Source organism: Peromyscus eremicus, chromosome 20 (assembly GCF_949786415.1).
Source record: "Peromyscus eremicus chromosome 20, PerEre_H2_v1, whole genome shotgun sequence".
NCBI lineage: Eukaryota > Metazoa > Chordata > Mammalia > Rodentia > Cricetidae > Peromyscus > Peromyscus eremicus.
This window is the reverse complement of record NC_081436.1, coordinates 1,101,987-1,339,486: the sequence shown is the minus strand read 5'-3', so window position 1 is coordinate 1,339,486 and position 237,500 is coordinate 1,101,987. Positions and strand designations below refer to the sequence as shown.

Sequence of the window (237,500 nt, the reverse complement as noted above, 5' to 3'; positions counted from 1 at the left end):
GTATACTCAGTGTCAGGCTATACATTCAATACATAGCTAGTGGATAAACTAAGAATTAATCCAACTAAAAGGATGCGATGTGAGCGCTGGCACTGAAATTTTCCATCCGTAGACTCTACTAAGAGCCTAACTTCCCTGCAAACTAGAAGCAGACAAAGGATCAGTACTGAGAGTTAAATGATAGACAGACAGACAGACAAACAGAGGATAGGTGATAGATAGACCTTCCATGATCCTTCCTGATCTAGTTAACTCCTAAATCAGGTGTAGTAGTGATTCATACCTGTAACCTCAGCACTTACCAAGCTGAGACAGGAACCTGTGGCTTTGAGGAAAGGCTAGGCTACACAGTAGAAGGGAAGCCTGGCCTACACAGAAGAATCCTGTCTCAGAAGACGACAGAAAGGGTTGGGGAGCTAGTGCCAGTAGTAGAGTGCTTGCTTTACAAACAGAAGACCTAAACTGGACCTACGGCCCCCTCAAAAATAAGAAACAAAACGAAAAACCCAAAACAAAGCAAACAACAAAAAAACTAGCCACAGTGATGCTTTCAATCCCAGTGTTAGGGCAATAGAGACCCGCAGATCCTGGGACTGGCTGACTAGCCAGCCTAGCCTACTCCATGAGTTCCAGGCCAATGAAAGACCTTGTCTTAAATTAAAAAAAGGAGCTAGAGAACTGGTTCAGTGGTTAAGGGCAGTTGTTGCTCCTGAGAACCTGGGTTCAGTTCCCGGAACCCCCATGGCAGCTCACAATCGTCTGCAACTCCAGCTACAGGAGATCAGATGCCTCTTTGAGCATCAGGCATTCGTGTGCTGCACAGACGCACATTCAGACAAAATATTCAGACACATAAGATTTTTAAAAAATCTTTATAAATAAAAGAAAAGGTGGACCATGACTAAGGAATGACACCCAAGGTTGTCCTCTGGCCTCCGTGCACATGTGCACACAGGAACACACACACACACACACACACACACACACACACACACACACACACACAATCCTACGATCCTTCATGATCTGGTTAACTCCTAAAATCAGTGAGGAGAAGACAAATAACCCAACAGGAAAATGTACAGAAGACATACATGACTAGTCATTTCACAGAAGATAGAACATGAATAGCCAATAAATACATGAAAAGATGCTCAATCTCATTAATACTCAAGGAAATATAAATTCAAACCAGCATGAAATCCCACTTTATGCACAATAAATTGATTAAATACCAATGTTGACATGGGTGGTATAGCAACTCAAATTATTTTATACTCTGAAAGATATAAATATTGAAAAGCAAAATAAGGTTAGCTAGAAAAGTTAAATTTAAAAAAACTTTTTTGTTGTTTTGGTTTTGGTGGTCCAGGGAATTGCACATAGGATCTTTTTTCTTTATGTATTTTTTTTTTTTTTGGTAGACATGTTTTTCTGGGTAGCCCTAGCTGTCTTGGAACTCACTCTATAGACCAGGCTGGCCTTGAACTCAGAGACTCAAAGATTCGCCTGCCTCTGCCTCCCACATGCTGAGATGAAAGTGTGGGCCACCATGCCCAGCCCTGAAGCCTTGAATTTTCAGTCCTCCTGCCTCAGCCTTTGCAGGAACTGGGATGACTGGTCTGTACCACAAGGCCCCACTCATCTGTAGTTAGTACTGAAGATTGAACCCAGAGTCCCAAGCCTGCCAGGAAAATTATCTACCACTGAGCCACATCCCCAGCACAACAATTGTACACCTTGAAAAGACTCTAAAAGCAACATTATTTGTAAGGGCAAAAATCAGGGAATAAATTTAAATATCGGTCAACAGAAGAAATCAATAAAGTATAACTAACTACATCAACATGGAGGAGGCTTATAAATACAGAGTGGAATGAAAAGAGTAAATTACAAACACTGTATGTAGGGGGCTGGAGAGATGGCTTAGAGGTTAAGAACACTGGCTGTTCTTCCAGAGGTCCTGAGTTCAATTCCCAGCACCCACATGGTGGCTCAAAACCATCTGTAATGAGATCTGGCTCCCTCTTCTGGCCTGCAGGGACACTCAGGTCACTGCAGGAGAGAAGCACAGGACGCTCAATGGGACCAGCAAGTTGATGGGTTTTTTGGTTTGTTTTTCTTAAGCTTAAGGATTGGTTATAGGTGACTGTTCCATTTTATTATTATGCCTCATAGTTTGTAAAAAATGTCAGCTCTCTGGATAGACAAGGATTGTTTTGTTGTTGTTATTATTGTTGTTGTTGTTGTTTTGTAGTGGTGCTGCTGTGAGTTGAACTCAGGTCCTCACACATGCTGGGCAAGTGCCCTATCCCTAAGCCTATTCCCAGCCACTGGTAAAGATTTCTTTTTTGTCTTGCTTTGTACACATCTGTGTTCTAAACACCATGAACAATACTTGGGGTATAGTAGGTGCTATGAAAAATTAGTGTTGAGGTGCTGGACAGAGAACTTGCCTGGCATTTGTGAGGCCCTCAGTTCAGTCGCCAGTACTGCCAAAATAATCTGTTGAATAAATAAATATATACAGTTTGCATTCTATAAAGACAAAGCCACACTCTACAGCACAGACTGGCCTTAAACTTGCAGCAATCCTTCTGTCTCAGTCTTCTGAGTTCTGGGATTACAGGCATGAGCAACCTAGCCTGGCTTATATTTCCTAATTTTTTGAGACAAGTTCTCACTATGTAACTCTGGCTGGCCTGGAACTTGCTAGGTAAACCAGGCTGGATGCCTTTGAACTCATGGAGATTCACTGCCATTGCCTCTTGAGTGCTAGGATTAAAAAGGCAATCATGCCTGGCTCATAATTTTTTAAAGAAGGCAAAAAGCCCATTTTAATTATTATTTCCACTTGGTCATCTTGGCTGGAGTTCATTCTACTTTCTCAACTTCTGTTATCCATATACTCTCTTACATAATAAGCTTATCCTACACATATTATACGTGAATGAGTGATTCCTAATGATTATAAACCCATAAAGACAAGGTATTCCATTTTATTTATTTATTCCTCTCTCTTTTCTTTCTTTCTTTTTTTTCCTTTTCAAGACAAGGTTTTTCTGTGTAGCCCTGGCTATCCCGGAACTTCTTCTGTAACCAGGATGGCCTCCAACTCACAGAGATCCACCTGCCTCTGCCTCCCAAGTGCTGAGATTAAAGGCATGTGCCACCACCCCCAGCACATTTTATTTTTTTAAATATCCATGCACAATAGGTGGAACAATACCTTGCAAAGTTGGTGTTCAATAAATGTCAGTTAGTCATTTAAGGTCACAGTTGACAAGGGTAAATGAGAAATCAAACCTGTGCTCTATAGCATACATGTAAAGATGAAAAGGAGCTGAGTGATCATTTGCTGGTTTTCTGTTTTACAAATGAGAAAACTGAAGTCAGAGATGTGTTTTTCTCAGAGTCACACAATGAATTAATAACATCTCCAAATTAGATTTTGCTTGTAATCCCAGCACTTGGAATGTGCAAGCAGGGGTATCAGGAGTTCAAGGCCAGCCTCAGCTACAAGAGACCCTGTCTCAAAAAGAGCGGTTGGGATGGGATTAGACCTCAGGGACCCAGCACAGTGCTGCACACCTTTAATCCCAGCACTCAGAAAGCAGAGATAGATGGATCTCTGTGAGTTTGGGGTCAGCCTGATCTACAAAGTGAGTTCCAGGACAGCCAGGACTAGGTAGAGAGATTCGTCTCAAAAGAACCAAAAACAAACAAAAAGGTGCATATTTATGAATATAATGTGATGTTTTGATCTACATATACATTATAGAAAGATTCTATCCAGCAAGTTAATAACATAAACATTATCCAGTCAATGTGTGTGTGTGTGTGTGTGTGTGTGTGTGTGTGTGTGTGTGTGTGTGTGGAGAGAGAGAGAGAGAGAGAGAGAGAGAGAGAGAGAGAGAGAGAGAGAGAGAACCTTAAAAATCTATTTCAGCAGCCGTGAAATATCCAACACATTAAATGTAGTCACCAAGTGGAATAGATTACTAAAACTTATTTCTCCATTCTAAGTGAAACTTTGTATCCTTTGATCAAAATGTTACCTTTCCCCATCTCATCACTTGACAACACTGATTTTCCTCCCCTCTGTCTCTTTTATGTTTCTTCCTGTGAATCCTTCTGAGGTTTCATATTTAACAGTGGCGTGCCTGTACGATTTTGATTTTGATTTCTCTTCTCTAAACTACGGTGTCTCCTAGCCAAAGGCAAATATATTCAAGCCAATCAAGATTCTTTCTTGGTGACCTTTGTGGAAAAGAACTCATGGAATTTCGATATGAGGGACGCCAAACCTCCTTCTAGCCTACCAGTCAATTAAAAAGAGTCTCTGTCCCCTGAGGGTGGTTAACCAATCCGAGGATAGGAAAGAGCAATCTCATTTCTCCGTCACTCTTGTGCAGGGAGGCTGCTAACCAGTTAGAATCTGCCACTAGAAGTCATTAGGAAAACTGGCCAATCAGGCCAACCTTGTTACATGGCCTGGTCGGAAGAGACCCGGACTGATTGGAAAGGATGGTTCTGGCTCCACACCCTTTCCTTCCTGGACCCCAGGTCCCTCGCTGTGGTGAAGCCCTACCCTTCCCAATCCCAGGGTTAAGAAAACCCCTAGACCCTCAGCTATTCTTTGGGATCACCCCTCCCTCACATCCCTCAGTCCACTTTTTTGTCAGGTCCCTGCTCGTTTATGATCTAATTTCTTGCTTCAAACCTTGTTGCAGAAGCCTTCAGGATTCTCATCCTCCTCACAGATCACCCATCAATATGTCAACTAACTGGTTTTGCATGATTTATGTGATTGAAAAAGTTTTGTGATACTTGACTCTCTTTCAGGAGATACTGTGCAAGGACCATAAACAGCCTCACGGGAGCAGGGAAGAATTGAATTGCAATGATCTTAGCTGTAATACTGACGATAATGATTATGTCGATTATTGAACTTTTACTGAGTACCAAGCCCTTTGCTAAAAGCTTCTTGTACATTATTATCTCAATATTGGCTGCAGGGTAAACGCTGTTATTATACTCAATTTTAAAAGGAAAATGATTTAAAAGGGTTAAACAACTTACCCAAGGTCACATGCGATTTGGGAACCCAGGTTTGTCTGAAGCCCACCACTGGGGCTAAGTAAGGATATATCAGACTGCAGGCTGCAGTCACTTTTCGGAGGAGCCGGGGTTAGCCCCTCACGGGCCCCTTCTCTGATACATCGTCCTCTGAGAGTTTGTTAGAGATATAGGAGATACTCTAAATTGTCGCAAGCAACAGCTGCAACACCATTTGGCGGTGGCGGCTTTAAGAACTGTGGATTGTGCCTCTTAGGGTATGAAGCTGAGAGCTGAAAGGAATTCAGCTTTAGCAGGGCGGGGTGTCCGGGGAACCTCGAGGGATCAACTCCTAAGCGCTTGCTAGCCTGTCTCCCTTTTCTCACAAAGCATCTCACACTACTTAGTACTTGGAAAATACCTGTTGATTCCTAAAGATCCCGGTCCCGCCCCTGCCCGGGTCAACAGCTGGCACTGGAGGGGGATTTGGGGGCTTCAGGAGAACCTGTGAGATTCCTAATCCAGCTGAAATGGAGGGTTTAGGAAAGGCGGGGAGTCCCCCCCCACCCTCTTCTTCCATTTCTCCCCACTCGTTCCCTCCCTTTCAGGAGCTCAGGGCCATAAAAATGCAGATGGAGGATCGGTGTGAAATAACGGGCCCATATAAATCCCTCTGCCGCCCGCCTGCAAGATGGATTGGCCGCATTGAAATTCCTCCGCGAGGATAATTAAACTCGGGGCCTCATCCGGGCAAAATTACATTCCTGTAATGGCGTCGCTCGGGGTCCCGGGAAATTGCTCCGTGGGCTTTCAGCGGCGGTTTTTATCGCCGGCCGGGGTGTGCCTGGCTGCGGCTCGCCTCTCCTCCGGGACCGTAAAGCTGCTGCCGTGATTTATCCTCCCCTTCTCCCAAATCCGATTAAATGGAGGAGCTCGGGGCCGGGGCGCCGCGGGGCCGGGGGCCGGGAGGGGGTGGCTGGAAGGACGGGGCCAAGGAGGGGAGGACAAACGGCCCCTCAGAGGGTGGCGGATTTGCCTTTATTTACAGCCGCGGCTCTCTTTTTTTTATTTATTTATTTTTATTTTTTTTTATTTTATGTGGGTTTGGTGAGCTCTTCCCGTCTCTCTAGCGCGGCGTCCAAGCCCCCTGCCCGGACAGCTGAGCTTCGGGGCTGGGTCGGCCTTGCAGCCCTCCTCTAGGCCTGTCTGCTCCTGCGGGGACACAAAGGCCTGCTAAGGAAGCCCCGGCCCACCGGGGGAGGAGGGACGGGCGAAAGGGCACGGCAGAAAGCAGGAGCTTGGGGAGAGCACCCCGAGGAGGACTGACCATTCCAGCTCCCCTCCGAGCAAGCCCGGCAGAGGCAAATCGGTCACCTGGGGTGACCTCGCACCCCTACCGCGGTCACGGGTGCCCCTAGTGTGCCCCGGGAATCACAAGAGGGAGCTTCAGGCTATATTTACCCCTTATCTTCAGACTCGCTCATGCTGGCTTTCTCGTGCTCATCCACGAGATAAGGAAAACAGAAACTAAGTTAAAGCCAGCAGAAGAGACATGGCATGTTGCTGTTAGTCCATCGGGCCAGTTCTCATCTCCCACCCAGTGATGCCAGGGTCCCCAGGACGACAAGAAGCCAGGAGTACGTGATTTTATTCCCCACCCACCCACCCTTCCTGCTAAATTTTAGGCACTGAACCCCAGTCCCTACTGTATGCTACAAGCAATTCCCGAGTAGCCTCGGGGTGTTGTTTTTTTCCGATGCAATCGCGCATGCTCAGAAAGGGGACTCGAGTCCACAGGACTCCAAACGCTGTGCAGTCGACACCGTCCGCCACGTTGCGGATCGGCTTTCCGGGCCGAGTTGGCCGCTCTCCGGCGCACGACGGGCTCCTTTTGTAGTTTCTCGGGTTGAACGCCAGGGGGAGAGCTCGTCCCGAAGGCACCACCAACCTGGCAGGGGGCGCTGTGGAGCCGGGACCAGGCCTCTTGCTGGCGGTGTTCACTCTATCCGCGGCGTGGGTGAGTGGGGGGGAGCCACTCGTTGGCTCTGGCTGCGCATGCGTAGAGCCTTCTCTTTCCGCGCTTCCCGCGCCCCCGCCCTCTCTGTCTTCTCTGCCCTGGGAGCAGGTAAGGCCTTGAGGCCTCGCGTCCTCTTTGTGGCGCGCAGGCGCGCTCGGCAGGGTCCCTCGCCGGGACGCGTGGCCGCCCGGACCTGGCTAGCTCCCACCCGGGTCCTCGCACCCGCGCGGCCGCCGGCACGCCCGTCCCGGGAGCGGCCCCTTCCCCGTGTCCGTGACCTCTAACCGCACGGGCCTGGCGCCATCTTGGGTGTCTCCCGGGGGTTGGGGGCCCCGCGGCGGCGGCCGGCAGATCCCGGGCGCGCGTGTGCGAGCCGGGCGCGGGCCGGGCTGTGCGGGTGTGCCTTGCTCACCCTCACGCCTTTTCACCACTGGCACAACCCCACCGTCTCCCCTCCTCTCTCGGCTCCCTCCTGTCATCCTGAAATCAAAGTAGCCTCCGTCTTTAGAAACCTGCGGACTTTGAACCTCAGAGCTTGCGGTTCTCGGCGCAGCCAAGCCAGTTCATCGTTCAAAGCTCCCATCACTTCCAGCCTTTCAGTCTGGAGTAAACTGAACGTGGTAGAAAGGAACAGAACAGGCAGAAGGCCCGGTGGACGGACTTGGGAAAGCCAGGGCAGAAGAGGGGCCTGTTTCCTTAGAAACTGGCTGTTACCCAGTACCTGCCTCTAATGAAAGCCCTGCCATGCTAGTGATAAAATCATAATGCTGGGTTGGAAATGGAGGTTTCTGTTAGGCATTCCGTCCAGAAGGTGGGAGAGGTCCGCGCCTTTAAGAGTTTCTACCTGACAGGTTTCCTGTCACATGACGCTCAGATTTTGCCAGTAAGACAGAAAGGTTTAAAGTATGGAATAGTTAGGTGGATACCCTTCTAACTGAAAGGTCGTGATTGTGGAGAATTTCTTTGCCCAAGTGTGGGCCTGCCCAGGTTAGGTGACCACTGGAAGGGCTCAGCAATTGAAGATGCTCTTGGGTTTAGTGCATGCCAGCAACAGATACTATTTACATATGTTGATGTGTAAACTGTCAAATTTAATCCCCTTAGAGCTCTTTTCTCTCTCTTTTTTATAGAATAGTTTATGGAGTACACTGCAAGCAGGCAGTGGGCTGGACAGTAACTAGAGTACTGCCAGAGCTACATTTTGTAAGGGATAGCATGTAGTGGTATTTGCTGAAAGGTCGTGAGTGGAGCAAATAACATTAAGGCTTTACTGTTTGTTTGTTTGTTTGTTTGTTTGTTTTTAAAAAAGTCTTCCCTTTTATTTAATTTTACTTTTCCAAGATAACATTTATCTGTGTAGCTTTGGAACCTCCCCTGGAACTTGATCTGTAGACCAGGCTAGCCTCGAATTCACAGAGATCCCCCTGCCTCTGCCTCCCGAGTACTGGGATTAAAGGCGCACGCCACCACTGCCAGGCTTATCTTGGTGTCTTGAAGACTGTCTCTATAAATAGCCCACGTTGGCCTCAAACCCGTGATCCTTTTGCGTAGGCCTCCCCAGTGCCAGGATAACATGCGTGCACCACCAGGCCTAACTGCAGACTTCCTTATTCAAGTGTGTGTAAGCATGTGTGTACGCTGAGAAGTCAATATAGAGAGGCATTTCCACTCCACTTTTTGAGACAGGACATCTTGAAGCTCTTCAACTCAGCTGGACTGCACGCCAATGAGCTCCAGGTATCTACCTGTTTATGTGCACCCAGCTCTGGGGCTCATTGATATGATCTAGCCCCTGCTTTGTACGTGCAGTCTAGTGTGGCAGACGATATCAACTGAGCCATCACCCCAGCTCAAGCTTCCCTGTATTCTAAAAGCTTTAAAGAAGACTCGTGGTTTGACTCAATAGAACCTGAATAGTTGGGCAGCAAATTTGGGTTTAGGTTGCATAAAGACAAAAGGCAAATTTTTGTTTTATTTGTTACAGGGTCACGCTATGTAGCTAGCCTGGAATTCCCTGTGTACACCAGGCTGGCCTAGGATTAATAGAGATCTGAGTGCTGGGATCACAGGTGTGTTCCACCATGTCCAACAAAAAGCAAAGTTTTAGGTAGAATAAGACTGATAAACATTACAAATATGGTTCAGGGTTTGTACGTAGTGCACCTACCCTTGGACAGGTTGAGTCCAGTTTACTTAAGGGAGTAGTGTTTAACAGGCCTCTCTATACTTTGACTGAGTATCTCAGTTTGTGGAATACTCAAACTTAAGAAACTTGAAAAAGAGCTGGGCTGTAGCTCAGGGGTAGACCATCTTACCTACTACACTGAGGTTCTGATCTCCCTCCAGTGTGCCCTCCCCAAACGTGAAATTACAGAGTTATAGTCCTTGCTCTGCCACTGACGCCCCTTCAGTGTTGTTGAGACCACGCCATTGTGTACCTTAAATAGAACGATGATCGGAAAACTTGTTTAAAACATTGGTACCAGAGATCTAAGGGGGAGCCAAGAATACACTTTTTTTTAAAATTGTTTTTAGGGGCTGGGGAGATGATTCTACAGTTAAGAGCATCTGTTGTTCTTCCAGAGGTTCGGTTCCCGTTCCCACAGTTCCGGGGAGTCTAGGCCCTTCATCTGATCTTGGGCACTAAGCATACATGTGGTGCACATACATGCGTTCAGGCAAATCACTCATACCTACAAATCTAAAAAGTCTTAAACTGTTTCATTGTGTGTGAGCGTGCACCGTGGTGCACTTGTGGCGATCAGCAGGCGGCTCTTAGAAGTACCTTCTTCCACGTGTACTCCAGGAATCACACTTGTTTTGTCAGGCGTGATAGGGCAAGTGCTTTTACCCTCTGAGCCATCTTGCTGGCCCCATGACATGCATTTTTAATATATATACCACCTCTCCGGTAATTCTGGTTCATGTGGGCTTCTTACTTCGTTTGGGGAAAAACATTGTCCTATATCTTTAACTCACCTATTCTTTCTTTGGATCTTGAGGGTGTAAAATTTAATACCCCTGAATGGAGTGGTGAAATGAGTTTATAGTTGATGCTACTAGAGTAATGCCAGTGTTCCTCGTTGATTGGCTGCATCTTGTTAATATAGAAGTCAGTATTTTAAGCAGTCAGAGAGAGCCTTCAGATAATCAATAAAAAGATTGTTGGAAAACTTCCAGTGCCTTTGTCTTCTAGAATTCTCCCAAAGGTATGGGATTCTAGTTTTTAGGGGCTGGAGTTAATAACCGGCACTAGGTTTGTATGCCTAAGATGTTACTCAGTAGCCCAGGCTGTCCTCGAACTTTTGGAAGTTTTGCCCCTGCCTCCTGAGCGCTGGAATTACAGGTGTTAGAACCACCACACACTGCTAGAACTCCAGTCTTTTCTAGGCCCAGACACTGAGACCAGGAAGAGATGAATTTGAACCTAGAAGGAGTGGGGGCGGGGGACATAAGCAAAGGACACTGGGAAAATTATTTTGACAAGCCCAAATCATCAGGCTGTGGGAATGGATGGTGGTTCTTTTTGGGGGGGGTATAAGCAGGGGAGTGTTGAAACGGTTTCTCTACATAGCTCCGGCTATCTTGGAACTTACTCTGTAGACCAGGCTGGCCTCTAACTCAGAGATCTGCTGCCTTCTGCTCCCTGAATGCTGAGATTAAAGGCATGTGCCACCACTACCACCTGGCTTGGATGGTGGTTCTTAAAGTATGAACTGCTTGTCCAAGCCATGAGAAAGTCACTTCATTTCCAGATTCTGACATCACCTGTAGTGATGGCCTGAAACCCATCATTCTGTTCTTTGAGCTAATTAAGCTTCCTAGAGCTCCTTCTTAGGTATAAGGATGAAGTTCAGTGTGTTTATAATGCTGCTTCTTATTTCTAGCTCTCCTGCCTTGGCCCCTCACCCCTGAAAATGTATGCCTGCTCCAAGTTCATCTCCACTCGCTCCTTGGTGAGTACATTTTACGGAAGGATCTTAAAAGGAGGACACCTTGCTTCTTCGTGTTGGAGAGTACCAACCTTTATCATATCAAAAGGCTTCCAACCTTTTGATATGGGGACATGACATTGTCATATGTAAATGTATCAGCTGCCTTCATAGCTACCCTGAGGCGTCTGCAGCCTGTGGCCAGCCATAGGTTGGACATGCCTGTTAGACCTTGTTCTTCACAGATGGGTTGAGGAAGGTGAGTCTCTGGAAGAGAAGACCTTTTGCTATGGTTGCTGGCAGGAGTGAATGTTTGCTAGGCATTCCCCTGGCCCATATTCTCTGGAGGCCAGTTAATTTTCATCTAGGTCATGTAATTTCACTGTGTGTTTGTGATATTCGAACCTAGTGGGACATGGTAAACAAACTGTGTTAACATAGCTCGGACAGAGTGTACACTGTATATGGGCTCTCGTCTTGAGTGAGCCTTGGTAGGACTTTATTCTGGGGATATAAGTCTGGGAAAGAAGCTCAAATACACTCTGGAAAGGTGTTGGGCCTAGAAGCAGCAGGATGTAAGAAATTTAAAACTAATAAGATAGTGGAGGCAGTTCATTCATCCATAAGTGAAAAGGTGTGATGCTCTTAGTAAGTGCCAATTACTAAAGTGTGCCTAACACTGTTTACCAGTTTGTACATTTACCATTTATTCCTCAGAGCCCTGAGAGATTGTTCCCATTTGACAGGTGAAGAAACAGGCTGAGGACTTTGAAGTGACTTAACCCTCATTGCATCCCTGGTAGAAAGTTAGCATTTGGGGTTTAACATGGCTCAGCAGTTATGAGCACTGTTGCTCTTGCAAAAACACGTGGGTTTGGTTCCTGGCATGCCTGTGGCAATTCACAACATCATAATTCCAGTTTCGGGGATCCAGTGTCTTCTGGCCTCTGTGAGTACCAGGCACCCACGGGTATACATACATACAAGTAGACAAAACACTAATACACACAAAAGAAAGTTAACGTTAGAGGGCTAAGGATATAGCTCAGTGAGAGTGCTTGCCTGACCTGTACAAAGCCCAGGGTTCAGTCCCTAGTACAAAAAAAGAAAAGAATCAGACATAGTGGTACATGTCTGTAATCTAGAACTTGGGAATATGAAGCAGGAAGATTAATTGGCACAAATTTAAGATCATCTTGGGCTGCAGTGAGATCCTGTCAAAAGAAAAAGTGTGTATGCCTCTTAATTCTGTCTGTAAAGGCCTGGCTGTTAGCTATCATGTATCTTGGAGACACTGTCTTGCGGCTGGTCAGAAAAGGTTACCAGGAGGAGGTGAATTTATTGTTGTTAATTGTTTTAAACAGTGTTTCTCTGTGTAACAGCCGTGGCTGTCCTGGAACTCACTTTGTAGACCAGCCTGGCCTCAAACTCGTAGAGATCCACCTGCCTCTGCCTCCCAAGTGCAGGGATTAAAGGTGTGCACCACCACTGCCCTGCTGCATACGGTGAATTTTCAACACGGTTCTTCATGTTCATTTCCAGAGAAGGATATATATGTTGAGGGAAGACTATCCTAATCCTTGGCTTTCTTATGAACTGGTTATTACCAGGAAATATCTTCCTTGTTGAGTGAAGTAGATGCTTCTGGGGCGTAGATTGCTTCTGATTCTCAAGAGGGTAAAAGAATACAGCAGTTGTGGCCTCCTGTGGATTCCTACAAGGGAGGACACTCTTTCCTTATATTTGTGGTTGTGAGCCTAGCCTTTAACAGCTGAGCCGTCTCTCCAGCCCGACACTGTCTTTCCTTAAAGTAGAACCTATAAAGAGAGGATGGCATGGCTCCTGAATTCAAAACTTGCTGAAGTCAGGAATGGTGCTGCATGTATGAAGTCCCAGGACTAGAGATGCTAAAGCAGTAGGGTTGCTGAGCCTGGGACTTTGAAGACCCGCTCGGGCAGTGTAGCAAGATTTTTTGTTTCTTTTGGGGTTTTTAAAGATTTTTTTTTTTTTTTGGTAGAAAATTATTTTATGTTTTTTTTTGCCTGCATGTATGATATGTGTACCACATGTGTGCCTTGTGCCCAAGGAGGTCAGAAGAGGGTGTTGGATCCTCTGGAGCTGAAGTTGTGGATGATTGTGAGACACCACATGGGTACTGGGAATTGAAACCAGGTCTTTACAGATGTTCGTAACCACTGCGGTATCTCTCCAGTCCCTCTATTATTTTGTTGTTGCTATTGTTTTGAGATAGTCTCACTATATAGCCCTGGCTGGCCAGGAACTTGTAGAGGTCTGCCTTCCTCTGCTTCCTGAGTGCTGGGATTCGAGGTGTCTGCCTGTCTTTTGTTTTGTTTTGTTTTGTTTTTTGAGACAGGGTTTCTCTGTGTAGCTTTGGTGCCTTTCCTGGAACTCACTCTGTAGACCATGCTGGCCTCGAACTCACAGAGATCCGCCTGGCTCTGCCTCCCAATGCTGGGATTAAAGGCTTGTGCCACCACCGCCCAGCCTTCTACATGTCTCTTAAACGAACGAAATTTGTTAAAAGAATGATTCAAGGTTCTGACTAAGTTTTGAAAGAACGGAAAGAGCATCAGAGAATGTCCTACTGTGTGCAGTGACTTGGCATGGTTCTGAAAGTCACTCCACAGCTTTCCTTGACCTTCCTGCCCCTGTCATTCCACTAGATCAGGAGCACCTCTCAGCTGCTGAGTCGCCCGCTGTCTGCAGTGCAGTTGACCCGACCACAGACGTGGACAGATGAGGTACCTTGAGGTGGAGTTGGGACTGTGGTTTGCTGGTAAGGGGTAAAGAGGGTTGCCTCCCAGAACCAGTAGGGGGAGTGCTGAGGACAATCACCACAGACTGAAATTCTTTAGGTAGAGATGGATGGCAATTGATGCTCGGGTGTTTGGAATTGCCACTGTCAATTCCCGTTACCCAGCCTGGGCGGAAGCGCTGGCTCAGCAGTTAAGAACACTGGTTGCTCTTGCGTAGAATCCTGGTCCATTTACTCAGCCTAGTCTGCTGTCCAGATGTTGGGGGTCAAGGACAGGCTCATGTCTCACACTTAACACTTGTAGACCATACCTGAATCGTGAAGGCATTTGAATTCCATCTCTTACATTAAAAAAAGTTCTTTTGGGGGCTGGGGAGATGGCTCAGTGGTTAAGAGCACTGGCTGCTCTTCCAGAGGACCTGAGTTCAATTCCTAGCAACCACATGGTGGTTCACAACCATCTATAGTAAGACCTGGTGCCCTCTTCTGGAGTGCAGGGACACATACAGGCAGAACACTGTATACATAATAAATAAATCTTGAAAAAAAAAAAGTTCTTTTGCCAGCATTTTAGGGAGGTTTCCAAGGAATTAAATGATGTTATATTGAGGGAGGAACATCAGATTAGATGGCCCAGCCGTTTGAAATAGTACAAATGTTTCCAAAGCAAAACAGTAGATTGATAACAAAAACCCTGCCTTCTATCCGCCTCCTCTTCACAGGGCCCCAGCAGTTTGGCAATCCCTCACCCTCTGACCTCAGTCATCCCTAGCCGCAGCTTCCAAACCAGCGTCATTTCCCGGGACATCGACACAGCCGCCAAGTTCATTGGGGCTGGGGCCGCCACAGTTGGGGTGGCTGGATCGGGGGCTGGCATTGGGACTGTTTTTGGGAGCCTCATCATTGGGTATGCCAGGTAAGATTACCTGGGCCTCTGTTGGTTCTGCTGTATGTTCCAGAGGTCAGGGATAGAACTGCATGTCCTATATATACAGAGGCCACTAGCTGTGTGTTGTTATTTTTTATTTAAATTTCTGTGGTTTTTGTTTGTTTTTCTTTTTTGAGAGAGAGCCTCATTAAGTAGCCCTGGCTAGCCTGGAACTTGCTGTGTAGACCAGGCTGACTCGAACTCACAAGGATCTACCTGCTTCTACCTCTTGAGTGGTGGGATCAAAGGCATACAACCATGCTTGGCTTTATTCAAAATTGTTTTTTCGAGACAGGGTTTCTTTGTGTAGCTTTGGTGCCTGTTCTGGATCTCACTCTGTAGACCAGGCTGGCCTCAAACTCACGGAGATCTGCCTGGCTCTGCCTCCCAAGTGCTGGGATTAAAGGCATGCCCCACTACTACCCAGCCTCAAATTTTAATTAATTAAAAATGCAAGCTAAGGGCTGGAGAGATGGCTTAGCGGTTAAGAGCACTGACTGCTTTTCCAGAGGACTGGGGTTCAATTCCCAGCACCCATGACAGCTCACAACTGTCTATAACTCCAGGCTCCTACACCCTCACACAGATACACATACAGGCAAAGTACCAATAAAATAAAAATAAATTAATTTAAAAAATATATAACCTAAGCTGGGCCTAGTGGTGTACTCCTTTAATCTCAGGAGGCAGAGGCAAGTGACTCTGAGTTTGAGGTTATCCTGGTCTATACAGCTAATTCCAGGATGCCAGAGATAACACAGAGAAACACTTTCTTGAAAAACTAAAGGAAAAAAAGTTGGGGCCAGTAAGATGTCTTAGTGGGTATAGGCACCTGACAACATGATGAAGGAGTGAGCAGCTTCCACAAGGTGTTCTCTGACGTCCACATGCATGTGGTGGCACACATGCATGCACACCCATGCCTAAATAAATACTTAATTTTTTTCCTCATTATGTCACCCTAGCCGGCCTGGAATGGACAGAGCTCTGTCTGCCTCTGCCTCCCGAGTGCTAACATTAAAGGCGTGTACAGGCCGGGCGGTGGTGGCGCACGCCTTTAATCCCAGCACTCGGGAGGCAGAGCCAGGTGGATCTCTGTGAGTTCGAGGCCAGCCTGGACTACCAAGTGAGTTCCAGGAAAGGCGCAAAGCTACACAGAGAAACCCTGTCTCGAAAAACCAAAAAAAAAAAAAAAAAAAAAAAGGCGTGTACAGACACACACTGTTTTAACTTTTTTTTTTTTTTAATAAAAGAATACAAGCCAGGTATGATGACACAGACCTATAGTGACAACAGTTATGAGACAGAATAGTCATCAGTTCCAGGTTAGCCTGGGCTACATGGTGAGTTCAGGCCAGCCAGGCTATATGAGATCCTGTCTTAACATAAAATTGAGGTTTTCAGTTCCTTTGTCTTGCAATTTCTAGTGCTTAGAAGCTGGATGAAACCTTAGTTAACAGTACAGATACAGCACATGCCCGTCAATGTGGTGCAGAGCAGGGGCTGGCAAGTCTAAGCCTGAGGGCTGTATTTGGACCCCAGCCTGGTTTTCTGTGATTGAGTTAAAAATGATTTTTACTTTGTTGTTTATTTTTTGAGACAGTATCTTAACTGTATAGGCCTGGGTGCCTCAAACTCCTGCTTTCCTAGTGGTGGGATTACACATGGGACTACCACCTAGTTTCTACATTCTTTAAAAGTATTTTCACAGCAGCAAGAAGTGTTCTTATGGTGTGCTCCACTGTCTGCATAGTTATGTCTGCACTCTAGAATAAATAAATTTAAGACAGCAGACTCTGTGGTCCAAAAAGCCTAAGGTGAAAACCCTCTGGCCATCCCTGGGCTAGAGCTCAGGCAGCTTCACTGATGTTTTCCCCATCTCTGGGAGTTCCCTCTGTTGCTCCTGGGACAGCGGCCTCTGTTTCCAACCCTCCTGGTCCCGAGCACCTGGGACTGTTTGGTCTCCACTACCTGTGGACAAGTTACTGAAGAGCTAAATTAATCCTCTAGAGGCCAGCAAGTTATGCTAATGTCTGGGGAAATAAGGTTTTTTTTTTTGTTTGTTTGTTTTTTTTTTTTTCTTTTCCCTTCAGAATCTGCTTTAAACAAGAAGCTTGATATACTTTTGTGTCCACAATTCAGCTAAAAGTTTATGTTGACTTTCAAAGTTAGGATGCTGTTCTGTTTTGATTCATACCTGCTTTCTGGAACAATGTTATGCCCATAGAGTCCTGGGACCCTGAGTGTGTGAGCTACAGCCCATCTGCAGTTTTGCTTTCTGTGTCCTGTTAGAGTTCTGATACTTGAAAGACTATCACTTTGAGTATCCCTCCTTCCTCTTCTGGCCCTGAATGTTAAGGATCCAGGCCTATGGTTTTAAGTTACTGTGATGGTAGGAGAGATCCATTGGGAAGGTAATATTTGCACATGGGCCTATGACAGCATCTTAGATTGTCTACCTCTGCCTTGTTTACCCCTGTTGAAACCTTAGTGGGAGAAGATGGGTACAGTGGGGTCTCTTAGATGGACCTTTTTATAACATAAACTCGAAGTGAATTCTCTGAGAGTCCACATTAGATGTTTGGCCTTTTCCTTGTGTAAACTACAAATTCAGACTTCTCTCCTCTTTCCCCAGGAACCCTTCTCTGAAGCAACAGCTCTTCTCCTACGCGATTCTGGGCTTTGCCCTCTCAGAGGCCATGGGGCTCTTCTGCCTAATGGTGGCCTTTCTCATCCTCTTCGCCATGTGAAGCAGCTGTCTCCACTTCCACCTCCCATAGCTCTTTCATGTCCCGTCTGCCCTGTGTGTTCCTTTTCCTGTACCTCCCCAGGAAGTCTGGGGAAAGTGCTTGGCTCAGGGTTTGACAGAGAGAAGACAAATAAATACTGTATTAATAAGATGTTTCTTGAGTCTCCTGTGTGTATTTCTTTTCCACAGTTGGCTGAGTGCCTTGGTGAGAGAACAAGGCCCAGTGGTAATGGCCTAAACTCTGCAGGGATCTGACAGGCTCATTCTTTTAAGATTTGTTTATGTATTTTACGTACATGGGTGTTTTGTCTGTGTGTACATCTGCACACCAGAAGAGGGCATGAGATCCCATGAGATTACAGTTACAGACTGTTGTGAACCACCATGTGTGTGCTGGGAATTGATCTCTGGAAGAGCAGCCAGTGATCTTAATTGCTGAGCCATCTCTCCAGTCCTTGGGTTCATTCTTTAATTCTTTGTTTTAGGAAAGTTCTGTTCAAAATAGCTGTGCTTTTCTGTTGTGAAATATTATTTTAACTAGGCAAAGATTTGTTATATTTGTTTATGCTACCGAATATTACTTTAACTGTGTAAAGGTGTGTTACTTTTGTTTATGCTGCATTTGTTTAGTTATGAAAAGCTGTTTTACCTTGCCTGCCTAAGGCACTTGATTGGTTTAATAAAGAGCTGAACAGCCAATAGCTGGGCAGAGAAAGGATAGGTAGGGCTGGCAGGCAGAGAGAATAAACAGGAGAAATCAAGGAACAGGAGGAGGAAGAGGAGCGAATGAGGGAGATGTCCAGGGCCGGCCAGTGAAGCAGTGAAAGTAAGATACACACAAGTAAGAAAGGTAATAGCCCCTTAGGCAGAAGGTAGATAAAGAGAAACAAGTTAAAAGAGCTAGCCAGAAAGGAGCCTAAGCTAGGCCAAGCATTCAAAACTAATAATAAGTCTCTGTATCATGATTTGGAAGCTGGTTGGTGGCCCAAAAAGAAAAAGACTAGTACACTTTTCAATAATTATCACATAGTACGACCTTCTCACTTTGGAGGATTGGGGTCAGTGCTTAAAATGATTACTAGAGGGTTCATTACCTGTCAGTGCCACAGTCCTGGCTCAGGCACTCCTTGTCACCTACCTGGTGTAAAGCCTCTTAACTGGTGGCCTGCTTCCAATTTCTTCCAACATTTACTTATACTGACTGCCATGTAGATCTTCCTTTCAGGACAAGACCGATTTTGTCATTTACCAGTTCAAAAACCAATTCAAAATTCATACACATCACATACCCCACTGGCCTGAAACTCTTTGTAGATTAGGGTAGTCTTAAACTCATAATAGTCCTACTTCTGCCTTCTGAGTGCTGGGACTATGGGTGTGAGCTACCATCCCCATCCTCTTTTTTTTTTTTTTTTTTAGTTTTAGTTTTTTGCAATGGTGGGTCTTGCCACATTGCCCAAGCTAGCCCTGAACTAGACTCAAGTGTGCTTTAAAATGTCTTCCTGGCCTTCCCACACCTTGTCCTTGCTCTGCTCATCTCTGCTTTTTTGGATCTTTGCACAATTTCCTCTTTTTCAAACTTGCTGTGTTATGAAAGACTTGGCTTGAATGCTCCCTTCTCTATGAAGTTGTTTCCTGTTATCCATCTACCCTTAGTCAGATGAGCATGAACCGCTATAAGGGGCTATAGAACACACACATCCCCTTTATAATACTTATATGTGCTAAGTTGTGGATTTGTGTGCATGTGGACTTTTACCTTACATATGTGCTCATGCAACACAAGTAATTTTTTAATAGGAATGCTAACCTAGTTGACCACAATGCTTTTACTTTTTAGTCTGTCTTAAACCCTACAAGCAGAAAGCCAGGCATGGTATTGCAGGTCCATAATCCCAGCACTCAGAAGGTTGAGGTAGGAAAATCAGAAGTTCAAGGCCATCTTCAGCTATGTGGGGAGTTTGCGGTTAGCCTGAGCTACATAAGACCTGTATCAGAAACTAAGGTGGGCAGTCCTTGATGTTGTCTTCTGGCCTCTACATGCTTGAACATACAAGTGTACTCAAAAAGGCCACCAGCAGATCCTTTCCCATCATCCTTGACTTTGATACTGTGTTCAAGAGTTGAGGGGAATCTATCCCAGGATTGGTTCCAGAGTACTACACTGTGCAGGTGACTATTTTCTGGGCTATGGACCTGTCTTAGGGTTTCTATTGCTGTGACAACACACCATGACCTTGGCAACTCTTTTTGTTTGTTTGTTTTTTGTTTTTGTTTTTTTTCAAGACAGGGTTTCTCTGTGTAGCTTTGGAGCCTGCCCTGGATCTCGCTCTGTAGCCCAGACTGGCCTCGAACTCACAGAGATCCGCCTGCCTCTTCCTCCCTAGTGCTGGGATTAAAGGCATGCGCCACCACCACCACCACCACCCAGCCCTTGGCAACTCTTATAAAAGAAAACATTTAATTGGATGGATTAGAGTTTCAGAGGTTTAGATCATTATCACCACGGCAGGGAAACGTGGTGGCATGCATACAGGCATAGTGCTGGAGACGGAGCTGAGAATCCTACATCTTGATTTTCAGGCAACAGGAAGTGGACTGACTCACTGGGCATAGTTTAAACATACATGAGACCTCAAAGCCTGCCTCCACAGTGACACACTTCCTCCAACAAGACCACACCTACTTTAACAAGGCCACACCTCCTAATAGTGCCATTTTTGGAGGGGGCATTTTCTTTCAAACCACTATAGGACCTGACTTTTGTCTCCAACCAAAAGTTGACTGGTAGTATCTGCATATTTAGAAATGAGCAAGAACCCTCCCTTTGCTCTGGTCACTGGAATTAGAACCCTGGTGGGAGGAGCTCCTGTCCTACCTATCTTTGGGGTCATTGGGTATATGGTTTTTTTCCCTTCTTGATCCTGGAACTGAGCTGAGCTGACCATTTGGAGAGAACAAAGCTTTGTGGCCAAAGCGTGCTTTTCTAAGGTTCTGTAGGACTCCTGGAAGCAGATTTATTCAGGAGGAGTCAAGGCAACGGGGTCCTCTCAGCTGAGGCCCCAAGAGATACTGATTGGCGCCCCAAGTTGCCAACAACTTGGGGTGAAGGCATGTTGTGCTTAGTAGAGAATCAGATTTAAGAGCAGATTTTCTGAAGATCTTTCCAACCTTGGTTTCTGCTTGGCCTGGTTTTTAAAATCGCCCATGATTTGAAATCAAGAAGCTTCAGAAACTCCGATTTCTCTGCAACACTTAACCATTTCTAACCAGTAACTTTCCAGGACTCTGTTTTTCCCATCTGTAAACAGGAGTAGCCGTTCTCATCTGGGAAATTATGCAAGGACATATAAAGATACTCAGAGTATTCAGAAAGGACATCATTGTCAAAATACAATATATGTTGATTTTAATTTGTTTTCTCATTCTTCACAGGCCTCCATCTATTTAAGCCATTTTCTAGGCAGTTTTCCCTTCTGGTTGGCATAAGGAAGGGAATTTTTAATCTGGCCAAAAAAGCTTCTGGAGTGAACCCAGAGATGCTGTAGGCAGAGACCTGCTTTCCTGTTCTTAAAGCCTCGTTTTTTTTCCAAGAGTCAGCTGTGTTTCCTCAGCACCAGGGGAGGAGGATCATAGTTTTACGCCCTCCTAATTGGAAGTAAATGATGCCCTTTGAAACTCACCTAAATGTTAAGCTGGGTTGTGGTGATGCATGCCGTTAATCCCAGCACTCAGTAGGCAGAGACCAGCAGATCCCTGAATTTGAGGTCAGCACGGTCTACAGAGTGAGTTCCAGGACAGCAAGGACTACACAGAGAAACCTGTCTCGAAAAAGAAAGAAAGAGAGAGAGAGAAAGTAAGTAAACCATCCAAATGCTACATAGCAGTAAGGAGGAGCCCTACCCAACCCTATCTCAGGATGGCTTTATTAGTGTAAGACCCTGTCAAGATAGGCTGCATGAGAAAACTACCAACCAACACCACTTGTGATTTAGCTTGAGTTGATAGCTAGGAAGCTAGGGCAGCTATGTGTGGCCTTCCGTCAGGGAGCTGAGAGAAAGAACATTCTAGTTGAATTCTTCAAGAGGAAAGAACAGCGGTGGTTAGGGAATTTCACTGTAGTCCTCCAAGTTTTGAGCAATAAAACTTTTTATTGAGCCATATCTCAAAATACCTTGCCTTTTCCCAATCTGTGTTCTGAGTACACACCATTGGTCTGTCTACCTGGTATTCTCACCATTTGGTAAGAGAAAACTAAAGTCTGAGAAAACCTTTTAGTTTCCAGGCATTCCTTAAAATTTCCTTATTTTTTTGAACATTTACTTCAAAACACTGTGGATATTAGTACATTGTGATCTAGTGGCCACAAAAGAAATGGCAAAGAGAGAGAATGATCCCTGTGGGAAAGGAAGAAATGGGAATGAAGCATCTCTAACTCATTTTAGAATACTAAGACCAAACAAGTCCTGCCTCATGCCTAGGATTCTAAATGGCTTTTGCCATTTCTTTTTGTTGTTGTTGTTTTGTTTTGTTTTTCGAGACAGGTTTCTCGGTGCAGCAGCCCTGCCTGTCCTGGAACTCACTTTGTAGACCCGGCTGGCCAGAACGCACAGAGCCCTTCTGCCTGCCTCTGCCTCCTGAGTGCTGGGGTTAAAGGCGTGCGCCACCACTGTTGCGCTTCTCTCATCTTTTGAATAACTGCTTTGGTAGGCAGAAATTTTACATTTTTTATGGTGTGGATGTGCACTTAGGCGATGTTATAGCACGCGTGTGGAGTCAGTCCTCTCCCTCCGCCTTGTTGAGGCAGCATATCTTTTGTTTTGCTGCTCTGTCTGCCGCACTCCAGTCTGGCTGGCCCTCAAGCTTCCAGGCTGTAGAAGAGCTGGGATTACAGATGCATGCTACTACTAGGTTTTTTTTTTTTGTTTGTTTGTTTTTTAATGCAGTGGTGAGGAAGAAGTGTGTACCATAATACCGATGTGGAAGTCAAAGGACAACTTGAAGGAGTCGGTTCTCTCCTACCATGTGATGCCTTAGAGTGGAATTTAGGTCATCAAGTTTGTTTGGCAGCAAGCGTCTTTATCCCTGAGCCATCTTCCTGAATCCAGCTGTTTCTCATGGGTTCTGGGGATCAAAGGTGTTTGGTAAACCACTGAGTCATCTTGTGGGCCCTAAGCAAAATTCTTTTAAATGAACCTTTAAAAAGAGCTAAGCCAGGCATCCTGGCACACACTGGGAGGCTGAAATGGAAGGATCTTGAGTTTGAGGTCTGCCTAGGGTATATAGTATGACCCTGCTTCAAAAATGGAGCTCTGAGGTGGAATAAGTATACAGTGTATGTAATGTAGGGCCCCTTGTTCCAGTCTCCAGTACCTCAAAATAAATAACAACTCCTTAAGATATGCCCTGCTGTAAGACCCAACACTCCCTGGAGACTGGATGGACCACATCCAATGGCATCAACAGCAGAGAGCTTTCTCATATTGTGAGCATTAGAGGAAATGAGATTTGAGAACAGATTTAATGGACTGTTGCTGCTTTGTAGCTAGAGAGAGTCATTTGCAAAGACAGAAAGTAGTCTCTGCTTAGACTGACATCCTAACTAGCAGATGGAAGAAGTAGAGAATTCATCTCACGACTTCAAGAAGAGACTCTGTCAACACATCAATCAAATTCCTGCTTCTCAGACTCTCCAGAGAAAGGCCCAGCCCAGACAGCAAGCTGCCATCCAACCTCATCGGATCTGATGGAGCTCAGGAAAGCCGAACAGAAATGACATTTAACCCAGAGGGGCATGCATGCTTCAGAGCCTTTTCATTTGTATGACATAGGTACTTTTTCTTTGGTGTTCAAGAGTCAAGACTTGTCCAGGCTTGATGGCACACGCCTGTCTTTGCATTATACAACTATGCCTCTAGGATGTCATTGGAGGCAAGGAAGAGAAATCTGGGTAGTTTCTGAGGCTTCTCGGTGAAGACTTTTCTTAAACTGCTGTCCCCGCTGCTATCTTGCGAACAGGTACATTTTTCCTGCTCCTGGGTCCGTTTTGCCACACAGGCTCAGTTCAGCTGGCACAGCTCTGACCCTGTGATAGATATTTTTAACCGTCGTGGATTATGGCCTTCCAGGAACTGCAAAGCTGCTTTTACAGCAGTCACTCTCTGCACATCTTGCTGAGGTGGGGCGGGGGCGGGGGGCTGGCTGGAGTGAGGTGTTTGTATACTGTGAAGGGATGGTTTCTGAGTTAGGCCGACCTGTGGCCCCTCTACACTCCCTATGGCTTCTCTATCCACATCTCCAACACCTGGAGCAGGAACTTCAAGTTTCCAAAACATAGCCGCAAAGGAACAAACAGCTAGCCCTGGCTCCCTTAGCAACAGGGGAACAGTCAATAGGGATTTGAGGGAGGGAGAAAGTTTACAGCCGAGGAAGTTTACTCAGGATAAAAGACTCAAGGGCTAGGGGATGTTCTCTAGTAGTAGAACGCTTATATAGCGTGAACTAGGCCCTGGGTTCAGTCCCCAGAAATGCAGAAAACTAAAACCATAAAAGACTCACGCTATTTTCAGAAAATAGCTTGACCCTGTGGATAGTCTGGATAGAAAGTTCCAGAATCCTGGGTTCAGGTTACTCACTGAGCTTTGGTTAACTTTATGTGCTGCATGTTCCTTTTCTAGTAAAATGAGGTTGCATCTGCCTCCCCGTGATACCACAGAAATAAGTGAAATTAGTACTTTTTTCTTAAATCTGTTTTTCATTTTGCTTTGTTTTAATTTTTTGTTCTGGAGCTTGAACCCAGGACATCCCATGCTAAGCATATGTCCTACCACTGAGCTCCAGCCCCAGCACAAATTTAGGTTTTAAAATGACTTGTTGGAAAGCTAGACTGTAAATTCTCTCTCTCTCTGCTGTTTCTTAGTTACCAATTTACCAAGAGTAACTTAACACCAGGATTCTCTGCCAGTACTAAAATTAGACTCGAGCACTCCTCTTTCCCCTTCTTGCTTTTGTTTAGGGGATGTGGGAGAGACATCTGCCCTCCCAGATCTAGTTAGTAATACGCTGCAGACTAACGAAAGCGTTCTAGAAAACACTTAATCCAACCTGCAATCATCTTTTCAAAATAATTGAAATCTGCCCTGGGTTTTGATGATTTGGCCTCTTGTAGAAATGTGCCTGAGAAAACCTAGGGAATGGAAGAGGATGGAATAAAGAGAATCTGAATGCCGGGAAGGAAGCTGGGCTTCTGAGTCCTCCGACTTCCCCCCACCCCCTCTTCCAGCCAGATAAGATAAGCTTTCTGCCACTAGAACTGAACTCCCCGTCATATCATAAAAGACCTAGAGTTATTCCTGAGCGTGCTGACATCTCTAGGGGTGGGAAGGTCAAGTGTGGGCACTTTTCCTGCCCAGGGACACGGGAATAAGGAACAGGCAGGGAGGAACTCAATCTTTTCCAGCTGCAACTTAGAGAGAAAGGGAACAAATTCTTCACCAGGGAAGATTGTGTAAACAGCGTCTTTGGCTGCAGCCATAGCACTGGAGAAGAAAAGAAAGGGATCTTTGTTCTCCCCTACCCCAGGCGGAGCACAATCGGAGAGCTGGGATTGTTTGCTTTGGCAAGGGACTCGCTGCCTGGAAGGACTGGTGAGGCCTCTGTCGGGTTTCCTTGTGGTCCTGGGAAGAAGACAATCCCCGATTTAAAGCCTCTACCTAAGGAAGTAGCTGGGGAGAGGCCTGCCGAGGCTTCCGGCACATTCTCCAGCTTTGTCCACTGCCGTCCTTCTGACCCTCCTCCCAGTACAGTGTTAGTTTAGTTGACTTCCATCTTCCTGTCTTTGAGGGTGCTTTTGGTTCTTTTACTAATGTTCAATCCCAAAAGAAATTATGTTTTTGCTGGGTACGGTGGCTGCAATCCCAGCTTTTAGGAGGTAGAAGCAAGATCAGAGGTTCAAGGCCAGGCCTGGCTACCTAGAGAGTTTGAAGCCAGCCTAGCTGCAAGAGACCCTGCCTCAAACATCACCACCTCACTACTGCCTCCCCCCCAAAAAAACAACACTAACTGTTGATAGAGCAAATGATGCCAGGGTTCCCCTAAGGAGTCTACCAATAAAAGGGGATTCTAAGCTAATCATGGTGTCACACACCTAGACTCCTAGCACTAGAGGTAGAGACAGGAGGAAGAGGAGTTCACATTGCGAATGTGAGGCCAGCCTGGACTCCATGAGACCATGACACAAAAAAACTAAGACAAAAGAGGGGGATTCCTGGGTCATCTTGTCCACCCTGTGGTTTTTAGGTGCTATCACCCTTGACACTGGCAAGTAGGTCTACGCTTTCATCTGGCATAGATCATTCCTGAGTGCTTATCTATGTACACTTATATTTGGAGGCACAAAGGGTTAATACTTCAACATATGAGTTGTGAAGTGTGTGCAGTTCAATCCATAATGAGTGGTAATCTGCTATGAGAAGGTCTAAGCTTAGCTGAATCCACTGTACTACACCATCTCCTAAAACCAGACAGCTATGCAGGGTCTTCTGACTTCTAAGGCCTCCCTTCTTCAATCCACACTCCGCATTACTGCTTCTAATTATCTTTGGAAACATGAACTTGATCAATTACCCTCCTACTGAAAAATCATTTAATGAGTTTCAGTGACAAAATAGACTACAAAGTCCAGATACCTTTTAGTGGGAAATAGTGGTATTCCAAGGGATTTCTTTCTTGCTACTTTTCTGTCTACTTCATATCACTCCCTTGTCCAGTCACCACAAACCCCAAGTTCCTCGCCTTCCTCAACATTGTACCCACATGCTCCTTCAGGTCTCATTTCCCTCCATGACTTCTCCCGGTCAGTTCCTCTTATACTTATCTCATTCCAGAGATTCAAATGAAATCCAGCAGGCACCCTTGGTTCCTCCATTCTACCCAGCCACGTGGGTTGCCAGCCACTATCGTCTCTCACTTACATGGTTCTGTAATAACCTCCCTCCTGGTCTCCCTGCTTCTGTCCATTTCTACTCCCCAGTATAACCATCACTTATAGCAAAATTGTGTTATTCAGAATAAAGCTACCAATGACAGGGCTGGGGAGATGCTCATTTGGTAAGATGCTTACAGTATAAGAAAAGGTAGTTGCTTTTGGACAGACAGGTAGCAGTTCACATCTATAATCCAAGAGCTGTGTGTACACGCTCACACACTCACTCAACACACACATACACATAGGTCTTGTTACCATCACAACTGTGTGATTTAGACTTTTTTGTTTATTTTGTTTTCTTTTTGAAACAGGATTTTTCTGTGTAGCCCTGGCTGTCATTACAGATGGTTGTGAGCCACCATGTGGTTGCTGGGAATTGAACTCAGGACCTCTGGAAGAGCAGCCAGTGCTCTTAACCTCTGAGCCATCTCTCTCTAGCTCCAATTTAGACATTTTTATTCCAACAAGTTCCCTTGAAGCCCTTTGTAGTAGTCCCAGCCTACCCATCACAGCCTTCAGTAGCCACCGATTGATTTCTGTCCCTGAAGTTTGCTTTCTTTTTTTTTTTTTTTTTTTTTTGGTTTTTCGAGACAGGGTTTCTCTGTGTAGCTTTGCGCCTTTCCTGGGACTCACTTGGTAGCCCAGGCTGGCCTCGAACTCACAGAGATCCGCCTGGCTCTGCCTCCCGAGTGCTGGGATTAAAGGCGTGCGCCACCACCGCCTGGCTGAAGTTTGCTTTCTTAAAGGCTTTTGAAAGTCATACATGGAAAGGTAATGCATCCATGTTTTTGCATGCATTGCTCCTTATTGCAAATGCTATCTCACTGGACCGTCCATCCTCTATAATGCCTGTTCTGGTCATCAGTTGATAAGCATTCAGGCAGGTTACTATTCAAGGCTGTTACAATACTGCTATGAGTATTCATGTGCAAGTCTTTGTGTGGATATGTTTTTATTTCCCTTGGGATTTCTGGCTTATGTGGTAAGTGTAGGTGGACCTTTACAAAAGATTGCCAAACTATTTTCCAAAAGGGGTATATCACTTTGCATTCCTACCACTGGTATGTGAGAGCTCCAGCTGCTCTGGGTCCTTCCTTAGCACTTCTTTAGATGGTCTATATTTTAAATTTTAGCCATTCTAAGCCTCTTAGATAATTATCAACTCTGTTTTTTTTTTTTTAAATTTGGTGAAGTGTCTATTCAAATCTTTTTGTTGATACTTAAGGCTAGTCTTCTTATCATTAAGTAATGATAGTTTTTTTTGTTTGTTTGTTTGTGACAGGTCTGACACACTATGTAGCCCAGGTTATTCCTAGTCTCTCAAGCGCAGTAATTTCATATGTATATCCATTTCTTAAAATGGTTTATGTTCTTGTGTTTTAAGAAACTTCTCTTTTATTGGAGATTACAAAGATTTTTAGTTTTGGTTGGGCATAATAGTACACGTCTTTAATCCCAGCACTAGGAAGGCAGGGGCAGGTGGATCTCTATGAGTTCAGGGCAAGCCTGGTCTATATACAGTTCTAGGCCAGCAAAGGCTACACATTGAGACCCTTTTTCAAACAAAACAAAAGTTAAAAAAAAAAAAGAGTTAAGTTCTATTTTCTTCTAAAGGTTTTGTAGTTTTGGATTTCATATGTAAGTCTATCATCAATTTCAAGTTGCCTTTTTTATGTTGAACAAAGTATGAATTAAGATTTTCTTTGCGCCGGGCGGTGGTGGCGCACGCCTTTAATCCCAGCACTCGGGAGGCAGAGCCAGGCGGATCTCTGTGAGTTCAAGGCCAGCCTGGGCTACCAAGTGAGTTCCAGGAAAGGCACAAAGCTACACAGAGAAACCCTGTCTCGAAAAACCAAAAAAAAAAAAAAAAAAAAAAAAGATTTTCTTTGCATTCAGTTATGTAATTATTTCACTGTTTTTTGCAAAGATTGTCTTTTTTCCATTGAATTAGTTTGATAACTCTGTTGAGATGCAAGTCTCCACATGCATCCATTGATATAAATGTTTATCCTGTGCCCACACCACACTGACTTTGTTTTTATAACTTTGTTCTAAATCTTGAAATCAGGTAGTGTGAGTCCACCAAGACTCTTCTTTTTATTATGTTTATTTTGTGTTAAGGGGAGGTGCAAGTACTATGGTGTACATGTCACAGGGCAACTTGCAGGAGCTGGTCCTCCTTCCACCGTATGGGTTCCAGAGATTGCGTTTGGGTCCCCAGACTTGGTGGTGGGTGCCTTTTCCTGCTGACTCATCTTGCTGGCCTAAGACATGTCTTTTTAGAAACTATTTTGAGGAACTAGGGATGCAGCTCAGTTGACAGAGTACTTTCCTAGCATGCACAAGGCCTTGGGTTGTTCTCCACACATACCATCCACAGATTCACAATAACACTTAATTTTAAGAAAGAAAAGAAAGACTTTTGGATCATAGTGATGGCTCAGTGATGCCTGTTACCAAGCCTGACTGAGTTCAATTCTCAGTCCTCCTATAGTGAAAGAAGTTGTCCTCTGACTTCCCCATGTGCACCATGGCACATACATGCTCACACACCTACCTATCCACACAAAATAAATAAGAAAAAGGAAGGAAGGAAGGAAGGAAGGAAGGAAGGAAGGAAGGAAGGAAGAAACGAAGGAACGAAGGAACGAAGGAAGGAAGGAAGGAAGAAAAGGCTTCCTCTTACCATTTAGTTTAGCATGGATACACACAGGGCTGGGGCTGTAACTCATGAATGCTTGCCTAGCATGGACAAGGCTCTCTACTCAATCCCCAGCACCACAAAACAAGCAGATGAAAAATCAGAAAGGATGAGCATACAAGGGGGTTGGGATGTAGCTCAGTGATATCGTTCCTATTATGCTCAAAGCCCTGGGTTTGCCTTCTCACACAGACACTGATATAAACTTGGTCACATCACCGTACTTCATGCTCAGTGTAGGCTTCATGAAAGGCCAGTCTTGTCTGACTATTCTCTATCAAATTTGTATGCTACTAGAAATATTATCATGGACATAGATTGGCCACACCTGCTCTAATGATGAACCCTGATCTTCTACCCCACCATAAGCAAAATAGTAGCCAACAATACTGTATGAATGGCAATTGCAATGAAAAAGTGGGTGTTTTAGGCAAATGAACTGAACAGATAGATTTCAAAAGAAGAAAAAAAAAAAGAGGCCGGGCATGGTGGCACACACCTTCAATCCTAGCCCTTGGAGGGCCAGCCTAGAAGAAGAAAGAAAAAGATGGTTTTTTCCTTGTTTTAAGTCAAGGTCTTGCTACACAGCTGAGGCTGGCATGAACCCACTGTGTGACCCAGGACCTAGAGTGGTCTCCAACTCATGACCCTCTGTTTTAGCATCACAAATACCAGGATGACAGGCTCACACCAACACGCTTGGCTTAGATTTGTTTATTTTATTTTATGTGTATGGATCTGTTGTCTACCCCATGTTCATGCAGTACCTGAGGAGGGCGGAAGACGGCATCTTCTAGAACTGGAGTTAGAGATGTCAGCCCTGACATGGGTGCTGGGAACTGAACCCAGATTCTCTGAAAGATCATGTGCTCTTAGCCACTGAATCATCTCTCCAGCCAGCCATGGCTTTTTTTATTTTTGACCAAGGAACAGTTTCAAACATATCTGCTAGTCTTTCTTCCTTTCATCCCCTCCTATTTTTGTCCCTCCTGAATAATTCAGTTTAAAAGCTGTCAGGTTGATCTGGGATATAGCTCCACAGTAGAGTGTTTGCCTAGCATGTATAAAGCTCTGTTTCAAACCCTAGTAACACACACACACACACACACACACACACACACACACACACACACACAGAGCTATTAGAAATTCAGGGATCTAGGAGCCCAGTGAGATGAGCAGCAACAGTAGCTCACTTGTGTGGGTATCAGAGACAGAGAAGGACTGCAAGGTTTCTAAATATTTATGGGGTTAGCTCCAGCATGTGGGGCTTGTAGGGGTCGTGTGGCTTTGTAGATAGAGATAAAGAAAGACCTCTACGACAGGGGTAGGGACAACAGTAAGAGCGTCAAGAGACTATTTGCACAGGAGAGGGTACTGAATACACTAAAGATCAAATAAATAATATTTCTTCCTGCCAAAGGTCTCAACTATTGAAAAAAATTGGAATGAACTATGTACTCTTAGGTCAGAATAGAATTGGAAATACCAATGTGATATATAATGAATATACTATGTAATATACATTTCCTCCCTCTAATTCTGTTTACTGAGGGCTTAAGAATCCTAACACCTTAATAGTATCAATCACACCTGGTATTGTTTCTAAACAACTTATTCCATTAAAAAGAAGCATTGCCCCTTGAAAGAGATTGATTCCAAGACAGGCGGGCGGGAAATACGAGGTGAACCTGGAACACCTGACTGAGCCACACAGCATAGTACTTACTTAAAAAGTAACGGCAATGTCCAGACAGGAGCCAGACTGAGGGCTGACCAGACCTGGAATGATCCAAACATCAAGTGGGATAATGGCAGTCAACAACGATAACCCACAGGACGTCACAGGAATCTGTAAGTCATTCTAACAGTGATAAACTGTAGGAGATAAAGCTTCCCCTCTAAAGTGACAACTAATCAATAATATACTGGAGACGGTGGAGTTCAAACACGGCGTTTAGGGGCCAGACAGATGGTCAGTGGTTAAGAGCACTGTGTGCTCTTGCAGAGGACTCAGGTTCCATTCCCAGCACCACATGGCGGCTCACCATGAGCTGTAATTCCATTTCCAGGGGATCTAATGCCTACTTTTGGCCTGTGTGGGCATCAGTCACATAGTTACCCACAGATACATCATTTAGTAATAATCATAGTAATAACATAATCTTGGAAGCCACAAAAACCTACAAATATTAAACCAAGTAAGTGAAAATGTGATGGCAAATTGGATATACCTGGGTCTTAAAGTACTTTATCATAAAGTATTCATTGATTACCAAGGAAAAAGTAATTTTATAGCAGAGAAACTTGTCGGACATGATTTGCGGATCAAAGTCAGTAACGGGACACATCAATTTTATTTATTTATTTATTTATTTATTTACTTATTTATTTATGTTTTTTGAGACAGAGTTTCTCTATGTAACAGCCCTGACTGTCCTGGAACTCGCTCTATAGACCAGGCTGACCTCGAAGTCACAGAAATCTGCCTGTTTCTACCTCCAGAGTGCTGGGATTAAAGGCATGTGTCACCACTGCCCAGCTATCAAAATCATTTATAGTGTTAAGGATATAATCATAACATCACTTCTGAGCTAGGTGTGGTTAGCTTGCACAATATCTGTGTTTGGTCTCCAGCACTGAATTAACCAGGCACAATCTGGTGTTACTATCTACCTATAATCCAATCACTTGGGAGATAGAGGCAGAAGGACCAGGAGTTTAAGGTTATGCTTAAACAGCTATATATTCAGTTTGAGGCCACTTGGGGCTACATGAGACCCTGTCTCAAAGTACTTAGGACTGAATTTGACAAAAAAAAAAAAAAAAAAAAACCACAATGAAATATATAGACTTGGTAATTCATTAAAGGCCTAAATACAGGCTGGTGAGGTGACTCAGTGGGTAAAGGCACTTGCTGAGCAAGCCCTGAGTTCAACACTATTTTGGACTGGTGTGTGTGTGGTATTGGGAAGCCAATCCAAGGTCTCACACATGCTGGGTAAGTGTTTAACAATAATACATCTCTAACCCTCTCTTTCTCCTGTTTAAATTGCCTTTGATGAAATATAATTGATTATATGTGGGTAGAGCTGTCCAAAATAGAACAAAGAATGTACTTCTCAACAAACAGTTCTGGAGCAATATGTGAAATGAAATCACCTTGCTGTTTGCCTCGTAATATATACAAAAGTTATTTCAAAACGTCAAGATGGGGCCAGGTGTGGTAACAGATGCCTGTAATCCCAGCACTTGGGAGGCTGAGGCAAGAAGATCCTGAATTCAAGGCCCTCCTAAGCTATATATCAAGACTTTGTCTAAAAGATGAAGAAAAAGAGAAAAGAAAAGAAAGAGAAAGAAAGAAACTGTGCAGGCACAGGGGCACATGCCTATAATCCTAGACCTGGGTTGCAGAGACAGGATCACTGAAAGTTCAAAGCCAACCTGCTCTGTTATGGTTTCAGAACAGCCAAGGCTTCATAGAAAAACTGTCACACCTCCCCCCAAAACAACAAAAATGATTAAACACAAATATAGGTAAAAATTAAATTGTAAAGATGCTAGAACATTGAAACTTTCAGTAACTTTGGTTTTGGCAATGTTATTTATTTGTGTGAAGAGGTGTGCTTGTGTGCACAGAAGTGCACACATTTGGCACATGTGTGAGTGTCAGAGGACAACTTTATAAAGTCAGTTATCTCCTTCCACCATGTGGGATACAACTCAGGTCATCAGACTTGGCATCAAGGGTCTTTATGGCTGAGCCACACTGCTGACCCTGGCAAAGATCTCTAAAAGAGAACACAAAGAGGACTACGGAGATGACTCAGTTAGTAAGTGGTTGTGACACAAACTTAAGGACCCAAGTTCAGATCCCCTGTACCCACAGAAAAAGCCAGGCACACTCATGTATTAAATCCCAGATCTGGGGAGGCAAAGACAGGAGGATCCTTGGGCTTGATGGCTAGCCAGCCTAACCAATCAGTGAGAGAACCTGTCTCAAAAAACAAGGTCAAGAAAAGATTCAGCAGTTAAGCATACATACTTCTCTTGCCAAGGACCCAAGCTTGGGTTCCAACCCCCAAGTTAGGCAGCTCACAACTGGAATCTGATGCTGCTAGCCTCCTTGGTCACCCTCACACACATGTGCATACCCCGCCCCCCCCCATAAATATACATAGTTAAAAATAATAGATTAAAAGGGCTGGAGGGTTGGCTTAGCAGAGCAACTGTTGTTCTTGCAGAGGACCCAGGCTCAGTTCCCAGCACCCATGTCAGGCAGCTCACAACCATCTGAGGAGGAAGGCCCACCCTTATGTAGGTGGCACTACAGTAGAGCTGGTGTCAGATTGAATAAAAAGGGAAGAAAGGAAGCCGGGGAGCAGCAGCATTCCTCTGTTTCCTGACTATAAGACACAATGTACTGATCCACTTCCCACTCCTGGCGCCATGCCTTCCCTTCCAGGTTGTGGTAGTTTGAATGCCGTTGGCCCCCATCATCTCATAGGGAGTGGCACTATTAGGAGGTGTGGCTTTGTTGGAGTAGGGTTTGGCCTTGTAGGAGGAAGTGTGTCACTATGGGGGCGGGCTTTGAGGTTTTCTATGCTCAGGATTCCACCCAGTGTCTCAGTTGACTTCCTGTTGCCTGCAAGATGTAGGACTCTCAGCTACAGCTACAGCTACAGCACCATGTCTGCCTGCATGCTGCTCATGATGATAATGAACTGAACCTCTGAATTGTAAGCAAGCTGCCCCAATTCAATGTTTTCTTTATAAGTGTTGTCGTGGTCATGGTGTCTCTCTACAGCAATAGAAACCCTAACTGAGACACAGGTGGACCTCACTTCCCTGCAGTGTGAGCCAAAACGAATCCTTCCGCCCTTGAGCTACTTTTTGTCAGGTGTTTGAACACAGCAAGAAGGAAGGTACCCAGCATGTGTGGAACAGCTGTCCTCGCCCCTGGACAAGGCTGAGTCCTCTAAAGTCTTATGGCAGAGAAGGGTTCCTGAGGTAGTTCACATGCCAGAGGGCAGAGACATTTTCTCCTTCAGTGGTGTCATCATACCCACCTTGTAGGTTAACCCCTCATGCTCCTGTAAGTAACCTCGGTTAAACTCGCGGATTCACCAAGCCACCCTTGAGTAGAATCATTTCTTTGGTCTGTCATTGGTGCTCTGTCACAGCATGTGAATAGGCACTTGCTCATCTCCCCAGCAAGAGCTTGTGCAATATAACACAATAAGCTGTAGGTTATGCAATTATAGAGACGGAGAAGTCCTACAATCTGCCATCTGCAACTTGGAGCCCCAGGGAAGTTGGTGGTATCATTCTTGAGGACTGATGACTCTCCCTTAAAGAGCCAGTACCTACGTTTGGGTATGTCTGACTTTGTGACTCTTTCTCAGAGAAATCCACACCCATGCTCTCTGGTACGTCTCACTTTCTTCTCAGCACTTCTCTTTGTCGTAACCCTCAGGCTTAAGCCTATATTAAAATACCTTTAAACCTCTAGCTCTACTTCGTTTTTTAAAAAAGGCCCCTGTGGTAGTATAAATGCAATTGGCCCCCATAAGCTCACAGGGAGTAGCACTATTAGGAGGTGTAGCCTTGCTGAAGTGAGTGTGGCCTTGTTGGAGGAAGTGTGTCACTTTGGGATTGGACTTTGAGGTCTCTTTTGTTCAAACTTTGTTCAGTGTGATCCTCAGACCATTTCCTGTTGCCTGAAAGATGTAGGAGCAAGCTGAGCAAATAAAAATACAAAATGTACAGATTGAGAAAAGGGGCACCAGGAAGTAGAATAGAGCTAAATCCTGTGGTCAAGGAGATAAACGGATTAAGAAATGGAATAAAGGGAGTCGTGATCACAAGGCAAGATCCCACCCAGCTAAGTTTTCAACTTGTGAAAAGGAGCTAAAGAAAAGCTTAGAGCTGGGTACAGTGGTGCATGCCTTAAATCCCAGCTCTTGGAAGGCTGGTGGATCTCTGAGTTTGAGGCCAGCCTGGTCTAGAGATCCAGTTTCAGGACAGCCAAGCTTAGGCAGTGAAGGACAGAAAGCTGGTGAAGATGTAGTTGAACAAGGGGACCATGTTCCAGCTCCAGTAAGCAGCAGAACTTGGCAGCTTTGGCCACATGGTTCTGGAGTTAAGGATAAAAGAAAGAGGCTATGGAATTTACCTCTGTGACTAAGGAAAGCCCCTGAGGCCAGGCATGTGTCAAGGGTGTCCCTGAATGGAGGCCTAGGGAGGTCATTTCCTGAAGCTCTGAAGTTGAAGCCTGGATTGCCTTAGAGACCCCAAGGTGTTAGAGATGCTGGAGTCGTGGGATATCTGCTAAGGAAAGCTGCTAACAGGGATTTGAACCAGCCCAAGAGAAAGAAGTGTGTTGCAGTCCACAAAGCTGAAAGAAGTTGGAGGTCTGAAGAGCGTTTTGACATCAGATATGGAGATGCAGAGTTTTGTGTTTGCCCGGCTGGTTTTTGGTCTTGCTTTAGTACAGTATTTCTTCACTATGATCCCTTCCCTACATTTTGGAACAGTAATGTATATCCTGTGCCATTATATGTTGGAAGTATCTGATATGCTTTTAAATTTTTATTCCATAAGAGATTGCATGAATCTCAGAAGAGACTTTGAACTTTTGACTTTTAAACATTGTCGAGACTGTAATAAAGAGCTGAATAGCCAATAGCTAGGCAGGAGAGGCTAGGCTGGACTTCTGGGGAGAGAGAGGAACTCTGGGTAGAAGAGAGGTAGAGAATTTGCCAGTGAAATGCAGAGGGAATCGGACCTACAGTATAGAGGAGCAGTAAGGAGCCATGTAGCAGAACATAGATTGATATAAATGGATTAAGTTATAAGAGCTATTTGGGAACAAGCCTATGGTGATATTTTATTTGTATTAAAATGTTATTTGTATGTTAATAAATAAAGTTGCCCGGGGGACAGAGCTATTAGCAAGCCATAGGAAAGCAGGGCAGTGGTGGCGTACTCTTGTAATCCCAGCACTTGGTAGGCAGAGATGGGTAAGTCTCTGTGTGTTCAGGGATACAGCCATTATTGGATACACATGCCTTTAATCTTAATACCAAGCATGGAAAACCTGGAGGCCTATACAGACAGGCCGTGACGAGGCGGTCATGTGGTTGGGTTTACAACCAATGAGAAGGCAGAACAGGAACACTATATAAAGACTTTAACACAGGGGTAGTTCTGGTTCGGAGAGGTAGGACCACTGCAGGAGGAAGGGTAAGGTTTTAGCTCTTAGCTCTGACCTCTTGGCTTTCTTCTTTGCATTGGTTCTGTGTTTCTTATTTAATAAGAAGGTTGGTTACATCTACACAAGCCTAAGCTAAGGCCAAGCTTTCATACTTTTTTTAAAAGATTTATTTATTTATTATGTATACCACGTGTCAGATCTCATTACAGATGGTTGTGAGCCACCATGTGGTTGCTGGGAATTGAACTCAGGACCTCTGGAAGAGCATCCAGTGCTCTTAACCACTGAGCCATCTCTCCAGCCCAAGCTTTCATATTTAATAAGAAGCCTCCATATCATTATTTGGTAGCTGGTGCTCCAAAGAAAGTCTAACGATAAGCTAGTATACAAGTTCATACACTACCACATCCTGGTGCACTCCAGGGATGGACCTGACTAGGGCAATGAGGGAATAAAGAAAACATAGGGACATACAGACAAGCTGTGATCTGGTTGGTGGACTAGGCTCTCTGATAGAGAAGCTGCAGCCCTCTGGAGCATGGTGTGCTTATCATATACAGTTAGTTGAAAAGGGAGGTGGGGTTATTGAATACAGCTGAACAAAGAGACAGGTTTTCAGGTACACAGCGAAATCAAAGATGTAGGTTTAGCTAATCTCAGTAGGGCAGCAGTCTTCTGGACACAAATATCCAGGCAGAGAAAGCTACAGTGAACATTTTTTGGACACACTGTCAACATTTGCAATCAGACCAGAAGGCATTGCCATCTTTCTGAAGTTCACCCAGGGAAGGATTTGCCACTCCCATGGGGCTGAGGCAGTGGAGCCCTTGACATGGCTGTGCCCATGTCAACAACACATTCACTCAGGACTTCACTTGCTCCCTACAGTATACCCCTGAGGAAGCACAGTGAGAGAATATTACGAACCTTGTAATCAATCCTCTTTCTAAGACAGTAGTGCAGGTTCTAGATAAGTTTTCATTTTCCCAGACAATGAAGTTGTATTTGGTATAGCAGCTACAACTGGCGTCGACACCTGGTTAAACTTGCAGCCATCCATTGTCATTCTGCAAGATCATCCATTCTCTTCTGCAGAGGCCAGCTCTGTGTGTGTGTGTGTGTGTGTGTGTGTGTGTGTGTGTGTGTGTGTGTGTGTGTGTATTCTGGGGTTTGAATTTGGGTCTCTGAGTGTGTGATTTATCACTGGACTACATCCCCGGCTTTTCCACTCCACCTTTCCCACCATAACAGTCCTCAATTCACAGGTCAGGAAACCTGACCTGCCAGCTACTAAGAATATCTGCTGTAATTACACATCCTCAAAATGGGGAAAAATAACCAGAAGACCATTTTAGAGACCCACTCTGGAGTCTAGTACTAGAAAGAAAGTGTCTTGGAAGACTTCGTCCCACTCCATGTTCTGATGCAGAGAATGGCAATGTTCTGTCTCACCAGCACTCCAAAGACAGAGACAGGAGGATTAGATATTCAAGGCCCTCCTTGGACACATAGTGAGTTTGGGGCCAGCCTGGGATACATAAGACTCTGTCTCGGCCAAGTGATGGTGGCACATTCCTTTGTTTTTTTGTTTTTTTTTTTTTTTTTGGTTTTTCGAGACAGGGTTTCTCTGTGTAGCTTTGCGCCTTTCCTGGGACTCACTTGGTAGTCCAGGCTGGCCTCGAACTCACAGAGATCCGCCTGGCTCTGCCTCCCGAGTGCTGGGATTAAAGGCGTGCGCCACCACCACCCGGCGGCACATTCCTTTAATCCCAGTACTTGGGAGGCAGAGGCAAGTGGATCACTGAGTCAGAGGCCAGTCTGTTCTACTGAGTGAGCTCCAGGATAGCCAGGGCTACACAGAGAAAACTTGTCTTGAAAAAACTTAACAAAACAAACAAATAAGACTGTCTCAAAAACAAAGAGAGCAAATAAAATGGCTTGTTAGGTAAGTATGCTGGCTGCCAAGCCTAATGACCCTAGGTACACATGAGTCCTCTGTTCTAGAGCTCCATTGACCACCTGACTTCCATAAGCCCTAACTCTGACTGCTGGGCCACAGTGACATTTGGTCCTCCTACAATCAGTGTCAGCTCAGAAATAGTGTGCAGAGTTCTCTAACAGTCTTCTTATTCCCGTTTCCTCCACGTATAGTTACCCTGGTCAAAGGTCATAGGTTTTTCTAATGAAAACTGGAAAAAATCAAAAGCATAGATTTTTGTTAGTGTCAGGGGACCCTCCATCATTTAAGGAGTTCTGGGTCCATCAACTGGCTCAGGTCTGGGAATTAATTGGGGGGCTGTGACTTTTTAATGACTCAGGCTAGACTTTTGTTCATTTGATCTAGAACATTTCTACCTATACAGATCTGGATTTTGGAGGCTGGCAAGATGGCTTAGCAAATAGAAGTGTAGGCTACCTGATCTTATGAGATCTCACAGCCCTACATGGTAGAAAGAGAACCAACTTCCAAAAGTTTGTCCTCAGACCTCCATATGTGTGCCATGGTACACACAAATAAACAAAATGGAAAAAGATATTTTTGTAGACTTCCTATCTATTTCACTTCTAGGAATAATGGTCAACAAAGTTCCATGAGTGTACACACATAAAAACCTAGCAAACCACAACAGATCAAAATGAAGAGCTGTGAGACCCAGCCCCAGCTAAGACAACACAGCTCCTGCTCCAGAGGGTCAGGGATCATTGCAGAAGAGGAGGTGGAAAAATTGTAAGGAGACAGAGGAACAGTGAGTTTACTGTGAGATTGTCTCTCCTAGAAATCTCAGAAACTCACCAACATGGCTGTCTAAACAAGACCTGAACAAGGACAACACCAATAAATATGCTAAAGTGGAAGTGGGGAGAGCCCAGGATGCTTCAATCATAGACGAAGAATTATAGGCAGCTAAGGAAAGCTGACAACAGGACAAACAGTCTTCCCCAGAGAAGAGCACACCAATAGTTATCCAAGATCAAATGGTCAGCCCTGTAAACATTCATACAGGAAGCATCATACAGGCTGAGCAGGTTATGTTTATGTATTTAGGAAGATATATGTGTAACAACAATTAAAGAGAAAGAGGCCATGAATTTGGAAGGAGAGAGACATGGGAGGGTTTCAAGGGAGGAAAAGGAAGAGGGTAATGATATAATCTCAAAAACTAAAAAATTTTTTAAACCTATCAGATTAGTTTACATCAATTATACCTCAACAGATCTAAAAAATACACTTTGATTAGGATTTAAATGGATATAAAATAAAAATATTAATAAATAATTTTAATTAGATTTAGGCACAGCCTTATCCACTAGTCATTCCCCTCCTTTTGACATCTAAAGTTGATGCTTACCATTGCTGTGCATGTTTTACATTTTTATAACATATATAAATTCCATAAACTGCAATTCTGTAAAGTACATATCACTATGCATAATTTATTCAATAATTATAACTATACCCTTTTTGTTTTGCTTTGAGTCTTGCTATTTTCTCAGACTAGTCTCAAGCTAGTCTCAAGCTCACAGCTCAGCCAGGTGGTGGTGGCGCACACCTTTGATCCCAGCACTAGGGATGCAGAGCCAGGCAGACCTCTGTGAGTTGAAGGTCAGCCTGATCTACAGATCGAATTCCAGGACAACTAGAGGTACACAGAGAAACCCTTCTTGAGAAACAAAACAAAACAAAAAAAACCCTTACTGTGTTGTTGGTGGATTTGGTTCTCTTTTTTTTGGGGGGTGGGCCACCAAGCTCCCAAATAAATCACACATGGAGGCTTATTCTTAATTATGACAGCCTGACCTTAGCTTGGCTTGTTTCTAGTCAGCTACTTAAATTATCCCCATCTAACTTTTACCTCTGGGCTTTCCCCCATTCTCTTACTTCTGTAAATCTTAATCTTACTCCGTGGCTTGCTGTGTAGCTGGGTGGCTGGCCGCTGGGGTCCTCCTTCTCTGGCTTCTTCTTTTCAATTCTCTCTTCCCAGAATTCTCCTTCTATTTATACTCTCTGCCTGCCAGCCCCGCCTATCCTTTCTCCTGCCTTGCTATTGACCGTTCAGCTTTTCATTAGACCAATCAGGTGCCTTAGGCAGGCAAGGTGAAACAGTAACACATCTTTACATAGTTAAAAAAATATTCTAGTTCATAACACCTCACAGTTCATATTATTCTCCCAACTCAGTCTCCCCAGTACCTGAGACTACAAGTGTCCCACCAAGCACACCAAGCACCAATATTTTGTTTTTTATCACCCTGCTTTTTTGAATCAATGCTGTGTTTTTGAGATGGATCCAAGTAGATAAATGCAAATGTAAGGGAGACCATTTTCCTAGTGAGAAACACTGGATGGTTTCTTATTTCCTTTATTATACTGAAATGAAGCAATGAACATTGTCTACATGTCTGCTTATGAACATATGAATGTTTCTCAGGGGAGGATTCCTCCATGGAAAATAACTAGGTAATATGGTGTGTGGTTTGTGTAGCATTGGTTTTATGGGCTGTCATTAATTTCTGTAGCAACAAAGTAGCTGAACCAATAATTCCTCTAGCTGCATCCTTCTAACACTTACTATACCTGACAGTTTTTATTACCAAATATTACATTGTAAGATCTCGTACTTAAACTTCCACTTTCCTAATCACTGAGTTTTAGGGGTTTCTGGGAACCCAACCCAGAACCTGGGCACATGCCCAAGCAAGTACTCTACTACCATGTACTGTGGAAAACGTTCATCTCTAGGCAGCTTTTATATATAACCACATGAATTTCTTCCTCTGTAAATTCTCTATCTTATGTTAGGACAGGCATGTGGAGGTCAGAGGTCAACCTCATGTTCAGGATCCATCCATCTAGGTTTTCAAAAAATATATATTATTAGCATGTGTATGTCTATACAAGTGCAAGTGCACACATACTGTGCACATAAGTGGAGGAGAGAGGACAACTTTGGGGGGGGGGTTGTTCTCTCCTTTCATCTTTGTGTGGGCCCTAGGGATCAAACTCAGGTTGTCAGGCTTGAGTGGCAAGTACTTCTTGTACTATCTAGCCAGGCCCTCCCCTCTCTTTAAAGCTTGATTTTACATTTTTTGTTTGTTTGTTATTTGTGTGTGTGTGTGTGTGTGTGTGTGTGTGTGTGTGTGCGTGTGTGTGTGTGTGCATGCATGTTCAGGCCCCTTGCACATGCCATGGCATACACACAAAGGCTAAGGGACGACTTGTGGGAATCAGTTCTCTCATTCCACCAGGTGGTTCCTGGGGTTTGAATTCCCATCCTCTGGCAACAAACCATCTCATTACCACACCTCCTTTTTTACATTGACTTGTCTGTGTGTAAGCATTTGGGTGCACATGTAACAGAGCACACATATAGTGGTCAGAAGACAACCCACAAGAGTTAGTTCTCTCCTCCCTCCTTGTGGGACCTCCATCAGACTCAGGCCATCGGACTTGGCGGCAAGCGCCTTGACCCACGGAGCCGTCTTCTGCCTCCCAACTGACTCCCCCAACCCCCACCTTTGAAGCAGGGTTTCTGACTGGGACCTGGGCTTGCCCCAGGTATCACCTATCTCCACCCCCAGCAGTGGTATTATAAGCATGTGCCGCCATGCCTATTTTATGTGACTACTGCAGGTGCTAGGGGTGAAACAGGCTCTCTTGTGTGTGTGGTGGGTAATTTACCAACTGAGTTATCTTTTGGGTCCTTTGGTGTCTTTTGATGCAAAGAACTTCACCCTTTCCATCTTTTCCTTTATGACTTTTTAGAGTAGTTCTGGGGAACTCTGTCCACATGAATGCCAGGCCAGTGCTCTGAGCTAGACGCCCCCAGTCCATAAATATTATTTTTTATTCTTGTTTTAGGATCCTTCTCTATCCTACTATCATTAAAATATTCTATCACATATTTTTTTTCTTAAGGTAAAACTTTGGCTCTGTTAGTAACTAGCTGCTGTTCAATCTCAGGCAAATGTCTCAATCTTTCTGGGCCTCAGTGTTCTCTTCTATAAAATAAAGATGGTCACAGTGTTGCCTCACAAAGCTAATGTTAAAGTTATTTGTATAGCCGGGCATGGTGGCACATACCTTTAATCCCAGCACTCAGGAGGCAGAGCCAGGTAGATCTCTGAGTTCCAGGGCAGCCTGGTCTGCAGAGTGAGATCCAGGACAGGCACCAAAACGACACGGAGAACCCTGTCTCGAGAAACCAAAAAGAAAAAAAAAAAGAGGCAGTGGTGGCACATGCCTTTAATCCCAGCACTTGGGAGGCAGAGGCAGGCAGAGGCAGGCGGATCTCTGTGAGTTCGAGGCCAGCCTGGGCTACTGAGTGAGTTCCAGGACAGGCACCAAAGCTACAGAGAAACCTGTTTCAAAAAACCAAAAAAAAAAAAAAAAAAAAGTATTTGTTTATGCTAAGTAAGATTTCAAAATGAATAGATGTCACTCTCAAGTTAGGATCAAGCAGGAAGGATACATTTACAAAGATATAGGGGTGGTCTTTAAGGAGAACCTAGGATGATAATGGCACAGTCTTTCCTATCCTGGGGCAAAATTCTAGGTAGATACAAATAAAACCGCAGAGTGTCTTCATAAGCTTACATTATGACGTGCAGAGACAGATGGACATTAGCAAATACAACATGTCGGATAGTGTGAGTGCTGGGGAATAACGAGGCACGATGAAGAAAATGGAGTGGTGAGATGTGAAGTGTAGGGTGGTCAGGGAATGTCATTCAGGTCAGAGCAGTGACCTGAAGGGAAATCAGGCTTAGACAGGTTCTATCTAGCAAGGGGCCCGTGATCATTATATCAATCTCTTGCAAGGGTGATGTGATGCCCCCAAGGACCTAATTACCTTCCTTTAAGGCCCCTCCTCTCAAAGGTTCCACCATCTTCACCATCCTCTAAGTACCAAGATTCTAGTACATGAACCTTTTTTGTGATGTACTCAAACCACACTGAACCATAACAAGGACCACGGAGGGCAGTCTGAGGGAAGGGAAGGTTTCTTTTGAAAATGCTAAATGACTAGAGAACTGTGGTGTAGGTGAGGATGGTGGCAACACCAGTGGTGAGGACTGGTGACGAGTGACGAGCTGGTGATCCTGGATACATTCCACGGGTAAAAGGTTCGCTAACCTCTACAGGATTGCTGATGGTGAGTGTTTGAGAAAGACAGACATTGGTGATGACAATAAAAGATTTAGCCTAAAAACAAATGGTAGGGTTTGGTGAGGTGGTGTGATGGCCATTTTTGGTTATCAACTTGACTACATCTAGAATTAACTAGAGCCCAATCATCTGGACACTTCTGTGAGGGATTTTTCTTGATTGGCTCATTTGAGGTGAGGAGACCAATCTTTAATCTGGGCCACACTTTCTGGTGGCAGACAATATAAAGGACAAGGAAAAAGAAGGTGTAGTAGTTTGAATGTAAATTGGCCCCCATAATCTCAGAGAGAGTGCCACTAATAAGAGGTGTGGCCTTGGGGGCTGGAGAGATGGCTCAGAGGTTAAGAGCACTGTTTGTTCTTCCAAAGGTCCTGAGTTCAATTCCCAGCAACCACATGGTGACTCACAACCATCTGTAATGAGATCTGGCGCCCTCTTCTGGCCTGCAGGGACACATGCAGACAGAACATTGTATACATAATAAATAAATAAATCTTTAAAAAAAAAAAAAAAAGAGGTGTGGCCTTGTTGAAGGAAATGTGTCACCGTGGGGATGGGCTTTGAGGTCTCAGAGTTCCCCAACCCCAGTGTCCCAGTCCATTTCCTGTTGCCTTCTGATCAAGACGTAGCCAGCACCATGTCTGCCTTGCTCCCCACCATGATGATAATGGACTAAACCTCTGAACTATAAGCCAGCACCTCAGTTAAATGTCTTCCTTTATCAGAGTTGCTGTGGTCATGGTGTCTCTTCACAGCAATAGAAACCTAACTAAGACAGAAGCTTTTTCTTTTTAACTGCTTGCCCTTCACTCTCAATGGCAAGTTTATCCTGCTCCTGAGGGAAGACCTACTTCTTCAGGATTCCAAGTTATTCTGAAGACCAGCCAAGGTTAACATCCCTTTCACTTTTTTATTTTATTTATTTATTTATTTATTTATTTATTTGTTTATTTATTTATGGCTTTTCAAGACTGGGGTCTCTGTGTAGTTTTGGTGCCTGTTCTGGATCTGTTCTGTAGACCAGGCTGGCCTTGAACTCACTGAGATCCGCCTGCTCTGTCTCCCGAGTGCTGGGATTAGGCATGTGCTCGGTGGTTAACATCCTTTCCTCTTCCTTCCTCCCAAGTTCTGTAGGAGCCTTGGAAACCAACATCCTGTGGCAGATACAATGGAAGCCAGCAGCTTGGCAGCTCTGAGAGGGATAGAATGGGCTCAAAGTTCCTTCAAAGCCACATTCACAGCAAACTCATTATTTGATCCATTTAGTGGCTTCTTGGAAGATCGTACGTAAGGCTACCTTTCAGTGTTCCTTGCATGGAGCCCTGAAACAGTTTTTCAACAAACCAGCAGCTTCAACTGCCACATTTCTGTCTTCAGCTCCATGCTGTTTGCACTGGCTAGAAATGTCACTTCCCTCCAACTTGGAAGCATTTGGCAAATGGTGGCAATGCAGAGTCACCAGAAATACACACCTGATTTCCAATAACAACTCCAGCAATCCTATGTTAGAGTAGAATTGCTTTCTTCCTCTTCTTGCCATATGGACGGCAACAGTAATACAAACTGGAACGGGGGCAGAACCCGGCCCTGCTGGCAGAGCTGTTCCAAAAGAATGCAGAGATCAGTAACCATGCCAGCTGCTGAAGTAACTCTTTCAAAACCAACTCAGGATCATGCCAGTTCATGCCAACAACCCTGCGTACCCCCCATCCAAATACAACAAGCCAAAGAAAAGAGTACACGTGATGTCTAAAAAAGAGAAGGCCATCTTTATTTGATCTGACTTGCAGCTTGCAGAAAAAAGATTTTGTTTAGGGACTGTGGGGAGTGGAGGAAGTCCTGAGTGTGTTACTGACATGAGGCACAGCCATGTCAAGGACCCCATAGCCTCAGACCCATGGTAAAACCTCCCCCATCCCGGCTCAGAAGAATGAGAAGCCTTCCTCTGGTCCATATGTAGTACATGCTGACAGTGTTGCAGAAAATGTCCACTCTAGATTCACAACCCCTGCAAGACTTAACTCCTAAAGACTGCCCCCTGTAGAAATTGCTACGACAGAGATTAGCTAAACCTTCCTCCTGGATCTAGCTGTATACCATAAACCCTGCCTCCTTGTTTATCTGCAGGTGATACTCTGCTTCCTTGTTCAGTTGTGTACGCCTCTCTGTTCAACCGTATGTAATAAACACATTGAGCTTCTTGCGTCAGAGAACCCAACCCACCGGCTTCCAGATTTTCCAAGTGTGTGCTGTCTTGTTTTCATTCCCTCACTGACCTGGACATGGCACACTGGACATGGCAGGGACATTTGTCTAAACTATGAGAGGCCACTGTTTAATATGTTGGCATTCTGTGGTGGTAGATAGCAACTGGGACAAAGGATTAGTTAACTAAAATGCTTAGAAGGAAAAATTAGGGAGTGTGGTGTCTTTATGGGGCTTTGGAGAGTTTTTGGGTGTTCCTGGGAATCTAGAACAGACAGATACATTAGGTATGTGCATCCTCAGGGATGTGTGCGGGGGCAGGAAAGACAGGAGGAATTCTTACTTTCTTACCATTGATCAAACATGAGGCTCTATCCAGGCAGGAAGTGAAGTAGTATAAACTACCTGGCTGGAAGTTGAAAGCATGCCTCAACAAGTCCTGAGTCCCTTGGCAAAGACTGAGTGACTTTTTGGTTCTAGGCATTTAAGGAAATCTCTGTGAAATAAGTCATTGACCACCAAGCTCACTGAGCAGAGACTTCAATGGGCATACACATGAAATAATATAGAATGTTTGAAAACATTCATGCAAAGAAAATAGAGATCCCACATAATTAAAAAAAATTAAAAACATTAGCCAGGCATAGTGGCACATGATTTTAATCCCAAAATCTTTAAAGTAGATTTTTTTTTTTTTTGAGGCAGGACTTTTTTTCTTTGTATAGCCTTGGTGTAGCACAAATCCGAATTGGTCTTAATAATAAAAACCCAGAGTCAGATATAGGGGTAGATACTGAAAGATCAGAGAGACAAAAGAGCAAGCCACAGCCACCACCTCTTACCTCACCAATTCCTCAGCCTGAAAGAGCCCTGCCTCCTGTTTCTACCTGCCTTATATTCCTCTCTAGTCTTCCTATCACTTCCGGTCTCCACCTCCCAAGTGCTGGGATCAAAGGTGTGTGCCACCACTGCCTGGCTCTGTTTCTCTTTTAGACTAGATCAATCTCATATAGCCCAGGGTGGCCTTGAACTCCTGATCTTCTGCTTCTTTCTCCCAAGTGCTGGGATTAAAGGTGTGTGCCACAACTGCCTGGCCTCTAAGGTTACTAATGGCTAGGTCCACACTCTGATCTCCAGGCAAGATTTATTTGTTAGAGCACAAACAAAATATCATCACACCTTGGCTGTCCTGGAAGTAGATCTGTAGATCAGGCTGGCCTCAAACTCACAGAAATCCTGCCTCCGCCTCTTGAGTGCTGGGATAAAGGCGTGCGCCTGTTGTTCCTCAGGAGCCTTCCACTTTTTTTTTTTTTTTTTTTTTTGGTTTTTCGAGACAGGGTTTCTCTGTGTAGCTTTGCGCCTCTCCTGGAACTCACTTGGTAGCCCAGGCTGGCCTCGAACTCACAGAGATCCGCCTGGCTCTGCCTCCCAAGTGCTGGGATTAAAGGCATGTGCCACCACCGCCCGGCTCCACCTTTGTTTTTGAGACATAACCTTTGACTGGTTGAAGCTCACCAGTAGACAACAATGGTTAGCCAGAAAGCCCAGGACTGCTGTCTGTCACTCTCTGGCACAGAGACTCTAAGCAGGACACACACCTGACTTTTTTACATGGGCCATAGGGACCTTAGGTTCTTGTGCTTGTAGGGCAAGCACTTGACCAACTGAGCCCAAAGACATTTTTAAATAAATGAAAAATGAGCCGGGTGGTGGTGGCGCACCCCTTTAATCCCAGCACTTGGGAGGCAGAGGCAGGAGGATCTCTGTGAGTTCGAGGCCAGCTTGGTCTCCAAAGCGAGTTCCAGGAAAGGCGCAAAGCTACACAGAGAAACCCTGTCTCGAAATAAATAAATAAATAAATAAATAAATAAATAAATAAATAAATAAACAACTAACTTTTCACTAGCAAATCATTAAAGGGCCTTTTCTCTGCCTTCTGGCAGAGATGTGCACTGTATAATGTGAACTGTTCTGCTCTCTTATGCCCTCCCAACTATGATGAACTGACATCCCTGAGATCATGAACAAGAATGGATCCTTCCTGCTTTAAGTTGTTTAAGACACAAATCTTGTCACAATGCCAAGAAAAATAAGTAACACACTGAAGCAGTGAAGGTCTTTGCAGAGACTGTGCAAAGCAAAGCTGCCAGGGGTCAGTACAGTGAACTCCTTGAGAACAGACTTCAAGGGAGATGTGCAGAAAGGCACCTGCTATTGGAAACAGCTCATCCTAAGCGGACAGTTCCTCACCCGCTGTGTAAAACAAGAGCTGCAGGATCAAAGGAATAAAGAGGACAGAAGTACTGTGGGTGTGCAAACAGGAATGTCCTGAAGAATGCCTTCTCTCAACACCATTCCTTCCCAGACATAAGTGTAAGTATGATGCACATTGGGGACCTGAAGTGTGACAGTAGCACAGCTTCTGATGGTACTTGTTGCTAGACCCAAGTCTCTTGGCTTACTGTTCAAACTCCAGTTGCTAGACCCAAGTCTCTTGGCTTACTGTTCCCTCAGAGGGAAGTGGGTCAAGAGCTGACCTTGAGAAGACAGAGGGTAAGCGGCTCCATTCCTGGGCATTGAAGCACTACTTACCTATTGTTCAGTTTTGTTTTATTTTATGTGTATGGGTGTTTTGTCTGCATGTATGTGTGCGCACCACTTGAGTGTCTGGTGCCCGCAGAAGAGGACATCGGATCTCCTGGAACTGGAGTTTCAGATGATTGTGAGCCACCGTGTGTGGGCTGGAAATCAAGTCCAGGTCCTCTAGAAGAACAGGCAGTGCTCTTATATTGCTGAGCCATTTCTCCAGACCTGGGGGAACTATTTATAATAGCCTGAAATATTAAATTAATTTAGATGCACATAAGAAATGAATGGATAAAGAAAATGTGGTATACATACATGATGGAGTTCTAATCTGCCATAAAGAAGAATGAAACTATGTGATTTTCAGGGGAAAAAAAATGGATAGAACTGGAGATCATCATATTAAACAAAATATGCCAGACTCAGAAAGAAGAGATCACATTTCCTTTCATTTGTAGAATCCGGGCTTAAATGCATGTATGACATGAAGGCAGGCAGGAGACTCACTGCAGGAAGCAAGGGAACAGAAGAGAAGAGGAGGAGGGGACAAGAGAGGGTAACGGGGAAAGAAAGACAAATATCAAATGTTTCTTTCATACGCAGAACCTAGATTTAACTACAAACACACTGATATACATATGACATGACAGCAGAATGGGGGGGCACTATTGGGGGCCGGAGGGGAGACAGGAACAGATGATGATATACATGTATGAAAAAGCTGCAGTGGAATGTCCAGTGTGTGATGGCACATGCCTTTAATCTCAGCACTCAGGAGGCAGAGGCAGGCAGGTCTCTGTGAGTTCAAGGCCAGCCTGGTCTAAAGAGTGAGTTCCATGGTAGCCAGGACTGCTTCACAGAGAAACCCTGTCTCAAAAAACCAAAAATTAAGTTAAATTAATTTAAAAGCTCCATCTTGGAAAAGTCAGGGTCACAGCTGGGAAAGAATTTGACTTGACATGATGTACATTCCAAAGGTTCTCATCCTTTGGGTTGGTCATGTTTCTGTTGCCATGACAAGGTGCTTGAGGTAGACAATGTAAAGAAGGAGTAGTTTGTTTTGACTTCCTACTTCTCAACACTGCTGTACTGGGGACCAAGCTTTCAACACATGAGCATTACAGAGACTGTCCACATTGAATTGTATGTCTACATGATTCAGATGAGACTCTGAACTTGGAATTTTCGAATAAATGCAGAAACGAGTCATGATTTGAATTGAGTAATTTTGTGAAGGATATGAACAGTTGGAGGCTAGGACACAGTGCTGTTATTTAGATACTTAGAACATTAAGGTGGGAGGATCATAAATTTGAGGTCATCCTGGGCTATATAGTGAAACCCTGTATGAAAAACCCAGAGAAATAATCACAACCATGAATGGAAACTAGGAAGGTAATTGAGAAGAGTATATTGTGTCCATGTGTAGTTATATATGCCTATAGTCTTGTAACTACTTGGAAAGCTGAAGAAGCAAGATGCCATGAGCCCAGGAGTTTGTGGCCACCCTGGGCAACATTGCCTATCTCAAAAAAGAAACACAAGAGTCAGGAGTGGAGCACATGACTGTAATCTTAGCTCTTGGGGAGTAGATGTAAGAGGACCAAGAATTCAAGGTCATTCTCTGCTACAGATAGTGTTCAAGGCTATCCTGGGATAACCGAGGGACCATGTCTCAAAAACCACAATAAAAAGAGTCCACAGGAGGTGGAGAGATCACTCAGTAGTTAAGAATGCTTTCTTCTCTTCCAAAGGATTCAAGTTTGTTTTCCAGAACTCATATCAACTGCCCTTGACTCCAGCTATAGGGGATCTGATGCCTTCTTCTGACCTCTGCAGACACCCCTACATATGCGTTCTTTATTCACACAGACATAAGTAAAAATAACTCTGTTTTTTTTCAAGACAGAGTTTCTCTGTGTAGCCCTGGCTGTCCTGGAACTCACTCTGTAGCCCAGGCTGGCCTCGAACTCACAGAGATCCGCCTGCCTCTGCCTTCCAAGTGTGGAGAGTAAAGGCATGTGCCACCATGCCCACCTAAGTAAAAGTAAATCTTAAAAAAGAGTACATAGTGCCGGGCGGTGGTGGCGCACGCCTTTAATCCCAGCACTCGGGAGGCAGAGGCAGGCGGATCTCTGTGAGTTCGAGGCCAGCCTGGGCTGCCAAGTGAGTTCCAGGAAAGGCGCAAAGCTACACAGAGAAACCCTGTCTCGAAAAACCAAAAAAAAAAAAAAAAAAAAAAAAAAAAAAAAAGAGTACATAGTAAACAGAAATGGCAAAAGAGTTTAAAGGTAAAATAGAAAAAAAAATCTAGTACAAAAGACAACAGAATGGTGGACTAAATGTGAAGAAAAATACAAGAAACAGCGAAGACATAGCAGAACCATAGATATAAAATACTGTCTTACCTTCAATTAAATGCCAATGACATTAAAAAAGCAGAGATTGGCTTTTTAGTTGATTCAATGGGTAAAGATACTTGCTGCCAAGCCTAGTGACCTGAATTTTGTCCCCAGAACCAAACACACGTGGTAGAAGGAGAGAACCAACTCCTGTATCTTGTCCACTGACCTCCATGAAGGCTGTGGTGCTCATGTACACACACACACACACACACACACACACACACACACACACACACGAATAAACAAACAAACAAACAAATAATATAAAAAAGGTACTTTGCCATCTGCGGTGGTTAGAATAGAAATGGCCGCCGGGCGGTGGTGGCACACGCCTTTAATCCCAGCACTCGGGAGGCAGAGCCAGGTGGATCTCTGTGAGTTTGAGGCCAGCCTGGTCTACAGAGCAAGATCCAGGAAAGGCACAAAGCTACATAGAGAAACCCTGTCTCGAAAAACAAAAAAACAACAAAAAAAACCCTACCCTGTCTCAAAAAACAAACAAACAAAAGGAATGGCCCCCATAGGCTCAAATATTTCAATGCTTGGTCATTAGGGAGTGGTGCTACTTGAGATAGATTAGGAGGTGTGGCATTGTTGGAGGAAGAGTGTCCCTGGGGGTGGACTTTGGGGTTTCATCTTGGTCCACAAGTACCAGACAGAAAAAACTAATTGGGAATGGTATGGGCTTCTGAAACCTGGCCTGCCTCCAGGGACACATCTTCTTTACAAGGCCATACCTCCTAATCCTTCCCAAACAGTTCCACCAAGTGGGGACCAGGTATTCAAACATATGAGCCTATAGGGGTGGGGGAACATTCCCATTTAAACCACTGCAAGTACAGATTTATTATATGACCCAGCAACTATACCCCTAGGTATTAGAAGCAAACATAGTAAGTTGCACATGAATGTTCAAAGCAATGTTCATAATAGGCCAGAAGTGGGAGCAATCTAAAAGTCTATCATCTAGTGACTGAATGAATAATCAGACTATGGCATATCCATTCAGTGGAATATTATTCAGTCATTAAATAAATGAGATACCAAGACACGCTATCATATGAACTTTCAAATATTATGTCAAGAGAAGTCAACTTCAAAAGGCCACATATTACAAGATTTAATTCATATATAAAAAGTGCTTAAAAGGTAAACAGAGACAGAAAGTAGACTAGTGGTGGCCTGGAGTTGATGGGGCTAAATAGGAAATGACTATTAAGTCACTAGGGTTTTCCTTTTGGGCAATGAAAATATTTTGGAATGAGAACGTGTCATAAGTAATTGGCTACTTTAAAATGAGGGTCTACCTGAGAGGTAGGTGTTCTTGGTTGTCAAGATTAGTTTGGGAGGCCCCAAGCTTACTGCAAGGATTCCTGGAGCCATCAGTCAGTGAAGTTTCCTCAGGGTAAACATGATTGCTATCAGTTAGTCCCATGGCCCTCTGGAGTCTAGTACTAGAAAGAAAGTGTCTTGGAAGACTTCATCCCACGCCATGTTCTGATGCAGAGAATGGCAATGTTCTGTCTCACCAGCACTCCAAAGACAGAGACAGGAGGATTAGATATTCAAGGCCCTCCTTGGACACATAGTGAGTTTGGGGCTAGCCTGGGATACATAAGACTCTGTCTCGGCCAAGTGATGGTGGCACATTCCTTTAATCCCAGTACTTGGGAGGCAGAGGCAAGTGGATCTCTGAGTCAGAGACCAGGCTGTTCTACTGAGTGAGCTCCAGGATAGCCAGGGATACACAGAGAAAACTTGTCTTGAAAAACACAAAACAAAAAACAAGATTCTGTCTTAAAAACAAAGAAAGAGCAAATAAAATGGCTTGTTAGGTAAGTATGCTGGCTGCCAAGCCTAATCCCTTCATTTTGAGCTCCAAGACCCACATGGAAGAAGGATAAAATTGATTAGATGTCCTCTGATGTCACATGCATCTGCCAGCACATATGCACATCACATCCACTAATAATAAAATTTAAAAAGAACAGTGATTTATTTTTACACCAACATTGGGAAAAGGGCATGTATGGGAGAGAAAGTAGGGGTTTTGTTTTAGAAATAGTAAGTGTGACATAATTGTGGACATCTTCGCGGGTTTGTTAAGTGGGCAATTGGAGATATCAATCTGCAGTTCAAAGGAGAGTTATAGATTGATGATATAAAATTGGAGGGAAATGAATACACATAAAACATTTAGAATAGGACATGGAACATGGTATTTATAAACGTTAGCTATTGTATGTCCAAGTGTTTGAGTACAACTTGTAAAATCCCTTCCCCTCTGATTTGTGATGCCATCTCTGCTATACACAATTTTCCTTATCTAATGAGCATTCTGTAATCTGATGATTAGGAGAGGACAGCTTAGAAGCTAACAATCTCTCTTTTCTCAGTTTACAAGGCTAATAGTATTTTTAAAAACTACTTCCCTGCTTTTGCTGTCTAGGGAGATCACCTGGATTATTCTACCATTCTGAGGATGCTAAAAGGCTAGATGAGATCACAGACAGGAAGTTCACAAAGCTGAGTAACAAAAAACTGCAAGGCGGGGCAGGTCTGGTGAGGAGTGCCTGTAATCCTAGCACTCTGGACAGAGGCATCAGGAGCATACATTCTAGATCACGTAGATAGCCAGACCCTGTCTCAAAAAATAGGGGGGTGGGGTGGGCAGTGGGTAGATGTCGGGATTCAGCTCCGTGGTACATTGTAAGGCCCTGGGTGCCTAGCACTAAGTGGGGGAAAGCATCGAAGGAGAACAGAGTCCACCACCACCTGATTCTTCTGCCCTACTCTAGCCACATGCTGAGCAGACTATGGCCATGACGATGGTACTGTTGACTATAAGGAAGAAAACACAACTAGTCATCTGTCTGGAGCCCTGGAATCCCTTCACTTGTCAACTCTACTTACAATCTGTTCAATTCTTAAGTTTTTATCTACAGTAAAACACACAAAAAATTACTATATTAACCATATAATTGTGTGTTTGTGTGTGTGTGTGTGCGTTTATGTGTATTCCAGGCTGGTCTCAAACTCATAGAGATCCGTTTGCCTCTTCCTCATGATAATTTTTTATTATTTATTTTATTTATTTATTTATTTTTAAGACAGGGTTTCTCTGTGTAGACTTGGCTGTCCTGGAATTCTCTCTGTAGACCAGGCTGGCCTTGAACTCAGAGATCCTCCTGCCTCTGCTCCCTGAGTGCTGGGGTTAAAGGCATGCACCACCACTGCCTGGCTATGATAATTTCTTAATGTAGCTTTTTACATTTGATATTTTCCTAAAAATCTCCTCAAGGTTTTCTCTTAATAATTAAACTCCTCAGGCTGGAGAGATGGCTCAGCAGTTAAGAGGACTGGCTGTTCTTCCACCTTGTTTCTATCGAAGCCTCCACAGGAAGGTGCCATGTATGTACATGGTATACAGACAAAACGTGGCTCAGTAATTAATTCAAGTACTTAGGAGGAGGCTGAAGCAGGAAAATGCGTTCCAGGACAGCTTGTAAGACCCATCTCAAAAAACAGAAACAAAATAAAATAAAAAAAAAAACCCTGCTTTCTCAAGAGGCCTTCTCTTAAAACTAGCAGTAGTTTCTTCCCCTCTTGGAGTTGTTTTCTGCCTACTACCTTGAAGCACTCTTCACTTTCTGAAGTAAGTGCACTTACTGACTTAGGACCTATCTCCCCCTCAAACTCTAAAATAAAAATTCTGTCAGAGAAGGACCAGGTCTGTCTACACTTCTCCACATGACTGGGAGTGTTTTGTGTGTGTGTTTATATATATATTTATTTGTATTTAATTTAAATACATATATTTAAAATTTATATTTTATACACACACACAATAGTATGTGCTGTTGGTGTTTTAGTAAAAATACTTGCTTGTTAATAAACACAGATTTAAAAAAGTATCTGCCATGCTGTGCAAGCTCCAACCTAAGGCTTCCCACTGAGCTACACTAACAGTCCTACAGTGCTTTGTGTGTATGTGTGTGTGTGGTTGTCCAAGAGACCAGAGGACAACTTCAGGTGTGGTTCCTCAGAGCTCTCCCCCTTATTTTTGTTGTTCATTTGTTCAACACAGGATTTCTCACTGGCCGGCCCCAAGTAGGCTAGGCTGGTGAGCACCCATGTTTTTAACATGGGTTCTGGAGATGGAATTTAGATCTTATGCTTTCGGGATAAGCACTTCACCGGTTCAGCTATCTTTTCAGTCTTTGCTTTGTGTCATGAGTAAAATGGGGTTGCTAGCCCATTGTATAGTCTCAGAGAAATATCTCACCATAGGCATTGGGCTTGTGGAAGAGAAGCAGCACTGACAGTGTGGAGCAGGTGGATTGCCTTTTTCCAGTGGATTCCCTCCAGTTTCAGGGCTAAGGACATTTAAAACTACTTTGATGTTAAGGAAATACTGACCCTGAAGACTAGTAGTATCAACTGGTACTTTAAAAAAAAAAAAGGTGTACTGTTTCTGACCTTACGAGATGGCGCATAACATACCAGTCTTAGCTGGACGACCTAAATTCAATCTCCTGAACACACAACAGAGGGAAGAGAGCCCTCCCGTCCTCTGACCTTCACAGGCGCCCCACTCCACCCCCTGCTAATGGACAAACGTAAAAAAAGAATTATATTTATTTTTAAAGTAGTCTCTGGAGTTGAACTCTTATCGCCAGCTCCCCCTCATACTCCCATCCTATGGCATACAGCCAGACACTGGACAGAAGTCAGGGCCGGAGACGATTTCGTGAAACGTGAAGAAGAAGAAAATACAAAGTAGCCACCTGCTTGGAGCGCTGACACCCGGGTTAACTTGCTCCAGAGTCACCGGCGTGGAGCCCTGCAGACCGACCCTCGGTTTGCTTGGCCCCGGCGCGCTCCTGTAGCAGGGCGCCGGAGGCAGCCTCGCCCCTTCCTTGGCTTCGCCGCCGGACCTCCACACCCCGGCCGATCTCCGGGACGCGGCCTCCCTCCCCCTCACCGGCTCCGATGCCGCGGGCGAACACGTGCGGGTCGTGTGTACAGCCCTCGCCCAGCCTTCCACTCACGCCGCGCTCGCAGCAGGCCCCGCCCCCGGGGCCCTGTCCAACTCAGCCCCCACGAATCGCGCCCTCACCCCCGCTTCTCGCGAGAAGTGAGCACGCCTGGCCGGACGGGAGGAAAGTGTCTGCTCGGCCGAGGGGGGAAAGGAGGAGCAGGAGGCAGATTGTGGGACCGAGCGCGGGCGGGCGGGAGGCGCCGGAGCTGCCAGCGGGTGAGTCCTGAGAACCTTAGCCGGTCCGTGGTCTGACAGGAGGCTCCCCTTCCGCTCCGGCCCGTCCCAGCGTCCCGGGCCGGGGTCTCCCCTCCCAGTCTGTGTTGGACGGGGGCGCTGAGGCGGTGGCCGGGCCTGTCTGAGGAAGAGGGTGGGGCGTAGTCTAAGGACAACCAATAAGAGAGAAGGAAGCCACAATTGGCGGCCATGAGCGCTAATGGGAGATCGCCTTTGCCTTGTGGAGTGCCGCCCTCTTCTCTTCTCCCGCCTCCTTCCTTTTGGAGGAAGGCGGGGCCAGAGGACTGAAGTGTGGGGAGAACTTGGGGTAAGTAGCCCCGGGGGGCGCAGGGCGTGGCGAGGAAAGGGGGGTTGAATCCTGGGGGAAGCGGAGTCTAGTGCAAGTCCGAGGGAAGGATCCTGGAATGGAAGGAAGAGGAGGACCGCTCAACTAGGTTGAAGACTCGAGATTTCCCTAAAAGTGGGGTTAGGGCTTGGCACTGCGAAAGGCAGAGGTAATGGGCAGTAGGTAGGTCCGGGTGACAAGGAGAGCCCTGCTCAGGTGAAAGCATGCGTTGTTTGGCCGGAAAGCACGGCGAGGTGAAGCCTTGCAGCCGAGGGTCCTGGCGTTTCGGTGGAGTTCCTAAGACTTAGCAGAGACATGGTCTCCGAAAGTATAAGTTCAGCGAGACTGAGCGGATGAGTTTAGGAAGGCAGTGCGGGTGGGTTGGGTTGCTGGAAGGCATCGCTCCGGTAATAGTCTGGAAGTCCAGAGGTAAGGGGGGTATTTGGAGAAGAGACAGCGGCTGACATACACAGGTCTTTCAGGCTGGGTCTTTAGTCGCAAGGCGGTCGGGATACTGCTTGGTGTTTTTGGTGGATATGGCACCTAGACTAGTGACCAGCCAGTCAGAATGCTGGCATAGGGGTTGAGAAGAAGAAAAGTGGTACACTGGTCTTATTTCCTTTTTCCAGCATTCCCCTTTCCAAGTTTCATTTCTTTCAAAACACAGGGATGTGGGCCTGGGACTTTGGCCGCCCAAGTTGGAGACCCGTAGGGACTTATATGTTGCTCTGAAATGCTTGTTATGTTCTTTCACTGGGGTGTTTACTACCCAAGCACCTCCTACCCAGAGTCCCGTGTTACTACTTTCCTAACTTTGTTTTCTGCTTAGCAGAGGGTGTTTTAATATCTCTCAGGGTTCATATGAAGTATAGATTTGTGGAGATGTGCAGATTTTTTTCTCAGAAAACTTGTTTCCTATGTTTAAAATTTTTCAGCAGTATGATTTCTGTAGAACCTGTATAGATCTCTAAACACTAACAAATAAAGTTTGTTTCCTTAAATGTGGCTTTTCCCTTTCATTCATTAAGAGTTATTTAATGGATGATTGAACTTGGCCTTAATTATCTTGTATATATTGTTATTTATTAATTGAGATTAGGGTCTCATGCAGCCCAGGTACATCTCAAACTGAGGTAACTGAGGATGACCTTGAACTCCCGATCCTCCCTTGTCCATCTCCCACGTGCTGGGATTATAGGTGTGTGCCACCACATACATTGTATATGGTACTAGGGAATACTCAGGGTCTTATGCATGCTAGTTAAGCACTCTACCATCTAGGCTACATGCTTAGGCGTGTGTGTGTGTGTGTGTGTGTGTGTGTGTGTGTGTGTGTGTGTTAAGTAGCCCATACTGGCTTTGAACTCATAACCTTGACTTTCTGATCCCTCTGTCTCTACCTCCCATGTGTGGGAATTACAGGCATTCACTCCTATGCCCAGTTTATCAGTTTATGTGGCGCTGGGGATTGAACCCAAGGCTTTCTTTGAGCATGCTAGGCAAACACTGTACTAACTGAGCTACATCCCCAGTTCTCTCTTAATATTTTAAATGGTGTAAATAAAATAGACTCATAGTGTTTAGGAAATTGAACATTTTCTCATGCTTTCTTTGCATCCAGACTTAGAAACTAAAGAACTATCATAATATTTTAAGGCAGGAGTTGAGGAACTCAAACACAATTTGTTTTTAAACATGGGGGATGTAAAGTAAGTGGAAGCTATTGCGAAATTTAACATGACTATAAGAAAAGAAGCTAAAGAAAAGTTTGGCAGCTGTATGAAGTTGTCTTACCAGTTTGTCCTTAATTCTGTACAGAAAAGGGACAGGACATTGCCCTTTGTTTAGTAATTGTATATCATTTATAATGAGTTAGACTCATATAGTTAATCAATAACTTCTTTGCTAATGCACAGATTACATTCCTTCTGTCTGTCCGTCCCCCCTCCATTTTTGGCACGTGCTCGAAAATTGTGTGTGTGTGTGTGTGTGTGTGTGTGTGTGTTTGGGGGGTTGTGAGGGTGCTGGAGTTGGAACTGACTTGGGCTTTGTGCATGACAGGCAAGTACTCTACCACTGAGTTATAACCCAGACTTTTTTTTTGGTTTTTGGAGACAAAGTTTCTCTGTGTAGCTTTAGAGCCTGTCGTGGAACTCACTCTGTAGCCCAGATTGGCCTGCCTCTGCCTACCGAGTGCTGGGATTAAAGGTGCGCACTGACACTGCCCAGTGCCTCTTTTACTTTTGAGAATTGAAGTACTGCTGCTGAAGAAAACCCAGACCATGTGCTTTTGTATTGACCTTTGTTTTCTAGCAAACAGTTGAGGCATTTTCCCTGGTTAGAAATTGTCCCAATAAAAACATTGAGACCAATCAATTAGCGACCCTTTAGTATTAACTACTAAATAGGGACTGAATTGGGTTCCAACTGGGAGCATTTGCTACTGGACTTTCAGAAGAATTTTTCAAGCAGTAATCTTCCCCTCCCCCCTCAAAAAAAAAAATCCAGTGGGAAAGATAAGTCCAGGTCTTCCAGTCTAGAATTTGTGATGGCTTTAACTTGAACACTCTTAAGTGCAAGATTTGTTTTTTCTCCCTTGGACAGTGTTCTCACCTGGGAGAAAGATAGACTTTGGGGCCTGGATATGCAGCTCAGTAGGTAGAATGCTTGCTTAGCATGTGTGAGTCCTGTTACCACATAAAACTGGGTATGGAAGTGAGCACCTGTAATCCCATCACGAGAAGTGAAGGCAGGAGCCAGAATCATTCTTGTCTGTGTGGCCAGTGTAAGTCTAGCTTGGGCAACGTGAGACCCTGTCTCAAAGAAAAGAAAAAGAAGAAAAAATTAATTGATAATAATTTGTTAATTGATAATAAATTGTTAAGTTATGACTTTTAAATTTAAAGTCATACTAGTCAGCAAAATTGAGTTGTTTTTTTTTTTCCTTAATATTGAACTGAGCAGGTATAGGTGTGTAGAGAAGACCAATTGTTGGATTTAAATGGCTTTTTTTTTTTTTTTTTTTTTGGCCCGGAAAATTGGATAGAGGCAGAGGAAGTCACCAGTATCTTGAACTTTATAGTGCATCTTAAGTTTTTATAATTTATAGAATTTTTTAAAATGCTTTTGCTTACAAGGGATAAAACGTTAATGTTGTTGTATCTTGCCCTTTTTCCTTTCCTAACATTCTTTTTTTTAGTTGTTGTTGGTTTTTGTTTTTTTCAAGACAGGGTTTCTCTGTGTAGCCCTGGCTGTCCTGGAACTTGCTTTGTAGATCACAAACTCACAGAGATCTGCCTGCTTCTGCCTCCCAAGTACTGGGATTAAAGGCATGACCCGCCACTTGCTGTTCCTTGCCTAACTTCAAAACAAAAGTTATTTTTTTCAATCAATTCTTAGACTACTCTTTTGCCTTGAGTAAAGTCCCTGGCTCTGCCTGAATGCAGCTGCTCGGAAGCTCTCAGCAGAGTGTTTTGTGAATGTTAAGACTGAGTTTTTCCTGGGCTGTGGAGGGAGAGTCAGTGTTGCCACTGTCTCCTATCCAGGCCTGGTAAGGAGGACCTTTCCTTACAAGGAAGTTTTAGGCGTAGCAAATAGCACTATGTTTCAAGTGTTTAACCAGACAGCTCTTTTCTGGGGACAGCCTAGAATCTAACTGCACCTGTTCCTTGTTGAAGGTGCTGACACAAAAGTGCATATTTTGTTTCTTTGAGAAAAACAAATGAGACATTTGCTAAAACAGAAAAATGCTTAATCATTCTTTAAATGTTAACTTCTTTAGATTTTTTTAAATGTTTCTTTGATACTGGAGTTCATGAAAAAGTCCTTTTAATTTAAAAACATGCTGAAGATGGGCTAGTGAGATGTCTTCAGAGGGTAAAGGTGCTTGCTGTCTAACCATGCAAGCCTGATGGCCTAAGTTATATCAATTCTCAGACCTCACCTTAAGATAAGGCAAAAGGAGAAAACTGACTGCACAAAGTTGTCCTCTGACCTCTTTGTGTGTGCGCTGTGGCACTTGTGCCTGTGCATACGCCTCACACATCCAGATACACAATAATAATAAATACATATAAAATACCAAAGCAACAATTCTTCTTGAAGATTTATCTTTATTTTTTATAAATTTTAAAAATATTTATTTCTGTTTCATATGCGTTGGTGTTTTGCCTGCATGTATGTCTGTGTGAGGGTTTTGGATCCTCCAGAACTGGAGTTACAGATACTTGTGAGCTGCTATGTGGGTCTTAAGAATTGAACCTAGGTCCTCTGGAAGAGCAGCCAGTGCTCTTAACTGCCGAGCCATCTTTCCAGCCCCAAAGCAACAGTTTTTAAGATTCTCTGATATGTCCTTATTTTTAAATGTTGCCTTCTCCTTAATAGACTTGTTTGGTAATGTATTCATATGTGAAAATACCTCATATTAGAAATCCTTAATAGGTGATCATTTTTTAATTTTTAATTTTTTGTGTATATGTGTGATGCATGTGTGTATGTGGTGGGGGGTGTGCACAAGGCCAGAGAAGGGCACTGGGTGTTTGTTCTATCATTCTTCTTTGTTCCCTTAGACTGGGTCCTCTAAGTCTGGAGATCACCCATTGGCTAGACTGAGTGGCCAGTGAGCTCCAGGAATCTGACTCTTCTCAGTGCTGGGATTATAGAGACATGATTCCATATCAGGCCTGTTAAAGGGATGCTGAGAATCTCAACTCAGGTTTATTTATTTGTTTGTTTGTTTGTTTGTTTGTTTGGTTTTTGGTTTTCTGAGACAGGGTTTCTCTGTGTAATAACCTTGGTTGTCTTGGATCTCCCTTTGTAGACCAGGCTGGCCTTGAATTCCTGTCTCTGCCTCCGGAGAACTGAGATTAAAGGCGTGAGCCACTACTGCCAGCTCTCAGCCAGTATTCTTTTTTTAAATATTTTATTTATTTACTTATGTGTACATTTGTCTGTGTGGGGGTGTCAGATCCCCTGCAAGTGGATTACAGACAGCTGTGAGTGCCATGTGGGTGTTGGGAATTGAACCCAGGTCTTCTGGAAGAGTAGCCAGTGCTCTTAACCACTGCACCATCTCTCCAGCCCAGCCAGTATTCTTAAAGTCTAAGGTGTAGTTGACTTCCTCTCTTCCCCAGCACTGGGAATTGAACCTAGGGCAAATGAAAGCATTTTACCACTGAGCTATGTAAATAGCCTTAGACTTCTTGAGTTGATTTTTTTTTAATGTAAATGAAAACATTATGTTTTTTGGGGTTTTTTTGTTTTGTTTTTGGGTTTTTTGTTTTGTTTTGTTTTGTTTTTTGTAGCTATCATTCTGCTGGTTATGACTTTTTTTTTTTTTTTTTTTTCGAGACAGGATTTCTCCGTGTAGCTTTGCGCCTTTCCTGGAATTCACTTGGTAGCCCAGGCTGGCCTCAAACTCACAGAGATCCGCCTGGCTCTGCCTCCCGAGTGCTAGGATTAAAGGCGTGCGCCACCACCGCCCGGCGACTTTTTTATTTAATAGCTTGATAATATGTTTTAACTTCTTGGCCATTACTTTGTGTGTGTGTGTGTGTGTGTGTGTGTGTGTGTGTGTGTGTGCTGTCTGCATGTACAGATCCTATTAGAGATTGCTGTGAACTACCATGTGGTTCCTGTGAATTGAACTCAGAACCTCTAGAAAAGCAGCCAGTGCTCTTAACCACTGAAGCCATCTCACCAGCCGCCACTACTCATTTTCATATTATTGATAAATTTGGTAAACATGACTGTTTTCATTTTAGGTCACTGTTAAAATGTATAAGGATAGGGCTGTATTAGGTCATCCAACCTACCCTTTTCTCTTTTCCCTCTTCCTTCTTTTCTCTTCTTTCCTTTTTTCCTCCTCTTCTTTCTCTCCCTCCCTTCCTCCTTTCCCTTTCTGACTGGAGATTGCATCCAGAGCCTCCGATATGGTAGGCAAGTGAGTAATATCCCCATGAAACCACTGAGTTAACATCCCATCTCATAACCTTTATGTTCTATGAAATATCAAGAAATGTCTTGCTGAAATTCAAATATGTTCTGTCTCAGACATCCTTGAATTCCTAGGCTAATGACCATTGGATGGAGGTAGAGAATGAGAATATAAAGTTAGATATTGTAATTATTGTTTACTTTTAATTGTTAGTTTGTTTTGCTTCCCCCACTCACCCACCTACCCACTCTCTTTTTGGTCTTTTGAGGCAGGATTTGGCTATGCTGCCCAGTCTGACCTTTGGCCTCCCAACTCACCATCCCCCTGCCTTTGCCTTCTAACTGCTGGGATTACAGGCAAATATACCAGCCATCACTCCTGATTTTAACTATCTTATATTAATGTCTTCCTTTTTTCTTTTTTTGAGACAGGGTCTCAAGATGTAGTTCTGGCTGGCCTGGAACTCATAGATATCCACCTGCCTCTGTGTACTGAGTACTAGGATTAAAGGTGTCTATGTAACACCATGCCTGGCTTTATACTAGCTCTTGTCTATAGATTACTGTATGACTTGCTGATAGATCGCAAACAATCTATTCAGTTCTTGTTAGACTCTCCCTGGGAAATAGTACCTATTCCATCAGTCTGCAGTGTCTTTATTCTACCTCCCTTGTGTCAGTTTCTTTTTGATTGTGTAATGACTGAAAGTGTTAATTATAGTAGCTTTTAAAATCCCCCCCTTGTCATTAAATGTAACTCTTGAAGCAAAGATTTCCTCAGATATTTTAAGTTAGAAAGCAGCAAATTAAAACTCTTTGTCTATGGAACAGTTAGTTACTTGCAATTTCTAGATTAGACCTCTTGTCATCTTTTGTTTGAAATATAAACTAACACCAACTATGTACACAAACATACATAGTTTCCATTTACAGTTAAAGTTTCAAGGTGTGGTAGTTCGAGTTCTAGAGGAGAAATGGTGCTACACACCAGCTGTGCTGTCAGAGGCTACCTAGAGAATAAAGTCTTTATATTGGCAGCCAACAACTTTTCTGCTTGTTAATTTTAGATTTGACAGTTGAATTTATGTTTGAGCAATTTTAGTTGATGAATACATTTTTAAAGTACCTTCCTCTTTTGGGGTTTTAATTTTCACTTTCATTATTTAAAATTGCAAATTGTACTGGGGATAGCACAGTTGGTAGAGTGCTTGCCTAGCATGCAGGAATCCCTGAGTTAACTTCCCCACACCTCATGAACTGAGAGTATGGTGGTACACACCTATGATCCTAGCACTCGAGGTGGAGCAGGAAGATCTGAAATTCAAGGTTATCTTAACCTACATATCAAGTTCCAGGCCAGCCTGGGCTAGGTAAGACCTTGTCTTTAAAAAAAAAAAAAAAAAAATGTGAACTGAAATGTTTGTGCTAATTAAAATAGCATACCACAAGGGATGGGAAAGTTTTCAGAAAATAAGCTTCCTTTTCATCCTTTGGATACAGTTAGTTCTGGATTCTCCTGGAAAACATGGTGATCTCGATCACCCTTCAGGTCTTCTCTAATCCAGACATAGAAATAGAAGCTCAGATCAAAGAACTGTTGAAGAATCAGGAAGAAAAATAGATTGTAAAGAAAATGAAATTGACATGGTTCTGCTAACCCAGTGGGAGTGGTTAAAAAAAGGAACATAAATAATAAGGAATAATTGTGTCTTTGAACTAAAAACAAAACAAACAACAAAGATTTTGCATTGGATCATTTCATGTCTTAAAAATATTTCATCATATTTTCTCTTCAGTATTTCCCTGGTGGACATTTTTGTTTTGAAAGGATGTTTGGTGGTTTTATTTTCCTGTTAAATGGTATTTTGTTTCTTTCCCTTACTTGTTCTTTTATTTACAAACTTGTTTTTTAATATATATATATAATGACTGCCTGTATATGATAAAGCAAAAACCAGTTCAGTTTTGAAAGTAAACATTTGCTATCTTGCTTCCTTGGGGAGGGATTTGATGAATGTTAAAAATTCAAGAAGGTTGTGTAGGGCTGGGGATGTTCAGTTAGTGAGTGCTTACATGCATGCACGAAGCCCTGAGTTCCATCTTCAGCAGTGCAAGGTACTCATGCCTATAACCCCTGAATTTGAGAGGTGTAGGCAGAAGATCAAGGTCATTCTTAGAGTACATCCTGGGCTAAATGAGACCCTATGTCAAAACAAAATAGAATTGCTATATGAGAAGATTATCATTCTTAAAACTTTGTAAGCTGGGGCTGGAGCTCAAATAGTTAAGAGCACTGACTACTCTTGGAGAGGACCCAGGTTCAATTCCCAGCACCCACATGGCAGCTCATAACTGTCTGTAAGTACAGTACCAGGGGACACAACAGCCTCCACAAGCAAAACAAACACCAATGCACATAAAAATAAATAAATAATTTTTAAAAAAGACAGAGAAAGCTTTGTAAGCTGACGTTTAGGAAAGGTTCCTAACTAAACCCAAGGTCAGTATACTAGTCTTATGAAATGTTGTATTTAGGACAAAACTCACTACAAATTTACAGTTCTGTTGCTTTTTCTCATCTTTTGGCAACTTCAACCCTACATGTTATCATATATTTGAAAGCAGACTTTGGAGAATTTTTTTTTCTCTTCAGTATTGCATTTCCTCCTAATAAGTGCCTTTTTATGAAACTCTAATAGAAGCCAAGATTTAGCTTAAAAAGCTAAAAGTTAGTTGTTGAGCTTGTGATTTGGGCCTCTGTGGTAACAATGTTCTTCCATAGTGTCTCCTAACAAAACCTAACTTTGAGGTGAATTGCTTGCTGTGATCTTTCTTTAGGTGCAGTGCTTCTTTCTGAGGTAGACAAATAAGGTTTATATGCTAGGCTGGTCAGATTTTATTTGGAATATATGATACAGCAGAAACAGTGCATTTTTTTTTTTCAGATTAAACAAAAAAAGAAAAGGCTGGGAATGTATCTCAGTAGAAGAACCCATTGCTTGGCATATACAAGGCCCCGATCTCTAGCACCAAAAAACGACCACCACCACCACAAGCCATCTTTTAAGAAGTTGTGTGTGCATGATGTATGTGTGTAAACATCAGATGCCCTCCTCTATGGCTCTTTGCCTTATTCCCTTCAGACAGAGCCTCACTGTACTAGGAGCTCACCAGCAAGCCTTGGGTATCTCCCTGTCTCTCCCTTCTCCCAGCTTAGTTTGTCTCCTCACCACTCTCTTCATATAGGAGTTACAGGCTCATGGCCATACCCAGCTTTTTGCCTGGGTGCCAAAGATCCAAACTTAGGTCCTCATGCTTAGGCAGTTTTTCTTTCTTTCTTCCTCCTCCTCCTCCTTCTTTTTCTTCTTTGTTTTTGTTTGTTTGTTTGTTTTTTTGAGACAGTGTTTCTCTGTGTAGCTTGGAGCCTGTCCTGGAACTCACTCTGTAGACCAGGCTGGCCTTGAACTCACAGAGATCCACCTGCCTCTGCCTCCCGAGTGCTGGGATCAAAGGTGTGCGCCACCACCACCTGACTAAAGATTTATTCTTTTATTTTATGTCCATTGGTGTTTTGCCTGCATGCATGTTTGTGTGGAGGTGCCAGGTCCCCTGGATCTGGAGTTACAGACAGTTGTGAGTTGCCACATAGGTGCTGGGAATTGAACCTAGGAGCAGCCAGTGCCCTTAACCAATGAGCCATCTTTCCAGTGTCTTCTTTAAAAAAAAAAAAAAAATATATATATATATATATATATATACATACATATATATGTATATATAATTTATTTAATTTTATTTTATGTGCATTGGTGTGAAGGTGTCATCTCTTGAAGTTGCAGACAGTTGTGAGCTGCCATGTGGGTGCTGAGAATTGAACCTGGGTCCTGTGGAAGAGCAGTCAGTGCTTTTAACCGCTGAGCCATGTCTTCAGCCCCCGATTATACAGTTCTTATCCACTGAAGCTTCTCCTTATTCTTTTTGGAACAAGAACGTGCTTGACTATATAAAATCAAGCTTTATTGAATAAAACATAGGGTTGCTAAAAATGGTTTTATGTTGAAACCAGATTTCCTGCCACTATTATTTATTAAACCATCAAACTGGAGTAATATTTCATTGGTTTTACTTTAATAAATTTCTGGTACTAACATAGATTCAATAACATCATTTTTATTTTTTTTTTTGTTTGTTTTTTGTTTTTTGTTTTTTCGAGACAGGGTTTCTCTGTGTAGCTTTGCGCCTTTCCTGGAACTCGCTTTGGAGACCAGGCTGGCCTCGAACTCACAGAGATCCGCCTGGCTCTGCCTCCCGAGTGCTGGGATTAAAGGCGTGCGCCACCACCGCCCGGCTAATAACATCATTTTTAATGAACTTACTTTTTAAAGTTTTGCTCAAGGAGTGGTTTGCTAATACTGTGTGAAACTTGTACATGCCAGTCAGTGAGTATTGGAATACCCCCAGATAGACCGTGTGCTACAAATGAGTGTGTAGACTTAGAGAATATTATTAGATCATTTTCTCTAGAACTTCTGATCTTCCCCGTAATTATCATTGTGCAATATTATGACTTTTTCCTACCCAGAACAAAACGTATTCTGAGGTCTTAAAGTCCAGGCCAGCACGATGGCTCAAGCCTGTAATTTTAGCCTGTAATTTTAACTCAGGAAACAGACAGGAAGAATTCTGTGGGTTTTGAGGCAGCCTGGGCTAGCTGTGTAGTGAGTGCAAAATCATCCTGTGTTACAGATTGGGACCTTGTCAAAAAAAAAGCCCCCCCCCCAAAAAAAAACCTCACAAAGGGCTAGAAAGATGGTAAGTGATTAAGAGCATTGGCTACACTTCCAGAATACCCAGGTTTGATTCCTAGCACCCACATGGCAACTTAAAACAATCTGTAACTCTAGTTTCAGGGGATCTGATGTCCTTTTTTGGCCTCTTGACACCAGGCACACATATAGTACACAAACATACATGTAGGAAAAACACCCACATGGGGCTAAAGAGATGGCTCATCAGTTAGGAGCACTTGCTCTTGCAGAGAACCTGGATTTGATTCCTAGCACTTGGGCTTACAACCAAATGTAACTCCAGTTTTAGGGGATCCAATGGGCCCCTCTGTACACCAGGAATACATATGGTATACATACATGCATGCAAAACTCACATACACTAAATAAATAGAAATTAAGAAAAACATATATACATAATAATAAATCTTTAAAAAAAAAAACCCTACATCTGGCAGTGGTGATGCATGCCTTTAATCTCAGCACTTGGGAAGCAGAGGCAGGTGGATCGCTATGAATTTGAAGCTGGCCTAGTCTACAGTGTGAGTTCCAGAACAGTCAGGGCTACACAGAAAAACCCTGTCTTAAAAAAACTAAAAAGAGCCGGGCGGTGGTGGCGCACGCCTTTAATCCCAGCACTTGGGAGGCAGAGCCAGGCGGATCTCTGTGAGTTCGAGGCCAGCCTGGACTACCAAGTGAGTTCCAGGAAAGGTGCAAAGCTACACAGAGAAACCCTGTCTCGAAAAACCAAAAAAAAAAAAAAAAAAAACTAAAAAGAAAACAAAACAAACAAAAAAAACTCTATACAACAAACAACCCCTACATAAAACAAACCAAAAACTGTTTTGTTTGTTGTGGTTTTTCAAGTCTGGGTTTCTCTGTGTAGTTTTGGTGCCTGTCCTGGAACTCACTGTGTAGACCAGACTGATCTCAAACTCACAGAGATCCACCTGCCTCTGCCTCCCAAGTGCTGGGATTAAAGGCGTGCGTCTGTTTGTTTTTTCTAAATCGTAAGAATTTTAAATTGGGGCTGGAGAGATGGCTCAGAGGTTAAGAGCACTGGTTACTCTTGCAGAGGTCCTGAGTTCAATTCCCAGCAACCACATGGTGGCTCACAACCATCTATAATGAGATCTGGTGCCCTCTTCTGGCGTGCAGGTATACATGCAGGCAGAACATTGTATACATAATAGATAAATAAATTTAAAAAAAAAAAAAAAAGAATTTTAAATTGGTCCTTAAAGATCAATATTTTGAGCCTGGCACAGTGGTCCATGCATATAATCCCAGCTACTTGGGAGGCTGATGCTTCAAGAAGAGCTGATGCTTCAAGAGGAATGGAAGTTCAAGACTAGTCTAGAAAATATAGCAAAACCCAGTCTAAAAAAAGGGAATGGAGGGAGGCATTAGGAATGTAGCTTAGTTGGTGGAGTGATGGTTTATCATGCTTAACAGCCCTGGGTTTGGTCTCCAACATGGAGTGGTAGTGATGCCTGTGATCTCAGGTGGTAGAGGCAGGTTTGAGGCCACCCTGGGCTTTGTAATGAATTTGAGGCCAGCATGGGATACATGACCCTGTCATGAACAGATAAACTACTAAATAATTAAAAAGGAAAAAAAAAATCTGTGTTGATCGTTGTTTTAGGGATCATACTTTATCTGAAAATGGGCAGCAAAATAAATTTTACTTGTTTAGTATTTATTTAAATAGGATCATGTTGTGGAGCCAGCTCAAGCTAGTCTGGAACCTCCTATGTATTCCAGGCTGGACTCTTCGATTGGGATCCTTCTGCTTTTGTCTCCCTAGTGCTGGGGTTAGTCATGTTCTACCATACCTGGACAGGACAAAGCTTCTGTATGGTTTTTATTTGTGTTTTGTGTGTATATGTGGTGTAATGTTTATGTTCCTATGTTTGGATATGTGCATATGGAGGTCAAAAGTCAATGTCCTTTATTGCCCTCCACTTTATATTTTGAGGAAGAATGTGTCTCACTGAAACTGGAGCTCGACAGTTGTCTAGACTGGCTGGCCAGTGAGCTCCAGGAATCTGTTGTCCCCAGTTACCCCTTCTCCCATGTTCCCAGAACTCTGGTTACAGACATGTACTGCCTCATCCTGCTTTTATGTGGGCACTGGGGATCTGCACTCAAGTCCACACGCTTGCCCAGCATGTACCTTACCAACTGAGCCATCTCCCCAGCCTCTTTGTTTTTGAGAAAGGATTTCACTATGTAGCCCAGTCTTGCATTGAACTTATGATCCTCTTGCCTCCACCTCCATTTAGGATTATAGGCTTGCGCCATCACACTTGGCTTTGTATTTCCTTTATTAACATTTTACCAGTTTCCAGGAATTCTTCTACTTCTCAATGCACATTGAGAGAACTAGAAGTATAGCTAAACAATGGGCACTTGCTGAGTATGCTTGAGACCCTGGGTTTGTACTTTAGCACTGAAAAAAAATTAGAAATTAAAACTGGGAGCTGGAGAGATGGCTTGGTGGTTTAGAGCACTAGTTCCTCTTCTGGCAGACCTGGGTTTGGTTTCCAGCACTAGCATGGTGGCTCACAACCATCTGTAACTCTAGGTCTAGGGGAGCTGATGCCCTCTTCTGGCTTCTGAAGGCACCAGGCATGCTCATGGTGCACTAAATGTACATGCAATCAAAATACCTATATGCATTAAAAAAAAAAAAAAGTCAAACCACATTTAAAAAAAACCCCAAACACTAAAATATACATTGAAATCAAAGATATGACCATATAACCCTGACTGGCCTGGAACTTACTATGTAGATAAAGATGGCCTTGAACTCAAAGAGATTTGCCTTTTTCTGCCTCCCAAGTGCTGGAATTAAAGTGTGTGCCACCACATCATGTTTATTTCTACTTTCACTTCTTGCTGTTATTTTTTAATTATTGTTACTACTATTTTTGAGACAGAGTCTCACTATATGGTCTGAAACTTGCTATTGCTATGTAGATTACATATGTGTCACCAGGCCCTGCTGTCATTTTAACGGGGTGTAGCCCTGCTCCCATTATCATTTCTGAGAATAGCTCAAAGTGGTTTCTTGAATCTTTTAAAATTCTAGTTAGGGCTAGAGAAATGGCTTGGAGGTTAAGAACACTGGTTCACAACCATCCGTAACACCGGTTCCAGGGAGTCCAGTGACCTCTTCTGGTCTTTGCAGATACTAAAGACACATGGTGCACAGACAAAATACTCATATACGTAAAATAAATGTGTTTTTAAAGATTAAATTTGAAAACTTAAAAAAACTAAAAAAAAAAACCTTGATTCAGGTTGTTGACTTTTATAAACTGCTTCCAGATCAGCTGTAAGCATCGGCTATGAATTATATAACTTCTGATTCAGCCTAGTTCTTGTGGGCATCTGTTTTCTGTCATTTGCTACAAAACTGTTTGGTCCACTTAGCTGGCTGTTGTTGAAACCTGCCCCTTCATGTCTGAAAACCAAATGCAGACATTAACTTAAACATTCTGTTGAGTCTGTCAGTACTGCACTACTCTTCTGTTTTAAAATTACATTTTAATTTAGTGTGTATGTGCCATGGCACAAGTGTGGAGGTCAAAGGACAGCTTGGGGGAATTCTCTTCTTCCACCATGCAGGTCCTGGGGATTGAACTCAGCTTGTCAGGCTTGGTGACAAGTACCATTTCCTGTTGAGCCTCCTTGGGAGACTTCTGTATTTTGTATAGCAGTGTATCTGCAACTTTTTTTTTTTTTGTTTTGTTTTGTTTTGTTTTGTCTCAGCACTGTCTGGTAAACTCTCAAAAGTTACTAATGGTTCTTCACTTGGGCATGGTGGTACATGCCTATAATGCCAGCACTTGGGAGACTGAGGCAAGATAAGCCTCAAGAACTAAAGGCTCTCAGTGATGGTGCATGCCTTAAATCCCAGCACTTGGGAGGCAGGCAGACAGATCTCAGGTTCCAGGCCAGCCTGGTGTACATAGTGAATTCTAGGACAGCCAGTACTACACAGAGAAGCCCTGTCTTGAAGAACACCATCTTCCAAAAAAAAAAAAAAAAAAAGAGCTGAAGGCTAGCATGGGATATGCAGTAAGTTCCAGGCCATCATGGGCTACAGAGTGAGACTTTGTCTTAGTCATGTCCCCGTCCCTGTCCCTGCCCTCCCCAAAAAAGAGTTATTGAGGATTTTAAACAACTTTGGCTTATCTGAATTAATATCTATTAATGTTTACCTTATTAGAGATTAAAATATAATTTTTAAAAATAATAGCAAACTCATTATAACAAAAATAATTGCATCTATATTGCCAGAAAAAAAAAATAAGGCTGGAGATGAAACTCAATAAAGTGCTTGCCTAGCATGCACTAGGCCCTAGGTTAGTTCCATAGCACTGCATAAACCAAGTTGATGGCATATACCTGTAATCTGCACTTGAGAGGTGCCAACCTGGGCTAGAGACTCTGTCTCAAAAAAAAAAAAAAGAAAAAAAAAAAAAGAAAAAGCTGGGCATGGTATCATACATCTTTAATTCCAGCACTTGGGAGGAAGGTGGATCTCTGTGAGTTCAAGGCTAGCCTGGTTTACATAGTGAATTCCAGGTCAGCCAGGGTTACATAGAGAGACCCTGTTTCCAAAAAAGGGGGTGAGGCAGAAGATGGTTCGACTGGTAAAGGTGCCTACCACAGAAGCTTGATGACCTGAGTTTGATTCCTGGTGCCCACATGGTAGAAGATTGTCCTCCCACCTCCACCTGCTGCTGTGGCAGATGCATATGCCATACACAAAAAGAAAAATCTAAGAGAGAACCTTCAAGTTGCTTTAATATCTAGCTTCACAGAAAACAGTGCATTCAGTCTGTTAAAGATATGTTGTTTTGCTTTAAGTATATGAATGACATGATCATACATTTGTGTGACAGAAAAAGGAAAGATTATTTTCGGGTAGTTGTAACCTCCTTTGATATGGTACCAAAGTCTAGAAACTGATTTCTTAAATTTCTTAAAAGTTACAGTGTGTGACCTGAGACCACTTTTGTGAACTTCTAATACTGTTACACTGAAATGGGTTGGTCTGTAAGTAGATCTTTTACTTCTAAGTAATTTTTTTTTTTTTTTACTTCCATGAGCCCTCTGAAAGGGTCTTGGAGATCTATAAGTGACCCTGGAGCCACTTGGAGAATTGCTGCCGTATGGATTTGAGAACATAGCTGCTTTCTAAATGGAAAAGTTAGAAGCTTTCCAACTTGCTTAATGATTCTCAAATGGTGGTCATCAGAATTTCCCAAAGTATTTTTTATTTTTATTCTAATGAGTTAATTTTTGTTTTTAGGTAGTCCCAGGCCATCCTCAAGTCCCCGTATGTAGTTGAGGATGAATTTGAACTTTCTGTTCCTCCTGCCTCCAACTCTCAGGGCTGTGCCACCACATCTGGTTTGTGGTTTTATGGGGATCAAATCCAGGGCTTTTGGTATGCTAGGCAAGCACTTTGCCAGTTGACTATCCCTGTTTCATTTTTTTTTTGGGGGGGGGGCGGGGGAGAGGGGGTGGAATTGGGTCTTTTTCAAGACAGGGTTTAATGAGCTAGGGCCCATCCTAATTAGCCACATTGAAATCATGTATGATTTTATTTTAATTTGTATGTTGTTGGTGATTGAATTCAGCACATTATAAGTGCTAGGCAAGTACAACTGAGTCACATTTCTCCACAACACTCCTCACTGTGTGTGTACATGTGAGAGAGACAGACAGACTCACCAGTTTTGGTTTTGGATATGAAGGTGTATTTATTATGATGCTGTGTATGTACATGCATTACTAGAGTGCATTTATGAAGGTCAGTGGACAACTTTGGGGAGTTGGTTCTCTGTGTTATGTGTTCTAGGGATTGAACTCAGGTTGTCAAACTTTGTGTTTTAGTTTAATTTCTGTTGCTGTGATAGATACTTTGACTGCAAGCAACTTAGGGGAAGATAACATAGTCACTCGTTGAGGTAAGTCAAGGCAGGAACTTGAAGGCAGGCCTGTTTGCTATTTCACAGAGCATTATCTCTAGTCAAGCAACTTACTTCACAGACAAAGAAGTGAAGCAGGAACCATGGAGAACACTGCTTGCTATCTGGCTTGCAGGTCAGCTTACACTCAGGTAATTTTCTTACACAGCTCAGGACTACTTGCCAAGGGATGATACAGCCCACAATGAGCTATTCAGTTAACAGTTGAGATAACCTCCACCCCAGACATACCCAAAAGCCATTCTGATCTATTCAATTCCTCAGTTAAAGCTGTCTTTTCAGATTTTTTTTAGGTTCTGTCCAGTTCACAGTTAAAACTAACCAGAATACCTGTCAAGTGCCTTTGCCCACAGAAGCATCTCATGAGCCCTGAAGTCTCACTTTGTAATGCAGGCTGGCCTCAAACTTTTAATTCTCCCGCCTCAGGTTCCCTCCTAAATGTTGGAATTGCCATGTAAGTTCTTGGGCTTCAGTGCTAAGAGCAATTCAGGAAGCCTAGGAATCTGTATTTCTTTACAAGGTGCCCAAGTGATTCTGCAAGGCTTTAAAAGCGATTGTGCTACTGTAACTTTATTTATCTAGTTATTTTTAGATTTATTTTATGTATGTGAGTATTTTCCCTGCATGTATATATGTGCGTCATGTGCATGTCTAGCTAGTGCCCATGGAGTTCAGAAAATGGTGTCATCTTATGGCACTGGAGTCACAGATGCTTGTGAGCCACTATGTGGGTGCTGGGAACCTAGGACCTCTGCAAGAGCAACAAATGCTCTTAACTGCTGAGCCATATTCCAGCCCCCTTAACCTTACAGAATAAAAACAAACATGTAATTATAAAATTTGGAAATTGAAACAAAAAGAAGTTAATACTTAGATAAATTATAAATGACTTAGTATTTATATATTAATAATTAACATAAATTCTGATATTCTCCCTAGTTAGAATATGTTATTTAAGCCGGGCGATGGTGGCGCACGCCTTTAGTCCCAGCACTCGGGAGGCAGAGGCAGGCGGATCTTTGTGAGTTCGAGGCCAGCCTGATCTACAGAGCGAGATCCAGGAAAGGCACAAAGCTACACAGAGAAACCCTGTCTCGAAAAAACAAAAACAAAAACAAACAAAAAGAATATGTTATTAAACCGTGTATTTTGGGATTGAATGACAAAGGTCAGACAATAAATATGGTAGACTTTGTGGCATGAGGTCTGTGTTATACTTAACTCTGCCATTCTAACACAAAAGTAGACATGGATGATATATTGATGAATAAGCACAGATATGTTCTAATATAATTTGTGGGAGGGGCTTCTAGGGATCAAATATAGAGCATTATGTAGGCTGGGCAATTTTCTACCACTAAGATATGTCCCCAGCTCTATGACTTTTTTATAGGCACTAAAATTGAATTTCATATAAATTTCATGTGTCATAAAACAGTCTTTCTGATTTTTCAACCATTTAAAAATTATTCTTGGCTTACAGGCCATACAAAGGTAGATGGCAAACTGAAATATTTGTTCCATGAGCTGAAATTTCCTGATATTTAATATATACTATAGCTGGATTTTGAATTTAAAAATCATTACAAGAAAATATTATGCTTAATCTTAAAGTGGAACATTAAGGTATCTGTTTCCTTATTCATAATTTTGATTTTTGCTGTTTCAGTTACCTCTGTCAACTGAGATTTGAATATATTAAGAAAATTCCAGAAATAATTCATTAATTTTAAATCACATGCTATTATTAATAGTGTGAGGAAATCTGTGCCTGTCCTACTCCATTCATGTTTAGGACCCTGGGATGTGAATTATCCCTTTGGTTACCCAGTCCTCAAACCCATATTGTATGCTGCCTGTTGGCCAGTCAGTAGCCTTAAATATTGTATTTACATTGCCATACTATTGCAATGTAAATGTAAATTTAAATTAAGTAAGCCTTATTTTACTTAATAATAGTCTCAAAGTGCAAGAGGTTTGAAAAAGCTGCAGCAGGACATTACCCACTGAGTGGGCTGAGGCCAAGGATGAAGCTCACTTGATAGAATACTTGCCTAGTAAGTCCTGGTTTCCATCCCCAGCACCACATCAAAGTACTCCGAAGGCAGAAGCAGGAGGATGAGAAGTTCAAGGTCATCCTTGGCTACATAGCAAATTTGAGGCCAGCCTGGGATACTTGAGACCTTGTCTCAAAAGAAAACTAAAGGCCAGGTGTGGTGGCGCACACCTTTGACTTTAATCCCCAGCACTCAAGGAAGAGTCAGGAACATATGGGTAGCCAAGACTGTAATGAGACCCTGTCTCAAAAACCAACCACTACCACCACCAGACATGCCCCACCTCGACCCTTGTACCCCCCTCCCAAAAAAAGAAACCCAATAAAAACATGGAAGAAAAGGCTGTCTCTGGTCCTCTGGCCATGCTGCAGAACATACAGAAAAGCAATGTATGCAGCATTTGGTGCTGTTATATATAGTTGGGCCTCCACTGTGAGTCTTGGAATCTTTTCCTATAAGGGAGAACTGTTGTATTTAATTTTCTTAATACTTCAAGGTGTTTGGTGGTAGTGGGGCATGATTGTTATCCTAGCACTTGGTGAGGCTGAGGTAGGAGTAACAAGAGTTTGAGCTGAGCCTGGGCTTCAGAGTAAGTCCAGACCAGCTTGGGCTACACAATGATACCCTGTCAAAAAAGAAAAGAAAGGAGGTAGAGAAAAAAAAAAAATCTAAGAACTTGTCCTCAAATTCATGTTTCTGGATATTCACTTTGTATACCAAGCATATAAGAAACCCGTGAGGTGCTACATTGATAAAATATACAATTCAGCTGTAAGTAGTTGTATACCATGCACGTTTTATATAACTTTCAGAAGGTATAAATAATTCTGTTCTTGTTTGGAGTGTGTGCAAACAAATAACTAGAATTCATACTAGCCTCAATATCTTTGTTCCTTATTTGCCAATTTCTTTTATAACTCTGCTTCCCCCCTTAGGAAAGAATTTCACAAAACCCTGATATAGGAAGGATGTGGTGGTGCAAGCCTGTAATCCCAGCGAATGGGAGGCAGAGACAGGACAGATTGCAAGTTTGGGGCCAAATGGGGAGACGCTGTCTCAAACAAATACAAGGCTGGGGAGATGCCTCATTTGGTGAAGTGCCCGCTGTGTACCTAGAAACTGAAAAGCCAGGCAAGGGGCACACATCTGTAACCTGGATGAGGGTGTCGGGGAGGACAGGGACAGAGGGAACTGGCAGATCCCTGGTGTTCACTGGCACTGAAATCTGGCTTACACACACACACACACACACACACACACACACACACACACACACGCACACACCCCACAAGAAGACATACACAACTGCCATACACATACATACATACAAATGCAAAACTTTTTTTTTTTTTTTTTTTTTTTTTTTGGTTTTTCGAGACAGGGTTTCTCTGTGTAGCTTTGCGCCTTTCCTGGAACTCACTTGGTAGCCCAGGCTGGCCTCGAACTCACGGAGATCCACCTGGCTCTGCCTCCCGAGTGCTGGGATTAAAGGCGTGCGCCACCACCGCCCGGCAAGTATGCAAAACTTTGATATGAAACAGTAAGGCTAATTTGTTTAAGATTGTAGTAGTATTTGTGATTTTACAACAAATTCTGGGTGATTTACCTACTAGTGAGATAATGTATAGTGAACTATGGCAGTGCTAACTAATACAGTGGAAAATTAACTTAGAATTAATAAGCTGAGATTCCAACTCCTGAATAATAATTTTACTGTCTGGTAAAACTTAAGTCTACTTTGTTTTTTGAGGTTCACATAACCTGCATTATAATTTCACAGTTTATATATGTTTACTGGAATCTTTTCCTTACGCGTTTTTCTAGATACCATGCAGACCATAGCATCAGTGAGTGTCCTTTTGGAGGATAAATTGTTGAGACTGGAGCTGGAAAGATGGTTCTGTGGGTAGAGAAACTTGCCACCAAGCCTAATAATCTGAGTTCTGTCCTCAGGACCCACGTGGAAGGAGGAGAGAACCTACTCCAAAAGTTGTCCTCTAACCACTCCACATGCATTGTGGCATATATATGTAATTTAAAAAAGACTGTTGAGACAGATTAAGAATGTCAGTGTTGTATGCTCTGTTTACTAACAGCTAAATTCTCTATTGTCTGAAACGTAGTATACTGTTGTATTTTTTCAGAGAACTGTTTGCATATATACTTTTCTGTATTAATATCATAAAGGAATGGAGGTGTAGAGTTGGAGCCTGTTTTAAAATTTCCATCTTGTTTAAAGCTAAACTAAATGGTGCTCACTCAGTACCTGTTAGGCTTAGTTTTAGCTCCCTTCATTCCCTTAGAGATGCATGTTAGGGACAGTTTCTAATCATTTCTTGTAGCTAGAATTTTCCTGCCTTGCCCACAGTCAGGACAAATCTCTCTCACCTGCCAGTCCCACAGCCTCTCAGACCCGACCAAGTAAACACAGAGACTTATGTTGCTTTCAAACTGTATGGCCGTGGCAGGCTTCTTGCTAACTGTTCTTACAGCTTAAATTAATCCATTTCTATAAATCTGTACCTTGCCACATGGCTCGTGGCTTACCGGCATCTTCACATGCTGTTTGTCATCGTGGCGGCTGGCAGTGTCTCTCTGACTCACTTCCCAGCTTTATTCTCCTTCTTGTCCCGCCTACACTTCCTGCCTAGCCAATGGCCAATCAGTGTTTTATTTATTGACTAATTAGCAACAATTTCTTATTAGTTATTACTATAAATAATATTTCTTGCCAGGGATTCTGAAAATGGGTAATAAAGGGAAGAGCTACCTGGAACTGCTTGGTTGATTTCTGTATGAAACTGGTAGTATATAATTTTAAACTTTTTTATGGTCCTTTTGAACTTATTTTTCCAGTTGAAACTGATGCTTTATAGAACTTTATATGACTCTTTAATTTACTCTTCAGTGCTTTAGAATCGTTTAAAAGGTAACAGATCTTTTTTCTTTTTAACTCAAAGACATACTTTTTACTCAGTCATGCAGATCAGCGTTCTTTTATTATTAGATTACATTATACATTTGTAATTTAATTTCTATTTCACTTATCATTATTATGTGTATGTATGATATGTGTTGAGGGGGCCCATGTGCCATGGTACACATGTGGAGGTCTGAGAACAACTATAAAGTTGGTTTTCTCCTTCTGCCTTTACATGGGTTCCAGGATTCAAACTCAAGTTTCAGGCTTGTATGGCAAGCAGTTTACCTGTTAGCCCATTTTTTTATTTATTAAAAGCAATTTCTGATCATTATAGACTTGGAATACTAATAGTACAAAGAAGAAAATAAAGTAATCTAGAATACAATTATCTTAGACATAGTGATTATTCATTTTTTTTTTTGGTTTTTTAAGACAGAGTTTCTCTGTGTAGCTTTGGAGCTGTCCTGGAACTCACTCTGTAGCCCAGGCTGGCCTCGAACTCACAGAGATCCGCCTGCCTCTGCCTCCCGAGTGCTGGGATTTAAGGTGTGTGCTACCACTGCCCGGCCTTCATTGGTTTTTTTAAAGAATTATTTATTTTATATATATGAATGTTTTCCCTGTGTGTATGTTTGTGTACCATGTGCATGCATGCCTAGTGCCTGAGGAGTTCTGAAGGTGTTAGACTATTGGAACTAGAGTTATGGATGGTTGTGAGGTACCATGTGGATGCTGGGACCTCTGCAAACAAGTCCCCATCCTTTATCTTTTTTTTTTTTTGGTTTTTCGAGACAGGGTTTCTCTGTGTAGCTTTGCGCCTTTCCTGGAACTCACTTGGTAGCCCAGGCTGGCCTCGAACTCACGGAGATCCGCCTGGCTCTGCCTCCCGAGTGCTGGGATTAAAGGCATGCGCCACCACCGCCCGGCTCTTTATCTTTTTTTAATCATTATTTTTTGCTTACTTCTTTCTATACATTTAGAATCACAATTCATATGAAATTTTATTTATCTAAATTTTTATTCATTTATTCATTTTGTGTGTATGTGTGAGTGCTGGCACTTGCATGTCACAGCACACCGTGGAAGTCCGAGTTCACCTTCAACCTTGTTGAGGCTGATTCTCTTCTGTTGTATAGGTGTCCTCCAGGTTAGTTGACCTTTGAGCTTCTGGTAGATTTTTCTATTACTGCTTTCCATCTTATGATAGGATGGGGTTATGGATGTGTGCCACCCCCCTCTTTTTACATGAGTTCTAGGGATTGAACTCAAGTTGTCAGGCTTGTGTGCCAAATACTTTTACCTGCTACAAGCCATCTCCCTGGCCCCATGATTTTATATTATTGTTTTTTATTTAATGAGCACTACTTTCTCATGTCATTAAATAGTTGTCAAAATGTTATTCTTAACATCTTCAATATAGTCTGTTGTAACGTAGTATCTTAATTTCAGCATTTAATTCCTATTCTTTGTTAGTCATAAATATTATCATGACAAACATTTTAGTATGTAAATATCCCAGCACCCATGTTGGGTGGCTTATAACTGTCCATTCCTCTACCTGCAGTGGGATCTAACACCTCTGGTCTCTGAGGACACCTGTACTAACATGCAAATACACACACACACACACACACACACACACACACACTATTATAAAAATTTAATTCTTTAAACCTTGGCTTTAAATTTTTTTTTTTTTTTTACTAACTTGTGTATTTGAGTATGGATGTCCATGGTGTGCATATGGTGGTCGGAGGACAACTTTCAGGAGTTGATTCTTTCCATCTACCTTTGGGTTTTATGGATTGAGTTCAGATTAAGTACTTCTACTTGTTGGACCATCTCACTGGCCCTAAACCTTGATTTTTCTTAATTAGTCTTCAGCATTCAGGTGAGTTTCACTTTTAGGCAAATCCTAATTGTATCGTTTACGCGTTTTGGTTGCTCTGAGTACATGAGCCTTTTTCCCTGTAGACCTGGGCATCTAAGGACAGCCTTTTAATGCATCTTTGTTTTCTTGTCTTAAGCATCTCACTTACTCTTGGTAGTATCTCTCAGTTTGTATATTCCTCTCATCATTTAACATTTAGTCCTATAAAGTTCTTACATTTCATCCTAAAAAATAGATCAGGAAGGAGACAATACACTGTGAGTGTCATGCCTAGACACGTGATCTGCTTGTCAATCGGTAGAATTACAGATGAGCTGTGAGTTAAGTTCACATTGAGTGGCAGCAGCATCATTCAAGATTTCACTTTTTGTCCCCATCTGTTCATACTATAGAAATGTGTTGGTTTTTTTTGTCATATAGAAATAACCAAAAGCATTCTTTGCATGTCACAACTGATGTAGCAGATGGAGAATGAAGGAAAAATTAAAAAGGTGTGAGTGGAAATTTTTAAATGGGGAGAGAGATTATTATTGTTAAATATTTAAATTTTCTTGAATGCAAAAATGATGGAAATGACAAGGGACCTGAGAATAGGAGATGATTTAAGAATAACTAGGCATTTAAAGAAAGACTTCTTCCTCCCATTGTGATCTCTGTTTGGTAAAAATGGTAAAACAAAGGCTTACAAATTGGGACAGAAGCAGGAAATCCTATTAGTGGCTGCCAGTTTAACATTCAAGACCAAAGAAAAGCTTACTTCTGTTAGATTTTAGTGCTTTTTTTCCCAAAGTCTTTCTTTTTCTTTTTTAGCAAGGCACAATTTTGTTTTTATACAATTCTTAATAAATGTTCCAAATTATAATCATCCTCATTTTTTGAAGGTTTGAAATTTGTGGCTTGATGAAAATTGTTCCAGAATTTATGTAATCACTTTCTACTCCCCTACCTTACCAGAAAGAACCTTTTCCTTCTAATAATCAATAAAGGAGAAAATTTAGCTCCAAGTACCAGAATCAATATAAAAGTAAGGACTTCTGCCTAATTCTTTTGTCCATTTCTACCTTGATGGAAGTAGACACAAGGAACCCTTCAAGCCAAGTTCTGATCTGTGGTTATGTTAGGAAAACAAGCTCTGGAGGTAGGAGTGAAATTATCTACAGCACAGCAGTTAGGGATTCCCATATAGCAGTGATTTGCTTTCCAAAGATGATCTGCATTTTCAACCATAATGACCATAGTTTTTATATTTATTTGCTTTTATTTACTTATTTTTTGATAATGTGTTATTGTTCTAGAAAGTACTAAAAAATAATTTATTTGGGTTTTTTTTTTTTTTTAAATGTGTTTAAAACAAACCAACCAACCAGAAAAACCTTGTTGTCCTGGGGCTATGTGAGGAAGAATGAAGCTCTCATTTCCCAGTACCCAATCATCGGCTTGAGCTGGCCTCTCCTAGGAGCAGAATTTATTGAAGCAATTTATCCTGGCTAAATGTGATATAAATCTGTGTATACGTATGTACATACAGAGTCTATTCCATTACAGCAGGACTGAAGCATCAGTTTCCTTCATAGTTAGACCATGTTCCTATCACATTGAAAGATGACCAAGCAGCCCCTTCTATTTTATGGGGCACCTCACACTTTTAAACACCGATTAGTTGTGGAATTACTGATTAGACAACCAGAAATACTGGTTTCTAACCCAAAAGTAATTCCTAAGAGAATAGGAAAGATATTACCTTATTGCCCTCTATTTTAAGCCTGGTTTTCTGTTAGTAGATTCATTCTAACATGTTAGCATTTTATTTTAATGCAGGCCTGACTGAGATTGACCTGACATTTTGGTTTATCTCCAGTATGAAATGTGAGATTTGGTTACAGTTCTGAAGTTATTTCCAGATGTAGTTCAACAATCATCCCTCACTGATCTTCCCTTGTCTACATTTTTTTATTTATTGTTCTGTGTTGTGGATAGTTGTGTGAAATGTCCTTAGAACCTTGTTCTATAAGAGTACTTTTATCCTTCCTCCCACTTTTCTCTTTGACCCTTCCAAAGTATTGTTTATATATTTTCGGGATATTTTTACTGTGATTTGCATTTCTAGTCATTATTCATCTCTGCCTGGTTTTTATTCTTAGTTGGATATGAGAAATTTCCCCGACACATTCAGATTGCATTTGTTGTTTGACAAAGAATTTTGATAGACAGTTCAAGAGATTAGCTTTAGTCGTTTAAAAAAACAGTGTAAATTCTGTTAAATTCTTCAGAGAAATAGAGGGGATGGATGGTGGTGCCTTTAAGTACATTTCTTTTATCCCCTGCAGCAGCACACATCTGTTGGCTGCAACAGAGCAGCCCAAGAACTCTGGCTGAGAGCAGCACAAACAGCCGGAACATATTCACCCAGTAAACCCCCAAAGAGTCGACATTTGTTTTATTGCTGCTTTTAAAAACCTAGCCATAAATAGAATCAGAGGGGGGAAGGGCACTGATATTTCTTCATTTGCCACAGACGATTGGTGGGGGGAGGAAGAGGAGGCTCCCAGTGGGGAGGGGAAGTTTTTATTTTTATTTTTTTATTAATGAAAATAATTTCCCATGTAGTCCAATAGGATGGGTGCTTTGTTTTCTTTGGCAATAATCTGGGATAAACGACCCTTGCCAACAGTCTCATAGTTTATACACCAGGGAGCCAGATTATAGCCCTGTAAAATGGAGCACCCCTCCTATAATCCCTTAATTAATTAAATGACAAATTTTGGTCTTCTCTAGTTCAGAAATATGGCTTCCGCATCGAGCGTTCGGTGAATTTATTGACACAGAGAGCCGCACTGGTTGTAATTCAGTAGACTGGAGAAATGTGTTATATACTGTAACAGAAAGAGGGAAAACCCAGCAAAGGCTTAAAATTCCTCGACTATTTGAGTCTGAATTTTCCTAATTAAAAGTTTCAATTGAGGCACAGTAGATCATATGCCACCTGTCTAATGATTCTCCCCAAAGTAGCCTGTGTTTACAGCTTTGATAGATGGCATTCTTGGAACACCTGTTTCTAGGCTTGATATTTTTGAAGCCCATTTTTTTCTCCAGCGTATTTAACATAACTTTTCCCCTACTCCTTCCCCCCCTCAGCTCTGCTCTGCTTTATGAAATATGGGAGACGACAGACCGTTTGTGTGCAATGCCCCGGGCTGTGGACAGGTACGTTTACAATATACTTTATTGTGAATGTCTTGTTGTGAATCAAAGTGGCTGTTTTATCACTAAGGCAAAGAGTTTAAAGCTGGTATTTTACGTGATCACTGGAGGTAATCAGATCAGAGGATTTGCAGTGTGTAAATCCAAGTTATGAGGAAGTGTAGGCACTCCACCGTAATGAAATCTGCCTTGCTTTCTTCCATCTTGTTATTCTACTGATGTTTGTTTTCCAACACACAGTGTTAAAGAATACGTGTTACTTGCTCTTCCTTTCTAAAGCTATCCATCTAAACACAAAGCAGGTTTAAAAATATCTTCTTCTTGACCTTCAGGATATATAAAAGTCTGCTTAACATATTTAGACAGTCAGCTAAAAAGGTTTCCATTTATTGTAAGCCTCCAATTCCTGAGTCTCTGTGGATTTCTCAAATAGGAAACAGAAATGTTTCTTTTGATTGCTGATCAGAAAAGTCGAGTTAACAGCTAAGGCAGGTGTCAGTCCACCAGGAACAGACAAACCCACCATAGACTGGAGACTCATCCAGCAGTATCCTCAAACGTGTCCGTCTGACACCATCACATGTGTTGTTCTGTAGGTCAGCTCCTACCTAATTGTTTGCATGTGTGTGCTTCCTATGTCAGGTGTGTTTCATACACTTCTTATAAAGTAATTCTGTTGAAATTGCCTTGTTTTTCATTTTGTATATTAACTTTTTCCCCTAGATCTTTTTCTAATGCTTCTACAAATGATGAAAAAATGGATAAAAGTTTTATTTGCCTTCATTTTGTAGAATCTCTACTATATTCAGTTAGGAATATGTCATGTAACTGTCCAGTGACACTTACTGGTGGTATATGAGATCACAGACCGGTTTCATTACACATTGTAAATACTTAAAAAAAAGCTTTAAAAAAAAAAAAAAAGAGCTAAGTCCTAAGCATTTCTAAGAATTGGGATTTGAGAGGTAGATGAGATGAGAGGTAGATGAGATGGCTGTGACTCCTGCAGCTGATACATAGTAATCCCCTGTACTATTTGAAAAATCTGAATTTTGGGTGAGTTTATTTTCCTCATATGTGACTTTTTTTTTTAAGACAAAATCTCACTGTGTAGCCCCGGCTGCCCTGGAACTCTCTATGTAGACCAGGGCGGCCTCAAATTCACAAAGATCTACATTAAAGGTGTGTGCCGCCATTCCTGGCCAGCCCAGGCTACATGAGACCTTGCCTCACAAACAAAAAAAAAATTTTTGTGATCCAGACATGAGGGTGCACACTTTTAATAACAGCACTCAGAGGCAGAGAAAAAAAGTGATCTTTTAAGGGTGAGACCAAAATGGTTGAAAGGATAAAAGTATTTGCTGAACAAACTGACAATCTAAATTTATATCGGATTCCATGGGGAAGGGTGAAAAGAAAGAGTGGAGTCTTGAAATTATCCTCTGACCTCCACATGTGCACTCTGGCATGTGTACACCTGCACTTACACACATATCATACACACACACACACACACACACACACACACACACTACTAATAAATAAAAATAAAAAATTTAAAAAGCTTTAAAATGCCTGATGTCATGGCTCATTCCTTTATTCCCAGTACTTGTGAGGCTGAGGCAGGCAGATCTCTGAGTTCGAGGCCAGCCTGGTCTACATAGCAAGTTCCAAGACAACCAGAGTTACACAGAGAAACCCTGTATCAAAAAAAAAAAAAAAAAAAAGGAAAATAGTAAGGACTTTTTACTTTGGTTTCTCTGTTTTGTTGGGCTTTGTTTGTGAGCCTTTTCCCACATTTACAAATTGTGTGTCGATTTTTTTGATTCACTGTAAAGTCTTTAGATTTGGATAGCTTTTCCCCCTAGTGGGAAGTTCTCTAGTTATAGTTAGTCCTTTCTTTATATTTCTTCTGAGATCTGGTAACAAATAGCTCCAGAATAGGATTTCAGCAGATACATGTGATCACCTCATGCTATGTGAAATAGAGAAAGTGTGGCAAAAGATGCAAATTTGGTAAAGCAAACTACCATTTGGCATGCCATTGAACTTCCTTAAATCTTGAGAACAGTTTCATTTTGGAACTCCCCAGAGGACTTTAAGTTACTTGTAATCTACTTGTTATTGACTCAAATTATTTATTCCAAGTTTAGTAGAAACAAAAAGTCTATGTAAATCCCAGGAAGAAACTGTGATAATCTTAGAGAAGTCTCAAAAAACAGTAGTAAGGAGAAAGAGTTGGCTCAGAAGTTAAGAGCACTGTTGATCTTGCAGAGGACCTAGGTTTGATTCTGAGCATCTATATGGCAGCTCACAAACACGTGTAACTCCAATTCCAGGGGATCCAACACCCTCTTCTGACCTTCATGGAAACTGCATGTACACAGAGCACAGGCATACATGCATACAAAACATGCATGCATATAAGAAACAAACAAACGAAAACCTTTTTTATTGTGGGGTTGGAGGTTTAGCTCAACAGAGCTAAATGTGCACGAATTTGTGCAAGGCTCTAGGTTCAATCTTCAGCTCTGGGAAAAAAAGCAAAGAGAACTAAAGGAGTTCTACTTTGTTTCTGTATCTGTTCCTTGTGCAGACTCTACCATATACATCTTTAATCTCAGAAATCACCATGTAGTTTAATATTAAGGGAAGGTGAAAGGAAAATTTACCTAAAATAGACTAGTAGATTATACCCTCCACTATATAATCAAAACCACCAGCCTTTCAATGGATACATAAACATGTTTTGGTTGCTAGGTTTTTAATGGCTGTTATTTTTGGATTGTGTTCATGATCTACTTCCCAACAGCCTGATGTGACACAGCTGAATTCTAAATACACTACATGTACTTAAAAAAAAATGGCTACTGAAGATTGTGCTGTCTGCATTCCTGTGTAAAAAGACAGATGATAAGATTTTTAGTCCCCTTATTCCTATTGGCCTATTGAGACTGTTTCTTCTGAGGCCTCATCACCCTCATGAAGAACTTGGGGAAAACAATATTCTTGCTAAAACCTCTCTATGGAATGTGGTGCAAGCAGTCATTAATAGAACTGAGCTGCCTCCTGAGAATGGGTTAGTGTGGTTAAGGCAACAATCCCCCAGATACCCCTTTGACAGAGGCCTAGTTGAATGGAGTTGTGTGGGCTTTTGAAGCAATTATGAGGTAGTATCTATTTAAGAGCCCTGTGCACTTAAACATACCTGTAATCCCAGCCATTATACTAAGGAAAGAGGATCACAAGTTCAAGGACAACCTAAGCAACTTTCTAAGAACCTGTCTCAAAAACTAAAAGCCCTCAGATGATGTAGCTCTGTGTTGGAGTGCTTGCCTAGTGTTTTGTTTGTTTGTTTTGGTTTTTTTTGTTTGTTTGTTTTGTTTTTTGGTTTTTCAAGACAGGGTTTCTCTGTGTAGTTTTGGTGCCTGTCCTGGATCTCACTCTGTAGACCAGGCTTAAACTCACAGAGATCCACCTGGCTCTGCCTCCTGAGTGCTGGGATTAAAGGCGTGCGCCACCGCCGCTCGGCCGCCTAGTGTTCTTGAGACCCTAGTTTAGGGGCTGGAGAAATGGTTCGGGAGTTAAGAGCATGTACTTCTCTTGCAGAGGACCTGAGTTTGGTTCCCAGCACCCACATGGTGGCTCACAAGCACTTCTAAGTCCAACTCTAGGGAATTTAACATATTCATATACATATATATGCATGTAAATTAAATTAAATCTTTTTGTTTGTTTGTTTTGAGACAGGGTTTCTTTCTCTGTGTAACCCTGGCTGTCCTGGAACTCACTCTGTAGATCAGGCCGGCCTCGAACTCAAAGATCCGCTTGCCTCTGCCGCCTGAGTTCTGAGATTAAAGGCATGTGTCACCACTGCCTGACTAAATCTTAAAAAAAACTATGAAAAAAAAATGAGACCCTGGTTCAATCCCCAACACAGAAAAAAAGAAAAGAAACTTCTGTTTAAAAACACTCTAATTAGTCAGGTAGTATTGGTGCATGCCTTTAATCCCAGCACTTGGGAGGCAGAGCCAGGAACATCTCTGTGAGTTTGAGGCCAGCCTGGACTACAGAATGAAATACAGGACAGACACCAAAACTTCACAGAGAAACCCTGTCTCAAAAACAAACAAACAAACAAAAATGTGGGTCTTCATTATATTGCCCAGGCTAATCTAAAACTTCTGGGCTCAAGTGATCTTCTTGCCTTGGCCTCCCAAGTAGCTGGGAGTACATTTATATACCATCATATCCTGCTTATTTCCTGCAAGTTTTTAATATTTTGGGGTGTTACTTTTACTTCAAAGTCTATAATAAATCCAATAGAATGGAAGCAACTATTCATACTAGGTCATTGTCAGAAATCCTGAATTTGAGATGTTATTTCATGTGCGAATAGATAACTTACTTTGGGTTGCTTCTGCCCATTTTGGGGTGTGTGTGTGTGTGTGTGTGTGTGTGTGTAAGTTGTGTATATATATGTGTGTGTGTGCATGCATGTGTGTATATTTGCATGTAGAGGCAAGAGATCAGCCTTGGGTGTCATTCATCAGGATCCATGATCCATCTTGTTTTATTGATAATTTCATAATACATGTACTGTGTTTTGATCAAATCTGTCCTTCATTTCCCTTCCCTTCATTTCCTTCTCTGCCCCCCTTTCCCTTCTAACTTCAAGTGCCCCCTTTCCCCCCCCCCCCGCCCCCGCCCCCTTAAATCCACTGAATCTGCTTACTTACTGCTCTCTGTGTTCTTGGGTGTAGAACCATCTACTAGAGCACAGGTAGCCTTTCAGGGCCACATTCCCCAAACACTGATTCTCAACCCCGACAGCTGTCAGTTGCCAATAGCTCCTCAGCGAGGGGTGGAACTTGATGAGTCCCTCCCTGTCCAGGCTGGAGCGGTAGGTAGCTTAATCCTGTGCAGATCTTAAGCCTGCAGTGTGTGTTCAACAGCTTGATGCAGGATCTCTCACTGGGACCTAGAGCTTGCTGGTTAGGCCAGACTGGCTAGCTGAGCAGAAAACCTAGGAATCTGCATTTCTCTGGTTCCTCAGCTCTGGAATTACAAGTAAGAGCCACCACACCTGGCTCTTCATATGGGTGCTGGGGATCAAACTCAGAACCTCATGCCATCATGACAAGTACTTTACCAATGGAGCTGTCTCCCCAACTTTCATTCCCAAGGGATCAACAGATTTGTACTGTTATGTCACCCTCTCAAAAATGTATGCTGGTTTACAGAACAAATTATGCAGATTTAAGTAGAATTTCTGGATATCGTCATCAAGTCTACAAGTAGAAGCTGGCCATATCTGTTTATTGTGTAGGTTGTTTCTGAAGAAGAGGACACTTCCACTGAGGACAGTATTTCATTGTCAACCACCGAGGAAAGTTTCTGTTGTAACTATGCTTATCAGTCCTGTCCTTAAGGGAAATGAACATTTCTTTGTCCATTGTGACCCCAGGTATCTACTCTCAAGATCTTCTTTTCTCCTAGAGTACACAGACCTCCAGGGCCTCAGTTGTATAGAAAGTTTGAGATCAGCCTGGGTTAAATGAGAGCTCATCTTGAAGGAAAAAAAAAAAAAAGTAACAGTGGCATCCCAGTTGTAGCGGGATTGAGGGCAGCTTCTTGTACCTCCATATCTTGTCATAGCAGGAGTGATGTTTATGGTGTTGTAGTCCTGGCTTCACTTGGCATTTAACCAGCCTCCAAAGCTGTTTATTGCTTTGTGTCCTTTGCCTCCATGAGCATTATCCCTTAAATCTCTATTGCTCTGTAATAGATGAGGCAACAAATAGCTCCTGTGATTGGTTAAATGCTGGCATGCTACAGAGGTATATGTTTTATTGTCTATATAACACAAGTCTATAGAGATTATTTCTATTATCCTAGCTTCCCCATTAAAAGGGCCATACTGGTACTATGAAACTCCAGATCTTTCATCCTATGTCCCTTTGGCAAGTTTCCCTGTTATCTGGCGTAAACACAAAAGAAAAGCAAAGTAGAATGACTTGATGTTGATTACTCATGCTTTACGTTAGGGAGCAAATAACCAGGAAAGAAATGGATCAGGTAGTCAAATGCCATTGTGGTGGTGTATGCTGTGTTTACATGCTACGACAGGTGAAGGCAGTTTCAGGCAAACAAATAAGCTTTTTTCCTTACTCCCTGCTAAGAGTTTTTTAAAAACTCAAATTTTCATTTAATAATTCATATTTCATTCAATAATTCATCTAGTTCCCATCTGGTAAGAGTGACTGCATGCTGTCATGCAGCTGAAAATATACTGCATTATGCACAATTAGGCCAAGTGTTAACCTTATTTTTTGTAAAATGTTGATTTTATAATAACTTCCAGTCCGCTTTGAGAATTCTGTGGTTTTATGTAACTTGTAATGGAACTAGGGCACAGTTATATATTATATACATAAATTGGGACTAGGATTTAAAAAATGTCCAGAGGTGTTAAGAACAAGGAATTAAACTCAGGTTTCTTAATGTCAGATCTGATCTCTTGACACTTGCCTTAAACACATGTGATTGGTTAATTTAGCTCTTTGTGTTATTTATTCTGTTTATTAAAAGAATATATTAAAGCGTCCTTGCTTTAGCCTGTTCCCCCACCAAACAAACAAACAAAAAACAAAAGATTGCTATAGGCATCTAATTGTAGCTATAATGAGGAAATTAAAGTGAAATTTTCATTTATTCACTCTTGTTTTTCCTGCATACAACTGAATATTACAAAATGGGAGTGTTGGAATTATTCTCAGCATATTCCTGGTAGAATAAAATAAAATAAAGTCCTGTATCTTCTTATCTCAATAGTTCTTTCCAAGCTTAAACTCCTCCCCAACAACCATTTATTTTACTATTTGTTTATTTATTACTTTTTTAACAAACTGGATCTGATAGTCTCTTCCTTCACCATTGCAAAACCACATATACCTAGGTTTTTGACTGGTAGGATACTGTCACTATATGGAACTCATTGTTCTTTAATCAAATAATATTCCAGCTAATTTGTCAGATTAAAAAAGAAAAAGCTGGTGTTTTTCTCTCTTTCTGGTTAATGCATTTCTAACGCATATTGACTTGCACAGTAGTCAACATTCTATCAGAAGTCCTTGTTAGGGCTTCTCTGTATGTGGATTCATAACACATCTGTGTGTACATCAACTGTGCTGTATAAATAATAATAAGTAATCACCAGATGGCCTGTAACTGCTCCTCTGGACCCGCTGGGTCTCTTGAAGCTGTTAGTAAAGTCTTCTGGCATTTTGCTGGCGAAAACTTGTCATAGATTTATTTCTAAAAAAATTCAAACTCACAACTGGGTGTTTAGGACTAGATATTGCTGTCTGTGTTGTAAATATTTAACAGGCTTTGTACAATGACAAGTAAAAGTGCCATTACTAACCACACACAGTGACTGTGGAGCTCTTCTTCCCTCCCGGCCATTTAGAGAGGAAAAGAAATGTCGATAAACTATGCATTATGAACAAATGTGAGAGGTGCTTTCTGGAAGATCTTTCTTAAGAGAAAAAAAATGTCAACATTCTGCTCACAGGATTGTAATCCAGCTGATTTAAGCTTTTTAGCCAGTGACTTTGATAACACTATGTTGTTTTGTTTTAATTGAACTTTCTAATACTTTGAGAAAAGCTCCTTCAAGAGGAGTTTCATTAGATCCTGGTTTTGATCTTAATTGAGGTTTCATCAGCAAATGACAAACCTTTTTGAAAGAGTTACAGTGGCCAATATTGTAGAGATTTAGCTTGGTTTCAGGCCTTAAACTTCAGACATGTATTGTTTTGCTAATATTATTTATAAAACAAAACATCTTTATTTTGATCCTCTTTCCACTAATTTTTATGGGAATATTTTGTATTTTGTTGGGGTAGTCTTGTCCTGCATTTCTGTGCAGTGTTTCATTATTACTGATCCCTTTGCTTCTGTGACTGTTACAGAATAGTTTCCAGCACAGTAATGCACATTTACAAATGTAAAATAGATTTCATTATTACTACATTTATGGTTCCATTTTTCTGTGTCTGTATGTTATACATAATCAAAATATTTTTAATCAAAAATTGAATATCTTCCCTCTAAAGCCTCACTTTCTTTCTTCTTTTGATAGTTGGATCTGTTTAACCAAAGAGGTATACTGTGCTTTAAATTGTAGTACATGGCTATTATTTTCTAATTAGGGTGTTTGAAAGGAAGCTTTTTTTCCCCCTTGAATTCTCATCCTGAAAGATGATAGAAATTGTGAGGGAAAATGTTAATATCTTATTCTAGTGAGATTTTGCTTTTTAATTTTCTCAAACAAAATTTTCATGTTTAAGGATAGGATTTTAAGAAGGGAATTATCATGAAGAAAAAAACATTGAGAATAGCATCATTTGTGTTTTGACTTAGAATTTCTTTGTACAGCAAAATTTGCTATGTAAGATTCTGCTTGGATAAGAATCTGGATTGCTGGTTGGTAATTGTATGAAGTACAGAGAAATGAAAATGAGTTTTGTGAGATTAGCTCGCTCCCAGTTTGGCATCTCCATGTGCTTTGTGTGGCTGCTAATTTTGCAGATTGAAGTGCTGAACCGACTTCTGTTCTAAATGCTCAAATTGCCAGCCATCGTTCCAGCTTTTAAATCTTGTTCACATCTATGATGCCAGATTTTGAGCAAGCATTGCTGTCTTTAGATACCAGGAAGAATTTATAATTCCCTAGATTAGAAGGAAGGAGTTTTTCCTCTTTGCCTTTGAAAAACCCGAGTGGCTCTGCAGAGTAAACCTAGTTTTGCTTTGTCCTTCGAGTCATTGTAGAAAACTGAGTGCTCCGTTCAGATTTCAGCAGATTGACGGTCAGAATTGCAGCTCTGCTTATGAAAAACACGGTGTCTTGAAGAGTCATTTATACTGTTCTAGAAAAAAAACCATACCGTGGCAAAAGGAAGAGCTCCTTATCCTCCCAAGGGCCAGATCTTTTGATACTAAGCAATTATCCCTTGATTTTCCTGAAAAATAGCTCAATCTGCCGTAGAGATTGGCACCAGCACAAGTTACAATGACAAGCTGATTTCTTAGCCACGTGGAGAGGCATCAGGGTGGCACCAGAGGCTTAATGGTGGTGATTTTTCTGCTGAGAATCTCAGTCTCCCTTGTAAGCCTCTTGGCTTTTTTTTTCCTTAGAGGGAATTAAGTTTTCGATGTTTACCCATTAATCACTGTAAGATGTCATTGTGAGAGATGCTCCTCTCACATTCCTCCTTTCTTCAAGCTTCATTCCTTGCCTTTAGTTGTTGTCCTTCCCAGGTTGAGAACAAGCTATAGTTTTTCTTTTTTTGCATTCCTCTTTTCTTGGTTGTTATTAGCCCCTGTACTGGGTGGACATTATTAACTAGTGTTTCTTTTTTTAAATTAATGATTTTATTTTTTAGGGCATTTTCTACATGTGTAGAAACAGTAAATGTGTTTAAAGAATTCCCATATGTCTTTTTCCTCTTCCTCTTCCCCACAGTTTCTCGTTAGCATCTTAAATTAATGTCACATTTGTGATAACTGGTTAGAAAATAGTTATATATTGTTACTAACTAAAGTCCATGGATTTCATTAGGGTTCATTCTTTCTGTGTACCTTCTGTGGATTTTGACAAATGTATAAGGATGTATATCTTCCATTACAATATCATACCAAATGGTTTCACTGCCCTAAAAAATCCCTTTTGTTCCACCAATTCACCCCCAGCTCCCATTCATCCCCTGTTTGCCATTCTCCCCCTCACTCCTCCTGTACCCCTAATAACCAGTCATTGCGTGCGTGTGTGCGTGCGTGCGTACTTAAGGACCTGAGTTAGATGCCTGGTATGATAGTATGTACTTGTAATCCAATCCCAGTGTTAAGAGAAGTGGAGACAGGCAGATTTCTGGTCTTACTAGTCAGCCACTATACCCTGCTTGGTGAATTCTAGGCCAGTGGGATACTCTGTCACAAGGGGGAGTAAAAGGCATCACACCTAAGGAATGTAAACAGACGTTTCCTGTCCCAACCACCTAGTCCCAAATAACCAACTCAGAGGCTGAATATGAATTTTAAATGCTCGGCCAATAGCTCAGGCTTATTAATAACTAGCTCTTACATTTTCAGTTCACCCATATTCCTTATTTAAGCTCTGCCACATGGTGGTACCTTTATTAGCATGGCACGGTCATCTCCTGCTCCCTCTGCATCTGGCTGGCAACTCCTCACTACTTCCTGCCTGGCTACTGGCCAGTCAGCATTTTATTAAACCAATACTTGTGACAAATCTTTACAGTGTACAAAAGGATTATTCCACAGCAAAGGAGTGATACCCAAGGTTGTCTATTGGCCTCCACACATGCATACACACGTTTATCATACACACACACACACACACACACACACACACACACACAGGGGAGGAAATGGTGGCTTACAGTGTGAAACCAGTCTTGCCCACATACCTAGTTCCAAATCATCCATGACTATATAGTGGAACCCTATCTCAGAGAGGGAGGGGACTCATTATTTACCAACTATATATATAGACAGAACTAGAAAACTAGAATCTAAAAGTCATGGCTTCACCTTCCTTTGTCAGTAGGACCAAAGAAACATTGTAGTGTCACCTTTGTGAACGCTAGGTCTGGTTACTCCCTTATTCATATTCTCTTTTTCTTACCTTGATTTTTAAGCCTGTACGATCCCAAAAGGCAAAAAAAAAAAAAAAAAAAAAAAAGGGGGTATCTGGGTACTTGCCTTTGTGTAATACTAAGTAATGGTGGAGTTTTGTTCTAAAGACTGCCAAGCTGAGCCAGGCATAGTGGCACAAACCTTTGATCCCAGCACTTGGGAGGCAGAGGCAGGTGGATCTCTGTGAGTTCGAGGCCTGGACTGCATAGCAAGTCTCAAAAACAGGAAAGGAGCTAAGGTTGTAGCTGAATTAGTAGAGTGCTTGTGTAGCATCATGAAGCCCTGGATGTGACCCTCAGCATTGCAGTACTACATATACAGGCATGGTGGCACACTCTTAAGGTCTCAGCACTTACGAGGTGGAGGCAGAAGCTCAGTCATCCTCAGGAATTCAAGGTTAGCCTCGGCTGCAGGAGACCCTATCTTTAAAAAAAAAGAAAGAAAGAAAGAAAGAAAGAAAGAAAGAAAGAAAGAAAGAAAGAAAGCTAAATACAAAGAAAAGATAGTCAGAGAAACAACTTAAAAAACAAACCTACAAACTAGTCTCCTAAGAAGTTAATCAGGTAGACAGTGGCCATCTAATCGGATATTTGAAGGCTATTTAGAAAGATTATTTATGAGCCAGGTGGCGCACGCCTTTAATCCCAGCACTCAGGAGGCCGAGGCAGGTAGATTTCTGAGTTCAAGGCCAGCCTGGTCTACAGAGGACAGCCAGGATTACACAGAGAAAAAGAAAGATTATTTATGTATTTATTGATGTGTGTGTGTGCGCTATGTATATGTAAGTACAGGTGAACTTTATGGAACCAGTTTTTCTGTTTTTTCCAACTTTTGGGTTCTGAGGACTTACTCAGACTTGTGTAGCAAGTACTTTGCCTGCTGAGCCATTTGGCTGACCTGAACACTACAATTTACTTTGTTTATTTAAATTTTTTAACATTTTTTATTTACTCTGTGTGTGCATGTGTGTGTAAACCACAGTGCACATGAAGGTCAGAGAATAATTTGTAGGAGTTAGTTCTCTCCTTCTACCCTGTGTGGCCTAGAGATTGAACCTAGATTATGGAGGTTGGCAGCAAGTACCCTTACCCAGTGAGCCATCTTACTTGTTCCTGAAAGGTGTTTTTTGTTTGTTTTTGTTTTTTTGAGACAGGGTTTCTCCATGTAGTCTTGGTGCCTGTGCTGGATCTTGCTCTGTAGCTCTGTAGACCAGGCTGGCCTCGAACTCACAGAGATCCGCCTGGCACTGCCTCCTGAGTGCTGGGATTAAAGGTGTGTGCCACCGCCACCTGGCCTGAAGGCTGTATTTTAAAAATTTGTTTATTTTTATTTTTATTTTGTCTTTTTTTTTTTTTTCCTGGAGCTGAGGACCAAACACAGGACCTTGTGCTGGCTAGGCCTTGCGCTCTACCACTGAGCTAAATCCCCAACCCGTATTTTTATTTTTATATTTATGGATATTTTGTCTGTATGTGGGTCTGTGTACCACATGCAGAGAGGGCTCTGTATCCCCTGGAGGAGTTATAGAAAGCTGAGCTGAGCTCTCTGCCCAGACCCAAAGGCTCCATTTTAATGCTAAGCCATAGTTACCTTTCTGTGTCTTTGCTGTCAAACTCACTTCCTCACCAAAAAAAAAAAAAAAAAAAAAAAAAAAGGCTTTTTTTTTGTGTGTGTGTATGTAGTTACTGGAACCCAGTGAAAAGAAGTGTGATAGTTTTAAAGATCTTGATTGTGGTATATACTCGTAGTTGGTAATCTAATACGAAAGTGGGCAAATTGTGTCTGTCACTCCAGTGAGGTCATTTTTTACACAGTGATAATCAGTGTATGTTAATCTTTTCACTGGATATGTTCATAACTTCAGACCTTTGCCATTTTACTTCAGTTTCCTGTGGGCTTCTTACAGTTAAGGGAGAGACTATAGTTCCCTTAAGCTGTTTTGAAAAAGGAAGATGAAAGTAGTTACTTAGCATTTTCCTGGGATCTGGATGCTTGATCATGTTTGTAGAAGACCACATTAGATTCAGCAGTTCAGCTCTTATCTCCAGTCCTTCCTTCAAGTTTACTAGGCAGTTGCAGTAGCAGAGGGGAGGCTTTGTTTAGCCTTCTTTCTCTTCACGTGAATTTGAAACTATAGCTAAAGAGGGCCTTATGGAGGCTGCTTTCTGATACACACATGACTGCCTGGAAGAAAGGACTGTGTACACGTATACCCAGCAGCTCTTGACAGAGCAGTGGTTAAAGGTTTGAACATATTGTATCTTGTTGACTATTCTTGTAGTCCTCAGGGACACATTTTGCTGTTCTATAGACAATAACCAGGCTTGTCAGGGTTGAATGGCTTTTTGTTTTTCTTTTATCTAATAAAATGCAGTGGGATAAGCCTTTCTGGGAAGCCATTTCTTCCTACCACATAGACAGAAGGCTGTGAATACTGTCTCTGAAACAAAGAAACAGTGATAGAAAAATCAGTGGCTACAGTATGATTTGATTTGGAGCTCTATCAAGGAAAAAACAGTTCTTTCTTAGAAACTGGTTTTTCTGATGTGCTTTACTTTGTTTGTTTGTTTTTGAGCCAGAGTCTTGCTATATAGCCCTGGCTGACCTGCAACTCACTGTGTAACCCAGATATTGACTGATCAACCTACCTACCTTCCTTCCGTCTGTCTGTCCATTCATCCATCCTTCCTATTGTTGTCCTATTTGTTTTTGAGGTAGGGTTTCCTATACTTAGGTATCCCAGGCTAACTTCAGATTCACAGTGAGACTTCGGCCTCAGTCCTTCAAGTACTAGGATTACAGGTGGGTCCTACTACACATGGCAGGAGCCTCATTATCTTTTTAATTATTTTTGGGTGTGTTTTCATGTAAGTGTGGTGCATACATGCCGTTGCACACCTGTAGAGGTCAGAGAATAGTTTGGGGAGTCAGCTCTCATTTTCTGCATTGTTGAGGTAGGGTGTATATTTCTGATTGTTTCTGCTGCTGTGCTGCGTATTCTAGGCTAGCTGGATCATGAGCTTCTGGGTGATTCTTCTGTCTCTGCCTCCCATCTTGTGGTAGGGGTGCTAGGATTACAGATGTGTACTATTGCAACCAGCTTTTTGGTGTTTTGGGTTTTTTTATTTTTTAGTTTTTTTGAGACAGAGTTTCTCTGTGTAGTTTTGGTGCCTGTCCTGGATCTTGCTCTGTAGACCAGGCTGGCCTCGAACTCACAGAGATCTGCCTGCCTCTACCTCCTGAGTGCTGAGATTAAAGGCGTGCACCACTACTGCCTGGCCTGTTTGTTTTTCCTGAACCAAGGTCTCATATAATCTAGGCTGGCTTGAATTCTTGGTCCACTTGCCTCAGCTTCCAAATTATTGGATTATGGGCTTGTGCCATTTTGCCTAGCCCCTTCAAGCTTAATTTTCACTTTTCTGGTACTCTATGAGAATAAACATACAACAATTTATTCACCTCTATTTAGTTGGGGTTTTGATAGTGCTAGGGGTCAAATCCAAAACCTTAGATATATGAGACCAAGCACTCTACTACTGAACTATATCTCCAGTCCTGTTTGGTTTTTGTTTTGAGACAGAATCTCACTAAATTATCTGGGCTGGCTTTGAACTGGATATGTAACCCAGGTAGACCCTGATTTTGTTCTTTCTGCCTCAGTTTCCTGAATAACTGGGATTATAGGAGTATGCCACTATATATTTTTTTTCTGAACTTATATGAACTCGTATTAGTTTTTTTGGTTTGATTTAGTTTGGTTTGGTGTTTTGTGTGTGAGTGTGTGTGTGTGTTTATTTTACTTTTGCTGTGGATATCGTTCTGTATGCTGTGAATGTGTTGCTGTGATTCATTACCAAATAAAATGCTGATTGGCCAGTAGCCAGGCAGGAAGTATAGGCGGGACAAGCAGAGAAGAGAATTCTGGGAAGAATCAGGAGTCGCCAGCCAGACACAAAAGAGACAAGATGTGAAGGCAGAACTGAGAAAAGGTACCAAGCCACGTGGCTAAACATAAATAAGAATTATGGGTTAATTTAATTGTAAGAGCTAGTCAATAGTTAGCCTGAGCTAATGGCTGAGCAGTTTTAATTAATATAAGCCTCTGTGTATTTACTTGGGTCCAAGCGGCTGCAGGACTGGCGGGTGAGAGAGATTGTCCTGACCATGGGCCAGGTGGGACACAGGAAAACTTGAGCTTCATACTTTTCTTTTCTTTTCTTTCTTTCTTTTTTTTTTTTGTACTTTGAGATAGGGTCTCCTGTAGCCTAGGCTGGATTTGAACTCATGATGTAGTTAATGATGACCTTGAACTTCTGATCCTCCTACCTCCATTTAGGATTATAAGTATGCTAGCCAGGCATGTGTTGCATGCCTTTAATCCCTGCACTGGGAGGAGAGATAGGCTGATCTGTTAGTTCAAGGCCAGCCTGGCCTACAGAGTGAGTTTCTAGGACAGCCAGAGCTACACAGGGAAACCCTGTCTCAAACAATGACAGGTATGAGACGCCACGTTCAGTTTATGCTGTTCTGGAGATTGAACATAGGGCCTCCTGCGTGTCAAGCAAACACTGTACCGTTTGAACTAAATCTTCAGCCCTATTAATAAAAAATTTAAAGACAATTTTAGGTTCATACAAAATTAAGTAGGAAGTAGAGTCCTCGTATCCCCCCTGTCAGCACAGTGTACAGCCTTCCTCACTGTCAGCATACTGAAGCACTGGTACATTGGTACATTTGATTAACCTTCACTGACACATTATCACAGTCTGTAATTTACATTAGAGTTCACGCTTGATATTGCACATCCTATAGGTTTTAACAAATGTATAATGACTTGTGTATGTCATCGTCATATCACATGGAATAGTTTCATTTCACTGTCCTAAAAATCCTCTGTGCTGTGCTTGTTCACCCCTCCCTCTCCTGGCTACCACTGTTCTTTATTATCTTCATGGTTTTATCTTTTTCATCATCATATAGTTGGAGTCATACAGCCTGTAACCTTTTCAGATGAGTTTCTTTTTTTTGAGCTGTGAATCAAACCCAGGGCCTTGAGCTTGCTAGGCAAGCGCTCTACCACTGAGCTAAATCCCCAACCCCAGATTAGTTTCTTTTACTTACCAATATACATTTATGTTTTCTCTGTAGCAATTCTTGTCTTGGGTAGCTCCTTTTTTTGTAGTACTGGGTAGTTTCTCAGTTTGGGGATGTAACAGCTTATTTGTCTATTCATCTAATGAAGAACATCTTGGTTGCTTCCAGGTTTGTGTGATTATGGTTTCTAACATGTGAAGGCTTTTTATGGGCATATATATATATATATAAATTAGGTATATACTCAAGAGCACAATCATGAGATCATTTGGAAAGATTATGTTTAGATTTCTGAGAAATAGCCAAACTGGAGCCTTCAAGAAGGCTCAGCAGGTTAAAGGTGCTTGCTTCTAAGCCTGACAATCTGAGTCCCACATGATAGGAGAAAAAATGGACTCCCTAAAGTTGTCCTCTAACTTTGACATACCATAGCATGTGTGTGCCTACACACACACACACACACACACACACACACACGCACGCACGCACGCACGCACGCACGCACGCACACACACACCACAGTCACATACACACACTTAAAAAAAGCAGCCAAACTGTCCTCAAAGTACCATATTGCAATCCTGCTTGCAAAGAGTGAGAGTTCCTGATGCTCAACTTCATCAGTATTTGTTATTGTTGAGTGTTTTGGATTTTTGGCCTGTCTAATATGTGTGTGTTAGTATTTCATTATTGCTTTTAATTTTCTATTTTTTATTTTTTTATTTTTAGTGATTTACTAATTTTTATTTTATGTGTATTGGTGTTTTACCTGCATGTATGCCTGTGTGAGGGTGTCAGATCCCCTGGAACTGGAGTTACAGACAGTTGTGAGCTGCTGTGTAGGTGCTGAGAATTGAAACCAGGTCCTCTGGAAGAGCAGCCAGTATTCTTAACCACTGAACCATCTCTCCAGCCCCTGTTTTTAACTTTATGTTCACTGATTGCGTACAATGTTGAACATCTTTTTTTTTTTTTCCTCCCCTACCCTTCTTTTTCTTCCTTTCTTCCTTTTGTTGTTTTTGAGACAAGGTCTCACTATATAGCTCTGGCTAGCCTGAAACTCAATATGTAGACCAAGACTGGCCTTGAACTCACAGATCCACCTACCTCTACCTCCAAAATGCTGGGTGTTTTTTTTTTTTTTTTTTTTTTTTTTTTTTTTTGGTTTTTCAAGACAGGGTTTCTCTGTGTAGCTTTGGTGCCTCTCCTGGAACTCGATCTGTAGACCAGGCTGGCTTCGAACTCACAGAGATCTACCTGCCTCAGCCTCCCGAGTGCTGGGATTAAAGGTATGCGTCACCACCGCCTGGCTTGTTTTGTTTTTAAGACTTACTTTATTTTTAATTGTATGTATGTGTATGTGTCTCTTTGTGTTGTGTGTGTCTCTGTGTGTGTGTGGTTATGTGTGAGTTCATGTGCCTGCAGAGGCAAGAGGTGTTTGATCTCCTGAAGTTGAAGTTATGTGCAGTTGTGAGCCCCCAACATGGGTGCCAGGGACTGAACTCAAGTTCCCAGTGAGAGTTCTTAATTACTGAGCCATCTCTCCCTAGCCCCTGTTACAGTTTTTGAGATAATTTCTTGTAGCCCAGGCTGATCTGGTATATATCTGAGGATAACCTTGAATTCTTGATCCTCTTGCCTGTACCTCTAGAGTGCTGGGAATATAGATGTGGCACTTCCAACTTGATGTTGGACATCTTTTTATATGCTTGTTTTCTTTGGATAGCTATCTGATCAGGTCCTTCTAAAGTTGAGGCCCAGTTCATCTATAGTCACTAGATGACTAGCTGAGATTTTGAGTAGGTTGCGTTGAACCTGTAGATCAAGTTGGGATGAACTAGCCTAACATTATTGAGTCTTCCTGTGAATAGACAGAAACTGTCTCTTTGTTCATTTAGTTTTTTTAAATGTACTTCATTAGTTTTGTAGTTTTCCTCATTTAGATAGTGTACATATTTTGTGAAATTTATTCCTGAGCTTTTGTGTATTTTGTGTGTGTGCACATATGTAGAGGCCAGAGGACAGCCTTGGGTGTCATTCCTCAGTTGCTGTCTACTTTTCTCAATCTTAGTAGAAAAACTTCAAGTTGCTTAACACTCAGTATGATGTTAATTATAGGGTTCGGGTAGATTTAAAAAAATTTTACTTATGTTTTTGTTTTGAAAGAGGGTTCTATTTTGTTACTGTGGTTGTTCTTGAACTATGTAGCTCAGGCTAGTATTGAACTTATGATCCTCCTATCTCAACCTTCTAAATACAGGAATTACAAGCATATATCACCATGTCTAGCTAAATAGATTTTTTTTTAAAAAATCAGGCCTCGCCGTGGTGGCACATGCCTTTAATCCCAGCACTTGGGAGTCAGAAGCAGGTGGATCTCTGTGAGTTTGAGGCCAGCCTGGTCTACAGAGCGAGATCCAGGACAGGCTCCAAAGCTACACAGAGAAACCTTGTCTTGAAACACCCACCCCCCCCAAAAAAAAGAAAGAAAAATAATCAAATTAAGGAAGTTCTATTTTTTTTAGCTTACAAGTCTCTCTCTCTCTCTCTCTCTCTCTCTCTCTCTCTCTCTCTCTCTCTCTCTCTGTATATATATGTGTGTGTGTGTGTGTGTGTGTGTGTGTGTGTGTGTGTGTGTCGTGCATGCATGTGTGTTAATCATGTGTATATGTGCCAGATATAAAACTTAGAGCTAAGTATGTGCTAAGCATATACTCCACGTCAAGCCTGTATCCTTAGCCTGAGTGTACTAAGTATTTTTTTATTATTAAAAGGCATTGATCAAATGCTTTTTATGCATCTGTTGATATGATATGAATTTTCTTCCTTAAATTATTGGTATGCTAGATTATATTCAAGTGTTGAGTCAGCCTTGTCAGTCCCTTATACTTGGGATAAATTCCATTTAGTCATCTTTTTATGAGCTATTGGATTCAACTTGCTAATAATTTTGTGGCCTTTTGAATTTTTGTTCATGAGAGATACTGGTCTATAGTTTTCTTGCAATGTTTTTGTCTAATTTTGGCATTAGGACAATTCTGGTGCCATGGAATGAGTTAAGAGGTGTTTCTTTTGCTTGTATCTTCTGGAAGAGATTGTAAAAAACTATTATGATTTCTTCCTTCAGTATTTAGTGGAGTTTACCTTTGTGCCCTCTAGGCCTGGTACTTTCTGTTTTGGAAAATTAACTGTTCAATGTCATGTTGTCCATTTCTTTTTGTGTGAATTTTATCAGATTGTATCTCTCAAGAAATTAATTGGTCCATTTCATTTAGATGATCAAGTTTGTGAATATATTTACACTATCCTGTATTATCCTTTTTGTGTGTATATGTGTACATATGTGGTATATCTGTGTGTTTATGTGTGTGCACATATGTACATAGCAGCCAGAGGTTGAAATCAGGTAGCTTCCTCTTTTGTACTTCACCTTATTTTTTGAGTTGTGCTTGAGACTCTCTCTCTGTCTCTCCCTCCCTTCTTTTCTTTTCTTCCTCTCTCCCAAAACATATATTTATTAAGGAAAGATAATAATAATTTTAAAAAAAAAACCTCCTGAGAGTGGGAAGGGCTCCATGGAAGTAATACCTGAGATGGTCTCTCACCCAATTTGGATCTCACTAATTTGGCTAGACTTACTGGCCAGCAAGTTCCAGTGATCTACCTGTCACTGCCTCCGAGCTCTGAGGTCACAGCCAGGTGCTGCACACCTGGTTTTCACGTGGGTGCTGGGGTCCAGACTCGAGTCCTCACCCTTGCAGGGCAGGCACTTTGTCAGCTGAGCCGTCACTCAAGCCGTAACTCAAACGTTAGACTCGGGCTGGAGAGATGGCTCAGAGGTTAAGAGCATTAACTGCTCTTCCAGAGGTCCTGAGTTCAATTCCCAGCAACCACATGATGGCTCACAACCATCTATAATGAGATCCGATGCCCTCTTCTGACGTGACATGCAGACAGAACATTGTATACATAATAAATAAATAAAATAAATCTTTAAAAAAAATTAAACTCTGATCATCAAGCTTAGTGGCAAGCACCTCTTTACTACTGAGCCTCAAAATACTTTCTCATTTTTCCAGTGATTTCTTGTGGTATGTATTTGTTTGTATCTTTTTTATTTTGTAAGTTAGCATGCAAAGTAATATTTCATTATGTAATTTTCACGTGTAAATTTTCTTTGTTGATCCTCCTCCCTATCTCTTTCCCCCATCCCTGTACCCTTCCCTTATAGTCTTTTTATACCCAGTAGTCTGCTTTAATGTTCTATTGCCTTTCTCCTTTTCCTCAAAACCTTTCTTCTGTTTTGTGGTCCCTTTTCTAGTTTCATGACATGCACCCACACTCATATCTACATATATACATATAAATATATAAATTAAAAGTTAGGATCTGGCTGGGCGGTGGTGGCGCACGCCTTTAATCCCAGCACTCGGGAGGCAGAGCCAGGCGGATGGGATCTCTGTGAGTTCGAGGCCAGCCTGGGCTACCAAGTGAGTTCCAGGAAAGGCGCAAAGCTACACAGAGAAACCCTGTCTCGAAAAAAAACCAAAAAAAAAAAAAAAAAAAAAAAAAAAAAAGTTAGGATCTGTATATGAGAGAGAACATACAGTATTTGTCTTCTCAAGTCTAGGTTACCTCAATATACTCAATGTATTAGTTGCTTGTCTTGTTGCTGTGGCAGATACCTTAACAAAAGCAATTTAAGGAAGAAAGAATTTATTTTGGATTACAATTCTGGAGTCTGCCACAGTAGGAGTGAGTCCTGGAGACAGGTGTCTGGTCACATTGTATCCACAGTCTGGAAGCAGAGCTGATCAGTACTATTACTCAGCTGACTTTCTCTTTTTGTTTGGTCCAGGATCTCAGCCCATGAACTAGTACCAACCATATTTAGAGTGGATCATTCCATTTCAATTTACCTAATCTAGATAATCCCTTACAAACATGGCCTAAGATTTTTTCCCCATGATGATTCAAAGCCTCAGCAAATTGATAATAGCAAACATCATACTTACTTAATAAAATAATTTCCAGATTAGTCTACTTTCATGCAAACTTCATTTTTCTTTATGACAATAAAATCCCATTGTCTGTATGTACTGTATTTTCATTATCTGTTCATTGGTTGATGGTCACCTAGGCTGACCACTGATTCCATTTCCTGGCTATGCTGAATAGAACAGCGATAAACAAGGATTTTTCATTGGGGCTGGAGAGATGGGTCAGTGGTAAACAGCATTGGCTGCTCTTCCAGAGGACCCAGGGTTCTCAGCACTCACATTGCATCTCACAGTCACCTGTAGCTCCGGTCCTGAAGGATCCAACATCTTTTGGCCTCCACAGCATACATGTGATGCACATATATACATGTAAGCAAAACACCAATATACACATAAAATATAAAATAATACATTTTTAGAAATGGGGCCTAGAGAGATGGCTCAGAGGTTAAGAGCACAGGCTGTCTTTCCAGAGGTCTTGAGTTCATTTCCCAGCAACCACAAGGTGGCTCACAGCCATCTATAATGAGATCTGGTGCCCTCTTCTGGTTTGCAGGCCTACATGCAGGCAGAGCAGTGTATACATAATAGATAAATATTAAAAAAGCTATCTTTAAACAAAACAAAACAAGCATGTGCAGGTATCTTTGTGGTAGGACCTAGAATCCTTAGGGAGTGGTATAGCAAGGTCATACATTAGGGCTATGATGGTTAGTTTTAAATGTCGGCTTGACACAATAGAATCACTTGGCAGGGAGTCTCAACTGGCCTGTGGGCATGTCTGTGGGTATTGTCTTGGTTGCCTTTATGATGCAAGACCCAGCCTGAGAGCAGACAGCACTATTCCTAGGTTCTGGGCCCTGAACTGTATAAGAGTAGAGAGAGAGACTTAGCTGAGCACTAAACCTGCATGCACTTGTTTTTCTCTGCTTTTGACTCTGAATGGGATGTGAGTATCTGGTTCAAGCTCCAGCTGCTGTGATTTCCCACACTGATGGGATATAACCCAAAATTGTAAGCAAAAATCAACCCTTTATCCTCTAAATTAATTTTTGTCAGGATATTTTATCACAGCAGCAAACATGCAGGCAAAACAATGTATACATAATAAATCTTTAAAAAGAAGCAGGGGGACTGGAGAGATGGCTCAGTGGTTAAGAGCACTGACTGCTCTTCCAGAGGTCATGAGTTCAATTCCCAGCACCCACATGGCAGCTAACAACTGTCTGTAACTACAACATCTGACACTCTCACACAGACATGCATATAGGCAGAACACCAATGCACATAAAATAAAGATAAATAAATTAAAAAATAAAAAAATAAAAAAAATAAAAAATAAATAAAAAGAAGCAGGAAATGAGCCTGCTATCTTTAAACAAAGCAAAACCATGGGATACCACCATACCATCTTCATAGTGCCTGGGTCAGTGAAGAAGGTTCTTCCTTTCCCACACTGGTAATTTCTTTTGTCTTTTTTTCCCCTTCTAATTTGCAGTCCAGTATTTTTTTTTTAAGATTATTTATTTATTATGCATACAGTATTCTGTTTTCATGTATCCCTGCCTGCCAGAAGAGGGCACCAGATCTCATTACAGATGGTTGTGAGCCACCATATGGTGGCTGGGAACTGAACTCAGGACCTTTGGAAGAGGAGCCAATGCTCTTAACCTCTGAACCATCTCTCCAGCCCCAGGATTTTTTTTTTTTTTTCAATTGAGCTTCATACTAACCTCAGATTTGCTACATAGCTGAGGCTGACCTTGAACTTTATTGTAGGCCTGTACCAAAGCAGATATCCAAGCATTTCTCTTTGATTCTTTTCCCTTTTTAATTATTAATTTTGTTTATTTTTTTGTTAAAGATCTTAGTAAGTTGGTTTGTTGTTGTTATTCTTTTAATTGTATGTGTGTGATGTCTGTGAATGTGGGCACTCATGTCATAGCATGTGTGTGGAGATCAGAGAAGAGCTTTCAAGAGTCAGTCTCTCCTTTAACTGTGGTTTCTGAGAACTGAACTTAGGCTCCTCAGGCTTAGACAGCAAATGCTTTGTCCCCCTGAGCTGTCTTATTGACCTAGTTGGCGTTTAAAATGTTCTGTTTGTTTGCATTGTTTGCTTTTGCCTTTTAGTATGCTTTGTGACTTTACTGAAGGGTAGACATAGGGCTTGCAAGACGGTTTAGTGGGTAAAGGCACTCACCACCAAGCCTAATACTGAGTTTGTTTCCCGGAACCACATAATAAGAGAACCCCACAAGTTGTTCTCTGACCTCCAAATGAAGGCCATGATTTGCTCATACACACACACACACACATACACACACACACATACACACACACACACACAAATAATTTTTAAATAATTTAGTTATTTTTATTTTATTTGCATTGGTGTTTTGCCTACCTATATGTCTGTGTGAGGGTGTCAGATCTTGGAGTTACAGACAGTTGTTAGCTGCCATGTGGGTGCTGGGAATTGAACCCAGGACCTCAGGAAGAGCAGTTAGTGCTCTTAACCATTGAGCCATCTCTTCAACCAGAAGTAAATAATTTTTAAAGCAAAAAGTAGATATAATGTTTTAGATAAAAGGAGCTGTAACAAAACATGCCTTTAGTAATACAGTGAGGGCCAGGCAGTGTTTACCGGCCTTGGGGGGACAGGGGATAGCAGTTTACCTTATGATTCTACTTCTCGGATAGACCTAAGAGTTGTTGGGTTTTCACTTGTTCAGCTTTTTACTTTTTACTTTTTCACTTGTTAGGATTGAATGATGATCTGAACTCCTTAGATGTTAGATCACAATCCAGAAATTTCAATCCTTTTGGTTTGTGAATGGAAGAAATACAGTTTAGACCTAGCACACGCCTGTGATCCCAGATGCTGGAAGACTGAATCAACAGGATCACTGGATTTTACCATTTCCAGAGCAGCTTGGGCAACATAACAAGACTTCCTATCAAAAAGAAAATAAGGCAGAGCTGGTGATATAGCTCAGTTGTAAGAATGCTTACCTAGTATGCATGAAGTCCTAGGTTTATTTCTGAACACTGCATAAACTGAGTGTGACTGTGCACGCTTATAATCACAGCACTCAGGGAGGTGGAGGAAGGAAGACCAGAAGTTCAAGAGCATCCTCATTGTAGATGTAATTAATATGAGGTCCTATTAGAGTAGAGTGGGCCTCAAATCCAGTATGATCGGTATCTGTATGAAAGAGAAAATTGGACACAGATGCTGTCAGGGAGAACACCATGGGAAGGTTGGGTTTATGCTGCCGCAGCTAAGGCATGTCAGTCACATTGCCAGCAAACCACCAGAAACCCAACAAGAGAAGCTTGAAAGATATTCTTGACATCCTTAAACATTTTTCTAAATTACATTTATATGTGTATGGGTTTGTGCACGTGAGTACAGTGCCCTCAGAGGCCAGCAGGAGGCATGGGATCCTCTGGAGCTGGAGTTATAAGGTGGTTGTGAGCCAAACAACATAAGTGCTGAGAACTGAGCTCAAGTCCTCTATAAGAGCTGAAGAACTCTTAACCACTGAGCCTTCCTTTGGAAGGGAGCAACCAACTGGGTATGGTGGCACATGCCTATAATCCAGGACTTGGGGGACTGAAGCAATAGGATTACTATAAATTGAAGTAAGCCTGGGTTACTTCAGAACAGAACAAACAAAAACAACAACAAAACCAGAAAGGAGCAACCTGTTTAACACACTTTAATTTCAGACTTCTAGCCTCTAGAACTTTGATATAATAAAACTGTTGTTTAAACCACCCATGTCATGATACTTTGGGAGGGCAACTCGAACAAACAAACGGGAGCTTTTATCAGCCTACCACGACGATACAGGTGAAATCTGCAATTTGCTATATTGTTACCCAGAAGCAATGGCTAGGAATTCCAAACCCTTTAATTCTGATTCTCAACAGTGTGTTTAATGACATTAGTATTTATTCTTTCTTCTTCTTTCTTCCCCTAACAGAGGAGGTTCTGGTAGTATAATATAGAGGTTAATAGGATGCAGTTAGCACTTCCTGGTTTGTCTACATTCCAGTATGATAGGATGAGATTGTTTACATAATTGAAACAACTTATTACTTTAGACTATAGCCAAAACTTGAATATGGGGGAGACTGGAGAGATAGCTCAGTGATTAAGAGCACTGGCTGCTTTTCCAGAGAACCTGGGTTCTGTTCCTAGCACCCACATGGCAGCTCATGAATATCTGTGACTCTGGTTCCAAGGGACCCAGTGCCTTCTTCTGACCTCCCTGGGTACCAGACATGCATGTGGTGGATGGATATACATGCAGACAAAACATTCATACACATAAAGCAAAAATGAATGAATAAGTATCCAAAAGAATCTTTCATTCAGTATGGGATTGAATTGGAAACAGCACATACAACTCTTTCAGAGGAACAAAGTGTGGTTCCCAGCACATTCTTCTGGTAGTTTAAAACTGCCTATAACTCAAGCTCCAGGGAGATCCAATACTTCTGGTCTCCAAGAGCAGCTGCACTCACATGCACATATCATCCCCCATAACATAATTAAAAAAAATTTTTTTAAACAAGGTATCTCCATGTTGCCCTGGCTGTCCTGGAACTTGATCAGCAGACCAAGCTGGTCTTGAACTCAGAGATTCACCTGCCTCTACCTCTAGTGTGCTACTATGCCTGGCTTAATTTAAAAAAAAAAAATATTTTTTTTTCAAATTGAATGTGGGTTTTTGACAATGTCTCTGACAAAAGAGGGGCTTAGTGTACACAAAGCCCAATGTAATCTTTTAGATATCTCTAAACTTAAGGAAACCTGGGTATAGACTTCTTGAAACTGACTCATAAATAAATTTTATCTCTTGTTTTTTCAGACAAATTCTCCTGCAGCCCAGGCTGGCCTTAAACTCACTGTATAGCCAAGGATAACCTTAAACTTCTAATCATCTTGCCTCTACTCTGAGTGTTGTGATTATGGGGATGGCCACCATGTTTGGTTTCATGCAGTGCTAAAGTTTGAATATCTACAATGTGCCAGGCACTATGGTAGGTAGTAAAGTTAGAAAGGTGTATAAAATATCAACCTATTTACTATCTCAGGATAGTCAGACCCATAATGTAATTACATCATAATATAATAAATGTAGTAATATATTTGCAAGTCCTGGGAGGTCTGGCAGATATCAGGGAAGACTTCATGGACAAAATGATACTTTTGAAAGATAAATAGGCCGGGCGGTGGTGGCGCACACCTTTAATCCCAGCACTCAGGAGGCAGAGCCAGGTGGATCTTAGTGATTTCAAGGCCAGCCTGGTCTACAGAGTGAGATCCAGGAAAGGCGCAAAGCTACACAGAGAAACCCTGTCTCGAAAAAAAAACCAAAAAAAAAAAAAAAAAAAAAGATAAATAGAAAATTTGAGCATGGTGTGATGGCATTAGCCTTTAATTCCAGCACTCAGAAAGCAAAGGCAGACAGATTTCTTTGAGTTTAAGGCCAGCCTAGTCTACATTAGAGTGTGTCAGGCTAGTCAAGAGTTGATGTCAAAACAACAGAAAAGAAGAATTCTCTGTTGAGGACTGAAAAGATGGTTCAGTGAGCACTGGCTGCTCTTCCAGAGGACCCAGGTTTGACTCCCAGCACCCACATGGTAGCTTAGAACTTCGTAACTCCAGTTCCAGGGGATCCAGTGCCCTCTTCTGGCCTCCACCAACACCTGGCACTCAATCGGTGTACAGATGTGCATACAGGCAAAACATATATAAAACAAAATAAAAATAATTTTAAAAAGAAGTTTGAAGCTGGGGGGGTAGTGGTGGTGGCAATGGTGGCGGCACACGCCTTTAACCCCAGCACTTGGGAGGCAGAGGCAGGTGGATCTCTGAGTTCAAGGCTAGCCTGATCTACAGAGAGAATTTTAGGACAGCCAGAGCTATACAGTGAGACCCTGTCTCAAAAAAATAAATGAATCAGTCGGGCGGTGGTGGCGCATGCCTTTAATCCCAGCACTCAGGAGGCAGAGCCAGGCGGATCTCTGTGAGTTCGAGGCCAGCCTGGTCTACAGAGCAAGATCCAGGAAAGGCGCAAAGCTGCACAGAGAAACCCTGTCTCAAAAAAACAAAAACAAAAACAAACAAAAAAAAATGAATGAATGAATGAATGAGTAAAGCTAAATTTTTAAAAATTAAAAAAACCTTCCTGGGTTAAACACAAAAAATAATGAGATGATTATTATCAATCAAAGTAACATTTTTTCTCCGTGTAATTAAAGTGGCAAAGGAGAATTATACTGCCATACTTGTGGTTTATTTGAAAACCTGCTGAACTATTTGAGCATCTTTTTCTTTAGCTTTAAAGACAAACAAACAAAAACTAGGCCTGCAACCTCTTCTGTGGTTACCGAATCTCTGGGCACTTAAACTCTGAGTTATCTGTCTGTCTGTCTGACAGAGTCTCTTGTAGCTTACTTGGCCTCAGACTCCCTAAGTATCTGATAATGAACTTTAGCTTTTTTTTTTTTCTTTTTTTTTGTTTTAATTCTTTGGGCTGGACTGATGGCTCAGAAGTAGGAGCACTGGCTGCTCTTCTAGGACCCTAGTCCAGTGCTTAACACCCATATGGTGGCCACAACCATTTGTGACTCCAGTGGCCTCCACTGGCAGGAAGCACAAATGGTGCACAGACATACATAAAAATAAAAATTTTTAAATTTTAAAATTTGACAGTGTCATACATTTTATACATTTTGTATTTGTACACACCCTATTTCTTTTACTTCCTACTCCCTCTGAACCCCTTCTTCTCAGCAAGTGCCCCCTACTTCCATGTTTGCTTTTGAATAACCCACTGAGTCAAATTGGGGTGTTTGCATGAGTGTGAAATGATTTACTTGAGCATGGCCAATTTCCCAGTGGTCCCTGAAGAAAAATGACTCCTCCTTCAGCAGGCATTACCTGGCAGGAACTACACAGCCAGGGCCTCATGAGCTCCTCTCTCATCCACGCTGGAATGTTGAGGAACTCACACTTGTACAGGTAACCACAACTGCTATGAGTTCATGAGAACAACGGATATTGTCCTGTCCAGGAGACATTTCCAGTACTCCTCCCTGTTGCTGGAGAATTTCTCTCCAGCTCCCGCCACCAAGTCCCGCCAGTCCCAGAGCCCACTTATAAAATAAACACACAGACTCTTACATTATTTAAACTGCTTGGCCATTAGCTCAGGCCTGTTATTGTCTAGCTCTTACTCTTATATTTAGCCCATTTCTATTAATCTTTACTTTGCCACATGGCTCATGGCTTACTGGTACCTTACATCTTCCTTGTCCTGATGGCGGCTGGCTGTGTCTCCCTCTCCGCCTTCCACTTCCCAGAATTCTTTTCCTTGTCCCGCCTATACTTCCTGCCTAGCCAATGGCCAATCAGTGATTTATTTACTGACCAATCAGCAACACACTTGACATACAGACCATCCCACAGCACTTCCCCTTTTCTTTTCTTAAAAAGGAAGGTTTTAACTTTAACATAGTAAAATTACATATAACAAAACAATTATCAAGCAAGAATTACAGTTACAATATTAAAGAAGAGATCCTATCTATCTTATATTTGTAAGTTTAAGGTTTTATATCTAACTTATCTTTTATTATAACTAAGGAAAATTGTAAGTATCTAGTCTTTAACCACATCAAAGACCTCAGAAGGATATATTACTACCTGAGAAATGGAGAAGGATATAAGCAACTTTTAGGAGTCTTGTAGGGTAGACAGAGACAGCTGGCAGCCTGGACAGTCATTCAAAGTTCTCTTGTAAAGTTGGGGCATCTGTCTTCAGCCCACAGGCCTAGAGTCTCTTATTCACTTTTCTCTGTGTCCTGTAGAATGTCTGGCAGTTTTCTCTGCAAAGCAGGAACCTGAAGGACCATTTTGTCAAGCAAAGTTCAGTGGTCACCTTTGTATGGGTCCTGCATGTCCAGTTGATCAGGCAGTCCAGGCAAGAACAGTTTCTTGCCCAAATGGCTATTTTTGTCAAGGTGAAGATAAACTCCGTATGGAGTGTCTTCGATGCCCATCCTCCTCTCTGAAGTAAATCGGTGCTGTCAGGAGCAGACATGTCTCACTGTCCAGAAAGTCTAAATTTTTAAAACATTTTAAATGCCATATTCTGTAGGTCTTTGAAGTGTTTGAAGACTACCTATCTATCTGAAATATATCTATGTATATCTAGAAGACTTAACTAACATGGCTACAAATATTATCATAGATGACTAACTATTAATCTATTTTTTAATTATCCATTACAATTTTAAATGAGTTACATAAACATAATACCTCAAACAAGAATAGAAATATATATACAGTATAACAAAATTAAGTTTAAATTTGTATCAATAAACTAAATCTATAGCAATGTAAAACATTTTAAACAAGTTGTTACTCTTTAAAAGTAGGTTCATTAATCTACCCTTTCATCCTATCATATCTAAACTATCCCCCTTTTTGTTTTAGAAAGAGATTGTATTTATAATCAACCTGATTTAAATAAAAATATTGTTTTTTCTCTGTCCCACACCAGAGGGCTCTTCTGATTTGGGACACAAGAATCTCTTAACCATTTTTTTTTTTTTTTGAGCAATATGTCTGGGTTTAGAGGGGGAGTGAGCCAATTCCATCTCTAAAGCCAGCTTGGTATATTTGGGAATTTGGGCGTAGCTTCTCTTACTACTTCCTGCTGGAGGGGGCCGCTGTATCTTCTGGAGACAGAAAGAAAATTTTAGGATCATGGAGTAGTCCGTGAGGCTGTATATCTGAGCCAGTTGACTTGAAACCATTCTGGATGTTGAATCATCTGGGCCATGGTGTCATTGGAGACCTTTCAGGGGGTCTTGGCTGGTCAAACCTGATGTATCTTAATCTGGAACAAATCCATAGTCTCTGGCTTTCTGTGGAAACAAGAGCAGAGACTCTTTTCCAAAGCAACATATCCTTATATCCAAATTTTGAAGTCAAGGTACCTTTAAAATATACATTTTGGCATAACTCAACAGCTTTTACAATCAAATGTTTTTCTGCAGTTACGAATATCAAAGAGAACATAATCCAGATTCTTTGTGTGGTAGCCATCTTTACGTGGCTTATTTTTTTGTATTAGCTTGAGCCTATTCCTTTTAAACTGCAGCCTTCTAAGCCTGAAACGGCGCAGTGGCTGCTGGCTCCGCCCACTTCAGCTTCCCAACATGGCGGCGGTCCGCTTTCCGCCAGCTCTGGGAGCCATAACTCTCAGAAATAGTGGGTCTACACTTTTACCAAAGTAGCGTGTAGCCCAGAAACCTCTTTTTTTGTTTTGTACTAGCAAAGGCTAAATTCACCACACAGTTTAATGTGCTACTTGCAGAGGCCTCATTCCTACCATACTGCAGGTCGAGAGGGCACGCTAGGAACCCGCCAGTAGCTCAAACCGGCAGCTGCCGCTTATTTGAGAGAGACAATTAGGAAGCTGTTTTAGGTCCGTTTTAGAATCTTTTTTCTAAGTTTTTAGGTGGAAACTCTTGCCACCACGTTGGACGCCATTTGTAGATGGAACCAACCGTCTTATTAAATAAGAAACACAGAGCCGATTCAGAGAAGAAAGCCAAGAGGTCAGAACTAAGAGCCTTACCCTTCCTGCTTCAGCTATCCTGCTTCAGCCAAGAGAGCTCTCCGAAAAAGAGGCCTACTTCCTGTGTGTACGTCTTTAAATACTCTAGATGTTCTGCCTTCTCATTGGTTGTAAACTAAACACGTGACTGCCTTGTCATTGCCTGTATGTACCGCCCTCCAGGTCCTTAAAGGCGTGCGCCACCACCGCCACGCACTTGCTATGGCTCTATAACTCTGACCCCCAGGCAATTTATTTATTAACATACAATTAAAATCACATTTCAGTACAAGTAAAATACCACCACATTTCCCCTTTTCTATTTTAATAAAAAGAAAAAAAAGAAAAAGGTTATAACTAACAAAAGAAAAACTATATCCAAAAGTACAATAACTATATACAATATATACAAATAATAAATGTCTAAACAATGTCTAGTTCATTTGTATTTGACAAATTCAGAGATGATAATTTCATTATCCTATTTTGTTAAGTCCAAAATGTATCTAATTCACTTTCTATCCTAATTAATCTTCAACTAACTAACCTTCAACTATAACTAACTAATCTTCAACTCCCTCAGAGACCCAAGAAGGAAATAATATTAGCTAACAAAAATAAAAACAGAAAGTGCATGCAAGCAACTTCCAAAAAATTTGTGAGTTGACAGAAACAGCCAACTGCCTGGACAGTCACCTGAGGTTTCTCCGCAATGCTGGGGCATCATCTTCAGCCTATATAGGCTTAGCATATCTGACAGACTTATTTGTGAAGTAGGATGTACACAAGGTCAACAGTTCAACCTCACATTGGGTGAGAGCAGTCCATGCACCAGAAACACCTGAATTCCACTAATGTCATGTCATGATTCAGGATTTTAAATTCTGGAAAATATTGATGGTTTTTTTAGTTCAGCTCTCCATTCTTCTTGGCTGTGTACATATGGCTTCATCTCAGCATCCCGTTCTTCTCCACATCTCTCTATCAAATGCCAGTCTACTATTGAGAGGCATGAGCTTAGTTACTCTTCAAGAATAACTGTTTCAGCTGCTGTTCCATAGCACATCAGAAGCCATCGGCCCACTGCCTGTTCAGCTGCCTTCGAAGAAAAGGGCACTGTACCTTTTCCGAGTTGCGAAGGCCACGTCAGGGATGGTGCCATATTGTCCTGGCCTCAGAAGATGCCTTTTGATAAAGCCATAACCACGCTTGTTTAGGCAAGAATCAGCAGTCCTTTGTTTCATGTCCTGTCTGTCCATTTTGTCATCAGTTGATTCGAGGATACTTTGTTGTCCAGTGGCTAACTTTTGCCACAATGAAAGCTAACTCCATACGCAGTTTCTTCAATGCCCATATTTTCTCTGAAGTAGATTGGTACTGCCAGGAGCCGACATGTCTCATAGTCATAACAAAAAAGAAAAATTTTCTAAGTTATTAAAACATTTTAAATGCCATATTCTGTAGATCTCTGAAGGGTTTGAAGATGACCTATCTAAAATATATCTGCTCAATTTTTAAAACATATCTAATATGACTACAAGTTCTATTGTAATGTCTAACTACTAACTATCATTTCTTTATATCCTAATGGTAATAATAATATTCAAGGATCAGAAAATTGCATTGTTAAATGAACGATATAAGTACAATTAGAAATATACATATAGCATTTTCTAACAATATCAATTTCAATATATATAATTTGTATACAATATAAAACAATCCAATCCAATGTAAAGTATTTAAAACTAGTAATTGTCTTTTTCTTCTTCTTTCTCTCTCTTTTTTTTTTAATAAGAACCTTAAATCTAATCTGCTTAGTCTTTTTCCTAACCCTTGACAACAACTTGTAACCAACCCCCCTAAACAATGAAAATTATCCCAGACCCAAAACCCATTAAAAAGACCAAAAAACCACCCACCCCACACCACCTCTTTGGGAATGTGGGCGTCGTATTCTTAAAATTGCTTCCTGCTGGGTATGGGCGAAGTTATCTTTATCCTGAAAGAAAAATTTTAGGTTAATTGTCAAATTCTAGGAAAGGTAACTATATCCTTCATTATCCATTCTGTGTATAATGCCAAAGTTCAGGGTTTATCTTAAGTCCTTATTCAAGTAGTCTTTGAGACTGGATCATCTCAGCTAGTCATCTCAAAATTGCTCTGAGCACCTTGTAGTTCAAAGCTGATCTGTAGATGATGTTTGTCAGCTTAGTGATGTTATTATTGTCCACGTGGAATTGTTGTTGTTGTGGGGCCCCAACTTCTTCCTGGAGACTTCAGTTGATGTTAGGCCTGGCCGTGAATTCCTGCAGAAAACTGATAAGAGACTCAAACACAAAGACATATATATGCAGCTAATTGAAGCCTTTTTTTTTTAGAATTAATCAGTACTCTATATGACCATTCATATCTTAGCGAAGTTTAAAATGTATATATATATCTATATATCTATATATATTAATCTTGTAAGTTTTGATATAAAATTTATACTTTAAGAAAATTTAAAGAATCAGAATAGAATCAAAGAGTTGAGATTAGTAATAGAATAGTCCCTTAATTAATTTGGCTTTTCTCCTGTCTCATAGCAGAAGATGGCTCTTTTATTCTGGCATGATACAGGGAGTTTGCATTTTCCTTTTAACAACATGCTTGAGTTTAAAGAAGGAGAGAGCCATTCTCCAACTCCAAAGTCAGCTTTAAATTTTAATTGGACTGGGACTATTAGAAGACCAATAGTGTTAAATCTTTAGAGAAAAGCAGAAACAAACATTTAGGAAGACATAAAATTTTTTAGATAATATATACCCATACGCCATTTCACTCTGCTTCCTGGGATAGATGATTTGTCCCTTTTCTTCAGTTGTCTTATTTGTCCAGTGTTCTTCAGATTCCTTAACCTTCATTCTCCTAAAAGACAAAAACAAAAACCTTTCCCCAAGACTAATTTTGGGGATGTTCCTTTTTGGCAAGTTATTATCTGATTAAATGAAAAGACATGTGTTACTGGTATAAGTTAGTTTAAATTGGATGTTCATGTTGGTTGATGAGCTATCACCTCCTCTAATTAAGAGGTTTCTCTTGTTCAAATCGAACCTTTATCAATTTTGATGGTACCCACAACTTATCTTCTCCTGTAGAAACAAAAGCAAAACCTCGTCCCCAATGTAACACATACCCTGGTTTCCATTCTGAGGTCAGCACATCCTTAAAATATATAGGCTGATTTAATTCTGTAGTTTTTTCTATTATCCAATGTCTTTCTGCAGCTGTTGTTCCTTTCTCATTGGCATTAAGAAAATTCAAAGTTAATAGAGCATTATGCAGTCTATTTCTGGGGGTTTTTGTTGCCCCTTTCTGTTTATTTAGCATATCCTTTAGAGTTCTGTTTGATCTTTCTATAACTGCTTGACCTGTAGGATTATGTGGTATGCCTGTAATATGCTTTATATTGTAATAAGCAAAAAACTGTTTCATTTTAACAGAGACATATGATGGAGCATTGTCAGTTTTGATTTGTGCAGGTATACCCATGATGGCCATAACTTCTAGCAAATGAGTGATTACAGAATCAGCTTTTTCAGAACTCAAAGCAGTTGCCCACTGAAATCCTGAATAAGTATCGATAGTGTGGTGTACATATTTCAGTTTTCCAAATTCTGCAAAGTGAAACACGTCCATCTGCCAGATTTCATTCCTTTGAGTACCCTTTGGGTTACATCCTGCTGGTAATGGCGTTTGATTGTAGAAGGAACAAGTAGGACATTTCTTTACTATTTCTTTGGCTTGTTGCCAGGTTATGGAAAAATCCTTTTTTAAACCTTTACTATTGACATGATGTTTTTTATGACATTCTGAGGCCTCCAGCACATTTCCTATTAATAACTTATCAATCTCATCATTGCCTTGTGCTAGAGGGCCTGGCAGACCAGTATGGGATCGAATGTGAGTTATATATAAAGGATGACTCCTTTTCCTGATTGTATCTTGTAATTGAATAAATAATGAAGTTAATTCTGAAGCATCAGGGATAAATTCTGCAGTCTCAATATGTAATACTACTCTTTCAGCATACTGAGAGTCAGTTACTATGTTGAGAGGGTCTGAAAAATCCATTAATACCAACAGAATAGCATATAATTCTGATTTTTGAACTGAATTATAAGGACTTTGAACCACTTTACTTAAATTTTCTGATTTGTAACCTGCCTTTCCTTGTTTGTTGGCATCTGTATAAAATGTACGAACTCCAGATATGGGCTTTACCCGTACAATTCGAGGCAAGATCCAATCAGCTCTCTTTATAAGATCAATTCTATCGCTTTTGGGATATTTGCTGTTAATTTCTCCCAAAAAATTACTGCAAGCTCTTTGCCAAGGTTCACTTTCTGTCCATAATTTTTCAATGTCCTCCTTAGTTAAAGGTACGACAATTTCTGCTGGGTCTATTCCTGCTAATTGACGAAGTCTCAATTTTCCTTTCCAAATCAAGTCAGAGATTTTTTCCACATAAGTTTTTAATTTTTTGTTTGGTTTATTTGGTAAAAATATCCACTCTAATATAATATCTTCCCTCTGCATTAATATTCCTGTAGGAGAATGCCTAGAAGGTAAAATAACCAAAATGCAATCCAGCTTTGGATCAATACGATCGATATGCCCTTCATGTACTTTCTTTTCTACCAAGGCCAATTCTTTCTCAGCTTCAGGTGATAACTCTCTTGGACTATTTAGGTCCTTGTCACCTTCTAAGGTTTTGAACAAATTATGCAGTTCATCATTTTTTACCCCAACAATAGTTCGTAGATGAGAAATATTTCCAAATAATCTTTGAAAGTCATTAAGAGTCTGTAGTCTATCTCTCCTAATTTGCACCTTTTGGGGTCTAATTTTTTGTAGCTCTATTTTATATCCTAAATAATTAATAGAATCTCCTCTTTGTATCTTTTCAGGAGCAATTTGTAATCCCCAGCAAGGCAAAATTTTCTTTACGTCTTCAAACATTCTTTCTAAAGTATCTGCATTTGAGTCAGCTAGTAAAATATCATCCATATAATGATAAATTATAGATTTAGGAAATTTTTTACGTATCACTTCCAATGGCTGTTGTACAAAATATTGGCACAGAGTTGGGCTATTCAACATTCCCTGTGGGAGGACCCTCCATTGAAATCTTTTAACCGGTTGAGAATTATTATAAGTAGGCACTGTGAAAGCAAATCTTTCTCTGTCTTTTTCTTGTAACGGTATTGAAAAGAAACAATCTTTTAAATCAATAACTATGAGAGGCCATCCTTTTGGTAACAGAGTAGGCAGAGGAATTCCAGATTGTAGAGAGCCCATTGGCTGAATTACTTTGTTAATTGCTCTAAGGTCTGTTACCATTCTCCATTTACCAGATTTCTTTTTAATAACAAATACAGGAGAATTCCAAGGGCTGGTTGATTCCTCAATATGCTGAGCATTTAACTGTTCTTCTACCAGCTCTTCTAAAGCCTGGAGTTTCTCTGTTGTTAAAGGCCATTGCTGGACCCATACAGGCTTGTCTATTAACCATTTTAAAGGTAGAGCTGTTGGTGTCTTTGGAAGATCATCAGTTGTTGTGCCCTGTTCTTGTATAATATGGATGGCTGGTGACCACTCAGAATAATGCCTTCTAATATTTCTCTCAGAAACATGTGCTAATTTATGATTTGTTTCTGAGATTGGAGGGATGTTAATCTGAGTATTCCATTGTTGTAACAAGTCTAGACCCCACAAGTTCATAGCTATGTTAGCTACATATGGTTTCAATTTTCCTCTCTGTCCTTCTGGGCCTATACACTCGAGCCATCTTGCACTCTGTTTCACCTGAGATAATGTCCCAATTCCTAACAGTTGAACATTTACCTCCTGAAGAGGCCAAGTTGGATGCCAAAATTCTGGTGCAATTATGGTAATGTCCGCACCTGTGTCTACCAGACCAGACAACAAAACACCATTTATTTTTATCGATAATTTTGGTCTTTGTTCATTAATAAAAGTTTGCCAAAAAATTTTCTTTATATTTGCTCCTGAATTTTCTATTCTGTCTGTTTCCTCATCCTGACCAGCATGACTTATTCCAATAGGCATTTGGTTATTTAATTGCTCTGGGTAGGGGTTTCCTCTACGACTGCAGGAAAGGTTTGAACTGGATTTGCTATTGGGGCCTGCATGAGGCCCCTCTGGGAGTTTCCCGAAGACTGAGGCAAAGGATTACCCTGTCTGTCCCTTGTTGATCTACATTCGTTGGTCCAGTGTTTTCCCTTACCACACCTTCTGCATACTCCAGAAGGAAGGGGCTTTCTCTTGCCATTGTTCCTTGAAGAAACATTGTTTCTAGGAATGACCTGTTTACAGTCCCTTTTCAAATGTCCTTGCTTTCCACATCCAAAACATCTAACATTCCTCAAACCTTTTGAAATTGCTTCTCCTACCCACGTATCATCATGCTCATGAGCTTCAACATTAACCGTATCTCTAATCCAATCTTCCAAAGGTGCAGATCTTGCCTTTAACGGCCTGATTATTGTTTTGCATGCTGCATTCGCATTCTCAAAGGCCAAAGATTCAATTATTATCTTACTAGCTTCTGAATCCGGGACCATTCTCTACTGCTGAAGCCAGTCTTTGTAAAAAATCTGTGAAAGATTCTTTTGGGCCTTGTACAACCTTTGTAAATGACTCAGTTTTTTTTCCTGGTTCCTCAACTCTGTCCCATGCATTCAAGGCTGCTGTTCGACATAAAATTAGGGTTTGGACATCATATAAACATTGTGTTTGTGCTGAAGCATATTGACCTTCTCCAATAAGCTGATCCTGGCAGACTTGTATTCCTTTATCCCTCCACTGCTTTTCTATGTTTTTAGCTTCGTCCTTGAACCAAGTTAGCCACTGAAGCCTTTGACTGGGTTCAAGAACAGCTTGTGCCAGCTCCCGCCAGTCCTGTGGTACAATCCTATTATATGTTGACCAAGAGTTTAACATTTGCTTTACATATGGGGAATGCATACCATAAGATACTATTGCCTCCTTAAACCTTCGTAAATCTATCATTTCAATTGGAGCCCAAATATTTTGTGTAGTCATTTGATCAGGCGACTGCTGTACGGTTACTGGACAAACTAAGGGTGACTGTGTGAAAATAGGCTTTCTTTCTGTAACCCTATGATCCAATCTTGAAGCAGCGTCACTGTTAGTTTCTTCTGTCTGAGTTTTTACAGGTTTAATAGGTTTTTCTAAAGCTGTCATCCTGGCACTTAAATTGACTATCTTTTTAAATAGTAAAATGAGGATAAACATAGTAATAAAATGCATAATTCGATCAACAGTAATCTTCTCATATAGCTGTTCCATTGTCAGACTGTCTAAAATTGCAAACAAATTTTCTTCCAATGTACACAGAAAACCCATTTTTTTTTTAATGTGGAAAAAAAATTTTTTTTTTAAATAGTTTTCTTTAAAATATCTGATATGTTAAGTGACTTACCAAGTCCTTGTAGAACAGTACCAATCCGAGGGAATTTCAAACAGCCACCTAGTGTCCGAGGTGTGAGTCCAGAGAGAGAGAGAGAGAGAGAGAGAGAGAGAGAGAGAGAGAGAGAGAGAGCGCGAGCGCGCAAGCAAGCGTAGCCACAAGTTCTGCCTAAGAGCTTGAATCCAGTCACGTGTTCCCGCTTGAGCCTAGTCAAGCCTTGGCTCTGGCTACCTTAAGCTCCAACCACGTGCGTTGGTTTTACAGGCAGGGGCCCTGTTCGGCAGGGCAGGCCTGAGTTGTTTGTAGCACTGGCTTTAAGCAAGTAGCTCAAGGTTAGAACGGCCTGAGGCCAAGCCGACCTGGGCCCGGGCTAGGGAGCCGGCCGCCCTGGCGGGAAACCAGACCTGCCGGCCGCCCTGGCGGGAACCCGGACCTGCCGCCATGCCAAGTTAAGGGTTTTAATGGATTCTTATCACGTTGGGCGCCAAATTAGACCTCCCCTTTCCTTTCTCTGGCTCTTACATCCTTTCTGCCCTGTCTTCTTTGACGTGCCCTGAGTCTTGGGGGGTGTGTGTGTGTGTGTTTTATAAATATCCCATTTAGGGCTGACTACCCAGCAGTCACTTATTCTTAGCACATTGACCAGTTATGAGTCTGCATTAACTGCTGCATACTACAGACAGAAGCTTCTCTGATGAAGGTTGAGAGCAGCATTAATCTAAGGGTACAAACATAAATATTTATAAAACAATTTGCTCTTATGTCCATTTAACAAAACAAGAAGTACGCTACCCCTCAGAACTTAAGACTCCCCAGATTTGTCCAGGTTTACAGTACTAAGCATAAATTCCCTTTTGTAGAGTAAACCTCAAATCCAATCAGAAATGACTGGTTATTCCCATAGTAGTCACACCACTGCTAAACCAGTGGCACATCTTGCTTAATAGCTAGTAGGCCTTCAATTTTTTGCTCCTCTTTCCTCCATCTTCCTGAGTCCTAGGATTACAGACATAAACCACCCATAACACCTGTTTATGTGGTGCTGGAGATTGAATTCAGAACTTTACATGATAGGTACACGTTCTATCAATTAAGATACATTAAAAAAATGCTGCATTTGGAACTGAGAGACTGATTTTATGTGTAGAGGGAGTTGAGGGGGTCTTTGTAAACTTGAGAAAGCCATCTAAAGACTGGCTTTAGAAAATAGGATCTTTGTCTTAGTTACTTTTCAGTTGCTGTGATAAAACACCATGATCAAGGCAGCTTATAAAAGAAAGCGTTTATTGGGCTTATAGTTTCAGAGGATTAATCCTTAATGGTGGAATGAAGACATGGCAGCAGAAACAGCTGAGTGCCCACACCTTGATCTCATAAGCAGGAGGCAGAGAGAGTACAGAAATGGAATGAGACTAGTATGGGCCCTCCAACAAAGCTACACCTCCTAATCCTTCCCAAATAGTTCCATCAGTGGGGCCATATATTCAAACATATGAGCCTGTGGGGGGCATTCACATTCAGACCACCACAATCTTTCTCTCCTTTTCCTAGTTTCTTATTTATTTGTTTGTTTGTTTGTTTACTTAGTTGTATGAACACTCAAAGATCAGGCAGTTCTGGTTATTACCGGCTTTCTACTGACTTTGTTCTCTGCTGAGCATATTGCAAGCGCCTGTATTTTGAAGAAGTGTTTACAGTATTGTTTCTCCATAGTGCAGCTTTCATCAACTTAGGCTAAGCGCAGTGCACTAGACTTTCCAAGCTCTAATGTTAAAATAGCCTTTATCTCTGTCCATTTGTGAGGTACAGGGATTGTAACACACACTATGTGACAAAAAGTAAAATATTTGATGAGCCTTCCAAGAACTGTGGACTTTATAACATCCTAATAAAAATTTGGGATTAGATAAGATTGAAAATAGTTTGAATAATGTCAGTAAGAACTTTTATAGTACTCTGACTAATTTGATTCCAAAAAAAGGGTTTCTTTGGTTTGTTAAAAACTAAAGTTATCCTTTTGGGGACTCTAATAGTATCCCAACTAAGTGGCTGCATCTGGAAAGTAGAACACTAAAAGGTCTGTCATAACTGTGCAGAATGCAATTAACCATGTAACTGACACAGGACCAGGCCCTACTGAATTACTTCAGGGATTTCTCCACTGCTAGGAACTGGTCCTTTAAAGTTGGTTGAGCATCTAATTCATCTCTACATATAACTGCTACCATCTAAGAATAGATAATAAATAAATAAATCTCTTTTAAAAAAGAATAGATATGGATCTGTCTTTATTAATTCTTAAGTGTAGGTCCCAAGAAGGCTCAGTAGCTCAATAAAGAACGAAAAAGACCCAGCCAGATGTTGGGAAGCTGACTCAGGAAGAATTTCAAGTTCAAGGCCAGCCTAGGCTACATAGTTCTAGGAGTAGGAAAAGAGAAGAGAAGAAAACCAAATTAAGGGAGAGGAATGGCCAAGGATAAGAAAAGATGGGGTTCTAATTTAAAACTCCATCTTTAGTGTAGAGTGATCTGTAACAGCCTCAGTTTTAAGAGCAACATCATTAGGGGTCTGTGTCTGTTCTCTCTCTCTCTCTCTCTCTCTCTCTCTCTCTCTCTCTCTCTCTCTCCACCATTTTGTTGTTCCCCAAAGTCTAAACAGTTTATAGCCATTGTTTCCAACGAACCTTGGGGTCATAAGTGATGATGAGATGGTGTCTTCAGTGTGTTATATAGATGTGAAAATGTAATTTCCATTAGTATAAAGTTGATGCTCATGAAGATGTAAAATAATATACTTCCTGGCACATCTCATTTCCAAGTTCTTTAAATAGAAAATGAAGAAGACTCTGTACATCCTGAGAATTGCTTTGTATTGGTTAGGGATTATTTTTACCTGTAAGAACTTAACAATAGCTTAAAATTGTGTGAGTATTTATAACACAATAAATCCAGAAATAGGAGTTTGAGCACCTAAGCAAGTATCAAGAGTTTCCGTTCTTTCCCCTCTCTGATGAATCATTTCTAACATTTACTTGTTAGTACTCGTGCTTATTGCTTCACTGTCAGAGAATGGGAAAGTGTGGTCTCAGGACTGCCTGTTTATGAGGGAGACAAAGTCTTGCCCAGAAATACTATCTTCCATCCCACCCCCACTGAAGTTCTGTGTGGGAGACTGGGAAAGTGAGTATATAGCTTTTCAACCTTTACAGAAGAGGCAAACAAGAAAGAAAGGTTCAGAAGGGGTCAAGAGACCAATTATATTTTTCTCAAACCTGGTGTCTCACTCTGCCATACCCCCAAGCAATCCAGTTATGCAAAGCATTGTTCGACAGTAAGTAGTCTTTTCATTGGGCATATAACTTAGCTTAGGTCTTACTGAAAAATATATGTTATTAAAAGGAGAATGGAGAGCTGGGCGTGGTAGCACACACCTTTAATCCTACTACATAGAGAAACCTTATCTTAAAAAAAAAAGCACCAACAATAACAACCACAAAAAACCTGCCCTCAATCACCAAAGCAAAGGTTCTCTTAGCTGTCAAAGTCTTTTCCTTCTTATTGTCATGTAACCTTCCACCACAGACAAATGAATTTTACCATAGGTACAGTTTAGTGGGGCTATTCTCTCTAGTTTTTTTCTCCTTCATTTCTCTGATGCCATTTTCTCTTTGGGTATTTTGGGAAGGAGTTTCCTGTCCTTATTTTTCCTCTATAAATTACCTGCTTACAAAGCCACGTATGAGCAGCTGCTGCTGTGGTTGTATTTATTTTTTGAACAGTCCTGTCCTTTGAAATGATTCATTCAAAAGCCATGAAGCATTCAGAGCAGGATGTGTGACTCACTTTGCAAATAGCAGCATCTTGAAGGAGAAAGCAGGCACCTCAGAGTGACTGAGGTGAAAATGAAACCATTCTGGCTTCGAGGTGTCTGTGTGTGTGTTCAGACCCTTCCCTACTTCACACACTGTCAGTGTGCATTGGGAAATGAAGCACTTCAGCAAGAGTGAAAAGCCCTGTCAAAATCATGCTCTAAAAGAGAGCAGTGTGCTTTCTGCTGCTTGCTCAATACTTGTTCTCCAGTTGCTCAGGGTCTCCAAAGCTTTTCTTACCACTTTCTTTTACCGAAATATGCCCATGTGCAGATACTATGATAAAATAATAAAACAGAGCTGTTCTGTCCATTTAGTACCACCAAACCTAGAAACTTCAGAGAAAGAGGTAGTTAGATTTTAGTACAAGTGACTTTTCAGATCATTACAAATGTAAACTCAATTCATTGCATTATTTCTTGATGGTTTATGTATTCAGGACTCATTTCCTAATTACTAAAGAGCTGTGATTGTCTTCTCCCTTCAGTCTACTTTTCCAAAATTAGGCAGAATGTACACCTGGTGTCAAACCCCATCTATTCAAGAATCAGAGGATTGCCAGTTTTAGTTAGATGGATTAGATGAAGGAGTTCTTAAAAATTAAAAAATAAGCCAAAAAAAAAAAAAGGTAAAATGAGGGCTAGGAATGGGGCTCATTAAGAAAGTGCTTCTTGGGCTGGAGAGACGGCTCAGCCACTAAAGGCTAGGCTCACCTCAGCCACTAAAGGCTAGGCTCACAACCACAATGTGAGCGAGTGCTTCTCAGCATGTCACACAGACAGAGAGCAAGCATGAACACACACAAGAAAACATATGACCATTTGGCAAATCCACAAATATTGCATTTCATTAATCAAAGTGCTTTACCAAGGATTTATCATTTATCATGAGACTTCTTAATCCTAATTCCAATATACGTTTCTCTGGCTCAGCCATACAACAAAAAAATTAGCTTTAGTTTGGCCTATGTTTCTTGTGTTAGCCTTGTTTTAGTTCTGTTCAGGGATGCTACTCAAAATACTTTGAGGAGGGGCTGGAGAAATGCTTCAAGTGGTTAAGAGCACTGGCTGCTCTTCCAGAGTACCTAGGTTTAATTCCCAGAAACCACATGGCAGCTCACAACTGTCTGTAACTCCAGTTCCAGAGGATCTGACATCCTCACACCAATGTACATAAAACAAAATTAAATAAATTATTAAAAAATACTTTGAGGAAACTAAAAAAAAATGCATTAGTAAACAGATGCTAAACACTAATTTACTTAGAATTATTCTGCAAATAATTTTTTGTATAATGTATATCTTGAGATGTGAAAAGGGAAGGGAGGACTAACTGAATATATGCTTCGTACAGGTACTATACACTTGTTTAATTATTTCACTTAAAAATGTAAGGGAGCCAGGCATAATGATATATGCCTTTAATCCCAGCATAATCTCCCTTTAATCTGGGGAGGCAAAGACAGGGGATCTCTGTGAGTTTGAGGCTAGCCTGGTCTACATAGAGAGAGTTATAGGACAGCCAGAGCTACATAGTGAGACCCTGTCTCAAAAGAAAAAAAAAAGTAAGGATGTTGTGTGAATTCATTCCTTTCAGCCAATGGCTTTGGGGTACAAACCCTAGGGTGTGGCTTTGTCTGCATATGTGACCCCTTAAGAGTGGAGAGAGAGGAGTCATGCCCTCTCATGGGTAGTCAGGACCGGGTCAAGTGTCATGAAGCAGCTTGCAGTTGATCCCCATCCCCCCTGAGGCAAAAGGACAGGAGAACAGCAGCCGGACCAGCAGGATGAGCAGTGGCATCTTCCTTATTCTGTATCAGTGTATTATCACCATTTTTTTTTTTTTTTTTTTCCCGAGACAGGGTTTCTCTGTGTAGCTTTGCGCCTCTCCTGGAACTCACTTGGTAGCCCAGGCCGGCCTCAAACTCACAGAGATCTGCCTGGCTCTGCCTCCCGAGTGCTGGGATTAAAGGCGTGCGCTACCACCGCCCGGCATTATCACCATTTTATACCTTAATAAATTCTTGAGATCCTTTAAGACTCTCGTGACTTCCTGTAAGTAAAGAAGAGCATAAGGAAGTTTTTATATCCCGATCTGAGTAGTGTTTACACAGGCATTTATTTATATACAATTTCATTGAGACACCACTTGTCTCAGTGTATGTCTTTTCAGACCTAAGAGATGGCTCAGTGGGGAAAGGCCCTTACTATAAAAGCCTGGCAACCTGAATTCTGTTCCAAGAATTGATGGAAAGAGAGAAACCAACTTCACAAAGTTGACCCTCATACACACTCTGTGGTACACACATCACCCTCCCTCACAATATAATAAATAATAATAATTTTAAAAACTACATGACCCGCACAACTCTGAGATTGAAGAGACAGCAGACACACGTATTGAAGAGCTGGCTGTGTGCTCTGAGGAGACGCAGCAGCACGTTCATCATGTACAGCACTAAGGAGGGGCCGGTGGGTCAGCCAGTCTCCACAGTTCCCTGAAGGAGATCGTCTCAGGTTGTAGTCATCTGCCCCAAGAAGGCTGTGATTGGTACTTTCTGCATACATGTCAGCATTTGTACTAGGACCAGGGAATGGTGCTTTGCTATTCCTCTGAGCCTGACCCAGGAGAGGTTTTGCCATTTCCATGAGTCTGAGGCTTTGGGGTCCTTGGCATGGTTGTGTTCATGTCAATAATACACATTCACTCAGGACTTCATTTACTCCCAACAAAAAAGACTTGTGCCGGGCAATGATGGTGCACGAATTTAATCCAGCACTTGGGAGGCAGAGGCAGGTAGATCACTGAGTTCAAGGCCAGCCTGGTCTACAGAGTGAGTTCCAAAAAAAAAAAAAAAAGACTTGTGCTTTTTCTATATAGTACACTTAAGCCTGGCTTGTTGATGCACACATGTAATCATAGCCCTCAGGAGACGCAAGCAGGAGGATCACTGCAAGTTCAAAGCTGTTCTAGTCTGCATGGCAAATTCCATCCAGGGCTACAAACAAGACAAAAATCTTAAGACTATTCATTGAAATTATCCCTTACAGTTCCCACCATCTTTGTTCTTCAGGCCATTTCACACTCTGCTTCATTCACTGAGTTTCCTAAGAGAGAGAATTCAGATTCTCCTGTTACAAGATAGGGGACTGGGAATCTTACTAGAAATGCACAAGGTTTTTAACCAAAAATGTGCCATGGAAAATTATTAATTATATTTTATTTATTTGGGGGTGTGTGCATGGAGGTCAGAGGACAACTTTCAGGAGTCAGTTATCTGCTTCTGCTATGTGGATCTGGGGATCAAAGATTGTCAGGTTTAATGGCAAGCGCTTTTACCGACGGAGTCATCTTGTAGTCCTGAAAATTGTTACCAAGGGACATCCAAGGAGCTAAAGAGATGGCTTAGTGGGTAAAAGTGCTTTTGCTCAAGCCTGAGGTATTCACACAGAAGGAGAGTGTGGTTGCACAGGCCTTTAAACCCAGTGCTGGAGGGATAGGAACAGGAGGAGCCCAGGATGTCACTGTCCAGCCATTCTATTTGAAACAGCAGGCTTCAGGTTTATGGAGTGCTCTTTTCTCAAAAAGAAGGAGGAGAGTGATAGAGAAAGATACCTGAAGTTAGCCTCTGACTTCCACAAAGAAGTGAGTGAGTGCACCTGCATACACACAAATAAATAGATAAATAAAATAAGAAATAAAACATGACAGAACTGGAAAAATGGCTCAGCAGTTAGCTGTTCTCCTAGAAGACCAGAGTTAAGTTTCTATAATCTATAATCACCAGCTTCAAGAAATCCAGTGCTTTCTTCTGAACACACACACACTCCCCCCCTTTTTTTTCCCAAGAAAAGAACAACAGTCAGAGCTGGACTGGCATTAATTAACCCTTAATCCCAACACTTGGGAGACAGAGGCAGGCAAATCTCTATAGGTCCAAGGCCAGCCTGATATATAGAGCAAGTTCCAGGACAGCCAGGGCTGTGTAGAGAGACCCTGTCTCAAAACAAACAAGCAGAAACCAGCCAAAGCTGTTTAGGTAGTGTAAGCTTGTAGTCCCAGTACTTTGGAAGCTGAGGAGGATGATTGCTACTAGTTCAAGGCCAGCCTTGGCTACATAGTTCAAGTCCAGCCTGATCTAAAGAATAAGACACTGTATCAAAAAGGGGGGGCGCGGGGGGGGGGGGGGAGGAAAAAAGAAACAACCAGGTATAGTGGCAGCACACACCTCCAGTTCCAGGATTCAGAATGCTAAGACAAAAAAATTATGAGTTCAAAGCCAGCCTGAACTACATAGTCCTTGTTTCAAAAGAAGAAAAGAGAAAGAAAAAAGGGAAGAAACAGTTCTTTGTCTATTCTGTGTCTACTATCAGTTTTAAGATTGGCCTCATGACATGTGTCTTGACTTTGCATTTTATGCCTATTACTTTTTTTTTTTTTTTTTTTTTTTTTTTTAAGACTCAGGTTTCTCTGTGTAACAGCCCTGACTGTCCTAGAACTTGCTTTGGAGACCAGGCTGGCCTTGAACTCACTGAGATCCACCTACCTCTGCCTCTGCCTCCCAAGTGCTGGATTAAAGGCGTGCACCACCACTGCCCAGCTGCCTATTACTTTTTAACAATAGTTTTGTTTAAAATTAAGATGTATACATTTTATTTTATGTGCATGAATGTTTTGCTGACATGTATATGCCTGCAGAGTTAAGAAGAGAAATTAGGGATGGATAGAATCCAATATGTGGATACTAGGAACTAAAACTGGGTCCTCTACAAGAGCAACAAGTATCCTTAAAAAACTGACCATCTCTTCATCCCTAATATTTCTTAAAGTAAGAAAAAAAACTTCTCTTTTGCTTTTTATTTTTTAAAATCCATTAGAGAGGGAAAAAAAATCAAAAGCAGCCAAAACTGTTTTGACTTTGTGTTATCTCTGTTACTAACAAGGCCATGAATGAGAATCCCATTTAATCTGTTTTCCTAATTACTATCCCTTCTATATCCATCTTCCCAGTTTCTCTACCCTAAGTGTTTAAAGATTACAAAATTAATTTGGGAGGTTTTTGCATATACTTTTTTTCTTCTAAGTTTTATATCCAAAAATATATATTGGCAGTTTGTTAAGACAAACTAAAAAATAGCCTTTTTTCTTCTTCCTCTCTTTCTTTATTACTTTGGAGTAGAATTTTTTTTAATTTATTATTTTGTGTTTATGAGTGTTTTGCCTCATGTATGTCTTTGTACCACAAACATTTCTCTCTTTCTTTCTTTTTCTTTCTTTCTTCCTTCCTTCTTTTCTTCTTTTCTTCCTTTCTCTCTTCCTTCCTTTCTTTTTGTTTTTATTTTGTTTTGTTTTGTTTTCAAGACAAGGTTTCTCTGTGTAGCTCTGGCTATTCTGGAACTCTCTCTGTAGACCAGGCTGGCCTGGAACTCACAGAGATTTCCCTGCCTTTGCCTCCTGAGTGCTGGGATCAGAGGCGTGCACTGCCACAGCCTGGTTAGCCCTAGAATTTTTCAACAGAGACACAAAAGACATCTGAAGCTAGATAATTCTTTGGGATGCTGTCTTGTGCAGTATACTGTATACAGTATATATCAACATCCCAGACCTCTATCCTTTAGAGCTAATTGCATCCTGTAAGTTGTGACAAGCAAATATGTCTCCAAACATTACTTTTTTTTTTCCTAGGAAGCATAATCAGTTGTTGCTGGTAGAGAAGCATTGTCATATATAAGCTGCATTTAGAGAAAAAGGATTTAAAAGAAAAGAGTGAAGATTAGCATGTAATTAGAATTCCTATGGTTGGTTGGTTGGTTTTTGCAGTGCTGGGGTTTGAACCCAAGGTCTAGTGTGTACAAGGGTTTTCACTGTGCTTCCTGGACTAGCATCAAATCCTGGTCGTATACAGTCATGTAACACAAATTGCTAAATGGTCTTATTAATTAAAAAACAAAACAAAACACAGAGCTGGATATTGTGGTGAAAGCAGAAAGATCAGAGAAGCAGAATAAGCCACAGCCAACATCACCTCTCCAACTCCTCAGCCGATCCTGTTTCCACGAATCCTTAGACTAAAAGCCTCTGAGTCCTCACCCCGAGTGTCTCAGTTGAACTGCTGCTTAGTTCCTGTATCCTCACGCCTTTATACACCTTTTTCCTGCCCTCCCATCTTACTTCCTGGGCTTAAAGGTGTGTGTGCTAAAAAAAAAAAAAAAAAAAAAAAAAAAATCTGGGCGGTGATGGCGCACGCCTTTAATCCCAGCACTGGGGAGGCAGAGCCAGGTGGATCTCTGTGAGTTCGAGGCCAGCCTGGGCTACAGAGTGAGTTCCAGGAAAGGCACAAAGCTACACAGAGAAACCCTGTCTCGAAAAACCAAAAAAAAAAAAAAAAAAGAAAGAAAGAAAAAGAAAAAGGTGTGTGTGCTTCCCAGCCAAAGGCATGAGATCGCAAGTGTTGGGATTAAAGGTATGTGCCACCATACCTGGCTCTGTGGCCTTGAACTCACAGAGATGCAGATAGATAGGATTGTGAGTGTGTGCCATCACTGTCTGGCCTTTGTCTAATCTAGTGGCTGGCTCTGTCCTCTGATCCCCAGATAAGTCTTATTGGGGTGCATAGTATATCACCACACAGTCCTCCTACTACAACCTCCCTGCTAGCTGGGACTACAGGAGTATGCCGTCTTGTCATGGTGTCTTTGGGTATATTATCTAAAGCAGAACTGTCAGAAAGTACAGTGAACTGATGGTGACTCAGCAGTGAAGAGCACATGCTGCTCTTGTAGAGGTCCCTAGTTTGGTTCCCAAGACCTACTTCAGCCAGATCCCAACCACGTGTAACTCCAGCTTCTGGCTTTCTCAGGCACCTGTACTCACATACACATACCCACACACAGGCATACACACATATATGTAGTTAAAAATAATAAAAATAAATATATATGTATATTGTTTTAAAAAGAAAGAAATGCAAGTAAAATTAATTTTAATGTAGTTTTTAACCCATTATATACAAAAGAGTATCATTTCAGGGACTGCAGAGAAGGCTCCATATTAAGACCACTGGCTGTTCTTCTAGAGGACCAGGGTTGAATTCCTAGTTACCCCCATGCTCATAACCAGTTACAACCATCTTTAACTCCCATTCTAGAGGATCCAGTGCCTTCTGGCCTCCAAGGGCACTCACTGCATGTATATGATACACAGACATACATATATGGAGGCAAAATACCTATACACATAAAATAAGAATAAATATAGTCTTAAAAAATTTAAAAGAGTATATTTTCAACATGTAATTAAGGGGCTATAGAGGTGGCTCAGTGTTAAGGGTACATACTGCTCTTGCAAAGGACCTGAGTTGAGTTCCCAGCACCCATGTAACCAGTATAAAAATTATGGTCTACAGAGTGAGTTTTAGGAAAGACGCCAAAGCTACACAGAGAAACCCTGTCTCAAAAAAAATAAAAATAAAAAAAAATCACAATACTGTGGCATTATATATTGAATAACAGTACATTTGATTCAGATCAGCAACATTGCAAAGCCAGGTGTGCTGGCATACACCTGTGGTCCCAGCACTCAGGATTCTGAGGCACAGGGCTTGGGAATTTGAAGCCAGCCTGTGCTACACAGTGAGACATTTTCTAAAAAAAAAAAAAAAAAAAAAAAATGAGAAATTAAGTCACATTGCAAGTGTTCAGTAACCATGTATTATATTGCATAGTACATATCAGATCTAAAGGATCTTGGTCTCTGGATGGGGTGCAAATTAGCATATAATGCCCTCCTTGTTTTTACCAAGAAACTACTCTCATTCATTACTTAAGCAGGTAAGACTTAAGTCTATACTTTCACACAGATCATATACTAAGCAAATACATTGCCTTCCTAATCCAGCATGATTCAAATTCTTCAGACCCCATTTTGAACAATATCAGCTCTCTACTGCCTAGGAGATACTTATAGTACATTTACTGAAAATAATTATCCTACAGTCAGAGTGTTTCCTGAGTAGCTGTTTGCTGAAACCTTAATCAAAGGAACAAAGGAAGACTACTAAGAGTATTAACAATAGGAATAGGGAGTAGATTTTTAAATAATTTTAAAAGAAAATCTTTTGGGGAACCTGTCAACTCGTTTTAAATTCAGTGGAATAATCAGCATTTTCATTAATCTCAAATTTTTTTTAATCACTCAATAGTTTTTACTATTCTATTTGAGAAATTGCTTTTAGAAAGATTATTTCCTAAGTATGAAGTTCAGAATTCAATCCCTGGGACAGGGGTGGGCTTTGGTTGACAAACTGACCTAGAAATTTTTTTTTTCATTGGTGGAGAAAACCCAAGGATTCATGCATTCTAGGCAAATACTCTACGACAATCTATATCCTCTAGCCTGTGGTCTAAAGAATTGTTGAAGTATTAACTTGTAATAAATGAAAGGAAATAGAGCTAGAAAGAAGTTTCAGTGGTTAAGAACACTGGCTGCTTTTGCAGAGGATTTCCATTCCCACCCCCCATGTGGCAGTGTGGCAGTTCACAGCCATCTGTAACTCCAGTTTCAGAGAAGCCTTCTTCTGACCCCCAGGAGCACCAGAGACACAGGTCTCACACACACACACACACACACACACACACACACACACACACACACACACACACGCACGCGCGCAGCCAATTGCTTACACACATAAAATAGAAACATTTAAACTTTTTGGAAAAGTGAGAGGGCCTGGAGAGATGGCTCAGTGGTTAAGAGCAGTGGCTGCTCTTGCAAAGGATTCAGGTTCAGTTCCCAGAACTCAGATGGCAATTTACAACCATCTGTAATTTCAGTTCCAGGGCACATAAATGCCGTTTTCTGGCCTCTGCAGGCATCACCCATACATATGATGCACAGACATACATGGAGGCAAAATACCCATATTCGTAAAAATTAAGTAATTAGAAATGAGAGAAAATAAAAGAACGATGATGGTGGAGACAGGATCTCACTGTGCAGCCTTAGCTGGCCTGGAACTCGATAAATAAACCAGGCTGGCTTCAGACAGAGATCTGTCTTCCTTTGATTCCCAGGTGCTGGGATTAAAGGCATGTACCACTGTGCTCAGCTAAAGAATATTTAAAACAATATCCAGGCCAGGCAGCAGTGGCACACGCCTTTAATCCCAGCACTGGGGAGACAAAGGTGAGCAAATCTCCATAAGATGGAGGCCAGCTGGTCTCATCACAAGTTCCAGAGCAGCCAAAAGTACACAGTAAGAACCTGTCTCAAAAAATAAATAAATAAATAAATAAATAAATAAATAAATAAATAAATAAATAAATAAATAAATAAATAAATAAATAAAATAAAACAATAGCCAGATTGACACTTTCAAGAAGCTTCAGTCAGCTGCTGCTCCTGCCTTTACCATAATTGACAAGAACTGTATCAGAAACAGCAGAAGGTAGGTTAATCAGCCAGGTGGTGGTGGTGCACGCCTTTAGTCCCAGCACTGGGAAGCAGAGCCAGGTGAATCTCTGTGAGTTTGAGGCCAGCCTGGTTTACAGAGCGAGATCCAGGACAGGCACCAAAACTGCACAGTGAAACCCTGTCTTAAAAAAAAAAAAAAAAAAGAAGGTAGGTAATCAGAGTCAACATCAAGCTAGTTCTGCTTCTTAAAATTAACCCCATAGATTCCTTTTCCTGAAGTGTACTATATTTTGTTATGTCTCAGGGTTTCGCTTTTTTTTTTTTTTTTTTTTTTTTTTATACTCTTTCAGTAGTTTGGTGAAGACTACAAACCGTCTCTCAGAGTATGTAAGTTAAGTGTTTTCATCAGAGCAGCAGGATCTGTTTTGGCTTGCAGTGTCAGAGTTTCCAGTCCTTGGTCAGATGATCTCATCACCGTGGGTCTGTAGTGAGGCAGAGAATCATGGCCAAGAAGACATAGTGGAGGTCACCGTAGAGTAGAGCTGCTCACCTCAACCGTGGCTGCGAGACAGAAAGACGGAGAGGTGTGTGACACGGTAAAGAGTCCAGTAACATACCTCCTTTCTCCAGTGATGTCTTACTGCTAGACGTTTCAGCCACTTCTCAGAAAATGCCATCAAATTATGAATCTGTCAGTGGATTAATTCACTGATTAAGCCAGAGCCTCTCCCTTTACTGCATTCATGAGCCTGCTGGGGGATACTTCATATCCAAACTATACACAGAAGAATGTTTTGTTTGTTTGCTTCTGCTTTTTTCAAGATGGCCTCTCACTATGTAGACCTGGCTGGCCTTGAACTTGGCAATCCATCTGCCTTTGCCTCTGAAGTGCTGCTACTAAACTCGAACACCACCACACTGAGCTCAGAGTAATGTTTTTAAATCCATAGAATAAAATACATAGAGGGCTGTATAGCACTGTAAAGTGCTTTTCCTAGCTTACATAAGGCTCTGAGTTTCACCTCCAATCCAGTACATACACACACACACACACACACACACACACACACACACACACACAAAGGAGTAGGAGAAGCAGGGGAGAATAAGGGAGAGAACTGAAAATTATTAACCAAAAACAAAATCTGAAAGAAATTTAAAATGTTTCAACTTCTTTGGAGTGGAGAGGAGGAGGATTTCTAATGGAAGAGGTCTTCTTGGTTAAAAGTTACTCCTCCAGGTTCTAGAACATTGTGCAATTTTTTCAAGCAGCATACATGAAATTTCCTTAAGTGCCTCTAAAAATACTTTTTTTATTCAGGGTCTCACTATGTATCCCTGACTAGCCTGGAACTTGCATGTAGACCAGACTGGCCTCCATCTCACAGAGATATGTATGCCTTTATTGCCTCCTGAGTGTTTTGATCAAAGGCATGCACTACCACACCCAGCTTATAAAAATACTTTTTAAATGATTACTATAGTAGAACATTACTAGTACCTACAAGCCTATTTAATGTTATTCTTCATACCCACCATAAAAGAATACTATTTTCTCTATTGCCAACTAGATTAGACTGATTCCCTTTTTCAAATACGTGGCAGGCCCAGATCCTTACAGTGACGGTTCTAACCCAGTTAACAAACTATTTCTCTCCTACCCTATCCCTTAGGGACAAATCTATAATGAAAAGGCTGGTCACAGAGCTTCTCTAGGGAACTTTCTATGTCCGTTTTGTCCTAGATCTCTGTTACTTGAACCTTGCTCCTTAGGCTGATATGCTTTACCTGGAAAAGGATCTTAGTTGTTAATGCTGGATTTAGGTATAAATTGGGTAAAGGGGCAGGCTCAGAGGTTAAGGGCACTGGCTATTTTTCCAGAGGACCCCAATTCAATTCTCAGCACTCCCATGGCAGCTCACAACTGTCTGTTAACTCCGGTTCCAGAAGATCTGACACCCTCTTCACCCTCTTCTGACCTCTGTGGGCACCAGGCATATGCATGATATACAGACTTGTATGCAATATATATATATATATACACACACACACACACACACACACACACACACACACAAATTAAAATTTTAAAATTTGGGTAAAATGAGGAAGCCAAGACTAGTTTGATGTTGTTACCTGACCATATGGGAGCTAGGATGGGACCAACTCCTTTGTGTTTGTCTGTAAAGGGCCGTGGGAAAAGGGCTATAGGTGTGCTATGTAGTGGTAAGTTATATATCTAATGAAAAAAGTAAAAACAAGAGACTAAGCAGTCACTATTTTTAGAAACAAGACAACTAGAACCATCTTTCAGAGCCTTTCTGCTAAGGGGCTGCGGAAACCAGCAGCGTCCAGGCGGTTTCTGTGGCACGGATGTTCTAATGAAAGAACAGGGCCAGTGGCCTCAAAGGGACTTTGAATTACTGCTGTTCATCTGTTCCCTTTACCTCCTCCTTCAAAAGAGTAGCAACATAAATTATTGTCTAGTAACCTTGCCTTAGTCATAAACAGGGGTAGACTTTGCCTTACCTCTTCATTGTTCTGTCACTGAAACCTCTACACAAAAATTGGTGTAATGTCTCCTTTTCTTTCATCCTGCCTACAGGCTCCTCTCGACCCTTAATTTTTTTTCTTTTTTGCTTTCACTTTTATTTTGTCATTATACAGCCAGCAGTATTGTACTGGCCCCTTTATGGCTTCTGGAGCCCAGGCAGACTGCCTGATGAAGGAAGACAGCATTTGGCCAATGGGGCTGGTGTGTGCCATTATTGCTGGCCATTGGGCCTCTGTCATCTCCAGTTCCGTCCTGGCTCATTAAAACTGTGAGCCAAATAGCCGCAAAGGCGCCTGCTGCAGCACTGTGGGGGCCAGGAAGTTAAATGGTTCTCCTAATCCTGCATAATTTATCTCCCTGTTAGTCCCCTCATAAAATACTACAATTCAGCTCCACCACAGAGAGCTTCGTTCTGAAATTTCCTGTTTTTGTGATGACCACTGAGTTCCCAGTCTTTCTCTTCTTCTCTCTTTATTGTTATTATTAACATTTTTGCCCTTGTTCACAAGTTTACCTTAATGTTTCCATACTTAGACTGCACCTCCGCAACAGTCTGCCCACTCTCCTTGTTTGTGCCCGAGGAGAGAAAGCAGTTGATGCTGTGATCTCTCTCTCCGCTCTTCCCTGCCTTCAGTGCCATTATTTTTCATCTCTTCTATCATTTCCATCATCTTTCCTCTTTGTATTCTTTTTCCATTCGCTCTTTCCAGGGACCAGTGTCATTGTAACATGTTTCTGTTTGGTAGGCCCTTTTGAGAGAGCACTGAATGGAGGAGGCGTTGGTTTGTTTTGTTACTGTTGTTTTTCCCCCTTCCTTTTTTCACATCTCCATTTCTGTTTCATTTCAGAGATTTACAAACGAGGACCACCTGGCAGTTCATAAACACAAGCATGAGATGACCCTGAAATTTGGCCCAGCCCGGACGGACTCAGTCATTATTGCAGGTATTTGCTGCCCTCGAAAGTCACATGCTTGGCTGTCACCAAGCAGTTGAGATGAATTCCAGGGCCCAGATGTCCTGAGGGCTGCACTCCCTTTCTCCCATCCAGACCCCTTTTGTGATCTGCATTTAATTGAGAATAGGTAACACTAACAGATCCCTGGTTCCTACTACACCTTCATTCTATTTTTAATAGTATGCTTGTGTTCTGTGGCTTTCGAGGATAGGTGTTTTGAGATTTTTGTCTTCTCTTCTTTTCAGTCTATCTCCCCTTGCCTTCTATTTATGAAGAGTTTGGAAGAGCTACAGACAAAAGACACCATTGACATATCTTCTTACGCACAGTGGAAGAGGTGAACAAAAGAAGGCAAAAAAGCTGCTTTTGCCTGGCAGCTTCTCTTCCACTGGATATCAGTTTTCCTCTAGCAGGCAGATTATCAGTTCAGAAATCAACTTCCCTTGTGAACTCAGACACCATTGAGGGCACATTTCCAAAACCCAAATAAGACATTTAGTCACTGGGACTTTCCTAAACCAGTTTGGATGACCTGGAACCTCTTTCCAGTTGCAGATATTGTTTGCACCGTACTCAAGGGCATTCTTAGCGCTTGTTCCTCAGCCCTGTAGTAGTTCTGTTGTACGGTTTGCAGCTAGATATGTGTGCAAAGTGCAGTCGGCTTTTTCTCTTGCTGCTATAAGAGCTTCTGATTTAACCTGTGCCAGACAGATTTAGCTTAATACTTAATCAGTAGTGTATTTAGTTGATGGTTATTACATCAGTTAATAATAATTCTCTATAGAAAGATCCATGTCTTATGTTAGGCCTATACCCTTATCTCCTCCAAATATGCATCCAAGTTTATAGATGTAACACTAAAACATACATAAGTGGTCAGTAAACACTTAAGAATCATCAGAACAGACTAGGTTTATATATATATTTTTGTTTGTTTGTTTGTTTTGTTTGTTTTGTTTTGTTTTGTTTTGTTTTTCGAGACAGGGTTTCTCTGTGTAGCTTTGCGCCTTTCCTGGAACTCACTTGGTAGCCCAGGCTGGCCTCGAACTCACAGAGATCGGCCTAGCTCTGCCTCCCGAGTGCTGGGATTAAAGGCGTGCGCCACCACCGCCTGGCTATATATTTTTAAATTGTTTAGGAACCAGAAGTAGTTGAAGGTTAGAAGCCACCTGGAAGATGAGGAATTAGGTTTAGTGCACAGGAGATTTCTTTTTGTTTGTTTTGTTTTGTTTTGTTTTGTTTTTCAAGACAGGGTTTCTCTGTGTAACTTTGGCTGTCCTGGAACTCGCTATGTAGACCAAGCTAGCCTCAAACTCACAGAGATTCACCTGTCTCTGCTTCCCAAGTTCTGGGATTAAAGGTGTGTGCCACCATCGCCCAGCCAGGGGAGATTTTAAAATTAAGCCAAGAAATGAGCCTGGGCAGCAGGATATAAGAGAAGTTTGTGTGACTCAAACCAGAAGTGTCAGAGTTCTTCTTCTGTCAGCACTCTACCTCGAGTTGCCCCTTGTGTTCCACGTGAGTTATGCTATATGTATGTGCCCTTACTGAGGATGATACCACCTCTCCTCACGCTGATGTGCAAAGTGGCTTTATCTTTAGCCAACCAAAGTGGCCAAAGAACCTTTTAAAACTATTTTAGGTGGTAGTGGTAATTTTTCTAAACACTCTGATTCAGAAGAGGTTTTATTTAAGTTTTTAAAAAGAAAACTATTTCCATGGAAAAATCACACTGGACTATTTCCAATTAATCATGCTGAAAGGGACAGTTTTAACCTCTAGGTCTTTCCTTAAAATATAACTAAAACATTATTCCATCAGTCAGTCTAGTTGTTTGGAATAGATGAATTCTTAAGGTAATAAACACATCAAAGAAAACCATCATAATCGAATTAGGGGCCCAGGGAACAAGGCTTAACTTTATCAAAGCAGGGGAGAGAGAGACAAGCTAAGATCTGAAGTTTGAGTTACTTGAAAAATTCCTGTAGTTCATGAAGAGGTTTCACCTCCTTAAGAGCAGTGAAGCCAGTCTTTGTGGCACATTCCTGTAATCCCAGCACTTGGGAGGTAGAGGCAAGAAGACTGTAAATTCCAGGATAACCTGGGCTTTTCTCCAAAAAAAGAAAAGAAAAAGCAGAGGCAGTGTGTTGAGAAAAAGTTTTGCACAGCCCCTGTGGGGATATTTTGACCAGCAAATCTAAACCAAATAGCCTGGTTTCCGGGATTTGCTCTGGGCCGGTGTCTGTGAAATAAGCCCTATTGTTTGTAGTTTCCTTTTGTGACTCTCGATATTACTGTCTTGCTCCCTAGTCCCTAGATCTGCTTAGAACGGCTTCAGAAAGTAACAGACCTCAGTGAAAGGCAGACACCATTCCTTATTCAGTAGCTTTAGTGAGCAAACTCAGCAGTCTGATCCTCAGTTTGTTCTCTCTGTCAGATTTTAACACCCATCTGATTCTGTATACTCACAGCAGACCTGGCAGCGTGTGTGTTTAGAAGGGAAACAGTGCTTAACTTTAACTTTCAAATCTAGAGGTTTCATGAATCTTTACTCTCTCTCTCTCTTTTTTTTTTTTTTTTTTTTTTTTTTTTTTTCCTGGAACTCACTTGGTAGCCCATGCTGGCCTTGAACTCACAGAGATCCGCCTGGCTCTGCCTCCCGAGTGCTGGGATTAAAGGTGTGCACCACCACCACCGCCCGGCCCGAATCTTTACTTTCATGAGTGCTTTGTTTTATTGGGGTTGTGTTTTCATTGGGGGTGAAAGATATAAATCCAGCATTAAGAGAAGGTGAACATGTGGCTAGTCACACAGAACATTGTCCTGTCTTTCGCCAGCTGGCCCCGAGACAACATAACACAGACACCCTCTGGTAGCTTAGAACCACTATCCATCCACTAGAACTCAAAAAAAAGCCCATTTACCCCAACATAGACTCTTCATCTCCAAACAAAAGAATAAAAATACAATCTCTGTGCACTCTCGTTTTAATCTTGTATTAAAACTAAAACACATTTTCCTTTTCTTTTTATGTCTACAGATCAAACACCTACTCCGACTAGATTTCTGAAGAACTGTGAGGAGGTTGGGCTCTTCAATGAACTAGCTAGTTCCTTTGAACATGAATTTAAGAAAGCTGCAGATGAAGATGAAAAAAAGGTAAGTGTGACTAAAAGAAATATTGGTAGTGGTTAGACTTAGGCTATTTTCGTTGTGCCTTGAGATAATTTGCTTGACTGGTTAAAATCCCAAATCATGGAATTAGTTCTATAAAATTAGATAGTACTCAGTAAGCCTGGCCACTCATCCAGGTCTTAGGGGCAGAGGTAAGACAGGTCTCACCATGGAATTGGGGATAGCCTCTATGTCACTTTGTAGCCCAGGAAGACCTCAAGCTCATGGTGATCCCCTTGCTTCATTTTATCGAGGCCTGGGCTGACAAGCATGTGCTACCACATTTAACACCTAGCATCAGGGAGATGCTAACATCTACCATCAGTTGTGGGTGCTGGGGTCTTAACTCAGATCATAATTACTTTTCTGACAGTCCCCTTAGTAATCTATTTGTTTCCCTTGTCAATATGTGGAAGATGTTAAAAGAATATGACAGGGCTAGAGAGTTGGCTCAGTGTTTAAAAGTGCTTGTTGCTCTTACAGAGGAACGAAATTCAGTTCCCAACAGCCATGCTGGCAGCTCACAACCACTCCAGGAGGTCTGGCACACACTTCTGGCTTCCTGTAGCATGAATATACACATATTGTACACATAAATGATAACAAAAGTTTTGAAGAATATGAATTTGGGAGGTTGAGGCAAAGGATTACGAAAGATTCAAAGTCAGACCGTGCTATATAGTAAGTTCCAGGTCAGCTTAAACTACAGAGACACTGACTCAAACAACCAAACAAAAGTATGAGTTACTCAAATTTTACTAGGTAATTTTTTTTTTTTTTATTTTTTTATTTTTTGCCAATTATCTTTGGGGGTGGCTAGAGATATATAGCTCAGTGGTAGAGTGCTAACACATGCAAGGGCCTGAGCTCACACACCCCCACCCCAGTATAAGAAAACAAGTACCACTGTTTATAAACTGATTGGGCAGTTTTTTATTCATTCATTATTGGTGAAATTATTAAGGCCACTCCATGTAGTTAAAAGGAGATTTATTTAATAGTGTAACTTACAAATTAAGGGATAGGTAGGTCGTGGGGTCTAAGGAAGGTGTATCGCAGTCCAGCGGTGTTCTCTGGAGCTCTGCTGGGTCCACCTCCACCGTTCAGGGTCCCAGAACAGAGAGAGCGCTGGCCCATCCAGATCTCGGGTCTCCAGGCGCCTCCCTTGCCCCGCCTTGTAGGCGTGACAATTGCCGAAGTCTCAATGGGGGTTGGAACTTCCAGATCAAAGCTGGAATGGCTACCTACTACAATTCATTCATTCATTCATTCACTTTTTTTGAGACAGGGTCTCATTGCTATATAGCCCTGGCTGGCCTCAAATTCATAGACATCTATCTGCCTCTGCCTCTTGAGTGCTGGTATTAAAGACTCACTTGTGTTATTTTTATTCAGTTTTCCAGCCAACTAATGTGTTGAATTTCCTCTCTTTTTTGTTTCCCTATGTGTGGTTTTGCATTCAAGTAGCTTCCTAGTGCTACTTGATAATACCTAGTTCTCAACCTTCCTGATGCTGTGACCCTTTAGTACAGTTCCTCGTGTTGTGGTGACCCCAAACCATAAAATTATTTCCATTGCTACTTTATAACTGTAATTTTGCTACTATTGTGAAATGTAATGTAAATATCTAGTATGCAGAATGTCTGAATATGCAGCTCCTGTGAAAGGGTTGGTCAGTCCCCAAATGATCCACAGGTTGAGAACCACTGACCTAGTGCATTAAAGAAAAATGTTTTTAGCTGAGTGTGATGGCACACATCTATATTTGCCACACTGAAGAGGCTGAGGCAGGAGGATCACCACAAGTTTGAGACTGTCTCAAAATAAAATAAGGTTGTTCTATGCCGGGCGGTGGTGGCGCATGCCTTTAATCCCAGCACTGGGGAGGCAGAGCCAGGCGGATCTCTGTGAGTTTGAGGCCAGCCTGGACTACCAAGTGAGTTCCAGGAAAGGCGCAAAGCTACACAGAGAAACCCTGTCTCGAAAAACAGAAACAAAACAAAAAAAATAATAATAATAAAATAAGGTTCTTCTTATAACCTTGCAAAGAAGATCAGTCAGGATGAAGAAAGAAGTTAGGTCACTTTGGGAACATTTCAAGAAATTGAGAAAGTTTTTGCTTAGAATAGAGATTTAATATGAACAAAAGTACAGTCTTGAAAGACTTCAAAGTTGTTTTTTATAAAAGAGGGATTACATACCAGGAATGGTTGTATGCAGTTGTAATCCCAGCACTTAGCAAGCGGAGGCAGGAATATCGTACATTTGGCTGCATAACAAGTTCTAGGCTACATAATAAAACTCTGTTTCAAGCTGAGCAGTGGTAGCATAAGCTTTTAATCCCAGCACTCGAGAGGCAGAGGCAGGCAGATCTCTGTGATTTTGAGGACAGCCTGGTCTACAGAGCAAGTTCCAGGACAGCTAAGGCCACACAGAGAAAAACCCTGCCTCAACTCCTGGTCTTTATATGTCAGCCTTCCAAGTGCTGGGATTACATTTATACACTACACCTGGCATATCAAACTCAATAGGCAAATTCAAGAAAAACAACTTCCCTGGGTTGGCAAGATGCAGGTAAAGCACTCACCACCAAACCGATGATCTGAGTTTGATCTCAGGACCCACACAGTGAAAGAGGTAATTGGAACTAGAGAGATGGCTTAGCAAGTTAAAGCACTTGCTGCTGGATTTGATTCCCAGCACCCACCTGGTGGCTTAAAACCATCTGTAACTCCAGTTCCAGGGGATCCAACACCCTCTTCTGGCCTCCTTGGGCACCAGGCACACAAATGGTGCACAAACATGCATGCAAGCAAAACATACATGCACATAAAATAAGAAACGAAGGAGAGAACTGGCTCTCAAAAGTTGTCTTACAACTTCCACATGCACACCGTAGCACACACGTGATCACAGACATGTACACACACTAAATAAATAAGATGAAGAAAGAAATAGAATTTAAAAATTTTGAAGTTTTCCTGCTTCACTGCTGTATCTTTCCTGCTGACATTTTCAGTTCACTTGACACTTTCCTTAGTGTCCTTTGGTGTTTCTGTCTGTCTGTTCAGGGGTGGTCTTTACTTCCCCTTGATGAGAAGCACAGATGTAGTGGAGTATTATCTCCAGGGGTACTTAATGATCCTGAAACTTGCCTGAACCACAGTTTTTATAAGAGATGCCTCTTGAGAATTTTAAAGGAAAGTTGTTTTTTCTTAGCAGCTTCCCTTCCCATCATTGTGTCTCAGAATGAGCTGAATTGGCTCTGACATATAGCAATGTAGAAAAAGTGAAGCAGAAATAAAATCCTTTGGTGTTTCTCACTCTTATCAAGTGGAGCAGAACCATTGCTACCTCTTTATTACAATACTGTAGCCAGAGTTTTTCTGCCTTGCCCACAGTCAGGACAAATCTTTGTCACCCACCAGTCCCACAGCCGCTCAGACCCAACCAAGTAAACACAGAGACTTATATTGGTTACAAACTGTATGACCGTGGCAGGCTTTTTGCTAACTGTTCTTATAGCTTAAATTAATCCATTTCCATAAATCTATACCTTGCCACGTGGCTCATGGCTTACCAGCATCTTTACATGTTGCTTGTCATGGCAGCGGCTGGCAGTGACTCCTTCCGCCTTCCTGTTCTTTCTTTTCTCCTCTCTGTTAGTCCCGCCTATACTTCCTGCCTAGCCACTGGCCAATCAGTGTTTTATTTATTGACCAATCAGAGTAATTTGACATACAGACCATCCTACAGCACAATACACTGAACTAGTTTGCTGCTGAGGCTTCCAGAGGTTAAGGTAGCAAGTGATGGTGCACACCTGTCATCCTAGCACTTGGGACGTGGAGGTAGAGAGATCATAAGTTCAAGGCTAGCCTAAGCTACCTAGTTGAGACCATGTCTGGGGTTGGGTAAGGAAGGGGTAGGAACAAACTCCCCTTTAACCAAAAAGCCTAGGATACAGGAAGAAGAGAACAAAGACTCTACTTTGACATGAAACTGAACTGCAAGGCCAACTTTTTTGTCATGGTACAACATCAGGGTTGTTATCTCAGATGGTATACTATCCCCTGCAAAGCCGTTTATAGCTCCAGTTAAGTCAGGTAGTTGTACCTCTGCCAGGAAAGTTCTTTACTTTCTGGTTTCTCTGGTACTGCCTCTAAGACCAAGTTCTAATTTTTTTCACTGGTGAGATGACCAGCCTTTCCTTTCTTGGTTATCCCCAAACCCTGTATGCCTGAAGTTTCTAGCCTCCGGCCCTAAACAGATTGTGATCACCGTCTAACATGGCAGGTTCCCCCAGAAAAGATCTTTTCTATCTTGTTTGCAGTAGTTTAATAGCTAGTTTGTCTCCTGTTGCTTTTGGTAACTGGTTAACTCAGGCATCCTGATTGGCAGAGACAGTGTCCACAGCTTTCCAGTGACCAGCAAAGCTGGTTGGAAATTGATAGGTAATTGATTCGGGAGTCTTTATACTTTGCTGGGGAAAAATATTATAAATGTAATATTTGCATGGATTTAAGTGGCATTGATTTTACATGTTTTTAGGCATTGTAAGCACTTGCTTGCAGCTGATCTTCTCTTCATTTTGTGACTCGGCCAGAGTCTACATGAAGCACGAATCCACATTTCTTTGGCATTTGCAGTTCAGTGCTTTGACCAAGAGCTGAACTCGGTGAGGCAAATGCCCTTATCTGCTCACAAGCATCATGAAACTGAATCCCATTTACTGTTTTCCCAACAGGGTGCTGCTGGGCCTCTTGACATGTCTCTGCCTTCTACCCCAGACATCAAAATCAAGGAGGAGGAGCCGGTGGAGGTGGACTCATCGCCCCCCGACAGTCCTGCCTCCAGCCCCTGTTCTCCACCACTGAAGGAGAAGGTAAAATTGTCTCCCAGAAGTCATCCCCAATGTTCATTTTGATCCATAAATGGTATGAGAAGGACTGATTGGATTCAAAAGAATGAATGTTCTTTTCTTTCCTCTTTTCGTTTCTTCTCTCCCCCTCACCCCTGCCATTTTTTAACAGCATCTCATTGATAGAGCCCAGGCTGGATGTGAACTTAGCCTCCTGCCCTAGTCTCCAAAGTGCTAGGATTATGGATGCGTATTTCTATACATAGTTTGAAAAGAATCTTAAATAGTTAAGCTATGTAAATAAATTACACCTATTCAGTCATCCATCAATTATACTTCCAACTCTAAATTGAAAAGAGTTGTGGCCGGGCGGTGGTGGCGCATGCCTTTAATGAGGCAGAGGCAGGCGGATCTCTGTGAGTTCGAGGCCAGCCTGGTCTCAAGCGAGTTCCAGGAAAGGCGCAAAGCTACACAGAGAAACCTTGTCTCAAAAAAACAAAAACAAAAACAAAAAAAAGAAAAAAGAAAAAGAAAAGAGTTTAGTTCGTATGTGTACCAATAGAAATAAGTAAGAATATTCATAGAAAGTTTATTCATTTTTTTTAAGTGTCTGGGAACTAGAGAGAGAGCTTAGTAGGTAAAAGTGCTTGTTATACAAGCATGTGAACTCAAGTTCAGATCCAGAACATCCAGGTAAACATACTACCCAGGTACAGTAGTATGTGCCTATAATTCAAGTGCTCCTGCTATGAGATGGCAGGTACAGACAGATAGAAAAATACCCCTGGAAGCTACCTAGTCTGGTGTTTATAGTGGTAAAAGAAGAGCCCCGTCTCAAAATAAGAATGAAGGGGAGGACCAGACCCAGTAGTTGTCCCCTGACCTCCACATGGCCACATTCACACACAAACATACATATACCACATACATACTCGTAGGTAGAAGTTTCTGTCCCACCACTTCCCAAATAACCAACACGGAGACTTAATATTAATTACAAATGTTCAGCTAATAGCTCAAGCTTGTTACTAGCTAGCTCTTACATTTATGTTAACCCATATTTCTTATCTATGCTTTGCCACATGGCTTGGTACCTTTTTTTCAGTGTGGCATGCCCATCTTGTTTCTCTCTCTGCATCTCTGGCGACTCCCCTGACTCCACCCTTCTTCATCCCAGAATTCTAGTCTGGCTCTCCTGCCTAAACTTATTTTGTTCAGCTATTGACCAGTCAGCTTCTTTATTAAACCAATCACAGTGACATATATTCACACAATGTAAAGGAATATTTCACAGTACATACTAAGATTAGAAAGGAGATGAAAACATTCCAAGTATCAATCAACCAAAACAATGAATAATAAATTGTGAGAGGCTGATGGTATAGCTCAGGGATGGCACTTGCTTAGTGTTTACAATGGCCTGGATTCTATCCCAGTAACAAACAAATAGTGATATATTTCTAAAGTGGAATATGATATATGTGGCATTGGATGAACTAGGCTGAGGATGAAATTTAGTGTAGAGCATCTGCCTATCCTATGTAAGGCTATGAGCCCAATCCTGAGTACCACAAAAAGAAAGAGGAGAGACGGGTGGGGAGGAATGAAGGAAAGGTAGGTAGATAGATGGTTGGAAGGAATACATAGCAATATGCATAAATTTCACAAACATTGAATAACAAAAAAGACACAAAAGTACATACTGCATGGTTCCATTTACAGGAGGTCCAAGAAGATGTAAAATTATTTGATGGAAGATCTCAGAATAGTGTGGTGGTGTACACCTGCAGTGCCCACTGCTAACAAGGGTGAGATGGGAGGATCACTTGAGCTTCAGGAATTTGAGACCAGCCTGGGGAACACAGCAAGATGCTATCACAAAGAGGATCCCACGAAGGGGACAAAAAGAGAAAGAGGATAAATAGAATAGTGAGTACTTCTCATGATGGAAGAGTGTGAATTAAGAAAAGACACAGGGACATCTTCTTGGGTGCTGGAAATGGTCTCCATCCTGATTTTGCTTGTGCAAGAGTAATTTCATTGTAATGACTTTAGAGTAGTTGTACTTCAGTAAGTAAAAAAGAAGTCAGGTATGGTGGCACATGCTTTTAATTATAGCACTTGGGGGTCAAAGGTAGGTGGATCTCTGTGAGTTTAAGGCCAGCCTGTTTTATGTAGTGAATTCTGAGTCAGGGCTATGTAGTAAGAACCTGCATTTTTGTTTTTTAAAAAGAAAGAAAATAAAAAAAAGAGTAACTAGGCATGGTGATACACACCTAACATCCCAACACTTGGGAGGTGGAGACAGAAAGATCAGGAGTTCTGGGTTATTCCTGTTTCTTGGTGAGTTCAAAGCCAGCCTAAATTGGGCTGCATAAGAGCTTGTCTGAAAGAAAAAATAAAAAGGCCAGCAAAGATGGCTCAGCAGGTAAAGGTATCTTCTGACAACCTGAGTTTGAGCCCCAGTACCTGCATGATGGAAGGAAAGAACTGACTTCTGTAAGTTGTCCTCTAATTTCCACAAGCCTCCAACTACAAATAAATAAGTAAATGTATTTTTTAGCAGAAAAAGATAAAACCATGTAATTCATTGATTACACATGTTAATCATTTAGTCAGGGTGATTATTGCTGTGAGGAAGCACCACGACCAAAGCAACTTAGGGAGGAAAGGGTGTATTTGGCTTACACTCCACACCACAGTTCATCATCAAAGGAAGTCAGGACAGAAACTCACACAGGGCAGGAACCTGGAGGCAGGAACTGATGCAGAAGCCATGGGGGAGTGCTGCTCACTGGCTTGCTCCTCATGACTTACTCAGCCTGCTTTCTTGTAGAACCCAGGACCACCAGCCCAGGGATGACCCCACCCACAATGGGATGGACCCTCCCCCATCAATCACTAATTTTAAAAAAATGCTGTGCAGGCTTGCCTATAACCAGATCTTGGGAGGCATTCCCTCCTTTCAAATAACTCTAGCTTGTGTCAAGTTGACATAAAAGTATCCAGCACAAGACATTAAACTATTAGGAAAAAAATCCTCCCAGAGGGAAATAACTTAAAGGGATTATTTGTTAGAGTATTTACTTTTGGTTGTGGTTTTGTTTTAAACTTTTTTTTTTTTTTTGAGATAGTCTCATAATGTAGCCCAGGCTGCACTTCAACTCACAATAATACTCCTGCCTCAGCTTTCCAAGTGCTTCAATACAGGCATCCTCCACCATACCTGGCTCATTTTGTTTTGATTTGGTTTAGTTTCTCTGTGTAACCCTGGCTGTCCTGGAACTCACTCTGTAGACCAGGCTGGCCTCAAACTCAGAGATCTGTCTGCCTCTGCCTCTACTGGGATTACAGGCGTGCACCACCATACAGAATATCTATACATTGTCTTGCTTGTCTTCAAATTTGACTTAAGTTCTCAAAGCTACCTTCTCCATAAACATTAGCCATCTCCCTCCCTCCCCTTTCTATAGGCAGCTAATTTCTAGAGACTATCTAGAGATGCTTTCAAGACCAGTATGGCCACTGACAGTCTTAAGATCCTAACTGGTTAACAGTGAGAAGCATTGTGTTGTATTTCAGTCTAATAGCTGTGTAAGCTTCTCAAGACCTTGTTTAATGAAGTCTGTTGGAAACACTGGATTGTCCCACCACCAGTATACCTTCTTTTCTCACTGGAGGTCACACGACACTTCAGCACTGTTTAAAATGAGAGTATTTATAGTGTAGAAAATCCCTAGGATTTACATGATACTATAGTGTTATATGATATAACATTTCTTCAAAGATTTCAAATGATTGTCCAAATGATCTTAAATCATCGTTCCTGAGTGGGTGAGGTATGGGTACATGACTGTGATGGAATTGGGTCATGATTATTTATAACTAATGCCCTTTCAATGAAAGTACCAACTGTGTGTTTCCCTATACACAGTTCTTAAAGCATTTTGAAATTTCTTTTCTCCTCTCCCTAGGAAGTTGCCACAAAACCTGTTGTGATTTCTACCCCTACACCCACCATTGTACGTCCTGGCTCCCTGCCTCTCCACTTAGGTTATGATCCACTTCATCCAACTCTTCCTTCCCCAACCTCTGTCATCACACAGGCTCCACCATCTAACAGGCAAATGGGGTAAGTAGGAGAGAAAGAGAAACTGTGGAACCTGGATTTCCTTTGGTGTTTGGAAACAATTTTTCTGTGTAGCCCTGGCTTTCCTGAAACTGTCTCTGTAGACTGACCTGGCTTTGAACTCAGAGATCCGCCCGCCTCAGCCTCCCGAGTGCTGGGCTTAAAGTGTGTGCCACCACCACTTGGCCTTTTTTTTTTTTTTAAGATTTATTTTTAATTATCTTTTAAAATTATGTGTAGATGTGGATGACTTCCTCTGGGTATGTTCACATAAGTACAGGTGTCCCTCAGAGACCAGAGGCATTGTCAGATCTCTAGGAGCTGGAGTTGTGAGCTGCCCGATGTGGATGCTGTAAACTGAACTTACCTCTTTTGTAATATATGAAGAACCATCTCCAGCCCTTCTGAATCTCTATGTTTTGAAATATTTTGATAAAAATAGAAGCTGTTCTATTGTTGTTCTCAGATGTTTTGAGACACAGTCTTTCTAAGTAGCTAATCACCCTGCTTCTGCCTCCTGATTGCTAGGGTTATAGGTCTATGCTACTGAAGCTGGCTCCAGGAAGTTATTTTTACATGTCCAAGAAAATGGATATTAAGATTGTTTCCAAAAATAAAATATTTTCAAAAAACTTATTTGCTGGAGCAGATGTTTGTTTAATCTTCCCAAATTCCTAATTGAGTTACCTCCCAGCCAATAAATGTGATTAGTTTGAAACCAATAAATATAAGGTTTCTGCCAGACTGTGGGACTGGAAATGTAGCTCAGTAGTAGAGCACTTCCTCAGCATGTCTAAGGCCCTATTCATCCCAGCACCAAAAAAAACACCAAATCTTTGCAGGCTAAGGCAAGTAGACTAGGACTTGCCTGACGTGTTCTAAAGTACTTTTGTTAAAACTCTAGCGGGGGAAAAAAACCACACTGCCATTTTTCTCTGTTTTTCCCATGTTCAATAGGATGTCAAAATTTTATAATGTTGCTCTATACCTTCCCTAATGAGAAGACTATAAAAAAAAATCTTCTAATTATAGGAGGAAGACCAGTAGGCAAAAGGTCAAGATTGTGACATTTCCCTTCCTGTCCCTACAGATCCCCTACTGGCTCCCTCCCTCTCGTCATGCATCTTGCTAATGGACAGACCATGCCTGTGCTGCCAGGGCCTCCAGTACAGATGCCTTCTGTTATTTCGGTAAGCTTTGTAGTTGGGGTAGCCAAACCTACCAGCACACTGATCCCTCCCTTCCACATGAATGGACCCCCAGGGAAATGTGGGCCTGGACTGTATCAGTTGTGTATGGCAGTCTGCCCAAACTCTTCACTATGCTCTGCCAGTCCAACACTGTGAAACACTAGACAAAGACTCATCTGGACAATTGGCTTCTAGTCAAGGAGCTAATCCTGCCAACATGCGGATTGGCTGATTTCACTTGGTGCATAGTTTCTCCAGCATTGCTCACCACTTTCCTGAAGATACACCCCCAGCCTTTTCCATAGAAAATGTCTCCACACTAAAGAATGAGACTCTTTACTCTGTTACACTCCTTAGGGAAGGTATTTCCCAGGCTGTTCCTGCATGGCCTATGAGCAGATTACATAGGACAGACCCTGACATGCCAATCTCAAAAACACTTCATTTGGGGAAAACCAGCCGGGCAGTGGTAGCGTACGCCTTTAGTCCCAGCACTGGGGAGGCAGAGCTAGGCAGATCTCTGTGAGTTCGAGGCCAACCTGGGCTACCAAGTGAGTTCCAGGAAAGGTGCAAAGCTACACAGAGAAACCCTGTCTCAAGAAAAAAAAAAAAAAAAAAAAACAACTTCATTTGGGGAAAACCAATACTACCATGTCTTCTTCTCTTGATTTAGCTGGCCAGACCTGTGTCCATGGTGCCCAACATTCCTGGTATACCTGGCCCACCAGTTAACAGTAGTGGCTCCATTTCTCCATCTGGTCACCCTATGCCATCAGAAGCCAAGATGGTGAGTACATCCCAGCCCAGAGCAATGTTGGCCTTCTAAAAGAAGTAGTATCAGTCTGGATTTTTCAAGTGAACTGAGCAAAGGAGCCTTCTGAAGCTGCATACCTAAAGACATCCTGCTGTGGGGCTTGGAAAAGAAAAGACCCCGATTCCTAAGTCTCCTGTCCCCACCCATGCAGCTTGGCACTGGTCATGGCACAGGAAGAAGCAGCACAGATTGTTTGGAATGGAACACTTATCATTTCAGTTCCAGGGTGACAGATGGAGGGGGTGAGTGGGCAGAGGAGCTGGCCAAGTGGTGAATAGCTGTGTAACCAGCATCTGGCCAGGTTCCAAGAGAGAGCTTTCATCTGGGTCCTATTGCTTCTACAAGCCCCCATCCCCAGCTGTGCCCAGGATGGTAGCCAGGGGACGGAGCAGGCATTTCAAGCTTCCAGGTGCACACTTTCTTTCCCTGTCATTGTCTTTTAGTTCCTCTGTTAAAAGAGAATTAGAGTGAGAATTTTAAGTATAAGGTCAGTAATAAAGTACAAGTTCATCCTTTCTATCCTTGACAGAATCTCACCCTTAAACAATCTTTCCACACAGAGACTAAAAGCCACTCTGACCCACCAAGTCTCTTCAGTCAATGGAGGTTGTGGAATGGTGGTGGGTACTGCCAGTACCATGGTGACAGCCCGTCCAGAGCAGAACCAGATCCTCATCCAGCACCCTGATACCCCATCCCCTGCCCAGCCACAGGTCAGTTGCACCCTTAAATGGGAGAAGAGATGTGTTGCCCTTATTCTTTATGTTATATCAGTCTTTCAAGAAGCATGAACTGAACTTTATAAATTTAACTTGGATGTTTTTGGTAGGTTGACTGCAGTGAAACAAACTATTTTTTATCTACCTTTGTGTTAGACTTAAATGCAAGCAGCATGAAGTATGCAGAGCTGTTGCAGAGAAAGCCTCGATTTTTTTCCCATATATGAATGATAGTTTAATGTAGATTCTGAGCTGATGGAGACTCGCATTAAGCCACATCATGCACTAAACAAAGGAGGCCTCTGTATCTCTTGCTTATCTGTTAAGTCTTAACCAAAAAAGTTAGCAGTTACCTGACTAGATTTTATAACACAAAGCATATTATAAAAATATATTAACACAATATGATGTTATAGTAGTAAAATATAGTTCATTGAAAGTAAGAAAACACACAGAAAACCTCATTACCAATCCAATAGTCCCTTTTTATCACAAAGAAATGAAAATTTTAAAAAAAAATTTACAAGTCAGGAGAAGAAGGTCCCATTTAGTTGCCCAATCTCAAAGAGGTCTCCATTTTAATGCAATTCTTTAGGAACTGAATAGCTTTAGTTTTCATAATGTCTGCACTGGACAGGTGACAATGACCTGGGATTGGTTTCTGGAGTTACATTCATTGCCCAGTCTCTCTTTTACTGATGTCACCACCTGCTTCATCAGTACTGCCACATGTCCAGACATTTCATGGCCATATGCTGCCTCAAACCTTGGCCAACAACACGAGCTTTCATTTGTGTTTTCTTCTTCAAAGCTAAGGCTTCCCACCATTCTGACCCCTCACTCTCCAAAGTCAGCCAGTCCTGGAGATAAAGTAGTAACCCTTACCTGAGCTAGACTTCTCCTCTTGGAGAAAGGATGTGGCTTCTTGTCAGTCACTGCTGAGTTTTCTTTCTCCTTTTTTATATCTAAGACAAGATTTCTCTGTGTTTCCCTAGCTGTCCTGGAAATCACTTTGTAGACCAGGCTACCCTCAGCCTTGACCTCAAGAGATTCACTTGCCCTGCCTCCTAAGTGCTAGGATTAAAGGTGTGCTAATCCACTGCCTGACCTGCCTCAGCCTTAATAACTGATATTCTGGAGAACATAATTCAGTAGAGCCTAAAGTAGATTTCCTTTTGTTGGTTTTTGGTTTTTTTGAAACAGGGTCTCACTATGTAACTGAGTCCTAAAACTCACTCTGTAGACCAGGCTGGCCTCGAACTCACAGAGATCCGCCTGCCTCTGCCTCCTGAGTGCTGGAATTAAAGTCATGCACCTTTCTTGTTGTTGTTGTAGCTCCGGCTTATCTTTATGCAGCTGATTACTAGCATTGGAAAAATACTAATATAGATATTCAAACTAGAAATTAGTTTAGGGGCCAGCAAGATGGATCAGTGGATAGAGATGCTTACCACCAAGGCTAACAACCTGAGTTCCATCTTCTGAACTCATATGAAGGTGAAAGGAGAGAACTGACTATACTTGAATTTGTACTCTGACCTCTGCAGACACCATGGCACACACACATGCACACACATGTGATAATAACAGTATGATTTTTAATTTTAAAAAAGAATTTACTTTTGGCATGAAGTTGATGTACCTTCTCTGTATATATGTCAACTAATAGATGGAAAGATAATCCAAAGTGCTTTAGTGCAAAGGATTTCACTTGGAGCTTAAAAAACAAAAGACCACCCAGTGGTGGCAGTGGCAGTTGGTGGTGGCGGTCGCTGTGGACGTGGCACACACCTTTAATCCCAGCACTTGGGAGAAAGAAGCAGGTGGATCTCTGTAAGTTCAAGGCCAGCCTGGTCTACAGAGCGAGTTCCAGGACAGCCAAGGCTACACAGAGAAACCCTGTCTCAAAAAACAAAAAAAGATGCTGTGTTAAAAAAGGAAAGAAGGGAAAGAGGAAGGGAAGAGAGAGCAAGTGGGCCTCATGGCACAGCACTGTAATCCAGGCTGCTTAGGGTAATCTCAAGAGTTCCAGCATTTGGGGATAGAGCCAGGAGGAGCAGGAGTTCAAGGTTTTCCAGGGCTCCATAGTGAGTGGAGGCCAGCATGGACTATGGAAGGCCATGTGTCAGCCAACAAAAAGAGGAGTAGCATTGCAGCTCAAACCCTAGGTTCAGTTCCCAGACCCCAAAGAAAACAAAGCCAAACAGACTCCTAAGGATCCTAGTTTCATCTCTGTCTCAGAAATAGTCAGTCTCCATAAGAACTGTGGCTTTTCTGTATGTGTCCTGAGAGGACTGGGGGATGAAAGGCAGGACGGGAAGCTAGGAGACACAGTGGTGAGACTTGGTGTGGCTACCAGACCTTACTAATCTACCTAACTCAGCTTTGATTTGGAAAGAAAAAATTATTTTCCCATCAAGTACTTCTCTGCTCTGCCAAGTGACGAGTTAGAAATTGGTGCCTGTGAATCCCAACACTCTGGATGCCTAAGCAGAAAGACCAAAATTCAGGGTCTGCCTGGGCTGTTCAAAGACAGACCAGAAAAAGGAAAAGAAAAAAGTATTCTTCTTCTTTTCTGGGCAACAGGTCTCTCCAGCCCAGCCCACCCCTAGCACAGGGGGACGGCGGCGGCGCACAGTAGATGAAGATCCAGATGAGCGACGGCAGCGATTTTTAGAGCGAAACCGAGCTGCAGCCTCCCGATGCCGCCAAAAGCGGAAGCTGTGGGTGTCCTCCCTGGAAAAGAAGGCAGAAGAACTTACTTCTCAGAACATTCAGCTGAGTGTGAGTGGGTGACTGTTAGGATTGTAGAATCTGGAGACAGTGCAGCAGTAGAACAGAGGATGGGTATTATTTAATTAGGTTAGATCTAGAAGTGTGATGGGAATTGTAAAGAGTCCCGTAACAGTCAGAATTGAAACCTTTCTCCTAGCAATTGAGAAAGAGACTATCTCCTTCCCGATCTTCCACTAGCACAAGTCATTCAGAGACCCATTTGGAGGCTGGGGATATAGCCCAGACAAAATGTTCAGCAGTCAGAATGGAGAGAAGGCAGGAGTGGAGACAGACCCATCTGGATGAAGGAAGTCAGGTTAAGCACCCCATGTTGTGTTCTCTATCATAAGTAGAACCTGACTGGAGTTAGAGACTACCTAATGAGAAATGTATTTACTTCAGCTATTGTAGGTGTCTTAGTGTTTCTATTGCTGTGAAGAGACACCATGACCACAGCAACTCATAAAGGAAAACATTTAATTGGGGCTGGCTTATAGGTTTCAGAGATTTAGTCTATTATTGTCATGGTGGGAAGCGTGGCAGCACCCAGGCAGACATGGTGCTGAGAAGGAGCCAAGAGTTCTGCATCTGGATTGGCAGGCAGGAGGAAGAGAGTGAGCCACTGGGCCTGGCTTGAACTTTTGAACCTCAAAGCCCACCCCCACCGACACACTTCTTCCAACAAGACCACACCTTCTAATGGTGCCACTCCCTGTGGGCTTGTGGGGTCCATTTTTATTCAAACCACCACAATAGGTTAGTTAATAAAAGAAAAGAGAAAAAAAAAAAAACTTGAACACAAACAGAATAATTATACTCCAAGCATTCTGTTATTATTTTCCCTTCTTTGGTTCTGTTTTTAAAGTATCTTTTATGGGCCAGTGAGATGACTCAGTAGATAATGTCACTGCCTGCCATCAAGTCTGACAACCCAAGTTCTGCCCTTGGGACCCACATAGTAAAATGAGAGAGTCTACCCCCAAAAGTTGTCCTTTGATCTTCACACATGCCCACCCATATACATATACACATTAAATAAAATAAATTTAAGAAGGGGTCAGTGGAATGCCTCAGTGGTAGAGTGCTTATCACCAGGTCTGATGACTTGAATGTGATTTTCAGATCCCACTGCTTGTCCTCAGACTCACACACACACATATATACTCTGTGATATGCACATGTCTACACACATACACACAAAGTAAACTATGTTTAAAAAAGATACCTTATATTTATGCTTTGACAATTTCATACATGTATATAGTGGGGTTTTTTTGTTTGGGTTTTGGTTTTTTTTTTTTTTTGTGTGTGTGTGTGTGTGTGTGTGTGTTGTAGATGTAACTGTCTTATTAAATAAGAAACACAGAGCCAAATACAGAGTTAAAAACCCAAGAGGTCAGAGCAGTAGCTGAGAGCTGAGACTTAAAACTGCCTTTCTTACCCTTCGCTGCCGCTATCGTCCTTCCCCTCAGAAAGAGACCTACTTCCTGTGTATCTGTCTTTTTATTGACTTTCTCTTCTGTCTTCTTATTGGTTGTAAACCCAACCACATGACCTCCTCGTCACTGCTTGTCTATACAGACCTCCAGGTCTTCTATGGTTGGTATTGAGATTAAAGGCGTGTGTCTCCATGCTGGCTGTGTCCTTGAACACACAGAGATCTGTCTGTCATGTGATCTGGATTAAAGTCGTGCACCACCACCGCCCAGCTTCTGCTATGGCTTGCTATTAGCTCTGACCCCCAGGCAACTTTATTTATTAACGTACAATTAAAATCACATTTCAGTACAAATAAAATATCACCATAGTGGGTTCCCCCTTCCCCCGAGACAGAGTTTCTCTGTGTAGCCCTGACTGTTCTGGAACTAGGTCTGTAGACCAGGCTGGCCTTGAACTCACAAAGATCGGCCGCCTCTGCCTCCGAGTGCTGGGATTAAAGGGGTGAGGCAACCACTGCCCAGGCTATATATTTTTTTATTTCTGGTTTTTGTGGTAGAGTTAGAGGGATTGTAGGTTGGTTTAAACATGAATGATTTAACAGTATTTCATGGAAACCTAGCAAAGGAGATGAAGGATTTACCTTGTTTTCTTTTTTGTTTGTTTGGGTTTTTGGTTTTTGGTTTTTGTTTTGTTTTGTTTTGTTTTGTTTTTCTTTTTTGGAGCTGAGGACCAAACCCAGGGCCTTGCACTTGCTAGGCAAGCGCTCTACCACTGAGCTAAATCCCCAACCCCTACCTTTTTTTTTTTTAAACAGCTATATATTATTACATTCTGAGTGTGTTAGGTTTTATGGGTCAGTGGACACTAACACTGTTATAATTGTTCATTAGAACAGTAGTGCTCCAGTAGACACTGCATGCACTTGAGTAAATAGTTTTATTGAAGAGCTTTCTAGTCTGGTGGTGGTGGTAAACACCTTTAATCCCAGCACTTAGGAGGCAGAGGCAGGCAGATTTCTGTGAGTTGGAGGCCAGCCTCATCTACAGAGAGTGTTCCAGGACAGCGAGGTCTATACAGAGAATCCTTATCTTGAAAAAAACCAGAGAGAGAGAGAGAGAGAGAGAGAGAGAGAGAGAGAGAGAGAGAGAGAGAGAGATTTCTAAGGCCAGCTTATTGATTCATTCCTTTAATCCCAGCACTAAGGAGGCAGAGGCAGGCGGAGCTCTGTGAGTTCCAAACCAGCCTGGTCTACATAGGTTATTCTAGACCAGCCAAGGTTACAAAGTGAGACATTGTCAAAACAGATTTCCAGAAGCACACTTTCTTCTTGGTCAGATAACCGTACAGTATTAGTTTGGGGACAGACAGTTTATCCCATATAACAGTCATTTTTCTTTTCCTGTTATGAGTCCTTACTTTTCATTGTAGACAGTTTCTGTCATTGACTTCATGACTATCCTGGCCCAGAGCTTTCTGAAGACTTGCCAGATCATGTCCCAATTTGGGGAAGAATATCTAGACAACATTCTGCCCTCACACTAAGATAGTCACAATATTATGCTCAACAGAAGAATAGTTCTAAAGTTAATATTATAATAAATGGTTTGCTATAGACACCAAAAAAAATCTAGTAAGTCCATACAAATGTTTGCTGTAATGTTTTAGGAGTTTAAGACTAGAAGATGAATATTTTTAATAATCTTTTCTTCCTCCCCCCCCTTCAGAATGAAGTCACATTACTACGAAATGAGGTGGCTCAGTTGAAACAGCTACTGTTAGCTCATAAAGACTGCCCTGTCACTGCACTACAGAAAAAGACTCAAGGCTACCTAGGTGAGTGGTTCACAACCTGAGCAAAACCAGTCAGTTGGTAACCACAGGAATTGAGTGTCTTAGCTGCTTACAATGCCATTCTTTGTGGCATATCAGTCCTACCAAAAAATAAATAAATAAGTAAAAAATTTTTGTCCTTATCTGTAATCTTAGCAAGCAAGAGGATCAGTTCAAGGTCCTCAATTATAGCCAAAGTTTGAGGCAAGCCTGAGCTACATGAAGCTTTCTTTCAGATACAAATAAAAAAAATAAAACTTTGACAGTAATGCAGAGTTATCATAATCATCTATAATAGTGGAGAGAAGGAGTAACAGTATTTCCTGGGCCTGTTTTATCTAAGCACTCGACCATCCTCACAGTTCTCCCTTGAAGCAGCCGTTCCATTTGTAAGTGAGAAAACTCAGATCATTTACCAGAAGTCTCACACACACACACACACACACACACACACACACACACACACACACACAGTAGGAAAGTGGTAGAGGTCTTCTGGTCCCAAAGATATTCTTGGCCTGGAGAAAAGATGAACAGCTGACAGTGTCTAGGAATTGAAGAATAGGGACTTAGGGCAGATTTCATCTTTATAATAATCGTGGTTTCAGTTTGTAATCAGAGATATCCACAGAATTATGTTCAGCATTAGCGCTATTATAAAGTAAATATTGCTGGGCGGTGGTGGCGCACGCCTTTAATCCCAGCACTCGGGAGGCAGAGCCAGGCGGATCTCTGTGAGTTCGAGGCCAGCCTGGGCTACCAAGTGAGTTCCAGGAAAGGCGCAAAGCTACACAGAGAAACCCTGTCTCGAAAAACCAAAAAAAAAAAAAAAAAAAAAGATAAAGTAAATATTATAATGAACAGTTTCTTATAGATAACAAAAACTAAAAATTGCTAATTTTCCTTTATAGATTAAATAAATGCTTAGAAATGTTGGATATAGCAAGTAGTTTTTCCACTGATTGTCTTTATCATTTCAGAAATGTATTCTGAGAAAAATTTTAAGAATCTTTATTGAATTATTTATTTAAATTTTATTATGTACTCCAGGGTGCATTGATTTATTAAGCAAGTACTAAGTTCCTGTTCTGTGCCAGGCACATACTGGGAATAACAGGAACCAAACCGATCAGGTTAGATCCTGTCCTTGAAAAAACTTGTATTTAGTAGGTAAGACAAGTAAAAGAAGTAAGTGAAATATGTGGTCTGTAGTAAATGTAAAAACAAAAAATAATAGGGCTGGGGACTGGAGAGGTTGCTCAGTGGGTGGAGCATTTCTGCTCTTACTGAAGACCTGGGTTTAGTTTCCAACACTCAGTGTGGCAGCTCATAACTGCTTGTAACTCCAGTTCCAGTTGATCTGATGCCTTCTTTTGGATGCCTCAGACACAAAGCATATACATGGTTTATGGATGTATGTGTGTCTCTGATTGCCCTTGAAAACTCTATGTAGACCAGGCTGCCCTTGAACTCACAGAGATCTGCCTGCCTCTGCCTCCAAAGTGCTGGGATTAAAAGCATACATCGCCATACCCAGCATCTTAGAATAATAATAACAATAATAATATAGCTGGAAATGGTGCTACAAGAATGTAATCCCACCACCGAGGAAGCTGAGACAAGAGGGTCATAAAGTCAAGGCCATCCTGAGCGACATAGTGAGAGACCTTGTCTCAAAAACACAAAGAAAGACGGGGTGGAAGGGTCGGCATTGTGGTCCACACCTGTAGTCCCAGTACTCAGGAGGCAGAGGCGGGAAGACGACTACTGCAAGTTCAAGGCCAACCTGATCCTCACCATGAATGCCAGGTCAGCCAGAGGTTTGAATACAGATGAGCCTGCCTCAAATACAGGCAAAGGGGCTTGTGTGGCTGGATGGGGACAGTGTCATTGGAATGAGATGGAGAAACATCAGGAGCATTTCACATTCAGTCTTGGTGATAACAAAGGGCTTCAGCTTTTTTTTTTTTTTTTTTTTTTTTTTTTGGTTTTTCGAGACAAGGTTTCTCTGTGTAGCTTTGCGCCTCTCCTGGAACTCACTTGGTAGCCCAGGCTGGCCTCGAACTCACAGAGATCCGCCTGGCTCTGCCTCTCGAGTGCTAGGATTAAAGGCGTGCGCCATCACCACCCAGCGGGATTCAGCTTTTATATTGCAGACAGTGAAAGTGCAACATGAAAGATCTGATACTCTGCTAGAGACATCAGGGGTGCACAGGCTGTCTACCTAGATCAACTATTTCAGATCCTCTTCATGGGCTAAAGAGGATAAAGACTGAATGTTCTTCTGTATGCAGTCAATACGTAGTTTTCTACACAATCCCTGTAGTAATTCTGACTGGTAGTTAGTCCACTAAACTACTTATTTATTACAACAAAGATGTGTTTAATTATTACTTTGTAGCATCCACATTATATAGGTACTTGACAGAAGATAAGGCGTTGTCCTTACCTAACAGAGACTCATGAGTCACTGTGAACCTATGCATGAGATAAGGACAGATACCCCAGTAAATGGGCTCCTAGATTGGAGCTTCTGTGTATACTCCAGTGCCCTCCCAGGTGGATGATGCTCAGTAAATGCCTGATAAATAAATGAATGTGTGCTCTGAAGACAAGACAGTTTCCTGGGGATATCAAGGAAGTGTTTACAGAAGAAGCGGTGTTTGAATCCCCTTGAATCCATTTGAACAATGACTCCGGCATTCGTCAAGAGGTCAGAGACACACCAAACACAGACCAGACATGGTGGTACACAGCTATAATTAGAGCTCTTGGGAGGCAGAGGCAAGATTGAGCGTTTGAGCCATCTTGAGCTACATGAGACAATGTCACTAAAAAAAAAATTGGAAATTTTCTGTAATTTCATATATCTGTTTAGTCAGCTATAGAGATTTAATAATTTAATTATTAAAATACTAAACTAGCATTTAATAAAACTCTTTGACTAGTTGCCATACCTCTGTATGCAGCTCAGATATTATGTACACTGCCACTTCAGATGGAATGGTATAGTCCATAATAAATATTTTATATCATCAGTGTATAGCTAATTGATAGGAGACTCTGACAGACTTTTTGTACTTTACCTGTTAACTTAATCTTGGCTATTTATAGCATCATTTGATTGTAAATTGGTATTTAGCAGGCTTAGATGTGGTGCCAACTACATGCTAGAGGAACATTTTTTAAAATGAAATGATTTAATTCCTTTGAGAATTAATGAGAGCAGATTAAGGAACCTATTTTAAATTGCTTTTGCGGCTGGTGAGATGGCTCAGCAGGTGAAGGCACTCGATGACCTGAGTCTGATCTCAGGGACCCACATGATAGAAGGAGAGAACAGACTCCTGACAGTTGTCCTTTGACGTTCACATGTATGCTTTGGCATGTGTGTGACCATACTCATAACAAACATGTATATACACAAAATAAATGTAAAATTTTAAAAAGTAATGGAAGAGAGATTCATTTTCTTCTATAAACAGAACAAGTTCAAAGATAATTTTAATTCAGAATACCTTTAGCTTCTCCTCACTGAAAGTGATTTGTTAATCTGGCAGTGGTGGTGCACACTTTTAATCCCAGCACTCAGGCGGCACAAGCTGGCGAATCTCCTAGTTTGAGGCCAGCCTAGTCTACAGAGCAATTTCCAGGACAGCCAGGGATACACAGAGAAACCCTGTGATTTGTTGATTTTTTTTTTTTTTTTAAATTTTTTGGAGCTGAGGACCGAACCCAGGGCCTTGTGCTTGCTAGGCAAGCACTCTACCACTGAGCTAAATCCCCAACCCCGATTTGTTTATTTCTGTAGGCAGTGAATCCACATCCCTTTAAAAGTTTTTCTTGGAGGAGACAAGTGGCTTTCACTGTGGTAATAGATCGAGGACAGGCTTTAGAAAGGAGCTTTTACCCACCTAGGAATGAAAACACAGGAACCTCCTCTATCGGAGCATATTAAATGTGATGCTGTGTCCAGCTTTGGCTCAGTTCTTGCTTCTTGTGTCTTCTTGTTCTCCGAGTCATTCATGACTTGAGGTCAGGATTCTCCAAGAAGAAATGTAAGATTTATTTTCTTTTGTATTTGTAATTATGACAAAAGATGGTCCTTTCTGTCCCTCTGTCCTGTGTTCTGACCACTTGCTCTCTACTGTTTGCCCTCCTTCCTGGCAGAGAGTCCCAAGGAAAGCTCGGAGCCGACGGGTTCTCCAGCCCCAGTGATTCAGCACAGCTCTGCAACAGCCCCTAGCAACGGCCTCAGTGTTCGCTCTGCAGCTGAAGCTGTGGCCACCTCGGTCCTCACACAGATGGCCAGCCAAAGGACAGAACTGAGCATGCCCATACAGTCACATGTGATCATGACCCCACAGTCGCAGTCTGCGGGCAGATGATGCCTCCCCTGATGGAGAGATCCCCAGCCAGAGCTCGCCCGCCTGAGCCAAGAGAGAAATCAACTTACCCCTCCCATCTGCCTTGGATGTGGCAGTATGGGAGAGGAGGAAATTGTGTGTTGTGAGTATGGACAGATGTGGGGCTTTTCTCTTTAGCCACATGATCATGTACGCTTGACACCTGTGCTAGGGGCTTCTGGCCCCAAAGCCACACAGATCATCCCCAAGAGTGGGGTTTCTTATGTACCTACAGCCAAAGGCCTTTGCATATGGTCCGAGCAGTCATCCCTGGCCCTGATGCATGTGTACCTGTCTCTTAACACTAACCCTTGCACTTGTAGGTTTGGGGTTTTTCAGTGTCCTCTCCTCCCAATTGAGCTGTGGCTGTTATCTTCTTATTCCTTACTAGCATGCCACTTCCTGCCAGATAGAGGGAGACTAGATTTGATGGCATGTTACTTGCTGTCTCGACCCCAGCCACCCCATGCACTCAGGACTTTGTCTCCCAATAGCTGCTTATTTATCTCTTTCCCCTCCTCTTCCCAATTGCAGTGAAAACATTCACTTACTGAGAATGTAATACCTTTGATGTATGAAGTAGCAGTATTTTCCACCTCTTCCCTGTGCTTTATTCCTTATTCCCATCTGCTACCAAAAACAAACACAAACAAAAAAAAAAAAAAAGCAAAACTCTGAGAGTTTGAATCATTTTCATTTCCAAATCTATTGGGTACCTCATTTTGTCTCTTGACTTTCCTTAGGCTAGTGGTGGGGTCTTTCCTACCACCCCACTATGGCTTGGGAACCTCATCTTGTGGCCTTATTGTTAGTGGCAATGAAAAGGGAGAGAGCCTGGGATCTAACTGGGCTTCCCTGTCTCCTTCCCCACCCTCCAGTTCTAATCATCAGGGCAGACAGGAACAGTGTCATTTAAAACTCGTTCCGTCAGGTTACTGGATTAACTAACTCTTTGGTGTTTTACACTAGTTTACTGGCTGCAGTCTACATACTGTCGTCGTCTTTGGTCGTCCGTGTGCTCCCTCCTCTCCACTTTGTCCCCTCTCCACATCACTGCCTTTCCCACCATCGCTGCTTTAAATCAGCCCTCCTGGAGGTTCTCTTGTTCCGTGTTCCTCCTACAGCTCTCAGCCCCCCTTCTCTTCTGAGGTATGTCTTGTACCCCACCAGTGTCCATTACCCTTCCCTACCTTCTTTCTCTCACCAGGTTCCTAGCGTAGCCACTAGGTGTCTCTAGTTCTGAAATTTCTTTGAACTCTTTTTTTTTTTTGCTCTGTGCCCTGCAGATATTGTGCTTGTCCAAGGCACAGGCTCCAGGGCTCTGAACATTGTGGCCAAGGTCCTGAGTGCCTTTTGAGTATGAGTGAGTGGAGAGAGAAGAGGAAAATGTATAAACTCAACAGAGTGCTCAGGATATGGCCTGTTTGTCTGGAGATTGCTGACTGTGGCTATTGGCTCCCTTATGTTGTGGGATACAGGGAAAGAAATACACCCCTCCTCTTCCTCGTCTCTCCTTGGCTCTGAACACTGCAGTCTCTTCCAGAGCCAGAGGCCTGTGGATAGATAGGTCAGCTTTAACAGCTCTGAGTAGAAAGCCGTCCCAGTTGTCCCAGAGCCACCTTCTGCCATCTGCTCAGGCCAGGAGTCTTCTCTTCTGCCTCCACCTTAAATGTACAGAGTGACTGCTTGCTTTCTTTTTTATTTTATCTTTCAAAACTCGTTGTCATGGAGGAATGAGAAAATGTTCTGTCTTACAGTCTAGATGAGTGAGCCCATCCTGTGACATGTCCTCCCGCATTTTATGTCAGCTTTCCCCTCCTCCTCTATAGTCAGTGCTGAACAAGCCACACCCAGTGAAGAAACAAAATGGTTTCCTCATCCCCTACCACCAGGGACTCACCAGGAACAGCCCCTGAGGTGACAAGGCTAGCAGATGTCACCAGACGGTCAGGGCAGGCCACCACCTCCAGGGATTTCACTTGGCTTTAGAACCTCACAGCCATAGTTTGTGCTCAGGACTTATTCCGATGGCTGCTTCCTGGACTTTTTTTTTTTTTTTTTTTTTTTTTTCCTGTTTATAAATTTTGTTTCTTTTTTTTCTTTTTTCTCTTTTTAATGGCTTTTCAAGACAGGATTTCTCTGTGTAGCCCTGGCTGTCCTGAACTCACTCTGTAGCCCAGGCTGGCCTTGAACTCAGAGATCCACCTGCCTCTGCCTCCCCGAGTGCTAGGATTAAAGGTGTGAGCCACCACCGCCAGGCATCCTTTTTTTTTTTTTTTTTTTTGTCTTGACTTCCCACTAGCAGCCTTGCACTAAAGCATGAAAGAGTTTGTGGCTCTGTTTTCTTCCTCCATCAGTCGAGGGTTTTTAAAGTTACGAATCAGTCGGTGTCACTTCACATGTACCGAACGGTCTGCCCCTGTGTGGATGTCTAGTGTATGTGGAGGTTCTTTGTCACTTTCCTGACTCTCGTGTCCGCTTCTTGAGTCTTTGTTTTCCTAGCAGGAAGTTAGTGCTGGGGACCTGAGTAATGCAGGGCACCATCAGAACGGTAGCAGGGAGCAGCACTGAAATTAGGGGCAGGACAACCCCAGACACCTCTGCAGTTGGTTCTCAGTTCTGCTCTAAGAAAGCAGAGCAACTGCTTACAATGACACTTCTCTTATAGTCCAGGGGTATCACTTACATTATCGCTCCCAGTGGTCACCACCCTGAGCATCCTATGATGTGCCATAGAGGAGTCTCTGGTCAAGGCTATTTGGGATTCTGAATGCTTCTTGTATTTGGATATCAATTTCTGTCTCTAGGTTTAGGAAATTTTGTGCTAAAATTTCATTAAATAATTTGACTATTACTTTTGAATTTATCTCAGGTTCTCCTTCTACCCCATGGGTTCTGAGGTTTGTTTGATCTTTTAAGTATATCCCAAGCTTTTTGGAAATGCTGCTCATGTTAATTTATGTGTGTGTGTGTGTGTGTGTGTGTGTGTGTCTGAGTATATTATTGTCTCAACTTTGTCCTCCATTCCCAAACTGCTTGATCTTATCTCTTGGTGATGCTTTCTGGTGAGGTTTTTTTACTTGATTGTTTCTTTCATGTTAATTTCTGTTTGGTTCCTTTTCCATGTTTGAATGCCCTCACTAAAATTTCCCTCCATTTCTGACTTTCTCCTCCAGCTTACCCACTATTTAGTTCACTTTGGAGGTTTTGTATGTAATTCCTTAGTTCATTCATGTGTATTTGAGATTTCTATACAGTCATGCATCCTTTTTTAAAATGAGACTCTGAATTCTTTCTCAGACATTTCAGCCATCTCAGTACTTTTGGTTTCCATTAAGGAGAGGTTTGGAGTGTGTCCTGGTGGGTTGTTGTCTCATAATCTTTGTGTTTCTCTGTGGCATTTTATGCATCGTTCGAGATGGATATGTCCTCTGGTTTTAACGCATCTTTTTCCAACTCGGTTTTGTTTTACATAAGTCCGCTGAGCCCTTCTTAAGAACCTATCAGAAAGGAGCTGAGAATGTGATGTCTGAGGACTCTTCTGAGCGATCACAACCTGCTCTGTGCTCTAGCTGTCCCACTCCCACATAACAAAGCTTGTTCAGAGCTGGGAAGGCTGAGAAGCCTCCCAGCACCCAAGAGAACTACAAAAGACATGGCTCCTTACTTCTTTTCTGTTGGTTGAACACCCTAAGTGTGCCTGCCTCCTTCCTCCACTCCTGTCCATGCTGTAAGCACCAGACCACATACTAAAGGGAGCTGTGCTGGCGAACCTTGCCTTGCTGCCTGCCTTCCCTCTCCATTCTGTAGCTCTGGACTCCTTTTCTTGATTCACTTCTCCCATCTCCTCAGGGACCTGCCCTCCAGCACCATCATCCTCAGAGATGGAGTGCTTCACTGTAACCTGTCCTATTGACAGCCTGAACCATGAAAAAGACATACACACACATACACACACACACAGAATTCTTCCTCTGACTCCTGAGAGGCTCCTTAAAGGTGCTAACTCCTGAGATAGCTCTCCCCAGTTTGTCCCTTTCATAACTTTCTTCCCATCCCCAGATCACATTTTCATTAATATTATCTATTATATCCACAAAAAAATAAATACGTTCTAGTCAGTCTGTTTACACTCCAGTCTTCCTGCTGTGTCACACGTGCCTTTGTTGATGAGCTCCTCCTACTTTCTTTAGACGTGTCTGTCCAGAGTTAGAGGTGTGGAGGAGCAGGACAGATGAGGACCCTAAGGCCTATTAGAAGACCCCAACCCACTACAGTCCAGCTAGGCATTCTTCTTACAAATTCTGTTTCTCTCAGTACACATGCATGTGCATAGACAAATCCTCCTACTCCGACCTGAGTGGTGACCCCACAGCACAGTGCCTGCTGGCCAACATTCCCGCCTTCAGCACTGTTCCTTTGAGGTAAAATCCTACTCCAGAATGAACAAAGGCTCGTGAGAGTAGGGCAGGTTGAGGCAGCTTATGTCCTTGTAGATGCGAGTTTCTATTTTAGCTACTAGGTGTTTTCTTTGGTTTTTTATTGTTTTTTTAATGTGGACCTGGTAGGCTACCCTATACCCCAGCTACTGGAGAGTAAGGGTTTAGCTGGTAAGTGGCTGTGAGCACTAGTTTCATTGACTTACCTTAGGGCAGTGGTTCTCAGAACATGGTCCAAGAGCAGCGTCAGCAGCACCATCATCTGGAGCTTGCTGGAAATGCACACTCTTGGCCATTCCAACCTCCCGAGTTGGACACCCTGAAGGTGAGCTTTAAGAAGCACTCTGTGCTTCTAGTACACACTAATGCATGAGTCCCTGGGGGACAGGCTGGGAGCATCTTAGCTCTGGGATGACAAGGATTACTTTAAATGTGTACTCTGCCTTAGCATTGACTTTTTTATTTACCCCAGTCCCTTCCTCCACTCCCATTAAAATAGCCACCACCTCATCACTCATCTCAAATTCTAGGTTTCTCTTCCTTCTAGTCTTAGTTCTAAAACCTTTTCCTGCATTGTTCTGGGCAGGACTTACCCGTATTTCCTTGCAGGCTTCTCACTCTGCATTTTTGGTGACATTAAGAACCAGCAGGAAAGCCGGCAGTGGTGGCGCACGCCTTTGATCCCAGCACTTGGGAGGCAAAGGCAGACAGATCTCTGTGAGTTCAGGGCCAACCTGGTCTACATAGGGAGTTCAAAGCTACACAGTGAGACCCTGTCTCAAAACAAACAAACAACCAAATCATCAGGAGCCATAGTTGTCCAGTTTCTCCTTGTGCACAGACACACACCTCTTGCTGGCAGGGAGATTAGCCTCAACTCCCACAGTGGAGCCTGCTACATCCTGATAGAGTATCTGTTGAGAAGAAAGAAATGTGTATCTATGAATATATCTCTGTTCACCTATATATTTTTGACATGTAGCAATACCTCTCCATCCTCAAGGAACTCAACCCAGCCTGGGTCTCCCCAGGCTCCAGTGGTAGGTAGACCCTGATAGGTGGGAGGATACAGTGCTATGGGATGTTTTGTTACAAAACTGTCTTTTCTCTTTTCCCTCCACCCAATTCAGCATGACCCCTGTGAGCAGGCTCTCACAATCAATCTCCTGGGGCGGGGCTGAGGCAGGGGCTTTGAGCTCATTTCCCTAACCGTCCCTTCTTATTTCCCCCATGCCATTTAGTAGTTATCACCCAGCCTTGCCTTCTTGCTCCGTCCTTCGCCCTGACATATACTGTGCCTTATTTATGCTGCAAATATAACATTAAACTATCAAGAGAATGACTGGTATGTTTGGTGCTTCCCTACTCAGACCCACGAGACCCACTGGACTTTGATGTTTGATCATCCTCTCCCTTCCATTTCTTAGGGCAGAAAGAGTAGGGCTCTCCTCTCTGCCTTCTGTAGGTAACATGGCGCTACAGAAGGCACAGAGTTCAGATCTTTGAACTGCCTCAGAGACAAGGCATCACCAGAATACTGACTGGAGAACTTAATGTGTGCTTCATTTAAATGGGGAGTGGGGTTGCCTGAAGACCGGGAACCTCTTCTCTTTCAGTGTTTTGTCCTCACCCCCTTCCAACAATTGAAAAGAAAGAGACAGGGAGTGTCCACAGAGACAGGCAATCTCAAACTTTCTGTAGAGGGAGAGAGAGCTGGAGAGACGACTCAGGGTTAGGAACACACACTGCGCTTGCAGAGGATCCGAGTTTGGGTCCCACATCCATGTTGGTTGCCTCACAGCTACCTGTAACTCCAGCACCAGGGGATCTGATGCCCTCTTCTGGCCTCCACAAGCACTGCACTTACCTGCACAACCCCCTCCCCAACACACACACACACACACACACACACACACACACACACACACACAAAATTAAAAAGAAAAGAAAAAAATGAAAAAGAGGGAAAAGCCTGGAACTATGAGGCAGACTTTGTTTAGAAGCAGGTAAAAGTTGATAGGAAAACAAACAATGCTCAAGGGTGAAGCAGAGGGACAGGTAAGCCACTGATTCTTGTGTCTGTATATTCTTTTATAATTACCACTGAAAGTGAGGACAGTGAGACAGACTGAAGAACTTGACCAAAGACAAAGCAGGAATCTCTCAGGCTCCTGGTAGGACAGATCCACCAGGTTGGTGTTTGGTGAGGGACTCGGAGCCTCCTTTGGAAAGTGGAAACACTCTTGTTGGCCTTCACTGTGTAGGGCTAGCAAGGTGATCAGCAGTAAAGGTACTTACTGCCAAGCCTTAAGACCTGAGTTTGATCTCTCGACCCATGTGGTAGAAGGAGAGGACAAGGTGTTCTCTGACCACCACATAATGCTCTGTGGGGCATGTGTCTCCCCAACCCACCCAGGTAAATGAATAAATGGGGGGAAAAAAAGGGGAGGGAGTATGTAGGGGTTCAAGAACATTTGGAAGAGGAGCTCAAGAGATGGCTCAGTGGTTAGGTACTGCTCTTCTAGAGGACTCAGGCGGCTCACAACTGTCTGGAACTCCTAGTCCAGGGGATCTGATTCTGGACTGGACTCCCCAGATACCTGCACTCACATACATGAATGCAGACATCCACACAACTAAAAATAAAAATAAGTCTTTGAAAAAAGCCATAAGCCAGTCTGGTCTACATATTAATTTCCAGGCCAGAGCTACAAAGCGAGACCCTGTGTTTATTTATTTGTTTGATTGTTGGTTGGTTTTTCCAGGCAGGGTTTCTCTGTGTATCCCTGGCTGCCTTGGAACTCACTCTGTAGACCAGGCTGACCTCAAACTCAGAGATCTGCCTGCCTCTGCATCCTCAGTGCTGGGACTGAAGGCCTGTGCCACCACTGCCAGGCTGAGACCCTGTATTTAAATCAAGCAAGCAAGCAAGCCTGAGAATTGGGAATCCTAAGGCAAGACAATGTAACGGGTAGAAGGATTAACTTAGGTTGTAGTGGAGGTGCTTGCTCCAGTTAGAAGTCAGCTAGCTTCTTTCTGAATGCAGCTTCCTACCTTGTACTCCAGCAGTGTGGTAGACAGAGTGCCTGCTCTCTTGTGGTCCAATGGGATTGCTGTGCATTCGCTCCATTTACTGTTCACAGCAGCTTCTCGATGACAGAAGCCGTTGTCTGTTGTTGAGGGCTGGAGACTGTACTTCAGGCCTTCAGCATGCAAGCTGTTCATTTTATTGAGGATGAATTGATGTTTACAGAAGTCACAGGGGAATTACAAGAGCAAAGAGAAAATGCTGAATTCCTGTTTGGCTGTGGTGGCACACACCTTTAATCCCAGCACTGGGGAGATAGAGGCAGGCCAATCTCTGTGAGTTCCAGTTCAGCCTGGTCTACATAATGAGTTCCAAGACAGCCAGGGATACATAGTGAGACCCTGTCCCGAGGGAAAAACAAAACAAAAAACAAAACCTGAACTCCTGCCAGGGGTTGGTGGTGCACAACTGTAATCCCAGCACTTGGGAGGCTGAGAACAGAGGCCAGCATACTAGGCTACATACAGTGTCCCAATCTTAGGAAACCACACACAAGCTGGGTGTGGTGGCACACACCTTCAGTCCCAGCACGAGGGAGGCAGAGACGGGTAGGTCCACATAGCAAGGTCTAGGCCAGCCAAGGCTAAATAGTGAGACCCTTGTTTCAAACACACAGACAGACAGATGAAAACCCAAAACAAAAAGCAGTGTGAGCTGTTAAGACTGTAATGAATGTGACAGGCTCTCTGGGAAACTGGGACAGCTTACAGAAGGTTCTCGAGCCTAGGCTGCACTGATACAGAGAACCTCCAGACGGAAACCAGTCTAGAACTGAGGGTGCCCCCTTTGCAGTAGAGCACTTGCCTAGCACATAAAAGGCCCTGGATTTGGATTTGATCCCCAACACCCCAAAACTAACTAAATAATAAAAAAAAAAACCACCTCTTATCTGCAAGCCTAAATGTAAGTAAGTTACAATAAAGTACTTCCCCTTGAGCAAAAAAGACAGGATGAATGGAATGTATAAAGGGCTTTTACTATGGGATGAGAGATGTTCTGAGACTCCATGGAACAAGCTAAGACCTCCGATGGAGGCCACCAAGTTCAGCACAGGAAGAAGTGTGTCCAAAGAAAGTCTCTGGAGATGGTAAGTTCCCCAGGACTGGTGTGGGGGGAAGGCAAAGGTAATCACAGTTGATATTTGGAAAATACCAGCTCTGTGCTTTGCTATAAAAGGCATCCCAAATAATGCTACTCCTAGGAAGTAATTCATTTTATTGTGCCCGTATGTAAGTGAGGAGTGTGAGGCTGAGTGTGGGTGGCTTGCTTTGCTCATGGCTAAGTCAGAACCGTGACATGGGCCTTCTTTGGTTTAGGCTGGAGATGTGGCACCCTAGGACCTGCACAGCAGGTAAGGCTAGCACTAGCTCCTTTGCAGGGCCCGTCTGACCTGGAGTGGTTCTGTCTTTCCCTGAAGCAGGACCCTAGTCACTAGCTCCAGTAGTACATTAGAACCAGAGCCAGGCAGAGGTGGTGCTGACCAGAGGAGAGTGGAACAACATAACAATCCAGCCCAAAAGATCTGTCCTTAAATCCTCCTAGATAGGCTTGTAAAAGGAAAGGGTTGGACCTGACAGTGAAGATTAGTGGCCACAAGGTGGCAGCAGAGCTTCAGCTGTGGCTTCCCATTCCCCGGTTCTCTAGGAAAGACCGGCAGGTGGACGGAATTTACCAGCCACCTATACTCAGTAAGACTCCAAAAACCTGTATCATCTCACTTTACCGTCCATAGGTAAATCTTAAAAGTAGGGATTCCTCATTTAACCTCTTAAGGAGGAGTGGGGGGATTGGAATGGGCTTCGATCCTGACTGCCCATCTTGGGCATGGGGAGGGACCAAGCTGGGTCATCATCCTAGCCTACTCTTAACCCTAGTTCCTTCCCATCTAGGAAATAACACTCAATCCTGACAGGAGTTTCTCCAGTCAGGACCAAGAGTTGATCAATTGAAGCTCTCCAACCTGTTGAAGGATTAGGAGTTCTTATAAGACTCCCCCAGGGCCTAGCTCTGACAAACCATCTGCAATTAATGATGCTTCCTGAGCTCTGGAGACAGGATTTATGCATCTAATAAAGTCTATAACTCCAGGCTTAGGCTGGGGGTAGGAAGCTGAGAGCAGAAAGTCCCCAGGGGGGTATGGGAGGGGGTCCCAGGTGGCTCTTAAATAGAGCCATGCATTTCTATTGCCTGTCTAGATTTCCCCTCAGGCTGCTGCCGAGGTGGGGGGTGGGGACAGCAGGTATAAGAGGATGGTGTGCCAGTGGGGAGGTGGATGGCAGCATGGACTCCAAGCGGGCTGCTGTGCTGCTGCTGCTGCTGCTGCTGCTGCTGGACTGGGGCCACACTCAAGAACCAGGGAGCCAGGACGGAGACCAAGTCTTTGCAGTGAGTAAGCACCTTTCTCCGAACCATTTCCCCCTCAGCTGAAAGTAGTGTTTGATGTTCCCAGGCTGCTCAGGTCTTCATAAGGTCTGGCTTCTAAGGGAAATGGCTCCTTAGCCTATGCAAGTTGCCCCTAGGAGCCATTTTTTTCCTGTGTCTTCAGTGTCCAGGAGGACATTGCCTTTTCCCCTCCCTGTCACCCTCTCATCACAGGAAGAAGATGGGGGACCTCACCCAGCACAGTATACCCAGACTCCTGGGTCCCTCTTGCGTTTTCTGCTCCAGGCCATGGAGAGACCTGGCAGGAGCCCAGCCTTCCTATTTCATCCCCAAAGGTGAGTTTCAGCAGGCAGAGGCTGGGAAGGGTGGAGGGCAGAGGAAGAGGTGAAGGAAGGTAAGACAGAGGGAGCTTCAATGGAAGATGAATCTCTCCAAAGGTTTGGCCGAAATGCCTGGGGGTCCTGGAGCAAAGAGCAGCTAAGTCCCCGGGCTAGAGAGTTCTGGAGCTTGGCTGCCCCTCAGCGCTTTGGGAAGAAGTAACAGCATCATCCCCTGTGATGTCTGCATGCAAAATCACTACCCCCATATGCCCCCAAATAAAATGGTATCGCTTCTGAATCCACGTGTTTGGACAAGACTTTCAGGGAATGGGTGGAGCAAGGACGAAAAGCAGAGCCCCTTCACCTCCACTCAGTCAAGTCAGATGCCAGCCATTCTGCTGAAGGGTCCCCCAGCTAACTGCACATAGCCTCCTGCCTGCAGCAAAAACAACAGGAGTTCAGCAGAAGAGTTAACACACCACGTTTATTCCTCTGACGACCACATGACCCATGGCCAAAGAAAGCAGGGTTTCGGAAGCCAAAGAGCAGCATTCATTCTGGATTCCAATAGAATTCCAATTTCCTTTTCATTCATCATCCACAGAATGAGAGCAAATCCTGTGCTGGGTGGGGCCCTGTGGTTCATGGCTCCTTGCTTGCCAGTCTCAAGGCAGGCAGTCTGTGTCAGAGGTAGAGATGGCACCTCTGGAGGGTTCCAGAGCTAGGTTGATGCATGGGCCCAGGGTCAGGAGAGCAAGAAGTAAAATGTGACCTCCATCGCGGCAGCCAGGGCACTACTTGCTACCCGCCATGATCCTGAGGTACTGCAGGGCGCGGCGAGCAGCTTCACCTCGGGCTGCCTCCCTGGTGGTTGCAGAACCATGACACACAGTGGCTGGCTGGGTGGACAGTTCCACTAGGCACTGGCAGAGCCCACTCAGGCTCAGTTCTTCTAGAAACCAAAAAAGAGAAGGGAGACAGTGGCAGGGAGGGTACCAAAGAGGGTGTGTGTCGCCCGTCTCCTGTCCCCTCCACCCCCATTCCCTTAGCTGGCCATACCAATGTCCAGGTAGCTGACGTGGAAAGCCTGCTCCTCAGAGAGCTCACTGAGGACACTGCAGCAGGCAGAGCCGAGAGTCCCCAGAGAACCCACAGAGCAACTTCGAAGGGACAGGATCTTTTCTCCCACAGAATTGCGCAGGGAATCCCAGGTGCAGCCTGGCCCCCGGTTCCGAAGTCCATCGAGGCGGGAGCTCACACCCTAATGAGATGAGAGTGAGAAAGCACTAATGACTGTGGGACCTAAGCCTCTGGCATGCCCTAACTTCTGGAACCTGGTCTGGTGGCCAGGCAGCCTTCCTCACCCCAGTAAAAGCTGCCTACAGGGCTTTTCCCTAGGTGAGCACAGCACAGGCTGAGGGGCTCCTGGGCTCACAAGTTCAAGACTCCCTGGGGTTTAGTAAGAAAACTGGAAGAGAAGCAGGTCCAGACTCTCTTCCAACCCAATTCCCCAGCGTATCCTGCAGTGAGAACCACATGGCAAGCCCACACGGACTACTTACAATGGAGAAATGATCGTCATCAGGTTCTGCCTCGTTGCCATCCCGGGCATCCAGAGGAACTGTGTGCACTCGAAGCAGCATTTTAGCTGCTGCATTACGCTTTGCCAGCTTTTTGGAAGTGCCACTGCCTGAGTGTGGGGAAGAGATTTCTGGATTTGGGGATTTCCCTCCAGATTATACTTGGATTGAGGGTCCCTCAATGGGATGTCATTGCAAAGAGGAGCTGAAGGTCGTCCTTTTAACTGAGCAGCTGGTGTACCAGAAGAGAGGGAGAAAGATGGGCAGGGACAAGGACGGCACGGGTAAGAGCTGAGCAAGGGGCCAAAAGCAAATCAAGCCGGGACAGAGCATAGCCAGGCAAAGAGCCACCTGTGCCCAGGGTCAGAGTGGGGCAGAAACAGAGGATGAATGAACCCCCTTCCCCAGTTACCAATCTCAATGAAGCGCTCCACCCGGCATGTCATGGTGAATTCTTTGCGATGAGCAGGCCCAGACTCCTGGGTCACCATGTACTCTGGCAAACGCCAGCCTTTTTGCACCACAAGTTCCTTGAAAAGGAGACACAGGGAGCCCAAGGTGAGTGAGGAGAGGCCCCTTAGCCACGTGGCCTTCTACCCAGGAGATAACCACCCCTCCCACAGTACACACACCCCTGCCTCACAGCCCTAGTGAAGAGAAGACAGCACATGTGAAAATGAAGATGGGCCACACCTGCAGAGCTCCAACAGGGTTGCACTCAGACTGCGGAGGGGAGACAGGGGGCTGCATCTCCATGGGAGGACTCCTGAAGGAAAAAGGGCCCAGGCCAATGCTGAGGAAAATGGTTCCTTCTGGGCTGGTCATGGGCTCAGTACCAGCTACTGCTGCCATCTCCCAGTTTCTCATCAAGCATGCAGCTATCTGTCCAAACATCCAGCCTTGCTTCCCACCCACCCCCATCACGCTAGCCCCTGCTAATTCCCAGGAGCATTTCGATATGGAAATACTTCAGCAGCAACCTTATGACGGAGCAAAGGGGCCATACAGCCAGTCCTGGAAGTACCTTCTGGGTCTCAAACATGGTACGTACCTGCTGTGGCCACCTCAGAAAATGGAGCCTGAAAAATCTAAGATCCTTTACATGGCTATTTAAAGTTACCTCCTATCTCAAGCTTACCTACGAGCTGGTGCAAATTTTTCAATTATTCCATTATGTATTTACTGAATCTGCCTGGGTACAAGGCCTAAGCGGCTAACACCTCCCTCTCTCTGAGATGTCAGGAAACTCAAGATACCTGGTTAGTATAGCAGATGGAACAGGGGCAGCAGCTTCTGCAGCAATGACAGGCGAGTCCTCAGGCAGTGAAGAGTCTAGGAGAGAGAAAGAACTTCCCGAGGGGAAGGGAGCCTTGGATTCACACCCATGTAGAAGGGAACGGGGGTGAGCGGTCCTTCTGACCTTTCCATCCCCTGAGAGAATTCCTCCCCCTAATCTAGACTCCAGAGATCCTCTGCTGACCCACAATGGCTCAAAAGCACTGAGGCTGGGGTAGGGAGCTCAGAAAAGAGTCTCTTCCTACCCAACAAGCAGCTGCAGCCTGAGTGTGGAAGAGGTCAAGTCATGCTGCTAGAAAGGGGGCACGTTGTGACCAACTTACCAGCCTTAGCCTCCACCCCATGCCCTACCCCCGCCCCAGAGCAGCCACCACCCATCAAAGGGGTTGTTACCCTGAGGCACCCTAGAAACACCCTGTTCCCACGCTCTAGAGGAAATTCTCAGGAAGGGGCCAGGTCAAGGTCACCAGGGTCACCAGGCTGGGCTCAGGGAGAGAAGTAGGTAGTGTGGGGCTGCGTTCTCAGCAGGGTGTCTAGTGTGCCTTGGCTGCTCCCCTCACCTGCTGCCCTCCAGGGCTGGCTCCAGCACGCTCCCCCCTTTGAGGTATCTGAGGGCCACCTCAGCTGCCTTGTGCTTGGCTGCCTTCTTGCTGGGGCCCTGACCTAAGAAAAGGGGTGTGGGCAATACTGGAGGTCACCAGCAGGACAGCAGAGAAGCCAGCCCCCACAGCCTCTCTCCTCACAGCCAGAGGGAGCGAACAACCCTCTGACCAACCTCCCTGTCAAGACTGGAAGGGTTCTGACGATTGCTGGAATAGCCTTTGTCCTAGTTAGCTTTAACTGTCAACTTGGCACAACCTAGGATCATCTAAAGGAAGAGCCTTACTTGAGGAACTGCCTAGATCAGACTGGCCTGTGGACATGGAGGGGGAGGGTCTTTTTTGCTGAGGTAGAAATGCCCAGCCCACTTCTGTGGTACCATCCCTAGGCAGGTGGTCCTGAATGTGGAACATGGAGTTTCTGCCATGGTTCCTGCTGTGCTTCTGTGGCTTTGGAGTGAGTTCCTTGGTCAGATGTAATGGTGTAGAACAGCAAGCAGGCAGCAAGGATGAGTTCATTCTTTTTGCTCGTCTGTGGATGTGAGTTTCTACCCTTCCCCACAATGATGACTGTAAACCAACCCCTTCCTTCCCCTAAGCTGCGTTTAGTTAAGGAGTTTTATCACAACAATATAAACAGGCCTAGAACAGCCCTTATTTTTCAATTAGCTCCCATAATTAAGCCATGCCAGGCAGGACTTCTGAGCTCCAACATTGGGGGGGGGGGGTCCTTTCCTCTGCAAAAGCACTTCCTTTTCCCTCAATAAATAGTCAATAGCGACAACAAAGGAATGGTTCGAAGTCAAGGCTCTCCTTTGCCACTTACTAGGCATGTGATCGTGTGCCAGTCGTTTAATTTCTGATACTGAGCTCTTCATGTTCAACATGGACATGAAGGCCAGCAGAGTGTGTGCTTGCTCCCGCAGGGAGTTTAGTGTCTACTTTTCCTCCAAGGTGATAAGAGCAGCAGATCTCTGTGACACTTCTTGTTCTCACTAGTGAGTCTCTCAAGTCCTAGCCACCTTCTCACAGTCCTGTTCTTCCAATCCAGACGATGGCTTTCCCCTTGAAATCTCTCCATCCCTCCCTGGCCTTAAGGAAGAGGACTGTGAAGCGATTTCACGATATTAAACCACAGGCCCTGTGAATGCACACCCCAGCCAGGCTGCCCAAGCCTTCCTCACCAGTGCAGCTGGTGTCGCCAACGGTGACCCGGAAGGTGAAATTAGGCTGATGGGCTTGGCCCTCGGCTTTGAGAAGGTCGTACACGGGCGTCTTTCCTATTCTGGTCCCATACTCCTGAAGAAGGCTGATCGGGGTCTTGCCCGGGTTGGCGGCCAGCATTTGCTCTATGCTGGGAGGGAGGGGCACAGACCAATATCACACTTCCCCTTTCGGCACCCACCTGACCAAGCACTGTCACATTAGACCTAGCCACATTACAGAGTCCATGGATCCCCAGGCAGTATAGCATCCATTGACTGGGTTAAGAGTTAAGGTGCAGGAGGGAAAGCAAGGTCCTCTATCCCAAGGCAGGTGGAGAATGTACTGTGCCGTGGTGCTGGTTGGACGTGCATTACCCCCTGGCACAACGCAATTCGGGAACCCAGTACCCACCAAAAGCACTGAACATCGGGGCATAAAGCCTAAGGCTCCAGTGCAGGCTGGGAATCAAGCCAACCCCAAACTAGAGCTGGAGGCGGTGGCCACTGACCCAGTGCATGCCGGGAACCTCTGCCCACTACCCCAGTGCTTGCTGGGAACAACCCTCAGGCCAGGTGCATGCTGGGGCTGCGCCGCTATCCCTCCGCACCGCCTCGCACTTTTCGTCCTGCAGGGTTCAAAATGAGGCAGCTCACCTGGGCAGCCCGCAGCCTGTGGTAGTGCCGGAGCCCTGCTCCTCTTCACTCATTCCCTCCTCCGTCCCCGCGGGCGCCACCGTGACTACAGCCTCCACGCGCCCCAGTACACCGCCGACGAGCTAGGGCCGGGGCCAAGCCCGGAGTCGCGGCCGGTAGGGCCCGCCGCGGGGCATGCTGGGATCTGGAGTCCCCCACCCATCCGACTCCTTGTGTCTTCATCGGGAGTCGAGCTACCCGCCCCACAACTCTCCGCGTGGCTCGCCCGGGCGCCTGCGCCGCCCTCTGGGAGGAGCGGGCCCTCCACGGAAGCTCCCCAACCTACCAGCGGTTTTTGTTTTCTACTGTCGTCCCGCCTTCTTCCTTGCGCACGGCCTCCTCCCAGGCCGAGACTGTGAGCATGCGCACTAGCGGGGTGAAGGCGGCTGGGGGCGGGGCGGTAAGGGATGCATCACTCACGGAACTACAGAACCCAGGTGCCCGCTCGTCATCCGGTCGCCACGGCAGGCTTCGCGGCCTCATTGGCTACGTTGAGAGCGACCTCTTCTAGGCGCGTGCCGATTGGTCACCTGTAGGGAGGGTTGTGATTGGCCGGGGAGGCCGCTGGCGTGGTTCTTTTGCCGCCCCGAAGGGTGGGCCTTCCCTGGCCGCCTCCACCCCGGAGCTCTGGGGTTGTAAGTTTTTTTCGGGAACTGCCTCCCCAGCCACCAGTATAAGTCCCTTAGCGCCCCGGGCCTCCGTGTCTAAAACCTGCTTTCTTGTGGCTTGTCCTTTGCCTCTCTTCATTAGCGGCACGCAGCAGCCTGGCAGGGTTGGCGACTCTTTAGGTCCCAGTGCACCTTCCTTTAACTGTCCGGGAATGTGGGGCCCGAGAATCATTAGGTGGACCTTCTGCTCTAGTCTTCTTTAGTCTCAACTGAAAACAGCACGAGAGTAATTGACGAACTAAAGTGCCCGCAGGCCTGAACAAGATCTTTCGGATCCCCAACGTCTTGACACCACCAGAGTGAAGGATGTAGGGGAGATCTTGTGACCTTGGACAGAGGAAGAAAGAGACACCCCGAAAAACGTGATTCAAAGAGTGTTTTAAGAATGGGTCTGGGAAGCGATGTCTTGCCAAGAAGGGAATGAGGGTGGAGGTGGAGGAATCCTGGAATGATAGCGAGGGGTCACCCAGGAGCTCTAAAGTGGGAAAGGACCTCCGACAGGGTGGATTCCAATTGGGTGAAACTGGAGCAGTGACGAGAAGACCAGCTGGCGAGACTGGTATGAGAAGGGGCCAACGCCAGAGCGTGTGTGTGCGATCTGAGGAGCTGCCCTCCCGGGGTATAGAAAAGAGTCTGTAGACAGGTCACAGGGCTCCTACAGAATCCGCATGAGGCCCAAAGTGGGGCTGCCGTAGGACACCTCCAAGGAGGCAGAGCCTCGGCGAGCCAGGAAGGAGCTGGAGCGCGCCGGATGGCAGCCGCGGGCTCCTTTAAGAGGCCGGCGGCTCCAGCGCAGCATCCTCCGCTCAGGGCGTGTCCGTCCCGGGGGGCCAGGGGCGGGGGCCTTGGAAGGAGCGGGAGTTCAAGTCGAGTGGGGACGGGGCTTAGCGTAGGGGGTGGGGGCCCAAAGCTGGGGCTGACACCCGTGCACCTGAGCTCCGCACGAGCGTCGCCGGTGACAGCGCCCCGGGTCCGGTGGAGGGCAACAGGGGGAGGAGGGGAGGAGGAGGAGGAGGCGGGAGCAGCATCCGGAGCGGAGCTGCAGCAGCGCCGCCTTTTGTGCTGCGGCCGCGGAGCCCCCGAGGTGAGAGCCTGGGCGAGTTGTGGGGGTGGGGGGCAGAAATGGGTTCGGGTCCTGGGATCCTGGTGTGGAGGGAGGGTCGGGATACAATTTTTCCGTGGTGGGGGAGGAGGTGACTCGAGGATGCTGAGGACGTGGGATGGAGGAACTGGGGACCTGGACCCGACGCCTGGAGATAGGAAGGAGCGGGGCGAAGCTGAGGGATGCGGCGGCCAAGCTTGGAGACCAAGAGCCTCCAGAGCTGTGGTGGATTATGTGGGGGTGCAGGTGGCCAGGGAAAGACTAAAGGACAGCGGGCAAGAGCGCGTCCTCTTTTCTCCTCACCCTCAAGACCAAGAGAGGAGAAGGGAAGGAAGGGCAAGGCCTAATGTACCCACTGCCCCCCTCCCCCACACCTGCCCCTATCAGGCTCCACCTGAAAATTAGGCTGCACCTATTCCTGCATGCCCTGGTGGGGATCCTCTCCCTTCCATCTGTAATGCCTCTAATCTCCAGCTGTGGCATTCCCTATCATCCAGCTGTTGCACCCTTCCCCCATTTGTATGTGGCTTTCTCTCTCTCCAGCCCTCTCTCCTCTGGCTTCCCTAACCCATTTCCCAGGTCAGGCGCTTCAGAACACCCCTCCCTTTTCTCACACACTCACCAAACTCCTTGGCTTGCAACCTTGATAGTCAAGGCTTTGGCTGATGGTGGGCTCCATGGGCAGCGGTAGGAGTGGAGGGAGGAGCCTTGCCGCTCTCTGTTCGCTGCCTCTTGGCTTTCAACCAGGAGAGCATGCACCTGAGGTCTCACACCACAGGCCCCGCACCCACAGTGGGTGTCTCACTCTAAACCTCCTCTCTTCCAGTCCTCCGGGTTGCCTCCGTGGTTCTGGAAGCTTTGGTTTCCAGCCAAAGGGTCACCCAAGCTCACCAGCAGCAAGCATTTGGGAAAGAAAGAGCCCAAGTGCCCTCTAGGTCTTGCCGTCCAGACACTGGAGTTTCCAGGTTCAAGAGCCCTGCCCCCTCTTGTCTCACATTTAAGGAGAGGAATGGATCTGGGCCTCAAGCTAAGCCCCAGCCAGCTGTTGGCTTCAGGAAGACCCCAAGGTCCAACATTCATGAAATCCCCCATCATTGTTGGACAGAGGTGGAAGGTGTGGGTCAGGATTTCCTAGATGTCTTCACAGTAGCGAAAACCCTCTAAATGGCAGTTACTGCTCTGAGATTCCGGGGGGAGGAGTAGTGGTAAGGTGATAGAGGACCCTAAATTCTAGCATCCACTTCTGCCTCTTTCCTGTCCATGCCTAAAGAGTAAGAGAATTGGGGGTGCAGCTTTTCTGGGAGTCCTTGAATGGGTGCAAGTAATCTGTTGACAGGATGCCAGCAGAGGACATGGTGGCTTTAGGAGAGTCTGTCCACTTGCCCCCAGAAAGCCTGGTCATGTGTGCGTTAGGAGAATGGAAACACTGTTCTGAGGAGCTCCAGGGAAGAACCCCTGCCCTTCATTTTATTTATTTATGGTATTAGGAATTGATCCCAGGGCCTTACACATTCTGGGCAAGCTCTCTACCACCAAACTACATCATCAACGTCTTTTTTTTTTTTAATTTTATTTATTTATTTTTGGTTTTTCGAGACAGGGTTTCTCTGTGTAGCTTTGCACCTTTCCTGGAACTTACTCTGTAGCCCAGGCTAAATTCACAGAGATCCACCTGCCTCTGCCTCCCAAGTGCTGGGATCAAAGGCGTACACCACCACCGCCCAGCTTCAACTTCTTTTTTTACAAATTTTATTTTGAGACACAGTACCACTAAGTTGCCCAGGCAGGGCTTTCACTTTAAGTCCTCCTGCCTAGGCCTCCTAAATAGCTGGACCTTTGAGGCCTGTGCCAGGAGGCCTGGCAGGCTGCATTTTCTTCTGCTATTTTTTTTTTTTCAGCTCCTTTTCTCCACCTCCCTTTCTCCCTGTGTCTCAGTATTGCCTCTCATTTTGAGGAGGTAAAGGAAGCAAGAAGCAAGTATGGTGGCTGGTGCATGCCTTTAATCTCAGCACAGTGGAGGCAGGTGGAGACAAGGGGGTCTTTGTCAGTTCAAAACCAGCCTGGGCTACATAGCAAGTTTCAGGGCAGCCAAGGCTACATATAGAGTCTGTCTCAAAAAACTAAACAGAAAAAACATCTTTGTGTCTGAGGGTGTGCTCAGTTGGTACAGTGCCTAACAAACATGCATGCAAGAAGCCACGGACAGAGCCCTGGGTTTGGTGCCTGTCCCTGTATAAAGCTTGATGTGGTGGTTCGCTTCTCTTATTTTACACTGGGGTAGCAGAGGCAGGAGTATCAGGAGTTCATAGTCATATTTAACTACATAGCAAGTTCAAGGCTAGTCTGGGTGACATAAGAAAAAATTTTTCTTGGTACTTTGTGTGAAACATCATGACTGCTGTTTATAGAGAGCATCCTGTGTACCAGGTACTGGGCCAAGAACTTTTGGTTACCTCAGTAATCCGTATAACATCATTAAGTTACTTTGTCATCATCTCAGCTTTAGGTATGAGGAGACTGAAATGAGTTAGGTATTCAAGACTAGTTGGCCAGTCGTGGTGGCACATTTCAGTAATCAATGAGCTAAATAATAGTGCAAGGAAGATTGAGAGTTCGAGGCCAAGTACAGCATGGATGCAAACACCGTTAATCCTAGGACTCAGGATGCAGAGATTGGCAGATCTCTAAGTTTATGAATAGCCTGGTCTACACAGCGAGCTCCAGGCTAGCCAGGGCTACACAGTGAGAGCCTATCTCTAGTCATCATGTGATTAGAGCTAGGACTTGAAGCCAGGCCTGCCCCACTGGCCTGTGTCTTACCCACACACCATGTAAGACTGACTTGGGTGCCACTGCCCCTTAGATACAGAAACAGCTTTGTTAGCAGATCTCATAGAAGCAGAAATGGCATCCCAACCTCTGCTGGCCCTGAGGCCTGTGAGTCCCCCATGCCTAGGCCGGGGACAGCAATGGAGGGGTATTACACAAGTTTTATTTCTGCAATTAAAAAAACCATGTAAAAAACAAAACCATCACGTTTTATATTAAGGAAACTCAAAATTATTACTGAAATAATATAGATAAGCCAAAAGAAGAGTGATATACTATGTGTGCTGATGCATGCCTATAATCTCAGCACTTGGGAGAGACAGGAATTCAAGTCCAGCAGCTTGGGCTATATGAGACCTTGCCTTTTTTAAAAAAGAAAAAAGTTGAAATATCCATACTTTCACCTGTCACCTTTTTTAAGACAGGGTCTCACTGTGTAGCTTAGGTTGGTCTTAGCCTCTGAGTTTACAGCTCACATAGTTCCTTTCAGATATTTTAAAAATGCAAATTCAGTCTTGGTGCTATATATTCATCACATGCAGCTTCTTTCAGGCCTGACTTACTGTAGGGGAGACCCTGTGACCCATGCCAAGCTGCTCCTGCTTCTGTGATCTTCCTGAGCATGGCCAATCAGGAGAGAGATCACTACTTAGTTGAGCAGACCCCAGCGGGAACCAGCTAGGGGATAAGGATGAGGTGCAGGGCTCCAGGCCTTCCCTGAAGTTTGCAGAGGCAAAACAGCAGGTCTGGAGCCTCCAGAATGCCCACTGTCATGTGGCCACTGAAACCTGAAATCATCATTGGTCCTGGCGTAGCAGAAGATCCGAGACCAAGTTTTACATTTTTTCTGGTTGGAGAGGAGAGCTGGCCTCCCTGGAATCCACAAAGAAAGACCTGGTGTTTAGCTAGGTGGAAGACAGCAGAGCCAGGGAAGTGGTAGGCATGAGTCACTGTCCCCCTACCTCCTCTTCCTACCCCTCCTCAGCCCTTAACGCCAGGTAGGAGTCTGTGAGACTCAACCTTCAAGGGCCCAGGGCAAGGCTGTTACAGTGACTCTTTCCCTACAAAGCACTGAACCCAGACCCTTTACTTCCTACCTTACCAGCAAAAGGGTGATAAAAGGGGGCCTCAGGGCCTGACTGGCAAGAACCTGAGGGTCTGTGATCCCCCAGTTCTCAAAAGGCATCTCCCTTTTCAAGGATCCTAAAAGAGTAGGAATCCTTTCCATCTTGGAAGGACTCTGAGGTAGGGGCCGTGGGTCCTGTCAAAAGGAAAAGTAAACTGTAGGCCGACCAGAGGCACAGCTGCACTCCATCAAAAACATTCATCCTTCAAGGGTCTCAAAACCTGCGAGGTAGAGAACCAGGATTCCCAAGTCATGGTCACTCTTCCCTCTGCCGCTCCTCTCCTCAAAAGTGGAACCTCTCAGCTTCAGAGGAAAATGAGGGTCAGCCAGGAAGAGAGAGTTCAGTGTGAGAACTCAAGGCAGAGACAGATGGCCACACCTCTGAGCAGAATCTCCAGGACTGGCCACCAGACAAGCCATTGGACTTTTCTGTTAGAGCAGGAGGGAGCTAGAAAGAACTCAGAGTTCACCGGCCACAGCCTTGCAGTCTCCTCATGCAGGAAAGCCTAGGAAGAAAGGAATCAGTGAAGGCGACTTCCAGGTCCCAACTCTAGAGCCTTCCTGTGGAGCCCTGAACGAACTGAACACATGCACAGTCCACCTTTGGTCCTGTGGTTTACATGACTGACAGAAACCCCTCCTCTGTGCCCCCAGGCACTGCATAATTGATGGCCAGGGAGACAGGTCCCCTCCCCCAGGGTGACCGAATGTCTGGGCCTGGGGCTTCTAGTCTGCCACCCCCAAAGCTCCGGCGCCAAGACCCAGCTGGGGGGACCGTGAGACTCAGCTGGTGGGAAGGAATAAAGGAAGCAGAAAGGGGGACATTTGCTGGGAAAGAGGACTCTCCAGTTTACCATGGCTCCCTGGGGACCCTCAACTCTCCCTGTCTTCTTTGAGATCAGTCTAAAAGAGCTGTCATTAGCCTGAGGGGTGGTAGAGTACCCAGAGCATGGCTAAATGCCCTACCTTTCCCTGGGTCTCATCTCCTGCTTTCTGAGCTATTCCCACTGCCCTAAAAGGCGAGCAGGTGGCATGACTTCTCGGCTCTCCCCAGCTGCTGGCCCTGGATACCACAGGGCCCTCTGGGGCTGCCTGTGTGATCCGAGGGAGGAAGACCTGCAGACTGCTTCTGAGGATGACTGTACCTGGTTTGCAGGCCGGATGATGCCAAAACCATTTTAAAAACCTGATGGTGTGTGGTTTGATACCTAAAACTCAGCTTCTAGATAGGAAACAAACTAGGAAAGGGAAAAGTGGTCTGTGTTTTTCATTCCCTTTCGTCTCCATCTTCCCAGGGTTCTCTGTTTTTCAGAACCATCTTTTCAGGCCATCCTCCAGGTTTGGCGCTGGCTGTCCAGTCTCTTCATCCAGACCCCATCTCCATTTCTTAACTTCTGTGTGGTTCTGCACCCCGGGCAACCCTGCGAGTCCTCCCGCCCGTTCCCTTTCCCTCCACCAGATGCCCAGCCCAGGTATCTGGCATGCGGGGTTCGGAGGAAGGTGGGCCTCGGGGACCCGGGTGGGACCCTCTGCGGGGTCCGCACCTGCCTGCGGGCAGCCTATGGAGCCTCCACGCCTGAGCCTGCCCAGGTCAGAGGCGGGCTCCGGTGGAGCCCCGCCCCCGCCTCGCGTTCACGTGACCCTAGGCTAATCTTGTCCCGGTGACTTCACGGGCCCAGTCGTCATGGTTACGCCGCAGCGCCCAGCCCTCCCCCCCGCCGGCTCTGCTCTCTTCTCCCCTCCTGGACCCCTCCCACAGCCGCGCCCCCAGCCCCGCACCACGTGACTGTCGGGAAGGAGGTCGGCAGGGGAGGGGGAGCTGTGGCCGTAACCCCTTCCACTCCGCCTGCGGCCGTGCGGCCGAGGTGGCCGGGCGGTCCAGCAGGTGGGCTGAGAGCATGCGAGCGCCCCAGCGTTGAGGCCGCGGTGAGGGAGGCGGAAGCCTTGGGGTCGTTTGCAGGAAATTCTCCTGTGTGTTGGCAGGCTGGTGTTTGTAATTTACGTTATCATGGACACCTTCGCTCTCGAAGCCGTGGATTTCGTGGGATGTGTTGGCAATTCAAAGGCTGTGGTTCCTGATTTCTTGACCTCGGTTTTCTCTAGACCATAAGAGAACCAATAATGCCTTATTTGCTAGGCTGTTCTGAGGATTCAGGGAACTGAGAGATGCACGGGGCATGTGCGGCCCTGGGTGGGTAGAGCAGTGTTTCCAACTCAGGTGGCTCCGAGCCACCTGGAAGCTCAGGGCCTGTCCACTTAGAAGCGCATTAACCAGACAGGGTTGGTATTTCACCGAAGACTGACTGACGGACGGTAGAAGTGAGTCTTGGAAGACAAGAAGGGATAAACAGCACACCTAGGGGTAACCTTGGTGGCTGTGGCGCCACCAATAGGTTAATGCATCTGCGTCTGTGCTTTTGTACGGCTAATAATGCCAACTGTATTTGTATAATTTTTAGTTTCTTAATTTCATATTTTTTAATGTGTGTGTGGGAGCCTGCATGAGCTTATGGCACTTCGCGTGTGCAGGGCCTTGGATCCCCTGGAACTGGAGTTACAGGGGGTTGTGAGCCACCATGTGGATGCTGGGAACGGAACGCCAATCATCTACAACAACAGTAAGCACTCTTAACCCCAGCCATATCTCCAGCCCCTTGGCATATATTAATTATGCATAATAATGGGTTTCATTATGACATTTTAATATTTGTATATAATGTATTTGATCACTCATATTCCCCATAACCCTGGTCACATTTCCCCCCACATCCACTTATCCCCTTCCCAACCAATACCCATTGTCACATTTTTTTGTGACCCACAGAATTTAATTAGGTTTGCTAATAGGAGCCTGAATTCGGGTTAATTTACAGTAGCATGGGCACCTTATCAGTGGCTGCACCATCAGAGAAAAGGTCCTTCCTCTCTCCAGCAGCCATTAGCTGCATTTGTAGTCTCAGTAAAAGAGGGCTAGAGGGAAGGAAAGGGTGGTGTGGTCAGCCCTCCATACCCTAGGACTGCATGTTGATATATCCAATATGGTGCTGGTCTTATGCTAATAATCAATCACAATATGGGGTTTTTTGTTTGTTTGCTTTTGTTTTGGGTTTTGTTTTTCCAGACAGAAGGTTTCTCTGTGTGTAACAGTCCTGGCTGCCCTGGAACTTAGTTTGTAGACCAGGATAGCCTCAAAATCACAGATAACTGCCTGCCTCTGCCTCCCAAGTGCTGGCATTAAAGGAGTGTGCCACCATGCCCAGCTGTTGGTTTAAGACAAAGTTTCACTCTGTAGCCCAAGCTGGCCTGAAACTCACTGTGAAGCCAGAGATGACCTTGAACCTCTGACCCTGTCACCTCCATTCCATGCTAGGACTACTGGTATGTGTCGTTATGCCCAATTTATGTGCTGTTGGAGACTGGACTCGGCCTCTTCCTTGCTGTGCATGCACTCCATCCAGCTGTATTCCCCAGCCCTCCTTCCTTACAGTGTTACATTGTATTCAGGGTTCATGGCAGCAGTACATTCATACTAAAGGCTGACATACAGAATAACCTTTGGAAAGGCTCACATTGTCTGTGGACATCCTAATTCAGAACCTTGATATAGCTTGGTGCCCAGGGTGGCTTAGCTATCCTCCTAAGGGAACCACAAGGGATCTGAAGCAAACAGGGCTGGTGAGTTTTATGTTTTCGATCTTTCAGAAGCTTAATGGAAAATTAAGAGACCTTAAGAGGCATTTGTCCTAGGCCAGGTTGTGACAGCTAGTGAAGCTTCAGCTAAAAGCAGTGACAGGACTAGAGAAAACAGAATGATAATGTGTAATATTTAATTTAAAAATTTATTTTTGGACTTATTGTACTTCATGTGTATGAATGTTTTACCTACATACATGACTGTGCACTATGTGGGTGCCTGTAGGATTCCCTGGAACTGGGAACATGGTTGTGAGCCACCATGTGGATGTGGGAATTGAATCCAGATCCTCTGCAAGAGCGACTAGCAACTCTTAACCACAGAGCCCAGCCCAGTAGGTAGGATTTTCAGATGTGCTAGTCACAGGATAAACGGAAGTGCTTGTTACCTATGCAGATCCTGAACCTATCCCATACCCAGTGACAGTCTTCAAGAAAAAGGGCTGCAAATGGTATTATGTGAGCTGAGATTGTCGGTTTCCCAAATGTCCTTTATTTCTACATCATGCTCTGAGCATAAACCTCCACAGCATCCCCTACACACTGTAGTTCATTCCCAGGTGACTTCAGGGGCTGAAGAAGGACTTGCCTCAGAGGGATCATTATCAGGAAACACCATATCTTATCCTTTGATACCCAACAAAACATGGGGCTGGGAGAATAGTATGACTCTTGATGACAAGTTCTGAAGTTAAGTCTGAAGAGTTGGGAGAGTTTGCTGTGCCTGAATGCTGACTAGTTCGCTCTTTGTATAACTGGGGAAATTGACACTCAGCTATAATTTGCCTGAATCAAATGTAAAATTTAGAGTTTGTTGCTATTGCTTTCATAGTGCCAGCTAGGGACCAGACCCAGGACCTGTGCCTATTTATATGGCATTTTTTGGTTTGTTTCTTTCTTTCTCTGAAGTAGGCTCTAGTGTCGCCCATGTTGGCTTCAAGTTCAGGATCCTGTTGCCTCTGCCTCTCAACTGCTGGAATATGGGGTATGTACTACTAGGCCCAGCTGGATCTGTGTTGTTTTTTTTTTTTGTTTTTTTTTGGTTTTTCGAGACAGGGTTTCTCTGTGTAGCTTTGTGCCTTTTCCTGGAACTCACTTGGTAGCCCAGGCTGGCCTCGAACTCAGAGATCCGCCTGGCTCTGCCTCCCGAGTGCTGGGATTAAAGGCGTGCGCCACCAACGCCCGGCTTGGATCTGTGGTTATTTATTTTTGGAGATAGAGTCTTACGTAGCTTAGGCTGGCCTCAGATTCACTACTTAGCCAAGGATAACCTTGAATGTCTGATCTATTGTCTCTACCCACCAAGTACTAGAGTTCCAGGCCTGTGTACCATGCCCAGGGTTATACAATCCAGAGTCTTTTGCATTATAGGCAAACACTCTACCACAATAAGTCACATCCTCAATCCATTTATTTGTTTGCTTTTTTGAGACAGGATTTCTCTATGCAGCCCTGGCTGTCCTGGAACTCACTCTGTAGACCAGGCTGACCTCAAACTCAGAGATCCACCTGCGTCTGCCTCCTGAGTGCTGAGATTAAAGGTGTGCGCCACCACCTGGCCTAGACTTGTCATTTTAATAGTGATCTTTAAATAGCACACAGCTATGAACTGGGACATATTTCTATTGCCTGGAAAGCTGAATCTTGGTTTGGGGAGCTAGGAGTGGGATGATAAGGAAAAGAAAAAAAGAGGTGAGTCCTCTTTTGACCTCCAGAAAGCAGAAGGTGAAGGGAGACCTCAGGAGGATGAGGCTGATGGTCAGAGCCTCACACCAACCCCACTGGATAAGCCCTGCCCCCTTTCGCCAACTATGATGAGGGGATAGCACAGCTCTGTGGTTATGGTTCTGGACATGATCACATACCTATACGCACAGAGAAGAGAGAAGGGCCCAGATGTAAGTCCTGAATTGACTGTTCCTGAGAAGGCTTCAGTGACTGTTGACTGGGGAAGCCCAGGAACATTATCTCAGTGTCTGACTGGAAAAGCCCGCTAGTACCCTGTATGATTCAACATGAGGGAGGTCTAGGTGTATGCCTGAGATTGAGATCCAGGTAAAAGTGTCTGACACCCAGGCTGGTTTTAATAGTGCACACCTTTAATCTTAGCACTAGGGAGACAGGGGCAGGCATATCTCTGTAAGTTCAAGACCAGGTTGGTCTACATAGAGTTCCAGGACAGCCAGACCTACATTGACAGACACTGTATCCAAAAGCAGTGGGGGGAAAAAAGTGACTCATAGGACATCTGTGACTGAACCTCAGATGACAAGAATGGGTGCTGCAGGGACTAATGACAGCAGTCACACAACAAAGAGGAACCCTTAAAGCAGCTGCTGTAAGGCAAGTCTCACTGTACAAACCGGGTGCTCAGACCCACCAGCCTCACCTCCCCAGTGCACCACCACACCAGGCCCGTTTTTTTTTTTTTCATTAACTTTCATTATTGTATTGATGTAGTATGTGCATATATGTGAGTGCTCCATGTATGTACAGTGAATGACTAGAGAGGCCACAAGAGGGTGTTGGATCCGCTGGAACTGGAATTTCAGATGATTATGAGCCATGGAGTAGGTTCTAAGAACCAAAGGCAGGTCCTCTATAAGACCAGCACGTGTTCTTAACTGCTGAGCCATCTCTCCAGCCCTTGCTTTTGTTTTTGATTTTGCCATGCTGGGCATGAACCCCAGGGATTCAAGTACATAGTTAAATTTTGTATGATGAAACCTGGATTCCACCACCACCACCACCTTTTCTCACAGTAGTGAGTTGGGTCCAGTACCTTGCACATGCTGAGGTCTTTATATTCTATTACTGTAGCCTTTGTACTTGAGTTTAACACTTAAAAAAGTGGGAGCCAGGTCAATTTTGGGAGTTGTCTCCTTCCACTGAGGAATTCAGTGATTTATCTTAGGTCTCCAGGCTTGCACAACAAATACTTTTTCCTACTGAACCATTTATTTTTCTTTAATCAGCACCTGAGTGGGTTTGTTACTTCTCTTTGCCTGATGATACTCAAGCATATTACTTGTATACCAGAGTATTGCTTGCATCCCTAATAGATACCAAGAGGAAGCTCAGCTGAATCAGGTTTCCCATAGGGTACTGAGTAACACTCAGGCCAACTCCAGCTAGGTACTGTGAGCTCTTTGCGGTGACTGTGGCTGATGGCCCCTCCCTCCTTAATTCCCCACAGGGCCCGCTGCTCAGCACACCTGGCTCCAGAAGCCATGGCTTGCCTCCATGAGACCCGAACACCCTCCCCTTCCTTTGGGGGTTTTGTGTCTACTCTAAGTGAGGCTTCCATGCGAAAGCTGGATCCAGACACTTCAGACTGCACCCCTGAGAAGGACCTAACACCTACCCAATGTGTACTTCGAGATGTTGTGCCTCTGGGTGGGCAGGGCGGGGGAGGACCCAGCCCCTCCCCAGGTGGAGAGCCTCCCCCAGAGCCTTTTGCCAATAGTGTCCTGCAGCTACATGAGCCAGACGCCGGCGGGCCAGGGGGAGCCACTGGGTCCCCGGAGAGTCGAGCATCAAGAGTTCGGGCTGATGAGGTGCGACTGCAGTGCCAGAGTGGTAGTGGCTTCCTGGAAGGTCTCTTTGGCTGCCTGCGCCCTGTCTGGACAATGATTGGCAAAGCCTACTCCACAGAACATAAGCAACAGCAGGAAGGTAGGCCAGATCCCTGTAGGAACACCCTCTATTTCCTTCAACAGAACTACCAAACTTACCAACCACCCTTACCTTCTCCCCTACCCACCTAACCAGCTTTACTTCCCTTCCCATTTTTTTTCCAGTGCTGGGATTAAATGAACACTACATGCTAGACAAGTGCTTTACTGCACAGCTGAATCCTCAGTACATTATTTTCTCCCACAGTGCTGAGATATTGAACCCAGGAATCTAGGTTTTACAAAACATGCTAGCTCTACAAATGAGCTACACCCCTAGGTCCACCCAGCTTCCTACAAGGCCACCCCAATTATTTCCTTTCCGGCCTACATTGTCTCGTCACTGACATATTCACCCAACCCTTGAGTGTCTCACAGGGCCTTCAGTGCAGACCTTTCTGAGCCTGTGGCACTATGCCTCCTACCCACAGACCTTTGGGAAGTCCCCTTTGAGGAAATCCTGGACCTGCAGTGGGTAGGCTCAGGGGCTCAGGGTGCTGTTTTCCTGGGACGCTTCCATGGGGAGGAAGTAGCTGTGAAGAAGGTTCGAGACCTCAAGGAAACCGACATCAAGCATCTACGAAAGCTGAAGCACCCCAACATCATCACTTTCAAGTGAGGTCCAGGGCAGGGGCTGGGAACACCATGCTAAGCCCCAGGACTCCACTCACCTGGGAATAGATCTCCCATTCTTTCTCAAAGGAGACCCCCAATGGTCTGGGTGGGAATGTAGGTCCCAGGTACGTTAAGGTAGATGTTAAACTAATCAAGGGCTTTACCCCTTTCTGGCCCCCAGGGGTGTTTGCACACAGGCTCCCTGCTACTGCATCCTTATGGAATTCTGCGCCCAAGGCCAGCTATACGAGGTGCTTAGGGCTGGCCGTCCCGTCACCCCTTCCTTGCTGGTTGACTGGTCCATGGGCATTGCTGGTGGCATGAATTACCTGCACCTGCACAAGATCATCCACAGAGACCTTAAATCTCCCAAGTGAGTAGGCAAGCAAGCTGATGTGCATGCAGGTGACCTACCCGTGGCAGTGAGGAGCACATCCCTGCATTTTAGGTCCCACCCTAAGTCCATCCGACAGTCCTTCGGAGGACTGTGGTGAGCCTCTCAACATGAGGTGTCCCCAACAGTATCCTAAAGACAATGTACAGCAGTGAAGTGGGGTGTGGAGGGTATGGATCCTGGCTGACTGCATTCTTTACCAGCATGCTAATCACATATGACGATGTGGTGAAGATATCAGATTTTGGCACTTCCAAGGAGCTGAGTGACAAGAGCACCAAGATGTCCTTTGCAGGGACAGTGGCCTGGATGGCCCCTGAGGTGATACGCAATGAACCTGTGTCTGAGAAGGTCGACATCTGGTAAGCACCTGGGTGGTACTTTTAGGACTTTTATGACAGAGGTCATACAGGTCTGCAGCAACCAAGACCTCTGGTGGGAACCCTCCCAAATGATGTCCTCTTTTGTCCTCAGGTCCTTTGGGGTGGTGCTATGGGAACTACTGACTGGCGAAATTCCCTACAAAGACGTAGATTCCTCAGCCATCATCTGGGGTGTAGGAAGCAACAGTCTCCACCTGCCTGTGCCCTCCAGCTGCCCAGATGGCTTTAAAATTCTGCTTCGCCAGTGCTGGTAAGGATGGCCTGGCTGACAAACTCAAGGAGATAGCAACTAAAACTGAAGGAAAGCCAGCATCTAGAAAGAACCCAGATATCTAGGCTTGAAATCCACTGCAAAAGCTCCCCAGTGTCTCCAAGGTCCAGGACCCAGGATGTGTACCAAGGGAACTACAAGTGAGAACAGGATCCATGGACAAACAAGAAACCTCAGATTCAAAGAGTCGCATCATGGTGTCTTTGAACCTGTTTCCTAGCTGATAAAATATGAGCAGCATCTATTATACCAGGTTGCTGCAAAGCAGAAAGGCATCATCACTGAGCAGAAGTAGCTCAGCATCAAGTGGACCTTAGGATAGCGAGGAAGACTGAACTGCCAGTGCCATTCCCGAAATGTTTCCTTTGATGGGATAATTTAAAACTTGTGGGCTTATTTTTGGAGGTGCATACTTGGTCTGGAAGTTGCTATATAGACCAGAATTAAGGATGTATGCCACCACCCTCTGTCATCAAAAGGTTTTATTTGGGCATACAGAAAATATTAGGTCAAATAGGTTCCCTTAGGTAGTATTTTGATGTTGACAGGTGGTGACATGACTCACTGGGAAAGGAGCTTTAGTTCCTTTCTAATCCCTCCCCACCCCTGAAATTTTACCAACTCCATTCCTTACAGGAACAGCAAACCACGAAACCGTCCATCATTCCGACAGATCTTGCTGCACCTGGACATCGCCTCAGCTGACGTGCTCTCCACACCCCAGGAGACTTACTTTAAGTCCCAGGTGTGCTGTGGGTGGAAAAACAATGAATCCTAACCCTTAGACATGGCAGAGCCTTTGATGAGGCCAGAAAATGTTGACTGAATAGACGTGTCCCATTCCCTCTTACTCCAACTCCTAACAGTGGCACAGGCAACCTTCCAAGAGCACAGGTCTGTGAGGTGACGGGGACATGGTGCTCACCCCATGTCTCTCCATCCCTAGGCAGAGTGGCGGGAAGAAGTAAAACTACACTTTGAAAAGATAAAGTCAGAAGGGACATGTCTGCACCGCCTAGAAGAGGAGCTGGTGATGCGCAGAAGGGAGGAGCTCAGGTATGTGCCCACTCAGGAGTGAATCTCTAAACAGCAGGGTCCATCACGGCAGCAGGTGAACCCAGTTCAACGTGTGAAACTCATCTGCTCTTTCAGACATGCCCTGGACATCAGGGAGCACTATGAACGGAAGCTGGAGAGAGCCAACAACCTGTACATGGAACTGAACGCCCTCATGTTGCAGCTAGAACTCAAAGAGCGGGAACTGCTCAGGTAACTAACTCCCTTCACCACTACATCCCTGCTTGTCATGAAGCTACCCAACTTGGGAGACCCAACAAGGTGTCCCAATTTTTAGGCGAGAGCAGGCTTTAGAAAGGAGGTGCCCGGGTCTCCTGAAGTCACACCCTTCCCGCGGCCTCCTACACGGAAACACCATGGAGAAGCTCATCAAGAAAAGGAATGTGCCACAGAAACTGTCACCCCACAGCAAAAGGTGGGGTTCCGAGGGCTGAGGCCTGCCTATAGCAGGAGGGCCACTGGCAAGACGTGTGTCTTTAGTGGGGGACGGTTTGTAACGCTCATCTCAACCTTGTACTTTCCCTCCCCTACCAGGCCAGATATCCTCAAGACAGAGTCTTTGCTACCTAAACTAGATGCAGCCCTAAGTGGGGTAGGGCTTCCTGGGTGTCCTAAGGGCCCCCCCTCACCAGGAAGGAGTCGTCGTGGCAAGACCCGTCACCGAAAGGCCAGTGCCAAGGGCAGCTGTGGAGACCTGCCTGGGCTTCGAGCAGCATTGCCACCCCATGAGCCTGGAGGACTAGGAAGCCCAGGGGGCCTGGGAGTGGGCCCTTCAGCTTGGGAGGCCTGCCCTCCTGCTCTCCGTGGACTCCACCATGACCTTCTCCTGCGAAAGATGTCATCATCCTCCCCAGATCTACTGTCAGCAGCACTGGGAGCCAGAGGCCGAGGGGCCACTGGGGGAGTTCGGGATCCTGGCTCACCTCCTCCACCCCAGGGCGATACTCCTCCAAGTGAGGGATCAGCACCTGGTTCCACCAGCCCAGATTCACCTGGGGGGGCCAAAGGGGAACCACCTCCACCAGTAGGACCTGGTGAAGGCGCAGGGCTGCTGGGAACTGGAAGGGAAGGGACTGCAGGCCGGGGAGGAAGTCGGGCTGGGTCCCAGCACTTGACCCCAGCTGCACTGCTGTACAGGGCTGCTGTGACTCGGAGTCAGGTAAAGTATGGGGGGGGGGGGTCCTCTCTCCTTTCCCCTTCTCCTTCATCTCCCTAGGGGGTCCGAGTGCTATAACCCACCCAACCATGTACCCCTCCCCAATTCTTAATGACTTCTTGCCATTTTTGACTGGTTTACACACACACACATACACACACCCATCTCTACTGTAGAAACGTGGTATCTCATCTGAAGAGGAGGAAGGAGAGGTTGATAGTGAAGTAGAGCTGCCCCCAAGTCAGAGGTAAGTGGTGGGATAATGGCATCTTTTGCTTTGGGAACTGTAAAGGACCACACAAGCTGTAACCGTGCCTCAACGTTTAGGTGGCCTCAGGGCCCGAACATGCGTCAGTCACTATCTACCTTCAGCTCAGAGAACCCATCAGATGTGGAGGAAGGTACAGCTAGTGAGCCTTCCCCCAGTGGCACACCAGAAGTTGGCAGTACCAACACTGATGAGCGGCCAGATGAAAGATCTGATGACATGTGCTCCCAGGGCTCAGAAATCCCACTGGACCCACCTGCTTCAGAGGTGGGTCCTGACCCTGAAACCAGCTCCTTGCCCATGCAACACCAGGATCTACTTAGAGGTGAGCAGGTGAGTGAAGCAAAGCTGCCAGACACTGACATAAACTGGGAACAAATGCCCAGTCATTTGAAAATCTGTTAGGAAGACAGGCTTGCAAGACACATTTAGTATTTAGCCTTCAAGCCACTCAAGTATCGAAGCCAGTTTCTTCCATAGCAATGAAAAGAAATATCCATGTAAATGGAATTTGAGGCCTCCAGTTCCAGAGCATCCAATATTGTACCTGATGTTCAACTTTAAGGGAGCTATGAACTCCTGTCAGCAAAGTATCTCAAAAGAGCCTGTCTGGATAGTAGTGCCTTGGAGCATGACCTGATAAAAAGCACCCCACTGAGGGGCCCTGAAGGAATCTAATATTGAGATGCTGAGCTCCCTCACCTCACTGCATTTCTACTCTTCCTCACAGGGCCTCAATCCTGAGGACTCAGACTGTGACAGCACTGAATTGGACAACTCCAACAGCATTGATGCCTTGCGGCCCCCAGCCTTCCTTCCTCCATGAAAGACACTCTTATTCCTTGTACATAGAGAAATATTTATATAAATAATATATATGCGCCACATAATCAACAGATAGATGGGGCTTTCTTAGCCTTAAGTCAGGCTTGAGAGTGAAGGACCCCCCCCCCCCCCCGACCAATTACCGAATAAGTTCTAGGGACACTGGCAGCTGTGGAAACAAATTATTCCAAGTTCTACCCTAGAGCTATGAGGAAAGGAAATTGGTCCCTTCTTGCTTCACCCCATTCCTTATGTTCAGCAAGCAACTAGGCAATAGAAAAGCCAGGCTTGTCTCTGCACTGTCTACCCCTGAACACTGGGGGGCAGGAGAGGATCCACTTAAGACTGCACTTTTATTTTCCGTTTACTGTTTACACATTTTGCACTTGAGAGGAGGGAAACTGGGGCTGGGTCCTCCCCTCTGAGGTTTCTCAGGTGGCAATGTAACCCATTTCTTTGTCCCTCTGTCTTTCTGCCCAAGCCCTGGCTTAGGGCCCAGAGGCAAGTTAGAAGACTGATAGCATGTGATGGCTCAGGCTGAAGAGCTGGAGAACTGGGGTGCTGTTTAAGTCCCTACTGTTATCCTGGTGCCTGGTAGGGGTGGGGACTGTCATATTGTAACCCCTGTGAACAACCTTGAAATATAACCACTCCATGCAGGCCCAGCTGTCGAGGGTTTTCTTGGTGAATGAATGGAGTGGAATACACGGTTCACAACCTTGGATTTAAGAGTTTGTCTGAGGGATTTGGACAGGTTACTTTCTACTTTTTCTAAACATGTCAAACTCCAACTTTCTAAGTTAACTTTTCTAAATTATTTCAGGACAAGAATATAAAGGGGTTTCAAAACATCCGGGGAAAAGATTATCAGTAAACAGTCACTAGAACGTAAGATTAAAGTATGAGCTAGAGAGTAAGGGGCAGTCACTCCCAAACTTACTTACTATCACCAGATACATGTGTGTGTATGTGTGTGTAAAATATATGTACACACATCTTCCTGACCCAGCTCCATAGACACACCTGTTGCTCTACAATCCTAGTGCAGTGTAATTACCATTCTTCACGAACAAATTTTCTAAAGGCCACCCAAAATCATGGCGGGGAAAGATCAAGGGCAATTAAAAAAGCAAAACAACAGAAAAAAACATGGAGTGGTAAAACAGAAGAAAATATCTTAATTCTATTGAAAGAAACCCAACCAGGGCTCTGTGAAGGTTTAAAGGTATAAAAATAACATCAAGACAGGAATAACACCCACATAAGTCACTGTGGCATCCAGTTTCTATTCACAAAGAAAAAGCTCCAGTCCATCTTTTAATTTTTTTTTGAAAAATTCCTGACATTACAGAACTAAACTGAAATGTATTAATATTCCACTCTTACATTTCCATGACAAACAAAAATTCATGAGCCAAAAAAAACCCAAAAAAATGGAAAAAAGGGGAGAAGCTTATAAAACTAAATATGGATATCTCAGCATAACTGCTGAACAGAGAAAGGAATTAAAACGCTTTTAATTAAAAAATCATGAGTGGATGATAAAGTGTGTAGAAACTGAAAATTTACAAACTATTTAAAACCTGGAATCGCTGACTGTTCAGAAACTACACAGATGGATCATGGGTGGTGGTGAACAGCAGAAAGGGATTATGGATGAATCTGCACTGTTCTAGCTGCTCCCCATGCCACCTGTCTCCGAGGAAAGCCTGTAAAACAGAAACAAGAGTAAGTCAGTTTACCCAGTTACACCAGAAGTTTACTAACAGGACATTTCAAGGTTTCTAAATTAACTAGTATTATGATCTGTTATGTGGGTGTGGGTGTGTAATACCAGTACAACCAAGCTTCCTGAAGCATTCTCAGGAGAGGTTTATCAAAGCATGTCATGCTGGTGACACTGTCTCTTCATGTTTTAGACTTTGGAAACTGAGGTGTTTCTAGAGATACACCACTCACCATTGTTGGGAGGTGAGGTCACAACACTTGTTGGGAGGACAAGCTGCTGCTTTATTGTTTCCCTTAGCTCCTTCAGATACAAATACAAGTCTGGGGAGAACACCAGCCTTCAGAAAGTTAATACCATCATGTGTTTACAGCCTATGTAGCCCTATCAATGTGAAGGAATTACAAAGTAATTTTAAATATTAACGGATGTTAAAGGGAGGAACCAACTATAGAAACTGCAGTGAAGAATTCAATTATTGTTTTAAAGCTCACATTTCAGTACAAAAATGGACAAGAAAACAGGCAGCAGCCTTCAGTTCTTTAGCTCACTCTTCAAAACCCAAAGCCTTCTTACTCTGTGCCAAATCCTCCTTGTAACCATACCTAGCTACAAGAGCCTTTATACTTCTGTCATAAATGGGTCATCTGAGTTCCTGGGACCAATTAAACTTTGAGGGAAAGGCATCCGCAGTACACTTCACTGAAGATAACTAATGGTTTAGTGTCAGTTCCATATCATAAGCTTAACTTCTTTTAAGAGCTGACTGACATCCATTTGTGGTGTTTGAGTAACACTGTATGCACTAACATACGAATATCATAGAGGGAGGGGTTTTCCCAGAAAGGTCATCCTTTAGATTATGTTTTCTTTAAAGTGAGAAATGATTTCTCCGTCTACTTTACTACCCTGAATATGCCTAAACATTACAATGTGAGATCTCTGAAGCTACGGAGTCAGGCCTGCTTAGTGCGCTCGTAGGTGAAATTCAGCATGAAGGGGAGTATTGCATTCTTTGAAAAAGGAGAGCAGAGTGGCGGTGGCGCACGCCTTTAATCCCAGCGCTCAGGAGGCAGAGCCAGGCAGATCTCTGTGGAGTTCGAGGCCAGCCTGGTCTACAGAGCAAGATCAGCCAGGCACCAAAACTACACAGAGAAACCCCGTCTTGAAAAAGTAAAAAGAAAAAGGAGTTAAGAGGGGCTAGAGATGGCCAAGTGTGTTCCCTGATCAAACAGTGAGAACCTAGCTCCCATGAAAACAAATGCCAGAAGTGGCAGTGCACACCTGTAATACCAGTGCTGTGGAGTTAGAGAGGAGGACACATCTGTGATGCTCTCTAGGTAGACAGTTTAGCCAAATCAGTGAGCCAGGTTCAGTCAAAGATCTCATCTCAAAACATAAGTTGGAGAATGAGGAAAACAAACATGTTTTGGCCTCCATACACCTGCAAGCATGTCCACATGCATTCACAAGATGTACACACACAAAACAGGAACACATGGGCTGTGAAGATGGCTCAGTGGATACAGTGTTTGTCATACAAGCATAAAGACCTGACTTTAACGCCCCTGCCCTCCGTAGCCATGTTAAAACAGACACAGCAGACAGTCCAGTGCATCTCTATGTAGTCCCAGCACACCTACAGATGAGAAGCAAGAAAGAATCCCTAGAAGCTGGAAAGGCAGCTCTTAGCAAGAATCAACAATACCATCTGAAACAGGGTGGAAGACAATAACCTGCAACCTGCCCACTATGGCACACATGCACCTGCGCACACAGGATGGACGGACGGACACGGAGACAGACAGGCAGAGACAGACAGACAGACAGACAGACAGACACACAGACACACACACACACACACACACACACACACACACACACACGCAGATTCTTGACAATCTCAAAATAGGATGACCCTAGGGTAAGGTAAACAACAAGCTGTAGGGACTCGAGACGGCTCACGGGTAGAAGTGCTTGCTACTCCTGCAGGGAACGTGGATTTGTTTCACAAATGTCTGTGACATCAGTTCCATGGAATATGACATTTTCAGGCCGAGGGCCCTGCACAAACATGGTGCACAGGCATGCACATACAAAACACTCATACAAATAAGTAAAACAATAAACTCTGAATGATAGTACTTAGTAGAAACAAAGGTTCAAAGGAAGTGGTTAGTTTAAGTCTAGTATCTTAAACAGCAACAACAATAAAAAAAACCCCACCATATAGGGTGGCAGCACTGTGGCCATATAAACAGCTTAAGAACTGTCCAATATTCACTCTAAAGCCTAAGCAAGACTTTAAAGGGCAAGATGCAGGGAATGAGGCACAGAAGGGAAATCTGAACAGAAACACATCTGACTCATGGTAGTCAAGCCCCTTGAACATCTTTGTCAGAGATATTTGTTAGATTAAAGGTCCTTCCAGTCCAGTGGTGGTGGCACATGCCTTTAATCCCAGCACTCAGATGCAGGCGGATGTCTGTGAGTTCAAGGCCAGCCTGCTCTACAGAGTGTGAGCCAGTTCCAGGCCAGCCAGGGGCTGTTACAGAGAGAAACCCTGTCTCAAAAAGAGGCCTTCCAAGAGACAAGATAAAGTTAAAAATGAAATCCCTATGGAGACAATTATCAGCATGGTAAATTTCAACTATAGAAAGAGTTGAACCATACAACATAGGACATAGCTAACATCCAGACCCAGATGTGGGTATGGTGAACACAAATGTGTAAGGCCTATCTGGAATAAAGCAGCCACAATAACACTAGAGACTGAAAGATAATGTAATAAGCACGAGCAGCAATGTCTTTCCGATGATGTTGATGTTGTTCAATTTCACTCTAAGGATGTTGGGCCATCAAGGGAAAAAAAAAATGTATCTAAAATCGCCACTGACTACCAGTAAAAATATAAAAAATATTGGTTGACTGGGAAAAAAAATCAAATATGATTTCACTATATGAAATACATTTCTCTTCCTTTTTGTTCTTTAGTGGTAGAGAACAATCCCAGGGTGCAGCAAATATCCTACCACTGCCTAAGCTGGAATCCTCAGCCCTAGCACATCATTTTTCTCTTTTGTGGAAAAGACCTGTAGCTCATTTTGATTAAAAAAAAAACAAAACAAAACAAAACAAAAAATGGTTGGGATTTACCTCTGGTAAACTCCACCACACAAGGTCCTGGGATCAAGCCCCAGTAAAAAAGGAAAAGGTAAACATCAGGAACTAAGCACACCACTGTGTAAAAGCACAGCACAGCTAATCACCCACATCATTAAGTTTATATTCTCTTGGGGCTTCTTTTCTCTTTCCTGATACAGAACAGTTTTATCATTCAAATCTAAGCGTATTATCCCTCACTCGTGATAGTGTTGCTAGTGAGAGAGAAGGGTAGGCCAGAAATAGAAGATAAGCAAACTTGCCCAACCAATTAGTAGTTGATTCAACACACACAGATCTATTAGTCCTTCCTAATATCACAGAAGGATATTTAATGAACCCATTAAAGAAATATAGACAAAAGTTACCTAACTTTTGACACTGACCATTGCCCATTGTTATGGGTACAGAAGTAAATTCTATGTATGCCTTTGAAATAACCACTCTCACCAGAGGAAAAGGGCTAGACAAGGACATCCTTGTTCCTGACTGGTGTTATCAGTATAAAGAAAGCTGTGCTAGACTAAAAGCTTCTGGGTAATCATGAAGACTCATCAGTACTGAAACTACTGAAGGATTTTCCTTCTATTTGGGAATATGGACAAAGGGTTACAAAATTCATGTGGGATACAAAAAGGCCCAAGTAGGCTGCACAGCCATCCAAGCCTACAAGGCACAGATCACAAGTCCCCACCCCTTCACCCGTCACATCACACGGTGAGCTACGGTTCTTACTGTGGCAACTTTATTATAACTAGAGACACAGATCTGGCCAAGAAGGCCAGCTGACAGCTTAACCATTAAATAATTTAAAGGTTAAAAAAAAAAAAAAAGAAAGGATTAACGGAGAAGCTTTTATTCATCAACACAGAGCCTAACACATTGTTTATATATTGCAAGGCAGAATAAAGCTACAAAAAAGTATAACAGAATGAGAGAGAGAGAAAGAACTGTGGCTCTAGATAAAGATTTCAATCAACAGGTCAGACTCTGAAACAGGCACTGAGCTGTAAAGACCTAAACCTAAACAAGAATTACCCATCCCCACCCCCACCCAGTTATCCCCCAAAGTAGTAAAAAGAAAATGGTAACAAGCTCACAATAGTTTGGTTCTCATCAATGTTAACAAAGAAAAACAAAATGAACCAACATTTGAGGAGGTGCCAAGATATGCACTCAGTAGGGAGAGAATCTCTGTTTCTCGCCTTTCAGTTTGTTAGTTACACATGGCACAGTAGAGGTGGTGGTGGTGGTAGCTGAAGCCCCGGTACCCTTAGCAGCAGACACAACATTTAGAGCCAGGAGAGGGATGGGTTTCATGCCAAGCAGACTGGAGACACAAGGGGCGGTCGGAAGAGGGTTGGGGAGGCTGGAGGGTGCGTCGGAAGTCCCCGCTGTGGCGAGCGAGGGGGTGGTGGTGGAGGAGGAAGAAGAAGAAGAAGGGGTGGAGGGTTGAGAGAGGTTGATGCTGAGGTGATCAGGGATCGTGACGGAGGCTGCCTGGGAGGAGGGTTTAGCGTTTTCTAAACTGTAACAGAGGAAAAAAGGAACAAAAAAAAGGGTGGGTGGAAGGGAAGACCACATAGGGACAAAGTACAGGACAAATCCGCTTCAGTTTTATCAGTAAGTGCCTTTGGTTGCCAATTAGGAACTCTAATATCAATTTAAACAAACTCTTAGTTTGTGGCCCACCCCTCTAAATATCTATCACCTTCCCTCCCACATACACTGCTATTTAAAACTACTTTGGTAAAGACCCAGCTGGCAAGACTGAGGAAAGGAATCATATAGAGCACATACTTCCAAGTGTGATCTACTGACCCAACCCAGAAACCAGAATCAAGTGGCCAGGCCTGGTGGCCCAGCTAACTATGGAGGCTGGGGGAAACCATCAGAAGTCCACAGCCTGCCTGGGCTACAATAGTGAGTTTAAAGGGCAACTTTAAGACCCTCTTTCAAAAGAAAAGACCAAAATGGCTGGGAATTACCTAACATACATGAAGAACTTTAAGTTCAGCCCCTATAAGTATTTTATTTAAAAAAAAAAAAAAAAAAAAGAAAGAAAAGAAACCTTGTAATTTCAAAGAGTTAACCTTGTAAACAAAAAAATCATTTCATACAAACAAATTACTAGTTTTCAGTTTAAATGAAGGATCAATTATTCAACAGTTACTGAAGAAACATTACATGTTACATTGTAGCTATTGAAAACATTTCAAACAGGATCAGACTGGCTTGGAACTAGAGCCTCTTGCCTCAGCCTCCTCACTGCTAGGGTTACTGGTAAGAATCACCATGCATGCCTAAAAAGAGCATTTTTTCCTGTAGTTATTAAATATTAAAGTCTATTTATATCTTCATAGCAAATGAACCAAAATATTACAATGGAAGGAGGCAGAGTCCAAAGCAGGTCACTGCCTAGACGAACTGAAAGAATGTAGCATTTTCAAAAAAATGCTAAAAACAAATGTGGTAAGACTCAGGGAAACTTTTCTGGTGGGGAGTTGTCTCCTCATTTTAAATGATCATTCCTAGACTTTAAAGTTGTAAAAACTCAAGTACTACTCTTCTTTGTGTTTAAAAACAAAAATAATGCACTGCTATTCCTACAGTGCCCCCGCCCCCCTCCTTAACTAAGACAGGATCAGATATTTGCTGAGATGAGACAAACTTCCACATGGCCACTTCCAAGGGCAGGAAACCTCCTAACTCCATTTTGTCTAGCTTGTTCAGGGACATTTCAGTCCGTAAGGAATTATCACAGCAATGAGCCATGAAAAATGAGCTATGAGGGCTGGAGAGATGGCTCAGAGGTTAAGAGCACTGGTTGCTCTTCCAGGGGTCCTGAGTTCAATTCCCAGCAACCACATGGTGGCTCACAGCCATCTGTAGTGAGATCTGGTGCCCTCTTCTGGTACACAGGCAGAATACTGTATACATAATAAATAAATCTTTAAAAAAAAAAAAAAAAAAAAAAAAGAAAAATGAGCTATGAAAAAAGCTCAGCCGGCCCAGCAGAAATGCTTTGGAGCCAATAATGAAAACAAAATCAGTTTTTTTTTTTTTTCATTCAAACTGAGCCAAGAAGAGAAGGTTAAATGAATAAATGAACAAATGAACAAATGAACAAATGAATAAATAAATAAATAAATAAATAAATAAATAAATAAATAAATAAAATTTGTACATATCCTGGCACTGGTGAGAAGGCTTTAAAAAGTTCTGATCCAAAGCCGGGCGGTGGTGGCGCACGCCTTTAATCCCAGCACTCGGGAGGCAGAGCCAGGTGGATCTCTGTGAGTTCGAGGCCAGCCTGGGCTACCAAGTGAGTTCCAGGACAGATAGGGCTACACAGAGAAACCCTGTCTCAAAACAAAACAAAACAAAAAAAAAGTTCTGATCCAAAAATATTTTCTTTAGTTTTGCCAAATACAAATAGACTAGTAGATACTGTAACTGTAATTTTTCCTTGGTAACTGTTTTGTTATATGTAATTTTACTATGCTAAAGTTGAAACCTTCCTTTTTGATTAGACAGAAAAGGGGAAGTGCTGTGGGATGTCTTTCTGTGCACTGTGAATATGTGTTGCTATGATTGGTTAATAAAGCAGCTCAGCTTTATTAATTAAAAAGTTCTGATCCAAATACATAGTTCAGATAGTTTCACTCACCAGTTTAATTTAAAACAATTCTGCAGTTACTTCAAGTAGTGAAGTTCTGCTTCCTTACAATGTAGACATGAATTTATTAAAAACACCAGTCAGGAAGGTCAAATTTGAAGTTGTAATTTGAACTATCTCATTCAAAGTAAGCTTACCCAAAGCAGAAGCTAACAACTTCTAGATTCCAAGAGCATTGTTTCTGCCATATAAAATTTCCCTCCAACAGGAACTAGAATCAAAAGTCTTTAACTAACAGGGTCTATGTAAGATTAACTACTATTTTACTTAACATAAAAACTTGGTGTGGTAGTAAAACAAAGTATGTCTAGATATAGTCCTTTCTATATGAAGAACTGCAGTAGCTCAAGGGGAATTGACAATGTTTTCAACTAGGGTTGAAAACTCTGGTTGGTATAAATACATAGGCACATGTATAACATGAATATAGACTTCATATTCATGAATTCCTTTCTCAAGTACTAGATTCAAGAACTGTTAATTTTAATGTGCAAGAGAATAAACACAAGACAGAAAGCCTTCTAGAAAGATAGACTAAGTCCCTTTGGAAATGGGCTGCTATTAACAATCTGACTGAGGCAGAGCTAGGAAAGAAAACACCCAATCGGATGCTCATTTGACTACACACAATTGCCTTACAACTGAAAGTGCAGCAACAGTACCCACGGATAGGGAGATAAAACCTTAGGAAGTCACTTGCAGATGTATGAGAATGGGGTGAGGAACAGGAGATAAAAATATGCCTGCAGTATCTGGAGCCTGCGCTTCTTGTTTCCCCACAAATGAAGGAACACACTTGTCACCTGAGAAATGTTTGCAGAGTAAATGGTAAAAGCTACCTCCAAGAAGCTATTTAGATGTCTCATTATCCCTAAAATTCAAGTTGCTTTGGACTGAAATCCATAAAAGAAATGACCTGTCTACATGATTTGTGAAACAAGTAAAATACAACTGTGTTTCAGTGTATCTGCTATTGCTAGGGCACTGTCCTGTTCAGCAAAAACATATACTGCCACCCTTTCCACTGTCCAAAACATCAAAAGCAAAAAGCAAGCAATCTATAAAACCCCAATCTGGCTATTTTTCTCTGCTAAAGACAGAAGCAGAGCTCAAGAGAAAAAAAAAGGGGGAGGGGTGGTGGTGGTGGTAACTTTTGCAATCTGTATCCACCTCAAGTAAACCCACACTTATTTCTAGATCGCAACAACCTCCCTCACTACTGTGTTGGCATTAATGAAGGTAAAGACAGGTCTAGCTTACCTGACATTGATTAGATACTGAGCCAGGCTAATGCTGGCAGCAGATCCAGTGATGGTGACCTGCCTATCAGTAGATCCTTCCACTGGGTTTGCAATTTTGATCTGCGCCCCAGACATCTGACGGATCTCATTGATTTTGGCGCCCTGACGCCCGATTATGCAGCCAATTAACTTGAGAAACAAGCAACAACAAAAAAGCACACCAAATTAAGAGTTGAACATTTGACTACATACCAACCAATTTCTACACTTTGTACCTAAATTGCACTCTGTGATCTCCTGATATACTGCTATCAAAACCTTCAATTATGGGTTCCCACTTCAATTCCTGAACCATTCATGTGATTAACTACAAATCAAGGTCAACTCCAAGCCAATTTCTCAGCCCAACCATTAGTTTTTGTTTCTATTCCCATAGTACTGCCTCCACTCCAAAGAAAAATTAACCAGAACAATACTGATAACGAATCTAACGAGATAGCTAGGAATAAATAAAAGTGTTGGGTCATCAAAATTCATGAATTCATCCTGACATCATCTCTGCTCCCAAAGTACAAAGTTAAATTGGATGCTCTTTTGGGGGAAACAGGTCTCTAGATGCTTTAAAAGAAAGGCAAATAATTTCTACAGGATAGTAGGAGGTTCTGTGTTTGAAAACTGTAACAGTTAATTGTATCAATTCTCTCTAGCAAGGTTTTCCTCAGAATTCTAACATACTTCATACTTACATCGTTTGGAATGGTGAGTTCATGAGAAGTAGTTTGAGCAGATGCATCCAAACCTGCTAAAAGACAGAAAAGAGCAAGAAAGTTTAATGCACAGAATTCAGAATCAGTGATTTGCACATTAAACTAACAGAAGGAAATAAACTGGAAACACAGCATTGGCTGTTGGGTTTCATCACTAACTCTGAAGCCTCCAAGGAGGAAAGATGGGAGCAGGTATTAGAATAATGCTGGAAAGATTCTTCTACACAATCAGAAGAGCTGATTTCATGCCATTTCCTGCAAAGCCCAGACTAACAGGTAGGGAGATAACAAGGGGCAAAGAGTGGTATTCTTAAACAGGAGCAAAATCTAAACACCAAAGCCTCTATACATCTACCCCTGTTCTGATTAAGATTACTGCTGTGTCCTGATTTTATTTCATCCAATGCTCACTACAATCAGTGCCAGTTTCATTCCTGTTACCGGGTATCATAGACTCTTGGCACATACACTGAGTTGCTTTAATTATACCTGTATCAGAGTAACACCCTCCACCTCTATCCTACCAAGCTAGACTTAAAGATCAAATAGATAAAATGGCAATCAGTTTGAGGGAAGTTTATTTCTCCAGATTTATTCTGTCTTTTGTTCTAATTGTTCTGGCTTTTATTTGGTTTTCCAAAGAAAAAAAGAAAAAGAAAAAAAAATCCCACCATAAACACCCCTACCCATCCATAAGAACATCAGGATTGGGCCATTCCAACTGGCTAACCCTTAACAATTCTAGTCCTGCTCTCAACTACATTTTTAGAAGGTGGTTGGCCAGATCCATCAAGGGACCCTCAGGGGCACCATGCCCACCCCTTTGCTCTCTCAGCTCCTCTCTGCCATGTGCATGTTGCTGGTATGGTTTACGGGCAGTGAAACATGACTCCCACCAGTTTATTAATATAACAGTAGAATACTACAGATTTTTTTTTTTAATCATTACCCCAATAGCCTTTCACCTCTGGAGAGCTGGATTCAATGCCTGTTAAGATACAAGTGAAAATGAGTTTGGTGGTCTCATTCTAACCCTATCGGACAAGTTATTCCTTATACAGAAAAAAAAAAAAAAGCCCCAAAACAAAACAAAAACAAAAACAAAAATACACTACATAATTTGGAACAAATGGATTGTCTCTACCCAAGTCTTATGAACACCTGGTGGAGAGAAAGGGGATGCTAATCAGACCAAGGTGGCCACTATAAGGAAGGGTTACTAGAAATATCAGCCTACCCCTTTCCTGACTAGCATCCCCAGACCTCACCCCAAATCTTCCAGGGCTTTTTATTCTGTTGTAATTAACTCACCCCAAATGAAAATCTTGTTAACAAACACATTACCTCCTTTAGCCATAGTAGGTCAAGTTTATACCAGCAGATGCTGGATGATAATGAAGTTTGTTTTAAACACTTGTCAAGCTGAGACCTTGGGACTGGCCTCTATCTTGTACTACACCTTACAAAAATAAACACTGAGATATCCATACCACTGAATCCAGTGTTGCCATGGGTCATGGGAAAATGAGACTGTTGCATTGCCAACTGGTGCAGCTTGGTCAACTACAGGAAGGAAAACAGGAGAGACTAGCATTAGAAGGGTAACTTAAGCACATCCAGATGTGAAAATGTACACAGCTCCTGACTCCCAAAGTTGACTCTACTATTCCAACTGTAACATAGAATAAGATTGGGGCTTACAGTACAATCCAAAGGAGAGGCAGAGTATGATAGGTAAGGGTTAGAAATAGAAAGGATGTCAGTATACAAGAATGAATGCATTTGGGGTATATGAAAAGGAAAGCAGTAACACCACCCCAATGACCATCCCCTGTGGACTGTTTAATGAAGGTGTACGCAGCCATTGCCAACGGTTCCCCCAGGGACAAGCACAGACAGGCTAGATAAACAAACTGTGCAGTGGTGCTAAGGGAAACACACCATGCAGGGTCCACCAGAACTGGGAAAGGGAAGGAGATGAGGGGGGCAGGGAGACTGCAAGGAGGAGAGAAGCTGAACAAGAAACCAAACTGGGCTTCATCCCCAACAAATATTTTCCCAACTATCTTATTTGTAATACACATAGATAATTAATTGTCCTAGCTGGCGACAAAATAATCCCTCTTCCAGTCTACTTCACACCTCTCCTAGGGGCTACCACTAACCAAGAACCAAACTCAACTTTCCAAGTCTAATCTCAGCACCTGAAAGGATTTTTGTAAGGATGAAAGAAGCATACAGAAAAAAATGTCATTGGACAAAAATCTAAATACCACTACTTTTAAGTAGAAGGTTCTTAGTAAAGTTTGAGTTGAATTCCCACAATCAGTTTTCTAGCTTCCCTATGTAAATAAACCGTCAATGCCTTTTCTAATTTGTAACCTCAGACTGAGGAGTACTGAAAGGCAAACCCAACCTCCCGCTCCCCCAATGGGAAGCACACTTTACTGACAGTTTGAATTGGTCCAAGATATTGTAGTGCACCATGGAACATTTCTTTTAGAGTAATCTGAAATATGGGAAAGAAACTAATAATCTGATCATTTCAAGGGGTTACTGTCAAAGGCAAACAAGTTGATAATGTGTGGTTCACCTTGTAATACGTAACAACACTGCAAATGTTCAAGACCCAACTTACTCCTGTCTACTAGGGAGAAAGGAATCAAGACAATTTTGGATGGAGAGGGAGTTTTTCAAACAAGAAGTGAAATCAAAACTTACATCTGGCTGTGGAATGGCATACTGTCCTTGAATGGTATAGGCCTACAAAAGGAGGAAAACAATTCCTATTAAAAACCAATCACGGACAGCCACCCAGTGTGGTGGGACGACAAGTTTTCAACTAGCCAGGAAGCCAGAGTTGAACTAGACAAGGGGAAACAGATTGAGGCAGTAGAGGGAATCTCACAAATGGTCAGACCTGAGCTGGCCTTCTGTGAACCCTAAATACAGTAACTTTATTCCAGGGATCCTCTTAAAAGGGTATACAAGTTTTCTTTGATTAAGGCAAAATATACATATCTGTTTTTTTAACAAAAATATGGAAAATGAAATAAAAGCAATGACTCAACTGACCAATCTCCCACCCATGAATTCAATTCAAGATAAATTGGCTAATATGAAGAAGGATTTGTATCTACACAAACCTGCATCACATGGATTCAAATACTGCCTCAGACCTTAAGCTCACTAGAAGCTAGCTAGGTCTCCAACACTAGGGATCTGAGGACAGAAGCACTGGGGGGGGGGGGGGGGGGGTATCAATTTACTAGTCCTGTCTCCCCTCCCCCACCCTGCATGAAGGCACTTGCAGCCCCCACTATGCCCTCCTCCCCACACCATATCCTCCCAAAAGGGAGCTGGGTCTTCAAGGTAATGGGGAGAGGGAGGGGGGACAAGGAGGAAAGGAAAAAAAGAAGGATGGAAGGAAGGAGTGGCTGGTTACTTAATAGAATGTGAAGTTTCTCACATCAGTCACAGGGGCTAGTACCCCCAAAAGCACATCCAGGTGGGGGTGGGAAGGTGAAAATGGGATGGGAGGAGTGGGAGAGGGAAAAGAAGGATTGAACAACAAAAAAAAAAAAAATTAAAAAAAAAAAAAAAGTTGGTGTTACCATCTGGTGGGCTACGCGGCCTGTGTGAAATGAGGTGGGGAGGTCAGTCCAGGTCCCCGTGGACAGGTGGTGTCCACAGCACAAAAATCACCAGCGCCACTGGCCCCCCGTGTGTTGGCAGTCTCGGCTGAGGCGGAAGGATTGAGTGAGCCTTGGAGACTGAACATCCCCTCTCACCTCTAGAGGTGGTCCCTCCAGGTCAGGGTTGAGGCACATGGACGGGGTGGTGTGGGGAAAGCTCGCACTGTCGCTGCCTGTGCTGTACCTGTCCTGTGGATAAATAGAGGGTTTCAGTCTCCAGGGCTGTCAATCCGGCACCTTGTCACCAGCATGAAATTCACACCAAAAAAAAAAAAAAAAGTTGTTTATTTTTTTCTTTTTTCCTTAAAAGGGAGCTCACAACACAGATTTGAAACGAGCTGTAATCAGTGAATTTAAAAAAAAAAAAAAAAAAAAAAAAAAAAAAAAAAAGGTTACCTAGTGGCAGATGACACTGCACAATTGGGTTCTTTTCAGTAAGGTGAGGGGTGAGGAAACAGCTGATGCCAGGTCGTGGTCACTTTGCCACAAAAGACAGAGGTCCACCTGTGGACACTGTATGAACTGGTCCATTTATAAAAAGGCCCTTGGGAATGACCCATGACAGGGCAACTCATGGAAGAAGCTGCAAGCTTTTAGACGGCAGTTAACTGAGTAAGGGGAGGGAGGGAGGAAAGGAGAGGAATCAGAGAGGTTCCAAAGGGAGAGGAGTGACGAGGAGCAAAGACGAGGAGGAAGGAGACATTGCAATAGAGGACTGATGACACAGCACTGGGGAGCCTAGCATCCCATGGGAAAAGGAGACCTCCTGAGACTAACCCTCCTAGCTACAATGACTAAGCTGTTGCTTATCCTGCCCAACTATTTGTATTCAAAGCCCTGTGACAAACCTATTTAAACAAAGTTCTAACCCATCAAGACAAGACTGAAACATAACTACCTGTGAAAGCTCTCAGCAAGACATTAACAATAAAACGAGATGGACTCCAAGTTGATACTTTCCCCTCTCAAATGACTTTCAGACCAAATACAAATAAATGTAATAGTTAAATATAGATGTTTTTAAATAGGACAGCTCCAAGTGGGAAAGGTACTTTAAGCAACGTACCTTCACCTGCCAAAATGAAGGTGACTATTTCAACCTGAATTCTAGTATTCTAAAAGCCTATTACTCAAAGTAAACACTAACCATCAAAATACACTAGTACCATGACATTATCAGTGGTCTTCTCACACAGCCCTAACTTTAGAATAAACCATGTGTCAAAGATAAATGATTTAGGTTGGTGAGGAAGAGGCACCAAGAGAATGCTCTGGTGGTGTTCTCAGACTTGAGCCCAGCATGCTCTCCCCATCCTATCCTTGTATGCTCCTCTTACTCCAGTTGATTTCAATTATGCCATGGGGTTTCAAACCAGTGTTTATGAGGTTAAGAGTCTGGGGGATAACACACTGGAGTTTGGGGGTGAAAGGGTAGGAGTAGGGGAGGGGAGGTGAAGGGGAGGGAAAGTTTGTAGGACACTCAAATTCAGGACCCTACCACCTCATGCCCCCATGCCACTGGAGACTACCATCCAGAATCTCCAGAGGTCCAACTTCTTTGCTATCATTACTCAGACCTCTAACATCCCACACATACAAAAGCATGGATGGGAGGGTGACATAGGGAGAGAAATAATGACACTGAAGGAATTTAACTCTAACCCAAACCACCTTAAATTACCAAATCAATTAAATTACTCTTCTGAGTGTCTACAAAACTTCCACTGCCTGCTAAAAAAAAAAAAAAGGTCTTGGCATTCAAATTTTTCTCCAGTACAAAAAAAAAAAAAAAAAAAAAAAAAAAAGCAAATCAAACTATGGCCAAAAGTACAGGTTTTCAGCAAGCATGCAAAGTAGCTTGGTGTGCTGCTGGCAAAGTAGATATTTAAAATATAATCTTTGTTCATTCTAGCCCACCAATAAGAATTCTCTTACCTGACCACCTGCAAAGATGACTGGAGAACTCGAGGGCTTGGGCCGGTACGGGATGGTCACGCCCTTCGGGGGGGACTGGGAGAGAGTCAGAGGGGAAAAAAACAAAAAGAGATAAGGTTTCAAAGCTGCTTCAGCTGTGTGGCTATAGCACACACAGGTCAGTTAAATAAAAATATTTCCATCCCCTCCATTATCAAGTTGTACATGATTAGACATAATCTCAAATATCTGACGTTATTTGTCTTTAAAGAAACAAAAAACTTCATGCATTATGGCTCATACTAATTCTCAAAGATGTCCTGAAATAATTTTAGTCATGATTTCCACACTTGTAAATAAATTTAACTCACACACAATCTGTAGATATACTTTAGCTGACAATTTTGAGGATCTCACATTTTTTATAAATAATAAAAACCAAGGTTGGATATGAAATTTCTAAATGTTATATATGTTTCAAAGACACAAGCAAGATCATTTTCTTTTCTGATTCAACTCCATGTTAACTCAAAAGAAATTTAATTTCCTTTAATTTCTATTTTTTTTGCAACAGAATATATAGCAGGACTTCATAATTCACTCAGAAACACCACCATTGATACTTTTTCTATGATACATAATTATTTTGACTATATCCTGTTTCAAAATGAAAAATAAAAGATCGTGTCAATGTCAGGCAATTAAAAAGGTCAGTTAGTGTTTCAGAAATCTGAAGTCCTTGTAGTCTATCTTATCCTACCCATGATACTAGACTTGTTCTGAAGCACAAGACTACTTAATAGATCCTGTTTTTGCCCACAGATAAGTCAAAACCGGGAAAAGGCAAGTATGAACTCAAGAGAACTTCTTACCCACCCCCACTGATAGCCTCCCAGCTTCACCTAATTCTAGTCTCACTAAATATAGATCGGTTCCTCCATCCCCACAATCAGCCCCACCTCCAGCATGAGCCTGAGGGCTTACCTCCAACATGACCACGCAGATCTGTTTGACACACTCAATGATGGATTGCGGAATGCCAGCAATAGTGATTGCCCGCTCAGTTGAGTTGGGAAGCATATCCCCTGCCACCTGGACCTGAGCCCCTGTACTCTTTAAAAGGAAATTAAAAATCAGAGAAAAACTATGTTCTTAAAACCTTCACAACAGCAACTTTAAAATGTGATGTTCAGTCAATACTTATTACTCCCCTTTCTTTCTCTTTTCCCATTCTTCCCTTATTCCAGACACAATTGCTTACTAAAGTTAAAAATAAATTACCTCTGAAAGACAAGAATAAAACTGAGTAATGGCCTACATTTAACCTGCACTCAGGAAAAAGTCCCTTTGAAACAATTTCCTCTTACCTAATAATGACAACTTTGTGGGCCAAACAAAACTCTCATAAATACACTCACCTTTCATATTCTTATTGAACAAATATTTTCATCAATCCTATTCTGTGTCAGGCACCATTCCAAGTATTTAAAATATATCATCAAAACAGAACCTGAAACTGGCTGTTTATACCTAGTCTCTGAAGCTAAAACAGGAGAACCATCTGACACGTTTGTGGCCAGCCTGGGATACAGCAAGACACTGTCACAAAAAAACTTAAACCAAAACCACTTCCCATGACCTACAAAAACACACGCTCCTGCACCTAAAACTCCTAACCATTCTGTATAAAGACTCAAAAAATTCAAACTAGTTTCCCTTTTGGAACTATTTAGTAACATTTCGTTTAGACACGAAAAAACTTCATGAAAAGTTGACAAAGAAGCCGGATGGGGACTGAAGAGATGGCTTAGAGATTGAGAGCACTTGGCGGCTCTTCTAAAGTCCCAGCACCCACATGGCAGCTCACAACTGTCTGTAACTCCATTCTAGGAGATCTGGCTCCCTCATACAGACATACCTGCAGGCAAAACACCAATACACATAAATAATAATAAATAAATTATTTTGGGGGGGAATTAAAAAAAAAAAAAGCCAGATGTTGGTGGTATATCCCTTTAAACCCAGTACTTGGGAGGCAGAGGTAGGTAGATCTCTGTGAGTTCAAGACGAGACTGATCTACAGAGTTTCAGAAAAGCCAGACACACAGAGAAATTCTGTCTCAAGAGCATCCCCCTCCCCAACAAAAAGAAAAAGTTGATAAAGAAATCTGAAAGAGACTGTCTTAAAAAAAAAAAAAAAAAACTAGAAGAGGCCAGCAAGATGGCTCAGGAGGCAAAAATGCCTGCTGCCAAGCCTAACAACCTAAAGTCAATCCCCGGGGGACGCACTTGGTAGAAAAAGAGAACCGAGACCTACAAGTTGTCCTCTGAAAGCACACATGAACATACACAAACACAAATAGATAAATTTAAAAATCGTTTTAGTCAGGTATAGTTGTGCATACCTTTAGTTATGAGAGGCAGAGGCAGGTGGATCTCCTGTTCAAAACCAGCCTTGTCTACAGAGTGAGTTTCCAGGACAGCCAGAGCTACACAGTAAGACCTAGTCTGAAAAACTCTATTATTGTTTTAAGGGGCTAGAAAAATGGCTGAATGGTTAAGAGCATCTATTGCTCTTGCTGAGGACCTGGATTTAGTTCCCATCACCATGTCAGTCACAACTATCTGTAACTCCATTTCAACAGATTCTACTCTCTTCTGAATTCCGCTGACAACCGCCATATGTGGAGTACATACATACATGCAAACAAAAACCTCATACATATAAATCTTTTTTATTATTATTATTTCAGGACTAGAGAAATGGCTCTGCTGTTTACAGCTTCTATTGTTTTTACAGATAATCTGAATTCAGTTCCCTAGCACCCATGTAAGTCTGTTCACAACCAAATGAAACTCCAGCCCCAGGGAATGCAGAACTGTCTTCTAGGCTCCAGGGCACCTTCACTTTCATGCAAATAGTCACACAGAGACGTATACACATAATTAAAATAAATCTACAACCCAGGCTCAGTGGCTTGTGACTTTTTTTTTTTTTTTTTTTTTTTTTTGGTTTTTCGAGACAGGGTTTCTCTGTGTAGCTTTGCGCCTTTCCTGGAACTCACTTGGTAGTCCAGGCTGACCTCGAACTCACAGAGATCCACCTGGCTCTGCCTCCCAAGTGCTGGGATTAAAGGCGTGCGCCACCACCGCCCGGCAGTGGCTTGTGACTTTAATCCCAACACTCAGGAGGCAGAGACAGGAAGGTCTAAATTTGAGGTCAGCCTTGTCTATAGAGTGAGTTCCAGGAACCTTGCCTCAAAAAAATCAAAATAATTAAAAAAAAAAAAAAAAAAAGTTTAGTGGTTCAGTAGGTAAAGGCAATTGCCACTAAATCTACCAACCTATCCCAGTGAACCCACACGGCACAATATAAAGAACTGACCCCCTCATCTCATGTCCTCTGACCAGTATGCATGCATATGTACTAAACACAAGTAATGGAGGTAGGGGGTAGCCTAAGGAAAATGGCTCAGTCTATTAAAAGTGCTTTCCAGCACAAAACCAAGAACATGCTGGGAAGTGGTGGCACACGCCTTTAATCTCAGTACTCGGGAGGCAGAGGCTGGAGGATCTCTGTGAGTTTGAGACCAGCCTGGTCTACAGTGCGAGATCCAGGACAGGTTCCAAAGCTACACAGAAACACTGTCTTGGGGGGGAGGGGGACCCCCAAGAACACATATAATAAAAGCTAGGGAGATGGGACAGGAGAATCCTTGGAGGCTTAACTCAACAGCTGGGCCAGAAAAATCTGTCTCATGGGAAAAAGTGGGGGGGCAGGGGTAGTGGCACACTAAATGGGATGTGGTAACACCCATTTTTTGGGGGAGGAGGGGGTTTCCAGACAGGGTTTCTCTGTGTAGCTTTGGTGCCTATCCTGGATCTCGCTCTGCCTCCCGAGTGCTGGTATTAAGGTATGCACCACCACTGCCCTGTGGTGACACCCATTTTTAATCCCAGCAATCAAAAAACAGAGACAGATAGATCCCTCAATTCCAGACCAATCACAGCTAGACAGACCTTATCTCAAAAAATAATGAATGAGCCATGCTTGGTGGTACATGCCTTTAATCCCAGCACTCGGGAGGCAGTGACAGATGGATCTCCTTGAGTTTGAAGCTAGCCTAGTCTACAGACTAAGTTTCAGGACAGCCAGGGCTATACAGAGAAACACTATCTCAAAGCTCCCTCCCTCTCCCAAAAAAAAAAAAAAACCCAAAAAATAAAATAAAATGGTAACTATATGCAAAAAGTTAGAAATTCTAATTAACACTCTCATATTCTCATTACTGAACCAGGCAAAGGCTGTATGGTAGTCCAAGGTACTTGGGAGGCTGAGGCAAGATTACTAATAAATTTAGAAGTTCCAGGCTAGTAACATAGGAGTTACTATGTTAAAAATAAGGGGGGTGCCAGCTGATGGTGGCACACCCCTTTAATACCAGCACTCAGGAAGCAGAGGCAGAAGGATCTCTGTGAGTTCGATGCCAGCCTGGTCTACAGAGTGAGTTCCAGGACAGGCTCCAAAGCTACACAAAGAAAGCCTGTCTTGAAAAAACAAAACAAAAATCAAAAAAAAAAAAAACATAGAAAATAAGAAGAGTAGGGAATAGTGCACTAGGATGTAGCTCAATGGGACAGCATCCACCTAGCATTTGTGAGACCCTGGGTATCTACCTTGGACACCACAAAAATGAAATAAAGAATTGTATTTTTAAAAAAGTATCATCACATTACAGTCTTCATGGACTGCGAATCATGATGGGGGGGAATCAGTATCAGGGGTTAAACCTAGGGCCACAGACATGCTAAGCAACTACTGTACCACTAGACCCAAATCCAAACACCCCTTTTTAATCCCACTTTTAAAAAAACAAAACAAAACAAAACAAAACAAAAAAACTGAGAGTCTCACCATGTATCCCAGGCTGGCCTGGAACTTATTATGTAGATCATGCTGACTTCAAGAAGACCCTTTTGCCTCTGATTCCCAAATGCTGGGATTAAAGGCAAGCACCACCATACCTGGCTCCATCTTCTATTTTTTAGATCATCTCTCCTAAATTGCCCCAGTAAGCTGGCCTTGGACTTTACAGAAAAGACAAGACCTGAACTTGCAGTCTCCTATGTAGCTGAGATTACAGACCTGAACCACCACCAAGCCCAGCTTAAATCTTTATATCAAATGCTATCCTTTTCTAGTTATAACACAATCTGGTATGGGTATGATAATGCACCCATTCAGGAGACAGAGGCTGGAGGCTCTCAGAGATCCTGGTCTAAATAGGCCAAACAAGACTTAAAAAAAAAAAAAAAAAAGAAGAAGAAGAAGAAGAAGTTGTTAACAGACATGGGGGGAGGGGCACCAACCTCTCTTATTTCCTTGATCTTGCAACCCCCTTTTCCAATGAGAGAGCCACACTGACTAGCAGGGACCACCAGCCGTAAGGTGACTGGGGGTCTACTGGCAGCTGTGCTATTGGTCATAGAGCTGCTTATGTCCTGTGAAAAAAAAAAAAGAAAAAGAAAATTGTTCAGAACACCAAAAAGATAAATAAGCATATAAACACAGCTGAAAGTACACAGAAGAATCACTCCTGGGACATACATGTATCATAACTATACCAAACTAAGTGAAGATTACATACATGTATCATAACTATACCAAACTAAGTGAAGATTACAATTTCTGCACCCAATGTGGTAGCACTGCCTATAATCCAGCACTCAGAAAAGGTAAGTAAGAGCCAGAGTTACACCACAACATGTTCACCCATCTTTCCAAATCTAACAGGACTAAGGAACTTGTCATGGACAGAATGCTTACCCTGGTATGGATCCCTTGCAGCAACACAAAACAGAAAAAGAACTGCAGAAGTAACCATAGCCCTATTTTTCTTTACCACAAGGGTACAGAGAAAAGCAACACTTCCAACAAGCCAAGTTGACCTTCCTTCCATTTGGATTACAAATGTAACTTAGTGGGAAAGCATCTGTCTAGTATGCATGAAACCAAAAGGACTGGGGTGATGGCTCATCGGGTAAAGAAAGCTTGCTATACGATCAATAAGGACCCGAATCAGTTCAGATCCCCAGCACCCACATAAAATGCTGGGTATGGCTGTGCATGCCTATAATCCCACCATTGGATATGGAAACCGAAGTACCCAAGAAACTGGAAAGCTGACAAGATTCCAGTTCAGTGAGAGATGGGTATCAAAGCTGTAAGGAAGAATGCAATAGAAGATATCTGATTTCCTTTCTTTGGCCCTGCAGTGTGCGCAATCACACTCACATGCATATACATATACCCAAAAAGCAAGAGGGGGAAATTGTCAAAATTAAATCAAATATGAATACATGAAACAATGCAACCAAACTCAACCTGAATGTCCTCTTACAAAATCAATACTAGAAAGTTAAAATGAGTTAATGTCTGTATTTTGTTTTTTTTTCAGAGCTAGGACTCCTATATGCTTACCAAACACTCTGCCATGAGCTACACCCAATCTCAAGATTTCAACTTCTCCCATAGCCATTTTATTGAAAATTAAGTATTATATCTAAAATGCTTTGAAATGGCATTTAGGGGTTGGCAAGAGACCAATTATAGGAGGAGTCCATGCTTTGCCAGGCACTGTGGTGCACACCTTTAACCCCAGCGCTGGGGGACAGAGGCAGGCGGATCTCTTGAGTTTGAGGCCAGCCTGGTCTACAGAGCAAGTTCCAGGACAGCCAGGGCTACACAGAGAAAAAACTGTCTCAAAAACAAAGAAAAAAGAACCTGTCCATAATAAGCATGGTTCTTTGGTTCTACTCAAGCAAACAAAGCAAAACAAAACAAACAAAAACCCTGTACTGATCAAAGGCTTCCTAATACACTGTATCCCAAACCACAGGATTGTCTATTGTTATCACCTTTAGTTTACAGTGAGTGTGTATTCCCAGGTCAGAGAACAGTTTGTGGAAATTGGTTCTCTCCTTCCACAATGTGGGTCCCAGGAACTAAACCAAGACTATCAGGTGTGGGGGCAAGTACCTTTACCTGCTGAGCCAGCTCACCAGCCCCTCCAAAAAAATTTTAATTTATTCACTTTTAAAAATATTTTGGGGCCGGGCGGTGGTGGCGCACGCCTTTAATCCCAGCACTCGGGAGGCAGAGCCAGGCAGATCTCTGTGAGTTCGAGGCCAGCTTGGGCTACCAAGTGAGTTCCAGGAAAGGCGCAAAGCTACACAGAGAAACCCTGTCTCGAAAAACCAAAAAAAAAATACATACATACATATATATATTTTTTTTTTTTTTTTGAGAGTTTTTCTGTGTAGCCCTGGCTGTCCTGGAAAACTCACTCTGAGGCTGGGCTCAAACTCAAGAGATTCGCCTGCTTCTGCCTCCTGTGCTGGGATTAAAGGCGCACCACCACCACCTAGCTTCAAAATTTCTATAAAGACAGGGTCTCACTATGTAGTCCAGACTGGCCTAGAACTCACTATGTACATGAGGCGGTTTAGCTTTCTGATGAAATCAGTGAGTTATGACACTAAGCAGGAGCTCTAAATCTCAGCGGTCACTGGCTGCTCTTCCAAAGGTCCCAAGTTCAATTCCCAGCAACTACAGTGACTCACAACCATCTACATTAGGATCAGATGCTCTCTTCTGGCATGCAAGTATACATGCAGAGCACTCATGCGTAAAATATAAATAAAATTTGTTTAAAAATGCACTTCTCTGTCTAATCTTTATGTACCAACCAGTGAGGTGTATATATTGCTTATTTTTATACAAGCCTATGAAGTCAAGAATTTTTTTTTTCTTTTGACACAGGGTCTCAAATATGAAGCCAAATCTGGTCATTTGCCTTCCCAGTACTGGTAGAATTAAAGGTGTATACCACCACTCCAAGCTAAGAGCCTATTACTTTAAGAGTAATAGCATGTATTTCTAAACGTTCTTTTAAGCTGCAAACTCTGCAGTAACAGAACAGGGTCCTGCAGTTCAAAATGTAACATTTCTGACCCGGGCAAGGGTAAGATTTCACAGAGCAGTAAGTACCAACCAAACAGCACTCTTCTGCCTATGGCATCAAATGCACAATGAAGTGGCATTACTGCCAAGGAGGAGGAAGAGGAAGCTGAACACACGACTGAGGATAGCAGTTGTTCAGCCCCTGAAGGTTGGTAAGGTAAAAGAACTTCCTTCCAACAAAATCAGTAATCCTTATTTTGCTCTAGAAACCCAGGGCTTGGCTGGGCAGTGGTGGCACACGCCTTTAACCCAGCACTTGGGAGAAGGAGCCAGGCATATGTCTGTGAGTTCGAGGCCAGCCTGGTCTACAGAGCGAGATCCAGGACAGGTACCAAAACTACACAGAGAAACCCTGTCTCGAAAAACGAGGGGGGGAGGGGGGAAGAAACCTAGGGCTTTACCTCTAACTTTTAATACAATATTATCAGTATCTGCCTGTTTAAAATCAAAATGTACTGGTGTTTGGCAGGACCCTAATAAAAACCACATTAAGTTCATTCAGCTGTGAAACTATCAAGGAAGCAAAGGCACACCTTCAAAACAATCAGTGAGAAAATTTTAAATGACAGAGGTGGAAAAGGTCATACACATTTCTATGTAATCCCAACACTCAGGAAGGTGACTCAGTGCTGAACAGCATCTTGGACTACTAGTAGTGCCAGACTTACAAAACTAGACACTTTCTCAATAAATAAAAATACCAAAATAAAAACCTCCAAAGGGGAAGGGAGGCTGGAGAGATGGCTCAGCAGTTAAGAGCACTGGCTGCTCTTCCAGAGGACCCCGGTTCAATTCCCAGAGCCCACATTGACAGCTCACACCTATCTGTAACTCCAGCTACAAGGCTTCTCACACCTTCAAACAGATGTAAACTTGGGCAAAACATCAATGAACATAAAAAATTATACATAAAAAAAAGGGCAGTGGCTGAGGGTATAGTTCAATTATTTAACAAGGTTTTGACCTTGGTTTTGCTTTATGTCTGGTATGGGGCAGGAGAAGCAATCCTAAAAGAACAACAAACCTCTTCCAGTTTGTCAATGATCATAGCAAAGGCTTTGAAGATGGCATTAGTCGGTCCAGCCAAAGTGATAATTCTCTCAGGACAATTCCCTTCTGAGATGTTGATACGTGCACCACTCTGGATAAAAAAAGAAGAAAAAAGAAACAAGTAGTTTTAATAGATAAAAAGAACTGAAATTGTACAGGATAGCCTGTCCTAGATAACACAGGCAAGAAGCTGCCTACATAACACAATTTGAAATACTAATCCACTTGTCTTCAAACAACTTACTGTATCTTATGGGGACTTTTCACAAAACTCATTTCCTATCACACTATTTGTCATTACAAATTAACCAGAAAATGTTTCCCCCTTTGAGCTCTACCCTGCTTCTCTCATACAGAACTTTTTCAGGGTTTTCCAAGGTTAACAAATCCCAATGTTCCTTGTAACTCACCTCCTCGCGCATCTTCTTAACGGATTCTCCTTTCTGTAAGAGGAAAAGTCAAGCATGAGCTCCAACTATTTCAGCCCAGACTGACTAAATAGTAATTAGCGTTGAAATGGAACAATCTTACCTTTCCAATGATACTGCCAACTTCCTGCAATGAAGAAAACTAAGTATTAGTAACAGGAAATTCAGAGTTCATCATTATAAAAAGAAAATTCTAAGCTAACCAACTGCTAACTATGGTAAATACCAACCCAAAGAAATAAAAAGATCTTAAAATTCATGGGGGGAGGCACTTATTTCCTTGCACAAAATTTCATACTGAAGCTACCAAAGAATCAAGAATCAGAGTGATTAAATACCACACCTTTGTAATATGCAAAATAAGGCCTGAGGATATAACTCAACGGTAGTGTTTACCTAGAGGCCCTCAGTTCAATCTCCCATACCACCGAAATAAAAAACAAAAAAATCTTCCTTCCTGAAATTATAGGCTACAACAACATACATCAGAATGTTTTACTAGCCAGCGAGGACTGTTTTTTGGCTTCAACTGCTTAAATCTTTCTTGCTCACTGAGGCTTCCTAGTAAAAGCTGTCCATTTTTTCACCACACTCCATTAGAGAAGAGTGCTAAAGCCAGATGTCCCACAGTGCTAATCTGATGAGCTCCAAGATGCTTGTCTGCTTTTCCTGGCCCCTCCAGTAGCAGCTACTATGACCCAATTTTCCAAGCTGGTGCATACCTTTCCATGCATAAGTAGCCTGATGGTGAGAGTGACATTTAATCCACCTTCAATCACACCGGTGTCCATGTCTAGTAGTTACAGGGAGCTGGACTTTTGAGTGGTCAAGTCTTTGGTCACTGGTGGGAGTGAAAGCCAAAACTGAAATGTAAGAATGTCGAAAATAAGAAGGGGGGAGGAATAAAAAGTAATTCTTTTCCAGTTATTTTCACTTTGACATTTCCACTTTTATCTAACTGACTCTTTTCCTTAAGTGTTAGCCTATCAGACTTGTAAACACATCCAGCACAACTACATAACACTTACAGATCAGGTTTTGTTTCTAGTTTGCTCATTAATGATAGGGTTTCCACTGATGATTGAGATGAGAAAGATTCATTCCTTCTACTGGCAATGGTTCTAAGAGAATTGCTTAAGTTGTACTTTAGCTGAGTACGTTCTGAAACGGATTCAAGAACAGCTGGACAAACTTTACCACAGTGAGGGTAAATTCAACTTGCTTCCTACTGGGCAGCAGTTGGAAGTGAAGGTAGAGTATATATGTAAATTTCCTTAGTGTTGACAATTTCTCAATCTCAAATGTTGATGGATGATACCAAATGACTTTAAAATGATTTAGTTCAGATCTCCGTATGGTGATACATTACTGTATAATCTCAGCACTTTCGGGGTTCTGACAAGATTGCTGTAAATTCAAGGCCACCTTGAGCAAGATATTGAGAGCCAAGTCAGCTGCCAGGACTACACATTGAGACAGTCACAAAATAACAAGAAAAATAATTTAGTCCAGGAGTCTCACTGAAAAAAAGCATATACAAGATACATTCCACAACTGATGGGATTCCATATTCTTCCTCTGAAATTTGATTCTGCACATCTCAACTCTTTATTCTTTCTCTCTAATCAATTTGAGAAATGTTCCTTGTCCTTGAATGTTAACTTTGAAACTATGACTACCACACACTTTTTTTCCTTTTCTTTTTTCTTTTTTTTTGAGACAGGATTTCTCTGTGTAGCTTTGGAGGCTGTCCTAGATCTCGCTCTGTAGACCAGGCTGGCCTCAAACTCACAAAGATCCACCTGGCTCTGCCTCCCGAGTGCTGGGATTAAAGGTGTGCGACTCACAAACTTCTAAAATCTTTTAAAACTCAAATTTTCTTTCAAATACAACAATAAAAATGAAACTGATAGTAGTAAAATTTTACTTCATATTTGCTTTAAAGAATCAGTGACAGATTACCAAGATGGCCTGTGTACTCATCCTCTGAAACAACTTTGAAAATTGGGATTTGATTTTTTTTTTTTTTTTTTTTTTTGGTTTTTGGGTTTTTTTTGGTTTTTTCGAGACAGGGTTTCTCTGTGTAGCTTTGCACCTTTCTTGGAACTTGCTTTGGAGACCAGGCTGGCCTCGAACTCACAGAGATCCGCCTGCCTCTGCCTCCCAAGTGCTGGGATTAAAGGCATGCGCCACCAGCGCCCGGCGATGTTTTTGCTTTTAATTAACCTTCTCATTTAGCACCAAACACTAACAGTTTCAAGAGTCTCAAGTTTTCAATAGTACTGAAATTTCTCCAATAACATGTCAAGTATTCATCCCTTCAAATCAGTATCTATGATTTCTCTTAATTTTGTCCCTTCAAAACACCAGTTTTCACTTTGCTGTGTATACACAATCCCTCATAACCTTAAGGGTTTTTTTGGGGGGGGTGGGAGGGTTGGGTCTTTTTTTTGAGACAGGTTCTCACTATGTAGCTCAAGACCGAATGGAACTGTCGATTAACACCAGGTTGGCCTCCAAAACTCAAAGACCCATCTGCCTCTGCATCTCAAGTCCTAAACATTTTTAAAGCACTTTAAAAAGTAGCTGTCAGCCGGGCGGTGGTGGTGCACGCCTTTAATCCCAGCACTCGGGAGGCAGAGGCAGGCGGATCTCTGTGAGTTCGAGGCCAGCCTGGGCTACCAAGTGAGTCCCAGGAAAGGCGCAAAGCTGCACAGAGAAACCCTGTCTCGAAAAACCAAAAAAAAAAACCATGTGAAAAAAGTAGGTGTCACACCACTCTGTACATGCTAATTGTCTTCTAGTTACTTCAGGATGTTAACTGATTATATAAATGCATCCCAAAGCACATCAGTTCCCCACTTCCAGTTACTTGCTGTCAAAAATCTCACAAATCAACATCTCATTTATGGGAAAACAATGCTTACCGATTAGGTCTGTAAGACTAATTTTTTCCCCTCAAATATACGGTATAAACCTGGTAGCTTTAACTCCGTATCCCTATTCAAAATGTATTAATCATTTTTCAAATACAGTAATAGAAGTTCAAAGGGACAAGAAAACCGAAAACCTATCTACAAAATCATTTAAGTAACACACGAAGATGCATTTAAAAAAAAAAAAAAAAACTCCAAGCCCTCTAATCCGAGAAACCTCTGTCTCTTCCTCTCCTGAGTAGGTCAAGCTAAGTGTACCCCATCCCGGGAATCCAGCTGCTAATCCTGCAGTCAATTACCCCTCTATAAATAGCTCGGTCTGGTTTATAGCGGCAGGCATTTTGTAATTTCAAAATTCGTTACCCGAGAGAACGTCAGAGTAACTCGGTAACTGGGAGTCCGCCTACCCTTTAACTCTGCAGCCCCCCACTCCCCTCCCCCGCCCCGGTCATCCAAGCATTTTCCACTTTAAAAAAAAAAAAAAAAAAAAAGCCCCCCTTCCCTTGACTAGAAGGGGGGAGGAAATAAACGGTTCGGTCGGGGGGGGGCGCTGCGACCCAGGGGGAGGGGCCGGACAAGTGGCGCCTCCTCGTGTGGCTGCGCCAGCGCCTGACCCCCGCGGGGAGCCGCGCTCACCCGCCCGGCCAGCAAGCCGGCCATCGCCTCCCCCACCCCCCTCAACCAACAAATCCACCGCCGCCCCCCCTGCCGCGCGCGCGCCCTCCCTGACTCCTGCGCAGCCGCCACCGGGAAGAGGCGGGGGGAGGGGGGCAGGCTGTGCGCGAGGCCTACTAGGCCGCGCCAGAGCCAGGGCCTCGCGTGAATGGACGGCCAGGAAGAGAGAAGTAGTGGACGCTCAGGCGGGACTACGAAAGGCCGAGGCCCCAGACTACGACCGGAGTGCTCCAAGAAAGATGACATGAGTGGAAACAGAAGCTACGGTCGGGGGCGGAGGAGAAATTTTTAAGCTTACCTGGAGGCGCGAGTCGACTGAGGGGAAAAGGGGAGCGGGCGGGAAGGGGAAGGGCGGGAGGCCGGGGGCGGAACAATAGGGGCGGGCGGGAAGGCGAGGGGGGCCCCGCTAGCGGGCGGAGGAGGGGGGGTGGAGGAGGAGGAGAGGGGAAAGAGACCCCGGGGCGGGTGGAGGGCGGCGGAGGGCGGGCGGGCGGGCGGAGGGCGGGCGGGCGGGAGAGGGCGCAGGCTGCGGCTGCTCCGGCTGCTGCCTCTGCTGGTCTGGGAGGGGGACGGGGCGGAGCGGGCCGCTTTCAACCCCGCGCACCCTTCGACCCCGGAAGCGCTAACCGCCCCGGGGGCCGGCGAGTCGACTGCGTCGTCCACACTTTCCCCACGCAATGCGGACGGCCTTCCCGGAGCCTAGAGCGGCTCCTTGGACAGCGTCGGCACCAGCGAGACAACGGCCGGTAACCAACGGTGAACTCTGTGATAGAGCGGCAGCGTAGGAGTGCGGAGAAAGCTAGTGGCCTCTAGCGGGCGCGCTGGAAAGCTCAGGCCTAAGTAAGAATTGAGGTGGCCATCGCCATGGATCAAGAACAGAGGAGGAAAAGGGATGGGAGGGAAAGAAAGGAAAATCAAGTTGTCTAAAAACACTAACCGCCAGGCTGAAAGTATCACACAGATTTCTTACTCTAAAAACAATGATCCCGTTTAATAAGTGCAGAAGAAATGAAAACATCACTATTCAGCCGCCCAGAAAACTGTATCAGGCAATAAAAATTATAATGAAGAATTGGACTTAAGATGAATGTTCTTAAACCAGGCAGTGGTGGTGCACGCATTTGATCCCAGCACTGGAGAGGCAGAGGCAGGCCGACCTCTTGAGTTCGAGGCCAGCCTGGTCTGCAGAGCAAGTTCCAGGGCAGCTAGGGCTACACAGAAACCCTGTCTTTAAAAAGAAGAGAATCCGGGCGGTGGTGGTGCACGCCTTTAATCCCAGCACTAGGGAGGCAGAGCCAGGCGGATCTCTGTGAGTTCGAGGCCAGCCTGGGCTACCAAGTGAGTTCCAGGAGAGGCGCAAAGCTACACAGAGAAACCCTGTCTCGAAAAACCAAAATAAAATAAAATAAAATAAAATAAAATAAAATAAAATAAAATAAAATAAAATAAAAAGAAGAGAAAAAAAGAAGAGGAGGAGGAGGTTCTTGGATGTTCTTAGGGAATAGAGTGTGATGGTAGTGCTAAATGTCACCACAAAGATTATTTTCAAACTCTACAATAAAGTAACTTTAAATGGAGAGATCTAACAAGTTACCACCCTAACCAAGTTAAGCAATCAAAATTCATCACTAGTATTACGTCAACTTTGATAACATGAGATCCTTGATGAAATACAAGAACTATTACACTATACTTCTTGAATAAAATTCCTGCCAAAAAAGGTTCGTTTCGGTATTACATCTAATTAGCCATTTGCAGGGACAAAGGAACAAGTTAAACATCAGAACAAGAAGATATTCTGGCCGAGTGGCATCGCACACGCCTTTAATCCCAGAATTTGTGAGGCAGAGGCAGGGGGATATCTGTGAGTCGGAGGCCCAAACCATGTCTCCAAAAGAAGAAAAGAAGAAGAAGAAGAAGAAGAAGAAGAAGAAGAAGAAGAAGAAGAAGAAGAAGCACAGTAAGTATTGAAAGCCCATAATCCTAGCTGGGGAAGGTAGGAAGACAGTGGTGACCCCCAGGACATCCTAGAATGCATGGCAATACTGTTGCTTTACTTTTGTTTTTTGAAAACCCATAATGTTGCACACTCCACAAGACAACTACCCTGGTTTCCTTAAAAAGGCAATAAACTTTTAAAAATGTTTTTAAGTGTTTATTTTAACTCATATGTATGGATTTTTGTCTGCGTACCATATATGTGCCTTCCAGAGGAGAGAGTCAAAGCCCCAGCACTGGAGTTACAGATCAGGGTGAGTTGTCCTGTGGGTGCTGGGAAGTGAACTTGGATCCTCTGCAAGAGCAGCCAGTGCTCTTAACCCCTGAGCCATCGCTCCAGCCCACAATAAACTTTTTTAAACATTACCTTGTATGGGGGGCTGGAGAGATGGCTCAGGGGTTAGGAGCACTGACTGCTCTTCCAGAGGACCTGGGTTCAATTCCCAGTACCCACATGGCAGCTGACAACTATCTGTAATTCCAGTTCCAGGAGATCTGACCCCTTCACACCAATACACATAAAATAAAGTTAAGGGGCTGGAGAGATGGCTCAGCGGTTAAGAGCACTGACTGCTCTTCCAGAGGTCCTGAGTTCAATTCCCAGCAACCACATGGTGGCTCACAACCATCCGTAATGAGATCTGGTGCCCTCTTCTGGCCTGCAGTCATACATGCAGACAGAACACTGTATACATAATAAATAAATAAAATCTTTAAAAAAAAGAGCACTGACTGCTCTTCCAGAGTCCCTGAGTTCAATTCCCAGCAATCACACTGTGGCTCACAACCATCTGTAATGAAATCTGGTGCCCTCTTCCCGCCTGCAGGGGTACATGCAGGCAGAACACTGAATACATAATAAATAAATCTATAAAAAAAAATAAATAAAAATAAAGTTAAATAAATTATTTTACTAAAAAAACATTACCTTGTATGTGTATATACAAACTGAGTGTGCATGTTTGTGTGTGTGTCCACCACAGCAGGCATGAGGGAGTCAAAGGGTGACTGTCAGGAAGAGTCGGTTCCCCTTCAACCAGGTGGGTCCTGGAGATCAGATTCAAGACATCTGGCTTAATGACAAATGTTGATGAGGCATCTCATTGGCCCTTAGGGCTGGAGAGATACCTCAGTAGTTAAAAGCACTGACTGCTCTTCCACAGGATCAGGGATCCATCTCCAAAATCAACACCATCTCCAATTACTTAGGATACATTGCCCTCTTCTGGACCCCACAGGCACCTCATGCAAGTGATACACAAATAAGGCAGGCAAAACACACAAATTAAAAAAAAAAAAAAAAAGATAAATCTGTCAAGAGTGCCGGCACACACCTTTAATTCAGCACTCTGGAGGCAGAGGCAGGCAGATCTGTTTGAAGTCAGCCTGGTCTACATAGCAAGTTTGAGGACAGTCAGAGGTACATAGTGAGATCCACTCTCAAAAAACAAACAAGAGCCGGGCGGTGGTGGCGCATGCCTTTAATCCCAGCACTCGGGAGGCAGAGCCAGGAGGATCTCTGTGAGTTCGAGGCCAGCCTGGGCTACCAAATGAGTTCCAGGAAAGGTGCAAAGCTACACAGAGAAACCCCGTCTCGAAAAACAAAAAACAAAAAAAAAAAAAACAAGAGCCGGGCGGTGGTGGCGCATGCCTTTAATCCCAGCACTCAGGAGGCAGAGCCAGGTGGATCTCTGTGAGTTCGAGGCCAGCCTGGGCTACCAAGTGAGTTCCAGGAAAGGCGCAAAGCTACACAGAGAAACCCTGTCTCGAAAAACCAAAAAAAATAAAATAAAATAAAACTAAAAAAAAATAAAAAAGGGGCTGGAGAGATGGCTCAGTGGTTAAGAGCACTGACTGCTCTTCTGGAGGACTCAGGTTCAAGTCCACCACCCACAGGGCAGCTCACAATGGTCTGTAATTCCAGTTCCAGGGACCTGACATCCACGGCAAAACACCAATGCACATTAAATAACAAATAAATGAAAGCCAGGCATGGTGGTGCACACCTTTAATCCTAGCACTCAGGACGCAGAGGCAGGTGGATCTCTGTGAGTTCAAGACCAGCTTTGTCTACAGTTCCAGAACAGAGCTCTGTAGGGAGAGACCCTGTCTCAAAACAAACAGAATAAATAAATAAATAAATAAATAAATAAATAAATAAATAAATAAATAAATAAATGAAAACTTGACATTTGGCCAAGGGTTAAGGGCAGAAAGGAAGTAGGGAAATGTTAAAAACCCCAGAAAAAAGGTCAATTAAGGAGCAAGTTTACTGTCAGACCTAAACTGGAAGCTTAGCCTCAAGATTTTGCAGGTGGACCAGTCAACCTTGTAGGTCCAACAACTCCAGTGCTGTCCATGAGGACATCGGCCTTGCATAGGGCAAAACAAAGATCAAATAATTGAATCAGGGCTTTGAGGTGAAGGCCTGGGGTTGGAGGAAGAACCTTGCTTAGCATGCTTAGGTTTGATTCCTGGGTCCTACACGGTAGAATGAGAGAACCAACCACCACTTATTATCCTGACTGCCACACTTGTACCACAGCATGCATACACACACAATAATAAAATAAAAATAAATGTAATTTTTTAAAGAAAGGAATGGGATGGAAAGGCAGTTCCATGGTTAAAAGCACTGGCTGCCCTTCCAGAGGACCAGGTTTCCATCCCCAGCACCCACATGGAGGCTCATAATCATCTGTAACTACAGTATCAGAGGATCATACACGGTTTTCTGGACTCTGTAGGCACCAAGGATGTATACAGTACACAGAAATACATGCAGGCAAAACACCCATACAAACAAAATAATAAAAAGTTTTTTTTTTCTTTTGAAAGAGTACTTACTGCTCTTGCACAGGTCCCAGTTTCTGTTCTTAGGCATCAGGCAGGCTACAAACCACCTGCGACTCAGTTCTAGAGGATCTAATGCCTTTTGGCTTTCACGGTGACTTGCATGCAAGGGGTGTACATAAATTTATGCAAGCACACAAACAAAATACATTTAAAGTAAGAGAGATAAGGAGGGAAAGGTGGGGGGGGCTGGAGAGATGGCTCAGAGGTTAAGAGCACTGCCTGTTCTTCCAGAGGTCCTGAGTTCAATTCCCAGCAACCACATGGTGGCTCACAACCATCTATAATGTGATCTGGTGCCCTCTTCTGGCATGCAGGCATGCATGCAGATACAACACTGTATACATAAATAAATAAATCTTTAAAAAAAAAAAAAAAAAGAGGGAAAGGTGATAAAGAGAGGGAGCAAGAGAAAAGAGAATCTAATAGCAGTATCTGATTATGGATCAAGAAATTCTCCAAAGCAGAAATGAATGAATTTGCCTAGAATCACAAAACATTTTTATCTATGGAAATTTCAACAAGCTAGCAAACTGAAGATTGATAACATTACTCATGGTCCCTAAAACTAAATTGTCATCTTGTATCATTTTTAAGATTTGATTTTCTTTTATGTAAATGAATCTTTAGCGGGGTGTGTGTGTGTGTGTGTGTGTGTGTGTGTGTGTGTACTGCATGCCTTGTGTCTATAAGACCATCAGAGACTCTGATATTGATTTTGTTGTTTGTTTTGAGACAGGATAGTGTAGCCCTGGCTGTCCTGGAACTCATTCTGTAGACCAGACTGGCCTTGAACTCACAGAGATTTACCTGACTCTGCCTACAGTGTGCTGGTTTTAAAAAAAGGTCTTGCTATAGTCTTCTTACTAGACAGTAAGTATAGTAAGATTTACACTAAATGAGTATGAAAAAGGATAAGAAACTCACAAGATCTAAAAATACAAGTTCAGAAGCTAGAGATGGCTTAAGAGTTCATACTGTTTCTGCAGAGGATCAGAGTTCAATTCTTAGCACCCACATCAGGTGATTCACAATTACCTGTAGCTCCAGTTCCAGGGGATCTGATACCTATGGCCTCCAAGGGCACCTGAATTCATATGCACAAACACACACACACACACACACACACACACACACACACACACACACACGATTTGAAACTGAAATAAATCTTATTTTAAAAAATGAAAACATGCCGGGCAATAGTGGTGCACGCCTTTAATCCCAGCACTTGGGAGGCAGAGGCAGGCAGATCTCTGTGAGTTGGAGGTCAGCCTGGTCTACAGAGAGAGATCCAGAACAGGCACCAAAACTACACAGAGAAACCCTGTCTCTAAATAAATAAATAGATAGATAGATAGGTAGATAAATAAATAAATAAATAAATAAATAAATAAATAAATAAATAAATAAATAAATAAATAGATAGATAAATAGGTAAATAAATAGATAAATAAATAAATAAAAATAATAAAAATTAAAATTTTTTTAAAAAAGGAGAAAGAAAACCCTTGAGAACTGCATCACCGTGGGAAGCAGGTGCTGAGGCACAAAAGTGCAAACCCAGCGCCCTCCTGAGCCAGGCCGCTAACGGAACCGGGAGAAGCCAACAGAGAATGGGTAAGACTAGTGCTGGGACCTATTTATACGAGGCACAACCAGAACTTACATCTTCAGAGTTTCGGCTGGAAATCTAAATCTTCAGGAAATGACAGTGGTCCTTTCTAACGCCTCAGCCAGATACAGCCTGTGGCTCCCAATTTTTCAACATCCGTTCACTATAGTAGTTACTTATATACTAAGACTGGAGGCAGAAGCAGGAAAACCAAAGGTCTGGAGCTAGCATGGCTACCCAGCAAGTTCCAGGCCAACCTTAAGCACCTAAAAAAGACCCTCTCTCAAGGAAAAAAAAAAAAAAATGAGCCAGTAGGTGGTGTTCCACACCTGTAACCCCAACACTCCAGAGGCAGAAGCGGGAGGAACTGAGGCCAGCCTGGGCTACCAAGTGAGTTCCAGGAAAGGCGCAAAGCTACACAGAGAAACCCTGTCTCGACAAACAAAAACAAGCAAGAAAAAAAAAAAAATTGGATCCTGACAGCTCACTAGCCAGCCAACCTAGCCACGGTGTGGGCTTCAGGGTCAGTGAGACCTTTTCAAGGGAATAAGACAGAGAGTATTAGAGGAAGACACCTGAAGTCCAGATGTACACACACACACAGAGACTAAGATGGCACTACATGCACGTGTAAGCCAGAAGGCCAAGGTCACATAAAGATAAATAAACGCAGTTTACAAAGAGAGATTGGTTGAACTGACTATAACAGTGTTTCACTTTAGTCCCTGCATCCAAGGAGCGGACACAAAGCACGAGTTCAAAGTCAGCCTAGATTATATAAGAATACCTTGTCCCAAAAAACCAACCCCGAAGCCAGGCATGATAACCCGTGCCTGTAATCCCAGCACTCTGGAGACAGTGGCAGACAGATCTGTTTGAGGCCTGCCTGGCCTACATAGTGAATTCAAGGCCATCAAGAGCTACATAGACCATTAGAAAAATAAAAACAAGTAGCCTCATTTCCTGCCAAACAGGAACACTGCCTTCTCTCTCTCTTTGTCTTTCTTTTTTTTTTTTATTTTGCTTTTTTGAGACAAGATTTCTCCATGTAGTTTTGGTGCCTGTCCTGGCTCTCACTCTGTAGCCCAGGCTGGCCTCGAACTCACAGAGATCCAGAGTGCTGGGATTAAAGGCGTGAGTCACCACCACCCGGCTGCCTTCTCTCTCATAAGCTTCTTGTATGTGATACCTATTGGTTGTCAACTTTACTACGTCTGGGATTAACTAAAACCCAAGCAGTTGGGTACACCTGTAAGGGATTTTTTTTTTCCTTAATTAAATCATTGGAAATGTGAAGACTTATTTTTTTTTCCGCCCCAGGATGGCCTCAAATTCAGAGATCCAACCTGCCCCTGCCTCCCAAGTGCTGGGATAAAAGCTATGTGTTACCAGCTCCATCCCCAGCAAGACCCACTTTTAATCTAGATCTTTTTTTTTTCTCCCCTGGAGCCAAGGACTGAACCCAGGGCCTTGTGCTTGCTAGGCAAACACTCTACCACGGAGCTAAATCCCCAACCCCTAATCTAGATCTTTTGAGGCAGAAAGATCCACTTTTAATCTAGGCCACACCTTCTGGTAGCGGCCTCTATACAGGACATGGAACAAGGAAGGTCTCAATCTGCCTGGTTGCTCTCTGTCAAGTCCATTCCTTCACTGGCATTAGAGTCTACTCCTTAGGGATTTTGGTGTATACTGAAGACCATGCAGCCTCATGGACTGAACAACTACTGCATTCTTGGGATTTTCTGTTGGTAGACACCCATTGTTGGGCTACAGACTAGCTGGACCACAGCCTGTAAGCCATTCTAATAAATCCCATATATGTCATATTTTTCTCTGTAAGTTCTGTTCGTCTAGCGAACCCTGACTAATACACTAATAAAATACTTTCTTCTTCTTTTTCTATATCCTGGCGTGATCGGACACTGGACGACCTGGAATTGAACTTGGGTCCTCTGGAACATCAGTCAGTGCTCTTAACCACTGAGCCATCTCTCTCCTCTCTATAAAATATTTTCTAAACAAAAAGAAAACAAACAAACAAACCTAGGCTGAGCATGTAGCCCAGTTATTAGAATGTTTACCTACCATGCACAAGGCCCTGGGTTTAGGCCCCAGCACTATATAAAACCAGGCATGCTGGCATATATCTGTAATCCCAGCCCTGAGTGGACATAGGAAGGTCAGGAAGATGTCAGTCTAGCTACATAGTGAGTTTGAGGTCTGGGCTACATGGGACCATAAACTAGTTTTTTGTTGTTGTTGTTGTTGTTTCTTTTTTGTTGTTGAAAATTAAGCCAGGCAGTGGTGATGCATGCCTCTAATTCCACCATTCAGGAGGCAGAGGCAGGTGAATCTCTGAATCTGGTCTATAGAACAAGTTCCAAGAGCCAGGGCTACACAGAGAAACCCTGTCTCAAAAACCAAACAAAAAGTGTGGTGATGGAGAGATGGCTGTGTGGTTAAGAGCACAGGCTGGGGGGGGGGGGGGCGAGCACAGGCTGCTCTTCCAAAGGGTCTAAATTTCATTCCCAGAGACTCACAATGGTCTGTAACTCCAGTGTCAGGGGAGCCCATGCCCTCTTCTGGCCACCAGCGGAACTGCATGCACATGGTACACACACACACACACACACACACACACACACACACACACACACACACACACGAAGACCCAACACCTGTACACATTAAATTTATATACATATAATTTTTAAAGTTTCTGATTCAGTAGATCAAGAGCAGAATTCCAAATTGTTCCCTTAAAGTTGATGAGCAGCCAAAGACTGAAGACCTCTGTAGCAGTCTGGGCATGGTGGCATACTCCTTTAATCCCAGCCTCGGGCGGCAGAGACAGGTAAATCTCTGTGTGTTCAAGTCTAGCCTGGTATACACATTGAGTTCAGGCCAGCCATGAATACATACTGAGACCCTGTCTTGAAGAAAACCTCTGTAGCAAATGAAAATATATGCTATTGTTGGGCGGTAGTGGGACACACCTATGATCCCAGCACTGAGGAGGCAGAGAGGCAGGCAAATCCCTGAATCTGAAGCCAGCCTGGTGGTACGTAGCAAGTTCCAAGACAGTCAGGGCTACATAGAGAAACCATGTCTCAAAATAAAAGATGAGTGTAGTGTCCTCCTTACTTGTGTGCTGGCTCCTTCCTAAAATGGCACCAAGCTGGGGATGTAACTCAGTTGGTAAAGCGCCTGCCCAGCTGGCACAGGCTGAACTGAAACCCATAAGCAGGGCATGGGGGCTCGAGCTTGTGATCCTAGCACTCCAAAGGTAGAAACAGGAGGATCGGTACATCAAGGTGATCTTTGACTACATAGCGAAGCCTGGGTGGTGTGAGACTCCCAGAGGAAGAAAAAAAAAAGCGACACACTTCAAAGGATGTGACCAAGAGCAACAAAAGCTGCCCAAGGTCCTGAGCCCAGTCAAGGTAATGGCACAGGTGAGCAGAGGCTGGGAGAGTAGCTTTTATTTGGACTTAGAGCCATGAGATAACATTTTGATCTAAGGTTCGAAAAGAGCTCATCAAATAAGGGGACCCTACTTCCCAGCAGCTTAGCAGTTACTGCGATCAAAAAGAGGCCTGCCGGGAACACAGTCGCCACTGAATCACCCTAACGTGCCATCACTACAAAAGTACAGGTCTTTGATCATAAATTTTCACAGACCCTAGTCACCAGCATTACAAAAGAAAATGAAAAAGATCGCATGGTGCAGATTTTAAAACTGTCTTCACCACTGAGCCCAGAAGTCTCACCATCTTCGAAAGACATTTCCCCTGCTGACCTCATCAACTATGACCATATCAAGCAGGGAGAAGGGCAGCGTTTGCTTGCCCGTGGCAATCTTCTTCCCATTCTCCCTAGACAGCCAGGGCTAAAGAGCAGGGGAGGCACAGGCGGAGTGGGAGCAGAGGGCTAAGCGCCCCCAGGTGACAGCTGGAGCTTGATGGGAGGGCGGAGCTGGTGAGACTTGAGGGGAGGCGGGTCGGGCCCTGCGTTCAGTCAGAGTCACTGCTGGAGGAGGAAGAGGAAGAATGCTGCAAGGGGAAAGGACATAGCATCAGATCCAACCGAACTTCGATCACTCCGAGGGCCAATCTTGATGCCCCACCCTTCCACCCCAAGTATCTGGTTTGGGCAGGAGTCTTATCCCCTCCTGCTTCATAACCAACAAAATCAAGGGTTTCCTTCAGCAGTGAGCATACAGGAATGGATTAAATTGTCCTCAACCACTGCACAGACCTGAACATGTTTTCTTCAGATCGAGTTTCTCACTATCCACACCTAGGCAAGGCCAGGAATATGGAATACATAAACACAGCTTTGGAAAACAGCTGCTGCTGTATAAATCCCTGCACCTCAGGGCCCCTGTGTGGGTGATGCCATACCTCTAAACCCACCAGGGGAAAAGTGGGAAAGTGGGAGATGCAGATGGCGGAGAAATCCCATCCAAGGATCCATACAGACACACCTCCATCAACTACCACTAAAAACACTTTTACACTCTCCAGGGTTCTCTCCTTCATTCAGTCTCTCCTTTTCCTTCTTTACTCCTCACATTTCTACCAAAGACCTAGAGTCAGGAACTGGAGCCCAAATCCACAACATTGGGCATAAAAATCTAACTGAAGCTTGGAGACCTAGGTCCTCAAGGAAACTCCCACCCTCCCTAATAATAATTAGCATTCCTGTGGAAGGAAGATTAAAAATCCCCTTTTACCCCAGGCTTTGCTGGAGGCTGAGTCACAGAAGGAACTCCTAGGTAACTAACAACATCCTGGGAATGCTGAAGGAGATAAAGGAAACCCTGGGACTAAGGC

The 237,500-nt window shown here is 43.2% G+C and overlaps 7 protein-coding genes across 42 annotated transcripts in view; 4 read left to right on the top strand and 3 right to left on the bottom strand.

Annotated features, from left to right (window-relative positions):
• The first annotated feature begins 6,858 nt into the window (after positions 1-6,858).
• Positions 6,859-17,611, top strand: Atp5mc2 (ATP synthase membrane subunit c locus 2). 8 transcript variants are annotated; one of them, XM_059247435.1, is made up of 5 exons: positions 6,859-7,075; positions 10,963-11,031; positions 13,697-13,769; positions 14,506-14,699; positions 17,347-17,611. In XM_059247435.1, the coding sequence occupies exons 2-5, from the start codon at positions 10,997-10,999 to the stop codon at positions 17,459-17,461; spliced, it is 417 nt and encodes a 138-aa protein (XP_059103418.1). In that variant the 5' UTR covers positions 6,859-7,075; positions 10,963-10,996; the 3' UTR covers positions 17,462-17,611. The 8 variants fall into 8 exon arrangements, with proteins under 8 accessions (XP_059103418.1, XP_059103412.1, XP_059103416.1 ...); XM_059247429.1 differs by having other exon boundaries at positions 6,863-7,075; positions 13,692-13,769; XM_059247433.1 differs by lacking the exon at positions 6,859-7,075 and adding an exon at positions 7,158-7,183 and having other exon boundaries at positions 13,692-13,769.
• Positions 17,612-55,994: 38,383 nt separating this feature from the next.
• On the top strand, positions 55,995-164,271 carry LOC131896337 (cyclic AMP-dependent transcription factor ATF-7). The gene is made up of 12 exons (XM_059246938.1): positions 55,995-56,309; positions 83,063-83,131; positions 137,771-137,867; positions 140,920-141,038; positions 145,801-145,938; positions 149,889-150,046; positions 151,134-151,233; positions 151,907-152,020; positions 152,608-152,760; positions 155,353-155,550; positions 158,706-158,814; positions 162,982-164,271. The coding sequence occupies exons 2-12, from the start codon at positions 83,084-83,086 to the stop codon at positions 163,197-163,199; spliced, it is 1,452 nt and encodes a 483-aa protein (XP_059102921.1). The 5' UTR covers positions 55,995-56,309; positions 83,063-83,083; the 3' UTR covers positions 163,200-164,271.
• A 7,374-nt stretch (positions 164,272-171,645) lies between these two features.
• On the top strand, positions 171,646-173,689 carry Npff (neuropeptide FF-amide peptide precursor). The gene is made up of 3 exons (XM_059246940.1): positions 171,646-173,129; positions 173,340-173,461; positions 173,564-173,689. The coding sequence occupies exons 1-3, from the start codon at positions 172,881-172,883 to the stop codon at positions 173,664-173,666; spliced, it is 474 nt and encodes a 157-aa protein (XP_059102923.1). The 5' UTR covers positions 171,646-172,880; the 3' UTR covers positions 173,667-173,689.
• A 514-nt stretch (positions 173,690-174,203) lies between these two features.
• Tarbp2 (TARBP2 subunit of RISC loading complex) lies at positions 174,204-180,175 on the bottom strand. Of its 7 annotated transcripts, XM_059247241.1 has the most exons (11): positions 179,531-180,175; positions 179,106-179,349; positions 178,636-178,752; positions 178,106-178,275; positions 176,883-176,985; positions 176,283-176,375; positions 175,720-175,792; positions 175,439-175,556; positions 175,009-175,136; positions 174,506-174,707; positions 174,204-174,398 (listed from the first exon to the last, which is right to left on the bottom strand). In XM_059247241.1, the coding sequence occupies exons 2-11, from the start codon at positions 179,300-179,302 to the stop codon at positions 174,241-174,243; spliced, it is 1,359 nt and encodes a 452-aa protein (XP_059103224.1). In that variant the 5' UTR covers positions 179,303-179,349; positions 179,531-180,175; the 3' UTR covers positions 174,204-174,240. The 7 variants fall into 7 exon arrangements, with proteins under 7 accessions (XP_059103224.1, XP_059103225.1, XP_059103227.1 ...); XM_059247242.1 differs by lacking the exon at positions 178,636-178,752; XM_059247244.1 differs by lacking the exons at positions 178,636-178,752; positions 179,531-180,175 and adding an exon at positions 178,781-178,964 and having other exon boundaries at positions 179,106-179,198.
• A 190-nt stretch (positions 180,176-180,365) lies between these two features.
• Positions 180,366-197,567, top strand: Map3k12 (mitogen-activated protein kinase kinase kinase 12). 3 transcript variants are annotated; one of them, XM_059247239.1, is made up of 14 exons: positions 180,366-180,571; positions 191,434-191,912; positions 192,343-192,526; positions 192,708-192,899; positions 193,124-193,282; positions 193,395-193,553; positions 194,211-194,319; positions 194,521-194,630; positions 194,727-194,843; positions 194,929-195,066; positions 195,186-195,810; positions 195,984-196,054; positions 196,135-196,408; positions 196,806-197,567. In XM_059247239.1, the coding sequence occupies exons 2-14, from the start codon at positions 191,468-191,470 to the stop codon at positions 196,899-196,901; spliced, it is 2,679 nt and encodes an 892-aa protein (XP_059103222.1). In that variant the 5' UTR covers positions 180,366-180,571; positions 191,434-191,467; the 3' UTR covers positions 196,902-197,567. The 3 variants fall into 3 exon arrangements, with proteins under 3 accessions (XP_059103222.1, XP_059103223.1, XP_059103221.1); XM_059247240.1 differs by lacking the exon at positions 180,366-180,571 and having other exon boundaries at positions 190,685-191,912; positions 196,135-196,400; XM_059247238.1 differs by lacking the exon at positions 180,366-180,571 and having other exon boundaries at positions 190,686-191,912.
• An 831-nt stretch (positions 197,568-198,398) lies between these two features.
• Pcbp2 (poly(rC) binding protein 2) lies at positions 198,399-226,616 on the bottom strand. Of its 19 annotated transcripts, none has more exons than XM_059247228.1 (15): positions 226,495-226,616; positions 223,308-223,448; positions 222,689-222,712; positions 222,568-222,600; positions 222,132-222,248; positions 218,455-218,586; positions 214,069-214,197; positions 213,106-213,180; positions 211,267-211,359; positions 210,197-210,238; positions 208,966-209,038; positions 208,425-208,463; positions 207,455-207,510; positions 206,728-206,897; positions 198,399-198,609 (listed from the first exon to the last, which is right to left on the bottom strand). In XM_059247228.1, exons 2-15 carry the CDS (start codon positions 223,374-223,376, stop codon positions 198,573-198,575), a joined length of 1,089 nt encoding a protein of 362 aa, XP_059103211.1. In that variant the 5' UTR covers positions 223,377-223,448; positions 226,495-226,616; the 3' UTR covers positions 198,399-198,572. The 19 variants fall into 19 exon arrangements, with proteins under 19 accessions (XP_059103211.1, XP_059103212.1, XP_059103201.1 ...); XM_059247229.1 differs by having other exon boundaries at positions 207,455-207,507; XM_059247218.1 differs by having other exon boundaries at positions 213,106-213,193; positions 214,070-214,197.
• A 9,516-nt stretch (positions 226,617-236,132) lies between these two features.
• The window catches only part of Prr13 (proline rich 13), a 3,660-nt gene continuing 2,292 nt past the window's right edge, over positions 236,133-237,500 (bottom strand). For all 3 annotated transcript variants that reach the window (XM_059247306.1, XM_059247307.1, XM_059247305.1), the window contains exon 4: positions 236,133-236,717. In XM_059247306.1, coding sequence (XP_059103289.1) covers positions 236,679-236,717 — 39 coding nt within the window. In that variant the 3' untranslated portion in view covers positions 236,133-236,678. The remainder of the gene's footprint in view (positions 236,718-237,500) is intronic.

What these genes read in the sequence shown, in the direction of transcription:
- Tarbp2 (XM_059247241.1), bottom strand. Translation starts at nt 179,302, where the DNA reads ATGAGGCCGCGAAGCCTGCCGTGGCGACCGGATGACGAGCGGGCACCT. An exon ending in CCAGCCCTGGAGGGCAGCAG is followed by an intron (nt 176,376 to 176,882) that starts GTGAGGGGAGCA and finishes CCCCTCGGGAAG; the next exon opens with TTCTTTCTCTCTCCTAGACT. An exon ending in CGTCAGCTACCTGGACATTG is followed by an intron (nt 174,399 to 174,505) that starts GTATGGCCAGCT and finishes TTTGGTTTCTAG; the next exon opens with AAGAACTGAGCCTGAGTGGG.
- Pcbp2 (XM_059247237.1), bottom strand. Translation starts at nt 223,376, where the DNA reads ATGGACACCGGTGTGATTGAAGGTGGATTAAATGTCACTCTCACCATC. An exon ending in GGCTACTTATGCATGGAAAG is followed by an intron (nt 222,713 to 223,307) that starts GTATGCACCAGC and finishes TCTTCATTGCAG; the next exon opens with GAAGTTGGCAGTATCATTGG. An exon ending in TTGGCAGTATCATTGGAAAG is followed by an intron (nt 222,601 to 222,688) that starts GTAAGATTGTTC and finishes TTCCTCTTACAG; the next exon opens with AAAGGAGAATCCGTTAAGAA.
- Map3k12 (XM_059247238.1), top strand. Translation starts at nt 191,405, where the DNA reads ATGGCCCCTCCCTCCTTAATTCCCCACAGGGCCCGCTGCTCAGCACAC. An exon ending in TCTGAGAAGGTCGACATCTG is followed by an intron (nt 193,283 to 193,394) that starts GTAAGCACCTGG and finishes TTTTGTCCTCAG; the next exon opens with GTCCTTTGGGGTGGTGCTAT. An exon ending in ATTCTGCTTCGCCAGTGCTG is followed by an intron (nt 193,554 to 194,210) that starts GTAAGGATGGCC and finishes CATTCCTTACAG; the next exon opens with GAACAGCAAACCACGAAACC.
- Npff (XM_059246940.1), top strand. Translation starts at nt 172,881, where the DNA reads ATGGGAGGGGGTCCCAGGTGGCTCTTAAATAGAGCCATGCATTTCTAT. An exon ending in ACGGAGACCAAGTCTTTGCA is followed by an intron (nt 173,130 to 173,339) that starts GTGAGTAAGCAC and finishes CTCTCATCACAG; the next exon opens with GAAGAAGATGGGGGACCTCA. An exon ending in TTCCTATTTCATCCCCAAAG is followed by an intron (nt 173,462 to 173,563) that starts GTGAGTTTCAGC and finishes ATCTCTCCAAAG; the next exon opens with GTTTGGCCGAAATGCCTGGG.
- Atp5mc2 (XM_059247429.1), top strand. Translation starts at nt 10,993, where the DNA reads ATGTATGCCTGCTCCAAGTTCATCTCCACTCGCTCCTTG. An exon ending in CACAGACGTGGACAGATGAG is followed by an intron (nt 13,770 to 14,505) that starts GTACCTTGAGGT and finishes TCCTCTTCACAG; the next exon opens with GGCCCCAGCAGTTTGGCAAT. An exon ending in CTCATCATTGGGTATGCCAG is followed by an intron (nt 14,700 to 17,346) that starts GTAAGATTACCT and finishes CTCTTTCCCCAG; the next exon opens with GAACCCTTCTCTGAAGCAAC.
- LOC131896337 (XM_059246938.1), top strand. Translation starts at nt 83,084, where the DNA reads ATGGGAGACGACAGACCGTTTGTGTGCAATGCCCCGGGCTGTGGACAG. An exon ending in CCATCTAACAGGCAAATGGG is followed by an intron (nt 150,047 to 151,133) that starts GTAAGTAGGAGA and finishes CTGTCCCTACAG; the next exon opens with ATCCCCTACTGGCTCCCTCC. An exon ending in TGCCATCAGAAGCCAAGATG is followed by an intron (nt 152,021 to 152,607) that starts GTGAGTACATCC and finishes CTTTCCACACAG; the next exon opens with AGACTAAAAGCCACTCTGAC.